Source organism: Telopea speciosissima, chromosome 6 (assembly GCF_018873765.1).
Source record: "Telopea speciosissima isolate NSW1024214 ecotype Mountain lineage chromosome 6, Tspe_v1, whole genome shotgun sequence".
Lineage (NCBI taxonomy): Eukaryota > Viridiplantae > Streptophyta > Magnoliopsida > Proteales > Proteaceae > Telopea > Telopea speciosissima.
In genome coordinates, this window is record NC_057921.1 from 56,091,308 (window position 1) to 56,337,215 (window position 245,908).

At 39.6% G+C, this 245,908-nt stretch overlaps 17 protein-coding genes, 2 long non-coding RNA genes and 1 other non-coding gene across 28 annotated transcripts; 8 read left to right on the forward strand and 12 right to left on the reverse strand.

The window, feature by feature from the left end:
* Positions 1 to 5,327: 5,327 nt before the first annotated feature.
* On the forward strand, positions 5,328 to 6,102 carry LOC122663944. The gene is made up of 3 exons (XR_006333249.1): positions 5,328 to 5,513; positions 5,665 to 5,774; positions 6,014 to 6,102. It is a non-coding gene; the product is annotated as an uncharacterized LOC122663944 (long non-coding RNA).
* A 1,273-nt stretch (positions 6,103 to 7,375) lies between these two features.
* Positions 7,376 to 8,107, reverse strand: LOC122665957 (F-box protein At3g07870-like). Its single transcript, XM_043862077.1, has one exon. It carries the CDS (start codon positions 8,105 to 8,107, stop codon positions 7,376 to 7,378), a length of 732 nt encoding a protein of 243 aa, XP_043718012.1.
* Positions 8,108 to 11,627: 3,520 nt separating this feature from the next.
* On the reverse strand, positions 11,628 to 12,626 carry LOC122665958 (F-box/kelch-repeat protein At3g06240-like). Its single transcript, XM_043862078.1, has one exon. It carries the CDS (start codon positions 12,624 to 12,626, stop codon positions 11,628 to 11,630), a length of 999 nt encoding a protein of 332 aa, XP_043718013.1.
* A 13,778-nt stretch (positions 12,627 to 26,404) lies between these two features.
* On the reverse strand, positions 26,405 to 30,949 carry LOC122663942 (monooxygenase 2-like). Of its 3 annotated transcripts, XM_043859617.1 has the most exons (7): positions 30,795 to 30,934; positions 30,631 to 30,746; positions 30,384 to 30,530; positions 29,310 to 29,375; positions 29,005 to 29,167; positions 28,282 to 28,510; positions 26,405 to 27,219 (listed from the first exon to the last, which is right to left on the reverse strand). In XM_043859617.1, exons 1-7 carry the CDS (start codon positions 30,891 to 30,893, stop codon positions 26,711 to 26,713), a joined length of 1,329 nt encoding a protein of 442 aa, XP_043715552.1. In that variant the 5' UTR covers positions 30,894 to 30,934; the 3' UTR covers positions 26,405 to 26,710. The 3 variants fall into 3 exon arrangements, with proteins under 3 accessions (XP_043715552.1, XP_043715551.1, XP_043715553.1); XM_043859616.1 differs by having other exon boundaries at positions 30,631 to 30,949; XM_043859618.1 differs by lacking the exons at positions 30,631 to 30,746; positions 30,795 to 30,934 and having other exon boundaries at positions 29,310 to 29,383; positions 30,384 to 30,522.
* On the forward strand, positions 30,108 to 35,560 carry LOC122663945. Its single transcript, XR_006333250.1, has 3 exons — positions 30,108 to 30,348; positions 31,648 to 31,655; positions 35,330 to 35,560. It is a non-coding gene; the product is annotated as an uncharacterized LOC122663945 (long non-coding RNA).
* Positions 35,561 to 35,778: 218 nt separating this feature from the next.
* LOC122665960 (monooxygenase 3-like) lies at positions 35,779 to 36,377 on the reverse strand. Its single transcript, XM_043862079.1, has 3 exons — positions 36,192 to 36,377; positions 36,028 to 36,143; positions 35,779 to 35,929 (listed from the first exon to the last, which is right to left on the reverse strand). The coding sequence occupies exons 1-3, from the start codon at positions 36,288 to 36,290 to the stop codon at positions 35,779 to 35,781; spliced, it is 366 nt and encodes a 121-aa protein (XP_043718014.1). The 5' UTR covers positions 36,291 to 36,377.
* Positions 36,378 to 47,571: 11,194 nt separating this feature from the next.
* LOC122663943 (omega-hydroxypalmitate O-feruloyl transferase-like) lies at positions 47,572 to 48,848 on the forward strand. Its single transcript, XM_043859619.1, has 3 exons — positions 47,572 to 48,045; positions 48,284 to 48,357; positions 48,472 to 48,848. Exons 1-3 carry the CDS (start codon positions 47,572 to 47,574, stop codon positions 48,737 to 48,739), a joined length of 816 nt encoding a protein of 271 aa, XP_043715554.1. The 3' UTR covers positions 48,740 to 48,848.
* Positions 48,849 to 49,822: 974 nt separating this feature from the next.
* Positions 49,823 to 52,679, reverse strand: LOC122664920 (probable transcription factor At5g61620). Of its 3 annotated transcripts, none has more exons than XM_043860957.1 (5): positions 52,164 to 52,679; positions 50,973 to 51,184; positions 50,741 to 50,803; positions 50,479 to 50,595; positions 49,823 to 50,232 (listed from the first exon to the last, which is right to left on the reverse strand). In XM_043860957.1, the coding sequence occupies exons 1-5, from the start codon at positions 52,420 to 52,422 to the stop codon at positions 49,906 to 49,908; spliced, it is 978 nt and encodes a 325-aa protein (XP_043716892.1). In that variant the 5' UTR covers positions 52,423 to 52,679; the 3' UTR covers positions 49,823 to 49,905. The 3 variants fall into 3 exon arrangements, with proteins under 3 accessions (XP_043716892.1, XP_043716890.1, XP_043716891.1); XM_043860955.1 differs by having other exon boundaries at positions 50,479 to 50,604; XM_043860956.1 differs by having other exon boundaries at positions 50,479 to 50,604; positions 50,976 to 51,184; positions 52,164 to 52,678.
* A 2,019-nt stretch (positions 52,680 to 54,698) lies between these two features.
* On the reverse strand, positions 54,699 to 61,704 carry LOC122663785 (phospholipase A1-Ibeta2, chloroplastic). Of its 2 annotated transcripts, XM_043859431.1 has the most exons (2): positions 60,805 to 61,704; positions 54,699 to 55,536 (listed from the first exon to the last, which is right to left on the reverse strand). In XM_043859431.1, exons 1-2 carry the CDS (start codon positions 61,636 to 61,638, stop codon positions 54,778 to 54,780), a joined length of 1,593 nt encoding a protein of 530 aa, XP_043715366.1. In that variant the 5' UTR covers positions 61,639 to 61,704; the 3' UTR covers positions 54,699 to 54,777. The 2 variants fall into 2 exon arrangements, with proteins under 2 accessions (XP_043715366.1, XP_043715365.1); XM_043859430.1 differs by lacking the exon at positions 60,805 to 61,704 and having other exon boundaries at positions 54,699 to 56,455.
* A 37,302-nt stretch (positions 61,705 to 99,006) lies between these two features.
* LOC122665961 (phospholipase A(1) DAD1, chloroplastic-like) lies at positions 99,007 to 100,237 on the reverse strand. Its single transcript, XM_043862081.1, has one exon. It carries the CDS (start codon positions 100,235 to 100,237, stop codon positions 99,026 to 99,028), a length of 1,212 nt encoding a protein of 403 aa, XP_043718016.1. The 3' UTR covers positions 99,007 to 99,025.
* Positions 100,238 to 103,862: 3,625 nt separating this feature from the next.
* Positions 103,863 to 103,935, reverse strand: TRNAA-UGC. Its single transcript has one exon. It is a non-coding gene; the product is annotated as a tRNA-Ala (tRNA).
* Positions 103,936 to 106,281: 2,346 nt separating this feature from the next.
* On the reverse strand, positions 106,282 to 120,945 carry LOC122665024 (NEDD8-conjugating enzyme Ubc12-like). The gene is made up of 6 exons (XM_043861075.1): positions 120,808 to 120,945; positions 120,512 to 120,619; positions 107,420 to 107,528; positions 107,030 to 107,108; positions 106,798 to 106,914; positions 106,282 to 106,720 (listed from the first exon to the last, which is right to left on the reverse strand). Exons 2-6 carry the CDS (start codon positions 120,612 to 120,614, stop codon positions 106,583 to 106,585), a joined length of 546 nt encoding a protein of 181 aa, XP_043717010.1. The 5' UTR covers positions 120,615 to 120,619; positions 120,808 to 120,945; the 3' UTR covers positions 106,282 to 106,582.
* Positions 120,946 to 125,989: 5,044 nt separating this feature from the next.
* On the forward strand, positions 125,990 to 126,685 carry LOC122665962 (zinc finger CCCH domain-containing protein 54). Its single transcript, XM_043862082.1, has one exon. The coding sequence runs from the start codon at positions 125,990 to 125,992 to the stop codon at positions 126,683 to 126,685; it is 696 nt and encodes a 231-aa protein (XP_043718017.1).
* Positions 126,686 to 127,450: 765 nt separating this feature from the next.
* On the reverse strand, positions 127,451 to 132,711 carry LOC122665963 (increased DNA methylation 1-like). Its single transcript, XM_043862083.1, has 10 exons — positions 132,190 to 132,711; positions 130,184 to 130,923; positions 129,965 to 130,070; positions 129,804 to 129,877; positions 128,770 to 129,005; positions 128,571 to 128,657; positions 128,335 to 128,434; positions 128,023 to 128,242; positions 127,672 to 127,920; positions 127,451 to 127,455 (listed from the first exon to the last, which is right to left on the reverse strand). Exons 2-10 carry the CDS (start codon positions 130,847 to 130,849, stop codon positions 127,451 to 127,453), a joined length of 1,743 nt encoding a protein of 580 aa, XP_043718018.1. The 5' UTR covers positions 130,850 to 130,923; positions 132,190 to 132,711.
* Positions 132,712 to 135,940: 3,229 nt separating this feature from the next.
* Positions 135,941 to 158,329, forward strand: LOC122665096 (probable enoyl-CoA hydratase 2, mitochondrial). 2 transcript variants are annotated; one of them, XM_043861158.1, is made up of 9 exons: positions 135,941 to 136,226; positions 140,197 to 140,290; positions 143,450 to 143,619; positions 144,512 to 144,586; positions 154,320 to 154,410; positions 154,533 to 154,584; positions 154,853 to 154,963; positions 155,026 to 155,096; positions 157,784 to 158,135. In XM_043861158.1, exons 1-8 carry the CDS (start codon positions 136,044 to 136,046, stop codon positions 155,069 to 155,071), a joined length of 822 nt encoding a protein of 273 aa, XP_043717093.1. In that variant the 5' UTR covers positions 135,941 to 136,043; the 3' UTR covers positions 155,072 to 155,096; positions 157,784 to 158,135. The 2 variants fall into 2 exon arrangements, with proteins under 2 accessions (XP_043717093.1, XP_043717094.1); XM_043861159.1 differs by lacking the exon at positions 140,197 to 140,290 and having other exon boundaries at positions 135,943 to 136,260; positions 154,853 to 154,965; positions 155,023 to 155,096; positions 157,784 to 158,047; positions 158,079 to 158,329.
* A 1,416-nt stretch (positions 158,330 to 159,745) lies between these two features.
* LOC122665193 (protein VASCULAR ASSOCIATED DEATH 1, chloroplastic-like) lies at positions 159,746 to 192,721 on the forward strand. 2 transcript variants are annotated; one of them, XM_043861279.1, is made up of 19 exons: positions 159,746 to 159,751; positions 160,465 to 160,686; positions 160,951 to 161,019; positions 163,399 to 163,449; positions 163,732 to 163,797; positions 165,194 to 165,289; positions 165,485 to 165,586; positions 171,083 to 171,177; positions 171,288 to 171,475; positions 174,185 to 174,225; positions 174,498 to 174,585; positions 174,768 to 174,854; positions 174,983 to 175,037; positions 176,273 to 176,339; positions 180,146 to 180,245; positions 181,629 to 181,690; positions 181,778 to 181,820; positions 181,931 to 182,211; positions 192,396 to 192,721. In XM_043861279.1, exons 2-19 carry the CDS (start codon positions 160,495 to 160,497, stop codon positions 192,633 to 192,635), a joined length of 1,923 nt encoding a protein of 640 aa, XP_043717214.1. In that variant the 5' UTR covers positions 159,746 to 159,751; positions 160,465 to 160,494; the 3' UTR covers positions 192,636 to 192,721. The 2 variants fall into 2 exon arrangements, with proteins under 2 accessions (XP_043717214.1, XP_043717212.1); XM_043861277.1 differs by lacking the exon at positions 159,746 to 159,751 and having other exon boundaries at positions 160,381 to 160,686.
* An 11,773-nt stretch (positions 192,722 to 204,494) lies between these two features.
* LOC122664827 (serine/threonine-protein kinase D6PKL2-like) lies at positions 204,495 to 218,166 on the forward strand. Of its 2 annotated transcripts, XM_043860828.1 has the most exons (4): positions 204,495 to 204,591; positions 205,351 to 206,913; positions 217,174 to 218,087; positions 218,137 to 218,166. In XM_043860828.1, the coding sequence occupies exons 2-3, from the start codon at positions 205,682 to 205,684 to the stop codon at positions 218,054 to 218,056; spliced, it is 2,115 nt and encodes a 704-aa protein (XP_043716763.1). In that variant the 5' UTR covers positions 204,495 to 204,591; positions 205,351 to 205,681; the 3' UTR covers positions 218,057 to 218,087; positions 218,137 to 218,166. The 2 variants fall into 2 exon arrangements, with proteins under 2 accessions (XP_043716763.1, XP_043716761.1); XM_043860826.1 differs by having other exon boundaries at positions 217,174 to 218,166.
* Positions 218,167 to 219,019: 853 nt separating this feature from the next.
* Positions 219,020 to 229,426, forward strand: LOC122663797 (ubiquitin carboxyl-terminal hydrolase 3-like). Its single transcript, XM_043859441.1, has 9 exons — positions 219,020 to 219,184; positions 219,465 to 219,596; positions 219,788 to 219,829; positions 220,634 to 220,739; positions 224,522 to 224,580; positions 224,707 to 224,781; positions 228,586 to 228,643; positions 228,819 to 228,895; positions 229,269 to 229,426. The coding sequence occupies exons 1-9, from the start codon at positions 219,110 to 219,112 to the stop codon at positions 229,365 to 229,367; spliced, it is 723 nt and encodes a 240-aa protein (XP_043715376.1). The 5' UTR covers positions 219,020 to 219,109; the 3' UTR covers positions 229,368 to 229,426.
* Positions 229,427 to 232,011: 2,585 nt separating this feature from the next.
* Positions 232,012 to 232,521, reverse strand: LOC122665213 (oleosin 1-like). Its single transcript, XM_043861303.1, has one exon. It carries the CDS (start codon positions 232,503 to 232,505, stop codon positions 232,020 to 232,022), a length of 486 nt encoding a protein of 161 aa, XP_043717238.1. The 5' UTR covers positions 232,506 to 232,521; the 3' UTR covers positions 232,012 to 232,019.
* A 5,218-nt stretch (positions 232,522 to 237,739) lies between these two features.
* LOC122664667 (nitrate regulatory gene2 protein-like) lies at positions 237,740 to 243,455 on the reverse strand. The gene is made up of 4 exons (XM_043860598.1): positions 242,150 to 243,455; positions 241,810 to 241,994; positions 241,041 to 241,264; positions 237,740 to 238,799 (listed from the first exon to the last, which is right to left on the reverse strand). The coding sequence occupies exons 1-4, from the start codon at positions 243,285 to 243,287 to the stop codon at positions 237,989 to 237,991; spliced, it is 2,358 nt and encodes a 785-aa protein (XP_043716533.1). The 5' UTR covers positions 243,288 to 243,455; the 3' UTR covers positions 237,740 to 237,988.
* Positions 243,456 to 245,908: the final 2,453 nt, after the last annotated feature.

Consider the following 245,908-nt stretch of genomic DNA (forward strand, 5'->3'; position numbering starts at 1 on the left):
CTCCACCTCCAGCACCACCTCCAACTCCTCCACCCTTACCAATTCCACCACCTGCTCAGCGACTCCAGCGCCATTTCCTTCGATGATGGTGACTCGCGACCACGAACCCTACTCCGATGACAGACTGCGACCTCGAATCCTTGCTGCGATGTTCTTAATTGTTTTCTTCTTCTTCTTTCGATTTTTTTTTTTGGTGACTTTTCTGTTACTCGACTCTGTTAATTGATTCCTTTTTTATTTTATTTTTTAAATATTCTTTTTCTTCTTTTTCCCCTTTCCTTACGAAACTTCTTTGAAGAAAGAAAGGAATCAGGTAACAGAATCGAATGAATAATTGAAGGAACTGGATCGTCTTCTTTTTCCCCTTCCCTGCGACTCTTCTCTGAAGTATTCTTTGTTCCTCTTTCGACTGTCAACTGTTTGTTGCAAAATTGATTGTGTTGGTTCCCCTTTCCCTGCTACTTCTCTGAAGACAAACATGATCTCTAGATTTTTCAGAAACAAAGTCATATGCCCTTTTAAAATTTCTGAAACCTTAAATTTTCTTGCTCTGTTGCATTTTTTCCCCTCCTTTTTCTTCTCATCTTCCCTCTTCTTTTATGTTGGTGGCAGTAGTGGTGCCTGCTAGTGGTATGGCCGGTTGTTGTAATTCTGCGGTATGTGATTTTGTTATTCTAATCAAATTGTGCAACTTAGGGTGGTGGTGGTGGGTATGTAAAAGAAAAAAATCGAAAGAGGAAGAAGAGTACGTAAAAGAAAAAAATCGAAAGAAGAAGAAGAAAAAAATTAAGAACATTGCAGCAAGGATTTGAGGTCGCAGTCTGTCACCGGGGACAGGTGGTGGAATTGGTAAGGTGGAGCTGGAGGTGGAGCTTCACAGTGGTGATGTTGTTTACGGTGGGTGGTGGTGGGTCAGTAAAAGAAGATAATGATTTGGGGAAGATGAGGGCATTTTGGTCTTTTTAAATTTTAGCAAATAGATCAGGGCAATTAGGTCTTTTCAAATTTTAAGAAAGATATAAGAAATGGTAGTTTGATAATTTTTTAGCATTTAATACTTGATGTGGACTAAAATGGCATTAGGGGGTAAAGCAGGGGACGTGGACTTATCAGAAGCTTATAGGGGTACGTGTATTTTACCCTTATGTTAATGAGTTTGAAACAATTTGGGCCGGTTTTAAGACCGGTATCAAACCATTTTGAGTCCAGTTTTAGACTTAAACTGTTTGCCTTATGGGCCTTATCGAATGGGCTGAGGTTCATTTAAAATTTTTTTTTTCAAATGGGCTGGGATTTATTTTTTAATCCAAATAAATGGGCTTAGCAAATAGGTTGGGCCCCTTTTTTAAGTTTTTTCCTTTTGAAATGTGTTGGGCTCCATTTTCTAATCCAAACAAGTTTGAAAGAGTGCAGTGACATGGGAGAGTGAAGTTTCTATCAGTTTGTACTGGGTCGGGTTTCTGTTCCGGGACAGCTCGGTTTTGGTTTGGGGTTGTCAATTTGGGCTTATCGGGGGACCGTTGGTGTATCCCGAACCGCACCTAAACCAAGGGGTTTTAAAATGCTGAATCGGAAACCTGACCCTATAAGGACTCGGCTCACTTCGGTTCAGGCCAGGGGGAAGGTTGTTGTTTGACTCCTGGACCTGATCTTTAATCCTACACCGGTGTTTGATGCGATGACGGGTTGGTTGGACTGGTTCGGTGCAGATTTTGACACCCGTATTTGGATGAATTATTTACTTTTGAAGATTTAAAGAATCCCAAACTTTGCTTTTTCCCATCCGAACTAATATTGGAATTACCGAAAAGGAATTTCATCTTTCACAATAGTAGTGGTGAAGGGGGATGTAAAATAGGAAAGAAACCCTCTCCAACACGCATCCAACAGCTGGAGGCACTCGGGGTGCAAGCCCGAATGCTCACAACCGTTGGATGTGCATTGAAAGGAATTGACACACTGGAGAGGAACCGGTTCCAGTAAAATATACACTCCATCCTTCATAACAATAGAAGTTTTCCTTCACATCATCTGGTGATGCCTCCTAACCCCATATAGGACGGAGTTGATAATTTCCTCCCTCCACCCTGTGCGTGATACCTTCCCAACACCATCCGCACCCATCGGGGTAAAGGGATTCTCCCTTGACCATGGGTGTGGAAAAACTCAGTCGTAAAACAATTGTCCTAAGTTGTTCTCACTCAAGCTGCAACGACTGTTTTTGTTGTCAACACCAACCCCCTCCCCCTTCTCTTTTTCTCTTCCTTACAGATGCAGTGCCGATCTATCTTTAAAAGACCATGATATCCACTCTAATGAGCCACCCTTGTGATTGGATTGCTACTGTAGATGCCTCATTTTATCAAATAGGGATTTGAGCAGAAACTTCTGATCGGGAAATTCAAAGGGGTGCCAAGAATGAAAATGAGCATAACAGTTTAACAGTTTAAATTAATACACAAAAAATTAATAAAGGGGCATATGGTTGAGTTGGATCATGAAATGTGACATGTGGCAAATCAAAAGGATGATCTATAAACTCAAAATAAATTTGCAAGGAAACAAAATATGATACAATTTTCCTCACCTCAAGATAGCCTCTTAAAAACACTTACAAGTACAACAATGTAGCCAATACTCTTGCTGTTGTCTTTTTTTTGCCTTTCTTTCTTTGATAGATAATCCTCGGGAGAGTTAAAACTCATAACCTCTTGATTGTGAAGTATTGGTCCTTGACAACTGAGCCACCATCCAAGCTCTCCCCAAAGGGATAGCTAGCCAATCTAAATCTCACCTCTCACCTCTCACCTAATAAAGGATGTGTAGCATAAAGCTTTGGCTGAATGCCTGTAGTAACTTTATATGTCTACAGGTACCAAGTGAACTCCCTTGAAAAATTGGGGATCTATATGAGAACTGCATCACCAACCTCGGGGATAAAAAAAAGGAGATCATGCCCAGACCCATCTGTGATAAAAAAAAACAAAAAAGCTGCTTTCTTCACGCACAGTAAGGCCCACTGGAGTGATTGATATGTAATACAAAATCAAGAAAGAGGACGACAGATGTAACCTTCATCTTCTGGCCGGAAAGCCTGCTTTTTCTGTTTCCCCTGGCAGGCATCACAAAGGAAGCTCCACCAAAAATTATCTCGGGGCTTGGTTCCTCTTCATCTTCCCTGGCTTCATCGGACCTCCACCTCAGCCCATTTTGTGTGTGTCCATGATCTCAACAGCTGAGTTTCTATTTCCAAGGCTGATGACACAATAAAAGCATCAGTCAGATAAATTCAACAAGCTACAAAGAATTTCTACTTCAGGAGTCAAAAACACACAAGCATACCCACCTCCAAGAGATATCCATTGGATCATCCGGGGAAATCATAGACCATTGTTTATCTGATGCAGCTGGTTTCCCTGACAAAATGAGGCCTGAATCACAGGAAGAATCTTTTAAGCAGCAGTCGCTGTTAGCTAGGTGGTGTCATCGGATCAGCTGTAACTCGACGAGGATACAAAGGGCGAGCATTTTCCACATGGTTAATGAACCCATTTCGTTCCATTCCAGGGGAAACTTCATCAAATTGGTCATCTTGAAGGTAATTACTCTGTACAACCTTCATTGAACCTTTGTTCAAATTTTTCGAAGTTGAACGACTTTGACTAGCCAGGTGAATTCCACAAGGTGGGGGATACCATTAAAATTGAACTTCTGCCTTGTACTAGTTTGAGGCCTTTGTTGTCCGGCATAATTGTGACTTGAATCCAAATTGTCTCTGTAGTGAGGAACTGATGGACCCTCAATAGCAGTAGGGAATCTCCCATTGAGAACAGATGGAGGACAATGGGAAGCAAGTTCAAAGGCGGAACTACTAAATGATCCACCAAGTTTAGCTGGAGTGCCATGAAGTTTCGTTGGGAGAAATGGTACGATCATTCCGAAGAATAAGGGAATCAGCAGTAGAGGGCAGGGCAAGCCAGTAGAACGGGGCTGTTGTACCTCCGGATGATCAGATGTTTCAAGTTCTTTAGAATCAGAAATACCAATATTTGGCCAGCTTCCAGCCTTCACTTGTTTCTGTTGCACTTCCGGCAGCAACTCAATGCATTTATCCTGGCCCCACCCCCACCCCCACCCCCACCCCCACCCCCAAAAAGAAGAGTCAGTTCAGAAGCCCATCTCATCCTCTTTTAATTCCTTTTTTAAGGCCACAAGAGGTCAACAACTCTTATTGGTCGATTTGAGCCTATTTGATGAATCAACTCAAAAAATCTCAGTTGCATTTCAACAGAACTGAGTGTTTATTCTACAAAAAATATGCAATTACAAAAACTTACATTATTCTTTCCCTTGTCGAGAACCTATTTCATCTGAGTACCAATTTCTCTTGAGAGGACTTCTCTTCTTTCTTAAAAAAAATCTAAAAAACTATTATTAAAAAGCACTGTAGTCAAAAGCTACTTACAACCAATCCTCCTCTCCAGTGGCGCATTGATCTTATCCTTGATATAGCAGCCTCGTCAATAGAAGTTTTTGAGATGAAGTCCAACTCTAAGCTCTCAAGTTTACGATCAACTTGATATGCCCCAATGTACCGAAATCGCTGTGAAAAACAAGTCAATGGGATAATCCCCTTTGTGAATAGTCCAACTAAAAGAGAAAGAAAAAGGACATCTTATTAGATAGAAAATTCCACTCAGTTTGTCACACTATCATACATCATATGGCATGATTAAAGGACATCAGTCCAGGGGGTTAACCAGGAGCAGGGCCATGATGCTGGTGTCACGAGTATGTCACCATACGTCTTTAAAAGAATTATGCACACAGATAATACAACCATCCATACTATCCGATATGCTTGGATACCCAGATAATAACAATAGGCCATGATGCTCTACTGATGTAGAACTGAAGACTTACCGGCATAGGAAGTCCAAAAAGAACCAGGCCTAATGTGGCCTAATTCTGGTTTGAACAGGCTTAATGTGGCCTGAGTCGACTTTGTTTTCTTTTAAGTTGTTTTATATTAGTTTTGATTAAATGCCTCCTCCAACTTGAGCAGTTCCCATGAAATAGTAATCTATCGTGAATCTCTCAACAGTCTTGAGTTTCAAGAGACTTAAGTTTGAAAAACCAGAGCTTGGCTGATGGATTGCTTGTGCAGCCAGACTTGTTCCCTTTGACATGCTATCTTTTGAAGAAAAAAAATTCTTCAACTGGTTATATGTATTTAACTGGTTTATTTGACATGCTATCTTTTGAAGGAAAATTTTTTCCAACGGGTTATATGTGTTTAACTGGTGTCTTTGACATGCTATCTTTTGTTTTTGAACTCTTCGGTTGCTGTATAGGTCTCAATTGAGTATGGATTATGTGAAGTATTAAGTAGGGAAGCTATAAGTCCTAATTTGGCTCCTAAAGACGGGAACTGGGGTTTCGATATCTCCAAACTTGAAGAGACGCTCCCGGCTGGGACAGTGGATCACTCTGCAGAACGTGTGTACCAAGAGGTAAATTTGAAAAGTCAATAACTCCTTAAAATTTTCGGCTTCATTTTCTTGTTTACAGCAGCCTAGTTGTGGAATTCATGTACATTGTCCATGCGATAGGTTAGTGTATATGTGTTTTACTGACATTCAGGTTGTTCATGAGGAATTATAGTTGCCCAAGTGGGAGGAGTCTTTGATGGACGCAAGGGCTCGGTGTCTAAACAGGTTATTCATGCACTGGCAGACAATATCCTCGTGAAAACTTGTTGCTTATCACACATGGTACAGCTCTGGACTTTCAAATTCTCTCTTTTTCATATGCATACAAGTGCTACAGCTATTCAAAAGAACAATTTACCCTTTTTTTTTTTTTTAAATTTTTTCCAGTTTGAAACCACTACAGGTTTGTTTGTTTATATATGTGAATGTTCATGTGCCAATATTGTATGTTTACTAATACTGAGCCAAAACCTTTGTAGTTGTGGTCATAATCATCTTAAGCTATTCATGTGAATATGCAGGGGAAGGAGTTGGCATTGCAGTATCTGCATTTATGAAGGACACAACTGTGTATGAAGTAGAATATTGTGGATATGCACACACAGGAAGACAAATATCCTTCCAATCTAACCAGACATTTACTGCCAGCACCTTTGAGGTATTTACAGAGACTAGTGAATCTGGTATCAGCTACTGCCCAAACAGTGCATTGGCCCTGGATGTATGATTCGACTCTTATCAAGTTGATGAGGTTTCCCCTGTGCACTTGGTTGCTGCCTTTAAGTCCTCCATAAAAAGGAGAATCCTAGATTCTTCTCTATAATAGGAGATCCATGCTTCTCATCAATCATCATTCATTTTTTCTGAAAACAATTTCAAGAGAAGTAGGTTTTTTGCACAGAATAGTTGAAAGGAGAACTGAGTGGGAGTCAATGAATGGATCTAATTCTATGCTTGTAATATATGAGTTGTTGATGCTTTCTTTGTTTTGTGAAATTTGACTCGGTGTATAACACTTATTTGCATTTCTTTCTCTATAGAAGACCATTGTTATCCAATTCTTATCACCTAGCCCTTGGTCTCACTCTATTGCAAATTCGCAAAAATGTCAGTATTCCTGGTGAGGGTAAGACACAAGCTATGTTTGAAGCATGGCTTGTTAGTTGTTACCTCTTAAAACAGAGCTAAAATTCTGTAAAAAACCTGTTCAGTATAGTTATTTCATTCATCAGAAAGACTTGAAATAAGAAAGACACAAAACAAAGATTAACTAATAGATATTAGTGAGGGAAACAAGGATTGGCATGAACAGAACTTTTTAAGAAAAAAACAAAATGAAACTCCATTCTTGGCATGAAAGATGATTAATTGGCATCATTGAGGGAAACAAGGGTCGGTGTGAACAGTAATAATGGTTCACGCATTGGCAATAACTTCGTTATCAAAAAAAATTTCCTCGCCAAATGTTTCTGTTTTGGATGGTACGAAGCAAAAATCACATAGCCTCCCTGTCTTTCAAAGTTGACTAGCAATGTGCCATCACCAAGCAACACATAAAACTTACCATATTCCACCGGATGAAAAGGGATATCATAGGAAGATTGTTCCAAAGAGAACCCGATAGCCGTGATGCCGACAAGTCGCCATATCTTTGATATCACCACATTGAACATATCAAAGAAGTTTTCACCAGCTCTAGCCAAAGAACCCTTGATGTTTATCAAGTGTAATGTATATAATCTTGTTTCAGAAAGAGGAGGGAGGAAGTTTATAATGTGAAACTTTTCAGTGCCAATATCAAATGCAAGAATGAATTCATTACCGTTCCCCACTGCATCCCTTTTGATTATCTAATATAGGAACCCATTCAAGAACAGCGCCGTCTATTCCTTATTGCCATACTGTCCTCCTTTGGTCACCGGAATATAGAAGTTTCTCCATGAACGTTCACCCAAAGTGATGATCTTACCCAACAACTGGCCTTGATCATCATACAAGAATCGGATCACTTTATATTTTCCGGTTGCATGATCAAAGCCAAAACCAATTCTAGGAACGGTCATAGGACCAAAGGTAAGGAAAAAATCTTCAAGTTTTGAATTAGGAGGCAAACACCAGCTCTCACCTGTAATAGGATTACAGATGATGATAGAACCAAATTTTCGGACGGAAGCCAAACAAACCAATCCATTGCAAGAGCCAACAAGGTCAAACCTATTCTTCTCCAAATAAATTTCTATAGCCCTACAAGTACCTTCTTCTTCAACCCCATCTATCAAAAACAAGGTCCTTTTCGTATCCCAGACTTGTGTGTTTGTTGTCTCTGATGCAAAGATGAGATGTGATGGTGGTACCTCCTGCATCAATTTCAATTTCAATTTCCTCCTCAGGTGCAGCAGGTCAATGAATCCAGGGTCTCGTGTCAAGTTGTTCCAGAGTTTACATACACTCCTTAATCGACTGAGAGTAACGGCAGAAAGTCTTGAAAAGATGTCGAAGATTATTTCGAGAGGCAAATCTGTCAGTTTATTACTTGTTCTTCCATTGCTACAATCACTCTCCTTCCTCGCTTTCTCCTTCTTCCTCTTCCTCTTCTGACTGAATTTAACAACCATCTTCGAATTCAAAAATTCACAAAGAAAGAATTTGGAATAAAGGAGAAACCAGATGGTTGGAATTGAGTTATTTACTGATGGATGGATGGATTCAAGAATGAAAGTATAATGGAGAATGAATGTTTAAAGAAAATAAAATTTCAGTAGAACCAAATCCTAATTGAAGAAAGACAATGATAGTTCTCTGCAAATGGAAAACCAAATCCTAAACTGAAGAAGAACTGAAACCTTAAATTCAAGGAGGGACCCTAACATTGGGTTGCCGAGTATTCAAAAAAATTGCAAGTAACAAATGGAGGAATCCAATCCAATATAGAGAATGGACATACATTAAAAATCCTTTTTTTTTTTTTTTTCATTTTCCCGGAGACTGCCGGAAGAATTTTTTGGTTGTGCGGATAGATGTCGGTTGTAACTTGTAAGTAGTTAAGCCTATGTTAACTACGCGGTTAAGCAGACGTGGAGTTGTGGTATTTATTGTAGTTATTTATTAGGGGTTACTATAGCAACTCCTTATTCCCCTATTCTACCAAAAAACAAAGTCCATATTCCCCTAATTTATCTCTTATTAGAGAGAGTAGTTTCCTTGAAATATTCATAGTCTCTTTTTCTTCTTTTTTCTCTTCTTATTATATCTCTGTTTTTTTAGATTGCCGCAGCGCAACCTACACCATATAGGCAGCCTGTATAAGGGCAGGGTGGTCATTACGCCCACCCCCATGGGCCTAGGAGTAGACTATGCCGCGGCACAGAGAACAACCTATGTAGGGGGCAGGGTGGTCATTACGCCCACCCTCATGTGCCTGGGCGTAGGCTACACTGCAGCACAGAGAACAATATGTGCAGGGGCAGGTTGGTCATTATGCCCACCCTCATATGCCTGGGTGTAGGCTACGCTGTGGCACAGAGAATAGCGCCCCATCTATTTTTTATGGGTGCATCTGTTTGTAATCAAGTAGGTTACAAACAGAAATTGTAATCAGACTTTTTTACCCTCCATAAGACAACGTGGCAATATGATAAAATAGTACTAAAACATACTTTCGCAAGGGAGAGAGAGAGAGAGAGAGAGAGAGCAGTCTGCAGATGGGATGCAGGGGGATCCAGATCCTCTACTGCCGAGCTGCCCGACAAGACTGTGCTGTCAAGACATGGTGAGACGTGCAGTGATCGCCTTATCCCTACTCGGGCAAGGTGTTCAGGCAAGGGTGAGGCAGTCATTGCATATCTCACCGTGTCTAGGCAGCATGATCTTGTTAGGCAACTAGGCAATAGAGGATCCAAATTGGACGCAAGAGTGGTGTAAGCGGTTGGGGTGGGGGAGTTGACTTCCTAAGGATCTCAACTAAAGGACAGAGGCAACGCTTTACCCAAAAAACAAAAAGAAAGACAGACGCAACGGAACGAAAGCAGGGCAAGGGTGGAGGATGGAATGGGAATGGGAGGCAACGCTTTACCCAAAAAACAAAAAGAAAGACAGACGCAACGGAAGAAGTGTCTACTATTTGAATGCCTGAATCTGATGCACTCATCATAGTGGAAAAGCTCAAAGAGATGATGGATAGTGTGAAGTTTCAGGCTCCAGGTGCCTCACATTGCCAGTAAGGATTTTGCATTGATGGGAGACTCGCATAGTTTTGGGAGAACATCCAGATTACAATCACCACACACAATCTGTTTCCAGCCTAAAACCCATGTTCATAGACTCGCATATGTAACCCAGCAGATTAAACAGCTCAAAGTGATCACAATTCATTAAGTCTTGGGACTTGGGTCCATCCCTGAATTTAAAAGTCCTAAAGTCCAAATCAAATCACCAAAATTAGTAATCTACAAAAAGGAAGAAAGGAAGAAAGGCTAGAAAACTTTTGAGTGTTTTTATAATCTTGAAGATTCTTAAGCCAAGAAATCCAAGTCCTAGGGAAATCTACTCCCACCCCTTTCACGATCCTATTTTCATTCGGAACCCGAATCCATGGAGAGCCGGAGCCGGCCAGGGAGAGGGAGAGCGAAGACTGAGAACAAGGGTTGAGGTAGAGGGAAAGGGAAAAGAAGAGGCAAATTACGACAAACTCTCTTATCACTAATAAAAAGTAATTAGTGTGGGATGGACAAATATGTCCGGTTGTAACCTAGTTGATTACAAACAGTTTTTCCCATTTTCTGCTTTAATCTATTTTTTTTTCACCTCTATTTTCTCTTTTTTTCTTGTTTGGTACCAAAAAACCCACATAGAGGAGATTAAAAAGCTTTTTCAACCTTGCAAATTTTTTGCTTTTTTTCTTTTTTTTTTTTTAAAGAAAAATCCCTTCTTGCTGTCGAAAACAATTTAGAAAGAGAAAACGATTCTTTTTAGTGTTTCCTCCTACAATTCTCTCTCTCCTACCATAAATTTCGTTACATTCAGCGCAACCGCATTAGGGGTGTCAAAAAATTCCAAACAAAACTCGGCCACAGCCTGACCTGAGCCTGAAAAGGGTGGGGCGGGGCTGGGCTGGGCCTATGTTTAATATAGGGTTAGGCTGGGTTTAGTGTTTTCTTGGAGACAGTTTCATAGAGAACGTGGAGCTAAGTTCCTTCTGCCAAGCGGGGAAGATCTCAACGAAAGCACCAAAATGATGGGTTGCTCTGGGATTACGATGATCCTTGGTTCGAGGCCAGGTTAGTCTTAGAAGAATTATAAAGAGGTGGGGAGTTTGGAATAGAATTTATTGCAAAGATATTCTTCGAAATACGTACTCTTGATTACATGCAATAAGACTTAAATACATCATTCCTCTATAACTGAAACAACCTAATTAAAATAAAGATGGAACAACTAAAATAACAACGGTAACTAAGATGTAACTGATGGAACCAAGATCCAAATCCTCTACTATCGAGCTGCCTGGTAGGTACTGTCCAGACACGATGAGACGCGCAATGATTGCCTTACTTCCACTCGGACAAGGTGCTCAGGCAAGAATAAGGCGTAGGCAGCATGGTGCTGTCGGGTAGCTCGACAGTAGAGGATCCAAATTGAAAAGGTCCATGCACTTCACTTCACACATAATCGATCATGCGGGTTGGTGGTCGTCGAAGCCTGGGTGATGGTTTCCGCAGTTGAGACGTGACCACAACCTTATCAGTAGCATCATAGTTGAGGGAAACAAGGGTCGGTGTGAGCGGTAATAATGGTGGACGTATTGCCAATTCCTTCAATATCAAAAAAATCTTCCTTTTCAAATCCTCCTTCTCTTTAGGATAATACGAATTAGCAAAACTTACATAGCTTCCACACATTCCAAATTTGAGTAGCAATGTGTCATCGCCGAGCAACGCAAAAAAGATATCACATTCCACATCATCAAACTCATTAAAAGCCATATTTTTTCTTTTTTTTGATAAAGAATGAAAAGAGATATTATGACCATAATAGGAATCAGATTGTTCCAGCTGCGTGCTGCCGCCGACGACAATTCGCCATATATTTGATATCACCACATCATGGAAGCTATAAATCTCCATGGCTATAGCCATTTTAAGAACCCTTGATGTTTATCAAGTGTAATCCATAATATGATCTTCTTGTTACTTCAGAAAGAAGAGGGGCTGGGAAGTTTATAATCTGGAATTTTTCACTGCCAACATCAAATGCAAGAATGAATTCCTTATTAATAGTAGTATCGTTGTTACTCCTCGATATTACGTCACCATCTACATGCTTTGTGATTATCCAATATAGGAACCCATTCAAAAACATCGGTAAGGTATTGAAATTCTGTCCGTAACGTCCTCCTTTGATCACCGGAATATCCAACAACTTTCTCCATGAACTTTTTTCACCCAAAGTGATGATCTGACTCAACAATTGGCCTTTATTGTCATACAAGAATCGGATCACTTTATATTTTCCGGTTGCATGATCAAAACCAAAACCCATTATAGGAACTCTCGCACTCCAAAAGAAATCAGAAAAATCTGATGGTTTTAATTTAGGCAAACACCAGCTCTCACCTGTAATAGGATTATAGATGATGATAGCACGAACTTGGCCCCGCTTTGGGGGCGCTGGCTCCAAACAAACCAATCCATTGCAAGAGCCAACGAGGCGAAACAACCAATTCTTCTGCGAATGCTCTATTCGAATTTCTCTGGCTTTACAATTCCCTTCTTCAACCCCATCTATCAAAATCAAGCTCCTCCTGCTCCTCATTTTCGTATCCCTTTTGATATCATCTATGTCTCTGCATGATCCAAGGATTAGATCATGAGATGGTAGTGGTATGTCGTCGTCGTGCATCAATTTCATCTTCTTCTTCAGGCGGAGGTCAATGAATCCAGGGTCTCGTGTCAAGTTGTTCCAGAACTTACATACACTCGTTAATCGAATTAGAGTAACGGCGGAAAGTCTTGAAAAGATGTCGAAGATGATTTCAACTGGCAAATCTTCCAGTACTTTATTACTTCTTCTTCTTCTTCTTCCATTGCTGCGGCTGCTACAATCACTACCCCCCTTTCTACTGAATTTAACAACCATTTTTAATTGATTTAAAAAATTTACCTGATCGGATGGATGGATGGATGGATTGATTGATTCAAGAATAAAAGTATATATAATGGGGGAATGAAAGAATTATGTTCAAAGGAATTAATTTCACTCACTAGAACAGAGAGATACAGAACTGAAACAAGATAATAATAAAAGATGGATAGAGAGCTTAACTAACTAACGTACCTGACCCACTAGGATTGGATTGGATTGGAGTAATAGAAGAAGGCATGTGAATCGTTGGAGATCGAACCAGGAACAAGAACACATATATATATAGAGAGAATAAATATTGTGGTTCGGTTACAATTGAAAAAGGAAGGAAAACACTACCTAATACCCCAAATCCTAATTGAAGAAGGACTCCCCAATATAAAATCCTAATAACTGAGGAAGAACACTGAAACCTTTTTAAAGCTTTCTTTACAACTCCAGGAGGGACTCTAACCTTGGATCAGGTATTGGTCTATTGCAAAACCAATATGATACCGTAACGCTACGGTTTCGACAAGGATCGGTCATATTTGACAAAATTGCCCCTGATTTGATTTCCTTTTTAAAGAGGATATTTAACTGTTTCACCCCTTGTCCTTACTACCATGTCACCGATACAATATCGGGTTTGGCTACAACCGAAACTGTTACATATTGTTCCGATACGAGCGATATGATACCACATACCTCAAACTATGGCGATACCGATACGTATCGTGGATGACAATGTGATAATACCTCAGACCATGATAAATAATTCTCAGCAATGCTTTCAAATTAAACAAACGATTTCTATGTAAAGTTTTAAAGCGGTTGAGCCCTTAGTTAGTAAGTTCGGGAACGGCAATTGAACGGGAACGGATACGTCACGGCGATTAAACGGATTAGACGGTAATAATACTTTTCAAAAATCCGGCTTCATAAAATGCATACGGTAATAATACGGTACGCGTTTAATACGGATATAATACGACATAGACGGCAATAATACTTTAAAAAACGGACATATATTCATTATATAACATGCATTCACCACCTAATAAACAAAATAATATCATGATTTTATTAACTAAAATAAACACAATAATATAATATGCTATATAACATCTCTAAGATTATCATTTAACATACCAAAATATCAATAATCTACAAGAAATGAATGTAGATTGTCGAAAATGACATGAGCAAGTTGAAAGACCGAGAAACAAGAGGAGAGTACAAGACTTAAGTGCCGCTTTGTTGAACGGAGATGGCGAGGATGATTGGAGATGGAGGGCGGCTACTTTTGCCTGCTACGGTTGGATGTTCAACGCAAATCGAAAGGGACGAAAGGGAAAGTGAAATCGTTTCCCTAAATTCTAATCTTTTGGATAATTTTTTTTATAAAAAAAGCGTATATCGTGTATTATTCGAGTATAATACGTGCTTGCTTAAAAACACTTTTTTTATAAAAATACGGGAAAATATGGGGACGGGAGTATTATACGTTTAAAAATACGGGAACGCATATAATACGCGTATGATACGCGACTTTACTAACTAAGGTTGAGCCATGATTACACAAGCATCAGGGTCAATGGGGAGCATGCCTCAGTATTTACCTAGGGGGTATAGGCGTCATATTTTGCGGTGCCCTCTGAGAAAGTGTAAACCACCATCAAGTAGAGATTTTTTGTTTTTATACATTCCTCAAAAAGAGGGAGAGATGGGACAAAGTAAAATAGGAAAAAATAAAATAAAAAATGGAAATGGAGTCGTGACTTGATATGAAACAAGACACAAGGAGAAAGTAAGTCGTTGGAGAGGATCCGGATTCGTTAGTAACTCCTTGTGTCCCTAATTTATCTCTTGAGGTAGTTTCCGTAAAGCATGCAGACTCTCTCTCTCTCTCTCTCTCTCTCTCTCTCTCTCTCAAGTCCGGCTGGTGCACCTAAAATGTACATTGGACCGTGCATGTGCACTAGGAAGTTTTAAACAAAAGCACTCTAAAAAATCCCTTGTTTTTGCTATCGAAGAAAATTTAGAAAGAGAAAATGATTCTTTGATCGTTACATTCAGCATATGAAATTATCATCTCACGTACCCCGTGAAATTAAAAATCGCATCCAAGTTGATACCTTTGCATGCGTTCTCATTGGCCCTATGCTGGTACAAAAGCTACACAATCAGACAACGATCTCGTGCCTTTATTAATAAGAAGGCATTATTATTAGGAAAAAAGAATGATGTCTGATCACAATTTATTGCTCTACCCTCTCGAAAAGAATTCAAATTAATCACATATCAAATTTCAGAGTCTAATTCAATAAAATACCCTATTTTGTATTGACAGACATCTCATATGTCCATGCAGATGTACCAGTACTCTAGATATTTTTGTGCAATCTCTCAACTATAAGTGGGACGAGATGGTTTAAAAATTAAAGACTCCAAGTGTATGAAAGGTCTCCAATATCACACCACCACCAACGGGTTGAGTCATGTCAATGCCACTCTTCTCTATTTATAGAAGTATCTTTTAGATAGACTCGTCACTCGTCAGAAACGCCTAAGGGTACACCTCCCCATAATAAATAGTAAACAAACACAACCTATTTTAAAGTCATATCTAGGGGTGTAAATGAATGGTCGAAATTCGTAGAGGTACATCTCTGGGTATGGCTATTTCTTTACACCTCTTTCTATACATGTATGTAGACATCTCTTTATAAGTAGATATATGTCTCTAGAGGATATTCACACATCTGCTCTCCTCCCTTGTGAGTGAATCTTTAGCCATGAACATCAATCAAACAAGACAGTAGAGGTTGTGGATCATTAATTCTACTCTATCTCCGGCATTCCACATTATTAGGCAACAGCGACCGTTACCGGAGAAGGCGAGACGGGTGAGGCAGAGATGCGTGGTTCCATGACAGCTGTCAATTCTACACATGGCATTTCTGCAATTGGTTCCTCTGTGATTGGATATCAGCCTAACCTCAACTGGGCTTATGGGAGGGGCAAGAGAACTTGAGCTTGACTATGCATGCATGCAATGAGGGCCAATTTGGGAGTTTGTATCAAGTTTTGCCAACTCAAATTAGATTTGGACTCTTGAATTCAAAATTTTCAGTTTTTTAATGCAGACTAAAACGTTAATGTGATTTGAACAGAATAGAAAATTTTTGGAGGATAGTTTCAGGGAGAGATAATGATGGGCATTGTGAATGGTGGAGGTGGGATTGATGTTGAACTAGGCTTCACTACTGAGAGAGGGGGTGAATCAGTAGTCCTTTAAAAATTCCTTTCTAACACTAGTAAATCCCACTGCCATCCACAATGAGTTGTCAAGAGCAGATTCAAATTACTTGTAAACACCACTGGCCGGGACATCCCATTGGCCAGCTACAGTTCATGTGTACCCCTGCCTTCCACCAAGATTGGTAAAGCTAGCCAACCGGGAGTAATCACCCACTCTGCAAGCACCACAACATTGCACAAAGTACAAAAACAAACTACAACATACAAATATACGTGGTTCGGTAATAATCCTACATCCACGGTGCAATACCCTTATTGGGTTTCGTATTTGCACATATACTCTCCAATACTGCAACAACAGATATGACTTCGATCCTTGATCGTACAAGAACGAATGACATCTACCCCAATAACTCACAACCCCTACTGTAAGTACCTAAGTTTGTCTAGGCTTTGTATCAAACATCTTATGAGCAACTACTCATAAGGGTATTACAATGCAATAAATTGCTTGAAAATAAAAAACCGATCCCAACATCAATCAACTAGGCATTCATAACATTAAACAACATACCCTAGGATCTAATAAATTAAATGTTAGATAGAAATCACCTAAGTGGGTTAGCCACTTGAAGTTCTCCACTCACAAACATCACCATAAGCTCCTCCAAGCTTTTTGAACCTCCAATGGTGTGATCGAACTCAAAATATGTTCAATCCAAGCCTCCAAGTGATGCAATTACCAAGGAACTATTGATTTTTTTATTCTGGGCCACTCTTTTTCTCAAACACACTATTCCAGCACATTCATCTTGTTCTCCTGAGAAAAACTCCACTTGAATCACCCAAATCCGAGTTGAAATGAAAAAATTATGCCCAGTTGAAGATTGAAGGGTAATTCTATAATTTCAGGACCATTTCGTGATGCGGGGAAGATCACTACTTAAAGTCGTGAAGCTGCTTCATGTCACGAATAGTCGGCTGCCACAGCAACCATTCGATCTCCAAGATCCTGGCTCCTTGTTTTACGTCCATTAGATCTGAATCCAGATAATTTTGGTTCAATCTGGGCCTTTCATTTGAAACAACCAAAATTTCTATATTTACAAAAAGGCCCTTCGATAATTTCTTGATATTTCAAACAGGTTCCTAAGCCAACTTCTAAAAATTATTCCTATGCCCCTCCAAAAATTGAAGTTTTCTTTTAAAGGTTTCCAACTATTAATAATTACAAAAATAAAGGTCTTAGCTTCTATAGGTGAAAACGTTAAAAAACGAAAAAAAAAAAATTAAGGCATGAAAGCCAAAGAGTTGCCGCAAGGGTTATGCACTCACGGCCATGGCTGGTATGCCTGCGTCGTCATGCCGCCCAGCGCGCACAACTGCCATGCCATGCGCCCCTATGTGGCCCTGTGCCGCCCATGCGCGTGTGCCATGGGGCCTTGTTGTTGCCCAGGTGCTACGTACCCATGCCAGGTGGCCTTGTGCCGCCCATGCACTAGCCGCGGTGGCCTTTGTTGCTGCCCAGGAATGTTGCCTTGCACCTCCTCTGCCTAGGTGGGCTTGCCACGGCTTCAAAAGGCCATGTGGCCTATCAATTTGGCACGTTGATGCTACATTAAAGCCATGGCATCCTTTGGTTGGCTCCACAACCTTACAAGTACAAGGAACTCATAATCAAGCCACTTTGCATGCCGAACTCATCCAACATATACCAAATGCATCAGTGCACACCCAAACACAGTCAAAATACCTCAGAATACGTGTTGTATGTGCCGTATCACTTCTAAACTTGCAGTCTGGCCGGATTTGCATCTAAACCGCGCAACCGTACGGAAATCAACATAGCTTTTCCATATAAACTTGTAGTATATATAGTGATTCTAGTTGCGTTGGAAAGACGACTCATCACGCTACAACTCTCCAGTTCATGAGTTTTTCAGATTCTATCAAGAGGATGTTCCAAATCGGCTCCAAAGTTACCTCTTTGTCGTGCTCCTATATAAGGTGCACTTTTGGAAACTGACATGAACTAAAAACCTGTTGCTTTCAGTATCTGTCAAACATCATCAAACACCATAAAACCTATTAAACACCTCTGAACACTGCCACCCATGCCTAGAAGTTTCAATAAACAATCCAACCTATGTCTGACCTGTTTCTACGAATCCACTTATGCCAAGTCAACCAGTACACTGCCACAGCCTCTAGAAACTTTGCCACAACACTATACATGTTTATACGGCCATTAAAAGCCAAACAAATTAAATCACTGCCATTCCATTGCTCACTATGCATGCCATCTGGGTGGGTTTCACTTCGACCCCACCCATTTTGGTTGCATGGGTCGTTATGCGGGTTCTGCTCCTATCTGAGAGTTACAAAATCCACATCTATTTCTGTTGTTAATATATGTGAACCTGAAAAATCCGCATCCTCTACTTCTGCCTGCAAAGACCGCTCAGGTAAGGCACTCAGACAGGGGTAAGGCGGTTTTTGCGGGCCCTATTGTGTGTAGGGCGCACATGGAAGTACGGGCAGGTGGAAGTAGAGGATTCGAACTCGAACGTGAAAGCAAAACAGATCAGATAGGGAGAGAGAGAGAGGGCAATAGTTAGGGATCTTTTTTTTTTTTTTTTTCAGTTATTAAAAGGTCATATTAGTATATGGGTTAGTCCATAATGTGATGGATCGGAAGACTAGGCAAGTGCATCTTTGTATTTTATATTTATATCCATTTAATTGAATTTTGGTAATTGTATTATTAAAGCGTTGAATTATATTTTGAACAACTGCCCTTGCTAGCTTCCATATTGGAGTGGGGTGTCAAAACCTAGTTTGAACCAATCAAATCGATCAAAAAAACCCAGACCGAATTGGACCAATCCTTATGGGATTGGTTTTGGACTGGGTTATCATAGAAACGGCTGAAATATCCGGATAAAAATGAACTGAATATATAATTAATCATTTTTAAATTATTTCAGTTGATGGACAACTTGGGGTAGGAATTCAACCTTAAATACAGACGCCGGCCCCTTTTTTCAAAAGTGCTATATATGCAACGTTTTAGACAGTCCTACACCCACAAAAGTGAACAAAATTTCAATCCAAAAACGTGTAAAACCAAGACGGAATAGTACCCATTAGGAACATTGCCCATCCAATAACAGGAAAGCTAAAGATTCCAGTTTTGTAAATGAATTTGAAGTTTCGAACAGTTAAAGTTGCCCAAATCTTTACAGTAAAATGATTTACATTCCTTGCATACCGATCAAATAAGATAACAAGAGGATGATCGATCAACAACAAACAAACATCAGATTTTATGGACTGAAGATGGGACTTGTTTGTTTATGGCCTATTTAATTAATTTTATGCTGTTCACCCATCAAAAAAAAAAAAAAAAAAAAAAAAAATTTGATGCTGTTCAGTACATATAGGTTTGTCATTCAAGGGGACAGAGCGGTTATTTCACCAACCCCCATATGTCTGCAGCCAACGCCCCAGAAATTTTAGCCTATTTATATGTATATGTTGCAACAAAGTGAGAGTGAAACAGTAAAAATGTAAAATAAAACCCCACCAGCAATTCCACTTGTTCTTTCCTAACTGCTATCACAAACGATAAGACGAATTCAGATTCTCTACTGCTGAGTTGTCCGGCAGGACCGTGCAGCTAGCCCAGACACAGTGAGGCATGCAGTGACCACCTTGCCCCTGCCCAAATGCCTTGCCCGAGTGGGGGTAAGGCGGTCATTACATGCCTCACTGTGTCTGAGCTACATAGTCCTACCAGGCAGCTCGGCAGTAGAAGATCACGATCCCGACAAGACAAAATACCTTTTTTGATAACTCACATTAAGTTCAATGTCCCACGTACACATCTTCAAACTGATTTTGGAAAGGTTATGGGAATTGATTTTGGTATCAATTGTTGTTATCAAAAAAAACATTTGGTACCAATTGTCAAATGGGGTGGGACAATTCTGGGTGTTGGTTTCCCCAACAAGTCCAGTATTAGAAATCGAACAAGGAATCAAAACAATTAGGACCTATTTAATATGTTTAAATTACTTATTATTGGAAATACATAATTATAACTTACATAATTGAGAGACATATGGGAGTGCTGGCGTAGGTCACACTCCTGGACAGAGAATTTTTTTCCTTATTACTATTATGGAAGAATGTTCTCTGTGCCGCAACGCAGGTTGCGTCTAGGCACATGACCCTGCTACTCAGGGGGGCAAGGTGATCATTGTGTCCACCCCATGTACCTGGGCGCAACCTGCACTGCGGCACAAAGAACAACACCCCTAATATTATATACTAGTGAGGATTGGACCATTAAGGATTAAGTTATTAAGATAATGAGATTCATTTAGGACTTCACCAAGCCGAATAATCAAGTGTTAGGACTTCACACTTTCATTTCATATCGTGTGGAGGTTCAACTTGAAGGTGCACTATCGATTCCATCCATGTGTTATTTGTTTTTTTGATAATATCGTTTGGAGGCTCAACTTGAAGATGTATTATCGATTACATTTATATTTGTTAATTGAAAATATCACAATTTTCAATACATAAAACTCTTTTGTGAATTGGAAAAGTTGATGATAGAGAAGTGCAAAAAATTACACCAAAAACCAAAAACAAAAAAGACGTTGCTAAAGATTTAGACGTACTTTTTGGTCATTTGGATTTAATAGTTCATAAGTATTTTGGTGATTTGGAATGTTAAGTTGTTAACATGTATATAGATGTATTTTTTTTTTTGAATAATTTGATTTTGTATTGGTGATTTTGAAGTGTGAAAACTTCGATTTCTTTGAGTATTGATATGATTAGGAATTATTCAATTATTTGTATACTTAGGAATTTGGATATATTTGAGATTTTGAATGTCGAGACTCTTGAGTACTCATAGACGTTATGGAACCGGACTGTTCTGAACTTAAATGGACTGGGTCTTGGTTTTGGGACTGTTTAATAGATTGGGACTAAAATGTGTAAGGAATTATCTCGATTACCCAGTTCCATCCCATTTGACACCTCTACAACCAAGCCAAAGCTGGCTAGATTTTTTAAAACCCTAGATCTCTTAACTCAACTCGCTGTACCCTATCCTAGCCCCGCCTGACCCTTGATTAATCTTGGTTGGGCTGGGCAGGGCTGGTTGGCCCAGATTGACCTTGAAAACCCATGTAATTATGTATATTGATATATTATATATTTATTTATATATACTTATAAATTTACCATATATATATTCGCGTGGCCCTTGAGCGGGGCCATGCTCCTTCCACAGAGAACTCTTCCCTATAGATATAGGTTCTTGTGCATGGCTTTTTTCATACATGAATAATGATACTTCAAGTAGGGGGGGTTAGGTCATTTCGAACCCTATTTAGGGTTCCCATCCGACATCCTATGTGTGACCAATGACCGTGCATGGTGCAATGCCGTGCACAAAAACTTTTTTCATATTTTTATATACTAGATTAGGCCCTGGTTCAAGGCAGCTTTGGGCTGGATTGGACTCGTTAGGCCAAACTTGCACCCCTACATGCCTACTAGAAACTATAAGACGGTCCATGGTACCATGGAGCAGTCTGCCCAGCAATTGATGGTTCGCGATTCAACCGGAGTCATGATCATGGTGGGTTGGGCTAAAACAGTCGATACCTCACAATGTTATGTGACGCGGTTTGTCCGGTTAAAAACGAATCATCACCGACACACGGTGAATCAATTATGAAGCATGAAGAGAAATTGATTTAAAAATGGCTCTCCGGTCATTTTTAAATCATATATTTTAGGGAAAATTACATATACCTCTCCTGTACTTTGCCCTAATTACACGTTCCTCCCCTTGATTTTCCCACCTTATATACGATTCCCCTGTAGTTTTTCAAAAATTACTAATTCCTCCCTTGCCGTTAGCATCCGTCATTAGGTGCGACGTGGCATAGTTAGATTTTTCATAATCCCTAAACTAACCTTGGGTCCTTGTCGATGACCCTTTTACCCTCCTTCTTCATCTTCCTCCTCCTTCTCTACATTGCGATGGTCAGCGGTCAAGTCCCGACGGCAACGCCGACTACCATACCACCAACTACTCCGGTCACGTCGGTTTCATCACCACCCGCTGTTGCAACCACGCCCGACCACGCCTAAAACCCCAGCCCCAGTAGCAACACCAAGAACGACACCACCGACGGTAGTTTTAGCTCTACCGGTGCAAGCTCCCAAGGCGGCTCCACCAACATCGACGGTTCCGCTTCAATTGGAGGGATTCATTGTTGAATGAAAAAAAGGGAACAACATAATTACAATTCGGTGATAGAAAACCACCCATTTTGCCAATTTGCAAAATTTCCAATTCCAAGTTCCAACCTCGCCCATGGATGAGTCAAGTTAGATTACAGTCTGCATCACAGTGTGATTATAATTGGCTGGGTTTTCTTTGAGAAGAACAAGAAACAACAAAAGCAACTCGAGAAACCCAAAAATGGATTTGAAGACGAATATGGTTTATTCGTTGCTACTACTGCTATAAGATATTGGGTTTTGTTTGATTAGAAAAACAAAAATCAGACTGGGTTTCAAGTAAATCTTGGGAAATCCAATTTTGAGCTTCACCCGAGAGCCCTAGAACTTTTAAGAGATTCAGGGGTCCAAAACAGAGGCAACGAATGCTTGGAGGCGTTTGTCTTGTGTGGAATCGTTTCATCTCAAGATTAAGAAGCTTCATCCCATTGGCATCTTCCAATGATGTAATGGAAGAGATAAAAGTTGCGAAACAACGAATTCAACAGATTTTTTATCACATATTCAAGTTAGAAAGAGGAATTTCGGAGATCAGTTTTCTCATAGAGTTTAATGGCAATAGAGTACCCATTTTTGTTCAAGAGCAAGGCATTGGAAGGGGAGAACAACAGATTTTTTTATCACATATTCAAGTTAGAAAGAGGAATTTCGGAGATCAGTTTTCTCATAGAGTTTAATGGCAATAGAGTACCCATTTTTGTTCAAGAGCAGGGCATTGGAAGGGGAGAACAACCCATCTCCCACTATATTCGAGGTTTTGCTCATTAGGAAACCAATCCAAACCCTAACCCTCCTCCCAATCCAGCTCTTGTGTCGGTGGTGAAGAAGAAGAGGAATCTTCCAGAACTCCGGGTGAGCTATAGCTAGCTATGCCCTTTTGCTTCTTTTTCTCTTTTTTGGGGGTGGAGATCGGAACCTCCAGCTTCTTCGGCGAGGCACAACCTGCCATGGAAGCTCAAGAAGGAGGAGCAAGGCGGTTCGGAAGAGCTAATAACAGAGCGAAACGATAGGAGCTATCCTCATTCTTTTTCTTTTTTCGGATGGGTTTTGGGGTTGGGGGTTTTGGTGTTTAGGGTTTTCTATGGTTTTCGATCTTCCACCTGCTTGGTATATACCAAGGTGAACAATCAATCTTCCACTCGATCTATTATCAAATCCAAGTTTGATTCTTCTATTTCACCCCTTAAGCTTTTTCTAATTGTAATTTACTAACATTTAATTGAAACATAATCTGCAAATAGAAGGGTCAACATTTAGTGTGTGAATTTAAAGTTTTAGGGAATAAGAGTCCGAGGAGGAGGAGGAGGAGGTGGCGGCAGTGGTGGCGTTGGAGGAGGCAGTGGCTGTAGTGATGGCGGTGGTGGTGGTTGCGGTGGAGGAGGAAAGAAATGGGTGTTTTAAGGTTGAAGATGATGAAAAGGGTATCATTGTAATTCTACTTGTGGTGTTTTAGAACAAGGGTAATATTGTCTTTTCAAACCATTAATTAATAGCACTCTAACACCGTCAGCCATAAGGGGTCAAAATGTAAAGTGGGAAAACCAAGGGGAGGAACGTGTAATTAGGGCAAAGTACAGGGGAGGTATATTGTTAACTTTACAACACCTACTGTTAAGGAATAATAAAATATTGATCTTACTTATTGATATTCTATTGGGAAAGAGATCGCTGTCTCGTCATGTAACGCCTGCCGGCGCCAATATGATGCCAATGAGATTATTAGTGTATGCAAGAACATCAACATAGATGTAATTTTTTATTTTATGAGGATAGTGTAGTACTTTCATGTGCTCTTGTATTTGAATGCATGAGTCACGCGATTAGATAGCGTTCATTCTCTCCCATATTTATTTGATAGGAAGGGGTTTTCTACCAGGGTGTGTGGTCCCCAATGCTGCCAATGGAAGTGCCCACATGCCAGGGGCATCACGAGGAGGGGTGGAATGGTCATTGCACTGCCCCATGTCACTTTGAAGCCCGGCGTGACTTTTCCAGTTTGGCACAAACACGTTTTTCTTCTTCGCGTATTGTTACTTTTCCTGATTCTTCTTTCTTCTTCTTCTTCGCTGGTAAGAAGAAAAGATGCACAGATCGTCGAGAACATCTCAAGCCTCTGGGGAATTCTTCACCCACTTAAATTCACCGACGCCAATATCGAAGGCCTCTCAGAGAGTGAGAACTTCAGAGATCAGTGAATTGCCAACCTATGATCCTTTCTCCGAGGCGGCGAAGAAGGAGAAGTCCCGTATTAGATTTGCAGAGAACGCCGTCCATGTTATACCTCTTGTGCTGGTTCTCTGTGCCGTAATTATCTGGTTATTCTCCAACCCAGGTATATTTGCTTCAAGATCTCAATGACCCCAATTGCTTAATCTTCTTTTTCTCTTCTGATCATTCTTTATAAACACTAATGGGGGAAGAAAGAACTTGATTTGAAGCGTATCTCTGTTTATTTCTATTGGGTTTCTGAATTTTTGAATTGCTCTGCCTAAAGTCCATGAGTCTCATCTTTGGGTACTTGGGAATTGGGATTGAATGGCTGCAAGCTTTTCCTTCGTTTGTTTCTTTTTTCTGCTGTCTGGAATATCAAAATTTGTCATGATTCAGCTAAGGAAGTCGTCACAGCAAGGTCCCTTTGAAACCGTTGGATTTGTAAAGAGGTGTGTTCATTATCATTTTTCATGGGAATAGGGTTCTAATATTTCATTATGTGTGCAGGGTTACAGATAGGGTGAAACAGGGCCGGGTTGAGCCATATTTTAAAAAATTGCTAAGGGGAGTCTCAAGTCTCAACCCAAGCCTAATCCTGTAAGGCTCAGCTCAGCTTAGCCCTGCCTTGATTGACCCTAATCAGATTGAGCTGAGTTGGGCTGGCCCTGCTCACATATCACTGTTCATGTGAGGGGCTGATATGTCATAAATGACCCTTCTCGTTTTGTCAGATTCTAAAAGGGGCTTCATTATCGGCTTGAAATTACACTTGGGCAATGTAGGGAACCCTCTCTTAATTAATATATATAGGTATATATAATTAAGATTAGGCTGGGCTGGGTTCAACCCAAGGCTTCAGCTTAGGCCCAGCCTAGTCCAGCCTCGAGCCTGAAAATCCAGGCCCACCCAGGCCACCTTGCAAGCTAAAAAACCCAACCTAGGCCCTGTCCAGTCTTAGGGCGGGCTCAGGTTCACAGGGCCAAACTTACACTCCTAGTTGATACCATATTAAGAGATGCAATGTGAGATTAGGGTTCTGAATATTTCATTATGTGCAGTGTTACATATACACAATCAAGTGCTCGAATTACTCCTATAACTAATATAACAAAGGAAGCAAGTACCTACCCCGTCATGCTCACATAACAGCCTTGCGGCGTTTGGAAATACCGCCTTGCCCCCATGTAAAGGTGGAAATTCCAAGCACGCACAACCAGGTGGCATTCTATTCCCCTATAACAAATTACTACAATTAAGGGTCAAGATTGTGCTAGAAATATTCCTATAACAAATTCCTGTAATATGATGAATCCCTTCTTACACTATATTTGATATGTATTTTTGTGTCGATCCAGGGCTTGCCCTGGTGGTTCGCTACTCCCTTGGGAGAATTGCGTCAGACACTTGATCGGTGGTTCAAGTCTCCTTAGTGACACCTAGTCCACATTTAATTGCTTTCCAATAAGTGGAGCCTTTGGGTACCATATTTGACCCTTGTGGGTCCCCTCATTGCTTCCTTGTGGGGTCTTGTTGAGGTTGATGGCCGGTGGGCCCTTGAATTGCACCAAAAAAAAAAAAAAAAGGAAATGTATTTTTGTTGTTTTGTTTTGTTTTCCAGTCTGAAGACTCTGAACAAGATCTATGAGAAATCTGGAGACAATAAAACAAGATGAAAAACATTAATTCTTTTTATATATATTTTTTAAGCTTCATGGCTGTTGCTTTGCTACACAGAAGTTTGAATTCGATTCTGGAGTTGACAATAGATGGTATAACATGGACACCGAAAGAGGTCAGACTAGCTTGCTGAACTACCTTAGACCTGGAAGACTTGGATGCACCAGCTCGACTGGCAGAACACAAAACTGGAAAGTTTTCAGGGAAGTGAATCTGAATGGTGACCTGTAACTGATGTTATTTGTTTTCTAATTTATCGATGCCACAATGATTGACTGCGATGATGTATTCCAACATTCCTTCCGAAAATTGTTCTATATCTGATTCAGTACAGGAGTAATTTTTTCCTGATGTATTCACATATACCACCACCTGATATGAATAGTTAGTTTTCCACCTTACATCTTGAGATATACTAGAAGAGTAGAGAAGTTCCTGTGCATTAGAAACTGCAAACATGTATGTACTTCTAACATGAAACAACTCACCATTTGCTGAGTCTGAAAGAAGAAATGAACTTTGGTTGAATGGCATTTGGGCTGTATATGACCTTTCGCTTAAATCTTCCCCAGAATCATGTTCAATTGACCGGAATCAAACTCTTTATGGTTCTAGTTCAAAGGCTCAAAGGTGAAATTTGTATGCTCCAACAATGGGCGCAACCTGACTAGCTTAGGCACAACAATGCTATTCCGGATATCACAAACTACAGGATTCTCCCACTGTAAAAGTGCTCCAACAAGGTTTGCACGTATTGTTAATGGAAAGATACGGGGCCATCTCTCTGTGGTGTATAATCTTAAAGCATCATCCACAGATGTATGTCCAGACTTCAGTGCACCTGCAAGTTTTCTTGATAGAACTATGGCATCCTCCAGTGCACAACAACCTCCTTGCCCAAGATTGGGGGTCATGGGATGCCATGCATCACCCACCAGCACAACTCCATCCGCTGACGCTGAAGGGCTTATAATTGGCCATAACCACCGGTCTGTAAGAGGTGTCCTACTCAAGGTGTCCTCGGCACTCATGTCAATGACATTTAACAGCTCTGAAGGCCAGCCTTTGATCATCTCTCGAGCTTCCTTCTTCAAACTAAAAGGGTCATCAATCCTTGGACCTGGTATACAATACATTTTAGTTTGTCAGACAAACAAATCCACAAAAAAGGTGTTCAGATAACTTCAGGTTCAAATGAGTATTTTATTTATTGAAGGACAAAAATGATGTCATAAGGTTTAGATCCCATTCATCATTAGGAATCGATGCATCAGTAACGTCTTGATGAAAAAACAAGAACAAGTTCATTTTAGGATATCGAAAATTTAATTTTCCTCCCCCTTCTTAACAGTAGGTGATGGGCTCAAGCAATTTGCAAAACCAAAATGAGACTAGTTAATTATACATTGTTTCCAAACATAGGATCACTATGGGTCAGGTTTGCTTGAGCATTACTGAATTCCAAATAAGCAGGCATACTTGTTACTAGTCGTAAGCTATGCATGTCTTTTCTCATCATTTTTCCTAGAGTGATTTTAGACCTACCCATGGCTCCTTTAGGCCCTTCAATTTGAATCAAATCACCACTCCATATGGAACATTCACAGATTTTCATTGTACATGTCCATGGCATCTCAACTGACTTTCCACGACTTATCATATATCTGAATTACTCTAAATTAGCTTTGATTTGTTCAGTTCCTACTTTTAACTTTTCTAATTTTACCTCTTCCATCTCAAAATCCTCATTTCAGCTACACTAAGTTGTTTATATGTTGTTTCTTCAGTGCCCAACATTTAGCTCCATACATCATTGCTGATAATATAACTGTCCTATAAAAATTTTCCTTTCTAAGTTTTAAAGGGATGCGTAAACACTCTAGATGCACCCTCCACTTCATCCATCCTATCCTATTACAATTTAGCCAAGTTCAGTTTTTGAAAAGGGGTCTTACATAAAAAACATAACCAGTTACGTAATTCGCTTGAGGGGGTATTCAACCATGTCTTTCACCAAGGAGAGGCTTCGTAGGTGGGAAAACCCTAGGGGATAGGAACCATCCGATCTACTGCATCCTTGTGGATGGAAGGAAAACAGCAATTAATTGCAGTAGTCAAATAGTCTTGCTGTTTTCATCATCGGACCAAATTGATAATTTCTAGATAAGATTAGTACGTAGACCTGGAGATGGGCTGTTGAAGCAGATGAACCAATAAACTTTCGTGGGTGAAACTGGAACGAATCCAGCACGCAAACCCCTTCCATAGACATAATTCACATTGGGTTCAAATGGCTGGCCATTGGGGTAGAATCCAAGCCCACGGTAGGCACAATGCCCAGCATAATGAGGCTCTGAGAATCCCATCCACTTTGCTATTGGTGACCGGATACCATCACAACCAATAACAACCTGTTAGAGGTTTAAATAATAATGATATCATCAAATATGTACTTTAACTACTAACTTGAGCAGAAAAAAAAAATAAAGCTATCAAAACGTTGTATGATATCAATCCTAAAATGGATAAGGAACGAGAGTTACACAGTTTGCACCAGATGATACAGTTTGCACCATGATCATCTGGTTACAGATGGTCAGCTACCCAACTGGTTGACTGCTAGGATATTTCCTAGTTCGGACTGATTTCAGTGAAGGCTTTCCCATTCCTTCTGTGTGGGTGCACTTATTTTCTATGCCATTGCTAACTCATTCTTATGGAGTAAACACCTCCCCGGGTGTAACTCGGATCTTTAAAGGGACATATAAACTAAGCCAGCTAGATTAATTGTTCTACTGATTATTTGTGAAAAACAAAAGAAAACCTAACTTGAAAAGGTCATCATAATAAGCTAGTGTGAGGTCATTAAGATTTTTACTGGCCACCATGAAGATGTGGAAGGTACCTTTGCAAGTAATTGGGTCCCATCAACAAGTTCCAACAGTGTTTCACCAGTTCCAGTTTTTTCAATCTTTGCTAGCTTAGAAGAAAAACAGATTGAATCTGACGGCAACCGATTGGCAAGAGTCTCCAGAAGTATCCTCCTTTCCACAGCACGGACTTCTTGGCTGTTGCATAAGTTGATTAATGTAGAAGACAGGAATAAGATGAGCCTCAGCTCACCAGAGAGAAAAACAGAGAAGGATATCTAAAGTTTCACTGAGTTCAAAACATGCATTACTAAAAATGGGAGATAGAAAGATTTTTTACCCTTCAGCTTCCTCCTTGAACTTGAAGGAACGCAGTTTCCTTCCATCTTCTGATTTTACCACCATCCTGCACAGCTGATACCATCAAGAAGTTGAGAAAAAGAAGGCTCAACAAACCAAATTACTCAATAACCTTCTGTGGCTAGTTTTGTAGGACACAATGAAACAGAAAAAGTTATTTTTTCTGACAATGATGAAAGATCAAAATGTTAATGATATCAATTGCCACCTTGAATATGTACATACATGCGTATTTTATGCCTGAGGGTGCCACCAGAAATTTTTTAAACTGGTGTCAACTAGGGGGGGGGGGGTGGTAAAGGTCTTACCCAGCAAAGGAAAAAATTTTCATATCATACCATCTTGGAAACCTATACTTTTGCTTGCCTGAGGTTGCAAGATCAGGGATTTTTCAATAAACTAACTCCATTTGAGTTTAGTACACCATTTGCATCACTTCATAGCAATATCATGTGCAACCTTGGTTTTAAGTGGTGTTATTTCTTTGTTCTTTTGATAAATATCTCTAGTAGTACTATATTATATGCTTGACATGCTTGATGGAATACATCAGCTGTTATGATCTTATCCAAAGCTCCATCCACCAGTACAATAGATACCATGAGTCTTCTTACTAGAATACAGTAAATTTACAGGAACGAGAGAGTTGCCCTTTATGACAACAACAGGAGTATAAATAACTTCGTAGGAGTTCAAAAACACAGAAGAGGGGGCTTCAGTATAGAGCTAACATGACTGGTAACCCCCAAAAATTGTGTGAAAAACCAACTCTACCACAGTCACGATTGCCTTTGCTAGCTCCATCAAACGCTGGTGAGTATTTTTCCTTAATTGGTACTGATAATTTTTCTCAAACTGGAGACAATGAATTGAATATTTTAGACTGATATATTCTCCAATTGTGAGCATTCAGACTTTGAGCTAATGAGGCTTGATATTTCCACCCTCAAAAAAGTATTTTAACTTTCACTAAATTGAAAACAATGACCTTCATCCTTGTAACGTATTAATCTAAATTGGTTCAGAGAATGTGATATTAAAATGGGAATTTTACCCTTGGATTTCAAGAAACTGGGTCCTGAGTTCATCGGCAACCCCAATTGCATCCAACACACTCCATCCGTTCTTGAAGAGAGTCAGTGAGGTTCCACTAGTTCGAAGCGACTCCGCTTGCTCGAGCACCAATGACCGGACTCCAAGCCTGATTACGCGGGCAATCACATAAGTTTCAAGAAAACAGAAATCCAAAAATATTAGGGTTCAGGGTTGTGCTATTGATCAAGGGTTTGGGGGGAACAGACCTGTGAAGGGACAATGCGGTTGCGAGACCTGCGATTCCAGCTCCGACGACGACAATGTCTTCCTTTTGGACATTCGGACGAACTTCAACAAGAGAAAAACATATGGGTCTCGTTCTTCTGGTCCAAGATTGAAGCAAACATCTTCTCTGCACAGATATTCTTCCAGCCCGGAAGTGAAGAGGTGGGAAAGAACAAGGAGAGACAGGGGAATGCAGAAGTAGAGCAGTTGAAATGGTAATCGCCATGGAAACATTCTGCTTCATCAGCTATGTGGTGATCGAATGGGATAAGAGAGAGTGGAAATGAACAGGTAGCCATGGAAACAAGTGGCGTAGATGGTGCTGTTTGCCTCAATGAGAATCACTAGTAATAATTTCCCGGGAAATAAAAGATTAAAGAGTGGTGGAGAGAGAAGCCGTTGGTCTTTACAACATCAGTGGTAAAGTGACATCCCCGGCGCAAGTTAGTGTAAGAACCGTCATCGAATTTTCCTTGGAAAATGATCAGCGCCACCCCTATCGGATTTGGCTCTTGTCCTGCAGTGGCGGGAGCTGGAGCGTCCAGTCCAGGTAAACGACAGCAAAAATAGGGGTGGGGTGGTCATTTCACAGGTGGGGCCTATATGTGAAATGACCACCCCACCCCCTTTTTTAGGTGGTTTCCATGGGCTGGACGCTCCAGCTCCCGCCACTGCAGGACAGGAGCCAAATCGCACCCCTATCCCGAAAACTAATCAAGGTTAGTTTTAACTATTAATTAGTGATATTAGCGGGTTAGATTTAAAAAAAAGAAAAATTATTTTGCCTTTTTCCTTAAAATAACTGAACCTAGTTTTCTTCTTCATCAGTCAAACTAAGAAGACTTCCCATCTTTGCAACTGGTCACTGCTGCCCATCTCTAGCCTTTGTACCCTTGAGATGAATCGCTTCAATAATCTGGCTCTGACTACCATTCTGAGCAAAATATCTAAAACCCTAACTCTGGAAACGAAGACAAAATACCCAATCAGGGTTTAAGCCTTCAAAGTTCATCAAAAAAATCTATCATAATAAACTCCCTTGGGTGATGTCAAAAATTGATTGAAACTTAAGAAGAATCGAGTCACCATTTGATTAAGCGAAATTTCAGCTCACTCTGAAATTACTAGATTGCTCCCAACCGAACCCTAATTCTCAAGTCCAGATTTAACATCCTAATTTAGCCTTGTATAGTTTTATTACTTATTTGGTTTGGGTGCTTCCAATAATCTGCAAAATAATTCCATTTAATGCTAACGCCCATTCCTTATTTCTGCCCTGTAGTGAAGTTACCGTTCAGCACTACTGGACGCACATGCAAGAAAGAGAATCAAGCCTTAACACCATTATGAATGGCAAGGATCTCTCTCCCGGCAGAAGGTAAATAATTCCTTGCAGTTGCTTGGCCGTCCTATAATTTACTGGATTGTTCTGGGTAGGAAACATTGGAAGCTGAAATAATCTTCCGCTTGACTATGTGCTCTTGTCTTTTATAAGTCTTTTATAACGATATTTTGTTAATCGGACTCCATAATCGATATAAGTCAAATTCATTTACTAATTGGATCGGATAACATCGAAATATTCGATAGACTCTCGAATTCGAATATGATATTAGTTTTTAAAGATCCATTGGATATCGGATCAGAGACAATTATGTTATTCGATAAACAGATTCATATTTAGATAGTAATAAATCCGAGTCAAATTTAATCTATTTAAATCCCTAATCCCAAGTGGAGAGGAGTTGGAGGGTTGAAAGCCCAAGTAGTTGGAGAGGATCCGAACCCATTCATTTGGAGGACCACTTAGACATTCATATATTCGTATCCAATGGTTATGATCACCATCGCATTGGGAGATTAGTTTACACAGTTTATGTCTAATCCAAACATTACACAAGGACAACACTCGTGGGAATGCACGATGTGGCAAAAGACCTCTATCGCTTTCCACTTCAAAAAAAAAAAAACAGTTATAATAGTTGGGTTACCAATAAAAGGAAAAACAGTTAATAGTGTATTTAATGTTCTATGACTCTTTATGTATATAAGAGCTCAAGGGCCAAAGGAGGACAAGACAAGTGGGTTCTTATCGCCCACAGTATTTGGGGGTTGCTGTACGCATCGTGCGGTGTAGCACCGCCCACGTGTGTATGATAGAGTTCATTGTGCACACATGGGTGGTGCTGCACCGTACGATGTGCACAGCACCGCCCCCAGTAACGATAATTTTCCCAAGAGAAGTTATGGATGGTGACTAGAATCCAACTTTGTTCGTGAGAAAGATCATAACGAGACGCATTCCTGACCTTATCACATCAACAACGATAATACTAGGAGAAGCGTGCAGCAATACAATGTCCATCCTCGCAATTGGTTGTGGCGCCCAGGTGCCTTTCAGTATCCTTTACCTACACATCCAACATTGGTTCTGCCGCTTCCCAGGTCCCTTTCTCATCATCTACTTATAAAGCTGCTCTTAGTATGTTTAGGAACGCCATGACTCTTGCTTCTTACTTTCTACCTTGATCACTTTCCATCTTAACTTGTGTGTGCATCTGTATCGGTTTGCTCTGAGACTAGACCAAAATTCGTAGAGAGTACAATGCTGGGAACCTTACTTAACCCCCTTGCCCCAAATCGTTTAGTCTCTTCAAAGCCTCTCAAGAATCCTTCATTCCGGTTGTATAATAGTGTCACAATGCTCACTCCAGTCACCATATGTTCGTGGTCAAGCTATCAAGGTACTTGACATACTACGAAAGCTTGAAGGGGCCACACCCACGCACAACAGGGGTCGGAATGACCGTCATGCTCCCATGTATGGCAAAAATTCCACCCCCTTTTGTGCCATCGCATACGTTCTCATTGGCTACGGTGCGCGGCATGGCCCTTGTGTTAACAGTACCCCTTTAATTTGTTTGTGTCATACGCATGCAAAGTAGACTGTGTGATCCTGTACAGCCGTGCGACCAACATGCGTCCTCACATAGGCAAGGGTGAAATGCCTGCCCCACCCACTGCCCGAGCACCTTGCCCAGGTGGGGTCCATGCCCTGGCTGTGTGAGGCCGTAATCAGGCCATATGGCTGCCCGGCAGCCCACCTGGGAAGGGTGCTCAGGCAGTGGGTGGGGTGGGCATTTCGCCCCTGCCTGTGTGAGGCTGCAAACCGGCTGCATGGCTGCCCGGCAGCAGAGGATTCAAATTGTGTAAAGTAACTAATAAAATTGATGCATAAAACAACACTAAATTAAGTTAGCTTACAATAAGGCTGTGTGCAGGTAGGAGGAGGACATACTCAATGGAAGCTTCACATGGCGGAACTGGAACTGGAACGGGAGAAGCAATTACAATAACAAAGTTTAAACCTGATGTTGTTCGTCCTACAATAAAGAAGACTTATGATGATGGGGGGCTCTATTATTTGTCTCTTGTAGATGAGTTATTGATGGGTCCTTTTGATATTTTATTTTGCTATGAGATGGATGGGACGAGAGGGACAGAGAATCTCTGTGAAACAAGCTTTGGCTAAGGTTCTGGTTCATTTCTATCCATTTGCAGGAAGTCTTGTACAAATCCCAGATGGAAGATTTATGGTGAAATGCACAGGAGAAGGTGGTGATTCATTTGTCGAAGCAGTTGCAAATTGTGAGATCCGTGAGTTGGGCGATTTTACAATCCCCAATCTCCCACTACATAGACAACTTGTTCATGCTTGCAATGAATCAAAGAACCCTTTTGATATACCACTGCTTTCGGTACAGGTAAGCTATACACTAATTATTCATTTTTCCTGTAGTTTTATTTGTTTGGGTTCCACGTGAAAGGCTTGTAGGTACTTGGACACCCTCTCCTTAATTGCTAGCTTTTAAGGATGAATTATACCCAAGTCCCTAGCAAGTTGAATCAGAGCCACTTGTGACAAGCCAGAACGTGGACACGATGTGCCTCTGAGGATGAAGTCGGAGCATTCTAAATTGTAGTTTTAATGTTGTTTAGGTGACAAGGTTCCAGTGTGGAAGCTTTGTTCTTGGATTAAGAATGAACCATTGCATGAGCGATGGAGCATCATTAATGGCATTTATGAAGTCATGGGCTGAAATTGCTAGAGGCTTACCCTTAAGTGTTCTTCCATTTTTAGATAGATCTATAACGAAGCTAGGACAAACCCTTAAAATTGAATACAAGCATGACAATATTCCTGGAATGAACGAAGATGGATCAAATTTTCCCTTGCTACGACAAGATGAACAATCTGTATTCAAATCCTTCGTTTTTGATCTCCAAAAAATGATACAACTGAAGAAGATAGCTATGGAGGATGGAACCATAAAGAGTGCCACAGATTTTGAATTGATCATGGCATTTACATGGCGTGCAAGAACCAAGGCCCTCAAAATGAACCCTTCTGAGCCATCAAAGCTTCTAATTGTTGTCGATGGACGGCATCGAATTCCATCATTTCCAGAAGGGTACTTCGGCAATGCCATTTTTTTGACAGGTTGTGGATGTAGTGCAGGAGAACTAATTGAAAAGCCACCGTTGTTTGCAGTTGATTTGATCAAAAGGGCACTTGAATTGGACTACATTCAATCGAGCAAGGACAACGTAGAAGCAATAAAAACAGATCTACTGATAGAGCATTTATAGGCAACAAATGGTCAGACTGTTTTCCCGGAGTGATATTGATTTTGGTTGGGGAGGTGCCGCGCAAATTGCACATGCATCTCCACAGAAGGAAGTAGCTATTGTCCATGCCCAGAGAAAGGATAGTAAGAACAAGATCCTAACACTGGGTCTGCTTCCTTCAGACATGAAAGCCTTAGAGGACTTTCTGCAATCAGAGATGGGAATACAAGCTTGTATCTAATCCACTTGTTATATCAACAATTATATATGGCTCTACTCATAGAAAGAGTAAAGCAAATAAAAGGATCTTCTAAATTTGTGACTAGAGATCCTAGGGTTTCTTTTGGTCATTGATGTAATAGGGCCACCAATGTTTGTTTGTTAGTAAAATAAAACCTGAATGCAAGCAACTTGATGCTGAAATGATGATCCATAATTAAGAACACCTGCTATTTCTGTTCCAAATAGTTGATATTGGATTTCTCTTTAAAGTGGAAATTTCACCCTTGAATATCAAGAAACTGGGTCCTGAGATCATCGGCAACCCCAATTGCATTCAACACACTCCATCCGTTCTTGAAGAGCGTTAGTGAGGTTCCACTGGTTTGAAGCGACACCGCTTGATCGAGCACCAATGACCGAACTCCAAGCCTGATTACGCGGGCAATCTCATAAGTTCCAAGAAAACCAAAATCCAAAAATATTAGGGTTCAGGATCGTGTTGTTGATTAAGAGTTTGGGGAACTGACTTGTGAAGGGACAATGCGGTTGCGAGACCTGCGATTTCAGCTCCGACGATGACAATGTCTTCCTTTCGGACATTCGGACGAGCTTCAACAAGAGAAAAATTAATGGGTCTCGTTCTTCTGGTCCAAGATTGAAGCAAACATCTTCTCTGCACAGGTATTCTTCTAACCTGGAAGTGAAGAGGTGGAGAAGAACAAGGAGAGCCAGGGGAATCCAGAAGCAGAGGAGTCGAAATGGTAATCGCCATGGAAAATCTCTGCTTCATCAGCTATGTGGTGATCGAATGGGAAAAGAGAGAGTGGAAATGAACAGGTAGCCATGGAAACAAGTGGCGTAGATAAATGCTGTTTGCCGCAATGAGATTCTTTTTATTTTGAGGGGTTTTTTTCACGTAACCCTGAGGTTTGACGTAATTCTGGAAAAGTTCTTGAGTTTTGAAAAATTCTGCGTGCCCCTGAGGTTCTTAATAGTTAACAAATATTCCCATTCCATTAGTTTAGATCTAATAGTGTTAAACTCAAGGGGTGAACGGACAAAATGCCCTCATCTTTCCTAAATCATTTTCCCCAATCTTGCACGAATCGTTATCACTCTATCAATTCCTCATCTCCATGAAATGACCACCTTACCCCGCCAAGGTGGGTAGTGGTCATTTCTGCTCCACATGGAGGAATAGAAAATAGAGGTGATAAAAATTAATCTTGCACCCCTTTCCCTTCCATTTAGGTGGGGTAATTAAAACCCTCAACCCATTTTCTCCATCTAAACCCCAAACCAAATCCATCTCTTTCTGCTCCTATGGGAGGGATTGGAGGGAATTGGAGCGGACAACGAATTGGAGGTGATAAAAATTTAATCTTGCACATGACTTCCCTTTCTCCTTCCATTTATGAAACCAAATCTAATTAAAACCCTCAACCCATTTTCTCCATCTAAACCCAAAACCAAATCCATCTTCTATTTTCGAAACATGATTCTTTCTCAAAACCCATCTCTCCCAAAACCGAGAGGGGAAGAAACTGGTTTTTGCTGTTAATGGTGAGAGGTTTGAGATATCTAAAGTCGACCCTTCCACTACTTTGCTTGAATTCTTACAGACTCAGACTCGTTACAAAGGAACTAAGCTTGGCTGTGGTGAAGGTAATCACTTCTTGCTCTTCTTCTTCTTCTTCCCCTTCACTTTTAGATCTTCCTACTTGGTCTGTCTGGTTAATGGTTATTTCCTGTTTTTCTAATCTATATATGCCTTTTTTATTATCCACAAGAACAACATTAAAAACCAAATTAAACACAAGAAGATATATCTGGTTCGACACAGCCATGGGGGAGATCGACCTTTATTTGGCTTTCACAAATAATAATTAAGAAGAGGGGAGGGGTAGGGATAAAAATCCTCTACAATTCTTTAATCTGACAATACCTAGCAATGCTACCTTTACTGCATGACACATGGCACAAACAGATCTAATGGCTGATAATCTTTTGCATCATTTAATGAAACTCTACCCGTTTTATTTGCCTGATCCGAGAAACCCGATTAAGATGAAAAGTTCCAAAATCAACGAAATGTCAACAGATTCAAGCTGCAGCTCCTCTAACTTACAAAATGGGAAAGAAATTAGGGATAGATGTACCTCTCATTCTGAAATCTCAAAAAGTCGCAACTCTAAAACCTAGATAAGTGCAAACGAAAACCCTAAAAAGCAAGAAATAAAGAAGAGGTAGAGAGATAGTGTAGACGAGAAAAGAGATTTAGACATTTAGTAGTGGGTACAGTTAAAGAGCAAAAAAGAGAAGCGATTGTTGAGTACAAAACCAGTAGAAGACATTACCAAATCCACGCCTAAACTGAACCCGCTCCTCCACAGTGTGTCGATCTTCATTCGGAGGGATTTCTCTTGCAAACAGAATTCCTTAATCCTTCACAGAACCATTTCTTCTCTTACCACCGCTCCCAGAATAGAGGCAGTAACCGAAATTTAGGTTCAAAAGTACTTGTAGTGGGTTGCGAGCGATTCATGGTCGTTTCATGGGAGAAGACAAGAAGGTCGTTGGATCGACAATGGAAGCAGTTTTTGGTACACTATCTCGCACGGAGCGAACACACAACAAAGTAAAACAGTTTCTTTCGAAAGAGAAACACTGTCGGTGGTGGTCCTTTTTATACCTGTCCCTAATTTAACACAAGCACCCAACGAAGAACTCTGCGATTTGAAAGTGTAACCTCTGCAGCTCTCTAATGGTGGGAAGAAGGGAAGAAGATGAACCAAGAGATGGAAGCGATTTGAAAGTGTTTCCTTATTGCTGCGTTTTTTTTTCCTAGCGTTTTTGGGTTTACGATCTACTCGGGTTGAGAGGATCTGGTTGCCAAAACGGGTAGGGTTTCATTAAATGGTTCAAAGGATTATCAGCCATTAGATTTGTTTGTGTCATATGTTGCACAATGAAGGAAGTATTGCCAGGTATTGCCAGATTAAAGAATTGGAGAGGATTTTTATCCGTGAGGGAGAGAGAGAGGAAAATTAAACAATTATTAAGAGAACTCACAACCTCTCTGGGATTCACCCAAATCAGAGACCTTGGAACTCTGTCGATACTTGTAACCCTTAAAACTTCAAACCCTAGTGAAACTATTTTTCTATTGCACCTCTTCTTCTAGAAGACAAGACGGAGAAGAAGGTAGGCCAAGGAGACGGTGGGAGACAACAGGGGAGAGAGTGAGAGATACAGCTTCTCTAAGGGCCGTGGGGGAGACACTGAATAGGGGACTCTTGTGCTTTACAAGCCATTAAACTAACCATTAATGGAAATCACTGTGAATTCTTTTTTTTTTTTTTTTTGGTAAAAAGCAAATTCATTGAGAAATCGAGTTGATACAAGCAGTGACATGTAAATTACAAACATTTATCAGCCACTGAGAGGTAACGGGCCAAGCAATAGGGGACTCATCCGAAAGGGCCGACCGGGCCAAGGAGTCTGCAACTGAATTAGACGACCTTGGAACTAACCTAAAAAAACAAGCAGCAAAGGAATCTTGAAGCTGAAGGATATTAAATCCCACCCCACTGATCTCCAAATCGAAACTTTTAGAGTTAATTTGGCAGATCAAATTTGAGCAATCCGACTCCACCACAATGGAAGAGAAACCACACTTCGCCGCTTGAAGAAACCCAGTTCTAACAGCAACAGCTTCAGCGAAAAGACTTGAGACACCATCAAAACCCGCAATAAAGGCATGAAGGGGAATCCCAAGATGATCCCTGATGATGATTCCTAAACCCCCTCTATTGGTCTTCTTCACCCAAGCTGCATCTCAATTTACCTTCACAAAAGGATCATCAGGAGGGGACCAGCCGCAAGGAGGGGGAGGAGAACGAACTGAAACTGCAGCAGGGACTGAATTAGACTTAAAACAAACCTCAGAGAATTCATTGAAAGCCTTTTCAGCCATAGAGATCACTTGCTGAGGAGACCAACATTGGTTGTTGAAGATCAGTTGGTTTCGAGCCTTCCAAATAAACCAGATCAGGAACGAAGCCATAGAAAACCTCTCTTGCGCCATTTTTTTATCCTTCACAAATAAATCATCCCAACAATGGAACCAATCACTCATTTTATCAGATTGAGTAAAGTTGGTTAACATGGATAAGGATGAACCAAACCAAACCGCCCTGGCGAAAGAACAAGTAAGAAGAGTGTGGCCCACGGATTCTTCCCTCTCTCCACATCTATAGCAAGCCAGATTGATGGGGATTCTTCTAACAAGGAAACCTTGACCCACTGCGATTCCATCAGCGCAACTTCTCCACAAAAATAGCTTTATTTTAGGCAAAGTCTTGGCATTCCAAATTCTTCTCCAGTAGATATCTGTCATAGATAAATAATTCTTATGAGAGGTTGAGGAAGAGGAGGAACGGTTAGAGCTTTTCAAATCCTTCCTATTTTTGAGCAAATGATACATTGATTTCACAGAAAATTTGCCGGATTTAGCTCCACCCCACACCAAAACGTCTTCATTTGGAAACAAGCTAAGGCTGATTTTAAGAATAGCCTTCTTATCAATAGGTAGAAAAAAAGCATCCAACAAATCAATCTTCCACGATCTTGATTGGGCATCAATCAAGTCCTCCACCTTCTCAATTGGACAATTGTCCAGTTTGAGAGAATAGATTCTGAAATTCTTAGCTGAAGGAATCCAGTTATCATTCCAAACAGAAATTTTATCTCCCTTCCCCACCAACCATAAAAGACCAATAGATAAGGCTTCCCTACCTTCCAGGATACTACGCCATCCCCACGAAGGCTGATGTCCCAATTTTGCTTTAAGGAAATCACAATTTGGAAAATAAGTATTCTTCATCATTCTTGCCCAAGGAGAATTCGGCTCTGAAAGCAACCGCCAAGCATTTTTAGCCAATAAAGCTTGATTGTGAAGAATTGGATCTCTGAAGCCCAGACCACCTGCTTGTTTTGATTTACACATTCTGTCCCAAGAAACCCAATGAATTTTATGTTTATCAGAATTATCATCCCAAAAAAAATCAGTAGAAGCCTTTTTAATATCCTCAAGAGAAGATTTAGGCAGTTTAAAAGAAGCACCTGCATAGTTGGTCATAGGGAGAGCTGCAGATTTAAGTAAGACCTCTTCGCCCGCTGCTGACAGGAGATTTTTCTTCCACCCTTGAAGTTTTGAAACAGTCCGGTCCTTAATGTCTTGAAACAGTAGATTTTTAGAGATACCAAAATCCGTGGGAAGTCCTAAGTATTTAGCCGGACCATCCCCATAAGGAATTTTAAGCACTCTAGAAAACCACCTTCTAAACTTGGAATGAGTGTTCTTGCTGAAAGTAATGTAGGATTTTTTTAAGTTTATCTCTTGACCCGAAGCTTGACAGTACAAGTCCAGACACCTCTTCAAAGCAGTAACTTCATTAATATGGGCTCTACCAAACAAGAGGCAGTCATCTGCGAAAAGGAGATGAGAGAAAGCGTTTCCTCTATTTCTGATTTTAATGCCATGAATGTCGCCTTTAGCTGCAGCCGCATTAAGGATAGAAGATAAAGCTTGAGCGCAAATGATGAACAACGCCGGAGAAAGAGGATCTCCCTGCCTAATTCCCCTGGAAGGCAAAATATCACCACTTTCCGATCCATTAATCAAGAGAGTATAAGAAACCAATCGAATGCAGGACATAACAAGCTTGACCCAAAAATCAGAGAAACCCGATTTGCTAAACATCTTTTCAATGAAGTTCCAATTAACTCTATCATATGCTTTACGCATATCCAGTTTGATAGCCAGAAATTGGGATAAACTTTTCTTTTTTCTTTTTTTAATAAAATGGAATAACTCGTGAGCAATGAGGACATTATCGGAAATGTACCTGCCTGGAACAAAGGCCGATTGGGAAGCATCAATAACCAAGTCCAAAACCGGCTTCAGACGAGTACCCAATAATTTTGTAATTATTTTCACTGCCACAAAGCATAAGCTGATTGGTCAAAATTTGTCAGCAGAGTCAGCATCCTTGGATTTAGGGATAAGACAGATGAGGGTGCGGTTATGCCAAGGTGAGAGAGAACCAGAATTAAAAAAATCAATAACAAACTGAAAAATATCCTCCTTAATATCCTCCCAGAATTTTTGAAAAAATTTGGGAGGAAACCCGTCGAAACCAGGAGACTTGAGCTGAGCAAGGGAGAACAGGGCCTTTTTAATCTCCTCCATATCTGGAAGCTTACACAACTGGGCGTTAATTTCGTCATTAACCAAAGGGTGGATGCCATTCAGCACTTCCTCAGTAGCCGCCTCATTCGTTGCCTCTTCCTTATAAATCTCCTTAAAGTACTCACAAAGGATATTATGGACTTCTTCTTCAGAATTTGACCACATTCCATCCGGGTATTTCAGCTTTAAAATTTTATTATTATGCCTCCTTTTAAGAGTAACAACATGAAAAACTTAGTATTCAAATCTCCCTCCTTTAACCAGTCAACTCTTGATTTTTGTTTCCAGAACAATTCTTCTTTAAACACACTACAAGAAAAGGCGTCTTTTGCAGCGTTTTTTAAGTGTCTCCGTAGCTTAAAAAAATGCCGCTATAGGATTCAGCGGCGTTTAGTACAAACGCCGCACATATGTCGTCAAATGTACCGCCAGAAATGTATCACGGCGTTTATGCCATATGCCCGTGTAAGTATACTTTCACCGGCGTTTGTTAACAAATGTTGCCATATATACTTTATAACGGCGTTTTCTGAGATGTCGTTATAGATTGGTAAGCTTTGGTATAATATGATTTATTGGCGGCATGTTTACATAAACGCCGATAAAATATCCTAGAGCGGCGTTTCTTAAATGCCGGTAAAAGGTACTTATAGCGGCATTTAGTAAGAAACGCCGCTACATATAGTATTTTAAAAAAAAAAATTTATTTACTTAATCCTTTAACCTATTATTTTTGTGGTGCAAATCTTTTAACCTGTTTAGTTATCTTATCCTTTAACCTATTGATGTGAAAAGACATAAGACTTCCACACAAAAAAAGAAGAGAACATTCATCCCTAAAAACAATGAAATAATGACAAGATCCAAAATAGTTTAAGTTTACCTGTACACCATTTGAAACTTAATTACATTTAATCTACTTTACCCTAAAGGACACTTACAACCTATGACTAATTATTAAAATTCAAAAACAAAATAAACAATATATATACTTTGCTTTATGTCTTCAATCAATGAACACCTTAGACAAGGAGTGCTTTAAATCACCAAGCAACTCCCGTAAACACATAAATTTTAGCAATAACTCATTGACATTAGTATTCAAATGGACGTTACCTGCAGCAATATAACCATGTACCAATCTTTATTAGTTTGATCATGTCAAAAAAGTGTCTGGTTTGAAATCAAACTCGCAATAGGCAGTACCTGTAGCAATGTAACCATGTACCAATTTTATCAGCTCATATCGGCATAAAGTATCATAGAGAACAAAGAAGAAGAATTTACAATGATTGATACACCATATCTATGTCACTGTATAGTTCAATCATATCTTCTGATAATATCCCCAAAAGAACAAACTAAAAAAGAACTACTGCAGACACACTTTTGCTAACTTTCAACTAAGAAGCATGACCAGATTTTCAGTACATCATCTATATCCAATTTCAACCAATGAATATGCCTAAACTACCATGAAAAAAATACTGCTAACAGCTATGTCTTTAAGGTTGAAAATAGAGTTCCAAAAATACCCAAGTTTGAAAGGAGAACAAAGGAAATCCTAAACCAAATGGAGTAGGTTCCCTACTTGAGTTAGAAAAAGATAATAAAGTCAAAGAACCCAAAAAACTACTACTCACTTGGCTGAAAATGCTCGTTGTTTTTCTATTCTTCTTCTCTGACCTTCCTCTCTCTCGTCTCATATAACTCTACAGCAATGTACATTGACCTAACAAGGGAAACATATAGACACATTTATTCGAAAGTGAAGAAAATAAATACAAAGCAACAATTAAAAAGAAATAATGTGAAGAAGGAAGTCGTGTTTTTTACAAAATTTGTTCCATGAAACAACTTCTTCACGACTGAACTGCCATGCAAAGTTCCACACCACACCACAACACCTATATCTGCTTGTTTCCGGAGTTTCTAGAACATTAAAAGAACAAAAAAAAAAAAGAGCATGTATGAATCAAACAAATTTCCATGTACCCTAGAGTTGCATTGGGGAGCCAATAGCAATGGGGAGTGCAGTATACAAAATGGGAATTAGAATGAAAGGAAGAGTAATTATTGAGAAAGAATCATGAACAACTCTATGCCATCAAGTGAAGTTTGCTACACGGAAAGCAACTCATTTAAAAACATCTAGACCAATTTACAAAAGAAGAAAAGACTATCCATTGCCTCATCAACATCTCCATTGTCATTATAAAAATAATAAATTAGTAGGCCAAGAGAAAAGTATGAAGTCAAATTCATATTACCGTAGATGTTGGAGCATAGGACATCATGTTTTCATCCCCAAGAAACTACATGGAGGTGTCCAATCATTACTCCACCACCTGAGCCATTTTAAGGACCTCACTGATCAATTCATAAAATGAGACTTTCTCATGGCGGATGAGGAAACAAATTGCACTCTTTCATCACACTCAAACCAAATATTAGAAAAACACCAAAGAGGGAGAGTCATGAACACACATTTTCACAAAAGCACGAATAGACAAAGTAAAACAATGTCTCTATCTATGAATATTTAAGATTGTGCACCCGAAAATTTTCCAAGTTTGAACCAAAAGGTTGGATTCTATATGTGTCTTTTGGTGTTTCTCTGTATATAATTGATTTAATACAGAATTGTTTCTCTGTAATCTATGTTTTAAAACCCAAGATGAATAGAAATCGCAAAGATACATACAAGTGATATTTAGTTCCAACTTCCAATCCCAATCTTGATCTTCTTAGGCCAAGAGGGGAGAATTAAGGGGCTGGGGGTGCTGGTGTCAAGCTGTAATGTTCATATATGACCTTAGGGTGATTTACTAAAAGGAAAGGGGTCATGGTCTTGACCTTATAATGAGAGACCGTTATTAATGGATCTTAATTAAAAAAAAATTCTTCTAATGTCATGTTTAGACCAATGGATTGTTGATGTGTGAGAAAACATATAAGAAGATCCAAAAAAAGGTAGGAATAAGTCACCCGGTACAACCCATAAAGTCAGAATCAAGACAAAACCTATTGGAGATCTTTCTTTAGTTGGTTTTAGAACATATAAGAATCTGTGAATGGTTGGGATTTGGGGAAAAAGTTCAAGAGTTGAAGGTAACAAGGAAAAGAGGGGAGATAAATCCATTAATATCAGAAACTTAGAGAGGTGAATGAATATATGGAGAAAAGCAACAAATTTAACGGCAAATCTGAGAAGTATCAAATATCAATCCCTTCCCCTGTTAAAATATTTTTTTTAGGTCAATGTCCATCTCTACAATGAGAGGGAGTTAGAGATTGAGAGTAACAAACAAGGGAAGAAGATGTATGGGGTGTGTTGAGATTAAAGAGTTGAGAAGCTTTCATCATTTACTCCATTGCTTTCAAAATAAGTGAGTCAAACAAAGGCTTCTATAAGGAAAGGAACTACTTTTGAATTTAAAGCAAACCCAGGAATCACCAGTCCCTAGTTCCCTTTCTTTCGTCATAAGGTCACCCGGGTTCATTTCTGGTATTTAGGTTTATGACAAATATTTTTTCTCTTAGACCAAAAAAAAAAAAATTTTCAAAACCACAGTAAAGAAGTTGACAGATTCTTCTTTGGATCAAATCAGTGAACTCAGAAGATCTCTCCAACTCCAACTCCAACTCCAAGTCCTCTTCAATCACCCATCCAAAGATTAATAGGACTTGAACACACACCCCAAGTGGGGATGTAAATGGATAGTTGAAAATCCGTGTGCAAATCCGGAGTTTCGGTTTCCAAAAAATATCCGAATCCATCTAAAAGATAATCAGATTCGGATTTGGATATTCCATTTTAAATCCAGATAATATTCGATTGTAAAATGCGATTAGTTTAATATTTTTGTAAAAACATATGATATATTACTCTTATTATAAACACTTTTATAAGGATATTTAAATAATCGGAATCGAAAATCCAAAATCGATATAAGTCAGATTCATTTACTAATCAGATCGGATAATATCTGATAGACTGTCGAATTCGAATATGCTAATGATTTTTAAAAATCCATCAGATATCAAATCGGATAAAATCGGATACAGATATGCCATTCGATAAACGAATTCTGATTCAAATAATAGTAAATCCGAACAGAATTTGATCGGTTTACATCCCATATCCCAATTCCCCAGTGGAGAGGAGCTGGATGCCCAAATAGTTGGAGAGGATCCGAACCCATTCATTTGGAGGACCACTTAGACATTCATATATTCGCGTCCAATGGTTTTGATCCTTGATCACCATTGTGGCAGATTAGTCTACAGTTTATGTCTAAACGACACTTTTTTCTTCTTTTTTTTTTTTGGTGCAATTCAACGGCCCATCGACCATCAACCTCAACAGGACCCCACAAGGAGGCAATGAGGGGAACGTAACTTTACTCACACTAACAGGATTCCTGCCTCCATCGCTTTCCACTGAAAAAACTTGGTAGAACAGTTGTAATAGTTATACGAAAAACAGGTAGTTTTACCAAAAAAATTAATAATGTATTTAATATTTTATGACTCTTTTATTATTATGGATGGTGACTGGAAATCTGGAATCCACCTTTGTTCGTGAGAGAGATCAAAACTCAATGTTTGTCAAAAAAATTAGCAAAAAAAAATCGTAACTTTAAACGAATAATATCATGAGACGTATTTCTTAATCTCATCGACAACGATAATAGAAGGAGAAACATACAATAATACAGTGTAAGAGTAATCCGGACTTTTTTTTTCGGCCCTACCCCTTAATTCCTCTATATGGGTGTAATTGTGCGATTCAAGACCGTACGATAATGGTTCTCGTATGAGAACCTGAGCCAGCATCACAATTGTATCGGTTGGCTCTACACCCAAAAAAAAAACATCCACATTGGTTATGCCGCCCAGGTGCCTTTCAATATCCTTTACCTACACATCCAACATTGGATCTGCCCCTTCCCAGGTCCCTTTCTCATCATCTACTTATAAAGTTGCTCTTGGTATGTTTAGGAACGCCAGACTTTGCTTCTTAATTTCTACCTTGATCACTTTCCATCTTTGTGTGTGCATCTGTATCGGTTTGCTCTGAGACTAGAGCAAAATTCTTAGAGAGTACAATGCTGGGAACCTTACTTAACACCCTTGCCCCAAATCTTTTAGTCTCTTCAAAGCCTCTCAAGAATCCTTCATTCCGGTTGAATAATGGTGTCACAATGCTCACTCCAGTCACCATATGTTCATGGTCGAGGTGCCAAGGTACTTGTCGTACTACGAAAGCTTGTAGGGGCCATGCCCACATACAACAGGGGTCAGAATAACCGTCATGCACCCATGTATAGCGAAAATTCCATCCCCTTTTATGCCACTGCATGCGCTCTCAGTGGCTTGGGTGCGCGGCATGGCCCTTGCGTTAACAACGCCCCTTTAATTTGTTTGTGTCATACGCATGCAAAGCAGATCGTGTGATCCTCCACTGCAGGGCAGCCGTGTGATTGACATATGTCCTCCTCACATAGGCAAGGGCGAAATGCCCGTGCCGCCCACTACCCGAGCACCTTGCCCGGGTGGGGTCCATGCCCTGGCTGTGTGAGGCCGCAATCAAGCCATATGGCTGCCCGGCAGCTCACCTGGGAAGGATGCTCGAGCAGTGGGCATGGTGGGCATATGGCCCCTGCCTGTGTGAGGCTGCAAGCCCGTCGCACGACTGCCCGGCAACAGAGGATCCAAATTGTGTAAAGTAACTAATAAAATTGATGTATAAAACAACACTAAATTAAGTTAGCTTACAATAAGGCTGTGTGCAGGTAGGAGGAGGACATACTCAATGGAAGCTTCACATGGCGGAACTGGAACTGGAACGGGAGAAGCAATTACAATAACAAAATTTAAACCTGATGTTGTTCGTCCCACAATGAAGAAGACTTATGATGATGGGGGGCTCTATTATTTGTCTCCTGTAGACGAGTTATTGATGGGTCCTGTTGATATTTTAATTTGCTATGAGATGGAGGATGGGACGAGAAGGACAGAGAATCTCTGTGAAACAATCAAACAAGCTTTGGCTAAGGTTCTGGTTCATTTCTATCCATTTGCAGGAAGTCTTGTACAAAGCCCAGATGGAAGATTTATGGTGAAATGCACAGGAGAAGGTGGTGTATCATTTGTTGAAGCAGTTGCAAATTGTGAGCTTCGTGAGTTGGGCGATTTTACAATCCCCAATCTCCCAATACACAGACAACTTGTTCATGCTTGCAATGAATCAAAGAACCCTTTTGATATACCACTGCTTTCAGTACAGGTAAACTATACACTAATTATTCATATTTCCTTCAGTTTTATTTGTTTGGGTTCCACGTGGAAGGCTTGTAGATATTTGGGCACCCTCTCCTTAATTGCTACTTTTTAAGGATGAATTCTACCCAAGTCCCTAACAAGTTGTATCAGAGCAAATTGTGACAAAGCCAGAGCGTGGACACCTGATGTGCCTCTGAGGATGAAGTCGGAGCATTCTAAATTGTAGTTTTAATGTCATTTAGGTGACAAGGTTCCAGTGTGGAGGCTTTGTTCTTGGATTAAGAATGAACCATTGCATGAGCGATGGAACATCATTAATGGTATTTATGAAGTAATGGGCTGAAATTGCTAGAGGCTTACCCTTAAGTGTTCTTCCATTTTTAGATAGATCTATAATGAAGCTAAGCCAACCCCTTAAAATTGAATACAAGCATGACAATATTTCTGGAATGAACGAAGATGGATCAAATTTTCCCTTTATACGTCGAGATGAACAATCTGTATTCAAATCCTTCACTTTTGATCTCCAAAAAATGATGCAACTGAAGAAGATAGCTATGGAGGATGGAACCATAAAGAGTGCCACAGATTTTGAATTGATCATGGCATTTACATGGCGTGCAAGAACCAAGGCCCTCAAAATGAACCTTTCTGAGCCATCGAAGGTTCTAATTGTTTCGATGGACGGCAGCGAATAGGTCCATTTCCAAAAGGGTACTTCGGCAATGCCATTTTGTTGACAGGTTGTGGATGTAGTGCAGGAGAACTAATTGAAAAGCCACTGTCGTTTGCAGTTGATTTGATCAAAAGGGCACTTGAATTGGACTACATTCAATCGGTTAACAACTACTTGGACTACATTCAATTGATCAAGGACAACATAGAAGCAATAAGAACAGATGTACTACTGGATAGAGCATTTATAGGCAACAAATGGTCCAGACTGTTTTGCAGGAGTGATATTGATTTTGGTTGGGGAGGTCCCACGCAAATTGCAAATGCATGTCCACAGAAGGAATTAGTTGTTGTCCATGCCCAGAGAAAGGATAGTAAGAACAAGATCCTAACACTGGGTCTGCTTCCTTCAGACATGAAAGCCTTTGAGGAGATTATGCAATCAGAGATGGGACTGCAAGCTTAGATCTAATCCAGTTGTTAGATCAACACTTATATATGGCTCTACTCAAAGAAAGAATAAAGCAAATAAAATGGTTCTTCTAAATTAGTGACTAGAGATCCTCGGGTTTCTTTTGGTCATTGATGTAATAGGGCCAATGTTTGTTAGTAAAATAAAACCTGAATGCAAGCAGCTTGATGCTGAAATGATGATCCATAATTAAGAACACCTGCAATTTCTGTTCCAAATAGTTGAAATTTGAAAGAGCCTAGCAAATCATTTGGTTAAGGCTAAGGGTGTTAATCAGTTTGGTTTCGATTCTTGTATATTGAATTTCTCTCTAAAAATTGGATTTGAAGGAACACCAGTACACTTTATTTTCGTCAAAGCAATGAGGTACATATAATTGTGAATGAGAATGTAAGCCAAATAGGGTCGAATTCCCCGCAGCCCATAATTTAATCAGATATTTGACAGTATACTCTTATGATAAAGACCATCTTTACTGCATAAGCAGTGCAAGATCCTGGTTCTGTTATTCTCCAGAGTACCCTATCTGGTCTTGTGGAGGAATAGAAATATAAAATATCTAAGATACAGGAACCCATAGAAGTAAAATAAAAGCATAGACATACTTAAGAGGAATAAAATCAATAGCTTTCATTTTCATTAGAGCTGAAAAAGAATTTCGTTATCCAACTTCTAATGGAAAAAAATGAGAGGACAAATCATCTACCCAAACAGAACTCAGATAACTCTAATAGCCCCACCGAAATTGGATGTCTGAGCTGACAACTTGTCTCGGTCAGGCGGTTGAGGTGGTGTAACACTTAAACCTAGATCAGTGTTCACAGTAGTTGAAGCCCCAGGATCGGTCTGAGATACACATTGTGGGAGTTGAGGTATGGGATTGATGGGCAATTGCGATGGAATGAGCGCACAAGCAGCAAGGCTGTTGTGGGCCTTAGGTCGGTATGTGTAGCCTTGGTTGGGATAATTCATCACTGGGATGTAGGATACAGTTGGAACGATTTTAACTGCTGGATAGTTCAGTCTCATGCCACCAAATCCCGCCTGTTTAAGAAATCAAAGATTAGTATAACCATAGGGAGAAAAAGGAAAAACAGAAGTTGTTGCATTCCTCAGACTCTTCTCAAGTCATAGAGGCTTGCCTAATAAGTTTTTGTCACTTTGGTTCATGAATAAAGGCATGCAAAACTCATTTTGATTTTAAATCTTTGGAATTCTTAGTCTTTGTTAAAGTTCAACAGGCAAAATGAAATTTCAGAGAAGGGAAGATGGTTAGCTGTTAACTTATACCGTATATGGGATCCTACTGAGATTGGGAGCACCAGAAGTTACAGATATGGGGCTGATCGGTGGAGATTCTAATCCTAGACCAGCAACTTGGGCTGTAATTTGTGCTGACACACCTGACTGAAGCATCAAACATAAGCAACATTACACTATGACAGTGCAAATAAAAATCAGTTTCAATTGACGATTCCACTTTATCAGAACTAATTAACATGACCATGAGAGTAAGTTTTCTCCCTTGATGAGTATATAATGAGAGAATTACCTTCTCTGAGGCTTCATTAGTACTTGTAAGGGGCAAAACTGGTGCAGTTTGGGAAGCTGGATCCTGTATATCCAATACTTCAAAATCATAATTTGAAAGTTCAAAACAGATATAAGGGTAGGTTTTTTTTTTTTCCAGGGTTTGGGGTGGGGTGGGGTGGGGGGAGGGAGGGTGGGAGATAGTTTCAGGACTAAAGCTACTGAAATTCATTAATGAAGGAATAAGGAATTACTACATTTTTAATGGCCACATCGAAAAGGCTTGATCGACGCTTCCTCTTATTAGATAAAGCCTGCCTGAGAAAATATTTCTGAGCATGGCTAGCAACTTGGGTCGGTGTTCTGGTGGTCACAAAGTTCTTTGAAATTCCTCTCCAGTCACCTTTCCCAAGTTTCTCTAATCCTGCTAGGAAAGTTCGGTGTTCTTCCTCTGTCCATGGCACCCCTGTGGAAAAGAAAGGAATTAGTGTTTGGTAAGAAAAGTAGAGAACACACAATCCCCATCAACATTTCAAACAAGAAGGAAGGAGATGAAAAGTACCCAAGTTTAGAGGGGAAAGGTTCTCAAGCTCTCAAAACAATTCAATTTCCTTTCAAAGGATCGTATCCTACTCCATACAAATACACACTTAAAATAATGACTACCCAAATTCCTCCACTATCTCTCCTGCCATTGATTGGGAAACAGAAACCAATCATAAGCAAGAACTTAAACCAAATGCTTCTGCATCATCATATAATTATTCATTTAAACCCAATATCTGGTGAAACTTAGTCAAAATATTTGATATTTTCTGATATTATTTGTCCATTATTGCAGGGAGCTAGGTACAAAAGGAGGAAGCTATTACTTCTGAATTCACATATCAATCTTTGCTTCTAGGTTCTAAATTGTCCAAGCTAAAATTTTTAGGTGCTTTGCTTCTCAATTTCATTTCTGTTTCACCACATCTGAGAAACACCAATTCTTTCCAAAACTTGAAGAACTAGGTACAGGAATGTTTCTTAATCAAACAATAACTGGTATTCAATCCTGACTCTTGAGAATTGAAATATAAACAGAAAATCTAGTTATGCATGTAACCATTTATTTATGTTTGATGAAGATTGATCGAAATGAGGTTGAATTGTCTGATGAAGATAGGAGTGGGTGGAATTCATTCTATCATATTTCCAAATATGTAGTCTACGTTAAAATCAAATTAATGCAAAGCTTGAAACTCTAATTCTCATATGAAAAATTCCAGGATGCCGATTGAAGAACACAACATGAAAACCTTTCCATGTTTAAATTCACTCAAGAAGTCATAAAAAAACAGAGGTTTTCTCCAAAACCCATGAGAACCACAATCAAAAGATAAGAAATATGAAGAACAAAATCAATAAACACTAGAGAGATTTTAAGGGATGAAACAAAGAAGTACCCCTTTTCCTTTCCTGTGTGGTGGCTCTTCTTGTTTGAACAGGTCCATCTGATAAATACCCAGGATCAGAAGACCCCTGATCAACTGGGCATGTCCTCAAATTCTCCATACTCAAGCTCTTCTTCATACTTTCTTCCTCTTTTTTCAAAATCCTTACACCAAAAAGCTTCATCCCAGCCTTCTCATTGCATGTCCTTGAGTTATGTCCATTGTTTCCACAGTGTGAACACTTCCTGCTTGATTCCTTGGCCATGCCCATCTCCCCCTCCCTCCCTCACCTCCTCCTTTGTGTCTCTGTTTCAACAGAGACAAATCGAGAATATAAGAATATACAGAACGAAGAAAGGGGGTTTCGTTTATCTTTATATATATATAGTATTCGGTTACCAGAACAGCCATATTTGGGTTACAAATCTCTTGAGTTTCCATTGTCGTTCGAAGATCTGAGAACCCGGCAATGTCGTAAAGCGGCAAAACTGCCATTACGCGGATTACCGAATTAAGCTGTTTTCCATCTTCAATCTCAGTTATGGCATTTCATGTTTGCTTCTTTAAACGAAATTTGCCCCTTCTATTTGTTCGAATATCCATTTTTTTTTTTGGTAATCTGTTCGAATATCTAGAAACCCCCGAACCCACCTAGAATATTGTTGTCCATTTCAGTTTTCTTCAAACATTTTTAGTTCTTGCTATCTCCGAAACTGATTTTACAGTTGGTTTATGGTATTCGATAAAATGAAAAATCCAAATATAATCATTTCTAAAAATTTACTATTTATATAAGAAGAAAGTTTTCCTTCACTCCGTGGGTGAAAGGTAAAGGTTCACCACTTCATCCTAAGATTTTTTTTTTCTTTTTTGATAAAACTTCATCTTAAGATTCACAAACCCCTACATGGTTTTAGTATAAATCTAAATATACCCTCCTGATATCCTCTACCACCCATATTTCCCATTCATTGTAAGAATCGCTATCCTCTCTTGTAATTGCACGATGCAGTACTGCATCATGCGGCGCAGTAGACAAGGCCATGTGGCACAACGGTCCCACATGATGCACATGGCTTCTGCAACCGCTGCACAATGCAGTACAACACCGTGCAATTACTGCATAGGATAAAAATTGTCATTGTAACGGGAGGAAAACTCGATCTTTTTTTTTAAATCATCTATTTCTTTTTATCCAAGTTCCTTAGCTTATTTTTAGGGTTTTCTTAAGTATCTATACTTTTTATCCACATCAAGAATTTGACAAACAAATGTTAATATAGTTATAAATTTTATAAATAAATAGACTATGACTTCGTAATAAATGTAGTTAAATGAATTCTGAGATCTCAGATTATGATGAACTGTTTTTTTACTATTATTTGAAGAAGGATGAGAGTATCCAGTTCTACACAAATCATAAAACTCTCCCTAGCTAGATTTGCACTCATTTCCTTGGATAGGGATCCTCTCCAATGAGCGCATCGTCCAATGAGCATCCGATGGTTGCGCTGGCTGGGCGTGCACCAAGATGTGTGCCAGCTAGCCCAGCCATTGGATGCCTCATTGGGTACTCATTGGGCGATCTCCTCGTTGAGATATAAAGGTTTTCAGCCTAAACTAAGCCAACCATGTGGCAAAATAATGTACAAAAAAGTTTTGCACTATAAAGATGGTGCACTGGTTTTAGGTATCAGTATCGGACAGATATGTATAGGTATCGGTCCATATTGGATGGTTTTGCCCTCATAGATATCGATATCGTATTTGACAATTTTATCCTATGTTGGTACCATGTCATAGATCTGGTAACAACCACTTATCCACCTGCATTGGTGCTGACCGATATTAATACGAATCAGCCTAGACAATCGATTCGATACTGATACCTAAAATCCTGAAGATGATGAATGATTTATATGGGAGGATACATGATTGAATCTAAAGTTGATATTTAATTCAACCCAAGCTTTATTGGACCAAAGTAATCCTTGTCCTGTTCTACCATCATTGATGGGAAAAATTGGGAAGTAAGGCAAGCGAATTATATAATCAAAAGATTAGTTTACTACGTAAATTTCGATTAAAGATGCCTCATTAGTTTATTATAAACTATAAAGTATATTACAACTAATTTAAAAAATAAAATCAAGGGTAAAAGATTCGTGGATAATGTATAGATTGTTTCGCACTCAAGACACAGATTTAGAGGGACCTGATTTTCCTACAGTCATGATGGGAGTTAGGGGATCAAACCCAACGAAAACAGGGGGTTTGGTCATTTCATGGAGGAACCCCTAGGTAATATATTGTTTGTTGTCCCTTAGACTATGTTTGGAAGCCAAACAAGATTAGACTATGTTTGGAAGCCAAGACAAGAAAATAAAAGATGAGAAAAAATTTGAATTTTTTTTCGTGCTTTAAAAAATGGCTGCTTCAAAAGTCAACCTAGAATACATTCTTTTGATTTATCTACATGTAATCTGGTAGAGCACAAAAGTATCACAAAATATGATTGGGTAAACTTTACATTTAGAACGTCAGCCAAGCTAACCCACAATTTGGTCCGACCCAGACAGACCCGGTCCAACCTTCTGTCTTAAATATTTGGTCAAACTGAGATGAATCACGATGGACTTGGCAAACAGCTTGGGATGACCAATACTTGATTGTCAAGATTCAATCTCAAGCCCTTGGCCTTGCTTATATACAATTTCTTTACATTTGACTTTTGTTCGTTGACCAACCTCGCTAAGCTTCTCTTTGCGTTTGCTCTGAACGGACAATTGGTCGCCAAGAACCCGTCTACCAAGTGCAGGTAAGCCTCCAGGTCATGACAACATGCCACATCAGCATCTGGCTTTAAATAAGGTGACATCTTGCTGTCCACACGTAGTTCTGTTCCCACGTGTGCGTACGCCCATGGCATGTTATCCAACACGTTCAAAACCCCTGCAGCCACTTTAGAATTGTTTCTTAGTTTCTGGTCTAGCTCTTCACTCACGAACATTCCCGGAACCCTCGTGATCAGATCTTGCGAGTTCACGATTCGTAACACTTTGACACCGTTATTGCTGACCCGGTCCGCAAAAGCCCGGTTCCCGACTCGAGGACCGCCGAAGGAGAAGACCGCGATCGGCGGCATTTCCGGCTCACAGGTACTCAGTTCATCGGCGACTAGCAGAGCTAGAGCTGCACCGAGGCTGTGACCCGTCACCGTGATGCTCGACGTCTCACCCTTGTATAGCTCCATTAACCTACGTACCTCTCCCACCACCGACTCGGAAAGACTCGGCATGTTTGAACCGGGGGTCTTGTACAAGCTCTGGAACCCGCACTCCACCTTGGCCGGTTGGTTCGGTCCAGAATTTTCCTCTCCAGGGACCTTTACAAGGACATCCCTCATGTTCTCGGCCCACTCTAGACAGGTGGCAGTCCCACGAAGAGCGATGACTATGTCTCTTCTTCCCATTCGTGATATCTCCCTCTGGTCATCGCAAACTGCGACATAGCCGGTCCAGCTTGACCGCTGCGTCATCCACCCGAGATCGGGGGCCAAGTCATCTACCCAAGAAGGTAGTCCTACTGATGACGTGGCGTAAAGGCCCTTGGTGACCTTGTAGGATCTATCAGGTAATGCCACCTGGCGAGGCAAGGGACCTTCTTCTTCCGACGTGGCAGGGTTGGAGTGGAAGGTGTGATACGCGGCCTGGATGAATTCCCCATATCTGACGACTTCTCGGCGGAGATTCTCATCCAACGGATCGATGAGTCCTGCCCAATCGTTGCAACCATGGTACTCTCGCCACCGACTGCCGAGATTATTCCTCGGGGAATATTCCACCCACGATTTCGAGAGGAGGCGCTGAAGGCGGTTCAGGTGTCGCGGTGACATCTCCTCCGCCGCCTTCATCTCCGGCCAAATTGTTGACAAATTCAAACCTTGGAAGAGATTTTTAGCCCTGTTATCCGGTGACGACCCGTTGCAGGAACCATTAAGAAGAGGTTTTGTGTCATGTTGTTGTAGCGGTGGTGGGGACTGCTTCTGGAGTAGCTTCTGGAGGTTGGAGAGGTGGGTCCGAGTCTTCTCGGTACTTAACGTTTGAGTCGAAGCAGAGGCCCTTGTGAGAGGGTTTAAACGAGACCCACAACGAGAGAAGCTTTTGGAGCGTGCTGCCTGAAAAGCGAGTCCGTTCTGGGTTGGAATCGCGGAGGAGATCATAGATTTTGTGTGATGTTTGTGTCTGAGAAAGAGAGATGGGCCTTCGACTTGGAGGCGTTGAGAGAGGAGGCGATCGAGAGACCTTTCCGATTAGATTGGAGATTTGGAGTGGAAGACCAGGTGAAGGTGGAAGAGCAAAAATCCAAAGTCCTTTATATAGATGGAATACTTGGAGATTACCCCTGCTTTTATAAGAAAATTGCAAGAATGCCTCCTAGACTTGGAGAAAAATAACATGTATAAAATATAGACTATAGAGAAAAGTATTGGTCCATCGGTTGACTATATAATATTGTTCGAAGCCTAGGGTCATTTTTGGTAGTCCAAAAACTATAATTAACGCACGCACGTTTCTGTCTGGTTGTGCATTTGGGCTGCGCCTAGACACATGGGGTGGGACATGGGTGGGATTTCGATCATTAGGGGGCGGGCCGGTATTTCTCCCACCACCATGTGTTTGGGTTCATCATGCGCTCCTAGTGCAGAGAACTTTATCTTTTAATTAATAAATTTATAGTAATTAAGAATTTCTTGGAGGTAGGTTGATTTATACAGGTCGGGTTGGCCCAAGCCTTTTAAAATCGCAGCCCAACCCTGAATCCCCTTAACTGAGCATAGGCCCGACCATGAGTCCGGCCGGGCTGATCCTTATATTGCTCATATATATATATAAGGATATTCATGTGTAGAAGTTTATTAAATAAGAAGTTTAATTTGTGACAATATAATCCTAAGTTTGGGTATCACTAGAAAGTAGAAACAGCATGTAGGTCACATTGCCTGAAATGGGTCAATTATGTGAGCGTACATAATTTAGATTTAACATAAATAAAACCCATTTAAGAGTAATGAAACCCTATATGTTTAGCAATTTAGCTTCATGTATGGATGAGCCCAAAAATAATGAAATATAATTAGAATGCTTTCATAGAGGATGTTATTCTTATTTTATTATTATTACTTCTCCTATTCCCCCTTTATTGTTTTTTAAATAAAAATTGGTTTTTATAATTCATATCCAGACCTACAATCCAATTCAAACATGCCATATTGAAACTCAGATGCTGGTAGTTGGAGGCTCGTATAATTGAGCCTAACCCCCAAGAGGTTTCGAGTTCGCGACCTCCTGTTCCTTATTTAGTTTAGGATCCCCAACCACCCTCATTAAAAAAAAATTTATATCCCACCAACATGAGAATCTTATAAGAATCCAAACATATTACTTATCATCATTCATCAGCAATATCAAAATTAAATTGACTACACATTTGATAATGATAAGGTACCCATTATACCTATTCGGGAAAAAAAAAGGTGATAATGTCTTCCTCTTTTGATAGACTCCACACCTCTCTATTGGAAAAGGCAAAGGTGCGCGTGATAATTATAATCTATTCTTTCCATGATAACCATAGGCCACACACCTTTATTGATAACAAAAAAAAAAAAAAAAGAGTTAAAAAAAGATGATAATTTATTGATTTAATTACTCTTTTCCATCCTTTTCGATTCAAAATCTGATTAATTTTATTAATAATAGGAGGGTGAAGATGGGATGTAGGACACGGACCCGCATAACACGTTGAGCGAGTGTGCAAACTTATTATAGTTTATAATTCACGTGTTCACGTGGGAAACGAGAAGCATTTGAGAATTGAGTCACCAAACAAAACAAAAAAAAAACCATCAGATCATACATATAATGGTGTGCTTTATTAACATGCAGACGCACTACTCTTTTGTGGAAGAAGACTAAGAGATAAAGAAAGATACAATAATAATGAAGAGAAAGAAAAAATAAACAAAAAGAGGATAAAGTACCGATGAAGGGAAAGAAAAATTTGCTACGCTAGAATGTCAAAGCCTCTCTCTTTCTCTCTCTCTTTCTCTCTCTCTGTGTGTGAAAGAGAATCAGATTTTTTAGAGTTGATATTGTGTGTGTGTGTGGTGGGATGGAATGGGATGGGATGGGATGGGATGGGATGGGGAGGTTGGGGTGGGAGGGAGGATTCTCTACCTCCTATCATGCGGAGAAATGATGTGAATATTGTAGATATTTCATTTTGTTATTTGGGATTCGTATATAGTTAACAGTGAACAAGTGTACTAAGACGATGGTGAAGATATAGTTTTATAGTTGGGAGGTCTCTTACGAATAGGGTAGTAAGCGGATTGGATTCGATTCGGATAGTGCTATATCCGTATCTGTTTTCGTTTAGCTTTCAAATGAATTCGGATATTGCTAAACGGATACAGATCGGATATTTATCCGTTTACATATAAATATAGCTTTTCGGATAGCTATAGCCTATTTGTATCTACATCCGTTTAGTTTTCAGACGGATTCGGATAATGCTAAACGGTTACGGACACGGATATGAAAACGGATTTTGACTATTCATTTATACTCCTACTTACGAATCTTGGATGGATATCAAGAATCATTCTTTAGAAAGGTTGACCAAATCTACGGTTAGTCAAACGATCCTCAAACTCATTAGAGTTTAGAATTATTCTGAAGAACCTATTTAAATTGACTAGTTTTGTAATTAAATGGTTTTTATCATTAAAATTCTTGTATTAAAATATAATTGAAAGTTATATAAAATGATTTAAAATTATCAAAATACCCTTAGTAGGTTGACGTACTGTATCTACGGTTGGTCAAACAATCCTCAAAGTGATCAAAGTTTTGTAATTAAATGGTTAATTTTTACCAATAAAATCAATGTACGTATTAAAATATGATTTAAAAATGATAAAATTATTTGGTTATTAATTTATAAAAATTTAACATCCAGTCTTTAGATACTATTTCCGTAATAATTTCCAATTCCTTTCCATTAGAAAATATTTAGGACTAGCTTATAAATGCTTTTTGAATCATCAAATGCCCCTTTCTCTTTCGTCAGATTCCAAAAAAGGTTCCTTTATTCATCCAAAAATGCACTCTGGCATTGTATGGTAATCCTCTCCCTTAAGGATTTGGATGCAAAAAAGTTGGTAACAAAACTAACAAGGTCATCTTTTATGTGTTCCCAATGTTTTTTTTTTTTTTTTTGGTAAGAGTGTTCCCGATGTTAGGTTTAGTTAAAACTGTACGTGTATCTTGTATTCATTTAGGAAGGGAATAGTACAATTGAATGGACCTATACAAGGTAGGTCTAAACAAGGAAATAAAAAAAATAAAAAAAAGGTAACAAATATTTATATAATATTACAACTAACACACTCGTGAAGATAGATTAGGGAAAATCAACTTGAGTTTGAACACCAACAAATGAAACCAGCCGATCGACCATGCATTTGGTAAATAATTCTACAAGATGATGCATGTACTGATGGAACAAAAAGAAGAGTGAAATTACCACGAAGCAAATGGTGATGACGAAAAAAGTAACTATCAAACATGTGTTTTTCATTCGTGAAACACACATCATTGTGAGCAATTTGAGCAACACTCTTGTGGTCACAATATATGATGTTGGAGAATGATGTCTTGAGATTCAAGAGGTGGGCTTGTAAAAAATCACAGTAATTTCAACTTTATTTCATTAGATTGTATAATAAAAGGGTTTTTTTTGTTCCCTTCCTAATTTTGTATTTGAAGAATGACTACATAAAAGGCCAACTCTGGAATTTATTTTGGATCAAACTTGAGATGAATCATGATGGACTTGGCAAACAACTTGGGATTCCAACTGCTTGCTTTTCAAGATTCAAACTCAAGTCCTTGGCTTTGCTTTTATACAATTTCTTTACATTTGAACCTTGTTCATTTACCAACCTCGCTAGGCTTCTCTTTGCGTTTGCTCTGAACGGACAGTTTGTCGCCAAGAATCCATCCACCAAGTGCAGGTAAGCTTCCAGGTCATGACAACATGCCACATCAGCATCCGGTTTTAGATATGGCGACATCTTGCTGTCCACACGTAACTCTGTCCCCACGTGCGAGTAGGCCCATGGCATGTTATCCAACACGTTCAATACCCCTGCTACCTTGGAGTTTTCCCTTAATTTCTGGTCTAGTTCTTCACTCACGAACATTCCCGGAACCCTCGTGATCAGATCTTGGGAGTTCACGATTCGTAACACCTTGACACCGTTATTGTTGACCCGGTCCGCAAAACCCCGGTTCCCAACTCGAGGACCACCGAAGGAGAAGACCGCGATCGGTGGCATTTCCGGCTCAATGGTACTCAGTTCATCGGCGACTAGCAGGGCTAGAGCTGCACCAAGGCTGTGACCAGTCACCGTGATGCTTAACGTCTCACCCTTGTATAGCTCCATTAACCTACGTACCTCTTCGATCACTGACTCGGCAAGACTCGGCATGTTTGAACCGGGGGTCTTGTACAAGCTCTGGAACCCGCACTCCACCTTGGCCGGCTGGCCCGGCTGGTTCGGTCCAGATTTTTCTCCTCCAGGGACCTTTACCAGGACGTCCCTCATGTTCTCGGCCCATTCTAGACACGTGGCAGTCCCACGAAGCGCGATCACTATGTCTCTCCTTCCCATCCGTGATATCTCCCTCTTGTCATCGCAAACCGCCACATAACCGATCCAGCTGGACCGCTGAGTCATCCATCCGAGATCGGGTGCCAAGTCATCTACCCAAGAAGGTAGTCCTATTGATGACGTGGTGTATAGGCCCTTGGTAACTCTGTAGGATTTATCAGACAATGCCACCTGGCGAGACAAAGGAGATTCTTCTACCGATGTAGCAGGGTTGGAGTGGAAGGTGTGATACGCAGCCTGGATGAATTCACCAAATCTAACGACTTCTCGCCGGAGATTCTCATCCAACGGATCGATGAGTCCGGCCCAATCGTTGCAACCATGGTACTCCCGCCACCGACTGGCAAGATTATTCCTCGGGGAATATTCCATCGACGATTTGGAAAGGAGACGCTGAAGGCGGTTCAGGTGTCGCGGTGACACCTCCTCCGCAGTCTTCATCTCCGGCCAAATAGTTGACAAATTCAAATCTTTAAATAGATTTTTAAACCTGTTTTCGCGCGTCGACCCATTGCTGGAATCAATTTGAAAAGGTTTCGTGTCGTGTTGTAGCGGTGGTGGGGCTTGCTTCTGGAGTAGCTTCTCGAGGTTGGAGAGGTGGTTACGAGTCGACTCGGTATTCAAAGTTTGAGTTGTAGCAGAGGCCCTTACAAGAGGGTTTAAACGAGACCCACAACGTGAGAAGCTTTTGGAACGTGATGCCTGAAAAGCTAATCCGTTCTGGGTTGGAATCGTTGAGGCGATCATAGATTTTGTGTCTTTGAGAGAGAGAGAGAGTCAATAAGAAGCGCAGAGGCCAGAGGGTGTTCGAGACTTGAAGGCCAAAGACCTTTCCGACAGAATGGATTGTATAAGGCGGTGAAGGTGGAAATTGAAACTGGGAAGATCGAATGTCCTATATTTATAGACGGAATGCTTGGTGATTAGGAAAATTATCTCCTATTTTTTAAAGAAAATTGCAAAGAAAGCTTCTTAGGCTTTAAAGAAAATAATATTTAAAAGGGCAATCGTCCTTGGAATTCTCAAAAAAGTTTAATAAATATATATTTTTTTTGAGGTCAACAGTGTAATAAACTAAACATAATAATACCGTTTGACCAAAAATTGTTTGGCATCCAAGCATAGTTATTCTTTGTGGTAAGGGGCATGAAATAATTCTACACAGATAACAAATCTGAATTATACAACGTTAGAAGTCCAGGAGTGGAATTTAGTCAAATTGTCTTACATGTTATTGACAGAACGATTCTATCTGGGAGATGGACAAAACCATAGAAAATTGATCTGATAATGGAAGTTAATTACTTAAATTAAATTTAGAGGTTCAAACTTCAACCATACGTAGAGGTTTAGTTAAATAAGTAACTTCGCAACAAGATAATCGTAAGTGGTCCCACTAGAAGAACCAATGTTTACATAATTGAGATTTCAAAATAATGAAACCAAATTTGTTAAGCAATTTAGATTAATGGTTTACCTCTAAATAATAAAATAATTTTAAAATACTTTCTAGGAAGATGGGATATTTGTTTTACCTAGTTTTCCTTTTTTTTTTTTTTTTTAATGCTAATTAAAAAAGGGTTTTATAAATTTCATGCCTCAACCTACAGTCCTATCATAACATATCATATGAGATCTTGGGTGACTCCATCAAATAGAGGAATAAATACAAAAAGTATTTCTAAAATTATTACCATAGTTAGCATTTAAATTCAATAAGAAAATATTATCTCAAAATTTTTTTTGTTACATAACCTATCTTATATAGTATACATTTTCATCGACCATCCAATAAGAATCCACCCATATTAACTTTCATCATCATTTCATTAGAAATAGATATTTCATGGATAAGATTGATATATTATAAAGTATAGGGCTGATGTTCTCTGTGCCGCAGCGCAGCCTGTGCTACATGGGTCTGTCATTCAAGGGGCAGGGTGATCATTTCACCCACCCCCATGTGTCTAGCCGCAACCTGTGCCTCCGGCAAAGAAAACATTCTCCCTAAAGTATATTATAAAAAAAAAAAAAAAGAAGATAGATTACAAAGTAAAATATAACTAGTAAATAATGAATGTGATTAGTTAGATAATGACAAGTTAACAACCACAACTATAATAAAAAGTTGATTTGCATAAAAATTATAAAATTTGACATTGTAATCTTTTAAATTACTAAAACATCACTCTTTTAAGTTAGATGCCGAGGAGTGGAATTTAGCCAAATTATCTTACATGTTATTGATAGAACGATTCTATCCAGGAGATGAAAAGAACCATAGAAAATTGATCTGATAATGGAAGTTGATTACCTAAATTAAAATTAGAGGTTCAAACTTCAACCATACGTCGAGGTTTAGTTAAATAAGTAACTTCGCAACAACATAATCGTAATTCGTAAGTGGTCCTACTAGAAAAACCAATGTTTACATAATTGAGATTTCAAAGTAATAAAACCAAATTTGTTAAGCAATTTAGATTAATGGCTTACCTCTAAATAATAAAATAATTTTAGAATGCTTTCTAGGAAGATGAGATATTTGTTTTTCCTAGTTTTCCTTTTTTTTTTAATGCTAATTAAAAAAGGGTTTTGTTAATTTCATGCCTCAACCTACAGTCCTATCATAACATATCATATGAGATCTTGGGTGATTCCATCAAATAGAGGAATAAATACAAAAAATATTTCTAAAATATTACCATAGTTAGCATTTAATTTCAATAAGAAAATATTATCTCAAATTTTTTATGTTACATAACCTATCTTATATAGTACACATTTTCATCGACCATCCAAAAAGAATCCAACCTTATTAACTTTCATCATCATTTCATTAGAAATAGATATTTCATGGATAAGATTGATATATTATAAAATATAGTGTTGATGTTCTTTGTGCCACAGCGCAGCCTGTGCCAAGACACATGGGTCTGTCATTCAGGGGGCAGGGTGGTCATTTCACCCACCTCCAAGTGACTAGGCACAATTTGCGCCCCCGGCATAGAAAACATTCTCCCTAAAGTATATTATCAAAAAAAAAAAAAAAAAAGATAAATTACAAAATAAAATATAAATAATAAATAATGAAAGTGATTAGTTAGATAATGATAAGTTAACAACCACAACTATAATAAAAAGTTGATTTGCATAAAAAACTATTATAAAATTTGACATTGTAATCTTTTAAATTACTAAAACATCACTCTCTCTTTTTTTTTGACCTTTTTGGCCCGAGGTCTAGGAATTAGGAAACATTTCTCCATTTTATATTGTAAGCCTCTAGCCTCTATCATTTTATTATTAGTAGTAGTGGGAGGGTGAGGGTGAGGGTGAGGGTGAGGGTGAGGGTGGGAATGGGACATGGATACGCGTAAACACGCTCTCATCCAAGTTAGCAAAATGATAACGTTGTAACTTGTAAACTTGTAATTCACATGTGAAACGAGAAACATTTGAAAATTTATAAGAGAGAAACAGTACTTTCTATCTTAAAAATAATAAAAACTTTTTAATGAGATCATTATTATATGCTACAGTGTGCTAGCTTTAAAGTTTAAAGTGCATACGCACTATACGCGGTCGGTGGTCCTACTCTGACTAGGGAACTAGAGTATCACTGCGAGGTTTGAGTTCTACAATTAAAAGAAGATAAATAAGAGATTTTTCAATATTTTTATGCTAAAGTTGAAAGAAAAAGAGGAAAACCTTTAAAGTGTATTTGCCCCCAATGGGCCAGTAGATCAAATCTCGAATCATCTTATACCCCAAAGGCATCCAGTAAAAAGACGGATGCACGTGCTAATGCGCAACGGATGAGCGTTCGGTAGGTCCAGCCAGTCGAGCCTTTGACTAAGCGCCGCCCTTCTGGAAATAGGGGCCCCGAGGGCCCCTTTTTTCAGTAGATGATATTTGGATGAAAGGTATTATCTCAACACTTCTTTTCTCTAGCTTGCTCTTCAAAATCGAATTTTGGCCTTGTTTTAGTCATCATCTCCTAATTTTTTTGTCTTTTTCAGACCCCAAGAATGGATTGGATCAAAACGATTTTCCTATTGAACCCCTTTGTGTCTGTATGAATCTCTGACCGCACATAGCTTTAATGTAAACCAGGGCCAAAAAAAAAGGCCCCTCCAACGCTACGGTTCTTCGTAAACTGGGACTACTTCTAGTTGGTACTACAACGCACAAGCTGTAAGAGAAATCTAAAGGTTTCCTTTATTGCGACGTACTCTATAGGCAACTCGTCCCCCTACACTTGACCTTTTCCTTGCTCTGGCACTGTAACTGGCACTAATTGACCAACTCATTCTCGATGAACAGTGGATAAAACAGCGGAGCGGATGAAGAGAAAAGAAAAGGATTATTCGCTCATAGTTTGAAATGGAATCATCCCCACCTTCCGAAGATTTCATAGTAGAGCCCGCCTGGTGATGGCCCGCGTACATCTCCCTTCTCCAGATATCCACCAATGACAAGGTAGCTAGGCCCTCCTTGTTCGACATAGAGAGCGCCCTGGATGTTGAACCACATTCAGAAGAGCGTGCCTGCTCACTCTTGTCGAAGCCTTCTTCTCCAAAGAGACTCACTTCTAGGGGAGTGGGGGCTCTCTAAACGCGAGCTTTTAAGGTCATTTTTCGCTCGTGTTTCATGCATGCCTGTATGAATTGCAGAAGTCATTGTTTCACGTTTCCAAATATTGCAATTCACAATGCCAAGTCGGTTAAGAAGAGAGAATCGTTGGTTCAATGGGCTCAAATATGGGCCTATTGCAAGGTGAAGGAGTGGAGCAAGCCTTCTCGTCGATTCGATTAAAAGTGTGTCTTTTACAGGTCTTATTTAACGTTTGAACTCTTTAGCCCTTGAACGATAATAGTAATTGGATTAAAGCAAAGACCGATCATGCCCTTTGCAATGCTTCGTGGATCTTATGAAGAGAATTCGCTGGTATCAAAACAAAGTCAAAAGCAGGTCTGATTCATGGCATTCTGAAAAGGCCTCATTGTGGGATGAAGAGGCGAGCTTCTATGTGGATAGGGCGTATCAACATCTTTTGCATCTTTTAAAGGATTCATAGTTGTGTTGGGTCCTGAGGGTCCGAAGGAGAAGATCAAAACCTAAATGTGCCAGGGGTTGATCGTTGAAGCCAGGGCAATAACGATGAAGGAATTTGAGTGCTGATGTAGCTAACAACCACCTTCATAGTCGATTGCTAAGTGGTATAGAGGGCGTCAGTGAACAACTTAAGTAAGTGACTGGTCTACACATGGGTTCGAATCCCAAACGAGATGTATATTAAATAGCGTATAGTAAGATGGGTTGAAGTTTTCGTCAGTAAAGTCCGATAGGAAGGACAAGCAGGTGGAGCCAGTGGTTAATCCGCGAGGGGAGCAATCCCTTCTGGAAATGGACGGAACTGCCTAGTGCCTTAGAAGGCTATAGTTTTTATAAGAAGTATCCTACAAGACTCAATAACGACTAAAAAGAAAAAGGTATACGAGCCAGTCAGGCTCCCTCCAGATAATTTTATTAAAGCTAAAGTCGATGGTTCCTGTCTTGGCTTTCCAGGTCACGCCGGCACGGGAGGTGTTACAGTCCTTCCTTCTAGAGGCATTCCCATTGAAACTACATGTCCCCGCTGTGGAGAGGAAGAAGAAACTCCATGCCATCTTCTCATTGAATGTCCTTTTGCAAGGTCAGTGTGAGAATTGTTTTCTACCTGTGCTACGGATGGTCTCGGCGATAAAAGTTTGGCAGATAAAAAGTAAGACCCAAGGACGGAGATCCCACCAAGAGGGCCGGAGATGGATTGGTTTAATACAAGTTTATATATTAGTTAAGGAAAGAGAATGTCAGTCTAAGCCCTATGATTCAGTATGTAGAAGATAGTGAGAAAGGACTCCCATACTTTTTCCTAATATGGGAAAAGGTGCCTACATGTCCTGTCCTTGCATGTGGATAAATGATATGACTATTTTAATTGTTGAATAGAGAGAGATTATGGTTTGGATATACCACATGTCAAATTTCAGAGTCTAATTCAATCAAAGACCCTCTCTCATTTATTGGCATTCATTCCATGTTTGTCTATACACACCTATGGTCATTCAACGCTTATTGTGCACTCTTCCATAACCCAAGATTTCAAAGCTATATTTTTTCCATGTGGCAAATTCCAATAGGGTTGAAACTTGACATATGTGTAGGAGACTTAGGACTCTCAACTTGTCCACAAAATTTGGACCCAATTGATTTATCACATCACAGTTGTTGGCTTTTAAAGTGAAAGTGTAGGAAAGGTTCCTACCACTGATGTGTAAGAATTGGGAATGGACATGATTTTTACATTATCACCTCTCAATATGGTAACTTTTAGTCAAATTTAATTGTATCAACATGGAGATATAAAATTGTGAAAATTGTTCAACCTTTGAAAATACAAAGACAAAAATCCTAACATTCTAGGTCATACATTAGAAATGAGATTTTAAACTTGGTAGATGGTTAACACAAAATAAAATATAGTGTTCATCTTATTTTTCTCTACTTGTGTGAAAGTTAAAAATCACATAAAAGGAAATTTTTGAGTAAAATCCTTTTTTTTTTATTTATTGATTTTACTTGAGGTTTTTCCTTCTAATTACCTATTGCACAAAGATTATTACCGGAGGAAAAACCCTCAGGTAGTACAACTTACAAGCTAGCCTTGGGCTAGGAATGAATTAGGGAAAAAACGAAGTTAACACTGCTAAGTCTCTTGATTTCTTTATTGATAAAAGAATGTATGAATGATTGATCTCCCTTACATGAGCACTAGGGCTCTTATTTATACAAGTTTGGGCCTAACCCCTTTCCTTTTTGGTAAGATGGTCCCCGCGTGCTCGGATTAGGAAACTATCATGAAGGACCAAGATTCTCTCATTAAATCTTGGGATCCTTCCATATGTGGCACGTGGGTTACGGTTAGCAGCGTGTTCCCACTTGGAAGTTTTACAACTGTCTTTGCTGACGTGTTCTGGTTGGTATAAACGTCTCGAGCGTGGCTCTTCGGATCTGAATTTAGGAACTGGTTTGCTTGTGGCCCAAGGGAGACCACGTGTAAGGCAGAGATTGGTCACATAAAAAGTAGTGTATCATTACCTAAAAGAGTTTTGGTAATGTTGGTAGTAAAATTATAAATGATTTTTTAGGGTTTGTACCAAGCTAGCTATAGTATTTGAACCCCCCAAAAAAAAGCAACTAGATGTGGTATCACTTAGTTTAAGTTTTAAACTGGTTTTGATCTTCTTGTTGATTGTAAGAATAGCCAGGGAATTAAATTAATCAAAGTTTTAAAACTCTGAATTCCATTCTAACTAAACTCCTATATTTTTTATTTTCTAACCATCAACTTATTTCTGCAACAATGGATTTTGGATGCACAGGTTCAGCATAGGAAGCAGAAGCCAGAGGAATCGAACAGGGAATCAAAAGTGCAATTTCATTGGGAAGAAGGAGAATAGAAATCTGGACAAACTTGATTAACTTAGTTCAGTGGATTTCAAATCAGACGGACCATCCTTGGCCTTGGCAACTGTTTACACTTTTATTTGATATCAAAACTGCCTTATTGAAGTTTGATGATGTATGTATTTTTAAGAAACCTAGGCATGATGTTTATATTGCTCACCAACTAGCTCAATCAGCTCGCATTCACTGCTACCAAGGTGATGTAAGTGATCACATTTCAGGTTTTCTTTAATAGAATTTTCTTTTTCCATCAAAAAAAAAAAAAAAAACTGCTATATTATTACTCAACCTCAAGTCATTTGAGGCAAACATCAAATCCAATGTCCAATTTGTCCTTTTCAAAGGGATATATATCTATTTGAATTGACCTTAATTGATTGTATCTTTCCTAATAGTAGTGAATTTCTATGTACATAAATAAATAAAACTCTGGTTGGATGCAGTGAATTTCTATTTTTTTTTTTAAAAACTAAATATACCAACTTTACTTGCACATGAAAGGATAATTAATAGAGATGTCAAATTCATTGGTTTCGTATGTGAAGGTTGTGGTCCATCATGCATGCATGAGACTATTCCTTTTGTTTTTTTAATTACCCCTTTTTTTCATGAGGCAATTAATTGTGGATATAATATAAGAATATATTTCATATGGGTTTCTCAAGAATTCTCTTTTCTTCTTGTCTCTCCCACTCTAAATTCCATTCCATCTTCAAAAATATTTATGAAAGTATACAAATATTTTTGGTCAATCATGAATTGTATCTAGACTTCCTATTGCGATTGGTGGCTGGACTTGACCTAGTTTTCGCAACAACAAACCATAGAATTACAAGTTGGTTCACTTTAACTATTTTTAATTAATTGCTCTTCCTAGTTATAGCATAAGATATCATATAATAATTGATAAATTATTCTCTTTGTAGAGCTAGCTGCCTAATTTCAATTTATTATTTTCATTAGTACATAATGTTGGCTGATGTGACCCAATTGCCACGTGCATTGCAATTGAGGTGGCATGTAAATGCAACGTTTCTTTGATGGAAGGAATGTAGGGATGGTTACAACATTCCATCAAGCATGACAACTAGAGAATGGATCATATGCACGTATATACATGTGAGGTAATCACTTGTCCTTTTTATTTTCATTAACACCCGTTCTCCCCTTATAAACGGCAAAAATTGGACAAGTGGTTTACCTCTTACATGTATGTGCAAGTGCATGTATGTGCAGAGGAACTAGCTAGAGTCAGACAACTAGGGGATCTAGTAAAGATAGAATACTCCTTTGTTTAAGTTTCATATGAGAAACTTTTATCTAGGAGTGGGGATGTTGTCCTTTGGATCCATAGCTCTTCAAATAACTTCTCTGCAACTTTTGTTTGGGACTTGGTCCGCTCCAAGGGTAGTTCAATTCTGTGGTGTGGAAACTGGAAAGTAGTGTGGTTAAAACATCATATTCCAAGGCACAGTTTTATCACCTCGGCGGGCCTTGACTTGTTCCCTCCCAATTAAATGGTTTCTTTTCCATAGAAATATTAGCATCCCAAACTGCTGCCTTTATTGGAATGCGTTGAAAAATACTGATCATCACTTATTATTTTGAGTGCCAATTTTCCTTGGGCATCTACAAAGGGATGTCCAGAAGTGCTTTCCCACGTACTCATTGTCCCTTGCCTTCCTTTGAATGTAAATGGAGATGGATAATTAAAGAATTTAAGGAGTGCAACTTGAGTTGCACAAGTGGAATTCTTCTTCTTGTATACCTTTAACCAGATTTTGAGTCTTATAGACTTCGAGATCAAAACCAGTGTCAACCAGCTTGATATGTCCTTGTTGAACTTCATGGCAGGCCTTCTGGGACCCTAGATAGATAGGTGAGTGGATTTAATTCTTCTGTTGTGTGCTTGTATATAACCCAAGCACAGCACAACTAAGCGAGTGAGACAGATTATTTGTTTCGTGTAAGCTAGCAAAGACGCAAAATGACAAATCTATTCTTGGTCTTGTTTTACCTCTCTCTATCTTTGTGTGTGTGTGTGAAACTAACTGATACATATGGAAAATATTCAGTAATGCCATGAGAACACGTATAGAAAGGTTGAACTAGGGCAAGGGCCCATAACCCAGTCGAACCCAAACCATTGTTGGCCAAACAACGGTTCAGGGATCAAACCATGGTTTCCTAGGGAGACCAAGATATTTATCTTTAGGGTTTTGCACGCCCTGGGTTATCCCATGGTGTCCCATGGGTGCCCCATTTTAATTTTAGGGTTTCCCATGGTCGCCCATGGGAACCCTGGTGCATCCCTATTAGGGTTTCTCCTTCCCTATTGCATTCCATAGAATTAATTATCACAATAGGGACGGAGAAACTCGTCTCTAGTCCATCACATGGCAAGAGAGATCCATCCCATACTCGAATGCGCAGCGAAAAATAATCGATTCGAGTTTTTTTTGCATCCCATAAATATTAATAATCAATGAACAGAAGGAATTAATAAAGAACTGCTAACCTGGTGAGCCTCAAGTGTTGCTCCTCCAATAGACAGTGGTTCTTCCTCCAATGAGCGCTCCAAGCAAGCAGTCTGAACCTCCAATGGTGCTACCAAGGTTCTACACGCCAATCCCGGATGCCCTCAAACTCTTCAACAGATCTAGGGTTTCACAAACCCTAACTCTCAAACACAGGTGAGAGAAGCAAGAAGAAGAAGAGAGATCACAAGAGGGAGAGAGAGAAACCAAAAACGCAGGAGAGAGAGTGTCTGCTCCAAAAACGTGGAGAGCTTCTTCTTCTGCGTTTTTGGGTCTCCTATTTATAATAATAGGGTTTAATTAAATCCTAGATAGATTTAATAGAGCCCTAGTGAGAGTCTGACTCTCTCTCTCTCAGTCTGGCAGTTCTGTTTAAACTTCGGTGCTACACGGTGAAGAAGCGAGAATCTAATAGGAAAGTATTAATTAGATTCTTTATTTAATTATTAATGGATAATTCAATTAGCACCAAATCCATTAATTAAATAAAGAGCCAATTAAATTAGCAAATTCCAAATAACTCCCTATATGATAACAATTTATCATATACAACCCCCCACTAATCAACACCATCATTATGGAATCTAGGACATGCACACATGTCTTGCCAAACCCCAATCCATAGTACATGTCCATATAAGAGCCGTCGTGCATCCGATCGGGTCCCGCAAAACTCGATAAAACACTTTATTTGAAATAACTATACATAATGTATCATTTTATGTAAAATAAATTTTGCAAAACCATTTCCAAAATGGTGCTGGATCCAGATTCTGATCCGACCATGCACAGACAGTCTCTATCTTGGTGTTCCCCAATCGGGCAGTGGTGACCGTGTTGGATAACTCCTTCACTCACAAAGTGTTCACGCATTCCCAAAACACCGGCTTTGACTCGCTTGAGTCTCAGTCATTGATGAACCAAAGAATGCGATCACACTTTGCAGTGACAGGGTTCCCTTAGGTACAGGGTGTTGGTGACACATGTCTATCCCTTCCTACATCTGACAATAATACATGAGGGAATCGACAAAGTAGATTCTTCGCCAATGCACACATCAAACATGTGAGCACTCGCATTCGTACCCTGACATCACATGTCTAGGCATACCCAATGCGACGACCATATGATAATGGTGCCCAGCCCAAACCCTAGTCGTGACTACCATTTTAAGTATAACTTACGGACACATAATGCTCAAAAAGTTTATATCGTATGTGACAATATTAAACTAAAATGTATAAATGTTCAATACAAAGGTGAACCGGGTTGAACCGTACCGAACAGGGTTTGATGGACACACACTTGTCCAACAACCACAACCTCATGTCTGAAGAGTATGCAAGTGATAAATTAGGATTGTAAAGATTAAAAGTAGAAGATAAAAGAGAGAGAGAGACCAGATTTAATGTGGTTCGATTAGAACAACCTACGTCCACAGTGAGAATGCTTTGTGTGTCTTATTCAATGAGATTACAGTCCTTATATATTAAGGATTCTTGATTAAGAGGTGGAGAGATTGAGGGAATAGATGGAGTGATTGAGGTAAGAATCCCTCTATGCATGGTAATGGGATATTGAGTGAAACACCTACTATAGTGGGTTTCCTTGATTGGATTCCTATCTTTTAGGTTGGCTAAGATAGCCATTAGAGCAAGGCTCTTCTTATCTTCCTGCTGGTGGTTGGTAGAGAGAACCATTGGAGAAAGATTCTCCCTTATACTCCCCATCAATCTCAAGGGGGCTGTAGTCACATTGAGGTTGGTGAGTAAGGTGTTGAACCGTTGAGTTGATAGAGGCTTTGTAAAAATATCTACCAACTGATCTTTAGTGGAGATGAACCGCACATCAAGAAGTCCTTTGGCCACCTTGTCTCTGACGAAATGAAAGTCGATTTCAACATGCTTGGTGCGCGCATGAAATACTGGATTGGCAGTAAGATAAGTTGCACCCACATTGTCACACCACAAGGTTGGAGCAAACGGGATGAATATGTGAAATTCTTTTAGCAGAGAATGGATCCATGTTAGTTCAGCCGTTGAATTTGCAATGGCTTGATATTCGGATTCCGTGCTGGATCTTGAAACTGTTGCTTGTTTGCGTGAGCTCCATGAAATTAAGTTTGTACCAATGAAAATGGCAAACCCTCCTGTTGATTTTCGATCATCGGGGCACCCAGCCCAATCAACATCAGAATAAGCAGATAAGGCTAAGTTGGATCGCTTGTAGAGCATTAGCCCATGAGCTGCAGTGCCTTTTAAATAGCGAAGTATTCGCTTGACGGCTGACCAATGATCTGTTGTTGGACTATGCATATATTGGCAAACTTTGTTGACAACATACTGAATATCCGGTCTTGTAAGTGTTGCATATTGTAGGGCACCCACGGTACTTCGATATAATGCGGGGTCTTCCATTGGTTGCCCTGAGAATTTGGTGAGCTTTGTTGAGGGGGACATTGGTGTTGAAATTGGCTTACAGTCCGCCATTTTTACTCTTGCTAATAGATCTAAGACATACAGTCATTGTGAAAGATGTAGGCCAGTAACCATTGCTTCAACACTTATACCAAGGAAGTAATGTAAAGGGCCCATATCTTTGATAGCAAAAGCATTGCTTATTTTTGTGAGAAAAGTTTGTAGAATAGCATCACTTGTACCGGTTAAGATGATGTCGTCCACATAAATTAGAATGTATATTGTTCCTTCAGTTTTGTGGTAAATGAATAAAGGCGTATCGGTCTTTGAACTCTCAAAGCCATTTTCAAGGAGGAAGGAACTGAGTCTATCAAACCAGGCCCTTGGAGCCTGTTTTATTGAGAGTCATCTGGTAGAGCCCGCCTTTAAGTGTGCCATGTAGAAGACACCTCCCCGTTGCTCGGTCCTTCACAAAACATGTGTCAGGATGAAATTCAAAAATAATATTATTATCACGTGTAAATTGTGAAACAGATAATAAATTACGAGTGATGTCAGGCACATGCAATATATTTTGAAGAATTAAAGGCATAGATGAAGTGGCAATAGATGATTTGCCAATGTGAGTTATGGGCAAACCTGTTCCATTTCCGATTTGAACATGATCTGAACCTGTGTAAGGCTGAGAGATATGCAAATTTTCCAAATCAGCGATTATATGATTTGTCGCTCCGAATCGGGATACCGAGTGTGTATCAACATTGGAGGAAGCTAGTGGGTATTCAGCCATATGAATGGATATAGGACCTGTAGCAGCAGCCTGATATGCGTGGTTAAAACGCTGCCTACAGTCCAAGGCCTTGTGTCCAATTCGGTTGCATATTTGACAATAGTCGGATGGTGGCTGTTGTTGTCCAGTAGTGGGATTATTATACCCTTGATGGGGTACTGTTGGTGAACGAAAATGGCCATACCTGCCAAGGGAGTGACGTCCTCTATTGCCTTGGCGGCCACGATTGTGGTAACCACCACGATAGGGTCTATCTCCACGAGAATTGGATGATTGAACAACCACATTTGCTACTGGTTGGGATAGTTCAAAAGCATGATCCTCTTTGAGACGAAGTTCTTGAGTCAACAACATACCTTGGAGTTCATTATATATGATACCTTGGAGTTCATTATATGTGACTATGCTGAGCCGCCGCGTGTTGAGATCAAGTAACGATGGTGGCATATTCAATTCAGAAACCACCGAGGACATATAAGCAGAGATCCTCATCAGAGATGGCATTTCCAACAGCTGCAAGTTGGTCTGCAATACTTTTGATCCACAGCAAGTAATCATGGATAGAAGAGTTGCCACGCTTGAGATTTTGTAATTGAAATCGAAGTTGCATAATGCAAGCAGTTGAAGCTGTGGAGTACAAGCGTTCAAGACTCGTCCAAACCTCTCTGGAGGTTGTGCAGCCTACAATCGAGCATGCATAGGTTTGGTTAGAAATGCAATGAGCCAACACATAAGGAGTTGGTCTTGGCGGATCCATTTCAGATATGCTGGATTTTGATTGGTTGTAGAAGAGCCTGCTTCGTTGAGTGTAGTGCTGGTGGATGGAAGAGTTTGTGGTGGACAAGGATTGCTTCCATCGACAATTCCATATAGTTCATAACTCTTTAGAAGAGGGACTAATTGGGATTTCCACAGTAAATAATTTGAATCAGAAAGTTTGATTGAAAGAAAGCTGTTGAGGGAGGGAAAGTTGTTACCGATGGTGGGAGAAGAAAGAAATCCAGATGCGGCCTGGTGCTCTGATGCCATGATAAATTAGGACTGTAAAGATTGAAAGTAGAAGAGAAAAGAGAGAGAGAGAGAGACCAGATTTAATGTGGTTCGGTTAGAACAACCTACATCCATAGTGAGAATGCTTTGTGTGTCTTATTCAATGAGATTACAGTCCTTATATATTAAGGATTCTTAATTAAGAGGTGGAGAGATTCAGGGAATAGATGGAATGATTGAGGTAAGAATCCCTCTATACATGGTAATGGGATATTGAGTGATCCACCTACTATATTGGGTTTCCTTGATTGGATTCCTATCTTTTAGGTTGGCTGAGATAGCCGTTAGAGCAAGGCTCTTCTTATCTTCCAGCTGGTGGTTGGTAGAGAGAACCGTTGGAGAAGGATTCTCCCTTATAGCAAGAAAGGAATAATCACTGACATCACTGACAAATTCAGTTGGCGGTTTCCGTTGGGATCTCCCGCCTAACTTGAAGAATATGCAACCCTGAGGAAGAGAGGACAATGTCACATATAAGAAGGCAAAAGAAGAGAGGAAGGTAAGAATCTATAGTTCATTCTTGGAAGTGGTTAAGGCCTAATTAAGGGCTCTGAAATGGAATTTCTCATCCCCGTTAATTGTTGTATTGCTCTGAGATCTGACTTAGACATCGAAGAATCCTCCCCCAGAACCCATTCTAGGACACTCACCCGCTCTATCCTTTAGTTCAATTGTGTGCAGGATCGAACCTGCAGACGGGAGAAGGAGGATATCTCAGCCGCATGCAACACTAACCGGCTGCTGCTCCAAAATTGCAAGACCTAGTCAGTGAAGCCTCTACGGTTCACACTTAGCATCTTCTTTAGAGAAAGAAATTATATGGGAAAAGGATGCAAACGCCCCTATTGGTTAGGGCATCTAAGTTTTTCCATTATAGCCCGCAGGCGAAGTTGACATACGAAGGCTGACCTTTCCGAAGTCAAGAATTAATTTATATGTAGAGGACTGTTGCCCAAATCGTCCATATAGAAGACTTAATTAAAAAACCATCCCAAAAACCCTAGCTACCTATAAACTCCATGCAGTAGTAGTACAAAACAAGTACATTCTGTGGCGTCACACAGGCTTGACGTGTATCAGACTTCTGATAGGCCGATGAGATAAGATCACAGTCGCTTCTCGATCGTGAGTTTTACATTGCTGATGCTCTTATCGATCTAATTTTTTATCAGGTATGATTCATGCAAAGATGAAAGCCCCGTCATGAATCATGAGGAACAAAGAAATCTGACCCAGTTTTAGATTTTTAGAGTTTTCAGTTGGACACAGAAAATTTTCAAACTTTCCAACTTTCTCTCCAAGTTTGGAAAAAAAAAAAAAAGATCAAGAAAAAAAGTATATTATTTCTCTTTGACAATTTGACAATTTCATGATTCTTTGGTCCTCCTCAATTTGTCAGCTTGAATTGAAAGCTAAACAAAGAAATCTTTGATCTTTATATTGATCAGTTCTTAATTTATTACTACTTGTAACATTAGCTTTCCTTTCCTTTGTCAACTTCTCTAAAGTCTAAATTAAACTTCCTTTCATACATCTTGTTCCAAAGACTAAAAACATGGAGCTTTTATATATTAACCCACCAGCTCAAATTCTTCCTAGCTAGTTTTCTTGAACGATTAATTGAAACTTGCAAGAAGAGGCCGGACATATCCATTTATCCTTAATGTTATTGGTGAAGCCTGATCTCACTCACTCCAGAAAGTGCTGTGGTGATTCTTTGGCAGGCCGTTTTGCCTTCAAAATGCGCCAGAATGGCCAAAAAGTGCAAGTCTAAACTAGACCGGGTCTCTAGGGACAGTTTTATACTTTTTGGGTTATGGTTTCCTTATATATTGTAGTTATCTCTTTGAAGTTAAATGGTACAGTTCATAGGCATAAAAATAATCCACTTTAGGTAGGTAGAGAAGATAATGAAACAACCCTCTAACGTTAATTAAAATATTGCCATATCAGTGATGGGGTACAATGTCTTTATATTCCATTGTTTGCATGAGGGGGTACATGTGTCGTTCGGAAGAGGCAATCGCTGAGGAAATTTTTTTTAGAGCTATATGTGTATTTCGGTAAATTACCTTTATAGAGTTTCGATATAAATTTGTAGCTATGACTCTTTCTTTATAATCAAACTGAGAGAGGTGTGATGACAAATGGTTGTAATTCTATTATCCATTGATAATGAAGTAGATCTCATCTCATCGTAAATGTAGGTAATCCTGTTGAACCACGTAAATCCTTGTATGCATTGTGCGTTGTTTGTGATTTCCATTCATTTTATGCATCATTTTAAATTCTTGGTTTTCTACACATCAGTACCAGAAATTTGAAGATTCAGCTAATGAAGAATTTTGGATTACCAGCCTGTCCTAGTGGGGACTATCAAGCTACTATATATATTGTTTTATATTTTTCTAGGTGGAATTATAGGATGTAAATGGAGATGGATAATTAATTTTTTCCTTCTGAATATTGTATGTATGGAACTTTCAATAATAGAGATGTCAAATTTATTGGCTTCATATGTTAAGGCCGGTTGATCCATCCATCATGCATAAGACTTAATTTTCCCTTTGTATTTTTAAGGGATAAAGAACAAACCAGTCATGCAGTGCGGTGTATGCCTACACCCAGACACAGTCACTCGCGAAATGACTGATGCATGCATCTTCAGAAAAGCGAAAAGGACCAAGGGTGCATAGAACATTTCGCATGCAGATGTGTCTGGGTACAGGTACACACCGCGTTGTGGATACAGTCTAGTCAAACGTTCTTGGTGTGATTGGTATTAAGAATAAATTTGATATGGGTTTCCCAATTCAAGAATTCTCTTCTTGTGTCTCCCACTCTGAATTTCATTCTATCTTCAAAAATCTTTATGAAAGGATACATTTGGGTCAATCGTGAACAGTGTATCTAGACTTCCTATCGAGATGGTGGCTGGACTTTGACCAAGTTTTCGCAACAACAAACCATAGAATTACAAGTTGGCTCACTTGAACTATTTTTAATTGCTTTTTCAATTCCTAGTTAGAGCATATCATATAATAACTAATTAATCATTCTCGTTTTGTAGAGCTAGCAGCTGCCTAATATCAATTTATTATTTTCATTAGAAAATGTATTAGCTAGTAGTATATAATAATGTTGGCTGATGTGGCCCAATTGCCACGTCAACAAAACCTTCCTTAGTACGTTGCAGTTGAGGTGGCATGTCCCGTTACCTTGATGGAAGGAGTGTAGTGTAGGGATGGTTATGACATTGAGTTTCAAAAGGGGTCTTGGCTTCGGATTAAGTGTGCGTCAGTGCGTGTAGTTCCATCAAGCACGACAACTGGGGCGGGGATCTCCTAAAGCTAGAATACTCCTCCTTTGTTTAAGTTTCATATGAGAAACTTTCCCTCTCATTGTCCCTTGCCTTCCTTTGAATGTAAATGGAGATGGATAATTAAAGAATTTAAGGGCAACTCGATTTGTGTAAAGGTTGTCAAGTTCGCTTTATGAGTTTCATTTTAGGATTTAAATCCTCTACGGCTTGGGGTTGAGTGTGTAAGGGTATTTATGTAATATCCCTTCATATGTTCTAATATAATCCTACTTGTATTAATACTCAGGTTGTGAGGGGCAATTTAGTAATTAACCCATCTGACCTAAACCCTAGTTTTTGTATAAATACTAGCTGGAGGCAGCAGTCTGGGTATTCCAAACTAGATACTCAGGGTGTAATGCTTTAAGCAATCTTGTGCTTAAATCCTAACCCTAACAATCTTAAAGCATTAGATTAATTTTCTAGTAGATCGGCTTCGGTGTTCGTTGGTTTTTGGAATCAACGTTCGGCTTCGGTGTTCGTCGGATTTTGGAATCAACGCTCGGCTTCTGGTTTTGTTGATCGATTCTGTGATCGGCTTCGGCTTTGATTCATAAGCTTTTCTTGCGATCGACTTTGTGAAGAGAGAACGTTCATCATAAGTTTTTGATTTGACTGAAAGGAAAAAGGAAGTTTTTTAAAGCTTTGATTTGATCCAAAGACAAGTTTGCAGAACACTGTTTCCAAAGCTCTTATTTAACTCCTTTTGATTTGATTAGTTTTGTTTTGGAAAAAAAAATACAAAAGCAAAAGGACGAAACAGAGTATTTTATTATTTTTTTTCCATTTTCCTTTTTTTTTTAAAGAATTGGTTCATTATTTGTTTATTATTTGATTTGAGAAAAAGACAAAATCAAAACTCTTATCAAATTTTGAAAGCTTCTGTACTTTAGTTTGATTTGACAGAAAGCTTTATTAAAAAAACAAAAAAAGTAAAAGAAGAACATCTGCACGGATTTTCTCCTTCTGGTTTCGGCTGTACATAACCAAATCGGATTGGCACCAGTGCCAACATCGTCACATTATCGCGATCCTTTTCTTCGCTGCTCAAATCCAGTGTTCTTCATCTCTGGTGTGATTGTTCCTTGGAGCTTTTATTTTTATTTGAATTTCTTCTTGGACATATAAACAAATCACATAATAATGGATAAACATGCTGTTCCAATTGAGATGATCAAATTGGAAAGCTTTAGTAGCTCTGAGTTCAGTTCTTGGAAAAGGAAGACTCAGTTTGGACTGAAGTACCTCAATATTTTCTACATTGTGGTAAATACATTTTCTGATTGCACGGACCTAACTGAAGCCCAATGGATTAGTGATGAGGACTTTTGCAAAGACTACCCATTGAACTGCCTGTCAGATAGACTGGCAGAGACCTATAGTAAATATGAGACAGCAAAAGAGATTTGGGAAAACCTTGAAGCCCAATTCAAAAAAGAGGAGGACGTATCAAAAACCCATTTGGTTGATAAGTTCATGGATTTCAAGTTTCCAGAAAAAAAGGAAATCACTACCCAAGTTACAGACCTTGAGAACTTGAGAACAAAACTTAACCAAGAAAATATCACTGTTGTTGATGCATTCTTAGTGGGCGTAATTATTTTTAAGTTACCCTCTACCTGACATTCCTTTAAAACTAAGATGCATAGAAAGAAAACACAAGTGGAGCTGGATAATCTCAAACGGTTCATTAGAATCGAAGATGAGAACAGAGCCAGGAATAACTTGGAGATGGTGAAACAACAACAGACATCTGCCAATTTTGTTTCACAACCCAAGAAATATCCTAGGCAGTCCAAGCCACCTAAGAAAGAACCCCTGGAGGCCAAAAAGACTAACTTTAAAAAGAAGGGCAAGTGCCGCAACTGTGGAAAGTGGGGCTACTATGCATCTGAGTGTAGAATTCCTAAGAAAGAGAACACTGACACACCACAGAAGGAAGTTCACATGTTGGTGGATAAGACTGAGCCTACTAACTTTGTTGCCATGGTTGGCAAAGGTAAAGGGTTGGTCAGTACATCTTCAGATTGGTGGTTAGATTCTGGGGCGACTTGTCATGTTTGTAATAACAAGGACCTACTAACTGATATTGTTCAAGTAGTAGAGACTGTCACTATTGCAAATGAAAACGTCGTGAAAGTGATACAACAAGAGACAGCAAACTTGGTTCTTTCATCAGGTAAAATACTTACTTTGAAAAATGTTAAAAAAAATTTTGATTTTGAAAAGAATTTAATTTTAATTGAAATTTTGCTTGATGCTGTCATGTCTATTACTTTTAGTAGTGGTAGAGTAACATTGTCTGTTAACTCTTTTTATTTTGGATGTGCTTATAATTTGAATGGTATGTTTAGGTTGAGTTTAGCTAATGAAACAATAAACCAGGTTAACCATAATTCACTTGATCCCAAAATACTACATTGTAGGTTAGGAGATGTGAACTATAGGAAAATGCTCAAACTAGCTAAAACTCATAATTTACCATTAAACACTTCGGTTAAATTTAACAGATGTGAAGTGTGTGCTCAAACCAAAATAACTAGAAAACCTTTCAGACCAGTTTCTAGGAGTACTCAACTTCTTGAACTTATACATTCTGACATTTGTGACTTTAAAAGCTACACAACTAGAGGAGGTCGAAGGTATTTGATAACATTTATAGACGATTTTTCTAGATATTGTCATTTATACCTATTAAAATCTAAAGATGAAGCATTTTAAAAATTACAATTTTCAAGAATAAGGTAGAAAATCAGATGAACTTGAAAATTAAAAGATTTAGAAATGATAAGGGAGGAGAATACAAATTGATAGAGTTCAAGAAATTATATGCATCTGCTGGCATAATCCTTGAAACTACTGCTCTTTACTCACCTCAATCAAATGGCATGGCTGAAAGAAAAAACAGGACGTTAATAGAGATGTTAAACTCCATGTTATTGACAGCTGGCATGCCCTCTTGCTATTGGGGAGAAGCAGTGTTGACTGCAAATCACATTCTAAATAGACTACCACATTCAAAACTGACTTCTACACCTTATGAACTATGGCATAACCATCCCTGTAGATATGACACTCTTAAAGTTTGGGGCTGTATAGCTTATGTTAGGATACAAGACCCTAGGAGACCTAAGGTGGGACCTAAAACAAACACTTGTGTGTATCTAGGTTGTGCAGAAGACAGTGCTGCAGACCGGTTTTTGGATCTATCAACCAATGTGGTGATAGAATCTAGGGATGCCATATTCTTTGAAGATAAATTCCTCAGAGATGAAGGCCTGACCTTGCCTGGTTTGACTGAAATGGTTACAGAATCACCTTTGGAATCTGAACCAATTGTTTCTAACACTACTCCCACAATGCTCCCTGAATTAGAACCTAGAAGAGTATCTACTAGAGATAGAGTACCCAAAGATTTTGGTGAGGATTTTGTGACCTACCATTTAGAGGCTGATCATCCACCTCTAAGGAAGTGATAAGATCTAGGGACTCACTGCTATGGAAAGAAGCCATTGATGAGGAAATGAGCTCTTTAATGCAGAATGAGACCAGGCACCTTGTTGATCTGCCTAGAGGGGCCAAGACAATAGGGTGTAAGTGGGTACTGAAGAAGAAACTTAATCCAGATATGTCTATAGCCAGGCATAAAGCACGGTTAGTAGCTAAGGGCTATAAACAGGTGAGAGGGATAGATTATTTTGACATCTACTCCCCGGTCTGCCATTTGGCAACGATAATGATTCTTCTTGCCATAGCATCTATTGAGCACTATGTTGTGCATCAAATGGATGTAAAAATGATTTTCCTTAATGGAGACCTAACAGAAGAAATCAACATGAACCAACCTGAAGGGTTTGTCATGGAAGGTTCTGAAAAAAGAGTTTGTAAATTAAACAAATCTCTCTATAGTCTTAAATAAGCACCTAAATTGTGGCATGAGAAGTTTGACAAGACAGTAAAGAGCCTTGGTTTTCAAACCAGCAACTCAGATAAGTGCCTTTATTTTTTGTCTGAGTCAAACAAGGTCACGATTATTTGTTTGTATGTAGACGACATGTTGATTCTAGGTTCTGATCTCTCTGTAGTGAGTGACATTAAGGAAACCTTATCTAAAGAATTTGACATGAAAGGTCTTGGTGTGGTAGACGCCATTCTTGGGATGAGAGTAAGCTTCAGTGAGCAAGGACCCTTAGTCAGACTCATTACATTGAGAAGCTACTTTCTAGTTAGAGATACAATGATTGTAAACCGATTGAGACACCCTATGACTATAACAAACGGTTGAAACCTAACACAGGTGACACCGTGAATCAGTTAGATTATTCTAAACTAATTGATAGTCTCATGTATGCAATGAGTTGCACTAGGCCAGACATAGCCTTTACGGTAAGCATGCTGAGTCGTTTCACTAGTAATCCTGAAAAAGAGCATTGGGATGTCCTATCGAGGCTGATGAGATACCTTAAGGGTACTCAAGGTTATGCTCTATGTTATACTGGACATCCTCCAACTTTGGAAGGATATTCTTATGCATCTTGGTGCTCAGATTTGGGAGACAGCAAATGCACCAGTGGTTATGTATTTACATTAGGAGAAGCAGCTGTAGCATGAAAATCCAAGAGACAGACTAGTATTGCTCTGTCATCTATGGAATCAGAACTTTATGCTCTAGCTTCTACGGGAGGTGAAGCAGAGTGGATAAAGGATCTGATCATGGATATTCCATTGAGGAGTTTTAAGTTAAACTCTATATCTATATTCTGTGATAATTAAGCAACAAAGACGATTGTGAATAACTCACTCTTTAATGGTAAGAGGAGACACATCAAGCTAAAACAGGCCATGCTGAATTATAGAACAGAACAAGGGATTATCCCTTTAATTGATGTGAGATCGGAGGATAATACGGCAGATGCCCTTACAAAGAGATTAAACAAAGATCGAACATTCAAAACTACGGGGGAGATGGGGTTAAAGACCATTTAGTCAGGTCTTAACCTAACCCAGTATTATTTTGAATTATTCGAATCTCATCTAGCCTTGGTAAGCATTCGGGACAGTTTACATGTTTCAAATAACTTAGTTAGGTTACTAAGTATGGGGGTTTGTGAAACCATTCCAAACTTGATGGTGTAGCAAATCTTCATGTAAAGTCTCCTTACTTTGTTATTCCACAAAGGAATATGGAAAATGTCTGATATGTTTCAATGATATTGTGCTAGTCTTTATGTCATTCCAAATTTGATGACATGTCTTTCATAGTATGGTGTACCATTCCAAATTTGATGATACAACATAAATCTATGACTGATATGACGAACACGATATTCCAAATGGAAATATGGTATGGTCCTTATGATAGAGACTATATAGGATTGAGTTCCTGTAAAGAAACTTGATGATGATGCTTATTATTTTTTGATTTACCTTCAGCCATATATGAAATGTACTAAGTTCTTATTGTTGAACTAGATACTATTATACAAATGATTGAATTCATATTATCTTATGAAATTCATATTTGACAAATTACAGAGAATGGTGAAGATGGAGGAACACGGTTGAATCTGGATCTCGATGAGGATGACTTACTTAATGAGTAAAGTCACATGGATTGCAAGGACTTTTCCTTTTGGTTTAGCCACTTGCATGTGGAACTTCGGATTTATTGTTGAGTTTAGTTTTTTATCTAAAACCCTAGTTTTATTTCTTGAAGTTTACTTATTTGATTTATTGGATTATTGATATTCAATTTATATTGATTCAATTACTGATTGAACAATGGATCCTATACATGTGTAATGGATATATGTAGAACATCGGAGGAGATTGTAAGGGTATTTATATAATATTCCTTCATATGTTCTAATATAATCCTACTTGTATTAATACTCAGGCTGTGAGGGGTAATCTAGTAATTAGCCCATCTGACCTAAACCCTAGTTTTCTTATAAATACTAGCTGGAGGCAGTAGTCTGGGTATTCCAAACTAGATACTCAGGGTGTAATGCTTTAAGCAATCTTGTGCTTAAACCCTAACCCTAACAGAGTGGCCATCATGTTGCACTCAACCCATAGGCCATCACGTGTAATTAATGCCGATCCATTAATGGTTACAACTTTTCAAAATTCAAAATTGCTGCTCAAAATTTAAAAATGTCAAGTTGCCATATATCAATCATTGGATCGACATTAATTCCACATGGTGGCCTGTAGGTTGCACATAATACAATGCCCGCTCAAATCCAGGCTGCAGAGGATCAAAACCTTCATTATATCACATGGTTGGAAAGGAATTTGCACAAGTGGATTTCTTCCTCTTGTATACATTTAATCAGATTTTTTGAGCTCTATTTACTTTGAGATCAAAACCAGTTGTCAACCACCTTCATATGTCCTTGTTGAACTTCATGGCAGGTGTTCTAGGACCCTAGCTAGGGAGGTGATTGGATTTAATTCTTTCTGTTGTACTTAGCTACTTTTCTGGTTGGTGGGTTGCATATAACACAATAACACAAGCACTCTCCCCGGACTTAACTCCTCTCAGGTTCCCTGCCCGGTCAGGTTCATAGGTTCCTCTCATAGGGGATCAAAAATGATGACCTCACCCCCTGCCCGAACACACTACCCGGTGGGGTGAGGTCGTCATTTTCGCCCTCCCTATGAGAGGAACCTACGAACCTGACCGGGCAGGGAACCTGAGAGGAGAAAATTTCCTCTGTGTGTGTGAAACTAACAATAGCGTAGAAGTGGTCTTTTGAGTATCACGGCTGCTTGTCACGGCCCGCCCAACAAAGGCCCACGGGCCTAACTTGCAAGCCCATGGACTTAGACATTGGGCTAAGGCCTAGTCCATGGCCTAGAACTCTCTACACTAGAAGAGAATCTAGATATGTTCTAGAACCTCTAGAAACAAAGATGGTCAAGGAAGTTTCTAGAGAAGCTTCTAGAAAAGCTTTGTAAATATCTAAGGAAGGAGGACAATTCTAGAGTTCTCCAAAGAGCTAGAATCCTCCACAAAGGAGGTGGGAAAATTCTAGTTCCTTAGGCTAGAAAGTTCTCCACCATTGGATGGAGAACACTTGCACAAATCCTAACCATACATTGTAAGTTGAGGTGCCTATAAATAGAGGTGGCCTCATTTGGCTAAGGCACAACCAATCAACCAACCAACCACCCAATCAGGCAAGCAAGCTATCAAGTCTTGTACTAAAAGCTTTCAAGTAATTCAAGTGCATTCTTTCAAAGTCTCTCTAGTGTTCTCTAAGTTCTCTTCCCAAGTCCCTTGCTAGAGTTGGTGAAAGACTCGACTTAGTGCTAGAGTGAGTGCTAAGTGCCGCGCGGTTGCTTAGTAAGGTCTAAGGCCGTGACAAGTGTGGTATCGAGCTTCGATTGCGAGGAAGATACTTGTGGATTCGACATCATGGGTAACGAATCGGAAGTGCTAGACATGATGGTGAGCGAGCAAGCCCGTGGGAGGGAGGCCATTCCCACCAAGGAGAGGCGAAGAGGCAAGGACAAGTCTCGTGGACGTTAGTGGAGCTATGGAGCCACGCCTAGCTCGGGTGGAGCTAGCAACGGCCGAGGTGAAGGAGCGCCTCGATGTTGTAGAGCAAAGTGGGGAGGAGCTCAAGGCCACATGATGGAGCTCAAGGAGGAGCTAGTGAGCCAAATGGGGAGCTCAAGGAGTCCCTACAAACCACTCTCAACACCATAGTGCACGCCCAACAGGAAGAGTTTGCCAGCTTCAAGGCTCAAGTATGGGAAGCATTGGCCAAGATGGATGCTTGCATCGATGAGGTACAAGCGGATTGGGCAATGTGTAGGAGGGCAGCGGCCGGGGGAGCCACTACCTCACGTGAGGTACCTAGGGTGGAGGTACCAAAGCCCAAGCCATTCGATGGGAAGAGAGATGCGCGGAAGTCGACAACTTTGTGTGGCACATGGAGAGGTACTTTGAGGCAATGGCACTCGAGGATGAACCTACTAAGGTACGAACGGCTACACTCTACCTCACCGACACAAAGAACTCTATGGTGGCGCAGAAGACATGCAGATATTGAAAAAGGTATGTGCACCATAGACACTGGGATGAGTTTAAGAAGGAGTTAAAGAAGCAATTTATCCCAACAATGCTACCTTCTTGGCAAGAAGGAACATCAAAAGGCTCAAGCATATCGGGTCTATTCGGGACTATGTCAAAGAGTTCACCACTCTTGCGCTCGATGTCCCTAGTATGACCGACGAGGAGTTATTGTTCAACTTCATGGATGGTCTCCAAAGCTGGGCTGCACAAGAGCGCAACGCCGTGGTGTAAGACCTTGCTTCGACCATAGCATGCGTAATCATTGATGGAGTTCCAAAGAGAAGACAGGCCAAGAAAGAGCAATGGGGAGAATGGTGGGGAGACCACGGTTCGATGCTCATCACCCCAAGGAAGGTAGCGGCAAACCCTCTTTAGGCAAGGAGGGTAAGCCTCGTCTTGACAAGAAGGATAAGTTCAAGCCCAAGGACAAGTGCTTCTTGTGTGATGGGCCACATTGGGCTAGGGACTGCCCAAAGAGGAAGGCCTTAAGTGCTCTACTCGAGGAGAAGAGTCAAGAAGAAGAGCCGATTCGTATGGGTTCCCTAATGCAGCTTGGTGCTATCAAGGCCAAGACGGAGGTCAAGGTCACTACTCCACGAAGGGGTTGATGTACGTGGAGGCGCAGATGAACGGAAGCCTACACGTGTCATGGTCGACACAGTGCTACCCACAACTTTGTCTCAACGGAGGAGGCAAAGAGGCTTGGACTAAAGGTCTCCAAGGAGGGAGGATGGCTTAAGGCGGTTAACTCCCAAGCTGCGTCCCATACAAGGCATAGCTCGAGGGGTCGAGATGCGGATGGGGACGTGGAGCGGCACCTTGGATCCGGTGGTGCCCATGGACGACTATCTAGTGGTGCTTGGCATGGATTTTCTTAGAAGGGTTAAGGCTATACCCATGCCATTCATCAACACGGTGTGCATTATGGAGGAAGGTGCTCCATGCATGGTCCCCACGGTGTCGGGGACTAAGGAGGGTGCCAAGCTCTTGACCGCGATTCGACTCGAGAAAGAGGAAAGAAGCTCCAAGACTCCACTCTCGACGTATCGGTTGGAGCTAAGGAAGGCGGCCTTGTAGATGCGAGCAAGGCCTACTAAGAAGACTCTTGATGGATGTAAGGATATCAGGCCATCGAGGATCCACAAACAATCACCACCTAAGGGGAAGGTGGATGTGGCCCGGTCTTGCAAAGATAAGACCAAGAAGAAGAGAAAGAGGAGGGCTAGCAAAAGAAGGCGACCGACAAGCTTCAAAGACGGGGAGTTAGTGCTCGACAAGTCCCTAAAGGAGGTGTCTAAGGAGAAGGCTCGCCAACACACTGGCCCATACGAGGAGAGACATGGAAGACTCAAGTTGTGGCACAATGGACGTTGTTACTTCACACGGAGGAGGCTATACGGTGTTCATGCGAGGCCATATACGAAGTTCTCCAAGAAGGTTGCGACGAGGGCGTCGCCAACCCCGGCGGGGAGAGTGCCACGGCCCGCCCAACAAAGGCCCACGGGCCTAACTTGCAAGCCCATGGACTTAGACATTGGGCTAAGGCCTAGTCCATGGCCTAGAACTCTCTACACTAGAAGAGAATCTAGATATGTTCTAGAACCTCTAGAAACAAAGATGGTCAAGGAAGTTTCTAGAGAAGCTTCTAGAAAAGCTTTGTAAATATCTAAGGAAGGAGGACAATTCTAGAGTTCTCCAAAGAGCTAGAATCCTCCACAAAGGAGGTGGGAAAATTCTAGTTCCTTAGGCTAGAAAGTTCTCCACCATTGGATGGAGAACACTTGTACAAATCCTAACCATACATTGTAAGTTGAGGTGCCTATAAATAGAGGTGGCCTCATTTGGCTAAGGCACAACCAATCAACCAACCAACCACCCAATCAGTGCAAGCAAGCTATCAAGTCTTACTAAAAGCTTTCAAGTAATTCAAGTGCATTCTTTCAAAGTCTCTCTAGTGTTCTCTAAGTTCTCTTCCCAAGTCCCTTGCTAGAGTTGGTGAAAGGTCGACTTAGTGCTAGAGTGAGTGCTTAAGTGCCGGCTGCGGTTGCTTAGTAAGGTCTAAGGCCGTGACATGTCTTGTCCAATTGCAAGACCGAGTCAGTTAGGCCTCCAAGGTTCACACTTTACCATCTTCTTTATAAGAGAAAAGGATGCAAACGGTCCTAGATATTGGTTGGGCATATATATATATATATGTAAAAAGAAGAATGTTCTATGTGTTGCAGCGCAGGCTGCATCCAGGCACATGGGCCTACCACTCAAGGGAGTAGGGTGATCATTGTGCCCACTCCCATGTGCCTGGACGGCAGCCTGCATTGCGGCACAGAGAACAGCACCCCATATGTAAATTTCATATTATACCCCCGCGGCATGCGAAGTTGACATAAGTAAGGTGAGAGTGACCTATCCAAAGTCAAGAATTATAATTTATATTTATGTAGAGGAGGACTGTTGCCCAAGTTGTTGTCGTCGTCGTCCATATAAATAAAAAGAAGACTTCAAAAACCGTACTATAGACAAGTACTTAATTATTACAACAGAAAACCACAAACATTCTATGACGTCACAGTGCTGTCGTAGTCACACGTACAGATGACGACACATTCAGAGACTTCAGATACGCCGGTGGGTAATCCCTGATCGAGAGAGGGAGGTAACATCACAATCGTCGTTAATTTCCGTGAAGACTTTTACATTTCCAAACCAAAGAAACCTACCATCGGTGCTTTACATTGCTGATCGATGATTTGCTGTCACCCATCTAATTCTTTATCAGTTTTGATTTATGCTAACATGAAAATCCCCTTCATGGGTCATGCTGAACAAAAGAAAAATCTGATCCAGTTGGACACACAAAATTTTCCAACTTTCCAACGTTCTCTCCAAGTTTGGAAAATAGGATCCAGACAAAAAAATAATAATAATATTATTTCTCCTTTGACAATTTCATGATTTCTTGGTCCTCCTCAATTTGTTAGCTTAGATTAAAAGCTTAACAAAGAAATCTTGTAACATTTGCTTTCCTTTCCTTTGTCAACTTTTCTAAACGTGAAGCTTTTATTAAAACCCAGTTCAAATTCTTCTTAGTTTTCTTGATTAATTGTAAGAAAGATGACATATCCATCCATCCATCCATCCTTAATTGGAAACTTGAACTCTTTCAAAGTATCAAGATGCCAGCTTTTTCTCATTGAATCTTCTTTCTTGAATGATAAGAATGTGGAATGATTCTATGAGTCAAAACAGTTGACCTTGAATTTCTTATAGCCTAAGATAGTGAATTGAAGAAGATTGCCCAAAAAAAGAAAAAAAAGACAGAATGATCCAGTCACATAAAAGTACTAGATTCTCTAAGTTGAACAAGAGATTGCTATTTGAGGTTGGTTTGAACTTGTATGGTACGTCCATATTAAAGCATAAAAAAAGATCCACTTCAGGTAGGTAGAGAAGATAACGAAACAACCCTGACAACGTTAATTAAAATATTGCCAGTTGCTAATTGTATTAGTAGAATGATTCCGGAGGGCCATGGGGTGGGGAGGGATTGGCTCACTTTGTGTGTTATTTTCCTTTCTAAGACTTCGATGAATTAGCGGGTCCATGCGGGGGTTTGGGAGAAGCAATCCTGAGGAAAATATTTTTAGAGCTATATATGCATTTCAGTAAATTACCTTTATAGGGTTTTGATATATATATTTGTAGCGAGGATTTTTTCTTTGTAATTAATTTGAAAGAGGTGTGCCGACAAACAATTGTAATTCTATTTTTCATTGATAGTGAAGCAGATCTCATCTCATCGTAGACGTAGGCAATCTTGTTGACCCACGTAAATCCTTGTGTGCATTGTGTGATCATTGTTAGCAATTTCCATACATTTTTTACATCGTTTTAGATTCTTGTTTTTTTCTATACATCAGTATTAGAAATTTAAAAAGTTCGGCTGGTGAAGAATTCCGAAGAGGACTGTTCAAACCCACCATTCTAGGGTTCACAAACCCCTCCTAGGATTTTGTATGTTCCAAAATACCAAAATACCCTTTCACTACTCATTCCCGCTATCTCCCTCATCTCGGTGAATGGGATCACCATGGGTGGAGGTAAACTTAGTCCTTACTTGAATTAATTTTGTCAATTCTTGGTCCGGCCAAAACCCCCAATCTGATCAAGCCCAACCTGATTAATTATTACCCGGGTTAGCTAGGGTATTTTGGTTTTCGGAAGTTATAGTCTGAGGTCAGAGTGATTTACTAAGGTGTTTAAAAACTAAGGATTAGGCATGGGATGAATCGATTCTGATTGGACTAAATCGGCTAGAATTGGCTCAAAATTGGTTGAAACCCTAGAGATTGGAATCGAAAAAAAGAAGCAAAGATTTTCATAAATCTAAATTTTTTTTTTTAATTTTTATTTAACAAATTTGTAGATCTTGCTACAAGATGTAAGTTTCTTTGATTTTCTATTGTGTTACTGATAAAAGAATGAAGGGTTTCATTGTTTTTCTATTGTGTTACTGAATAAAAGAAGGGGAAAAATGATCAAAAGATAATGATCCAAGAGTATTCATGCCCGATTCATAGAGGTAGCATGAATCAGCATTAATAGATATCGAAGTCACCCGATTCTGATCCGAATTCTGAAGCTATGGATTTACTACAATCCATATAAGTTGGGCGAACAGGTGGGCAAAAAAAAATTTGTGTGCAAATGAAGGAAATAGATTAATCTGTTAGAAATAACTCTACATTGTTTTCTACTATCAGAGAAAACTTACTATTTCTAGCCATACAAGCAGCCCTAGTTGCTAAAGATATCATGTACTGATCCTTACATAACAATAGAATATTTAATTTAACAATAACAACAAATAATTCCAAGAGAACATCAAACAATTCCCATGGCCACCCTTTCGATCTCCCCTGCATCAACCAATTCAAGCACAAAGATCCTCAGAATCGAACCATACTTCTACATGTTTGTTCCCTTCTTCACATCATGGAGCAAACCTTGCATAATGCTTTTGGCCTTTGGTGCCAACAAATTCCCTGAAACACCGCAACTTATGTTAAGAGCTAAATGTGCAACTTAACGAAACATAATGAAATTGTGATTGATGCAGCAAAATCGAGCCCCAACCACTCTTCGAGTGTTGGATCAACACAACCATCACAAATTATGATTGGATGGTCCCCAGTTGGTAAAAGTAAATAAGCATCAAGAGGCATAATTGGTATAATGAACAGTAGAGGATGCATAGGAGAACATAGTCATCAAGGAGAAGTTGGACGTCCATTTGAAAATAACAAAAATCACATGAGAGGGGGAAAAGGGTTGGTTTTGGAAAACAAGTTTATTTCTAAAACACAATAAAATACAACGTAACAGCTGAAATTGACAAAATATGAGACACATCAAGAGAGGTATAAGGCGCTGAGAAACATAAAGACTCAAACAAATTGACCAGCGAAGGAGCTTGGAGGCCCAACAAACCACAAATGTTTAGAAATAGAGCAAGAAAAAAAAATAAATACCACAAGGTCTCATTTTGAACATGACAAAGAATTTCAAAGATTCTGAAGAAAAAAATTTGACAAGACAGTCTAAGCCGGGACTGGTTTAGTCCGGCTGCGCCTAATGTGGATGTGTTTGGGTTGTAGGCTGGGAAATCTTAGCATGCTATTGGGCTGGGCTGGCAAAGCTAATGGGAGCTGGCAAAGCTAATGGGAGACAAACCAGCTGATCTTAAATTTCTTAACATTAGATAGTGAATGGAGATTGGAGAACCTGGGTTGCAGTTTGTCTTTGGATCTGAATGTATCAATTGTTTTTGTAACATTTCTATTATCTTAATATACACATTGCTGATCTTTAGCAAAAATGGAGATTGAAAAGACAGATTGATCAAGTCACTGAGACTAGTAGATTCGGTTAGTTGAACAAGAGAGACTACTAGAGATTTGAAGTTATATGCTGTTGGATCAATTAGATCTGCTACAGCCAGTCCAATGTGAATACTACAGTTGCCATATGGAGTAGAAAGACTTTAAGAAAAAAATGAGTACATGACCTCTGGAGTATATACCCAATTTCAACACTGCTCCCTGAACTGTAAAATTGGACGTCCGAGCTGATCCTCTGGAATGGGTGTTGCAGGATTAACACTTGCAAGTTCTGAGGTGGGGGGAAGGAAAAGGTATAGAAGGAGGCATAGATCAATAAGACCTGAAATGTAGAGTTGATTGAAACAAATGATGCTTTTTTCCTTCCTCTGAATGTAGTATGCAGGGCAATCCCTGAAATGTGCATTCCAGAGGATCCAGACTCAAAATTAACTAAGACAGACTTCTGAGTCATCAACTTAATATGTTTTATCTACTATGCACATGCAAGATACAACAATCTCCACAGCCTAATCATCCACTCCAAACCATCAGATAGTAGGAGTTCTGAGGAAACAATCAAGATTGTGAGAAAGCACAACCCGCCCGAGGTAGTTGTAACATCTTAATGCTGGCAATGAATAGGAAAAAAAGAAAAGGGAGTTGAATAACTAAGGTAACCAAGCTATCTCACTCAATACATCAAATTCTCTATAATAACCAATATTTTTATAATAGCAAAATCCATAACTATCTAACTACTAACCTCAATCCTGACAATTGGATTCAGCTAACTTAATCTAAGGCCTACATTCAAGATAATAGCCAAAGTAACCTCAAAATAAAATGCACAATTTCCTAATGCTTCCGCGTCACATCTGTCAGCATCTACCCAATAGCCTTAGAGATTTTGGACACTTGATCAAAGCCTGTATTGCATTTTAACAAAGACTGTCATTCTTGAGTAATGCCTCACAACATGACTTGAATAATTAGTACTAGTAGTTTTAAAACTTTATTTGACGAGGGTAGATGTGGGCGTCTCTATGTTGTGTTTGCGGGGTGAGCAATGTTTTGATTTTTCCTCTTTAATAAATTTGCAGGTGCATGTTGTGCCCTGCTTAGAATGAGGGTGGAAATTCAATACTGGTATTTCTCTTCCTTGATCTTATAACCCTCCTAAGATAACAAAGTTCAAAATCCAAACTACTTATCATCCTGATGATCTTTATCTTCTTATGCTTTCACTTTTGAGTATGGATGTAACTTTTAACATAGCTCATCTCTGTTGTGTTAAATATTTCCTCAAATCACCATTAGTCCCCTCATCAAAAAAGTGTTGCACAGTACCTCAAAGTTTGAAAATTACTTACAGGTAACCATGCCAGCATTGTTGAAATGCTGGGTCCAAGATTAGCATGGATTCAATAACCCATTATGATAACATTTTCAATACCATTTACTAAGCATTCGTTTGCATGTTGCAGAAGGATTGAATGAATGAATTGGGAGCTCATTTGTTTGATTAATTTTCTTGTGGATGGTCAGAAATGTCTTGGCCCGTGGCCTTGTATTAGGTTGTCCTACCAGGCTAGATACTGTAGTACACCGCTAAATGCTTTTCCAAAACGGTCAAGCATTAGACCTTTTCCTTTGCAGTTGAGTGACTTGAGTCCTGCTACAGAGATGCACAAGAAATGGCGAATGGAACTGTAGTTTTGTTTGTCACAGTACACTGATACTTATGGTACCATGGGCCCTTGAAATTCAAGGCTTCCAAGTTCCTAGATCCTTTCTAAGGCAGGGGAAAACATGTATATTTGTTGAAAAAAATCTTGGATTTAAAGTGAAAACCCCAATTGAGAACAGAGGATATTTAAAAATGAAATCTAGATAATTTAGCAAATGGTCTTTTGACAGAGAAATCCAGATAAGCACTAAAAGCTTGATTTAAACAAGGGATTATTAAGTTTGTTGCATCTTCAGATTCATCATAGTGTGGGAGCATCTTTCTTGTAATTTTACTAATATGTTCTTTCTCCTAAATTAATGTTTCAATTTAATAATTAAAAGATCTTCTATTTTTTAATTTTAAAAAAAAAAGTAAATTGATAAGCCCCAAAAATAATAAATCCGAAATTTATTAGTTAGTAGTGTTCTTTAGAATTCAGTTATAAACATTTTGGAAGTCTAATGAGGATCTAAAGGTTTCTAGACAAGACTTAAGTTTTCTCAATTCTATTTTAAGTTAGTCTCATCTTTTGTTCTAGAAGTTCATAGGTATATGCTGTAAGAGCCAATGCAAACAGAGGTTTTGGTTATGCGACGAAACTATATTGTTCTCTATGTGCATACTTTTAGATTGGATGCTGTCATACAGTGCTGGCTTGCTCTATATATTAGCTTAATTAGTAGTTTTGACAAAATCAGAACATTACCACATTCCAAAATATCTTAATTTGAAGAAGCAGCCCATTGGTTAACTTAATTTTCTTTCATGAATTTTTATTTATTAAGTGCAATTTTTTTTTCTTCCGAAAGGTGATTAAAAGCTGTTTTATTTTGTTCTTTCCACATCACTCCCTTCTTTACTATGTTTTAATGGTTTGGCAATATTTTTCTCCTTTGTTGAAGTGTTTTGGCAATGAAACCAAAGAAGTTTTGTGTTAACCTTCCAACCCCACTTCCCCCCTTTTCCCAACCAGTGAAATAGGGTCTTACAGTACTGGGTTATGGCCCTCTAAGAGACAATTCCTACAACATTTTAAGTCCATAATACATTGTACAAGCATTCCTCTCTCATGGGATTGAAAATTTCCAAGCAGCTAAGGGTAGTGTTAAGTCAATCAAGTCAGCAAAGTAGATCAGTTGAGCAATAACTTAATATTAACAATAACAAGGTCAAGCGTAGTATGAAATGCAGACTGTAAAATAAAGGCAAACCAATTAACAAAGAAAACTTACTTGTAGATATCAACAAGTACTAGGTGGATAAAGATTGAAGTTGTTCAAGATCCTCTCATAAGCCCCACTAATTATGAAGCAGGTTTCTTCCATCTGAGTTGTTTATATTATCTTGGGAGTCATTCAAGGATTGGCTGCAATTTTATTCATTAGAAACCCTTCTAGCATTTATCCTATCACAAAATAAGGAACTAATTTGAACATAATTGGATTCCATATTCTTTTAGTTCTGCTAACCATGGACCTTTCACATTAGGAATGAAAAGAGGTGGGGGGAGGGGGTATGTATCTACTAGAAACTTAGAAAGTTTCAAAAGATAAAGCAATGAATTAGGTCTAGATTGATAAGGAAGGATGGCTAGAATGAACTAAAGTTAGACGGAAGAAATAAGGTCAGAGAGGTCTGAGTTGAGTCACTAATAACTCTTTTTCAATACCTGAAAAGGAAGTTGAGCTCAGCTGAGAAGAAACTTATAACTCCACGCTTCCCTCCACCCAACCTGTGCTTATTCTGTTGGTGAAGTGGTGAGAAGATATCTTTCTTGATATGTAGACATCAATCCTTTTACTTCTTTTGGGAACCTCAACTTCTCTCTCAACTCAAAGTATAAAAAGAGAAAAACCCACCGATTTGATTGTTATCTTTTTGACTTTTTTAATCTTTTACAGACGGTACTTACCCCCATTGGTACCTTTAGAAAACCCTCGGGGCTCGTGAGCTAATCAGCCGTGTAGCTCTCCTGCCTCTTGGACCCCAACTCACCCGTTTATTCGCATGGAATTTCTTAGGGGTGTCAATTGGTCTAGGTCTAGGCAATCGGTCCGGTTTCTTAAATGGTTCCAGTCCTAGGTCAGGATTAGAACTGGACTAATAAGTTAATCGATTTCAAATTTGAGATTTAGACCATTATTGTGTAGGCTTTTCGATTCTTAAACGATTCTTAAAAAAAAAAAATCCCCTATCATATGTAATAAGACATTAATTTCAGTCACATGAGATATGCTACATGTTCTTCTCAAATCACAGAACTAGTCCATATTATCTCTTGTTTTGTATTAATTAATAAGGAGAATGAATCGTTGACTAGCCCAACCTTGAGTCGTATTAGCTCAACCCACGCCCAACCTAGCCCTAAGTCGGGCTGAGATATCTCAGCCCAGCCCAGCCCAACCCTGATTGACCCTGATCGGATCAGATTGGGCCGCTTGTCCCTTTAACCCTGATTTCTGTCAAGAGCTGGGTTGATCCTGATTTTTGCTAGGGCCTAGCCCTGACTTGCCTTCCTTTTTTTCCATTTACGTCGTCCTATGTATAAAAAAAAATCACAGACATGTGATTGGGTATTAGTTTGTTTTATACTAAAAAAAAAAATTTGTTGATAAACGTTTTATACTCAATTGACTATTAGACTTTTCTTTGGATTTAAAAACTTAACACAATCTTAAAATTATAAATATTTTTTTGTTCAATAGATAATTAGTCTTTTTTTAATAAACCAATAAATAATTAGATACTAAACAAAAATCGTAAAATATAAACAATAAATTAAAAAACATAACCTAACATAGGGCCGGACCGGACTGGGCTTACCTTAGAGCCTCAACCCTGACCCGGTCCTGAAATTTGAACCCTAAACCGCCCTCAGAGTGAAAATATCCGGCCTAGGCCCTAGTTGGGCTGATAGGACCAAACTTACACCCCTATCAGTCCTATAATAGTGTGATTTAAATGTTGTCAAGGGGATTGACCAAGTCTTTAAGCACTTTCCTGAGGGAGCAATGCCAAACCACTAGAGCATGACCTGGATTGGGTCCTTAGGTTAATGTTGACTGTACTAAAGCACAAAATAGATTTGAATGGTCAATATCAGGTCTGTCCTAGGGGTCAGAACTCATCATCCACTTGAAGTTCAAGTCATAATTCTAACTACATAGTTTCTTATTGACCCTTTTTCACTATTATCAAATCAGTATCTTTGATTTATTGAGTTGATATCCTCTTCTAGATTAGATTTCAATCATTTGCATGCTAAAAATGAGATATCTCTCACAATTCATGAAGACGTACATGTATCTATCATAGCACTGACATATTTTTCTTGTGGAATAAGACCAACCCCACTAGCTAACTTTTGGGGACTAGGGTTGTTGTAGCAGCCATTTGAATATAGTTTAACTCATAGAAGAATTTACAATTAGTAACAGGATTACTATTTATGATTGGATTTGATTAGCAAAATTAGATTAAGAAACTTCAAATCTCATCTGATTTTTGAAGTATAGATTAGGTTAATCTAGACAACCTTTAGGAACATTGAAATGAATTGAGTGACTTTACTACCCCTTTTTTTCACTATTTAGGATAGGATTAGTAAACTAGCATTAATTTGTAATAGAATCAAAGGGTTTGAGTGATTTCACACCTTCACTTTATGAATTCACTTCTTCTTCCTCTACAGGTCAGATTAGGTTCATTTAGACAATCCTTGGAAATATCAAAATGACAAATAAAATCCTTCATTGGCCCCCATTTGTTTGTATTAAGGATTTGGTATTACTAGAACTAGTAATGAAATCAAAGAGTTTGAATAGAGTCCACTCTCTTTCACTCTGTTTACTTCTTGTATTTTGTTCATTTAAACAACCGAAAGTTCAAAATGAATGCACTGGTCCAAGTCAGGTCTGTTTCAGTCTCATTCCCAACTGTGGGGATCTTGATTTGTCCTTTCTCCCTTCTTAGGTTTATACATTCTTTGAACCCTAAACAAAGAAAATTAAAAACAAAGCCGTCGGATGACGACAATCAATTGATCAAAATGACCAAAAACCCTCTACTAGATGCATTGATTGTTGTTCCCCGCATACAAAGACCATGCATGAAAACTTTCCTTTTAAAAATATCTATACAAGAAAACTGTGTATATATCACATAAATTAAAGTTAATTTGGTCCATCTATATATATGGATTTTTTTTTCAAGGGCAAGATGGTCTTTACAACTATGTTAACCCTTTCCTCTAGATCAAATCATGAATTTTATATACAACTTCCAGCCTCTTAAACAGATGATCCCTTTTAAGTCCTCAGCTCCTCAAATATACAGAAAAGACCCAAAGATGGTTCTCAAGGAGAACACCTACACAGGCCTGTAATCACCTTTCCCAGAAGGGGTCGGTGGTGGAGTGGCACTTGACGAAAATAAGAAGATGAGGCAAGGTCAGTCGTGTCATTTCATATTTAAAGGAGGCGCCTCATTACGTGACCTCTCTTTTTCTCGTCTACAGCCCATAATTTCAGGAGCTTCCACTCGTGACGCTCCTTCCTTCACCGGGGATTTGGCTCCTCCCCTGCGAGCCCAGGGAGTGTCCAATGAGACATCCACCGGTGACGAACTGCTGGACACATCGTGATGCGCATTGATTCCCACACAGACACACATTCCCGTACGCCAGGGCCGTTGGATGCCTCACTGATCCCTTCACCAGTCGTATAGAAGACTTATACGTAGTCAACGTCGTTGGATAACAATGCGCACCCTTGACCTTTACCCCACTACCTGTGTGAACGGTGGCTGTTGTGTTTTCCGAAACGGGCACTTTGAGCTGACGAAGCCATTCACCAAGTGGAGATACGTATCCAGCTCGTGACACGTAGCAACATTGGTGGTGGGTCCACGTAGATATGGTGAATCTCTGCTGCTGACTCTGAGCTCCGTTCCCACGTCAGCATAAACCCATTGTGTCTGGAGCCAACTTGGGAATCCTGCCACCTGGATGGCATCTCTGCTTGACACCTCATCGATGACAAAGCCTGGGACTTTTGTGACGGGGTCTTGCGAGTTTACTATACGTAGTATCTTGCTTCCAGATTTTTCCATGTGGCATCTGAAGCTACGATTACCAACACGTGGCGCTCCGAAAGAGATGACTGTCACCAACGGTGCATGACGGAAGGTGGTGGTTATATCATAAGCTGTGAGGGTCGCAAGCACAGCACCGAGGCTGTGTCCGGTGATGGTCACGCTGAGAGGCTCGTCACCGTAGGATTGGATCAGACGACCAATCTCTTCCCTCACCTGGTCCCGTAAGCTACGGTACTCTGCGGTTCCGGACACATAGAGGCTAAGGAATCCTCTCCCCACCATGGGCTTGGGCTCGGACTTGGGCTCAACACTACAGTCAAGGCCTAGTACATTGGTTGTGTCTGGGAGGTGTGTCAACGTGGACCGTAGATTCTCAAGCCACTCCAGACACGTGGTGGTACCTCTGTAGGCGACCACCACGTCACGACGGCCCAGCCGGGTAATCTGGTCTTCATCCTGGCAGACCGCCACATAGCCAATCCAGCTGGTCCGGTTTGACATCCATTTAGGAGCCTTATCAATCCAACGTGGCAGCCGAATTCCAGACGTAGCGTGGAGATTCTTGGTGAGCCGGTAACCGGTATCGGGAAGGCCACAGTGGTGGAAGAGAGAGTGTTTGGGGAAGCAACACGTGGCATAAGAAGGAGAAGAAGTGTCAAAGTCGAAGGATTTATAAGTGGCCTCGACGAACTTGCCGTAACGGATTATCTCACTACGTAGGTTATCGTCGAGTGGGTCAAGCAAGCCCTTCCAGTTTTGAACCCCTTGGTACTCCTTCCACCTCTTGCCAAGCCTGGCCGGTTTGGGCATTTGGGTGACTGGTCCTGCGACACTGCACCGCGCCGAGAACGACACGCTTTTGGGTGTTGGGACCGTGCTAATGGAGAGCTCCATTATAGAATATTTATAGTATTAACAAAAACAGTAATCCTACACTGTCCTCTTAGTGAGAGGAAGCAAGCAAACTCTTAAGTCTCACTCTCAGTCTCTCTCTCTCTCTCTCTCTCTCTTTCTATTAGTGTCATTTGCTATTTATAGAAGAGGACTAGAGAGGGGGGGGGGTTGGGGGAATGGACGGTGTAGTGTAGACTGTAGAGGGAGTTATGAATTACGATGATGGGGTAGGTACATAAACATATGATGATTGATGAAGACAGCAAGTGTTGTAAGTAAGTCTGTAACTGTGATCGAGTCGCTTCGATCAGAAAAAAAAGCCCTTCTTTTACAACTGGAAAAACGGCACTGGGCCCTTTATATAATGCTTCAAGTGAGCGCATCAGAAGGCCCACTAAGGAAGGAAATGGGCCTGTGAGTGGTGAAGAAGAAGAAGAAGTAGGGAGGACTCCATGGACGGACCAGGAGTGGAATGGAAGGAAGAGTTTGACTCAGCCCATCAGTCCAAAACAAGTGGAAGTAACTTTCCGACCGAGTAGGAAATACTGTGCCACGTACAGATAGATAAATGGCTTTAGTACGTACCGTCCAGGTAGGTTGATTACTTAAGTCTCCAAGAGTCTCGATCTTGATCATGATTGAATAGACCGTATAACGAATTATGACTGTTAAAACCATCTGTTTCAGACTCCAAAGTTATAATAGTACGTAGGAGTAGGATTACAAATACGTATATACCATATATGCATTTGCGTATTCTATGATTCTATCACAGACAGTATAAGTACTGTTTAAACATGAGAGAGAGAGAGAGAGAGAGAGTGCGACCGACGACGACAACGACGACGACGACACACGGGCGGTGGTGGCAGTGTTGTCGGAATTTGGGTCTTTAGGTTTTTGGGTTACCTGATGATGGCTACTCTGATTGATTGAGGAGATAATAATTCCATTAACCCAAAAATCAGGGATTCTTCCTTTAAATATAGTCTTACTTACTAATAATCCCTATTAACGTATCCATCCAGCTTATCAGCTTATCCACTTTCTTTCTTATCCTTCCTTATTCTCTCCTTTTATCTCTTCTCCCTTGATTTGATTCGTGTAACTCTGTAATTCTGTAAATCATATCTTTTATTCTTTCCTCTTATCCCTTCCCTATTATTATAGGAAGATATATTTTATCTTAGGAGATATTTTCTTCAATGATTTTTTGTAATCTTTGTATATATAAACCACACATTGGTTCTTAATTTGAATAATATAACCAAGTATTTTTCTTCAATCGTTTTTTAAAGTTTATTCTTTTATCAATCCCTTCCATCAACATGGATGGTTACTGATCAGTTTGACATTTTTCTAATTCACACTCCTTAATGCTGACGTAACACGTAGGCCATATCAACTTACATCTTCTTATTTAAACCCAAAAAAATGAAATATAACGAAAGGAGGAAGAAATTGTTTTTGCCACCTTGTTTGATGGATCCTCATGCAAGATTCATCTTGTCCATTTACATATTGTTTTGTACTCCAAACCAATTCAACTTTCATATAACCCATATGACCCAGAGACCAAGCATGCATGACCAAGCAAATTTTACCATTGAGGAAAGAACATTAATGTTGATTTACCTTCTGTTTGTTGTTTACTGATAGTTTGGTAGGAAAAATAATAATCATCCAATTTTTTTACTGATATCTACAGGTTTCAGTTCCAACATGATTAGTAAAATGGAAATGGTTTAAGGATGAAACCTAGAGAGAAGTAGGGGACAAAAGTCTTAACGAAGTCATAATGTCACTAGTCATTAATTTTCAATAGTTATATTTCAATGGCTCTTTTCTACTGTTAGTTACTTCCATCCATTTTATATATTTATATTGTCAAGCATAGAAAAAAAGTGATGAGACGAATAATTTGAATCCAATGTAACCTCTTGTGGTGAGTGAGTTCTAATGTGAGTTTGGGGTCTTCTTGTGATTTCGTGAATCCGCAAGCAACACTTGGGTTTAAGTGATCCTCTCTGAACCTTGTTATCTTGTATTCGGTTTCTTATTTTGATAATAGAATTCTTTTATATTTTCAAATTTAGGGGAGTTACATCAGATACCAACTACCAAAATTAATATTAGTCCATTATTATTCAACTTCATTAATCATCTCCATTATTTGAGAATAGGAACCGTGAAAGCATGTCCTTATAAAGGCTCCCACAATGATTCAGATAGACCTCTTTAACTCCAAATGTTTCTGAGCCAAGGAGCAAATCCAAGACCTAAAGAGACATGTCTCTATAGTAAACACAATAGGACAAAATGGGTACATGGAAAATGACACTTTTAGAAAGACTTTCTATAGATGCCATTTTCAATTAAGTTGCAATTAAGTTGGTGTTCCTTCAGTTATGATACAACAATTTCAATGGACCAGCTTCATTATGTTAACAACTGGAACTACAATGTCTACTTTTTAATTAATAAGAGAAGACAGTGTAGGTAGCTCCAACTTTGAAAATTGTCCATCTCTGTAATATGGAAACTTCTAGCTATACTGCCTCATGATTGGCCAGGCTAGCTGGGCCAGGGTTGGTAACATGAGGGTACATGCTTGAGCTCAACTTAGAAATTGAACCTGTCATCAATGTCTTAGGTGAAGCCCATTAATTGACTCTTAACAGAGGACCATTTTCGTAGGCCCAATAAGGGCCTAATCCAGCCCATAAGCTCACATGATTCACTCTAATGGATTACTAGCTCATTTATTCTTTCGTTTTCACATAAATGAATGATTGCTCTTAAAAGTGACATAATGCTAAATTACTTTAAAATTATTTTGTAAAGGAAAAAGTTTTCATACAAAGTCGTGTAAACCATGTATGAGAGTGAGGGTGGGAGTTTCAAGGCATTAATTAATCAGTGGGGATTTATGACTTTTCCAACTCTTTGTGAGAGACCCTCTCACATACACTGCTTACACAGCCGTGTATGAAAACTTTCCCCGTTTTCAAAGTTACCATTTCACAACCAAATTTTATAGGATTGGTGTACTAAAAGGGTAAAGAAGTAAAGTTACAATTTTATTTTCACCGACCTTGGTTATCATAAGAATTTCCTTATAAAGAGAAAAGTTCCAGGCATGGGACGCAGGCATGGTTTGTGATATTGGATTGGATCGGCCGATTTTGGCCGGATTGGATCGGTATCGGCCTAGATCGATCCGATCCAACCATACGAATAAGGGTAAAAATATTTTTAAAAAAAAATTAGTTTTTTAATAAGCAAACAGGGGCAAAAGTGTCATATTTGCCCGAGTTGGGGCGATCCCGATCTGATCCAACCGATATCGAGATCACGAACCATGGGCCTAACCCCAAGGGGTCAGGGCAAGACCAACTCCTCAAAGGAGGTCATGAGTCCAAACCACCTTGGGGCCTATCCGAATTTTTTTCATGTAGTGCTCTGGGTGGGTCCCACCCAACCCTTGTGAGAGGAACTAGGGAACCGCACCGATCAGGGAAGTAGACGATAACGACTCGGGGCTATCCCCATCAATGAATACCATTTTCATGTTTTTAGAAAATTATTGTTTGTTGAAAAAGGTTTTTAAAATAGATAATGCTTGTGGAGATGCAGGGGATCGAACCCTGTACCTCTCGCATGCAAAGCGAGCGCTCTACCATTTGAGCTACATCCCCATATGTTTTATTGTGTTATTCTTTTTAAATTATCTTCCTTTAATAAACAGACATTAAATGATGTGCTTTCATCAGGTGGTAACGGGAATTTGCACTATTCTATAGAATTTTTCCATGGTTTCAAGTTGCAGCATGGGATTGGAGCAGATCAGTTAACACATCCAAATATCTGATCATTTTCTCTCAAAACATTGAGATGCTCCATTTAATTTTTGACGGTAGGACTCTTAAGTAAGATTTTAACTGGAAATTTTTTAGTAACTGTGTATCCTTTTGTCTTAGAATTGTAGGCAACATAGGAAAAGAAAGTAAAAATAACAAACAATGACACGAACAAGAAAGAAAAAGAGCTCCACAATCTAAGGTGGGTCTCAACTGTCAAGGTTTTTTTTTTTTTTTTTTTTTTTTGGGGTAGGAACTGTGAGGTTACATTCATTAATTCAAAAGGGTAGGTGCCTTTATTTGCATCATTTTGATACACATATATACATTGATCATTTCATGAAACAAGGACATTCCTGATCCTTCTTAGACCCACTCTCTATGTGCTTTGTATGAAAGAGCAAAGGGGGAAGAGTCAGTGTAACCGTCTCCACTCTCCAATGCTCGTGCGCCGTCCAATTGGGTGTGGCTCTTCAACACTATTGACAACGAGAGCTAACCATCAGGTCTTGTGACAGTTGGTTAGAGTATGGAATTTTTTTATTTTTTTTTTGGGAGGGAGGTGTCAGGTGTGCGCTGTGTGGCCGTGTGGGGAGATCCGAATGGCTCTCCAACCCTACAGTTTTAGGTTGCATGGCACTTGCCCCTACACATTTGAAGGGCAAAATGAATGCCCCAATCCCCGTAAAATGAAAAACCTCACCCCTGTTAGATGCCCCTGTACATATTGTCATTGACCCTCGCACTGGTGTAGGGACCAAATAGCTTGAGAGAGATCCCCATCCCTTGTTTTTTTTATGTTTGCATCGTGTTTTTATTTTTTTGTACATTACTAATTACTAATAAGTAATAAGCACATTTAAACATGATTGAGAGAAAAAATTCAGTCATAGTGTAGGGTTGGAGTCCTCCATGATCATGAGTGCCAATAGTATCAATGATCAAGTTTCCACCACTATTTTGGTAAAACGTTGAAGTAGTTTAAACAATCATGTTCAGGTTGAATACAAAAAGTTCCCCTTTTTAGGTTTGAAAACTTCCTATAAAATATGTTACAGTTAAACAAAAATAACCCTAGTGATTATAAATGGGTTAGGTTTGGGGTTTTTTAGAATTGGGGTTCACCCTCTCCATCACATTTAACGATTGAACGGGTTCAGGTTGAGTCCGACTCCTCTACTTCCGCCTGCCCGGTACTTTCGTGCGCCCATACACATAAGGTGGATGGAAAGTACCGCCTTACCCCCCGCTCGGGCAAGGTACTCAGGCAGGGGTAAGGCGGTCCATTCCACCCACCTTGTATGTGGGGCGCACAGAAGTACTGCCCGAGACGGAAGTAGAGAAGTCTCATCCCGTTCAGGTTAGACCAATTTCTCTGACATACTACCTTATTCTTCCCAAAACCACCTGATTGCTAGCCTATCTTGCACAAGAGTCTGTCCCACATAACAATACAAAAACAGGATAGTGTACAGAGACCACGCTCCCTAACAGAGAACTCTTGCCCATTAAAGGGTTTGATCAAGTGTCTCGTCTATTCTGAAACTCACATAAGCCTCATCCCAACTAAATTAAACCAATCTTGTTTTCCTATTTAAATCGGAAAAAGTTGCACAACTCACTGGATAACATACCTCAGAACTACTATTTCCACTTCTTTTGCGGCTAATTCCAGGTCTGAGGTTCCACTCCTCCCTATTTTTTTTCCATTTTTTTCTCTCTCTTTCTGCTAAGAAGAGCTGTCCAGTGTTGAAGACTACAACACTGCAACTTTCCAGCTTAACTTCTATACATCTATCTTTTTGGTTACTCCACTAAGGGGAGGTCTCTCACCGCGGAAATCCTCACACTAAAGCATGCAAGAACTTGTTCTTACCCAAGTGGAACTGGGGAACATTTCCCATGAGAGAATTTTATCCATCCCACTGTGAATCACAAATGCCTCCCAAAGGAAAGGTGAGATCACTTCCAACTTCAGCCAAAGGATCTTCGGGTCATGAATGTACTCTGGCTCCCTGCATTGTTCAATCATCTTCAGTAAGGAAAAGACTAGTAATGCAAATGTTTCTGATCAATATTTGGCTAACCAATAACTGAGACTGGCCAAGTTTCGTGTTTGAGCCTATATAATAGCAGTATCAAAAAGGGGTGGGGGGGGTGGAATCAAACAAAAATGCACAAATAGAAAGACATTAAGCAAGTAGCTTCCAGGGCAAGTATAGTTCCCAAGTTCAACCACTGTTCCACATAAAAACAAGAAGAAGAAGAAAAAAATATCTTTCCAAGCCAATATCATAAACAAGTCATTAAAATACAGCAACATACAAGCACCTTCCCGCTGATTCATTCGGACTGATCTGAACTTCTTTTTCCTGAAGAAACCAAAAGAGCAACAGAAAAGACGCCCTTCCAACCAAATTTACAACCCTTAAGACCCTTGACCATGAAAATATTACCACATTGTCACTTGTTATACCAACAAAGGCTACATGCACCTAGGGAAGAAAGTTTGGCCCACATAGCCACCCGACATCGCCCTTCTAACATTGGATTCAAACATCTTCGGGTTATCCCTCAGAACTGCGGCTGCATCATAATTAAGGGGATCCTCATGATTGGGTTGCTGCATACAGAAAACACAATTATCAACATCTGAGGGTCATAAAATAAATCAGGAAGGATCTACCAAGAAAAAAGTACCGTGAAAAGATGATACAATCCATAAATGATAGTGTTGATATTGAGGACGGGTTTCCAATCCTCACGTAGAATGTTCAGGCAGACATTTCCTTCCAAGTCAATATTAGGATGGTAGACCTGAATGAGAGTTTGACAGAACATGGTTGATCACTATACCATAAGACTAACAGCAAGTGCTATGAAGAAGTGAAACAAGAAGGCCATTGTGAATAAACTAGAGGTGAATGCCTACCTTAGTCTTACACTTGACCTTCGGTGCCTCGTGAGGGTAAATTGGGGAGACTTGAAAAGTAAATAAAAATGTTCCACCGCTGCATAAGGAAAAAATGAGCAGGCTAAATTTTAATTTCCAACTTTAGCACAAAGAAGTTCGAAAGAAAATTAAACAGAAGCTAGATCACAGGCTGTCACATTCAAAGGTATGCAGTCATAGTTGTCACAACATCTAGGTGACCCAAGGCGTTGGAGGGGGGCTGGACACAAGGTGACACCGAAAAGGAAACCAAGGCCCCTAAGCGAACCAAGGCGACAATAGTTGTCAAGGCGCCAGGATGCCAAAGCATTGCCTAGGCGATGCCTTGACAACTATATATGGGATTTATCCCTGGCAAAAGAAACTTACAAATAATATCCTTCATCAGGTCGAATGGTGACCTCAAAGTTCATCAGGTCATCCTTGCCATTGGGAAATGATATGGTAGTTGTTTTGGGTAGGTTCAGCTCAGTGATATCTGCCAAATATATAAAACAAAATAAAATCAACTGATATTAGAAATTAGGAAGACAATAAATTTGACACCAAGGACCCGTGAATGAGGGTACTGTAAAAAGAACAAACAAAAGGGGAGGACTGGAATTCCACCACAGTAAAATTATACAGTCAACATCAAGCTCACATCTCCTTCCCTAGGTTATGAAAAAATAAACTATTAAAATTCATAGTTCTGCTTGATTAGTCCTGGTAAGGTACCAAAAGCAGAACTATAATTTAAAAAAAAAAAAGGTTCTTAAGCATCCAAAGATTTCAAAATAAGTGGATCATTGGATGGAAGACAACTTTAATGAACAGAAGGTGTAGACATAAGCCGATAGGAAACAGTGGTGGCCAAGAAATACCCCAAATATACCATATCATTGTCCTAGTTTGATTAACTCACGAGATTCAAAGAGGCACCAAATATAGGTACAACTTGGGCCTGAAAAACCTGAGTCTACCATAAATTTTCTAGGCTTGGGATGGGGTCTTTCTGCCCGCAGGCTCGGGCCCAAACAAGGTTTTAGGTCTCGGTTTCACCAGGCCATGAAACCGAGTTTTGCCAAGATCTTGCAGTTGGTGTATTTTTTCCTGTCTTGACTCGGTGGTGGGTTTCGGTGGCCATATGGCTAAGATAGGTCCTGAAACTTGAAATCCACCCTATTTTAGGCCTTCTAAACACAATGGAAACATTAGTTTTTACAAATTTAAAACCCAAAATGGTACTTTGACTTCGGACCCTAGGTTGGTAGTCTACGGCACACGTGAGCTCTACCCTAGGCTATTCCACACAATATTTATAACACATAATTAAAGTAAAGGTGTAAAACAACTTAATTAATCATTAGGAATTAAAAAAACATCAAACCATAAACGATTTAAGCATTAGGCATCATATCCATAATCATACATGGTGATGGTTTGACGGTTTGTTAATATTTTTTAGAAACTTGGAAAGAGACATAGATTAAACAAATACAAGTGTAAGTGTATAACAAGTCCTATCATTTGAGAGTAGCTAGTACTGAAACGGGTGTCGGGCTGAATCATCAAAACGACATGTTGTTGAATCAAGCTATGCTCTTATTGAGTCACAAACACTAGCCATGACATATTATGCTGTTCTTAAGATACAATGCAGCTCCCTCTCTTGATGTTGAAGCTTCAATCTTGAATCTCCAAGCTTTAATCTTCAGTTGGGGTGAGACTTGCCAAAGAAAAGCCACCAAAACCTTCACCTCCAAGTGTTTTTCCTTCACAACAGACTGAGAGAGGCGAGATTTCAAGTTAAGGTCGAAATCTCGATGAGAGGGTGCCTTTTTTATAGTTTGGTTTGGTCGAGATCGAGATAGACCACGAGATCTCGGCGAGATACCGAGATCTCAACCAAGAGCTTGCACAAATCCTGTATCGCCTACTGTCGCGTCTTGAGACTTCACAAGACCGAGATATTTTCAATATCTCGCCAAGATCTTGTACTATGGGCCCACAAATATAGGGCCGAGGTCGGGCCATGCCTGGCCGGGCATCAGGTTAAGGCTTTGAACTTCGCTTGGCCCACCTAAAGCCAGCCCACCCATCCGCCCAAAAAATAACCTGCATGTATGATACATAGGTTTGACGTATAAAATACGGGTACATACATATCACATCTGCCCTTGATTAAGTATATTTGTGATTGCGTGTTAGGACCGTATGCATATGATATCAGTCGTTTATTAAGTATATCGGTGCTTGCTATTGTGTGCTAGTGCTACATTGATACTATGGTTATGCTCTATCAATTCTCATTGTTTTTTTACTGTTTCTAGGTTATTTTGCGGAATTTTATATTGAAGTGAAGGCATTTTATTCTTTTTTTATATTGAAAATTGACTATTAGTTATGGACTAAATATAGTGTGATCTAGTGATCTCATAGGGAAAAAATATAACGTTCCGATGCTGAATCTTGGTAAAAGACAGGTTCAAATATGTGTTAGTGCTTGTAAGTAAGACAATGTAAAAGACTCAGACCCAGACAGCCCTGAGCTCAGGCTTTTGTTCCAGGTGCAGGCTGAGTTGAGCCTGACTTGGCTGGGCTCGGTCATGTATGTGAGAGCCCGAGGTCGAGCAGGGGACTTCACACCTTGGGCTGGGCCTGGTCCCAGCCCGGCCCAATTGCACCCCTTACACCAAAACACAATGAAGCACAATGTAAGGCAATCAAAAGACAAAACATAACAAATGTAGCCAAGATGAAGACATCAAGACGACTGAGTTGAAAACTAAGGGGAAAACCAGAAAAAAATATAGTGTGCTTGATCAGCATCCATTCATTGGGGAATCAAGATGATCAAGGTGAGGTGAATTCCAGAGAATTGGACATGGTAACTGAACCTTGGTCTTGGATTCTATCAATGGAGAAAAGCATCTTCATCTGAACAGCTAAATTTAACTGCAAATTGACGATAGACAGGTGTAGTCTGGCCTTCAGTTACTACAATCCAAGGGGATAACTTCGAGGGATCCAATCATTGTCACGGAGTCTACACGACCCTAGGCATTGGAGGATGGAAAAAAATCAACGCGACACCAACAAGGCACCTAGGTGACCAAGGCGCCCTTCCAGAAAAGGGCGCCTGGACGCCTTGACAACTATGAACCCAGCAACTGATGTTCAGTTAAGTATCAGTATTGGGAATCGCATCAAGGATTTAAGTATCGGTATTGGGAATTGTATTGGAGAGGTGATTTTAAGAGACATCGTATCGTATCAGAGAGACACACAAGACATGCTAAAGATACGTATAAAAATGGTCAACAAAGCATGGATGTGCTTATGATATATATAAAATATAGTTTTGAAGCATAAAACACCTAATTATGGCATATGTAAATATGTATCAGCTTGAAGTGAGGATTTGAGTCGCTTTTACCTAATCTAGTGATGCATAACCCGAAAAAAAAAAAAAGAGATCTGCAACTTTACCAATTTTTCGCTCAAATCTGTTTTGATCTGTTATTTCATTGTAAATCCCCAAGGTGAAATGGTGAACATTATGGTTTTTTTTTTTTTGTTACAGGATTTCCTCCAACTCATATCGAAGAGAAAAACAAGTTTCCAAGGCCTTCGATTGCTCTCAGTTTCATATCTCACTCACGGTTTCTATTTTGCAGGTTTAAAGGAGGCGTATCAAGTGTATGTTACCTATATCGGACCGTATCGGCCTCATATTGTTCTTGTATTTTTTTTAAAAAAAGTAGTATCATATCAGTAAGTATCATATCGATACTCACCGATAACGTTACCGATACGAAACGATACTTAAAATCCTATACACCCAAATCCGGGAACTAATAACCTACAAAGATCTAGAACAACAAGTAATGTAGTCCTAGGTAGGTAGGAGACCTACTAGGAGCCAGACAACAGGATCAATCGCAAAAGGGGTTGCTGGTTCGAATGGACAGCACTAGGATTTAGGTTAATACTAAGGTTTAGGATGGGAATTTGGGAATGGGTCTTATATGGCTTTAATATGCAGGTCTAGGGGGTTATTATGGGATAAAAATAATTGGATTTGGGAAGGTTTTAAAATTCTGCAATTCTCGACAGAATTGAGTTGCAGGTTTTGGGTTTAATGGAGTGGAGGAATGGAGGGGATATAGTGGGGATTATGGACTGGGTTTAAGGTCGAGTGTAGGGAGAGGTGTGGGGGATATAGGCTGGACGTATGGTTCGAAATTGATGGCCAGATCTGTAGTTATAAGGGAGTCCTAGTTGAAGTAGGAGTTGCAGGTTTAATGGAGATTAGGGTTTGATGGATGGAAAGGGAAGGTGGATTAGATCTAAGGGAAGGATAATGGCTGGGTAGAAGAAGGTTTTTAAACAACGTGCAGGTTCAAACTTACTGTAATGCAGAAACAATGGCAGCAGCTTGATATCTTGAAGGAACCTCCCGATCTTCACGATGCAAGGAGTCGCAGGAGTCCACCCACCCTATCCACCTTGAGATGCACAAGGATATACACTCACAAAGAGCAGCAGCAATGGCAGCAAGCATAAAGCTAATTTTTATTAATCAAATTCGTATTCAATGCTGGCCTCCCAAACTTATATAGAAGACTCAAAAATAGACTTAGACACTAAAAAGGAATGGCCTAACCCAATCCTTAACCTATTAGCTAACTTAAACTGACTAGGAAACTGAAATAGACTCAAAATAGAGTCCTAATCCAGCCCAACTAAACAACTAAAAGAAAAACTAATAAAATCACTTAAATTGAACCATTGGTTGAACCGGTACAATTTAAAACACCAAATAAAAAGCTTAGTATGGAAATAAAACTAAGTATGGGAGCTAATCCCGTATGCAACCTATTTACCCATATTTTAGGCCCATAAAAGTGGCCTATTACATTAGAAACCCATGGGATCAAAGGCCCAACATGTATGTAACCCAACCCTAGACTTATTCCTAATAAAAGAAGCCCAGTTTGGTGATAAATCTGCATCAACTCTCCCCAGCTTGAAAAAATTCGTCCTCGAATTTTGTAGCGATGAGGGGGAATCAACATGTGATCAGCAGCTTTGACCATCCCTAAACAGAATTCCGGTGAAGCAGGAACATTAGGAATATAGTCTTCAAGGCGTGGAGCTTTCTCTTCGAAGAACCATGGTGGCATAACAAACTCTATGTGCTCTACCTCTGAATCAACACCAACTGTGAATGCCCTATCCATAGAGTCTTCAGTGTTAGCAACCTTCTCATCTAATACTTGAGATACGAGCTCCACCTCTTCAAGAACAACATCTTAAATATAATTGATCTCCTGTGGAATATTCTCAACCACCTCTTCATCTTCTGTCGTTTCTTCTACTTTGACTTCTTCAAGGTAGACCTCTTCAGTAGAATCTTCCACATGTTGACTTTCCATCTTTGAAGCTCCATGCATTATCTCTTTCTTTTCATCACAATTCACTGTGATCACTTCAGCTTTGCCTTCAACTTGTACTCTCTCAATTTTCGTTGGCAATGTACAGTTGTATTCAGCCGCTGATTTAACACTGGTGATGTCAGATTTCCAACACTTTTCAACTTGCAAATGGAATCTCATTGATGAAGGCCTTTTGGTGGTGATGTTGTCGATGGGAATTTAAGTTACCTTGTTGTAGAGCTCTGAACGTCCGTGGGAAATATTTCTTACTCAAATCTTCTTTCATCTCTGCCTATGTAACAGGTTCTCTACCACGGTAGTCAGGATAATCCATCTGGGTTCTCCACCAATTATGTGCTGGTCCCACTAGCTTGGTATGTTCTAGTCTCATTTTCCTATGCTCAGGCAAATCATACCAATTAAAATAATCATCTAAAGCAGCTAACCAATCACAAAATACATGTGGATCTGGTCTGCCATCAAAGTCTCTCAACTCATATGCCTCTGGAGGTCTACGGCGTCTCCTGTAGTCTCTGTATCCTCTGTTCCTATCTCCACTATGATCTCTGTACCTTTCTCTGTCTTCTCTGTATTGATCTCTACTTGGGGCTCTTTGTACTACCGAATTGACTTGATATCTGTCCTTTTCTAGGAGAATGGTGTTGTCCCTATGAGGGGTAGTCCTCTTCTCTTCTAATCGTGTCACCTTTTCATTCAACTTCTGTAGCATCTCCATTATAGCAGCCATAGGATCAGGTGGAGGGGGGCGGAACTGAATTACCTTGTACATCCATGGCTCTAATACCACTTAATGTAGTCCTAGGTAGGTAGGAGCCAGACAACAGGATCAATCGCAAAAGGGGTTGCTGGTTCGAATGGACAACACTAGGATTTAGGTTAATTCTAGGGTTTAGGATGGGAATTTGGGAATGGGTCTTATATGGCTTTAATATGCAGGTCTAGGGGGTTATTATGGGATAAAAATAATTGGATTTGGAAAGGTTTTAAAATTCTGCAATTCTGGACAAAATTGAGTTGCAGGTTTTGGGTTTGATGGAGTGAAGGAATGGAGGGGATATAGTGGGGATTATGGACTGGGTTTAAGGTCGAGTGTAGGGAGAGGTGTGGGGGATATAGGCTGGAAGTATGGTTCAAAATTGATGGCCAGATCTGTAGTTATAAGGGAGACCTAGTTGAAGTAGGAGTTGCAGGTTTAATGGAGATTAGGGTTTGATGGATGGAAGGGGAAGGTGGATTAGATCTAAGGGAAGGATAATGGCTGGGTAGAAGAAGGTTTTTAAACAACGTGCAGGTTCAAACTTACTGTACTGCAGAAACAATGGCAGCAGCTTGATATCTTGAAGGAACCTCCCGATCTTTACGATGCAAGGAGTCGCAGGAGTCCACCCACCCTATCCACCTTGAGATCCACAAGGATATATACTCACAAAGAGCAGCAGCAATGGCAGCAAACATAAAGCTAATTTTTATTAATCAAATTCGTATTCAATGCTGGCCTCCCTTACAAACTTATATAGAAGACTCAAAAATAGACTTAGACACTAAAAAGGAATGGCCTAACCCAATCCTTAACCTATTAGCTAACTTAAGCTGACTAGGAAACTGAAATAGACTCAAAATAGAGTCCTAATCCAGCCCAACTAAACAACTAAAAGAAAAACTAATAAAATCACTTAAATTGAACCATTGGTTGAACCGGTTCAATTTAAAACACCAAACAAAACGCTTAGTATGGAAATAAAACTAAGTATGGGAGCTAATCCCGTATGCAACCTATTTACCCATATTTTAAGCCCATAAAAGTGGCCTATTACATTAGAAACCCATGGGATCAAAGGCCCAACATGTATGTAACCCAATCCTAGACTTATTCCTAATAAAAGAAACCCAGTTTAGTGATAAATCTGCATCAGCAGGTCTCTCAATAACCCTCCAATAAAGCAATATCAGAAACCCTGACAACGGGTTCCAATGGGGTCCTAGTTCTGATTGAATGGCGTAGATGAAGAGATGAATAGTCCAGCAAAGTTGGATGTTAATCCAACAGACAGATTTGGATATATCAATGGATTGCGGATATATTAAGGGATTACCAAAATAGTATGTTACTAAAACAGGATTTCAGACTTAGTAACCACAAGAAAACAGCAGCTACATCATAGAATAGCAAGTAAATATTAAAATAGAAACTAAGAATGGAATTAGTAAGGAAGACAAATTAGCAAAGTGAGTTTAGGAAATAGAAACTACCAGAAAATTGCCAAGCAAGTATGGGGCTACCGCAGGACATCAAAGAAGGCAGTGAACTGCCAACCATTAGGGAAACCGATGAGATGTCTTGGGGGACTACCACAGCATAAAAATCTGGTCCAAACTTAAGCAGAAAACTCAGTCAACCGCTACAGGACAGAATAATACTAGAGAGATTTAAATAGAAGAGTAAACAGTATGCGCATGGAAGGAGAAAGCAGAATCTGACCTTGGGAAAGTAAGAAGAAGATAGAAAAGAAAGGGAACTAGGCCTCCCACCTAGAACTCGACTAGCATCTCACTAGTTACTTGGTTTCCCACTAAGGTTGCCACTACATCTCACAGAAAATCAGAGCAAAGAGCTGTAGTTTTGTCAAAATCGATGGTAGTGTGTATCCTTATTCTTTATTTAAATTTCATGGAAATAAGCAAAATAGGAAACCCCTATATATGGTAGGGAGAGTCCCTTACAACTTGGTCTTTCTTCAAAATAGAAGCTATTCTAGAAGAACATTACAAAATAGAAACTAACTACTTAATCCCATACAGGACTTAAATCCCTAATATTTGGACTTATAGAATTTGACCCATTACAATAGTAAAACCAAAAATACTAAGCCTATGGCCCATAAAACCCATTAGACACTAAAAATTAAACATATTAGTCCATTCTTGGTCCACGTTAATGGTATGGTTTGCTGCTGGCCTTCTTGTTCTTTTGAACTGTGTTCAACCTAAGAAAACAGCAAGCAAAGAGAAGAAGAAGAAGAATGGGTGGGAGAGAGGAGAGAAAAGAAGCCTCGGCTAGAATTGAATGTCTAGCCGATACCCACAATCACTATATAAACTAATTGTAAAGTGCAACTGCAACAAAGGACATAACTTAAACTAATTAGTTACAATACTACCCATAACTCACTACACACTACCCAAGATACTCTTAGAATAGTAGTAACACTTCAATAACACTTAACACTCCCCCTCCAAGTATCAGCTTGACCTTTCATAAGCGGAGACAGAATAAAGCGTCCATAATAAAGATGCTTACTGTTTGCTCTTGATTCAACACACTTCCACTCTAGTGTACGAGTAGATACATCTTCATGGGTTTGGTGACTGAAAAACCCAGTTCTTGAATGAAAGATTTCAGCCACATTGGTTCTGTTGTAGTATCTGCCATAGCCCTATACTCAGCCTGGTGGAGGGTCGGTGGGGGAAGGGATTATCTGAGAAGAAATCAGATTTGCAGGGGAGAGAGGAACACACAAGAAGGGAGGGGGGAAAGAAGAAGATTGCACAATCACTTTGGCCACACAGGCACTCACAAACACTTCACTATTCCATTCTTCAAATCTATCTCCAACGATGGGGAATTACATCATATATAAAGAGAAATAAAAGACTCCTAAAAATAAGACTAACTCTCTAACTAGGAAACTAAGAACAATTAGGAAACCAAATGTCTTATGTAGCTAACTTCTAAACAGAATAAAATAAACTAAAAGACATTATTCCCCCAAATAACATAAATTCCTAAAATCCTACTAGATCCAAAAACTCAAACTAGACCCAATTCATCTTCATCTAGATACCCAAATGGGTTTGGGTCGGTCCAAGGTAGTGTATTTGCATCAAAGCTTCTACACTTGACCGAGCAACTGTAGTCTGCTTCTTACTCCTCCAAATAACAAGATTACCAGCAGCAAACGTACAATATCCAGCAATAGACCTTCGATCACTGTCGGCACCAACCCAATCAACATCAAAGTAACTGATGCATATAAATAACCTAAATGGGTTAATTTTATTAGAAATAAGCTTTGGGTTGGGTTATGTATGTGTTACGCCTTGGATCCCATGTGCTTTCATTGTAATGGGCCACTTTAATGGACTTATAATATGGGTAGAAGCTAGGCATACGGGATTAGTTAAGTGTCTATTTTTTTATTTTAATTCTTATTGTTAAGAGTTTTACTTGAGCTAGATTAGGATTATACAAGTCCAGCCTATTTTGATTCAGTTTCCTAGTCAGTTTATGTTAACTTATGAGTTAAGGATTGGGTTAGGCCTTCTTTTTTAGTGTTTGAGTCTGTTTATGAGTCTTCTATATAAGTTTGGAAGGGATCCAAATATCCAACATGGTACACGAATTTTGATTAATGAGAAGCTCTGTCTTTGCTGCCTATCGGGGTATGCTCTTCCTTGTGGAATCATGGTGTGATTGGTGTGAATCCAGTCAACACCTTGCTGTGGAAAGCCCGGGCGCCATTGTTCTTACTCTTGTATGCATTAAGGTACTGTTTTGTCCATCCAATCTCCGCAATTCTGTTCAGATCTCAATACAGCAATCCTACTCTCACTAGGATTGTTAATTTGAAGGTGTTCTGATGTGCAGATTTTAATTCTGATTTCATAAAACTTCTATCGATATTGCACTTTCAATTTCTGAATCTGTTAAGTAGGATTGATCATTGTGGCCTTACATGCTATGATCGACATAGGCTATTTACTATTCTGTTGGTTCTGAAATTTATAACCAACATTAATATTCTTCTGGCCTATAATAATCTGCAATTTGTTCTTTAGTTTGACTTGTAGTTTGATAGCTTTACCCCTATGCTAGTGTCACTATGAATCTCCCATATTTTCTGAACCAGACATTGGATCAATCTGATATTTTCTTTAAGTTTATACCCCTTAAAAGAAGAACTCGATCAGACTTTCAGCCTGATCTGACCAACTGATTTGTTATATGTGATTTCTCCTAAATCTAGTTATTTTTCTCTCTGTTTTCGATTCTGTTTTTAGTATTGGTTTAACCCTAAAATCAGTACTAAATTAGTAACCCACAATATCAGTACGATCATGACAGGGCCCTTCGCTATTGTTCTAGAGAAATGACCCAGTCTAGCCCATTCCTCGGAAGAAGTTTTTATGGGATCCCTATCCACCAAAACTTTTACTTAATGTTCCCATTGGCATGCATCCAGCAGGAATTGAACCTACAAATTTGCCAATTATGAGTTGGGCGCTTTAACCATTCAGCCATGGATGCTTAACAGGGATCATCGTCGTGAATAACCACATTCGTGGGGTGTTAGACATTTGTGTATTGATAAGACCATTCAACTAACCAATTTATATATCGGACTCCATTTGCCCCATGGTTGGGAACTAATGATTGGCTCTATCTCCAAAGATTTGGGATTTTCTCAATAAACAAGACCTTTCTTGGGAGCACCTTTGAGATATCTCAAAATGCGATAGGCAACTCCCAGTGAGCCTGCTTAGAATTCTCCATAAACTGACTAATGGCACCAACAACAAAGGAAATATTTGGATCATCTGTATCAGTAAGCATCTTCTGAGCAAGATTTTTTCCCCCTCATGCACATCTTCTCGTAATATAATTTTGACAATTTTATAACATAATTAACAAAAATACTTTTTTACTTCTTTTTTTTTTGGGGGGGGGGGTAAAGAATTATTTTCTGAGCTACAAGAATTATAAGTCTTTTATTTTTTTTTTGGGGGAGGGGGGTAGAATAGAATTATAAGTCAATTGATCACTTAGAACACCAACTTTCTATTTAAGAAGGCAGTTCTAAAAAATGACTGCTTTTGCTATACTTGGGCTACGTCAAAGGGTCGGTACTTATTTTTTGCTAGATCAGTGATAATCCAGGGGGAATGCTTACCACTCCTTGGCATTATTCCCCATACAGAGTGGACATAAGAAAGAGTTAATTTATTCCCTGAACTAAATATATCGACTTAAATCATTCCCTGAAATAAATATATCCTTTACATTATACCCAAGTAGGTTCTTGTCCATTGTGTCATTCATTGCCTACAGTGTACTTTCTTTCATGCACTAATCAAGTTTCATATCAATGCATAGAGGTGATAAAATAGTTAGGCAAAAGATTTTATGCACAGCAGTGTACGTACACAGTCGTGCCTTCAACAATTGGATGGGGGAGATCAGGGGATGTATTACACTTCTGCCCCCCACCCCATCCAACGGTTGAAAGGCATGACCATGTACATTCACAGCCATGCATAAAAACTGGGTCCAGATAGTTATTATATAAACATATCTGATGCAGATCGAAACATAGTTATAAAGGCGGGAAGGCGGCCATGGCGTTTTAGAGGGTAAAAAATCAAGGCGACACTGCCATGGCGACGCCTTGATAACTATGGATCGAAATATGAAGGAAAAAAAGACCAAAACACAGTTCACGTAAACAGTATCACAGCCCATATTTGCCTTGTGTAGGGATGCTTTTTAGAAGGTCTTGCGGGCCCATCAAGTGGAGAAAGATTCTATCCTAATGCTTCCATAGTTTAGTTTCTATTTTCAGTTTTAAAAAGTATATTTTATTTAAGTTTGTTACTATTTTTGTTTTTAGGAGGTTCTATTTTGATGTATGGCAGCTAGATTTATAGGAAGTTTCTATTTTGGTTGTAAGCTACTTGGTAGCAAACACTTTCTTTTTGGGCTCAACCCTTGAGTCTATATAATCTAATGCCCTTAGAGGCCTCCAACGGTTGAAGATTAAAGAAAATAGAGAGCTACGGCTTAAAGCTGTGAGAGGCAGTGGCTGTGGGATTCAACATCGGTGAGAGGCTTTGGGTGAGCGACCCCGGACTGAGAGAGTCCCCTATCCCCCTTCCATATCCCCTTGTTCTTCTTCCATAAACTTTTATGTTCTTCTTTCATATGTAAAAGAAAAGAGAAATTAACAAAATAAAATTTCAGTTATTCAATTTTGTTCTTCCTTATTTTATTGATCCTGCTGCAATTGATCTCCAATGCCCATTGGGTTTTCTCTGGTTCGAGGTCGAGCTTGCTTTAAAAACTGCCTGCATATAAATTTGATACAGTAAACTCAACTTAATTGATCCTTATCTTAATTAACTTGGGTTGAATACATGAAGCTGGATCTGCCATTCTACTCTATCTAATTGAAACTTGTGTTTCCACAACATGTTTCTATATTCTATTCAATTGACCAACAGGAAAACCTTGAGAAGTTCAAGAGTACAATAAACAAGGTAGATCCCCTCCCCCCATGGTTCAAAGTACCGGTATCAGTATAGGATTGGGCTGATCGGCTGATAGGAATCGGTATCGCCGGTACCCGATACTCATACAATACCAATTCCGTGGCAGTGATATCAGTACAGGGGAGGATAAATAAATTGTCCAAAAAATCAATGTATTGGTATTTTGAGGGGCAAAATGGTCCAATACGTGTACTGATACCGATACCTAAGACCTTGTCTCCTCTCTCTTTCTTTATTCTTTATATGGCCAAAGCATCAAGTACGATGACTCAATAAGTTTATCCGGAACAAAGGAGCCATCGGAAGTAAGGTGAGTTAGGGACGGAGCTCAAAATCAACAATGTAAACTTTGCTTCTTTTTTTTTTTTGATAAAAAGAAACTTTGCTAATTGAAATTTCATAACTCAAATTGTCTGATTATGCATTTAGAACAACACAAATCCCATTCCAACACTTGAAAAGAGATCTAAATTGTTGTCCTGAACCAATTTATAATCCTTTGAGCACAAGATCTTCTAGAACAACCTCCAGCAAACCCAAAGAGCCAAACAAAACCTCTCCTTTAACCGTATAAGCCAAAACTCAATCAAAACTGAAATTAAACATCCAATATTCTACTACAACCAAACAAACTTCCAATTACAAATTTTGAGACAGATGAAAAAATAATCCAATTATAAGAAGAAAAAAAAACCACCTTTATGCAGACGCAGTTCCCCCGCAGATTGCTTCTTTACGGGTGGCCTTCCGTTGGCATTCTCAGCACTCTGCTTTTCCTTCACTTTAAAAAGCTTAATCATTGTTCCTATGATCAAAAAATAAAAACCGAAGCTCATAGTCAGAATGCAAATAAAATAGGAAATAGAAACAAGAACAACTTACTACGGATTAGGGTTCAATCGAGTTGCATGCAGAGACGGAAAGAGGGGAACAGTAAGGCGGGTTTGATTCAAAGAGAAGAAGAAGAAGAAAGAAATAAAGAAAACCTACTACCTGATAAGAGAGGGTTTCGACCAATTTTTCAGACGGGAAGTTTCGCACTTCGCGCGAGTTGGATCTCTCTCTGTATCTATCTATCTATGCTTCTTTATTTTCGCCTGAAGAGCTCTGAATCGAAGGTGGATTCGCTCTCAATCGATTGCGTACGGTTCTCAAACTCTCTCTCTCACTCTATCTCCTCACACTTCTTTCGAGGGAGAGAAACAAATCAAGTGCATTACAAGGATATATACAACTTTATAAAAAGATTAGATTATCTTAAAAGACCGTCAGCATTGTAGTCCGTACCACTCAGTTGTAGTATTGTCGGAAGTTATTTGACACCCATATTCAATATTTACATAAAATACCATACAAATTTCAATCCAACGGTTGAAATGCTCGATAGCACCTGCCCTCGTTCTTTCCGAATTGCTGCTGCACATTACTCCTCTCTCTGTCACTCTCTCTGTCTGAGTCGAGCGAATCTGTGTAAGAGCGTCTCGGTGTTAGGGTGAATAATACCTTACCGTACCTGGTTCAGAATTATGGATTCACTAATAATCAGTCAGTCACGCACTCATGCGGTTTAGGGTTCAGATAAGGGTGTCAAACCCTAAATCCAACCGGTCAAACCGGCTCGACCTGACCTGATTAACCCAACCCTAATAGAATCGATCCCTTACTGGTCGGGTTCGGTTTATGGTTTAGGATCTCATTTGTTTCGGTTCGGGCTAAACCGATGGGCCACTGATTAGCCCAATTAATAGGCCCTAACTCGAACTGAATCGAACCAAAACCTGAGCCCGACCCCCGAACCCTAGGAAACCTGCCTAATCCCTACTGAAAACCAATCCATACCTAGTTGTCAAACTGAACCAATCTGAATCCAATCTGACAACACAAAAGAAATCAAACCTGAACTGAAACTCAGTCGAAATCAAAAAGTCCTTGACAATTCAGGCTCAGTTCTTCCCAAAAGTCACATTGAAACCGAAAAACAAATCGAACATGAACCCAAATCGAACGACCCGATTGACACCCTTAGGTTCAGAGAATCTAGACCGATCTGATAAGGGTGTCCATCGGTCCAGTATCAAGTACTTGGTTTGATTTGATTCATTTCGATTCCTTGGTATTGACCTCATTCCAATTTCCTCGAAGGCACCTTGGGAGTGTTCACACTATCCCTATAGATCTGACCATGTAGTGTGGAACAAGGAAACCTTGCCAAGGATGTGTTCACAGTTCACACTCAATTTGAGTTGTGAAAGTTGTTTTACACTTTTTTTTCCCACTGATGTTAGGGTGAAGTTGTTTGTAACTAACCTGGTTACAATATGACTTTTTTGCCCACCCCACTTTACTTAAGAGACTTTTAAGATAAGGGGTTTTATGTAATTTCTCCCTCCTCCATCTCCCCCTTCTCGTCTACTGCTCCCCCACTCCCTCCCTCTCCCTCGCCGGCTCTAACTCTTGCTTCGGCTCCAATTCTCTTTCTCTCTCTCTCTCTCTCTCTCTCTCTCTCTCTCTCTCACTCTCTCAAGATCTAGATCGTCTACAGCGCCCTACTTGTAGCGGCCTGAGCGGCGCACCAATAGGGTGCGCTGCAATAACCGTCTTACCCTCGCTCAGGCAAGGCGGTCATTGCAGGCGCAACGCGCCCTGTTTGTGTGCCGCTCAGACAGCTACGGGCAGGGCGCCATAGAAGATCTGAATTGCTACTCGAAGGCATCCATTCTGGCATAACTGCCCTTGAGGCGCATATTGCCCCACCCAGTCCTCCTCGAGAACCCTTCACCATTTTCGAACTCTTCCTCCCATCTTTGGAATTTTTATATTGCATCCCTAGGGTCGTCTACAACTATCTCAATGAATAATTTCAAGATCATGTGGTTTTGCTAGGAAGAATGGGATTTTCTTACGTAGGTAAAGAGATTAAGAGAAGGGGGGGGGGAAATTCTGAGATTCAAAACCTTGAAGATCATATTGCACTGCGAGGTCTGCATCCAAAAAACTCCACTGGCAGAAACAGTTTCTCAGGGACCGGCACTTGCATGTGCCTGTCCATGTGCCTGTTGCCTGGCAGTAGCCACGACACCTGCAACATTTTTGGGATTGGAGGGGTAAAAATGGAATTAAAATAAATTAAGGGTAATTTGGAATTTTAGATAGATTGGGCCTGTCCACGTCATCAATTAATGGCAGTTTTTAACGGTTAAGGTACGATTGATATAATCTTTATAAAGTAAGGGAGGGAATAATCATTTTTAAAAACTTGGGTACTTGATTGATATTAAGCAAACTTAGAGGGGAGGGGATGATATTTCCCCTTTTTTAAATTAATGACTCCATCCCAAGGTAGATACTCATGTTTCCTGGTTAGTACGAGTGATTATTTGGACATTCGTTGGTTGCTCTGTATTTTTCCTGTTCCTGTTAATCAATATGTGATTCTTATTTGGGATGGTCTTCAAGCTTTTGTGAGTAGGAAAAAAATCAGAAGGCGGTTTCACGCCTTATAAGAACCAGGAACTGTTCAGCTCCTTCCAACCCTACCACAATCCCCACCACTCATGTGGCCCCTATCTTGGCCATGGGTGAGCAGAAGCAACGGCGGATTGGACTGGCATGCAAAAACAGAGGCATTAAGACTTTTAGAGGACCACATGAACCAAGAGAATAAGAAGATTGCCAGTCGTTTGGGTTTTGTGATTTGCCACAACCGCCTCATACGCAGAGAACCCAGTTGATTGAAGTTTTCATTACTTGACGTTAATGGAGAGACGATGCACGATACAAATGCACACACTAACTTTCACTCGATCATTTTCCATATCAGGTTATTAGTATTCAGTAGGTTTAATAAAGGGTGATCCAATCATTTTAGAAAATTTTTAGACATGTTAACTGCGGAAGTGGTTAAAGGTTTCTTTGAAACTTCTAATCTGGAAGACTTGAGCAGAGAAGGCGATTCAGCATGTCATTGCTCTTCGTAAATGAGAATTCAGTTCTCATGCTTTTACCTTGGTTTTCCTGGTAAATGAAAATAGAACTAAAAATCCCCAAGGGGCAGCGAAGTTGGCAAGGGACTAACCCTAGATCCTGAGTTCGACTTCGCCTCCCCACTTGGGGCTACCCGTCTGAGAGGAAACTCCCTAGTGATGAGGCCCCAGTATCTCCCAATTCATGTATGTTACGAGGGCGTGCACGAGCCTTGGCTATTTCTGACTCAATGGTTTTGCAACTAGATTTGTTGGTAATAAAAGTGGAGATGCTCAAAAAGAGTCTCAAGCTATAAAATAAGGGTCTAACCCACTTCCTAGGGGCCTTGACTTTAGTTTTTTAGAGTGCTAGTGAGAGTTTTTTGAGATTTTCAATAGTGCTCTACTACTCTTGACGGTGTTCGTTTCTCACCTTAGAGTGGTCTTCTTTCTGAGTTGTGCACCACCTTCACCTTGGTTCTTGAATTGTCTAAAAGTTAATTAAAGTAACATAATACAATAACCCTTGATTTCATTAGGTACACATACTATTATCGACATGTGACCATAGGTAACCCGAAACAATGGTTGTATGCTTCCCTCCCAAGGGGTAGAATAGGTATTGTCCTTCCATGTTTAGTGAGTACATTAGGTTTATGTTATTGTTTATTAACCCTAGTTTATGTTACTATTATATTCATACTCAAAGCTCACGTGTTCGTGCATTACATTAGTTCTTGTTTAGGTTTAATTCATTTATTTCATGTAGGGTGTTCTTAAATTGTTAACTCATGTTTAATTATGTGTTTTATGTTGTTTCATTTGTTGTAATTTTTCATAATCTAATTCGAGTTATACGTAGAGTCATCATACTCAAATCTAGGTGGCGACTCAATTCTTAAAACATAAATATTAAAAATGACGACTATCTCCTCTCCCGTCTTGAAAAAGGTTACACCAAAATCGTCCAAAAACCCCCAATTCCAGCGACAATTCTCACACTTTTGCAAAGACAAATCCATCAAAATTGTTTATGTTCAACACTTGAAAAAAATTCGATGAATTTATTAAAATAAAATAATTCATAACATCCCATATGCAAAAACAAGGTGTATTAAACTATAGGAATAAGATTTTTATTGGAAACAATTTCAACAAGTACTCCATGCAGGGATTAAGATATGGGTAACAGTATTGGTATCGGTCTCTACTCAAATCTGATCTTCAGGAGTAATGGAGACTATAAATACTGTTCTCTACTCAAATCGATCAATTTTACTCTTACTTTTCATTAAAAATCAAGTTTTTTTAACTATTTAACCTTGATCCAATATCAATATCCAATCCAAGATCGACCAAGTATCAATATCAATATCAGCGTCGACCAATACCGATATAATCCAACTGATCTGATATCGATACCGATACCTCAATCCTTGACTCCATGAGAGAACACAAGTTCAGGAAGAGAGAATCCCTCCCCTTACTATGCCTAAATTTAGCAATCCAGAGTCAGAGTATCCTTGTTTATGGTGCGAGTCAGGTAAGCATAAAGCCTTGGATGATAAGATGAAATTTCCTTTCCACGTAAACAACACCATTGCACATCGGTCTCAACGCAAAACGCTTGCAGTTCTGTTTACTACAAAACAAATTATCTATAAGAGAAAAAGACAATAGATAAAACCAACTCTCTTTTCCTCTCGGCTTCAAACATAAATACTGAGAGCTAAGTTTTGCCACGCGTGGAAAAAGGGAAGCAAATCCTTTGTCTCTGCTATTTCTTTTTTCGCAAATTTCACGTTTACGGTAAATACCCTTTTGTAACCGAGTCTCGTCTCTCCACGGCAACTTCTTCAGTTACATCTTTAATCTATCTATTACTTTAAACGTTCTTCCTTACCGTTAGATGATTAGTCTCTGTTTGGTTACCCTTCTTCTTGCACCCAAAATGAGTAATGGAGACTATAAATACTGTTCTTCCATGGTTCCTTCTCTCTCTCTCTCTCTCTCTCTCTGTTTCACTAAATTCGTTTCAGCCATGGATTCTTTTGTTATTCGTCTTATATTTCTCTGTTCTTCCCTCAGTAATCTCATTACAATTCTCTGGTTGTAAACGAGACTTAATTTTTTTCAGAAATGTGAATATCTCCATTAATTTCTTGCCAATTTTGTTCAGTTTTTTTTCCTAATTTTCTCAAGTTAGAACAGAGATGTTGAAAGGAGTGAATCCAAGATTTCTGAATTTGTCCAACTCGGAATCAATTGAGAACGAGTCCGTGAATCACTCGGACGAGTTTCGAATGTATGTGTTCAAGATCAAGAAATGCCCAAAGACGAAAAGCCATGATTGGACTTCTTGCCCATTTGCACACCGTGGGGAGAAGGCACGGCGTCGTGATCCAACTAAATTCAATTACGCCGCCATTGCATGTCCCAAGTTTCGAACAGGGGAATGCTCGAAAGGCGAGTCATGTGAGTTCGCTCACGGGATTTTCGAGTTCTGGCTTCACCCAACTAAGTACCGTACACGTGCATGCAATGCCGGAGAGTATTGCCAGAGAAAGGTATGTTTCTTTGCACATACGCCGGAACAGCTTCGGCCGGTGAGGAAACAGAAGTGTTGTTATGTTTGTAAGGCACACATGGGTGAAAGAAAGGAGGAGATAAGTAGTGATTCTGTTGGTGGTGGGAGAACTGGGTTGAGTTCACCACCTGCAAATATGGTGACAAGAGATGGAATTTTGAAGGAAGAGTGGGAAATTTCAGAGAATTTGAGGAGATTCAGTATAGAAGATGAGGAGGAGGAGGAGGTGGAAGAGGAAGACGTTGCAGGGGATGGGAGTTTCGGTTATAGGGATGTACCGGATTTACCTGATATTGATTGGATTACAGAGTTGGTGAACTGAATGTGAGATGTGATAGAGAAGTATAGTTGGGAATTTATTTTCCATGAATAATAGCATTTATTTTTTGGAATGAAAGAAGATCTTTTATGAAATATAGTAATCCATGTATGAACTATGAAGGCGTTTCTCAGAGAACTTGTGTATTCCAAAGATTAAGAAATTCATGTATAAAGATTGTCTTGTTTGATCTTTTATCTGCAGATTAAGAAGAAAAGACTCTCTCTCTCTCTCGTTGTCAAAAAGAAAAAAAGGACATGTATGTACTTGGAGCGTGGCTCCTGCGCCCAGACTCAGGGCCTCGTTAAATGACCACCCTATCCCCATTAAAGTTGGAAATTCTGCCCTGCTGATGCTTCTACATGTGTTCCCATTGGCCCCTGCTCTAGCGTAAGGGCCACGCTCCTAGACAGAAAATTTTCCCCTTTTTTTTCATGTTTAAAATTTGATTAAATTGTAATTTTGGGAAAAGGTTCTCTAAGCTGCCAAGGGAGGATACACCATCATACTGTATCTCTCTCCTCCGCTCATGAAATGGCCTCAGTGCATTCCTACGAAACATTCCACATCTCATTCGGAGAACCATCTCCGTGTAATATTTTTAGGCAAATGGAAAATGGTAGAATCAACAACAACAACAACAACAAACTCAGCCTTATACCAACTTACTGGGGTCGACTACATGGATCCAAGCAAAACAAAATAGGGAAAACAGAATTCTAACTATATCTACTTTGTCCAAATTATTTAAGCTTCAGATAGTAACATCTAAACTAGAAGGAAACAAATATAAATTATACATGAATAAGTTTTTCTTAAAAAAAAAATCTATGATAAAACAGTTCAAAGCCACCTTTTGTTTTTTGGTAAATAGTTCATAGCCCTTCCCATCATTTAAAATAAGGGCAGGGACGTCATATCACGGTGCCCTGTGAGAGGGGTGTAGGGGGCGCCACCAAGCAGGGATCTTTTTCCCTTAAAATAAATACCATCAACAGGTTCAGAGGGACCGTCAACAAAATATCGTTTGAACAGTAGAGTACCATCTTCTTCCAGTGTAAGAAATATTCCAAGGGATGGTTTCTTCTTTCTGTCATTTTGCACAGGAAGAACTTCCTCGGGCTCATTTGGAGGTTCAAGATTCAGATCAAACAGCAAGGGCTTAGGGAGTTTATCTTCATTGTCTCTGAAACCATCCTCAAGATTAATGCATCTTGGTTCATTATTGTCATTCAAAACTGCAGGAGAAAAAAAATAAATCATATTGTTAAGTGAGGAAGAAGCAATGTCAGTGAAAATTGTTAGATATCCATAACTAGTACTTATTTTCACTAAAGTACCTTCACTGCCTTCTTTTGTTCCTTCACTATTTGAACTATCATCCACCAACAAGATCTTTTGCAGTAATGTTGCATCTCTGAATGTCATTAAATTCATGGATGACATTTCTCTTCTTTGTATCTCACTAATTTGCTTGAATTGAAAATATGTCATCCAATACTCAAGTCTTTCAGGAGCACTAGGTAAGACCAATTTCTTAACATTAAGGGACAGAAGAACCTGCAATTTGTATTGACATAAGAGCTTCCTAAAGGAAAGAAAGAAAGGAAGAAAAAAAAACAATAGAAACAGAGATGTTTTTTCCAACTTACAGATACAATTGCCTCTACCAATCGAGGACACATTCCTTCACGTCTATACTTCTCTCTGGTTCCAATAAATGGCATCTCTGCTAGCTTGGTCCCATGAATCCTAGAAGAAAAAAAAAAGCCATTACATCTGTGTACCCAATTGAAAATTTCATTTGCAGACCTATATACTATAGATTCCTTGTAACAAGAAAAATTTCCTTCCAACCAATTATGAGCTTTTAAGGAAGCATATATACCTGATGGATGCTGCAGCAGTTACTTCATCTTTTCTCTCCAAGGTGAAAGTGTAGAACCCTTGACAATTAAGACGGCTTAAGTTTGACCTGAAATGAGGACAGTTAATACAATTTACAAATTCAAACAGGGCAAGAGATCCTCAAGGTGGAAGAAATAAAAAATTCTATACAAGAGGAAACCCGTTCCCAAAATACTTACCCACAGTTGAAAACAACCATTTGGATCCTATCCAAGCCGGTCCTGCTGTCAATGATAGGCTGGAAGCATTCATCATAGACTGCATATGCCAAAGCAATCTTTGAGTTACAATCCATCGTCTTCGCCACTTCATGGGGAGATGCTCCTTTTGGATGCATACACTTGTTTAGAGTCCATGAGAATCCATCCTCTATTTGATGTGGAACACCGAGGAGCTTCTGCAATTGCAGGTACACCTGATAGATAATTAACACGATCAAGTTAGTTTGCTTGCAATCAGCCATTCACAAAAGAACTTCTGGTAATTCATAGTGAAAATTTATGAAAAGAGAGAACAAAATTCCTCTTGTTTATTATCATAAACAGAAGTACAAAGCAAGTGTGGCTTTCAGTTTATTGAATTTGGGGAATGTCCATTGAAGGTGAAAGAAAGGAACTCCAGCTTGGCTGTAACACTATTGTTGGGTGGTAGAAAAAAGAGAAGGACCTAGTCAAGGATTTAGTTCATGGTATCTGTACCGGTATCGGTCACCTATCAGACCGTATCAGTCCGAATCGACCACAAATTCAAAAAATAATCTCTCTTTTTTCTTTATCAATACCACCGATATGTATTGGAATCTATAAGAATTAGTCTGATAAAAAGGGCGTATCCAATGCACGCAGCTTCCACCACTACAGGGTCTGGGTAGGGTTATAATGTATGCAGCCTTACCCCCGCTTCATGGAGAGGTAGTTTCCCGACTCGAACCCGTGATCACTAAGTCGCAACAGATAAACCTTACCATTGCACCGAAGTCCGCCCTCTTAACCCATGCACCCAGTTTCTCTTAACCCATTGTTAAGAGAGACTCTCTTGATCCATAGGATTTGACCCTCTAATTGGACTAGAAAAGAATATTTAGGACCTTCAACAATAGGGTGCTAGAAAATTATAGGCATTCACTATTCTCAAGTCCAATCATAACGTCAAATCACCGTTCTTCGCCAAAGTAAAGAAAAATTAAATCCAAAAGGGAATTAATGAGCAGTACCTCGCTACAACTTTTCCCACAGAAGAAGACATTGTCAACAAATACAGCTGTTCCTCTAACACAGTGCGAATGACCTACAGTAGTTAGACAGAAGTAATAAGTTCTTACGATGCTAAGCACAAAATAATTATAAAAATGGTATAAAAATGAAGAACACTAACATAATTCTTCGCACTGAAAACATGTGAATGAGCTGAATTTATCACCAGACATCCCACAAATTGAGCAGCGACAGATTGGGCAGTGAAAAGCAGCTTGGGGAAGTGTCTGTGACAAGTTGGTAGATTAATATCAGGAACAATATTAAACATATGAAGATGAAGATCAAAAGTCTTATCTTTTCAAAATTAACTGTAGCAAGAGTTTGGATCTTGATCTACCTTTATACCAACACATTCTTCATGATACGTCAATGGACAAATATCGCAGCAGATTAGCTGCCCATCACCTCCACAGATATTGCAAATGTCATCATTCTTATCAACATCATCTTTTTGGATGTCTACATTTAGATATCCTCTGCATGCAGGAATATCTTGCTTGTTCCATGCTTCTATCTGGCAATCCAACAAGGATTTTCTAGTCCTACCAGTGTATGTATTCATGTAAGCTTGGTCCCTGCTACTTCCTGCATGGAACTCAAATTCTTTAACTGTAATGGTGTTATTGCAACAACTGCACAGAATTCCCTCCATAGAAACCTTCCCTCTGAGTGTAACCTCCCCATCCCTGTACTGTACTCTGGTACCTTCTTCGATTGTTCCAGATTTAATCAACCATGACAGGATAGTCCATTTGCCATTCCTGATAATGTTTGATTCTTCTCTTGGTGGGCTGTTTCTCCCATTTTCAATCTCTCCATCCATGGGAACTTGACCAATTCTATATCTCGTCCTCCTAGAGGATCTCCTCACACCAAGTAAGTTAGTAATACTAGAGGCAGAGGCAAATCTGTGGCTGGAGTTTCTCGGAACCACAAAAGTAGGGTCTTTTTCCAAACTGCTGCTTGAATTCTCAGAGTAATTCCGTCTTGCCCTGCGAGGCATCTCTATCTATGACCTGAATGACTGAAAAAATCTAGCAAGTTTACTGAGCTAGCCCTTCACTCAGTCACTGCAAACTATATTTGGACCACAAAGAACAGAGTTTAGAACAAAAAAGTCCTATAGAGCATCAAACTCAGACAAGATCTGAATAACCATTTTGATTTATAGCAGTATTTTGAGGTATATAATACAGATAATCTGCAACTCCACTCATTGATCTACCATAAAGAAGGACAGCTTGCAAACTATATCCAAGAAAGCAAGAAACTAAAGCGTAACAAATATCAAGAATCTACGAGCATATTGAATTATTGATGCTCCCTGCATAATGGTTATAACCGTTTAAATTTTTTTGGCATAAGCTGATAAGCAACCTGTTTGGTGTGCTCATCTGGGGGATCTCCCTATCCTCTATGCATGGGACACTCATGTACAAAGGAGTAAGAGCCATTTCTAGATAGTTCCTAGTAAGCGAGAGCCTATGCCAAAAATCAGCATGATAGGGTTACAGAACCATTGTTATCTAGCATGCAATCTTCCCAAACATAGTTCATCAAATCTTTGAAAAAAAATTATATCAGGTTAGTAAAGATCATCAGATCGTTGTACTTTCATATGCATAGTCTCTTGGTTGAGACTCTACAAGAAACCTGAAGCTTGAAGTAGAACCAAAGTTTTTAAAGATAAGACTGAAAAAACCATCTATGAGGTATGAATGGCCAGATTTGTTTTGCAGATGCTTGTTCTTCGCCATCTATGATAGCTACAAGCCTGCAAGAAAAGCTACAGGGGATGGCAACAGATGATCCTTATCATATGTGACCCTACAGTTTTTAAGTCCATGGTATCTTGCAAGCTTTGATAACTATATTGAATAACAATAAGCTGGTCAATGGATCATGCTGTACTCCATCTGTTTAGTGCTGGATCCAGTACTTGAATGTTAGAAACATAGAATCCATTGTTGTGAAACATCCGGGATATACATATTATGCTATCAGATCCAAACCGGCACTATGCTATTTGTACAGTTTCCTAGCAAGAACCATGCTTGAAACCTTGGGAAGCAGTGGGGATCGCAAGTAGCTTTGATTCCTTCATCTTTAATTAATAAATAATCAGTGAAAAAGAAAAAGAGATAAACTTGTTGCAGAAAACAAGAGCATAATTTATGAACAAGGTGGGTCAGATCTGGACATAGCTGTGTCAACTCAAGCCTGAAACAACTCTGACCTAGATCATGAGAAATTTTGCCATTGATCACAAGTTATGGGAATATGCATCTACATCCTTAAGCATGATTTTATAGCTTGAATGGGGAGCAAGGATGATAAGATTACCTGAATTGTTGGAGCCGGCGTTATGTAAAATCAATCTAGATGGTGCACATGATCGGCGACACAAGAACCATACTGGATGCTAAACATGGATCAAAACATTGAGACAGAGGAGGTCTAGTACTAGAAGCAATGAGAGGGATGCATTGGACAGATAGAGGAGGTCTAGAACTAGAAGAAACAAGAGGGATGGATTGGAAATAGAGAGAAAACTGATCTCCTTGGTGACTCTCTATTTCTCCCTATGGGCCTTGACACGGCAGAGGAGCGTCTCATTGAATATATAGAGGTAGATGATAAGAACTTGTTACCGTTGTGCTTTTACACGTGTAAAAACTTCCTTGAATTCCTCGTCTGGTATAAGAAAACCACAGGCGATGGAAACCAGATACAATTCACTGTCTTGCATTGTGCTTGAAAAGGAAAAGAGGGATAGAGATTTACCTCCAATATCGGTTGTCATTTATCGCAGCGTTACCTCGGACAGTAAGTTCACGACACGTGTAAGCGACGGTTTTCTGATATCAGTCTCTCATAGCTGGCATTTTACTAGTATGAATTGAATTCTGATTGTGTAATACAATAGTCATGAGCTATTGGCTTGTCTAGTTTTTATTTGTGGTACTATGAGCATTGTGTCTTACTATATTCGGGGGGAAAGACAATAGAGCAGTGGTATTTTCCAACGATTTTGTCAAGAACATTTACTAAATTTGCGCTGTATCCTCATGATTGCTCTATATTTTCATTCATTGTGAAGGATATTGGAATTCTAACATAAACATTTATAGATCCCTAAGTTTTGGAAAGACTGCAATACTTTACCAACATAACAGAGACAAGGTACAGAAAAAAAATGCCAGCTCTCATTGGTTAATTCTCCTTGAAGGTACCTCAATACCTTCCTACAGGAAGGCCAGAAAGCAAGCACATGATCACACATTAGTTGGAAAGGATTAGTCATCCTAGAGCTAATCCTATCCCCCAATCCCATTTATACTTATGAGTAAAATATATCAGACAGTGCTGTCTTTGTTGTACCATGACCCTAAAATTACGTACTCAAACTAGTACTAGTAATTCTAAGGGAGATTCTTAGGGTTATTTGGTCAAGATTAATTGGGGCAAGGAGTAGGATTTTTTGTGGGCTTGGGTCAGTACGAACATGAGTCTAGCTGATTGGATAGCTGAGAATCATTGATTGATTAAAATATTGAATGGTAATGGTGACCCAATCAGGCTTTTCAATTGTGAAGACTCTACATTTACATCCCAAGTCCCAGCTCTCTTGCAAGTCAGCAAGCAATGAAGGCAGCAAGTTTCTTTCATACTCCTCCCACCCCATGTTTGAAAAGTAGTTTGGCGCCAAAACCAGCCATGAATTTTCACAAATGAAAAACAAATATAACACTCCTCATCCCCAGAGAAAACAGAGATTTCTAATCTAAACCTTGCTCGCTGCAGTTTCTCTCTCAACATAGGATTTGAATCCTGTGGCGAGGATTGACTGCCCCATTCTGTAAGCTTCTGCTTTCTATTTTGCATCTCTGCAACAAAAATTTTCACATTGTTATTCCAAATTCTTCATGTTCTCTCCTTCTGATTCGTGCTAATCTTTCAATCTGTTGTAGTTTTGAGTTGGGTTCCATTTCCTTGGAAACAGCACTTTTTGTTTCTTTTTGGTTTGATCTCTCAGAGCCTCCTGATATAGGTAACTGGTTTTCTAGTTGTGTATGAAGGCGTTGGACAGTGTAGATGGTTTTAGTCATGGAGAGGGCTAAATCAAGGGGCTTTAGGCTTGAAGAGAATAACAGAATTAAAGAAAATGATTTGGGCCAATTCAAGACTTATAGTGTCAAGAAACGTTTCCCTTGTTGGTGGAAGGAACACCTTAAATTGGCTCGTTGGATGACAGAGAGTTTTTGTGGTTGGTGACGATAACCCAGAAAAATCAGACTTTAAATAAGGTACCTTATTTGCTCTTTCTCTGTATTCAATTAGGGTTTTATCCTCACTAGGAAGCGTTTAATTACTTCATTTTGACCTGGTTTCCAAATACTGCGTAATTAATTCTATTCCTAAAGCGTTTTTCTTAATTGATTTCCTTCATTGAAACTACAGAGCAACCATCTGGTGGACATTACTGAAATCCCGTTTAACGGAAAGGGTTCTTCAGATGAAAGCTTGGAATGAAAATCAAACAGAATCCCATAATTTAATTCCTACAGAAGATGACGAAGAATAAGACTAGAAAGGTGGATATGTTCTACCAGAGCTCGATGAAAGAAGACAAACTAGAAACCTAATTTCCAGCGACGCAGGTCGATCAAACATCACACGGAAGTGTTGCAGTTGTGAAAGAGGCTTTATCAGAAAGAACGAACTTTCATTGGGAACTTTGTAGCAGAGATTCCCGGGAATGGCGGTGTCCCAGGAAGGACCTCCATTGAAGCAGCTTCGACTTGGAAAACTGGATTCATCGTGTATAGATATATCATACATGATCAGGTGGAAGATTACTGAAGTCTAGAACTCAGTGAACTCAGTAACCTTGGACCTCCATTGTAGCAGAGATTGCTGGGAATGGCTGCTTTTGTTTTCTAGTACACAAATAAGAATCAAATTTGTCGGATCTGTTCATTCCCCTGGATATTTGACCCAGGATCCGAATTATTTATATCTCTTTTTGTAAGCTATTTATGCTTTAAGATTTTGTTTGTTTGGATAAAAATGAAAAAAAAAAAAACCAAGAGAGAGAAAAATGGAAAACAAATTTCTCGTTGTTGCGGTAGAATATAAAACAAAATAAATAAAAAGGAAAAACACGTTGCTTGGTTACGTGAAACCTATGTCTAGACACGAGAGCATCACACCTTTGTAAAATAAAAAATCCCATTCATTGCTGGAAAATTCATACCAAGTGAAATCATACTTTCATCTGTTGAATCTTGACATAGATGCTCTGTTGTGGTCTTTGCGATTATCAAAAATTTTGTACTAAGAGAAATAGGCATCAAAAGTTGGTAGTGAGGAGTTTATTCTATTTATCGGTGGCAACACTATTAGAAGGGGCAACCAAGGGACACTAGAGTCGTCCAGGGGTGGGGGGGTTGTTGTTCTTCGCTTTCTATATCTCTTTTGTTGGTGTCTCTCTCTATAACCATGGCTCTATTCGATTCGAGATCAAGCTCATCATGGTCCCTTGGTGCATCCACAACATTTCAACCAAGTATCATGCACTTGTTCCCGACTCTCCCCCTCTCTCTTTACATAAAGTTTCTGGCCATATTGCATTTTTTCTCACCCCCCGCACTATAAATTTTTTTCCCCATGCTACTTAAGAAAAAAAATTTCTGAAGTTATTTAAAACTGTTTTTTTGGGTGAACTGGTCATTTTAAATTTAAACATCGGAATCTTCTCCTAGTAAAAAACATTCCACATGCCAGCAAAATAGGGATTTTAAAAAAAAACCTTTCGCCTTTCTTTCTTTCTTTCTTTCTTTCTTTCTTTATTTTTCACCTGACAGACAAACACGTTTTTGGCATTTTATAATTTGTCCAGAAAACCAGAGGAGTACTAAATAATGGCAAAAAAGGGAAAATGAAAAAAAGAAAGAAACAAAGAAATAAGAATCGGAGAACCCAAAAATGGGTTGTGTTAATGGGTGCCCCCATTACCCGTTAGCCGGAGGATACACTAAACAATAAACACGATAATCGAATACCGTCAGAAAAACAAAGTTTTGTCGTATTACGATGGAAGGAAAAGGACCAGAGCATCCCGCTTCAAAATTGTCTCTAAACTGCTCAGACTCTTTGCTTCTATTGCTTTAGAGCACCAATCTCTGTATTTCCATATGGGTCCTTTACCGGCCATTGCACGATCGCTTGGCCATCACTGCGGCAGGATAAGGAAACCCTACTCTCACTTCTACGATTTGGATGGATTTACTACTGGGTTTATTTCGATTTCGGGGAATTCCTATCAGTGGCAGAAGCAGAGCTGCAGAAGTCTTATCCTGCAGACTGCTTCTGAATCTGTAAGGATGGAAAGACTCTCTGGTTCTGACTCTGGTAATATCCCGCTTGATTCTATTGCAGATTTGTCTATTTTGGAATCGGATAGTTGTGTAATCTTTGTTATTCGAATTTGTTTGTTTTTAAGTTTAGGATATTGATATGTGTTGCCATTATTATTTTGATAATTTTAGTCATATGTTTCGTTAGTCGGAATAGTGCTTTTGGTAGGTAGTTCAGTTAATTTTAGAAAACGAAGTCGAGGTAGATTTTGAGTGAATGAAAGTAAAGCCATATGTTAGGTTTTATACCTGGAGTTTGATTAATTGGAGCTCTTGTATAAGATAAATGTCATTTCTACTGGCATTTGCAGTGGTAGTTCGGTTACTACCGATTAAAAAAAAAATTTGCCTGCTTCAATTACATTTGAATTTTAAAGCATAGTAACCGGAAATGTTGATTCACATAGCATGTGTTCAAGTTTTGCAATTTGTAAATTGCAGTTCCACAAGACCCAGCTTGTACAAGATAGGCCTCTTACATTTTAGAATATTCTTACTAAATTATAATTTTTTTAATAACCGAACTCAACTTATCCAAGTTTATGCCAACTACTTGGGTTCCATTGCTTGCCACATTAGACCTAATTGAATAATTTTTATTATAGATGATAGTGGAATCCTAACTTGTTATCCTTTTCGAAGATTATTGGTACAAGTGAGAACGTTAACACTGGTTTGTTCCACTTCAGTGTACTACTGCATGCTGAATGTGGTCTTGGTTCATAAATAATTAATTTGCAATTTATTAGTTACAAGTTGGTTATTATGTTTTAAACTTTAACACTCCTGCTGTTGCTTTGTTAAAATTCTGTTAAAGTACTGTTGCCTTATGGTGATGGTGATCTGATACCTAATACTATGTGTTCTGTATGGGGTGTCCTTGTAGAGCAATTTGTAGCTTACTAGTTTTCAGCTGAAAGACATTAGTTAGGAGAGAAGCACTTTGCTTATCTATTCTCTTGAAATATTATCCATCTTTGAACTACCATGAAGGGGAGCGATTACTGTCTGTTAATCACCATTTCCTACGATAAATGGTTGCAAACCAATAGTGTTTTGAGAAACATCATTCATGTGCCTCCACTCATCTGATATGGGGACTCTTCTGTTTGTATAGTTTTTAGGTTTTGGCTTTCAGAAGCATAACCTTATATCTGTGAGAGGAGCCACTAGGCCCACTACAAATGATGAAGGGTATTCTCCCCCAAAAAAGTGATGAAGGTAGCATTTTGATGGGTAAGGACAGCTACCATGTGATTTTTTAGGACAGGGTCTGTTGTTGATTCACCTGATTAGAAATAAAATATTTGTAACTTTTATTTGACTTGGTCAAATTTACGTTTGCCTAAAAAGGTGAGGTTTCAAACTTTTAAAAGTCTCTTCTTCCCTTATGCATAGAATTTGAAGCAGAAACAACTTAGTGACATCTCATTTTAGTTCCAATTAGAGTATATCTTTTAAAAAAATTAATATTTCTTTCAAAACTAACTTTGTATAAATTATTGATTATCTCTCCAAATGAACTCTTATGGTTTACCATACCATAGGATTCCTTCTTGATGTATTAAAGTTTGTGGATCAAATTCCGGACTAATAAGTTATCAGAGAAATATTAATAAATATGTATTGATACATGCAAAAGTAGATGCTTGTCACATTTATTAATGTCGCAACTATTTTTCCTTTTTATGTATTTTATATCTTGTACTGCATCCTTACCATCTATTGATTCTTCCTAGTTACTAGTCTTTAAGCTACTGAAGATTAATTCCTATCATCTAATTTCTTTCATGTTGCTACCTTATAAATTGATGTTGCATCCAGTTGTTATTACCATATTTCAACAGAAGTTTGTGAGTCCAGTTCTCTTAAGCAGTTATACTCGATGAATAGTGGGCGATCTGATACAGTGATACCTAATACTATGTGTTCTGTTTGGGGGCTCCTCATAGAACAATTTGTAGGTTCAAACATTACAAGTTTTCAGCTGAAAGACATTAGTCAAGAGAGAAGCACTTTGCTTATTTTTTCTCTTAAAGTATTATCCATCGTTGAACTACCATGAAGTGGAGCGATTACTGTCTGTTTAGCATCATTTCCTACAGTAAATTATAAATTGTTGCAACCCAACAGTGTTTTGAGAAAGATCATTCATGTGCCACCACTCATCTGAGATGGGGACTCTTCTGTTTGTATAGTTTGTAGGTTTTGGCTTTTAGAAGCATTACCCTATATCTGTGAGAGCAGCCACTACAAATGATGAAGGGTATTGATGGGTAAGAACAGCTACCATGCGATTTTTTAGGACAGGGTCTGTTGTTGATTCACTTGATTGGAAATAAAAAATTTGTAACTTTTATTTGACTTGCTCAACTTTACGTTTGCCTAAAAATATGAGCATAGAATTTGAAGCAGAAAAAATTTAGTGGCATCTCATTTCAGTTCCAATTAGTATGTATTTTCAAAAAATTAATATTTGGCTTTCGAAACTTACTTCATATAAATTATTGATTATCTCTCCAAATGAACTCTTATGGTTCTACCATTCCGTAGGATTCCTTCTTGATGTATTAAAGTTTGTGAATCAAATTCCGGACTAATAAGTTATCAGAGAAATATTAATAAATATATATAAATACATGCAAAAGTACATTCTTGTCACATTTATTAATGTCGCAACTATTTTTGCTTTTTATGTATATTATATCTTGTACTGCATCCTTACCATCTATTGATTCTTGCTAGTTACTAGTCTTTAAGCTACTGAAGATTAATTCCTATCATCTAATTTCTTTCATGTTGCTACCTTATAAATTGATGTTGCATCCAGTTGTTTTTACCACATTTCAATAGAATAGCCTCGATACTTGCTTTTAAAGAGAAAATATCCTAAAATCGGGTTCAATTGGTCAAGGGCTTGTAGCGTAGTGTTCGCCCAATTTCATTGTTGATAAAGCGATGACTGATCACCTTTATCTAAAGTTTGTGAGTCCAGTTCTCTTAAGCAGTTCTACTCGTTGCATAGTGGGCGATCTGATACCTAATACTACGTGTTCTGTTTGGGGCCTCCTCATAGAACAATTTGTATGTTCAAAATCTACTAGTTTGCAGCTGAAATACATTAGTCAGTAGAGAAGCACCTTGCTTATTTATTCTCATAAAATATTATCCATTTTTGAACTACCATGAAGTGGTGCGATTACTGTCTGTTAAGTGCCGTTTCCTACAATGAATTATAAATGGTTGCAATCCAACAGTGTTTTAAGAAACATCATCCATGTGCCACCACTCGTCTGAGATGGGGACTCTTCTGTTTGTATAGTTTGTAGGTTTTGGCTTTTAGAAGCATTACCCTATATCTGTGAGAGCAGCCACTACAAATGATGAAGGGTATTGATGGGTAAGAACAGCTACCATGCGATTTTGTAGGACAGGGTCTGTTGTTGATTCACTTGATTGGAAATAAAAAATTTGTAACTTTTATTTGACTTGCTCAACTTTACGTTTGCCTAAAAATATGAGCATAGAATTTGAAGCAGAAACAACTTAGCGGCATCTCATTTCAGTTCCAATTAGTATGTCTTTTCAAAACTAACTTCATATAAATTATAGATACTCTCTCCGGATGAACTCTTATGGTTTACCGTACCGTAGGATTCCTCCTTGATGGATTAAAGTTTGTGGATCAGAATCCGGACTAATAAGTTATCAGAGAAATATTAATAAATATATATAGATACATACAGAAGTACATGCTTGTCAAATTTATTAATGTCGCAACTATTTTTTCCTTTTTATGTATTTTATATCTTGTGCTGCATCCATACCATCTATTGATTCTTGCTAGTTACTACTCTTTAAGCTACTGAAGATTAATTCCTATTGTCTAATTTCTTCATGTTGCTACCTTATAAATTGATGTTGCATCCAGTTGTTATACCATGTTTCAACAGAAGTTTGTGAGTCCAGTTCTCTTAAGCAGTTGTACTCGTTACATAGTGGGAGTTCAGTTACCACCTATCAGGGTAAAATATTCAAACTCAGTCTCAACTAAGCCTTGTCCGAACTAAATGTGACCTATCAAAACAAAAATTGTCACTGTAAATGAAATTTTCAGTTTAAACTTGATGAAATTAAATGACACTTTCACATTTAAACTATCATTACCTGGTTTGTTGCTTCACTTGGTATGTGTTCAGGTTTTAGTTTTACCATTCACAAATGGCAGTTTCACTAAGAACCCCATTCATGTGTGATTGGCCTATTACCTTTTACATTTTAGAAGGTTGTGGTCAAATTAAAACTTTAATTGCTGAACTCAAAACTCAACTAACCCTTACTCTACTTGGGGTCTGCAGCTTGCTACATTAGACTTAGCCGTAGTTATTAATGGTATCAGTTGAATTCTACTCTAATGCCCTAGTTAATAATGGTATCAGCTGAGTTTTACTCTAAGAGTTCTGGCTGGATTACTCTTTTCAAAGGCTATTTGTACAACCATTAAAGTGACACCATTAAAATTGTTTTATTTCCCATCTTTATTGTACTGGTTGATTTGTAAATAACTAATTTGCAATTTTTAGGTATGAGTCTAATAAGTATTTTCTATAATTCAATACTCTCACTGTGGCTTTGTTAATTTTGTTAAAGTAATATTATTAGATCCAATATTTTCTGTTTTTGTTGAGGCTTTCTCTTAGAAAAATTTTAATATCTAGCTTCAAAGCTATTATTTAACTGAAAGACACTTGTCAATAGAGATGCACTTTGCTTATTTAAAATCTTCAAATATTATCCAATTTTGAACTACCATCTTGTCGGATGATTGCTCTTTATTATACACGCTTTCCAACAATAAATGATGATTTGCAGAACCAATATTGTTTTGAGAATTATGATTCATTGAATATTTGTTTGTATTAGTATGTATTTTTTTGACTTCTAGAAGGCTATCCTACCCAGCTGTGGGTGCATCAACCATTAATGATGAAGACTTTATTTTGATGGGAAATAGCATCTACAGTGTGAATTATTAGGAAAGAACACTGTCACACATCATTGTTCTGTTTCTTCAGAAAGAATCCCAACATTTTTAATTTTTATTTGATTTGCTTGAATTCTCCATTTTGTGGAAAATGTGAGGTTCCAAATTTCTAAACATGCCTATCTGCACCTATGTTTAAAATTTGAAGCACAAACAACTTAATTGGCATTTGTTTTCAGTTCCAATTAGATTTGAATTGTCAAAACACAGTTTCTGGAAATATTTTCTCTTTCCAAATGATCCGAACTATTAGTTTCACTGTATTACAGGATTCCTCCTCAATGTGTTATTGGAATCCTGACTTTAATAAGTTATCATGAATCAACAACAACAACTTAGCCTTATCCTAACTAAATGGGGTCGGCAACACGGATCCTAGTGAAGACAAGATAAAAAGATAAAGGAGAAGAAAAGGACCGCAATAACAACAACTACAACAGTCTTATACACTGTAACCGGGGTCAGCAACGCGGATCCGTTCCCTCCAAACAGCTCTATTCGACGTCATACTTGGAGCAAGACCTAAATTATGCACGTCTTTACTCACCACTTCTCCTAGGGTTATTTTAAGTCTGGCCCTAGCTCTTTTAGAACCTTCAATTAGAATCGGGTCACTCTTTTGAATTGGAGCATCCAAAGTACTCCGTTGAACATGGCCATGCCACCTCAACTGACTTTCGCGTAGCTTATCTTGAATCGGGGCTATTCCCAGGCCAGCTCTAATTATGTCATTCCTTATTTTAACCTTCCTGGTTTTGCCACTCATCTATCTCAACATCCTCATCTCCGCTACACTTAGCTTATCTATATGACACTTCTTGACAGCCCAACACTCCGCACCATACATCATAGCCGATCTTATGACTGTCCTTTAAAATTTTCCTTTACGCTTTGAAGGGATCCTTCAATCACATAACACTCTGGATGCACCTCTCCGTTTCATCCAACCTATTCTAATCCTCTGAGAGACACCTGAAATGGTCACTTTGAGGGATCTCTATCTCATCAACTTTTACCCCTCATTATCCATCCCGAAGTTGCTAAAGTTACAAACCATATACTCCGTCTTTGTTCTACTTATCTTAAAACCTTTAGATTCCAAGGTTGATCATCATAGCTCTAGTTTGGTATTAATTCCAGCCTTTGGCTTATTTATCAAAACAATGTCATCAGCAAAAAGCATGCACCAAGGAACCTCACCTTAGATGCCTCTGGTTAACTCATCCATGATAAGCGCAAACTAATAAGGGCTCGAGGCTGATCCTTGGTGTAACCCTACTGTAACTGGGAATTCACTACCTTGACCCCTTACAGTTCTAAGTTTCTAACACTAGTCACCACACCATCATACATATCTTTAAATTATGTGACTAATATAAGTAAATACACATATACAAATGTAAGTACATGCTTATGTTATGTGTGAATGTATGAAGATATTATTTGTGCCTTTGTATGTAGATCACATATTGCACTACATCCTTACAATATATCATTCTTGCAAGTTATCTCTTTGAACCGTTAAAAATCTTTCATATCATAATATCTTTCATCGGTTCATTCTGCTACTCTATAATTGTGTTGCACCCAGTTGTCATTACCATCTTGTTAACCAAAATTTTTACAACAAACGACAACAACAACAACAAGAACTCAGCCTTATCCCAACTAAATGGGGTTGGCTACATGGATCCTTACACTCCAAATAGCTCTATTTGAGGTCATACTTGATACAAGGCCTAAGCTATGCTTTCCTCACCACTTCTCCCAGAGTCATTATTGGTCTGCCCCTGGCTCTTTTGACTCCAGTCTGAATCGAATCACTCATCCGTACTGGAGCATCTAAAGGCCTCCGTTGAACATGGCCATGCCACCTCAAACAGCTTTCTTGTAGCTTATCATGTATCAGAGCTACTCCCAAATCATCTCTAACTTGATCATTCCTCACTTTATCTTTCCTAGTTTTGCCACACATCCATTTCAACTTTCTCATCTCAGCTACACCGAGTTAATCTATATGATGCTTCTTAACTGCCCAACATTCCACACCGTACATCATATCCGGAAATTTTGTGCGATTAAAATCCTGTTCTCCTTAGCACTGAGCAGTTTCTAATAGAAACTCGGTTTTGTCTTGCAGGAATTATTGAGGTGAACTTGGATAGGCCTGGAGCCAAAAATGCCATTGGCAAGGATATGCTAAAAGGATTACAGCTCATTCTTGAAGCCATAAATAAAGACCCTTCTGCTAATGTTGCAATGATCTGCAGTTCAGTTCCAAAAGTGTTTTGTGCAGGTGCTGACTTGAAGGTAAAGTACTATTGTCTGAAATTCATTTTCTCTGTCAAAACTAATGGATTTGGTGGTTAATTTGTTTTTTATTTGAACTATGTTTTGGTGATTGAAATGTTTAGGAATAGATTCCAGAACTGAAATTAACCATTGTGATGGAGAAATTAAATACTGTAAACAGAACTGAGCCATTAGGTATTGATGAGTTGCTATTTAGTAAGCAATGAGTTGAAGTGGATGATCTATGTAGCATGGTGGTTATCTTAGTTTCTCAAACATAAGTGGTATTTGAGGATGGGGATGGTTGGGTGTGCCACCAGGCTCCAGCTTTCGGTAATCTAGTGGCATACACCAATCGCAGGACTAGACACAAGAGGGCAAGGGGGTCTTTTCCAAGGGGGAGGAGAGAGGATGACACATGTTGGGCTCCCTGGTGGCATGCCTATCCTTTTCCCATTTGATAATTAGGTGAAGGAAGTGGCATTCCTGTATTAGTTTGTTAAATTATCACTGATAGCTGATGCCATTTACTACGGTTCATGATTTCTTGGTCCTAGAACCAACAGATTCCTCTTCCATGGAGTTTTTTTTTCCAGAGAATGAAATATCTTGCACCAAATACCTCCTGTCCAAGAAGTGTACACCAGTCAGATCTCCTTTGGAGAGACCCACATAATACAAAAGTGACAATGAAAAAATCTTAGCACCAGAAACTGACTAAACTCTTGATGAAGCACATTGGACATGATAGGTCAGTGTGTAATTTGAACCATATTTGCATTGTAAATGTGGACATGTTTATTATTATTATTATTATTTTGTATTTCTTGTCTTTTTCTTAACCCTGTCTTCAAGTGTCATGTACAATACCAGTTACATTTTCTTAAACATTTTTATGTGAAATTGGCAGGAGCGCAAGACGATGAATCCATCTGAGGTCCAGCTCTTTGTCAACTCTTTGCGATCAACGTTCTCATCCCTAGAGGTTATCTCTACATGGACTTTAATTTCTATGGGCTTTTTTCTTTGTTTTTTTTTTAAATATTTTTGTGGGATGGGAGTGGCAAATAAAAGTAAGCATGAATCATTTATTGGCATTTTTTTTTCTCATGTCTTGTCTTCCTGGTTGGAAAACCTGGATTCGGATTAACTTGCTTGACATCAATTCGGTGACTTGGTGAGTCACCTTGCAAGTCAGGACGTGTCAGGGATACCAATCAAACTTTTCGTATATGTTTCTGTTGTATGATTCTGGGAAGTGCTAGCACTACAACCATTCCACAACATACTGATCAAATCTGTCTTTGCTGTGGGACCCACAACATTCATAAACATATGTATCCTTTACAAAAATGGAATAACTTTTCGGGGGTGAGGGGAAGGGGAAGGATCAGCAAAAATAAAATTATTTTATCCATAGTTGTCAAGGCGGCAAGGCAACCCAAGGCGGTAGAGGGGTGCCTAAGCGCTTAGGCGACCAAGGTGCCCAAGTGTTATTTTTTATTTCCCCTCTTTTCTAACATTATTTGGTATGCTACAATATGTACCTTATATCATCAGAAATCAACATTAAGTCACATCAAGTCATCAAAAATCAACATTAAGCCACATCAAGTCATCAAAGCAAACCTTGGGGTGGGTTCCCCTTATATCTTATTTTTTCTGTGCACCTCCCTTCTCCAACTTCTGATCCCACTGGCCTTAATGGGCCAGCCACTTTGCTCGGCCCACAAAATTCGTCTTCTATCACTTTTGGCCCTACAACCCTCTCCTCTGACCCATCTCACTTGGCCCGTCCTTCTTTTGTCTCTTCCCCTACACCCCATCTCTCTCCCTCTGCCCCTCTTCAGCCCCCTATTGTCCCTCGCCCCCCCTTCTTTCGTGTTTACCGCCTGCACGACACAAGTTCCCCTCCTTATCCTAAGAAACGGCCTTATAGAGACTATGCCTTGCCTTGCATCGAGAAGATTTTGCCTCTAAGTATGGATATTAGAGGTCATGCCCTCTTTCGTGGAATTTCAGATCCCACTTTCGGGTAGTGCGCTTTCGTCGTTTTCGGGGATTTTTTCCTTTTTGTGGTCAGGTTTTCCCCCTTCTAGTGGGTTGTGGTAGGTTGGGGGTTCTCCCCTTCCTTTTTGCAGGCCTTCGCCTTTCCCTCTGTATTGGCAAGGCCTTGTAATTGGTTTGTGCTTGTTTGTTCTCCCCCCCCCCCCCCTTTTTTTCTTTCCTTTGGTAATGAATTTTTTATTCATCCAAAAAAAAATCATAAAAAATCAACAGAGATATAGAAGACAACAGAACTGAAGAAGCAAGCAATTGGAAGTTTCATACAATCAAAACATACATTTGGTTTTACTGTTCTTGGAATTGGTCATTGTCCTGGTATACCTAGTCTCACATTTGGTTTATACTGTTCTTATCTATAAGTAATTAAATTACTCTCGATTTAGAGAAATGATTTTGTTCTCTAAAAAGTTTGACTGGTCAAATGATTTTATTTTTACATGAGACTTTTGTATTAGGTAGAGCACAAAACCAGCTTTCCTAAAATTCTAAGATTGCTTAAATTTGATTTATATTGAAGGAGTTATGTCCTAATCAAACCTTATTTGGGGTATGCAAATGTTGTCAAAATCGCTCCAAATGAAAATATTTTGTAGATAAAAAAGGCTGTACCCAATGCATGAGGCTCCCGCCATTGCGGGGTTTGGGGAGGGTCATAATGTATGTAGCCTTACCCCTACTTTCGCAAGTAACCACTTGTTTTTTTTTTTTTTGGTGAATAAAAAGTTATATTACCAAAGCCTAAGGGGGGCGAAAAGGAGAAGAGGACCGAAAAAGGGGGGAATGTACAAAAAGGGGAACACGGGGGGGGGGGGGGGGGGGAGAGTAGATCCCAGGCCCAACTAAGTGGGGGAGAGGGATCTTAAAAGAGCACTATCTAAAGATTCTAAACCCCAAGACACAACAATATGCCTGTTCCTTGGGGAGTCCAAAACAGCCTTGGTAGGAAGAAAAGTAAGCCTAGTGGAGACATCCCAAAAGATGGCTTTCCAAATCAAGTCAAAAGAGCGAGATTTGGAGGTCCATCTCCTAAGGTTCCTCTCCATCCAAATGTGGTAAAGAGAAGCGCAAAACACAAGCTTGCCAATAGTGTCACAGATCGAGCATCCAGGGTAAGTCATGACCAGCCAAAGCCACTCTCGAGCGAAAGGGAGATGTCTCCTACTGCGAGGCCAGATAAACGAAAGGGCTTTTTTCCAAATGGTAGAGTTAAAGGGGCAAGCAAAAAAAAGGTGGTTAATGTCTTCTGAACCATTCCAACAGAAGATACAAGATGTGGGGACGTGGATTCTGCCGTGGGAGAGGAAGGCTTGGGTAGGGAGGCAAAGGTTAAGGGTTCTCCAAGCAAGGAAGCTATGTCGAGGGATGTGGCCTTTGAACCAGACTAACTTATGCCATAGGACAGTAGGGGCTTGGGATCTGACTAGATTCCAGGCGGATCTAAAGCTGAAAAGGCCATTAATGGAGGGGAGCCAAATAACCTTGTCCGCGTGAGCATGGGGGGAGGGAGGGAGGGAGGGTGGGGAGGAAATTCCAGATCAAGGAGAGGGCGAGGGGGGTAGGGGAGGGGGGGGACTAGGAACCCTGAAAAATGATGGAGGAGAGGGGAGCAGACTTTGGAATGCCGGAGGAATAAATTGTTCTGGCTCCAAAGAAGTTGTAGAGGACACCAAAAGGATGCCAGGGGTCAAGCCAGAGGGAGGTGGAGGATCCATCCAAGATGGAAGAGGAAATGGCTCTAAGGGCCGGGGCGGAGAAGAAGGATCTTGCGCCAGATCAGAAGAATCCGTAGGGACGGATACACCCAAATGGAGTCATTCCCGAGGAAGTGGAGTAGACCCAATGGACCCAAATGGAGTCATGCTTAGAGGAGATTTTCCAAATAAGCTTCAAAATACCCGCGGTATTGGAATCACGAATACGGCGGATGCCCAGACCTCCTTCGGATTTTGGGAGGCAGATGGATTTCTAGCTGAGAGGGTAGAGGAATCTGTGGGATTCTTTTCCTTTCCAGAGGAAAGCACAGAAAAGGGCTTCCATAGCTTTGATGGTGGCTTTGGGAAGGGCAAAGATGCCGCACCAATAGATATAAGAAGATCAAGCATCGATTTAATGCATTCAAGCCTACCCACATAGGATAGAGCCTACCCTTCCAAAGTCAAGACGCCATAATACTTGTCAAGCACATGAGCGCAATGATGACAGAGAGCCTAGCAGGGCGAGGGAAGACCTGTGTATTTCACCGGAAGAGAGCCAAGAGAAAAACCAGTGAGACGGAGGAGGTAGTCTCGGTCAAGGGTCGAGACACCAGAGAGGAAGAGTTTGGATTTAAGGAGATTAATGCAGAGGCCAGAGAGACTCTCGAAGAGGTTAAGGGAAGCCATGATCTCAGAGATGGAAGAGGGGGAAGCTTTGGAGAAGATCATAAGATCGTCAGCAAAGGCCAAATGGGTGAGGTTCAGCTGCTTGCATTTGGGAATTGGGGAGATGAGGTGGAGATCGGTTTTGGCTTGGATGCTCCTGGAAAGGACTTTCAGGGCCAGAGAGAATAGAAAAGGAGAGAGAGGACATCCCTGACGAATACCAACTTTAGATTTGAAAAACCCCGCTGGGGAGCCATTCACAATAACCGAGAAAGAGGGCATGGATAAGCAAGCATGGACCCAGCGAATGAAAGCAGGGGGAAAACCCATCTGGGAGAGCACATCACCGATGAAGTCCCATCTGAGGGAATCAAAAGCTTTGTGAAGGTCAATCTTCATAAGGGCAGTAGGAGTGGGATTTTTTGTCAAATCCACGCACAATTTCTGAGCAAAGGATAATATTATCCGCAATGCTTCTTCCCTCTATAAAGGCAGATTGGTTGGGGCTGACCAAGGCAGGGATGACAAGCTTGATCCTATTAGCTAGGATTTTGGCAATGAACTTGTAGAGAAGATTACAAAGAGAAATAGGTCTGAAGTCGGAAAGAGAGGAGGCTCCATCATGCTTAGGGATGAGGCAGAGGAAGGTTTGGTTGATCTGGGAAAGCTGGCTGGGGTTGAAGAAGAAGCTGCGAATGGCTCTGATGAGATCGTCCTTGAGATGGTCCCAACAGCTAAGAAAGAATCCCATGCTGAAGCCGTCAGGACCGGGGGCCTTATTGGATTTGTGGGAGAAGATAGCCTTAGTAATCTCATCATCGGAAGGGGATGGCAAGAAGAGAGTTAGCCAAGGAGGAAGGGACAAATTTGTTAATGAGATCAGGGGGGAGGGGGGAGGGGGGAGGAAGGGGGGAGGAGGGGGTTGAAGAGAGAGGAGAAAAAGGAAGCGGCCTCGGTTTTGATGTCAAGGACAGAAGAAAGAGGGGATCCATCACGGGAGGTGAGCAGGGTGATGGAGTTGTAGCTTTGCCTGGCTTTCAACGAGCGGTGGAAGAAAGCCGAGTTGGAATCACCAAGCTCAAGCCATTTGGAACGGGATTTTTGGCGGAGAAAGCTTTCTTCCAGGGAGGAAAGGGAAAAGAGCTCATCCGAAAGCTTTCTCTCCTCCTCTGCCAGCAGAGGGCAAAGCGGATCCGCTTGCAGACGAGATTGCACAGAGGCAAGGTCAGAGCGACAAGAAGAGACCCGGGAGGGGCAGTGGACGGGGGAGTTCCAAGCTTTGAGGATGGTAGGGAGATAGAGCTGATGGGAAGTCCACATATCGAAGAATTTGAAGGGTTTGGGGCCAAAGGAGGAATACTGCTGGATGAGAAAATGACAAGGACTATGGTCGGAGAGACCTTGAAGCAGGCAATTGGCATGGGAGTGAGGGAATAAGGTGAGCCAGGCATCATTGGAGAGGAAGCGATCTAACTTGCAAGCAATTCTATCGATGCCTCCTCGACGATTGTGCCAGGTAAGGGGGGAGCCCAACCAACGGAGATCATCGATACCAATGTCCTCAATGCAGTCATTAAATGGCTTGATATTGTGGAACTCAATTGGGCGACCACCAATTTTCTCAGATTGGAATCTGACGGTGTTGAAGTCACCTCCCACTCCCCAAGGGAGGGGACCGATCCCAGCTTTAATGAGAGCCAGGTCATCCCAGAGAGAAACGCGGTCAACAGCCCTATTGAAGGCATAGACAAAAGTGATATAGAAGGAGATGGGGGAATTAGGGAGGGAGAGGAGACGGTGGAGGAGCTGGGGGGGAGGAGTGAGAGACGGAGATGTGAATTTTGGAGGGGTCCCACAGGATCCAAATCCTTCCATTAGGAGAATGGTTGTAATTGGAGATGAAGGACCAAGAGGGGGCAATAGAAGCGGCAATGCGAGGGGCATTCTCTTGCAAGACACGAGTTTCCAAGAGGGCGCAGAAGGAGGAGTGAGAAGATTTAATGAGGGCTCTAATGTCATGGTGTTTGGCCAGGGAATTGAGGCCCCTGACATTCCAAAAGAAACCGGTAGACATGGGAAACTAGAGGGGGAAGGGCATCGACGACCTAGGGGGGACACTCCTATACCTCCTACGGAAGTAAGCTAGGGTGGGGCGATGGCGGGCAATAACAGATGCAGCCAGGGAACCATCGGAGTCAAACAATGAAGCCAAGGGGGAGGGGGGGGAGGGAGGGATGACCAAATCTAAAGAGGGGGGGGATGGTACACAGCGGACAAGGAAAGGGGGAGAGGGGGGTTAGAGCAAAGGGGGGTGGAAGAGGGGGGGTTCAAGGGATGAAAAACAGTTAAGGCAAGGCTGTCGGGGTGATGGGCAGGGACAGATGTGGGGGAGTTGGTGAGCAAGGGAGAGGAGGGCCTGGAAGTGGGACGGGTGGTTGGGGTGGGTTGGGTAGAGAGAATGGGAGAGGAGGGCCTGTCTATGGGCTGGGCGGAGGTGGCAGGTAAGAGGGCCGTGGATTGGGTGGGCCAGGAGCTGGGTCGAGTTGAGTGGAGAATGGTTCTGGAATGGAGGGTGGAGGTGGAAGGGTCATGGTTAGTGGTAAAGTTGTGGTTGAAGTGAGCTGGAGGGGGTAGAATTGGAAGATTGTAATTAAAGAAAGATGGTATCCGGTTAAGAGCAGATGGTTTGGATGGGTTCTGGGCCGGGTTAAGGTGATGGTTTAAAGGGAGCAAGGGTGAAGAGGGAAACAGGTTGGATGTGGGCCCAGGGGGGTTAGGTAGAAGGGGGGGCAGGTCAGATCTGGAAAAGGAGGTCAAAGGGGTAGCAGGGGAAAAGGTGTTAAAAGGATCCGTTATACTACCTTGCAAAGGAGCATCACACCCATCGAGAGAAGAACTCCTAAGGGTCAGATTTCTGGACTGACCAGCGACAGTGGAAGGCAGCGAGTGCAGAGCTCTAAACTTTGACACATCCAGGATATCAAAACAAATGAATTTTTAAGTACCTTTTTTTTTTAATTTTTAGCAATATTTTACCATATTTAGATTTATGGAATTTTTAGATTTGAAAAAAATTTCAGCTTTAGAAAGTTTAAAATTTCACCTACCGCCGAAAATCCAGTTTTGTTCTTGAACTGGAGGTTGACTTTTTATCCTTTTGGAATTTGATTTTTAACTATTTTTATTGGATTCAAAATAGGGGGTATTTGCTTATTTATGAGTAATATCTTATGTAAGTGAAATAACAAATATAAAAACATTTACTTAAGTGATATTTGGCATAAATAAGGGCCAAACCTGGTTCAATACCCACTATGGTGTTCAATACCACTAAGGCGATAGTCGGCTAGACCCCAAAAAATCCGCCTGGACGCCTAAGTGATGCCTTGTCAACTATGATATTATCTGCTTGTGAAAAGCAATACAACACCAAGCTATGTACAAAACAAATGGCCAAAAGGTCTAAATGTTTGCACGCTCCCTACACAATCGAGCCCCGATTCTCTTTAAAGTTCATCCTACTTTGTGACAATAAAAAAACCTGAATCAGTACTTGGACATTAGAAAGAGATAAGAGAAGAGACGAGAGAACTTGAGGAGAAGAAGAGAGAAGATAAGAGAACACAGCACAGCGCACGGTTTGAGTTGTGAGCAGAAACCACAAACTGTGGGATGGGGGGATCGATTTATATTAGTTATAAAGGCAAATTACAAGATTGGATCCACAACTAGGACCGATATTTAAGTGAAGAATAAAATAACAAAATAACAAACCTAGACATTACATGAATACCCAAAACACCCTTAAGGATCCGATACACTCTTAACCATATATCGACTCTAATACTAATATATCTTAACATACTTAATCCTTAAAATTCCTTACTATGGTTGATCAATGCATCAAATTATTGTACATAGGAAAAAAGAATAAAATAAAGAAAAAGTTTTGCATCTAGATCCAGCCATTGCACATATCTATTAACAGATTTCATAAGACTGTATGCAAGATAGTAACTGCAGCACTAAAGTTAAAAATAGAAAATAAAAACATCAGAATTAGAGGGTGTTATGGCTGAGAAATTAGTTGTTGAGATATGTAACCCCACATGGCATTAATGTCTAAATCCTGTGGTAGTGAGTTTGTTATCTGTTGACCAAGATAGGGGGAGTGTCCCTATTGTGGTATAAGATAGGTAGTAGAGTTAGCATATGTCTAAGTTAAGTTGTTAGTTGAGTTTTTTTATATTTTCTTTATTGTAATTAGTTGTACATTCTTAGTTGGATTCCTACTAAGGATCTGATTTATGTTATTATAAGTATCGGCCATTGACCATGATAGGAGATTACTGAATCCTATTGCGGTCTATTGGATTCTCTTCCTCCCTCATCTGACATTAATGGTTATAGGATTCTTTGCTGCTACATTAGTGATAATGATGGTGGAAATGGGAGTTAGACTGTACATCTACTAATAATTGGAAGGATATGATTTTGTTTAATACATTGCTTGAATTAGTGAGCAAGTAAACCTCTGGAATGCTCTTCGAAGATTATGTGAATGATGGAAAGTTAGCTACTATGAGGCATACATATGCTATTTACACTTTCACAGAAGAAGAGGGAAATAAGTCACCAGAGCCAGTGGTGTTGTTTCTTTTCTGCTTATTACTGCTACAATAGCCAGAAAAAGTGTTCTATTCTAATGATTGTAGGGAAGTATCAGTGGTAAGACAATGTGGGAGAGGTCTGACAATAACCCAAGTGATGTAGATCGAAGCATGAAGAAGACCGAAAGAGAAAAGAAAAGAAGGGGGGGGGGGGGGGAGTTACTGTTCATGTGAACAGTATACTATGTGACACTGTTCACGCCATACTGTTCACGTGAACAGTGATTTGGGGGCTGATATGGACTGCTGGCTTAGAGGAGTTGATTTTTTGTGTTAATTTTATTATTAGACACTTATTTAGTTTCCTATTTGAGTTGTAATCCTAATTGGGAATCCTAGTTCTGTTAGGAATCCTAGTTAGAGCCTAGTTTCTATTTTATAGGTTTTATTCATAGTTGTCAAGGTGGCAAGGCGGCCATGGTGTTTAGAGGGTCCAAATTCAAGACGGCAAAGCGTCCAAGGAGCCTGGACGCCTTGGCGACGCCTTGATTACTATGGTTTTATTAATTAGTATTAATTAGTTTCTTACTTAGATTAGGATTGGGTTGTTTTACTATAAATACATGTATGCGGCTGAGCAGAAAAGAGATAGAGATTGAAGAGAAGAGAGCTATTGATGAAGCTGTGAGATGTGGCAATGGTGAGATACTGTGTGTGAGAAGCCCTGGGTGAAAGGATGATCGGCTGAGATAGCTGATCGAACCACCCACCCACCCCTTCTATATCCCTTTCTTCTTCTTTTTCTTATCCTTTTATGTTCTCTTTCATATGTAAACAGAATATAACAATAAAAGAGGTTTAGTTATTTAATTTTTGTTCTTTTATTGTATTGATCCTGCTGCAATCAATCTCCCGCTGGTTTCCCTGGTTCGAGGTCGAGCTTGCATTTCCAAGTGAGTGAGCTCAGGAGAGTAGTCCTGAAAAGTGATGATCTTAGGCCTTAAATTTAGGGTTTTGATTAATTGGGGAGTTACTGAAATGCCTTTTGCCCCTCTGATACTATGATGACTAGAGAAAGTTTGGCAGTCTCTGAGTTAATTTCCCAAGTTTAGTTGGCTGAGTTGAGGCAATTTTTATTATACCCCAATCATCCTGCTTCATTCCTCACAAGAAAGGCCTTAAGTATCAAATTTATACCAAGCCAGGCCAAGTTTTCCAATTATGCAGCTCCTTTCTGACACCAGACATCATCTGCCAATGCCATTTTTTTAAATAATTTCAGACATTTTGGTGATAAAAGAAAGATTGACCCTACTTTGCAAGGTCTTTAAAGAGACTACAGAGTAACTGTCTGGATACTGCCAAAGAAAAAACCTCCAGTCTTGGTTGAAGAATTTAAAGATTGGTGTCAAGGATGGATCATTCTGGACAGGTACTGTCTTGGAGTGTTCTGGATCGTTCATATGGTTTGAGATTGATATTGGTAAGGATTGGTCAATCCAACTATGGTCTCGTCTGATGCTAGTGTCATTTTTTATTCCCTTAAAGTATGCTCTCTCTCTCTCTCTCTCTCTCACACACACACACACACACACTATTAATGGCTTCAACTCTTTGTTTCTTTCACCCTTCATTTTGTTCCATGTTTCTTTATCTCTTTTGACTAATCTCCTGTGTTCAGGCACTTCATGTTCCTACAATTGCTGTAATTGAAGGAGCAGCACTGGGTGGAGGACTGGAAATGGCACTCTCATGTGATCTACGAATATGTGGTATCCCTTGATTGAACAGTATTTCCTCTAAACTATATTTGATTTATATTTATTAAGAAAAAAAATTCTGTTGGATTTGTATCTGTTAGTGTTGGCTGCTAGCTAATTTTTGAAGTTGATAGGAGAAGAGGCAGTATTTTCCATGCCAGAGACTGGACTTGCTATAATTCCTGGGTATGTATTCAATCTTCACACAAAGTTTGGAAAAGTATGTTGGTCTCCTGAGGAAACGTTTGAACATTAAAGAGTAATAACCCAATTGAGTCTTCTCATCACGTTGGCAGATCCCTAAATGCAGTTGAATGTAGTATTTTGTCATGATCTAATGCCCTGCCAATTGATTGTGATTCGTAGGCTATATTCTTTTAATTTTTGATAGTATTCTGTTGGAAGCACTCATGCCGAAGTCATTGTCCTCTCATGTATATCTGGTTATCTGCAGTGCTGGTGGGACTCAACGCCTTCCTAGACTAGTTGGAAGATCAGTTGCAAAGGAACTCATATTCACTGGTCGAAAAATTAATGGCAGAGATGCAATTTCAATGGGTATGATTAGTGCCATGAGTTTAAAACTATGCTATTTAATCATTGGCTATATTATGAACAATGAAGGTGCAATCCTGCTGGTTCCTGCTGGCGGGGCTTATCAGAGGGCTCTTGAAATTGCTCGAGATATAAATCAGAAGGTAATCTTTAGGTGTGCAAGTTTGACCCAGTGAGCTCAAGCCTGCACTAAAATGTCAGGGCCTGGGTTGGACCAGGGTTGGGATTGCTAGGCCCGGGGTCGAGCTGGGTTGGGGCCTGAGCTGAGGCCTTGGGTTGAGCCCAGTCTGGCCATGCCCTATACATATATATGATATATAAATATTTGTATTATTCATATATATTATACAAGACAAGGGACATGAATTAAGTATTATAATTTACATTTAATATGCATCACTGAATTTGCTAGATTAAACATAAATTTTAGGGGAAAACATTAAAAAATAACATACAAATGACGAAAATAGGGTCAAGCCTGACCCACACCGAGCCCAGCAGGGCCGTGCCTGGGCTGAACCCTGGAGACCCTAGGCTGGACCTAGGTTTTCAAAAACCCAGCACAGCCCTGCTCGGTTGCACCCCTAGTAATCTCTCTGGCTCCGTCTGATTGCAAGTAAAAGAAGGGATGGGAAGTGAAATCAAATCAAATCTTAAAAAGAATTTTGTAATCATTTTCTTACATGACTATGTCACTAACTCCCAATCATTCCAAACTAATTATTAAATTTCACTTTGCTTTGCAATCAAATCCCAATCATTCAAAATTTTGTTATTAAACTTCACTCTACTTTGCAATCAAATCCCAAATCATTCAAAATTTTGTTATTAAACTTCACTCTACTTTGCAATCAAATCCCAAATCATTCATGTTTGAAAGTAAAATAAAAATTACATCTGAAAAGTATAATTACTAAATATAGTAAGAAATTTAAAAGTTACACAATCATAAAGTAAATAAAAAGTACATCTGAGAAGTATAATTACTAAATATAGTAAGAACTTTAAAAGTTACACAATCATATCAGGAAATAATTACAATTTTTTTTAAAGGTTTGATTGGATATCTCTTCCCATCCCTCTAAAAGATGCTGACCCGGGGAAGATCTGGCATGAAATGCCCTCTGAGCATTGTCTGCTATTAGACCAATAGGGAAGTTGTGTTGGTCCGCATATTCCATGAGAAGTGCTCTTTATCTTTTGATTATCAATGTATGCTTTGAGGGCAATACATATTCATTAGTATTAGTTATATTTTTAACACCATCAAGCACTCAAGGTTCGAGAACTCGTCTGTGGCATCTCGCGGGAAACCGAGTCGAGCCGAGATCTCGCCGAGATCTCGCGAGTTGGTGCAATTTTTTTGACTCGACCCAACTCTGGGTTGTACACATATTTTGGTCCAAACTTGGTATCCACATTTGGCCATTTAAACACAATGGCATGCCCGATTGCAAAAAACAAGTCCAAATATGAGTTTCACTTGACCATAGGTTGTAGGCGAGAGTCGTACTAAAAGTCTAAAACAACATAATCTATATATAATTTAGTAAAACATAGCAAATTAGCAATCAAAACATTCTAATTAGCACACATCAATCAAAACATTCAAATAAAATGTACATTACATCAATGTTCACTTAATTTGTTACATAAAATGAGATTGAATAATTTATTAACTAAAAAAATCCGACTCCATGAAGTGATAGATCGGGCAAAGATGTTCAACATATATTAAAACCACATGAATCTAACAAGGATTACAAAATTTTTTTGGAAAAAATAGATTTGGGGAAGAAATAGAAAACACCTTTGAAATCTTGCAAATAGGTGATGATGCTCCAAATTGGCACTTGAATCTTCACTTTGGCACTTCAATCTAACTCCAAACAAGTGCATTCCATCCAACAATCGAAAGAAAGAAGAAGAAATTTGAAGGAGAGGTTTTTTCCCCTTGGTTTAGAGCCTAAGAACTTGCTCCCGCTCTCTCTTATGTTGGAAATGGTTTTTGGGTGAAAATTGGGCTAAATACAACTAACTAGCATCTTTGGGCCCAACCGAGATCTCACGAGATCTCGCCGAGATCTCTCGAGATATTGGTTTTTTGTACTAAAAACCATGATTTTCACCTTCGAGATATCACCGAGATCTCGCGAGATCTCGGTCGAGAAATTGTAGTTTTTTGTACCGACTAGAACTCGACTCGGTTTTGCCCAAACCGAGAAACTCGCGAGATCTCGGCGAGATCTCGCGAGTTCTCGAACCTTGCAAGCACCGTGGTTTTTGGCTTGAGACCTAATCATAGATTTGGCCTAACAAGTGAATGGTCCAGAGTGTGTGGTCTCAGGACCTTGAATGCAGTTCATTCTCCCAGTCTGTTCATCTGTGGGCATGATATGTCACTTGATTTGAAGTGAATGCTTTGAAGTCTCACTCGATTTTGTACATAGCCAGTCTATTCATCTCTAGACATGATGCCTCTCAATTAGGCAGGAGAATTCATCCAAAATTTCAAACAATATGTTCAATGAGTCAGTGGTCGATTTTAAGGCCAAACAGAGTTGTTTAACTCGTGCATTGCTGCCTAAATGCATCAAATATTTAATATTAATCTTGTAAGAGCAGAATCAGTGTACACTGATCCTATGAGATGGGTGGGTTCCCAATGATTAAAGAACCCTTCCATTTTTCACTTTATACTGAGCTACCTTAATTCAGGATTTAGTTTGCAACCTTGCACTCAAAGTTAGCATATGACCTGTTTGCATGTGAGCCATCAGTTGTTTTCATGTGAACACTAACAATTGGTTCAACATATCATCTTTCACAGGGTCCATTGGCAATTAGGATGGCAAAACGTGCTATTGATGGGGGAATCGACATAGAGGTGCCTTCAGCTTTGGAATTGGAAGAGGAGTGTTATGAGAAGCTTTTGAACACACAAGATCGCTTGGAAGGCTTGGCAGCATTTGCTGAGAAGCGGAAGCCAAGATACAAAGGTGAATAGAAAAGGGTTCCTGCATCCAGCTTCTTGTATCAATTATGGCTCATGAAGCTTTTTAGAGTTGGTCTACCTGCTCACTTCTTGGGGAGGGGAAATTGAAAATCAAAGTTATGTTGAGGAGGCATTGATATGTTAAACTATATTAAGGAAAATAAATTAAGGAGATGCTGTGAAACCCTTTATCACTTGGGCGTATGTATGATCTCCAATGCTGGGTGGTGTTATCCTGGCTGGCTACAATGGCATACTGCATTTGGTTGGATTTGATGATGGGGAGTGTGGGTAGCATCTCTGTCCATGGATGAATGTAGTCCATATATGGGTTCTATTTTCCCTCATCTGCTTTATTGTTAATGACAGGTCCCTTTTCATCAAATTACTGTTCAGGTTTCTGAATTGAACAGTTTTATAACTTGTGAATGGTTTTGCACTTCATGAAGAAATAAGAGGTTGGGAAGGGAAAAGAGGGAAGTATACAGGGTAAGGTGGCCGACAAATTGTCATGAGCAAAGTATATTAGGGATTTGAATGGTCTTTCACAGATCTGTCTTACTAGAAATTCATTTACAAGCAACACCACTTGGATGACTTTTTTGTATTTGTAATTCTTTCTCTATGATATTTTCCCCTAAAACTTTATTTTCCCTCTTGATAGCCGGAAAAATTACCTGATTTTACAAAAAATAGCACAAATTATCAAACTACAAAAAGTGTGAACAAAATTATGCAAAACAAAGATAACGATTACCAAACTACACAAAACAATGGCAACTATACTTGTTTGATGTTTTGACTTAGACAGTGTTTGGTATGCATTCGAGGTCGATTTCGTATTCTCGGAAGATAAAAAATAATTGTTTTTATGGTCTGAGAATGCGAAATTGACCTAGAATGCATATCAAACACAACCTTAATTTTTAGATGATTTTACCCTTTGGTATATTATAGACGGATATCCTGGTCCTAAGAACTCCAACTCCATTAGTTAACAGCTGCTCTTGGGGGTACTAATAGCTATAAACAAACTACCTAAAACAATAGACATAATTCTGAAGAATGAGAGGCATAATCCGCTTTGAGTAGAGATAAAGAAATTTTTTGCCAAGATCAAAGTTCTCAATTTGAGGGGTGGGGAGGGAGGGTTCAAGATCTTGTGTCTTCTTGATGCATTCTTCATCGGCATGCTTACTTGCATGCTTATTGAACATAACAAAGTGGATCCTCCATTACAAGAGATACAGGTTGCAGAAAGTATAATTTGGTTGAATCGAAGGGGGTTTTTATATTTGATCTTGTTCTAACAAATGGTGATGTGGTTGAATCATCAAATGCATATATGCCCATCATACTAGCAAAGGGAAAAAGAATGCTAACAGGTTGTGTGGTTCTTGTACCAAAACACAGGATCACATGAAATTACCACTCAGCCTCCAGTAAACTAAAAAAATTTCATTTACTTAAATGCTCCTGCACGTGCTCTTATTGGCCTCCACATTGGTGCAGGAGCTACACAACCAATTAATGTTCTCTTGCCCTTTAATAAGAGTACATAGACAGCTTGACAAAGTTATCTTAAAAAATACAACAATAAACTCAGTTTTATCCTAACTTAATGGGTTGGCTACATAGATCCAAATACACAAAGTAAGAAAAACTGTGATCTAACCAAAAAAGGGTAAGAAAAATTGAGAAAAGAGAGATGGAGAAAGAGCAGAGAAACGACAAATGAAAAGAAAAAATAAAATAAAAATGAAAGATGAAACATAACAAGGGGAAAGAAGCACTACCCAACACGTCAAAAGAATCTTAGCTAAACGAGATCTGCTATATGAATCATTGCCCTCCAATAAGCTCTAACAGAGATCATACGTGGTATAAGACCTAGACTATGCATGTCCTTCCTTACCACTTTTCATATGGTAATTTTAGGTCTACTCTTAGTTCTTTTAACTCTTTCAATCGGGAATTATATCACTTCTTACTAGAGTATCTCTAAGCCTTCGTTGAACATGACCATACCACAAACGACTTTTTTAGAGCTTGTCATTGATTGAGGCAACTCCCAAGTCCACTCTAATCCATATATTCTGTAATAAAAATAAATAAATCAATTAAAAAGAAAATTTTTTAAAGGTGGTACAAGTTGTCCACCTCATGTAATAACTTCCCAATAAGAATCCCAAACCCAAACGCACCTTTTCCCTCTCTATTTACAGCATACGACACGTGTGGCAAAGCCATGCATTGTAACGGGTGGACTAGGACTGGGAAGGTGAAAGGTCGCATTCAAAGTCATAATTAGGAAACCTTAAGAAAGCCTGCATCAGACAAAGTAAATGAATCGTCCGTTACCCTTGCCGCGGTCTTAAACTAGTTTCCAGAACTTCAGAGAGAGAGAGAGAGTAATCAAAATCGTAGAAGTTAGAGCTTAGGTGTTAGAAACGACTACTACTCTCTTCGACTTCACGCCACGCCACTCTACGCTACGTCTGTCTGAGGATCAAAAGTCCTTCCTTCCCCTCTTCAACTTCACTGCCATGGCCGTCGCTTCTGCTAACCAGGAGAAGATCGAACTTCCTCAGTCCATGGAGTCTATGCCTTCTCCCTTGAATTCGAAAGCGTGTTCCGAATCTGGCTCTGATATCAGTATTTCGGGAAACGGTGATCAAATTGATCGTAACGAGCAATCTGATTCTTCTGTAAGCAACCGGAAAGATGTCGATAATCAGGTGCGTTTGATTCTTCTCAGTTATGATCTTTTTCCAATTTTTTCTGTTTCAGGGTTTAATGTTTTGTTAATTGTAATAAAAGGCGCGGGCTTTCTCTCCTTTTTTCTGAAAAAAAATCCGTTTCTCCCCAATTTGGGCAACGGAGGATATTTTCATGAATTTTGTTTTTTTGGAGATACTTTGCGGCTTATGAGTGTGGAATGGTTAAACAAATAAGGCCTTTCGTTGGATTTTAGTCTTGAACACTGTGTATTTTTTGTTCAGTACATTACGATCCAAGCGGCAGTGAAAAGTGAAGAGTACCGGCAACTGTTTCATCTTCCACCTGAAGAAGTAAGTGTCATGAGGCTTTGAGCTTTCGGGAATGATTGGTCATCTCTTTAACTCATAATTATAACAGTTGCTTCCGATTGATTCTCATTTTTAAGTATTGTAGAATACCTTAAGTAAACTTTATCTTGTTATTTTGGAATTGTTGAGCAAAACTCACGCTCCTATTAATGAATTGAAGTCTTGGCATGTACAGCAATCCTTTGATGTGTTTGTCGGCTTCTTGCTTGGGAATGTTGAATTGCTAAATGAACTATGAATTGGATGTTTGTCATAATTCTTATTTGGGCTACACTTCCTTCTTGTGTTCTTTGAAGCATTTGAGGTCTCAGATTGAGAGAGCAGATAACACGTATGACTTCATCATATGAAAGGAAAAGCTCTTGCTTGTTCATCTTGAGTTTTAAGGCTTGAGGATGTGTTTTGATGCTTCAATTGTTTTTATGCTACGGTCCATTGCATTTTATCATATTATTTGTGAACCTAAAAAACATTGCAATGTATTGTGTATCACACTACCTTTAATCATTAGATAAGGTTTAATTATTTTATTTTATAGGGTTTTTTTTTTTCTTGGGGGGGGGGGGGGACCATGTTAAGTGTAATAACTATCCAGGAAAATTGGAGGGAAAGAGGATTCACAATGGGTAAATATTAGTAGCTGAGCTTTGGGTAATTTGATATGAATGGCATAAGACATAAACATCACTTGATTGAGAGATACAAGATTAATTACACAAGAACTGAATTTAAATTTTATAACATATAACAATTTGAGCCAGTGAGGGCAGACCTCGGTGCAATGGTAAGGTTGCTCCACTGCAAGTGGTCGTGGGTTCTAGTCACGAAACAGCCTCTCCGATTTGCAGGGGTAAGGCTGTGTACTTAATTCTTCTTTGACTAGATATCGTCAAGGAAATTCTATTGGTGACCAGGAACTGAATCTCAATTATGAAAGGATGGAGTGATTCCAGAGCATGCATAGCTTAGGCCTTGTATCAAGTATGACCTTGAATAGAGTTGATTGGAGGGCAAGGATCCATGTAGCTGACCCCATTTAGTTGGGATAAGGCTGAGTTTTTGTTGTTGGAGATTTCAGACCGTAATTTGGGTCCAGGTTTTAGTTCATCTCTACAAAAATATTCAATAAGTGCTGAATCCTTAACATCATTTCCAATAGTTTGAACTAGTTGAACAAACACATAAAAAGCTTCTTAAAACAGCCTCTTCTGCGAAGCAGGGAGTAAGGTTGAGTACATTTGCCCCTCCCAGACCCTGCAGTAGCGGGAGCTTTGTGCACTGGGATGCTCTTTCTATAATCCAGTTAGTGTTCAACATCCTCAGATTACACAGGCTAATGAAGTTTGTTTGGAGTCATCATTCATGACATGTATGAAGCCCATTCTTTGAAAGAGATGGCAAATACATTTTTTTTATCACATACAGGTGGCGATGGTTCTATTGTGTCAATTTCAGTTTGTGTCAAGACCCAAGTATAACACAAGAAATGACTCAACCTGAGCATGACAAAAAATTTAAACATGTAAAATGATTCAACCCAAACATAACATGAAAAAGTATCTATTGATCCGAATACAACATGACACAACAGTTTTAAGAAAGGATCATGCTCGGGTTGACATGAAATGACATTTAATATGTTCTATAAAATGATAAAACAAGGTGAAAAAATCTTAATAAGATGGTTACACGGGTTTTACTGGGTTGGCAGTTTCAACACGAGATCAATACTTATTTATTTGATCCTTGTCAATTTAGTGCGACCTGACTTTATCCTGAACCCAAACTCGGATCTAAGGTTTGCATTTGTGTTGGATATTACCTCCCCTAGGCTCATGTACTTTCTGTTGATATTAGTTTGTTATTTATTATTTTGAATATCATAATATTATATTTCAAGGAGGGCTACATAAAGTTGAAATTAAAAAAAAATTAACCTCTTGACATTTTCCCTTAGGCTCCATCTGGTTGCAAGGGAAATAAAGGGAAGAGAAATGAAATGAAATCAAAACCATAATGGAAACTTTTGTAAGCATCCTAACATGATTGTGTAACTAACTCCAAAATATTCCAACTTCGGTTATTAAATATTACTAAAATTTTCAACCAAATTCCTTGGTTTTAAGAAGGAAGATAAATATTTCATTTGAAAAGTATGATTACCGTATTTAGTAAGAGTTTAATGTAGTTACAGAACCATGATTACAAAAGTTTTCTTTTTCCTAAAACTGCCCACTTTCCTTCTCAGTACCAGCAACCAGATGGAGCCTCCTTAGGAGGGAAGGGGTTTTCAGTTTGATGTATCTTCTTGGTGATATGCTGGTAACTGAATAATACTCCTTTACCTTTTCTTGTGTATAGGTCCTTGTTCAAGACTTCAACTGTGCTTTGCAAGACAATTTCCTTCTTCAGGTGAACCTTGATCTATTTAATGGTTACATTTGCTTGTTTGCAATTCAATTCCTTTTTGATGGTTTGATTTAATATTTTTTTATTGTTGCATCCTTTCTATTCTTAATGTCAATATTTCATAGATACTTTTCATAGGTATATAGTTTTCTTAGGTGATATACTGATATCTTTTTGAGTTGAAGACAAGAATGGGGTATTATGCGCTAGGGTTGTGAATTATTAGTATGATTACTTTAGGTGAAGCTTATTTTTTCTTTCCTAAGTTTTCAACTTGGATTGCAGGGACATATGTACTTATTTGTTCACCACATTTGCTTTTATTCCAACATATTTGGATTTGAGACGAAGGTACATTGGTTAATTTATTATCCTTATTTTATTTTTGAAATCCAACATTGAATTTGATTCTCCTTTCGTCAATACATAGTTATTTTCTGCAGTTATGCAAATTTACTTTTCAGTTTTGCCTTTATCATTTATATCATCATTGTGACATCTGTGATGAATGAGTTAGTTTAAAGGAACTTCACAACCTTTATTATTATTATTTTTTAGTTGACTGCAGAACCTTTATTTTATTTAAGTTGACTTCAGATAGAGATTTGCACTAGAGAATTGAGATTCTGAGAATACGATTGAGATAATTTTCCCCCACTTTTTTCAATGTCTTAGAATGATGGATGAACCACATTCAAAAAATATTAGAAGGTAGGGCAAAACATATGACAAATAAGATTTTGGGGTTATGTTAATGATAGTCTAATTCGAGGAACACTCTTTAGCAAGTAAATCAATGGTGGAGAACTGAACCAGACAATTTATATCAAGGTAATTTGGCTATAAACACAGTGAAATATATAAGAATTGAACCAAATTCAAGGCATAATAAATTGCTGCGATTCCTTTTTTATAATAATTAAATAACAGATATGAAGGGGCACCTTAGTTTGATACGAGAAGAACATATATGAAAATGTTCAAGTTGCAATTTCTTCAGCGTTTATGAATTCTTCCTCTCTTTATAATTTCTTCTCCTTTCTATACATATGAAAATATAATTCTAAAATTCTAAGAGATAATGGTTGCGGCAGCATAACATTTCTTTTTGCTTTAATTTCTTTTTATAAGACAGTTTATGTAATTGTTCTATTATTTCAATGCACCACTTAGTTTATTCACGTCAATGTTGTTGCTTAAAACACCCGACTCTTGAGTTGATTAGAGAACCCAAATATCAAGTTAGCAGAAAATATTGAAAGAGGGAACACACATTAAGGTCTTTCTGCTCTGTTTTGAATTGTAAGAAGAGTGATATAGGGTAGATTTTAAATAAACCCTAATCCTGGTGAGATGGGTCCAATAATATCCGACAACTACCCAATACCAGGAAAGCTCACAAATTGCAAGGTGACAGATATTCCACAATTTACCAACTTATGGTCAAATGTGGCAGAGGATTTGATAACTTCAGAGGGTGGGCCTTGGTGCAAGGGGAAGGTTGCTCACGGGTTCGAGTCTGGAAACAGCCTCTCTGTGAAAGCAGGGGTAAGGCTGCGTACATTATGACCCTCCCCAGACCCCGTAGTAGCGGGAGCCTCATGCGCTGGGCACACCCTTTTTTTTTTAACTTCAGATGAAACAGTTTCATATGTATGAATTCAAAATTTGTCTTAGTGTTTCTCTGTTTTAGTTAACAATATTTAAATCTTGAAGGTTATTTGGTAAAAATTGATTCAAAGTGCAGAAAATCATCCCTATCAATGAGGTCACTTGTGTACGCAAAGCAAAGACTGCAGCAATCTTCCCTAATGCGATAGAAATTGTGGCTGGGGGAAAAAAGGTAAGCTGCAACTGTGATACTTTGTTTCCTGTCTGCACCATATTTTGTTTTGGTAGTGATATAAAGCAACTCATCATGATTGTCACCTGTATTCATTTTCTTGTTTCTTGGTTGAAGTGGATACCTTTTGTTTTTCGAACTAACAGCATTAACTATAATGTGCTGATTCAAATTTTTTCTTTTTTAATTTGGCAGCACTTCTTTGCTTCTTTTCTGTCCCGTGATGAAGCTTATAAACTCATTCTTGATGGATGGACACAACATGGCATTGGTGGTAAAGTTGCCTTAGATCATCTGGTATTTATCTATTTTCTCTATTTTCTCATATATTGCTTGAATTGCATTTTAATAGGTCACACAGAAACTATTAATCAAACTCAAGGATGATAGTCATTTTCCTGGGGGTTGGGATGGGGTGGTGGGAGGGCATAAAAACCTATCCTAAGCAGTTTCTCTTTAATAGTCTAATTGTGTATTCTTTCTTTTTGTTTGACAATAATTGTTTATACTGGTGATGTTGATGTAAGTTATCAAACTTAAAAATTGTCGCATTGTTCACCCTGTCTTGATGGTATGGTTACTGTAAAGTTTTCGACAGTTGTAAGTATGGATTAGAAGAAGAAGGGTGGTTCATGAGTCCCTGACTCTTAATCTGTTATTCGAACAAGCTTCACCATCTCCTCTGACAATCACAAGTATGACACGATGAGTAACATACATAATAGTTACATCTATTTCTTAGGTTGATAAAAATTTGTAAGTCCTTGGATTGGGAGCGCCAATGTTTGTTGGAGAATCCTAACCAAAGGAGTTTCACTCACATCATTAGCCATAGATCCAAACTGTACTTTCAGCATTGGACATTGCAACCATAGATTACTTTTCACTCCTCCAAGCTACAAGATTCCTTTCCAACAAAGGTTTGGTAACCTTATGTCAATACAACCACAACAGCTCCAACTCATTCTTATCCCAACTAAATGGGGTTGGCTACATGGATCTTAGCAAAAGATAAAATATTAAGAATAAAAGTAAAAAGAAAAGAGCACAACGACATTGTCAACAACTCAGCGAAATCCCCACCTAAATGGGGTTGGCTACTCGAATTCTTTCCCTCCAATCAGCTCTATTCAAGGTCATACTTGAGGCAAGACCTCAACTATGCATGTCTTTCCTCACTACTTCTCCTAGGGTCATTTTAGGCCTGCCCCTAGCTCTTTTAGATCCTTCAATCTGGATCAAATCACTCCTCCGAACTAGTGCATCCCATGACCTCCGTTAGACATGGCCATGCCACCTCAAACGACTTTCACGGAGCTTATCCTGTATAGGGGCAACTTTCAAATCAGCTCTAATAATGTCTTTCTTAAGGCTTTTTTAACTTCAGACACCGTAACCTTCTGTATATAACTATGACGAATGGTGTCTTGATGAGTAATGCAGTCTTTAGGGCCACTATTACTTGAGATGTCTCCATTTAGTAGGCTGTAGAAATACTCTTCCCATCTCTTCATAATATCGTCTTCCCTTACTAGCAGTCTACCATCATCACTTTTAATACATCTAACATGGTCGAAGTCTCTACTCTTCCTTTCCCTCATTTTAGCTATCTTATAGATAGCTTTTTCTCCTTCCTTTATCTTATAAATAAGTTTCGGGTTGGATTGTATATGTGTTGGGCCTTTAGTCCAATGGGTTTTCTTTTTAATAGGTCACTTTAATAGGCCTAATGCCCCACATGTCTGCTAATTATTTGAGAATTAATCTTTGTTCTGAAATAGACCATGGAAAGGTGTAATTATTCTGCTGTTTTGTATGCCCAAATTAATGGAGAATTGTTGCAGATAAAACACAGTATTGGGCTTATTTTTGTGGAAATAAGCCTCGGGTTGGGTTGTTGTGTTGGGCCTTTAGTCCAATGGGTTTTCTTTTTAACGGGTCCTTTTAATATGACTAAATTATGGGTAGGAGGTAGGAATACGGGATTTACTTTATTAGGTTAGTTTAAGTTGTTTTATTTCCTGCCACTGCTTTACGACATGGAGAGTTTTTTCAGATTGTCTTCCAACGCAGTTCTTGCTTCGGCACCGGCATGTTGCGGTCTCCCCAAGCTGTGTTCTTTGTAGGAATGCGGTCGAGGACTCAAACCATCTTTTCTTTGCTTGTCCTTTGTCATCCTCTATATGGAAAGGCATCCTCGCAAAATGCTGGCCAAGAAACCGTAGGATTCTTCCTTTTGACAGAGAATGGGTTTGGGTTGATATGACTTTTGGTGGCCATTCCCTTTGTGACACGGTCGAAAAACTGGCTTTTTGTGCTGTCATCAATCATATTTGGCTGGAACGCAATAACAGAAAATGGACAACCAAATCCCGCCCTCATCAGCAGATTTGGGGTTCCATTTTCTTTGAGATTAAAGCTAAACTTAGCTCGTCTCCGCCCTCCACTTGTATTGATACCCCAAGGAACAGGCTCATTGTTGTTTCCTGGGGGCTTACATCTATCTCTCTTCGGGCTTCTGACTCCTCTGTCCGAGTCTTTGCCTATTATGTATTTTCTTTTTTTTTTCTCCTCCTCTCCCTCCTAATTTGAGGGCTGCTGTATTTCTCTTTCTTTTTGGTAATGAATTTTTTATTCACCCAAAAAAAAAAGTTGTTTTATTTCAGTCTAATACCCTTACCTAGTGTAGAGCATTTGTTTTCACTCACACTCGACCACTATCACAATCACTGCTGCCAAGAGCTGATGATCACAATGCTGCCAATAGCTGATACACACACTTTGCACCTCTCAATCGAGCACACACAATCAATCACTGTTGGAGACCAACACCGCTGGTATACATACACACCCCGGCCTAACTATCAAAGGCTCTACCAATTGTGTACACCCATCCTGTAGAAAAACACTTCTAACAAAAGCAAGCAATCATCCACAACACAGAGAAATACATGCTTCGACAGTTTGCCTACGTGCACGGAGTAATGGTCACTCAGACCTTAGCATCTACTCAATACTAATTTTCTTAGCATGAAACTAAGAGACCGCACCCACGTCAGAAGATGTTTAAGTCACACCCATGACTCAGGACATCTGACCTGCTCTAGTCACTAAATATAGAGACCTTAATGGTTCCCATCACCCACTGGTAACCTACACTGTGTCCAAATGCAACTGGACAACTCAACATAAATAATTGGGCTTATAACAATGCCCTACAATCAAACCACATCTAGCATAGGTCTCAACATGCATCCCTACTACTAGCGTATACAATGGATACAGAAATGCAAAATACAAGTCAAGAGATAGAAATTCTCACAACCATGCAATGTCTCTGATTTTAGGTATCCGTAGATGGAGTGTCTCTAATTTTAGGTATCTGTAGATGGAGTCAACTCTGGTGGCTCATTGGAATCTTCAACTTCTCCCAATTTGATGGAGAACTAGAATCTTCAAGTGTGCACTGGTACAACCCAAATCTACAATGTTTGAAACCCCTGGTAGTGGGTATATGATATAGACACACTCTCTCTTCCTTTCTCTCCTTTTCTTTTCTTTTCCTTTTCCTTTTCCTTTCCTTTTCGTTTTCCTTCCTTCTTCCCTTTTACTCCACTTTTATGCAATCGGCCATCAATGCATTTCCTCCATTTTTCTTCTCTTCTTCTTCTTCCTTCCGTCTTCTTCCCTTCTCTTTTTCCTTCCCTTTACCCTTTCCTTTCTTCTTTCTTTCTTTTTGCACTAGACCCCCACCGAATTTGAAGTAGAGCTTCAACTCCCTTGCTGAAACAAGTTAAGAACCTTCAATGGAGCCCATGGTATGCAAACAATGGAATATGGAATGGATTCAAGTGCATAAAACAAAGGAGGAAGGGATCTCTGTGATTTCCGCTCCACTCAGGCTGCAACGACTGTGTTCTTCATTCCACTGGATAGAGCTCGGAGAGATGAGAAAAACGCAACTTGGAACACCTCATTTGGCCACCGGATTAGGGAGATATCGTGATTTTAAGTTGAGCCATTCACAGGGTTCAAAATGGAATCTCGGATGATGGTGTACACGCGTGCGAGCATATACGGAATCATAAGGACTACGGGGTGCACAAGATTTAGACCAATTAGAACAGTCCAATAAGCATAAGATGGCATGGCACTTTAATCGCCGTCAGATCGGTGTCAGTCTTGACTTCTGACCGAGTCTGCCAACTTAGTCAACAAACCATAGTAAGGCTTCATATGGCATCTCAATGACGTACATGGAACACATGCGTTACATCGGAGTGGAGTCGTGACAGGCGGTTCGTCATGAGGGCAGAGATGTCAGGACATGTATCGTCCTCCAATTGGCTAGTTCATACGGCCTCATCTTGGCGTTATATTTTGTCAGTGAGGGCGGGAAAGCTTCTCAGCCATCGGATTGTCCTCCATTCCATCTTGAATTGGTAGGGCTCATGAGATCCTCCGAAAGAGAATCATTTCTGAGTGCTTCTCTACACAGGCTGCATCAAATCAAGGACCACGAGAGTCTACAGTGTAGGATTAACCTTGACCATTCATTCAAATTTTAAAACTCCACTTGAATATTGTCTTATAGATCGGAATCTTTTCTTCAATCTGGTGTGCTGCCAAATAGAGAACCTCCATATACGCTGCCAATCAATAGTGCCGCAACAGAATCTTTGGCACCATGTATCACGCGCCTATGCGCCCTTCTCTCACTGCCGACAGTTTGGTATCTTCCGACGTAGATCAATCTCAGCTGCTCGAATTTTGATCCCATATATGACTTCTGTACCATTCCTTTGGTACATCCGACCAACCAGAATGCCCAGAACAGAATCTAGGCCATATCTTCTTCGTCCAATCTAATTTTTGGATGCGGTTTACGGCGTAGCGCTCGTGACGAGACGAACTATCACTCCACATATCCAAAATCAATCAAATCTTCCAGAATTCTCCCCAGAATTACAAAACCTCTCCCATTTAGTTTCTTTTCGGCGCGAGCATACGGAAACTGCAATATCTGCTCCCTCCGACATCAAAACGACATGAAACCAAATGCACCAGAACACTGACTCGAAGAACTACATTTCTTCAGTTCTTACCTCCTTCCAGAAATTCCATCTGGACTTCCGAAAATGCCCTCGAGCAGGTTGCCTTCACGGATACCTATAAAATCACAATTCCCAAGGCATAAGATCTTCACCCAATGCTGCCGAAGGCTGTCAGACTCTGTATAAACCTGCAATGGAGTGTCCCATGCTTCCACATAGGCCTGGATGCTCCAGCATCACTGCCAACATGTCACATCACTGTCAAATGACCAAAATGCCCCTGTGAGCTGTGTCAACACTCCATAGACCTCTGTGACTGACATAATCACCAAAACACTCCTGTATGCTGACTGTCACCTGTCTAGGCCATCGGTACTCTATAAAATTACAGAAATGCCCCTGTGATATTGTCTATGCCTGACAATGACAGAAATGCCCCTGAATGACTCCCAAACACTATGGGACCTCTGTATACACTGCCAAAAGCCTGCAATATGTTGACAACAATGACAACCAACACACAGTTACTCCCATCCGCACTGTATGTTCAACAGAAGCTTCTCAAATTAAATTTGCTTGTCATCATTCATTTATAGGAATCAGCTGCATTCCTCCTTAAAACATTATTGTGCCTGAAGTGTCAAAATCTTCGTCCAGCATTTCATTTGTCTGGCTGTATTTCGCTTCATTACATGCTTCTCTGTTATTGGTAGTTTTTAATAAATCTTTCTTACATCAGGATTCAAAATCTGAGTCTGGCAGTCAAGACAATACGCTTGTTATAGTTGAAAAAGGTTTCAAACAACCAGTTAGCGACCTCCAATCCTTGGAAAGGTATATAATACTCAACAATGATCTTCTAAGAAGCACAAATGATAACATTTTATGAATCTGATTATTTTCTATGGATTTTAGTTAGTTTTTACTGCATGTGATTGAATCAGGAATAAGAGTGCTCATATTTCGGAAGATTATATGCTTCTATCCAATGAAGAAGGTGATCTTAGTTCATCAATGAGGTTTTCAGAAGCAGAGGAGAATGGAGAAGAAGCCGAACCAGTTGTAAATACTGAGTGTTTGTCTTCTAGAGAACCTTTGAAATTGAAGCTTGAGGATGCTGATGCCCCTAAGAGTTAGTTGACTCCTTATTTTATTCTTGAATCATGTCTCTTGTCGTTAGGCATCAAAATTGGATACTTAATTAGTTGATAAAAAGAGGATGAATGATCCCTGTCTCTCTATTCTCTCTCTCCTGTTCAATCAAAACAAATAAATGCAGTTCTAACTCTTAATTCTTTAGGGTTGAATAAAGTTGATTGATCTTTTGTTATAATTTCTATGCCTAGTGTGTGGTTAATTCTTTTTTTTTTTTTTTTTGGGGGAGGGGCGGAGGTAGGGTATATCATAAATGAAGTAGCTTACATTTATTCTTTTCCTTGCTCTTGTTTTCTTTCTATCAACAGTAGCTTTGTTGTTTAATCTTTCAACTTTATTCCCCTATCCTGTTATGGTGACTGTCTTATCTACTCTGTGTGTGTGTGTTTACGTGGCATTGTGTCCCAAAAGCCTGTGCACTTTCTTGCTGATTGTCAATCTTAAGCCATCATTTTTTTTTTTTGGGGGGGGGGGGGGGGGGGGGAATTAGGCCGCGTGTTTCTGATTGCATTCATCTCCTATGAGTTCAAACTAATGAAAATTGTTTGACCTTGACCATTGTTCACCACTCTAATCATAAAACTGTTTTTATTTCTATTTACATAATCATAGAACTGCAGTTGCTCTTTCGCTATTGATATGTTATCATTAAAACCTGATCCATTTTCTGCTGGCCACCAAAAGGAAGTAATTAAATTGGTTTTCAAGGATCAGAATAAAGGGATGATGGCTTTTAATAATAATAGTCTCCATTATTCTGAGATATTTTGTATTTTTTTTTAAATGGACAAAGTATTGTGTCTGCATGTTTATTTGTTTTATGCCATGACATTTATAACAGCTTCTATGACGGAGACTTAACATAATTAATTAACTATACTTCAATGCTATAAGGTTTAGAAAAAAGGGTTGATGGACTTAATAAGAAAATAAAAGCTATTGCTTAAAGGCATGTTGCATGGATTGGTCTAGGTAGACCAACCATCTATGTTACACATGTATTAGGTTCCAGTACCCCATGGGTTTGGTGTTTCACTTCTTGAATTTATTTTCTTCTTTTCCCCTTCACCCCTCTTTTTTTTCTTCCTGCTCTCTCTCTCTCTCCTCCCCCCCCCCCCCCGCGCTAGAATCCACCAGATATCCCATTGTTTAACTGTCAACAATTATAGTTCCCTGTTCCCCCTTTTTTCCCCGTCCCTGTTCTCTCTCGCTCTCTTCTTCTCCCTCCTCCTCTCTATGTAGTTTATGATAGAGTACACAAGATATCCCAGCAATTATGTAGTTTCAGCGCAGTGTGCCAACTCTTCAAATTCTACATTCTGCACTCGCATTCCTGCAATCTAGCTCATGTGCATCCACAAGTCAACATTCTACTTCCCTTTCTTGAAAAATAAAAAAAATTACGATCTTCTACGCTGCTGCAATGCTATTTAAAACTGTTGAAAGATGGCCCTTGTTAGAATTGAGCTCTCCCTGAAGCTTCAACCCTTGCTCTCTTCCCTATCTGCATTGTCTGTCATCAACTGCTTCCTGCCCTTCTATTTGGATGAATAACAACAACAACAACAACAAAAATAAGGGAATGAAGAGACGAACAAGAGTGATGGGAATGAGAAGTGAAAAATGAAAAATGAAAAATGACAAATGAACGGTGGAAAATAAAAGAGAAGTGAAAGATAAAAGTGACAGATTAAAGTAAGAGGACAGAGGCACAGCCCAGCAAATCAGGAGAATCTCAGCTAAACAGGGTCTGATACATAGATCCTTGCCCTCCAATAGGCTCTATCCGAGGTCATACATGGTACAAGACCAAGACTGCATGTCCTTCCTCACAACTTCTCCTATGGTCATTTTAGGCCTGCCACTCGCTCTTTTAGCTCCTTCAATCGGAATCATATCACTCCTTACTGGGGGCGTCACTAGGCCTCCGTTGAACATGACCATACCACCTCAAACGACTCTCTCGGAGCTTGTCATTGATCGGAGCAACTCCTAAGTCTGCTTTGATACGATCATTCCTTACTTTATCCCTCCTTGTTTTTCTCCTTATCCATCTTAACATTCTCATCTCTGTTATTTGTATGAATAACAGGAAAGCTTATAACTTCAAATACAAGGAACTAATCAGGAATGAAGAGGGGGGTGTAACTACAATGATTAGCTACAAATGTATTTGATCCATAGCAAATCTAAAGTGTGGTTTCTGTATTCCTGGTTCAACTGATAGGTCAAATGCACTTTCTAAATCTAGTGTAATTGATTGCTCAACTGGAAGGTGTTTTGGTTCCAGGATAATGTTCTATAATTCCCTCTTTTGTGGCAGGACATATTATAATATATCAATTACATGACCTTGTGTTCTTCACTCTAACTTGAATATATAGACAAGGTTTCGTATTACCTTGTCAAGGAACTGTTTACCATGAATATGTGACAAATAATTGTGTTTATGTATGCATATGTATGAATTTCTGTATGTTGTACGTATATCTTAGTATGTTCACTTGAAAAGATTATTTAGGCACTTGTACATTATTGGAGTGTAGTGTACTATTTTAATCCACATTATTGGAGTTTAGTGTACTACCTTAATCCAAGTCTTTTGTCTATATTTATAACTTCAATTTCAACTTCCATCTCTAATGCATGCTTTCATCTTGTAAATTGTCTTTTTGTCTTTGTGCAGTACCTGAAACTTACACAATGGTTGCTGAATCAAAATTTCCAGTAATGTTACCTTCTTTTTATTTTTTATTTTTTATGATAGGTAGTCCCCAAGGAGAGTTGAACTTTTAACCTCTTAGTTGTGAGGCATTGTCCTTGCCAACTGAGCTACCCCCTTGGGATTACCTTCTTTGTTGTGTAGTATTTTGTAGATTTGGGCTTACTCTATTGCATAGTTCCACTAGGTTAATAGTATTTACTGATCCGTCTTATTTAACATTAACTTCCCCCAAAAGAGGTTGAATTTCTTTACATTTTCAATGTATGGCCAACAGGTTCAGGTAGAGGATTTCTTCAATCTTTTCTTTTCAGATGATGCTGTTGAGTTTACTGAGTTGTTTCATAAAAATTGTGGAGACAAAGGTAGGTCATCGTAATGCCATGAACCTCATATTATACCAATTGGGATTTTGTTAAATAAGTTTCTATTCATTGTGACCGACTGTCCGTTGTCTTGATGGCCAAACTGTTGTATTTGCCATAACTATAATTCCTTACTTCTATAGATTTGTTTACCAATGCTTGTAATATCCTTTCTTTTTCAGCTTTTAGGTGCACTTCATGGTCTGAGCATGAACAATTCGGACATGCTCGTGATATGTCATTTCAACATCCGATCAAATTGTATTTTGGTATGGGAGTGAACCTATGTTATTCCATAACAATCTGCAATTTTAGTGAGATAGTTTACTTTATCTAGTTTCCACCTTGGTTTGAGTTGCACCAATCACTGGTTTAATTTTTCTACGTTGGATTTAAGGTGCAAGGTATGGTAACTGCCAGCAGCTCCAGAAATTTCGCATCTACAAGGACAGGTTTGTAACATTTCTCTCTCTTTGCTTCCCTTTAAAGATGACAAACATTTTCTTTCATTTTATAGAACATCTTGCATTTTTTTTATGCTAATGTTTATGAAAAGGAGGGCATCTTATATGATCTCACATTAGAGTTAACGGCTTGTACTTCTTTCAGTTTGCTGAATTACTTGTCTCGCAAAGGCCGTCTTGCCTATGCATTGACTACTAAGGCATTACGGAAAAAAAACTAAGGCAGCTTTGATTATATTTGATGAAATTTTCATTTTGAACCTGGAATTATTTTGGGCTTTGAACTGGGTTGTTTGCTATAGTTTTTAATAACTGAATATGCTCTAAGAAAGAGGAGGGGAGTTCTAATGTGAGATTCTAAGACTTGCCGCCAGTAGTCAACCCTGGGCTGGTCTCGTACTCATTATAGTGGTGATGAGGTTGAGCCAGGGATAATGCACCACAAAGGAAAGAGAAGCAGACCTGGAAGGTGGGGAGGAGAGGGTAAAGCAGCTGCCTTGGAGGGTGCTGGCATCTGATGCTGGCTGTAAATGCAGGGCGCTTGCTGCAACAGAGATGAGATGATGTTGCCATCGGAATTGTGGCCCAGTTCCGTTGTCAATTTGTAAATACTAGGAGCGTAGGTGGCCAGCATGCAGATGTGGCACCCTTGACTGTTGACCTTGGTCTGCTTCTCTTTGGCTGATGACTTAGTGGTGGTGGTTAAAGTTTTTAGCTGCTGCTTGTTCTTTGAAGGATTAATGTGGGAGTTGGATTTGTTAGATTGCTGTGCATTGGGTTCAGCAGAGATAGACAGGGAATGACTATCTGGGCTGGCATAGTGTATTCAGGTGCAGGAAAATTTTTCTTTCAGAGAAGAAAAGAAATTTATTAAACTTCAAGATTCTTTTTCTAAAAGAAAAGTGGAGACGAAATTGTGTTATGTTTTTTTAAAAGAAGAGAAGAGGGTATACCAAACAATGCAACCAAATGGTTAGAAGCATGTACATCTGTAAACCAAATGTAATATTTTCTATCAGACTTCATCAGATGTTCCTTTGGTTTTTAGTTGTACTTTTTTTTTTGGTTTTTAGTTGTACTTTATTATCTTCATTTCTGCATGAATTAATTGTATGCTCTTTTATTCTATTGGAAGTTGTGTAATTGATTAACAGTGTGGCCCTTGCTTTTTCTGTAAAATTTCAGTGTTAACCTTTTGACATTTTTCCTTTCATTTATGCCAGTCATTTGGTTATTGAAACTTCGCAAGAAATCAATGATGTACCTTATGGGGATTGTTTCCATGTTGAGGTATCATATCTTTAGCCCAAATGATACAGTAATGCTACATCATAAAATATATTACCTGTCACTACAAACCTTTTTTCAAGTATTTTAATAATTTTGTGGTTGGATATTGATTTGTGAAGTACTACTGCACACCCTTCCCCTTCAATTTTATTCAAATAGCTATGATAGAATAGAGGGTGGGCATCGGTGCAACGCTAAGGTAGCTCCATTGCGACATAGTGGTCGCGGGTTTGAGTCAGGAAATAGCTTCTCCGCTAAGCGGGGGTTAAGGCTGCATACATTATGACCATCACCAGAGCCCGCAGTGTCAGGCATAGTCCGAAATCTCGCGAGATCTCGCCGAGATTCTCGGTTTTCCAATTTCCCGAGTCGAGATGGCCTACGAAACTTAAAATGTCAATATCTCTCTGAGATCTCGGAGACATAGGAAAATGCCCATCTAGGTCCTTTATATGATTGTCAGATCTCTAGATCTTGCTGGAAATTCATGGTATACAGACACCTATCTATGCCAAGAACCAAGACAGAGAAGACAGACACTTATTTATGCCTAATATCATTTAAGTAAATGCTTTTGTATTTGTAAGCATTTACTTAAGATATTATTCATAAATAAGCAAATACCTCCCCCCATTTGAATCCAATAAAAATAGTTAAAAAATCAAATTCCAAAAGGAAAAAAAGTCAACCCCCCAGTTCAAGAACAAAAGTTGGATTTTCGGCTATAGGTGTAATTTTCAACTTTCTAATGTTGGGGTTTGTCTTAAATCTAAAAATTCCATAAATCTTATTATGGTAAAAATTGCTAAAAACCAAAAGTGCGGTAAAATATTCATTTGTTTTGATGTCCAAAATTTTTTTTTCATTCAGAGCAATTTTGACAACATTCGCGCACACCGAATTAAGTTGGACCGGTACATAACTCTTTCAATTTAAATCAGATTTTAGCAATCTTGGACTTGTTGGAAAGCTATGTTTTGAAAGCTTTCCAACAAGTCCAAGATTGCTTAAATCTGATTTATATTGAAAGAATTATGTACCGGTCAAACTTAATTTGGTGTGCGCGAATGCTGTCAAAATCGCTCTGAATGAAAAAATATTTTTGGACATCAAAACAAATGAATATTTTACCGCACTTTTGGTTTTTAGCAATGTTTTACCATAATAAGATTTATGGAATTTTTAGATTTGAGAAATACCCCAGCATTAGAAAGTTGAAAATTGCACCTATCGCCAAAAATCCAGTTTTTGTTCTTGAACTGGGGGGTTGACTTTTTTTCCCTTTGGAATTTGATTTTTTAGCTATTTTTATTGGATTCAAATAGGGGGGTATTTGCTTATTTATGAATACTTAAATGATATTAGGCATAAATAAGACTGTTTGTCCTGTGTCTGTCCTGATTTCTAGAATAAGTAAGTGTCTGTCTTGCTTTCTCACTAACTGAAACTCCTATTTAGACTTTGTTTTTGCAAATTCTAATAATGCCATTGTGTTTAAATGGCCTAAAATAGGTTGTATACCGATTTTCAGACCCAAAAGAGGTCTAAAACCCACCGAGATAGGCTTCCGAGTCGGGAAAAAAAAAAATGCACAAACTCGCCGAGATCTCGGCCCAACTCGGTTTTTTGCTGGGTCGAGATGGCTCCAAGACCCGAGTTTTCGAACCTTGGTGTCAGGAGCCTCGTGCACTGAGTATGCCCCTTTTGTTAAGCTATGATAGAATACATAATTGGTTTTTTTTAATATAATTAACAAACTTTACTAATAAGAAATTGAGATGGGAGTACAAATCCCATTACAGGCAGGGCAAAGCATCCCAAAACATTACAAAGTAGAAAAAGATTACATATCTGACTATAAGATCAGAGTTTTCTTCCATGGAAAGACAACAACAACAACAACATAGCCTTATCCAAACTGGGGTAGGCCACATGGATCCTTGCTCTCCAATCAGGTCTATTTGAAGTCATACATGATACGAGGCCTATGCATATAATCTTCCAAGGGATGGGAGAGCCCAAATGACAACTGGGCTTATTAAGTCCTTGCCTGGCCGACAAGTCCTATATATCATTTTCTGTCCTTGACTTCAAGTGGAACGAGCAGTTCAACTGTGAAGGTGAAGAAGCAAAGTGCTTTATGTGTTCCGCCAAGGTGTCCAGGCTCGTTAGTCGCCTTGTCGGGCGCCTTGGTCCGCCTTGTTGGTGTCGCCTTGATTTTGGCCCTATCCAACGCTTTGGTCGCCTTGCCGCCTTGATAACTATGGTTTAATACTCTAATTACATGTGCAAATTTCCAAGGGTAATCCTTACTAGCATAGTTCAAAAACTCGTTTCGTCTCGGTCGAAATCTTGAATATTTCGAGTATTTCGGTTGAGTCGAAACGAAACGCAAGTTCGAATTGAAAAAATGCAAAATTTCGGTCATTTCGGCATTTTCACCCACAAATGGCCAAGCAAAACTCATAGAAAAAAATACCATATTTCAACGTAATTTCAGTATCTCAGAAATTTCGGTCAGACTGAATCACCGAAACGAAACGATATTTTAAACCTTGCTTACTAGTAGACACCCAAGCTATGATAGTCGTCGAGTCTCCTTCCACTATGATCGTAGTGAGGAGACTGCTTACGTACTCCATCCTAAAATGGAGAAATAGAAATTCATCTCTGACTGAGTTCCTGACTCCAATTTGTCCTGAATATGCCCTCAAAACATCTCCTATGCTTGCTCTAGTACAGCCCCTGGCAACGCCTGAAGGTCACTTACCAAAAGAAGAGCTGTCAAAGTTCAATTTCACCATTCTGACCGGGGGCTGATCAAGCATCAACTCTTTGATTCCTCGGGATGTTGAAACTGATCACTTTATCCCAATTGGTGAACAAAAACATGGATGGAATGTCTATAAACAGTGGATCAGCCAGAGCCCAATGTGCCACTCTCACCCTGTAATCTTCTATGACCTCGACCTCCAATAGAATAGTTATCCCAAAACAAGCAAGCATTTCTCTCCTCCCATAAGGACCACAGCATGGCTAGTAGTGATGCTTTCCATATGAGAGGAGGTGCTACTTTGCTTTTGCTTTTCTAGACAAATACTGTAAATGCAATATGTTCATGGGCCTTTTCTGAGCCTTAATAAATCATTTATGCAAAGTGTTTAATCGAGAAAGACGTAACTATCATTTGTGGATTGCTCATATCTTTCTTTTGGGTGGATGCTTAAATGTTAAAAATACATTCAGCAATCAGCATGGAAATATTATCGAAATAGGCCAGTGGCCCGATATAGAAGAGGGACATGTAATTCGATGGTCAGAAGCATGTACCTTTGGGGGGTCGGGGAGAGTAAAAAAATTTCTCCATTGTTCTGAGAGCTGGGAGTAGCCTTGTTCTAGGCTTCTAGCAGCATTTGGTTTTGTTCTTGGCTGATCTAATAACCAGTGCATTTGTGCATGTGATTCTTTGTTATTCTTCAATGGTTGTGTGCAATCTTCTTTCTGTAGTATCCTGCCATGGGTTTTGGAGATCAGATCCCAGCCTTTGTAAGGATTGAACATCAAATGCATTATCATGGAGTTCTCTTCTAGGCCTTCCTTTAACTGAGATATTTTTTCCCCATCTCCATGTGCGCTGCTAGGGTATTAGTGGCTTTTAATTAGAATGCTTGAAAGATCGTGCATAGTCGTCCTATTCCTAATCGTCATCTTATGGGTCTGTACAATTCTGTGATGTTTGTGAAAATCAACTTTCATTAGAAGATTTTCTGTTTTTTGACAAATTATTGGTATTCTACTAATCTCAGGGGCTTTGGGATGTGGAGAAAGATGGTGATAAAGGAAATACTTCTTGCATTTTGCATGTATATATTCGTGTACAATTTTCTAAGAAAACAATGTGGAAAGGTATGGCTGGTTTTCATTTTGTCCTCTTACTTTTCAAGGTGTCTTAGTTAATATTTAATATTCATGAACCAATGAACCCTGTTACATAACATCATTTGGTATGAGGGCAACATTATTTAAGTGCTTCAGCAGAACTAAGAATACTTATCCAGATGAATATCTCGTCTTAAGCCATGCTCTTCGTCACCATTACGCAATCTAACTGAATGATCTCTACTTCACAGATTTACCATTCAAGTTCCTTTACGGGTATATGATTCACCAAAATTTTACCTATGTTGACATCGTGGTAGGAAAGCAATCATTGATTGATATGTTATCAACAACAATAAGATAATAGAAATTATAATAACTTTTAATAATATTATGATGATGTTATAAAATAGGGCAGGGGATCTCCAACGCTGTTGGTGTGGGATGGAACCTCCCACGCCAAGCTAGTGGGAGCACAGGAGGGGGCGCCGCACGGATTGTATACAAGGAGGCCCACATGCCCGGGAGGAGAGAGTGTGGGAGAGGGTCATACACACTGGCAGTGTGTACAGCCTTTTCCCTATAATATGACTTTGAAAATCTCTTAGCTTATACAGAAAGGATCATTACCCGGTGCTGGTGGGAGGGGTGAGTTTGGAGCCGGTCCTAACCCTTGGCATTTTTGCACATAGTGGCCACCCTCAATACTCGAAGCTGGGCATTTGCCTTGGCAGCCCAAACCTTTTGCCATTGCTCTAAGCAATGGCCCCTAGAAAAGGGTCAAGAAACCACCTCAAACACAAGTGGAAGCCTTTCCACCTATGTCACCTATTTTTTGCCACATGGCAGTGATTCTTTGGTCATATTGACCATTGAATAGGTGGTGGGTTCCCTGGATAGACCACATGTCCAATTTGGTGGCTATGTCAATAAGACACTTTCATGTATTGGTTGTTTTCCCTTACTTTTTCAGCAATCCTAGTAGTCAAGCAAAGTTGATTGTTTCTAGCAATTTTAAATGCTTTATTCTGACACATGGTAATGCCAGATTAGACTAAAAATCAACACATGGTTGGCTGATGATGTGGACATCTTGTCTACAAAATTTTGAGTGCCAATGAAACCCCGTAGAGGTGCATCTTGCTCCTTAGTTTTTCTTTTCTAGGTAAAATAAGGCAAAGTTTACTGGGCTACTCTTATGTTGGCAAGCAAGCAGGAGATTGGGGTGTTTTTTAGTCCTTTTGGCAGTTGGCTCGCAAGATAAGTTTTATGTTTTCTCACAGATTCAAAGTTTGTGTTTGAATCCTTGATGGTATGATTTGCAATATGTCTTTAAACTCTAATACAATATATGTTGCTCGTGAAACTTGGATATGATACTTACTGCGAAGTGGGCAAACATTGTTGCAGGGAAAATAGAGCAGTCTACTATTGCAGAGTGCCGAGAAGCTTACACAATTTGGATAAAAACTGTATCCTCTTTCCCCTAATGTGATGCATCTGACTTTGTTTGGGATATTAAGTTTATACATTAAGTTCTTCTATTGAATCTGTTCCAGGCACATGAAAGGGTAAAGCAGAAAAACGTTGCAAAATTAGAAGGTAAGAAAAATGCATTGTGCTAAAATAAGTTATGGTACTGATCATTTTTTTTGGTGCAAGTTAATAATTGCCTTCTCATATTCTGTCTACTCTTTATTTTCTTTATGCAGAGTCCTGTCATGATGCTAACGCAACTCAAAATGATGCCCAATTGGAAACACATGCAAAAACTGATGCACCTTCAGAAGGATTACATGATGTGAGCAAACTTACTGAAGAGTCTAATTCTAAAGATGGTGATACACAATTTCAAGGTCTGCTGCAAGGAAGCTCAAATGGCACAACATTATTTGGAGAGTCATTGGCAACATTATGTTCATATTTGAAAAGTCAAAGCCACTTTCCTCTAGTCTTATTCGCTACGTCTGTTTTGATACTTCTTTTGATGCAGGTAAGTGCTTCCTGAAGTGAGAAATACATTCTTTTCTTTCTACAAATAAAATACATAGGTAGTAGTGTGATATTTATGATTTTGCTTGCATATATATGTTGGATATATTAGGAATTGAGGATGAGGATCATAGTCTGTTGACGAAGGATGGGAGACTATGAGTTACTTTCAGAAAGTATTTACATGGAAAACTTTTAGAGTGACAGTTTGGTAGAACTTCATATGTAGCAATGAGATTGGAGATTGCAAGGGGGATAGTTTTATAATAAGAGGGAGGAAATCAAGTGGATGAAGGTAATGACTGGCTTAGTACTGGATGGTACTTAAGTTGGGTAACAGCAAAACATGGAATAGGATAGATTATCATTGTTAACTAAGCACTTTTACGGGATTGTTAGCAATAAGAAAATGCCAAATGGAAACACTGTGCTGAAGCACAAGGAAGTACTTCTACTTGCACCAGTTACTTTGGAAATGAGTAATTGCACAAATTATAATACATAAAACTAAAGTACTCTAGAAGGATGATTAGAGGCAAGCAGTTTTGAGGAAAGTAGTAAAACAGGAGAAGAAATGGAGCATTTGAGATTCATGTCCAAGAATGCCTAGAAAACCTCTTAGGGTCGTATATTACAAGTTTTTTTTTTTGGGATGAATAAAAATTGAATTACGAAGAAAAAAGGAGGAATATACAGGCCCAAGGGCAAACAAACTAGAGCCTAGAACCAACTATAGGCAGCAAAATGGAGTGAGGAAGGCCCCAGGATACAATAATGAGCCTGTTCCTTGGGGTATCCTTTACAGCAGCGAGAGGAAGTGAGCTAATTTTAGATGAAACATCAAAGGATATGGCATTCCAAATCTTGTCAAGAGAGCGAGAGTTGGAAGTCCATCTTCTAAGGTTGCGTTCCATCCAAATGTGGGAGATGGCAGCACAAAAGGCTAGCTTGCCAACTGAATCGCAAATCGAATTCCTTCCAAATGTCATATCAATCCAAACCCACTCCCGGTGAAGGAGGAGGGGACTTCTTCTATCTGGCCAGCAAGATCGAAGGACTCGAGCCCAAATGGAAGTAGCAAAAGGGAAGAGAAAAACAAGTGATCTGTGTCTTCTTGCCCATTCCAGCAGAGGCAGCAGCGGAGGGAGACCTCAATGAGGCGGTGGATGAGGAAGGCCTGAGTTGGTAGGCAGTTGGAGAGAGCACGCCAAGAGGTGAGATTGTGGCGAGGAATATGCTCTTTGAACCAGACAACTTTGTGCCAAGGACAGTGGGTCCCTCTGTGCCTAACCATATCCCAAGCGGAGTGAGGGATGAATCTGCCGGAGGGGGAAGGGAGCTAAAGAATAGTGTCACCTCTGCCTCGATGACCAGGAGGGATGGAGGGAGGGAGCTCCAAACATTCACAAGGGGAGGGGGAAAAATGGGGGGGGGGGACCAGGAGCCTCTGCTGATGATGGAAGCTGCCAAGGAGGATTTGCCCAGCCCAGAGGAGTAAATATAACGGGAGCTCACAATTGAAGAGAAAACACTGGAGGGGTACTATTTGTCCAACCAAAGAGGTAGAAAGGCCATCATCAATCCCGCAAGAGATGGCATTAATGGATGTGTCTCACTTGCAAAATTCTGCGCCAAACCCAGGAGGAATCAGCCGCGGGGTAATTATCCAGATGGTGTCCCTACGAGGAGGCCAGACATAAACCCAAGAAGACCAAATACTGCCTTTGTTGGTGAGGAGTTTCCAAATAATCTTAGAGAATAAGCAATATTGACATCTTTAATCCTTCTTAGACCAAGGCCCCCTTCAGATTTAGGGAGGCATCGGGAAGACCAACTCTTGGGGTGAAGAAATCTGGATGAATCCACTCCTTTCCCAAGGAAGGCTCACATGATAGACTCTGCTGCCTTAATGGTGTGGGGAGGCCAAAAACACCACTCCGGTATATGTAACAAGATTGAAGAACTGATCTGATGAGCTCAAGCCGGCCTGCATAGGAGAGAAGCCAAGCTTTCCAGAGTTGCAACCTATTGCGAAGGAGATCTAAAATGGGAGAGCAATGGTGAGCTGTAAGCCTAGCGGGGATAAGGGAAAGGCCAAGGTATCAGACATGAAAGGTGACAATGGAGAAACCGGTAAGGGAGGAGAGGAGGGCTTTGGTGGTGTCAAGGACTCCAGCAAAGAAGATGCGAGACTTGAGGAGGTTAATGTGGAGGCCAGAGAGGTTTTGAAAAAGGAGAAGGGAGGACATGATGGACTCGATGGAGAGAGAGTCAGCCTTAGAGAAGATCATGAGGTCATCAGCAAAAGCAAGGTGGGTCAGGTTGGTGGGCTTACATTTGGGGATGGGAGAAATGAGGTGAAGGTTAGTTTTGGATTGAAGGCTACAGGAGAGCACCTCAAGGGATAAGCAAAAGAGGAAGGGGGAGAGAGGGCAACCTTGGTGGATGCCAACAGAAGAAGATAAATAACCAGCCGGGCTGCCATTCACAAGAACCGAGAAGCGGGGAGAAGAGATACAGGAATGAATCCAATTGACAAAGATGGGGGGGGAAAGACATTTTGAGAAGGACATGGGATATGAAGTCCCAACAGATGGAGTCGAAGGCTTTGTGGATGTCAATTTTCATGAGGGTAGAGGGAGAGTGGGATTTGCGATCAAAGCCTCGGACAATGTTCTGACAAAGGATGATGTTGTCTGAAATGCTACGACTAGGGATGAAGGCTGGTTGGTTTGCACTAACCAGGGAATCAATGACAAGTTGGAGACGGTTAGCTAGGATTTTTGCAATGAATTTGTACAGGAGATTACAAAGGGAGATGAGCCTGAAGTCGGCCATTGGAGGAGGCCCCCGATTTCTTGGGGATGAGATAGAGGAAGGTGTGGTTAATGGAATGGACCTGCTTAGGGTTGAAGAAGAAGTTTCTGATGGCATGAATGAGGTCAACACTGATGATGTCCCAACAGGAGGGGAAGAATCCTTGGAATATGTAATCCAGAATACCGTGGGGGTATTCTAGTCTTTTTGGGGTAGTTTTATTCTTCTTATGTTATTAAGTGTAAGTGGGCTATGTGGGTTTTAGCCCACATCGCTTAGTTTAGTCTCTTTGTAATTTCCCCTCTATTATAAATAAAAGGGCTTACCTATCAATGAATACAACATTCTAAGTTATTATTTTCTCTCATTCTCTCTTTCTAACCCACGATTCTGCCAACATGGTATCAGAGCTGGTCTGATCTAAGTTAGAAAAAAAGGAAGAAAACCCTAATCCATCTCTTCAATCGACTTCTCCCTTCTTCACCCTTTCTCGGCTTCTCCTTCTCCTGTTTTTTTTCTTCTCAACCTTGTAAAGGGGCAACACTAATGAGGTAAATACAGCATACCAATGATTTAGTTGCTGCCCCCCTCCCTTTCTACCTTTTTTTATTAAAAAATTCTATCTACTTTTTTATAGTAAAATACTGCTGGAATCATCTTTGCGATTTGGGGTTTTGCAGAATTTTTTGGAGATCGACTTCCTATTACTATTGAAGGCTGACCTTCCACCATTGGAGCTCCCTATGCACCCTTCTCCGGCCCCTTTCTACCCTATTCCATTATCCTCATTCCCTATTTCCTTTTTCTCCAAGCTTTAATTAATTCCAGCCACCATACCCTAATCGATCTCAACTTGTCAGGGTTTTTCAAAACCCTGACTCCAATCGATTTTGGTGTTTTCTTTTTCAGATGCAACTGATCTTTTGGGGGTGATTCCCTATTACTACAACCCCTACTCGACCTAAGTTTGGACCCTTTCTGATGGCTGGATTTTGCTTCCTTGACCTGCTAATTTGGTTACCTGCCAAAAACCCTAACTTTCAGGTTTCCACTTCAAGGACCAATCAACCTCAATATTGCACCTATCCAAGTTTTTTGAAGACCCCTACCCCAATTGATCTCTTCTTTTCAGGGTTTTCCAAAACCCTGATAAAAATCGATTTGGGCTAGGGATGTTTGCTGCTGTTCGAGTGCTTTGGAGGTGGTTCTAACATTAAAAGAGAACTCTCCTTCATCAGTTCAAGGCTTGAAGAAGGTCCTTTATGCTGGTGTAGTGTTGTAATGCTGCCTTGCTCTACTTCTGCGATTTTTAGCCTTGGTCAGCATCTATTACATGTCTACATCAGCAATTACAACCCCCTTTCCCTAAATCGATCTCAATTTCAGGGTTTTCTAAAACCCTGACAACAATCGATTTTAGGGTTAGGGTTTTCCTATTAAGCTCATATTTTGAGAGTCTTATACATATCAGAGGAGTATTCAACCCATATTTTAGCACCATTCATCAGTTATTTTTGGAAAAATTTCAGGTTCATTCTTATGGCTCGAATTTTCTAATTATCGACCTATTTTCCTTGTTCTTATGTGGTTGGCTGCTTCTACTACCTATTGGATCTACTGAGTGAGTGAGTGATTATCTTATATTTGCTGGTTCTATTGAGCTTTACTACCTACCTTACTGGTTCTATTGATTGGCTTTTGTAAGCATGACTGGTTGACATGTAACTGCTGCCTTTATATGGACTACTGCTGCCCTATTATTGAGACTGAGTATCCTACTATTGGAGATCAAATTCCTTTCATTATTGAAGATTCGAATCTAATACCCTGGAGATCAGCTTATTTGGGATTACAACAGTGTGTTCCAAGGTTATTGGTTGTAACTACGAACCAATTCAGTTATGTGAAGCTTTTTTGGTTCATATTCGGCTTACTTTGAGAGCTTGATCCTAGCCTTATTCACTAATTCAGATCTGATCCAAGTTTTTTGTTGAAGCTTCTTACATCCATTGCTGTCCAGATATCTTTGTCAATTCTATTTAGCATGTGGGAGTTTATAGTTTGGAATTTTGCACACTGGTTCTTCTTTGTGTGAAGATCGATCAAGTTTTTGAAGAATGGTGCCTTCTCCTTCTAGAAATCAGACCTGTTTTTTTATAATTCAGATCTGATCATTGGAGATTGGTGTTTTGGAATTAGTTTGATCGATTGAAAAAGGTTGAAGATTACTGTGTTGCATTGTTTTTGTCCATGGTTCAGTATCCCATTGCTCTTTTCACGTCACCACCTCCCAAAACATACCTTTGGCATATACCCATAACCCCTTTGGAAGTTATTGGTATTCTCTAATTTGTCATTTCTTCCTTTTCCATTACCCTTAGCACCTCTTGGAAAATTCTGGAATATTATGTTTTTGCCCTATCTCTTACATCATCTCTGTTATGTCCACATGTACTACACGTGAGGGGGGGGATTATGTACAGTACACCTGCAGACATTGTAGAAGCAGAACTTGCAGTAACACTTGGTGCAAAACATAGAAGATCAGAGTTTTCACCATTGCCAATGGGTATCTACTTTGTTATTGGGTTGAGTTTGCCTTAAGGGGGAGATTGAAGTATTAAAGTGTTGAAGATGTTTGGTTATTGCCTGCCTATATGAGGTTCTACAGTTGGGTTGATTTTTTCCGCTACTTGCTGCCCTAGTTGCTTATCTTCAAGATTATTAGTCAGAGATTCATCACTGGATAGTCGTTAAAGATTGGTGAAAGTTTGCTGCTCAAGTCTGCCCAGGTTTTGAAGACCTATTTTTTTCAAGTTCTTGAAAGTTTATTTAGGAGTTGCATTCATCTGTCAAGCTGGATTCTGCTACAACTTCGTTTTTTCCCTTTTTTTGTTCAAGTTGGGCATCAGTACCTTGTATGCGCCAACTTGAGGGGGAGTGTTAGCATTATTAGGAGTTATTTTTTCTTTAGTTCAAGTTGGGCCTTCTTTCTTTGCTTATTTGTATAATCCAGCTTGAGGGGGAGTATTGGAATATGTAATCCAGAATACCGTGGGGGTATTCTGGTCTTTTTGGGGTAGTTTTATTCTTCTTATGTTATTAAGTGTAAGTGGGCTATGTGGGTTTTAGTCCCACATTGCCTAGTTTAGCCTCTTTGTAATTTCCCCTCTATTATAAATAGAGGGGCTTACCTATCAATGAATACAACATTCTAAGTTATTATTTTCTCTCATTCTCTCTTCCTAACCCATTATTCTGCCAACAGAATCCCATGTTGAACCCATTAGGGTCCGGAGCTTTGTTAGATTTGTGGGACCGGACAGAAGAGAGGATTTAGAATCAGAGGGGATGGAGTGAAGGGAGCTAAGGAGGTGGTCGGGAATGAATTTGTTAATGAGGTCATCCGGAATGGGGGAATAGGAGGGAGTGGGGGGGGCAAAAGATGCGAGTGAAATAAGACACTGCTTCGGATTTGATGGCATCCACAGATGAGAGAACAAAACCATCGGAGGAGGTGAGGTAGAGGATGGATTTGGAGTTGGAACGGGCTTTGAGAGAACGGTGAAAGAAGGTGGTGTTAGAGTCGCCAAGATCAAGCCATTTAATACGGGATTTTTGCTTGAGGAAGCTCTCTTCTTGGGAGAGCAGGGTGGAGAGCTCTGAGGCAGCTAACTTTTCATCATCTGCAAGAGAGGGGTTGAAAGGATCTGATTGAAGACGGGATTGGATGGAGGAGAGGTTGTTACGGCAGGTGGCGACACGAGAGGAGCTGTTGCCAAAGGAAGAGAGGTTATAGGATTTGAGGGTAGTTTTGACATTTTTAAGCTTGTTTGAGAAGGCAAGGAGGGGGGAGGAGAAGGATTGGACTGGAATGTCCCAAGCAGCTTTGACAACGGGAAGAAATTCCTGGCAGGAGGACCACATATTGAAGTACTTAAAAGGCTTGGGACTGAAGGATAAGTAAGGGAGGACAAAAAGGGAGATGGAACAGTGGTCAGATAAGCTAGGGAGGTTAAAGAAGGCATGGGAGGAAGGAAGGGAGGAAAGCTAGGGTTCGTTGACAAGGACTTTGTCAAGTTTACAAGTGACTGTGTTGAGGCCGGAACATCTATTGTGCCAGGAAAGATCGACACCCAACCATCTGAGGTCGTTAAGCCCAGAGTCCTCAAGACAGGAGTTGAAAGCTTCGAACAGCTTGTTGGTCTAGAGGGGACCCACCTATTTTTTCATGGTTGTAACCGACAACATTAAAATCACCTCCCATGCCCCAAGGAGAGGAGCCAACAGAAAAGGAACGGGCGCGAATATCTTCTCAAAGGGGGAGCCGATCGAGATGGCGATTTAAGGCGTAGACCATTCTGAAGAAAAAAGGGTGGTTGTCAAGATGGTCAGAAATGTTGAGGTGAATGAATTGAGAGGAACAAGAGGAAACCGAAATATGAAACTTTGAGGGGTCCCAAAGGATCCAAATGCGACCATTTCGGGAATGGGAATAGTTGGAGAGAAAGGACCAGGAAGGAGCAATGGAGGAGATGATGCGGGATGAGTTGACTCAAGAACCTTGGTCTCAAAGAGGCAGCAAAGGGGGGACTTGGAAGTCTTAAGCCGGGAACGAATATCAGATTGTTTGGCCGGGGCATTAAGGTCACGGACATTCCATATGGTCCAAGGGAACATGAGGAGGGAGAAGGGGGGCAACCAAACCATGGAGGAGGTCAAGCGAGAGGCAGGAGGAGTGCTCCTGGGACGGATATGATATTCTTTTAGAGGGGGGAAGCAGACCAGGGGAGAGGATGAGAGGAGATGGTCAGAAGATGAGAGAGGAGAAACCGTGGTGATAATGGGATGAAGAGATACCGGGACTGGTTCAGGGGTTTGAAAGAGAATCCGGGACTGTTCAGGTTGAGAAAGGGTGGGGTTTAGCTGGGTCAAAGCTAAAGGGTTTAAAGAGGTGGGTGGTTGGGTTGGGTTTAAAGAGTTGGTGGGAGGAGGGGGTTGGGTCGGGTCAAGGTTAAGGAAAGAAGGGGTAAAGTCGTGAGAGAGAGGAGGAGCATGGTGGGGATTCATAGGGTCAGGGGTAGAAGGGGAATAAGGGTTTACGATGGGTTGGGGTTTAGATAAAATCACAGATTGCGACTTCAGAGGCGCATGAGCGTTGGAAATGCGGCGGCAAAGGGGACTGGCAGAGAGGGGGGGTGAGGTCAGGGGTGTGAGAATGAAAGGCGAGGGAAGCAGAGCTGTTCAGAAGACGACCAAGAGGCGGCAACCTGGAGATTTGCAGATCGTCTGAAGAAGCTGGCTGGACAGGTTGAGTCACCCTAGGCTCAGGATCAGCGTCAGGATCGATGCCTTGGAGCACTGCAAATCTGTTGTGACCAGGGGATGAAGCTCTACAGACCGGAGGGTCAGAGGATACCTCGCCAGAGAGCAGCGGATCAGTGGACTGCTTGATGGAGGTTTGGAGACTTCACCTAGAGCGGTGGTTCCTGTGTTTTCTCTGACCACGAGAGGTTTCAATGTGGTTTGACACCTCCGGCAGCTCTTTGACAATGGCAGCACCAAATGCATCTTTAGCAGCACCATCTACATCCACTGAAGCACGAGAGACACCATTGCCTGAACCAGCACCGCTAGCAACACCAGCAACATTGACAGTCGGGTCCATCTTCTCTGAACAGCCAGGAGGCTTGTCTGTGGCAGGTAGGCAAAGCTTTGAAGAATGACCGAAAATCTTGCACGAGGAACAATAGGGAGGTAGCCATTCGCAGAGTACCCTCTGTGTGAAGGAATGCCCATCTTCTTCCAGAATGGTGACGAAGTTAGGCGGGGGAGACTCTGTAGTAATTTCAACACAAATCCTGCCAAAGGAGAGACAGTCCATGCGCTTGGTGCGATCGTCGAAGTAGAGGGGTTTCCCAATAATTGAACCCACAATGCTAAGGCCAGAGGGACACAGTAGTGGAGCGGAAGACCAGGAAGAGTAACCCAAACGGGAATACTTTGAAGGTCGATTTTGCAAAGAGAAGAGTGATGGTCCCATTGGCGCAAGTAGATGGATTTCTTACCAATCTGCCAGGGGCCACCCTCTAGGGCGTGGAGTTTATCGGCTTCATCAAAGAAATGAAAGACAAAGATCCCATTTGACAGAAGGTAGGTGTAAACAGCTCCAGCAGCTTTCCATTGTTTCTGGAGAGAGGACAACCACATGAAAGGGAGGACGGTTGCCAAGGAAGTGGCCAACCTGGCAGCAATGCCATTTAGAAATTTCTTCGTTGACGAAGCCCTTGGGGCAGAAGCTTACCTTGGAGTCGTCGATAATAGAGAGAGGGACGAAGTGAAGAGGATGTCTATCAAGGGGAGGGCAGGGGAAGGTTGAAGAGGGATTTCCACGGTTTTGAACCAGGGGAGGTGGGGGTGGGTTGCAGTGAGCCTGGGTTGGGAGAAGAGGGAGGAGATGGAGCAGGGCTACCGAACTGGAGGTGAAGGATGCCAGTGGCAAGGCCGCTGGAGGAGCAGGGGGCATTGGAGTTAAGGGCTACCGGAAGTCATGGGAAGCAAAAAGGTAGTTCAGGAGAGGATCCTTGACCAGCCCGAGTAGACCAAGGCCTCTCACCTGTGGCCTAGGCTACTGCATCTCACGAATATTACAAGTTAGTACCCTAGAAGGATGATTAGAGCCAAAGAGTTTTGAGAAAAGTGGTAAAACAGGAGAATAAGTGGAGTATTTGATATTCATGGCCGAGAGTATCCAGAAGAGCTCTTGGTTGTATTAGCTCAAAGAGCCCTATTCCGATCCTGTATATCTCCTAGATAAATACATCATTATAAGCAGGACTGTAATGGTCGAAGCTCACCCAGATCTCATCATTTTATTCCATTGGTTATTCTAACTTCCAGATATGAAATTGAACAGTTTTAACTTTAGAGGGAGTTATATCATGTATGTTGGGCCGTGAATAATGATGTGAAATGGGGTATTATCAGTTCTTTAGATCATTATTCTCGTCTTTGTTTCTATTTATCTATTAAATCCATTGCTGGTTCTATTAGCAACATACTGTACAATGTCATTGTGGTCTTGTAATAACCCACTTTCACCCATTAGATGGGTTCCAACCTTGCTGCATGTGCGATACAAAATAATGCTGCTTGAACATAAAAGAGCTTCTTCCACACCTATGATGTTCCTCTATAATTTATCTTGCCCTTTTTTTTTAGGCTTGTATTCATTATAGTCTAGAGCTTGCTTCAAAAATTGTAGTGCGTCAACTTTTGCAAATAAAGTCATCATCAATCTAGTCCTTTCTACTTATGGTTCTATTTGGCTCATTATTAACTTAAATTTTCTTTCCTTTTTTATTACAGCTGAGCATAGTTGTACTACTAACTAGAGCCCCACAAGTCCATGTCATCTCTCAAGTGGACTATATGAATGGCGTCACTAGTGGCATAGAAAATAAAGCAGCAGATGTAGCATGGTTGGAAAAGCGGGTTCACCACTTAAAGGATGAGATGCTCATGGTCGAGGCTCGACTAGAGAGGATGCGCCATGAACATGAACTGTTAAAAGCACAGCTACTGGCCCTTGAGCCTCAGACAAGATAAACATAGCACCCACCCCAATCCTAACGTATGTATGATTGTATATCTTTGAATCTTTTGCTTATAAATCCATGATCAAATTCTTCTTACTGTATGGCATAGCATTTCCTGTTATTCGAAAGAAAAATAATCAGTTCTGATTGATTACTACCTAGAGAAGAGAGGGGGAGGGGAGGGAGGAGAACGGAAATGAGGGGGATACACATCATGAAAAGAGCAAATGGCTCTCACTAATAAGCTATTTTCATAATAATACTCTTAAGGCTCCTTTATAATCAATAGTTTATGAACATTTAATCACATACATCTACTAATTTCGAGGTCCTTGATTTGTGCATGTTCCGTGTATCTCATTTCAAATTATATTCTATGGGTAATCTTCAGTACCACTATGGGGAGTGAGGTGGATCGTTTCACACTTGACTTTTTTTTAATTTATGTTCAATATTTTTAGGGTAGATGTACGTATTTCAGACTTGTACCAAATCCTTACAAGGGCTCCCCTCTCTCTGTCTCTCTCCCTTGCCACCATTACAGAATGGCTCTCACCCACTCCCCTGATTTCTCCCCCACTCAGGTAAATGAGAGAACATTTTTTGCTATGCGTCTCTAAAGTAGTCTCATGAATCCAAATGAGTTAACTGTCAGTTAGGATTTGGAGCAGCCTTATAAGGTACACTGTACCCCCTCAGCTGTGACTGTCGGCTTCCTCTCTCCCCTTCCCCCCCCCCCCCCAGCCCAATCCATTCTCTGCATCTCCCTCCCCTTCCCCTCATGATCTGGCTCAGCTTTGGCAATCCCAGAAAACTTGTATGTAAGAATTTAATTTTGAATTTTATCAATCAATGGGAGCTCTGCCATGCAGAAAGATTGGTGATCTCCAAGTCTTCACCGATCATTGCTTCCACTTCTCATCCCATCCATGGGTTAGCTGTTGGAAGCCAAGTCTCCGAGTTCAGAATTGGAAATGGTCTTTTGCTCAATTTATCATTGCCGAAGAGGACTTGTAAACAGAATATATGTCAACTTCTGTCATGTATTCAGATGGGACAATGTTGAAAAGCAATTCCATTTGCGGCTTCTTTTCTCTTTGATTTGGGTTCAGAAAAAAGATGGTTCTGAATTCTGATATGTTGGTAGATTAGTGGACTTATAGGTATTGGTTGAGCAATGAGAACGGATTCTTAAAACTCTCAATTTCTTCAGTTGACCAACTCAAAACCTTCTATGAGTATCCCACGAGTCAGTTGTCAAACTGGAATAGGATCTTGCTATGTTGTAGGGCTTGTCCTTGGATCTGCATTGCCGGGTATAGATGGCTCTGTTCAGCACATCACATTGGTTTCAATCTTTTAGCCATTCAGAAGATGGGAGGAGGGACTGAACAATTGCTAGACAGGCGAAGCTATCCCCAACCGGACTGCTGAGAGTAACAGCCCAAGAGAGAGAGAGAGAGAGTTCTCCCTACAAGATTCTATCTTAGGTGAATTTACAAAATGTACCTCTCCACTTCAATTCATCAATACAATTTAAGAGGGTAGTTAACAAATATAGTGAACTGAACTACTTCACTGTTCATAGTGACGCATACCATATTTTGTACATGTATATGTGCTATATGCAGCAACTGTTCACCATCCTGTGTGGGTGGATTCCTCCCCTTCCCCCCCCCCTTAAAAAAAAAAAAAAAGGCATGGTCCTCAAAGAAAGTAACATATACCTTGTGAGAAGAGGGATCATAATGTTTTTATTAAAATAATATTGGCACTTCTTTCCAGTAATTCTGTAGCTTTTTTATTTTATTTTAAAATACCATATTATGAGATTGTAAGCGAACATTTATCATTAATTATTGAGTAATAAAAACACTCATACCCTTATGGTGTATTAAGGTAGAAAAACAAAATGCTTTCAGAAGAAAATACGTAAATATAATGGATTCCATGTAATAGTTTATAGGGGCGCTGTTCTTTGTGCCGTAGCGCAGGCTGCGCCCAGGCACATGGGGGTGGGCGCAATGATCACCCTGCCCCTCTGCACAGGCTGTTCATGTGCTTGGGCGCAATCTGTGCTGCAGTACAGAAAACATTCTCCCTAGTTTATAATAGGTTTGTCATTTACGATGAATACCTTGATTATACCCATCTTTAGACACGATTAAAAGTAAATATAAAATACTTTTTAACATATTGATATTAACTGTAATAGAAAAGGTTCATTGTTGCTCTCTTCTCAACTCAAGGAACCCTAGATCATTTTTTCATGCACAATGCTACCTTCTTCACAAGCTTGTTCTTGATCGGATTTTGTCCAACTCTGGCTCGAGGATGCAAGTCTTGACGGAGAGGGCGACACCAAATCCTTTAGGCTCGTACACAATCAAGACAAACACCATGTCAAGACAGAACTTTTAGAGAATGGAGGATTGAACTTTGAAGGCGGTTAGAAAATTTGATTCAATCTTTATCGGGAGTGAAAACTCAGTAGTGGAAGGAGAAGATAACGGAAATATCATGGGATGTGAATCTTGCAATTTTAGAGAGTAGCAAGGAACTTCATTGATACTATAATCCTGTTAGGTTGTTTATGGCTTTATTTTTATCAAGGATTGCTATTCCTATTTAATCAGAAGAATTAGAGCTTTCGTATATTCTTCCTCGGAATATTAGGAAAGACTATGGGGCTACAAGACATGTAGCAGGGGAGCATTGCGTGGGTTGAGAGGGGAGACGCCACCAAGAGTGCTTAACGTAATGTATAACCAGGACCTTTCAATACGGCTGGCCAATTGGGGCAGAATTGAGGATTTATGTTAGAATTAGGGTTAGGTTTACGGTAATGGGGTTGGATTTTATTTGGTAAAGCTAAGCAGGTTTTTAGAAGATTAGGGTTTTGGGAAATAGGAAAATAGGTGAAACTAGGGTTTTGGATAGGAATTTGGGAACAGTCTTTGGATCGAATTTTCTAGGTGTCAGGGAGAATATTCAGCCAATGGTAAACTAGAGGCTAGAGATGGATCTGTAAATTATTGGGTTTTGGGATTAATGGGGGTTTAGTTTAGAGGATTAGAAGAAGACGGATGAATGTTGTAACAGTAAACTAAGTATAAGAAATAACTAAGGCTGAAATAAAGTAAGTATGGAAATAAACTAAGGCTCCAAATACTAGACCCTAATTTTAGGACTTCTTTTTCTTGCGGATGCTTGGATCTACATCATAACACCACCAAGATTGCATCATTCCTAGACTACAGGGGTGCAACAATTGACGTTGATTTGTAGGTTATTGATGCAGCGGAGCAACAACAAATGGTTGAGAATTTTTCTGCCCCATCCAATGATAAATATTCCATCCTTCATTCCCAAACTGATAATGTTGGGATGCTCATTCCAAACTATAATTTGCAAAACTCATGTTACAAAATCAATAATTTGTAGTTTTGCATTGGTTCTCTCCAATGTCCCAATATTTGTGCTTCATAGTGTCAACATCCATCTATAAAATTCCATGATATATAAATGGTAAGACCATGGTATTTATAGGAAAATTTCATACTAATGAAGTGACTGTGGATTAGGTTGATGAATGACTATTCTATGTTGAAAAATAAATGGCTGGCCAATTGCACTCTCATGTATAGTGAATGTCTAGAAAGGTCCAATGAAAATAATGTTGTTTAAGAATGAGAGATATACACGGCAGTCAAATCCGATTGGCCAAAATTTTGAATTGATTCTATTTGGGGCTATGCTGGATCACAAGGTCATGTATTAATATTGGGTCTATATGACTGGGTTTTGGGCTATTGGGCCAAACTAACTCTCTCAAATTCCTATCTTCCCCTAGGGAGGGAGAATGGTTCCTGTTCGGGGCTTGGTTGAAGTTGTGTGGACTGTCTTTAGCCCCCTCCTGCCGGCTGCCCATCTAGTAGTGCCAGCCTTCGTTAGGTCCATGTGACCTCCGAATTTTTATCCTCTCCTGTTACAGCACGGTGTAGTAACACATCGTGCGGCAGCTGCAAAGGTCATGTGCACCATGTGGGGCCCGCTGTGCCACATGGCCTCTGCAGCGCCGCACGATGCGTTACAGCACCGTGCTGTAACAGGAGAGGATAACAATTCTGTGACCTCCACCATGTGTTCGACACTTTTCCTCACTCATATAACGCACTAGAAAACAAAAACAAAAATCATACCCCCTCGCCTGCAGCTACCTCACTATTTAACCCCAGTACCCCGACCCTCTTACCAACCCCCTGCCATTGTAGCTCACCCACCCCCACACGAATTGAGCTCCTCTTCAAGGACCCCAGCGCCCAGAGGGTGCCCAAGGGACATCCAGCCGTTGGGCTGTGTAGCACACATCCCGATGGTTGACTAGGTGCACCTGGATGTGTGCGGCACAGCCCAATCCTTGGATGCTCCCGAGCACTCCCCGGGCATTGGGCTCCTTGGAGAGGAACCAGATTAACCCCCCCCTCACACACACACACCATCACAGCTCATCCTCTCCTGTCTTTCCCTGGTTGCTTGACCCAAGCACCCAAACAAAGGAGCGTGCAAAATTATCACCTCAACCCCCATGAAATCAAAATTCTCATCCATGTTGATGTCCTTGTGCACGTTCTCATTGGTTTTGCGCTGATATAGAGGTCAAGCAACCAGAAAGCGATCTCTTGGACCCCACCCCACCACCCAACCACATGGAGCCAAGAGTGTATGCGTATATTATTTCCATTAATTATATCCAACGAAGAAGACCAACAAGCAGGGATGTAAACGGATCGGATTCAGCTCAGATAGTGCTATATCCGTATCCACATCCGATTAGTTTTCGGACGGATTCGGATAGTGTTAAACGGATACGGACACGGATACAAATTGAATATTTTATCCGTTTACATGTAAATATAGCTTTTCAGATAGCTATAGCCTATCCATATCCGTATTCGCATCTATATCCATTTAGCTTTCAAACGGATTCAAATAGTACTAAATAGATAAGGACACGGATACGGAAACGAATTTCGACTACTCATTTACATCCCTACCAACAAGGTTAACACACATTCTATCAAACAAAAAAACAAGGGTAACACACAAATAAGAGATTTTTAGAATATCTTGACATTCTCTCCCTCTTCCTATCTTTCAACATGGACTTGCATTCTACCTTTCCTTTTTGCTATTCCCTAGGGAGCATCAAAAGGAAAAGGAAAACTTTATTCTGCTTTTCCAATTTCTTGAGTCGACAGATTTGTAATGAAATGGAAACAGCCCCCATAGTGGACCAAAATAAAGTTAGTGTTGAATCATTGAAGTCAGGAGATGGGTATCTTTGAAATGTCTCTTTTTATAATTCCAACATTCACACAAAAGCTTAGGTTGGCTCCTAATTTCAAAAAAGCTTTGTAACAGGAGAGATCCACCAGAAATTACTTGGGAAATTAAAAAGAATAATCACAAAAGTTGGGATGACTAGAGAGATTGAATAGATTAATTACTCTAGTCAAAAAGAGCATGATTTCAAAACTCGGAATCGAACCGGGTGAATGGATCAACTCGAATTGGAATTGGATCAGCTGAACCCATTTCCCGCAGCCTTCTTTTGGTTCGTTTATGACTGCTCTTCAGAATTTAGATTTCTTTTTTCTTTTTGTAGTTAGTAAATTAATAGAAAGTCAAATAAACTAACCACTATTAGTAAGATTTACAACTATTTTGAATAAAAAATCCCAAAAAATCATAGATTTAGGGAAATAATTGCTTCTTCTTTCCAATTCCAAATAAATTCAGATTGTAATCGATAGAGATAATCCTGTGTCCGATTTCGGGTTTTTAAACCTTGCTATTAAATTAATCAAATGTTTATATTGACACTTGACACTCAGTATGAGAAAGAATCAATGATGGGTTGTCATTTTCTTGTGTTCGGATTTAGAGTGAGCCGGTGAGGGCTAAGGTAAGGGTGAGACGGAAAATTATCTCCTGTCCGATCTAGTTCCCTAGTGCCTGTAATAAGAGGGGGGTGGATCCCATCCGGGTAGAGTGTTCAAATAGGGGTGGAATGATCATTATGCCCTCCCTTTTAGGGGCACTGGACTTAGTAAGGAATTACAAGGAATAATAATCCAGGATGAGATAAGGAAAGTTCCCTCTCATCCGATGAACTTTTTGATAAAAAAAAAAACAAAGGGAAGGTAGAAAATTCCCTTTTAAATGGATCAAACCAATAAAAAGTTGATTATAAAAGCTGTTTCAAATCAATCAAAATCAAAATGGTGGCCTGCCAACTTATTCTCAATCCTTATATTGTAGTGGTAGGTCCCAATCCTTGTATTGTAGTGGTAGATTTGGGACCTGGCATGAAGTTAATCTCAATCTTCAGGTAATAAAACTGGTTTCACTGATGGCATGATGTTGTTCACTTTGATAGGTGAGTCTCATGGTTTCAAAATGTGCCATGTCAAATAAGGGAGGTCAACATAGTATATATACACATTTTATGACACATCTCAAAGCGATGTAGGATTTTTCATAATTCTACATACCCTCTCTTCAAATTGTTCAACGATTGAGATTTAATTTGGCAAAATCAATGGCTAAATTCAATCAACGTGCTATGAAGTTGTTCTCACGCACGCATCACAACATTTAGGCAATAATATATCCGCATTTTGTTTAGAAAAAAAACGGTGTATAATTTATATCAACCCAAATTCTTGGTGAGATCTCATTTGATATATCTATCATCCATAAAAAGGATTTCAATAACAGATAAGATATTTAATTAGTTTATATCAATCCTTGATTTTATTTTATTTTTGGTTTAGAGGAAATTTTATTTCAAAAAACGGCAAGAAGAGCACAAGGTATCCTAATTACAAAGATCAAGGAGCCAAGGAATGGAATTTGGCCAAACTACCTTACTTGTCAAAGATAGGGCCTTCCCGGTTAGAGAATCTACGACTAAGTTCGCATCCCTAGAATGACCAGTTTCAGCTATCTCAATTTTAATGTGAATCCCAAATTGCATTGGATGACATGGTATCTCTTATTTTATTTAATGAACTTTTATTCTATGAGACCCTATCAATTATTATTATTACTATTTTTTTGGAAAGAGAATGCTACCTAGGTGCATGCATAGCATTGTCCTTGTGCCCATGCACATGTGCGCACAAAATGACTATCGTGCCCCCCACGAAAAGGCAAAATTTCTTGGGGAGCACGGCGGTCATTCTATGCACCTCCTGTGTCTGGGCACAGGGCCAGCACACTGCATGCACCCAAGTAACATTTTTTCTCCCTTTTCTTTTTAAGGGTAAAAAGGTCAATTGGAGGTTGCTCTACTTGACACACACTATGCTGCCAAAGACAATTCTAAAAAAGAAAAATGAAAATGTGCATGCAGATTGGTTTCTAACCCCCCATTCAATTATATACATAGAAGTTGATTTGACACTCATTTAATAAAGAGCTAGTCTAGTATAAGTGCAAGGAGAATTCTTTTATAAGGGAAAATATTCTCTGGGTGAGGCCACGCCCAAACATAGAAGGGGACGAAATGATCGCCTTGCCCCCGGAGATGCTAGCGTGCACACTCTCATTGACTGTCTTGTGCACATGGCGTCTGTGCTCCCCCACAAAGAATTCTCCTCCTTTTAATTGAAGGAAAAAATGTTGTCCGACTCTGTGGCACCCCCGCCCATACACTGGAGCGTGAAATGACCGCCCATCCCCTATGGAATGAAAAATCCCACCCCAATTGGATGCCCCGTGTGTGCTCTTATTGGCCCTTGCATTGGTGCAAGCTCCATGCAACCTGGCAGCAATCCCCCTCCCTTCTTTTAATTAACTTTTCAAGGAAAAAAATCGTTGCCATTTCAGGAGAAAAAAAAAAATACCATGCTATATAGTGTACACTAACGCCTCTCTGTGTCTCTCTTATTTTCTCTTATGAAATAATACATTTGCCTCTTATTATGGAGGAGAGAGATAGATACAGGAAGACATTAACATATGCTACACAGTCGGACATGGAAATTAGTCCCTAACTTTTTCTTAATTTTTTGTCTTTCAAAGTAAAAGCAACTCCTAGGGGGTGTCAAACGGTCAGTTCGGCCTGGTTTTCGGTCAAGCTGAATCGGTTTCAATCTCGAAACAAGTGAGACCAAAACCAAACTATTAAGAAAGTTCGATTTTGGTCCAATGTGGTTTTGATTTATTTCAGTTTTTCAATACCGGGTTAGTACCGGTGTAGATCAGTTTGTTTTTTGGGTTTGAACCACAATGAAACCATATATTCATAACTTGTAGTGATGAAAAATTCAATAAAAACACTTTAATTTACCTTCCCCAAGTAAAAAACTATGAATAAGAAAATTGATTTGATGTGTTCATGTTGTAATCAGAACAAGAGGAATAAATTGTAAGATGAAGATAATTATTATTGAAATCAATGGATAAATAAGTTTGTAATGAAATCATTGTTACAAATCATATCATTATATTTTTACCATTAATTGCAAGGGGAACATAAGTAATATTGAAATCACAAAATGAATCCAACTAATACAGTGACCAACGAGATCAATAGAAACACATTTATAAATCAATTTCCATATTTTTAATCTCATGTTCGTTGATTTGTAACAATTCCCCTAAGAATCAGAAATTTCTCACTAATATTGAAATCAATGGATAATTTACCTATTCATAACCTTATACTCAATGATTTTTTTCTCGGTTTCATTTGGTTTGGATATCAGTTGGTTCGATTCAGTCCGGTTTTCAACCGGTCCCATCATACCCCAGTCTAATAATCAATCCGATAAAGATTAATTGGGTTCAACCCGGGTTTTTTCGGTAAGTTTTGATTGGTCTTATTGGTTCGGACTAGGTTTTGACATCCTTAGGAATTTCAAACTATCTCAACTGAAAAAACAAATAAAATAGGACTCTCATGGCCACGTGCTATAGGGTCATTGGCTCAAGCCATGCCACAAACAAAAACAAATGACTTGGTTCATTCTGGTACCCTTCCTCCATAAACGCTTAATTTTTAATGAAGAAATAATGTGGTTGAGGTTAATTCCGGTATTTGCAGAAGCCAAAAGGAGATGATGCTTTATTAAAGCTTTGGAAATTTTAAAAGAAGAAGACCAGGCTGAGGAATTCGGGCTTGTTCGGGACTTTGGTGACGGATCATATTGGTGCCGAATCGTTATCCTCTGCTGTCCACTGCCCGGACAGCAGAGTGTTGTCCCCTCACATGGGCGTGAAATGATGATTTAACCATCCTGTCTAAATACATTGCCTGAAGAGTGGCTAAATCATCATTTTGCACCCATGTGAGGGGACAACACTCTGCTGTCCGGGCAGTGGACAGTTGAGGGTAAAAATTATGTGCCCGCTTGATAACTTTACTATTGTTTCTGTTCTGGTTATGTGCTGAGAAACAGTAGAACAATTTTTTTCTTTTCTGCACTGAGAAACCGTTTTTGACCCGCTTGGCAAACCTGTACTAGAAAACGTTTTTCTTTCTTCACTTTTTCCTCTTATTCTTTTCTTGGTTATGGGTCTTGTCTGCAATTGCAACCTGCTTTTAAATATTTTTTCAATGGATCGTACTTTCTATGTGTGTTTGCTTGGTGAGTTGCTAACTTGGCCGACTTGTATTTCTTCCCTTCTCCTCTTGGTACGATTCCCTTCCTCCTTTCAATTTTTTCCTTACCCATGCATCCCTGTTTTATTCTGTTCAGTCCCAACTTGATCTGGTTCCACAAGAGAGAGAGATCTTTCTCAATTATTCATCTTTCCATCCCAAACTCTTGGGTTTGAATCGATTCTCTTGTGTGACCCTAGCCTTTGTTTCTTACACCCTAAATCCAACCCTGCTGTCATATATCAAACTGAAATCAAATCTGATCTCTATTCTACCACCAGGTATGATTTCAGTGGCTTGGCTTTATTTCTAGCTTGATCTTTTGGGTGAATAAGTACTCTGTACTTAAGAGGGTAGTCCAATCGGATACCTATCCTAAAATTTCCTTTCGATTGGGCTTTCAGTGAGGGAGGTCTTCTCGTTTCTAGTAATGGCGAAAGCATATTGAACCGGTGATTTTGTTGAAGTTTGTAGCAATGATGAAGGTTTCTTGGGTTCCTATTTCGCCACGAAGGTTCTCAAGTGAGAAACCCTAATAACCACGGCGTTTAGTTCACTCCAATAGATGAACACAAAAATCGTGGTTCTTAGGGTTTCTGTGAACCAAATTGCGCACAGAGAGCGAGCGACAGAAAGAGAGAGAGCGAAAGAGATAGAGTGAGAGAAAGATAGGGACAGAGTACGAGGTCGATCTTACCTCCAAGATGAGTTGCAGGTTGTACAAGGTTTCAATGGCTAGAGGCGTGAGAGGTGAGAGAGAGGTTAGAGACGTTGAGAGGTGAGAGAGAGGTTAGAGGCGTGAGCAGTTTATCGGACACAACTTTTAATTTTCAGCACAAAACGACAGAACATATCCAACATGTCAAAAGTCTTCAGGGAGCATAAATTTTCATTTATGTTTCCAAAAACACTCACAAAAAATACTTCGTTATCAAGCGATTTTTTGGTGTTTTTCCGTTCCAAGCTATTTCTCGTAAGGTTATCAAGCGGGCTCCATATTGGTGCCGTGTTTTTTTATTTGTATTTGGGAAAGATGTAGTGTGTTTCAAAATCCAGGTGTCAGACTTAGGATCCATCATGGCCTATATCGATTGGATATCGATCCGAATTGGTCACAAAATGATCAAAATCCAAGTTCTTTTGGATTGGTAAAAAATAATAATAAAATATTAAAAATCCGTATAAATTCATAAAAATTTTCAAAAAATAAAAAAATCCCCAAAAAAGGTAAATATTAGGGTTGTAAATGGATAACCGAAAATCCGAATTCGATCCGCATCCGTATTCGATTAGAGATATTCGGAAAAAAAATCCAAATACTTCGATAAAAATCCGAATCCGAATACTTAATTATAAAAAATTAAGTAAATAACAATCTTGAGGGTTTTTTAAGATTCAACAGGTTCTAGAATATGAGGAGAAGATAATCATGATCTAAAACTATGGATTGAGAGTGAATTGTATCCATTAGGCGGAGGAAGGTTCGGGTTACACAAGGCAAAGGTGTAAACGGATGGTCGAAAATCCGAATTCGATCCGCATCCGAATCCGTATTCAACTAGGAAATATTAGAATCCAATTACATCTGATCCGTATCCGAGCCAAATTTGATCCGCTTACAGGCCTAGTAAATATCGGATCAAATTGATCGATCCAACCGAATTGACCGATCTAGAGAATGATCTAAGAATACCTTGAGTTTACCAAAAAAAAAAAATCCAAGAATACCTTGATGGCTCCGTCTAATCTCAGGATCGGTCATGGCCGATACCAATCCTATCCGAGACTACGCAGTACGAAACATGTTGGTGACTGATCATATTGGGGCCGTATTTATTTATTTATTTTTTATTTATATTTGGGAAAAGATGTGTAGCGTAAAGAGGGCACACAAGTGGGGACCTTCTACACAACCATGGCCCATGGTGGGACCCACTAAAGCTGTGGATGGGTGGAGTGGGCCCCACAATAGCCGCGAAAACATCCGCTTTTCCCATCTGCTCGGCGGCAATACACATGACTCTCTCTTATATATAGTCTTATAGAGCTTAAAAAATAAATAAAAGTAAAGCCAAAAGCGATAGCTCCACCTCCCCCTGCCGAAGCTCACTCTCACAAAGCGATAGCTCCACCTCACACTTACTTTCTCGCACACTGAAAAGAAGAGAGTGAAGACTGAGGACATCTCCAGCGCTTTTGAACCCTATTTCGAGCTCTGGAACCCTAATTTTACATCGTCATTCATCAGTGAAGAGAGAGCAGAGCTGTGTGTTTGTCCACTACTCAATGACTGGTGCGTGTTTCAATCTGTCTACTTCTTTTGCTGCTGTCTCTCTCTTGCTTATTATGTTCTTGAGTATGGATTCTGAGGTTTCTATATTTTGTAGTTTCTGTTTAATTCTTATTCCCCCCCCCCCTTTTAAAGTTTTGGCGTGGTTTTGAAGGATCCAGCTGCGAAATGTACTCTTCATGGGGACTGTTTACATTGGAATGATACAGCATTTTGCTTTTCTGTGCTTGCGGGTTTTTGTTCCTGTTTTTTATTTTCGGTGTCTGTAACTCTCCTTTTTTTTTTTTTTTTTAAATAATTTCCCGTCACTTTTATTTTTTTGTTATTCAGTTTCAATTCTTTACTTGGTTGTGAGTTAACGTAAGGTTGAGGAGTTATTGGTTTTTTTTATTCTTTGATCTACTAATATTTAGCTAAGGGAAATTTTGAATTAGAGTTTGCTTTCAGTGGTTTTGGAGTTGTGCTTCAAAGGTCAGTACTCAGTAGTGGATGCGATTTTCTACTTTTTATATCTCATTATCTCTTATCCGATATGATATAACTCTCCAAGGCTCCTAGCTCATCGCTGTATTCATAAGGCACTCTTGGTGTCTTGCATTTCGAACCTATGCGGTATCACGGGTGTTTAGGCCAAGACTTTGTCTTCCCTGTTTGATCTCAACTTGTTTATCAATTGGATCTTTGTTATGCTATTTTCCACTTTAGTAGTCATTTACATGGAAACCAGAGTCAATTAATTTATTTGCTCTCTGCTCTTTGTAGGTTTCACTATCTGAAAGGAAGTTGATTTACTTGCATAGCTGCGTACACGCTAGTGAGTAATTCATTGTCTTGGAGATTATAAAACGATTGAGGACTTAAGGGTTTCTCTGTTGTGTTGCTTGAGAAAAGAAGGCTAGACCGCAAGGAGCTAGAGATATTTATACACTACTAAGTACTTCACTGTTTTGGAAAAAACCTATGCTGAGGGTTCTAGAAAGGGAAAACAAGAGGATTTTGTGGATTATTCATCAAAAAAGAATTGTTTGCCATTTGTAGCACTAGTTTAGTGCTTTAGTGAGAAGACCCATGTAATGATATACAATCATCTGAAATGGAGAGGATTCCTGAATCAAAGAAACTTCCAGGGAAATTGCCTGTGGTGGTTCAGCTGTCAAATGTATGTGCAAATGTGTTACGAGAGGAAGAGGGTCCATCCAGTGCCCGGGGATCTCAAAGCTCAGACTCACCTGCTCTAGTTAAAGCATGGAAAGGGAAAAGCTCTTACCAAGAACCAGAGGAGATTACACCTGATGTTGTGTCCTTTAAGGGCAGTGGGGATTCCTGTGAAGAAAGTGATCCTAGTTCATTTGCTGGGGCTAGTCATCCCCCTGAACCAATCGACACAGATCTGATGAGGACTGTCTATGTACCAATTGGTCAAAACAAATCCGAGACTAGATGCTTGGGGAAAAGCTTGTCCATGAAGGGTCCTTTTATAGAGGATCTTTCCCTCCGGGTTCCTGGTATGAAATCAAGCACAGCTATTCTTTCACCGGCAGAAAGCCTGGTTGAAGGACCTAATGATTTGGGTACATCATCTTCTCCATTTTCTGTCCCTCGTGCATCACATGCTACAGATAACACACTTCTACCTCCGGGTTCAGAGGAGAAGGAATGTGTTTGGGATGCTTCTTTGCCTCCCAGTGGCAATGTAAGTCCTCATAGTAGCATTGACAGTATTGGTGTTGTCACTGCCATGAGCATTGTCAACAGCTGTACTAGTACATGCAGGAGTGATGGCATGCTTAGTGTGGAAAGGAACTGTGAGAGTGCTAAAGGGAGTGTTAGAGGAGACTCTCTTGGAAGTGCAAAAACTAGTGGTAGCCGTGCAAGTGATAGCAGTGGCCTTAGTGATGATAGTAATTGGAGCAATATTACTGGAAGTGCTAATAAGCCTCACAAAGGAAATGATCCTAGGTGGAAGGCCATTCTTGCTGTAAGAGCCCGGGATGGAATCTTGGGTATGAATCACTTTAGGCTGCTCAAACCACTTGGAGGTGGTGACATTGGAAGTGTTTACCTCTCCGAATTGAGTGGGACCAGGTGTTACTTTGCTATGAAAGTGATGGACAAGGCATCACTAGCGAGCAGGAAGAAACTGACAAGGGCTCAGACAGAAAGAGAGATACTGCAGCTGCTGGACCATCCATTCCTGCCAACTTTGTATACACATTTTGAGACAGACAGGTTCTCATGTTTGGTAATGGAGTATTGTCCTGGAGGTGATTTGCATACTTTGAGGCAACGGCAGCCGGGAAAACACTTCTCTGAGTATGCTGCACGGTATGTTCTATAATGAAGTTTTTCATGTGTTTAATGTTTTGTTCTTCAAACCCTTCCCTCTGATAATATATTAATATTATATGTATATTTTATTTGTTGATGTTAATATCATGTTTTCCTCATTTTGGTTAGTATATAAGAAACCCAATCATTTTTGTTAAGGAAAATGATTACCCCTCCTGTGGGTGATTCACCTGATCAATTTCATGATCTACAAAAGTGTCTCGGGGTATTTGTATTTACAATAATAACTCTGGTTATCGTTTTCTACCATGTTGAGTTGATTGGGTGAGTTAGCTAGCTTAGGCGCAGTGATCTAATCACTGTATTTTGTAAACTCACATTTAAAACAAAAATAAATGTTCTATGACTGGATATGTTTCCCTTATTCTTTTACATTATAATTTGGCTACGATTTTTTGGAGACTGAATTATTTTCCCTTCTTTTTTTTTTGTTCGTTAGATTCATAAAAGTTTAAAGATTACCTTGTAAATACTTGTCTACCTCGAGTTTTATGTGTGTACTAAATACTTGAATTAACTATCTTTTTATTTTTATTTTTTTTATAGATATTGCATTAACTACCATTAGCAATGCAAAGGTAGTTTTTTTTTCTTAATCTTTATTTCTAACTATTTGCATATTAATACTGCACTATTCTATGTGAGTTGAGGCATATCGGTTTTATGTTCTCCAGATGTTGTTAACAACACCGTGCTATCAGTGAATGACACTGGGATAGGCTTTTATTGGATACTTATTTGTTCTTTTAGAGTTAGAAATTTCAGGTTAGTGCTGTTGTTGCTTGTTAGCATCATTCCTCCCTACTGGTTTTTTCTGTAGCCTACATCCAGTCCAAGTACCATGTGGCTACTTTACCATTTGCATGTGATGATGTGTTGGGATTTTCACTTTTGTAGCCTCTATGACATATCATGTTGTAGGGACTTATTCCCTTTTTTTTTATTTTTTATGTTAATGGTTTGGCGTTTGAACCTACTCTGTATCATTTGATGTGCTTTGACAAGATTCTCTAATCCAAAAGTGAATAGCTAGATCGAGCGGACCTAATGCCCTTAAGGATTATCTGCTGCGGCCTTGCCTAACTCTATTGGAGCACTCATGTAATTGATTCTTATTTTGTTTGTTTAGTGATTTTCTTTTTATGTTTAAGGGCCTCCCTGTCCTGATTCATAGATCTTTTAATGCTTTTGATCTTTGAGAAAGGATTTATAGTAGCCTGTATACCTATAGTCAGAAAACCAAAAGCCACCCTTTTAGTAACTTGGGAAGGGTGTTGCCTACTATTAGCCAAGTAAGAGAGGAAAGAACAGATCTTTCTTACCGGCTGGCTAACGAACGCGAAGCGCTAGCGCTATAGGGTCGGTTTTTTTTTTTTGTTGTTGAAATTTTCATCACAGTTATTCACTTCTAAGTCGTGCTCTGTAGATAAGATGTCGTCTTCTGCATGGTATTAGACTCTGATGACATTAAAGGAAGTTATGACATTTCTCAGCATCCCTGAATGGGTTAAGTGTTGTGATTAGGTAGAGAAACTAGGGAATCCGAATAGAGGCTTGTAAAACCAAGTCACTCAATGGAGGAGAGTGAGGGTGTTCAATCTGTTATTTTAACTCTGATGCATCGGGGGGATGTCATCCAAGGAAGGTTATTAATGCCAGGAAGTTTTAAGTTTTTAACTGAATGTTTGCCATCCTCATGATGTGGTTTTACTGAGTGGCGAGTTCTTTTACACGAGTAGATCATCAGAGTCATTCAGGACAATGAAGGAGTTCCATATGTTCCCTCTTCTCCCATTTGATTATCAGGAGCAAAGATGGATGTAACTATGTATTATTATTAATTTGTGCAAGTCTTAATAGATAAGGAGCAAGAGATTTTCCCAGCAACTGAAACAGGGAGAGACAGAGAGTTCAAATATCTGTACAATATGCATAATTCCCATGAAACGTTCAACCTATACTGGATATATATAGCCTATTAGCATCTCAAGTTCTTTACATCAAGCAGTTCAGTCTTCATTATGCCATCACAACACCTTTTTTTTGGGTGGGGGGGGGGGGTGGGGGTTGGGGAGACCTGTACTGCTGAAAGCATCACCACCAGAAGAAAAAAAATTTGCTACTTGGCAGTGAGTGAAATTGTCTTCAAACTAACATATGATGCACCTATTACATAGGCTCATGCTACCCTACTTAAGATGATTCATATTGAAGACCTTGTATTACAGTTTTTTTTTTTTTGGATAGAAGAGTAGGAATATTATTAAGGAAAATGAAAACTGGAAACAAGGGTTACAATGAGGACACTGCACATATTGGTTGAGATAGCCCCCAATCCTCCAACCAGTGGCAGATACATTGGCAATATTATGGACCAGGCTCACAACCTGAAAGGGAAAAGAAGGGCCAAACAAATGGCCTCCTACGGTAAACGTAGTGAAAGGAAATTCCCTTAAAATCTTCTACTGTAGATCACAACATATATAAAAGATACTGTATAAAGTTCTCATATTTCCATGAGCTCCAGTTATGGTGAACAGGCCCTTGCAATGGATTAGGGGAGTTGTTCCATCCATCCCTTCAATGGGCGAATTAACTTTCTTGGTATAATATAGGAAACAAAATGGAAAGGATAATTACTATACGTCTTGTTTGAACGAGCAATGTTAGAAATTCACAATGACATCCAATCTGTTACCCTCTCCACAAGGCTTGATTTAAAGACTTGATCGAGAATCAAGGTTCGAGAACTCGGGTCTCGGTGGCATCTCGCCAGGCCGAAAGAGTCGAGCCGAGATCTCGGCGAGTTGGTGCAATTTTTTTTTTGGACTCGGACCCCCAACTCGGTGGGTTGTACACATATTTTGGGTCCTGAAACTTGGTATCCAGCCTATTTCGTGCCATTTAAACACAATGGCATGCCCAGATTTGCTAAAAACAAGTCCAAATATGAGTTTCACTTTGGACCATAGGTTGGTAGGCTGACGAGTCGTACTAAAAGTCTAAAACAACATAATCTATATATAATTTAGTAAAACATAGCAAATTAGCAATCAAAACATTCTAATTAGCACACATCAATCAAAACATTCAAATAAAATGTACATTACATCAATGTTCACTTAATTTGTTACATAAAATGAGATTGAATAATTTATTAATCGAAAAAAATCCGACTCCATGAAGTGATAGATCGGGCAAAGATGTTCAACATATATTAAAACCACATGAATCTAACAAGGATTACAAAATTTTTTTTGGAAAAAATAGATTTGGGGAAGAAATAGAAAACACCTTTGAAATCTTGCAAATAGGTGATGATGCTCCAAATTGGCACTTGAATCTTCACTTTGGCACTTCAATCTAACTCCAAACAAAGTGCATTCCATCCAACAATCGAAAGAAAGAAGAAGAAATTTGAAGGAGAGGTTTTTTCCCCTTGGTTTAGAGCCAAGAACTTCGCTCCTGCTCTCTCTTATGTTGGAAATGGTTTTTGGGTGAAAATTGGGCTAAATACAACTAACTAGCATCTTTGGGCCCAACCGAGATCTCGCCGAGATCTCTCGCGAGATATTGGTTTTTTTGTACTAAAAAACCATGATTTTCACCTTCGAGATATCACCGAGATCTCGGCGAGATCTCGGCGAGAAATTGTAGTTTTTTGTACCGACTAGGAACTCGACTCGGTTTTGCCCAAACCGAGAAACTCGGCGAGATCTCGCGAGATCTCGCGAGTTCTCGAACCTCTGAGAATGGAGCTGCTTAAGCTGGCCTTTCTATATTTAGTTATGTTCACCAGATCAATTGGGCTTATGGTGGCTGCATCAAGGCAATTGAGTAGCTGGAGCCATTCATACCAACCAAAATCCCTCCTGTTGAAGGACATTCCCTATTTCTCTCTGGAGGTTCTTGTTGAAGAAGATTCCCTATTTCTCTCTGGGTTACTTTTCTAGTTGTATTTCTAACTTTGACTATGAGGGAGACACTACTACGATGCAGAACGAGATGACTATTTGTACTAAGAAGGTTGCTAAAGATGTCCTAGGTGACTCGAAAGGAAAATGTCATTCTTTTAGAGAGACTCGGTGGTGGGATGATGAGGTTCAAACAACCATTAAGACTAAGAAAGCTAGTTTTAAGACATGGAAAAGGACCAAGGATATAGAGGATCTAAAGAGGTATAAATTTGCCAGAAATAAAACTAAGAAGATTGTGGGAAAAGCAAGGGCGAAGAAATATGAAGAGGGTTATTAAAACCCACCTAAGACAAGAAACTACTATTATGGAGAACCGTTTTGGTTTTATGTCAGGAAGATCCACAACAGAGGCTATTTACTTAGGAGACTCATGGAAACATTTAGAGATTGCAAGAAGAGGTTCACTATATGGTCTTTATTGAGTCATTGACTTAGAAAAAGCTTATGATAGAGTCCCCTAGAGAGTTGATCTGGCAAGTACTAGAGAAGAGAAGTGTTTCAAGTTGTTGAGAGAATAACTAGTTGATTAATGCTTAAGTGATTAATCCTATCACTTAGCCCTTTATTTATAGTAATAGAATCAAAGAGTACAACTCCTAATCAAAGTAGGAGTGCTAATAAAAGAAATAGAAACAACTAGGAATGCACACTCCTAGTCAAACTAGGAGTGCTCCCCTTGTCTATTCTAATAGAGATCGACAAGGGGAAAAATACAGAAATAAAAGGCAAATTATAGAATAATAAAAACAGAAAATAAAGAGGGAGAAAGTGGGAGATAAAGTGGGAAAAAGGACCAGAATACCCCTACGGTATTCTGGCCCATATATTCTAACACAAGTAAATATGTAGACATAATTAAAGATATGTAGGATGGTGAGGTGACTAGTATAAGAACTGTGGAGATCAAGGTAGTGAATTCTCAATTACAATTGGGTTACATCAAGAATCATCTTTAATCCCTTATTTGTTTGCGCTTATCATGGATGATGTAACCAGAGATCTACTCAACATGTTCTAGAGAGACTCTTATCTTGATGAACCAATTTGGCTTTATGCAAGGTAGATCCATGACAAAAGCTATCTACTTATTGAGGAGGCTTATGGATAGATATAGAGATAGCAAGAAGGATCTCCATATGGTCTTTATTGACCTGGAAAAAGCCTATGACCGAGTCCCTAGAGATCTAATCCAACATGTTCTAGTGAAGAGAGGGGTGTCAAGTAAATATGTGGATTTCATTAAAGATATGTATGAGGGCGTGGTGACTGGTGACTAGTGTGAGATCTGTGGGAGGTCAGGGTGAGGAGTTCCCAATTACGATTGGGTTACATCAGGGTTCAACCGTAAGTCCTTACCTATTTGCGCTTATCATGGATGATCTAACCAAGAGCATTCAAGATAAGGTCTCCTGGTGTATGCTCTTTGTTGATGATATTGTTTTGGTAGATGAGACAAAAGAAGGGATTAGAGCTTTGGAGGTCAACCTTGGAAATGAGAGGCCTTACGATTAGTAGAACAAAGACGGAGTATATGATGTGTAATTTTAGTCACACTATGATGGATACTGATATGGTGTGAATTGAGGGAAGAGAGTTACCACAAAGTGACTATTTTAGATATCTGGGGTCAATCATAAATAAAGAAGGTGATATAGAGGATGATGTTTCATAGAGAATTAAAGAAGGATGGATGAAGTGGAGAGGTGCGTCCGGAGTGCTGTGTGACTGACATATTCCTTTAAAGCTTAAAGGAAAATTCTATAGGACTGTTGTACGACCGGCCATGATTTGTAGGGCAGAATGTTGGGCAGTTAAGAAGTGACATATTGATAAGCTTTGTGTAGCAAAGATGAGGATGTTAAATGGATGTGTGGAAAAATAAGGAAGGATAAAGTACGGAATGAACGTATAAGAGTGGACTTTGGAGTAGCCGCGAACAATGACAAGCTCCGAGAGAGTCGTTTAATATGATGTGATCATATTCAACGGAGGCCTAGGGACTCCATGGTAAGGAGGAGTGATATGATTCCGATTGAAGAGCTCAAAGAGCTAGGGGCAGGCCTAAAATGACCATAGGAGAAGTAGTGAGGAAGGACATGCATAGTCTAGGTCTTGTACCAAGTATGACCTCGGATAGAGCCTATTGGAGGGCAAGGATCTATGTAGCAGACCCCATTTAGCTGAGATTCTCCTAATGTGCTAGGGTGAGCCTCTTTCCTCATACTATCTTTCATCTTTCATTTTTCGGTTTATTTCCCAACTTTCAATGATCTTTTTTCATTTTTCATTTTTCATCTTTCATCTCTCCGTTTTGGTTAGGAATCTGTTTTCCCTACTTTGTTTGTTTGGATCCATGTAGCCGACCCCATTAAGTTGGGATAAGGCTGAGTTTGTTGTTGTTGTATGGATGATTTAACCAGAGGTATATACTAGAAAGAGGTTCAGTCAACTTCTTAGAGTATGGTTCATCCGACCTGATCTGGGAATGTATCTCATATCGATGACTAAAAAGAAGACTGAATCAATCACCACATCGACCGGTGTAGCAAACCGTTGATACCACGTTTTTGGATTCTACCGACCCCAGGCCCCTTCTGGGGAATAGACAGAAGGAAAGGCTAGGCGTAGGTGCAATGGAAGGTAGTGAGTAGAGCATAAGGAAATGCCAGTCTCGCAGTTTCAGGCGTGTGATTACGATCATTTTTAAGCTCGTCAGTCAGAGATTGTATGATACACAGTCTGTTACTTGTAAACAGGCTCATTTATTTTAATTTAATTAACATTTATTTACATTCTCCCTCCCTTTTCCGTCCTTCTGCTCTTTACGGGCCCCCTATTACTGCACCATCCCTATTAGGATTTGTTCCCGAGACCTAATAGTAAGAATTCGCCCAATGATTCACTGAACGCTTTTATCAATCAGTGCATACTTTGTCGGAGAAGATTCCCGAACAAATGGATATTGGGAAAGGAATGAAACCCAACCTTTTCCCGTGGGCTTATAGTCTCTTATACATGTAGATACAACCCGAACCAAAGTGATTTGAGCACTACTATTATTTGAAGCAGGTTGTTTCTTTCTAATGGGCATGTATCAAAATGAGGTTCCTTGGTGTATGCTTTTTGTTGATGATATGGTTATGGTGGATGACACAAAACGGGGATTAATGCCAAGTTGGAGTTATGGAGATCAACCTTAGAATCAAAAGGTTTTAAGATAAGTAGAATAGAGAGGGAATGTATGGTGTGTAACTAGGACAGATAATAAAGTGGTGAAAATTGATGATATGGAGATTCGATTATTTTAGGCATCTGTGCTCAATGATAAATAAAAAAGGTGATATATAGGATGATATTTCACAGAGAATTAAAACAGGATGGATGAAGTGGAGAGCTGCGCCAGGAGTGTTGTGTGATTGACATATTTCTTTAGAACTAAAAGAAAAATTTTATAGGACAGTCATACGATCGACTATGATGTATGGTCCGGAATGTTGGGCAGTTAAGAAGCATCATGTAGATAAACTCAATATAGCGGAGATGAGGATGTTAAGATGGATGTGTGGCAAAACTAGGAAGGATAAAGTAAGAATGATCATATTATAGCTGATTTGTGAGTAGCTCCGATACATGATAAGCTATGAGAAAGTCATTTGAGGTAGCATGGCCATGTTCAATGGGGGCCTTTAGATGCTCGAGTACGGAGGAGTAATTTGATTCAGATTGAAGGGGCAAAAAGAGCTAGGGGCAGACCTAAGATGACCCTAGGAGAAGTGGTGAGGAAAGACATGCATAGCTTAGGCCTTGTATCGAGCATGACCTCAAATAGAGCTGATTGGAGGGCAAAGATCCATGTAGCCGACCCCATTTAGTCGGGATAAGGCTGAGTTGTAGTTGTAGTTGTATTTTTATCTTCAACTATCTTATGTCTACGGGTTTTCTTTCTCCTGGTAAAATTTAATTTAGTTAAAAGATCTTGTTTCAAATGCTTGTTTTCTGTGTTTGTGGGACACAAATATTGTTCCTCACCTCTTGATTCATTCTCCTTTTTCCCATGTGGCATGGTTTGATTTCTTATACTCTCATATCTGATGTGTCATGGCTAAAGAAGGGCAAGAGATTATGTGGTGCTGGAAAAATTTGGAAATCAGTGGAACAGGCAGGAAATTGCCCATAGCTCTTGTGTGGAGATTGTGGTTGGAGTGAAGATGTGGATAGTTCAATGGTTAAGTGGAGCCAGTGCACAGGGTTATGAAGGCAATTGCTATTGTGGTTTTTTAGCTTCTATGGTAAAGAGCTTATATGCTACAGGATCTAGATGCATGTGATAAACTGGAGGAATTCTTTTGTTTAAAGCTTGTTTGGGGTATCTGCTTGCATCACTCTCTTTTGGACCCTTATATGTGACAGTATGGCTGTTGGTTTGTTTCCTTTCTTCTCTGTGAAGTTTTTTCTCATGCATATGAGATGTTATATACAAGGTTGAAGAAGTTTGGGCTTACATCTGAGGGGAGGTCAAGAATACTTGATGAGAATGGTGGACATAATAAACTGCAAAGAAGTGAAAGATCTTGATCTGGAAAAATATCAGGGAAATGGACTATTGAGAGTGAGTTTTATAAGATTCTTTGAAGGGAAGAAATGATTTGGCATCATAACTTACGAGTTGAGAGTAAGGCAATTGCAATAGTAGAGTCTCCCATTGGATTGTCAATAGCAATTCATCTCTACTATATTTATCTTTACATGACAATAAAACCTACTGTCTAGAATGTTTGTCATTACATTGTTGATTGATCTGAATCAGGTGATTCAATTAGTGGTTCCATTAAAAATTCTTAACCACCTGAATTTGGGTCACGACAGCTTGGCATATAGAATATCATCTTGGAGGAGTAGTTACGATCTAATTGGCATTGGGGCTATTACTCTAGTTTTCTTAAAATATGGAAACCTAATATTCTTAATGACTAAGAAACTGAACATAGAAACTACTATTTAATCCCTTATAGGACTTAAATCCTTAATATTTGGGCTTATAGTATTGGCCCATTACAAAAGTCCATTCTTGATCCAGTTTCATGGCCTGGTTGGTGCTGCCCTTCTTGTTCTCTTGAACTACATCAATATGATATGCTCTAAATGATTTAAATAGAAAAACAAATTGTCCTGCTTGCAAAATTAATATTTGTAATGTAAAGTAGCTAATGGTATATCTTAAAATATTTAAAAAATATAAACACTTCAGTCGCTGAATCCTACATTTTGAGATTTACCAAGCTGACACCTGCTCCTGCATCTTGGTTAAATAGGTGCCTTGTAATCTTTCTTCATATTCTCGAGCATTACCTCCCCACCCCCCCTTTTTCCCCGCTTTCCTTTTTTTGGGACCAAATCTAAGAAAGCTACTATAAACACCAGTAGTAAGAGAGTACCCTTTTGGGATTGGTGTGTTGTGTGATTACACTTTCATCAAAAAACAAAAAAAGAGTACCCCATAGTTCTAACTCAGGACTTTTGATTCCACTCTCTGAGTCACCGGGCAGGGTACCTAGCACCTCTGTGTCTCTCTCTCCTCCTCACATGGATTGACCTTGCTGCTGCCCTCCTATGTACGATACCATTTTGTTGCACCTCATCCTCATTGGTGCACTCCCCTTTGCCGCTTGCTCAGAGGACCCTCTTTTTGTTTTTTTGGTGGTGAGAATTTTAACTTGACCTTTCTCTATCACCTCAATTTTGCAACTGTTTCCAATTTATTAATGGATGCTGGAAAATAATTTCTGCTGCTGTTCTATCTGAAGGCTAGGGAAGCAGTGTTGCTGTACTCTTCACATTAATCAGTTTTAACACTTTAATTCCTGGATGCTGTAAATAGACAGTTTGTGTTAGTAACTGATATGGTTTATCAACCAACACTAATTTTGCTTTTATCTTCATTTATCATTTCAATACATATTTTTGGAGAAATATTCTCTGTGGGGGAGTGTACCCCCTGCACCCAACACATGGGGGTTGGGGGCGAAATGACCGCTCCATCCCCCATGAAGGCGGTAATGATCACCCTGTTGATGCCACTCTACCCCCACAGAAAATTCTGGCCCTATATTTTTTTAATGAATATGGGATCGAGTTTGAAGGGAAGTAATTTTTTTGTCTGAAGCTTAAGAACTTGTACATCTGCCTCTAGTTCTTTGTCACTTCTTATTCACTAATTCCCAAACCTTGCAAATATAATTTATTTGCCTTCATTATGCAGGTTTTATGCAGCAGAAGTACTTCTGGCGGTTGAGTATCTCCACATGTTGGGAGTCGTTTACAGGGACTTGAAACCAGAAAATGTTCTCGTCCGTGATGATGGCCACATAATGCTATCAGACTTTGACCTCTCCCTAAGATGTGCAGTCTCACCTACTCTGATAAAGACCTCGTCATTTGACTCAGATCCCTCAAAACGGGCAGCTGGTGGTGCGTTTTGTGTCCAGCCGGCCTGCATTGAGCCGCCTTCTGTGTGCATCCAACCAGCATGTTTTATCCCACGGATATCTCATCAGAAGAGCAAAAATAAAACTCGAAAGCCCCGCACAGAGCATGTACAGCCAGCTAGCTCCCTGCTAGAGCTTGTAGCTGAGCCGACAGCAGCCCGGTCCATGTCCTTTGTTGGAACTCATGAATATCTAGCCCCAGAAATAATCAAGGGAGAAGGCCATGGCAGCGCTGTGGACTGGTGGACTTTTGGTATCTTCTTGCATGAGCTCCTGTATGGAAAGACTCCATTCAAGGGTTCAGGAAACCGTGCGACATTGATCAATGTGGTTGGACAACAGCTGAGATTTCCAGACTCGCCCGCAACCAGTTACTCTAGCAGGGATCTGATCCGGGGCCTGTTGGTGAAGGAACCCCAGCACCGCCTTGGAGTGAAGAGGGGAGCAACTGAGATCAAGCAGCACCCATTCTTTGAAGGTGTGAACTGGGCACTAATACGGTGCAGCACACCACCTGAGGTGCCAAGGCCAGTGGAGGCTGAGCTGCCTGGGAAGTTTGGGGTAGTTGATACTATTGGGGTGGGGAGCAATAGTAAGAGGATGGCAGGAGCAGACATAAAGTCCGGGGGTAAATTTCTGGACTTCGAGTTTTTCTAATATTTGAATCACCATGATTCTGTATCTGATGTATTGGCATGCCTAGTTAAATTATAAAGAACTTGCCTGCATTGCTGTCTTACTTAAAGGATTAGCATCTGAGAGTTATTGGGATCCAAAATCTCCCATCCCTTGCTGTTTCTGATGGAACAGTGTTCTTGTTCCGGGAAGGTTTCTCAACAGAAAATTTGGCTTACAAGTTACAAGTAGTACTATAACTGGAGCTGTTACAGCTATTGAAGGAATTGAAACAGTGAATAGTTTTGGGTAATGTGATGTACTACTCCATCATCCGCTTCAATCTCAATGCTTTTGGTTACCAACGAAGAAACTAATCAAATTCTTGCTAAGTAGACCAATTTATTCTTGGAAAATTAGTTGATGCGCCAAAATGTTGTATCAGAAATGAGTTGGATGCTCTCAAAAGCAAAAATCGGTGAAGAGCGTCGGCATATAATTCAACAAAATTTTCATGTTTTTTGAAGTCAAAGCAGAATAATTTTTTATTTATTATTTTTTTTAATTTTTAAAATCCAAAGTATAGAAATAGAAAATAAAATATGTCTCTTTTAAGTCGTAAATCGGCCAACAATGTTAAACATATAAACAATTGAAGGCTAACCAATATATATTGATTTTATTAAAAAACAAAATTTCAAATATTACTAAGCCACATCACGATTTAACAGATGGATGGTAATGGCATGGGTGTAATGGTAATTTATTGTAAACTGTAGCCTGTAGGAGGTAGCAGATACGGGTGTAATTGAGGAAAGTTGAGGGGAGGGATGTAATTTACACTAATCAGAAAAATGAAACTCCAGTCCAGTTAGGGATGAGGGGACCGGTCCGGATCGGTATAGTCCGGGCCATTGCTAGCCCGCCCTTCTGGTTACCGCCTCACCGGCAATGGAGAGAAAGGGATATGCTCGCTCTTCCACAGCATTTCTCCAGCCCACGGCTTTTGGCGGTTGCCTTTTTCTTTTCCACTTCGCGTCATTTTCACTGCTGGAACTTCCCGCTTCGTGTTCTCTTCCTTCTTAGAAGAGAATCATGGCTGCTCCAAACGAAATTCCTTCCACTAAGAAATGGCTGCCTCTCGAAGCTAACCCTGATATCATGAACCAGGTCTCTCTCTCTCTCTCTCTCTGTGTTGTGTGTGTGCGCGTTCTGAAACTGTTGGGATACATTGAGGTTCCCTACTTTATTCCCAGTGCATTTCAACTTCTCATATTAGACTTCGAAGTTTCTTTGATTTCTTTACATGATCGAAATTTGTGAGTCTGTCCTGAGAATCATGACATATTTGTCGAAATGTATAGGTTTGTTAACAACGTTGCCATCGAGGTAAAAATGAAACTATAATCGAAATTCAGGAATTTAATTAAATATTTTTTATGCTATGCAGTTTCTAAGGGGCCTAGGTCTGCCAGTGGATGAAGCAGAGTTCTATGACGTGTATGGTTTGGATGATGAACTCTTGGAAATGGTTCCCAAGCCTGTGCTTGCTGTGCTTTTTCTTTATCCCCTTACTGCTGAGGTACGAGAATCTGATCTTCTCAGTCAAATTTGTACCCCGGGGGGTTGGGGTGGAGTGTTCGGTTGTAGTCAGTTTTCAGTTCTTTTGGAATAAAAAATCTTGATTGGCTATTCCTTTCACTAAGCGTCACCAAATTAATCTCACTAAAAAAATCTAGATTGATGAACTGAATGAGATGCCATTTGTTTCAGACTGAAGCAGAGAGATTGTCAGAGAAAGAGAGTTTGAAGAAGGTACATACAGAATTATGTTTCTTCATTTCAAATGTAGTTTGTAGAAGTTGTTCCCAATCCCCACCCCTTTCCCTGAATACACTTTTCATTATTGTTCTGTTTTCTGTTTAAATATTTCATAAGTATTACATAATTGGTAAGTTTCACCCTTTGCTTTGTTGTTATTTCTATTTCATAGCGTTCGTCTTCACTCATTTGTTGTTTTTTGGGAGATTAATTTTAATATGTTAATTTTGTCATAATGGGAGATAAATGAAAATGTTTTTCAAAGGAATGCATAAAGAAGGGGTGGGGAGTGAGGCAAAGAAAGAGGTTTTTTTGAAGGTAAACAAAAAAGATGCACTATGGGAGCTATTAATAATTCTACCTATTCACAGATCAGCAAAATGTAGAAATTTGACGTATGCTCCATTTATCTTTTTCAAAGCATTGTTTCCATTTTGAGAAATAAAAAGAGCTACCTAATTTATATTGACTTTTTTGGAGGGGCACTTTTGCAGATGAGCAAAGTTATTCTCCTTAAAATAAAATCCTAAAGAGTGAGTTTTGCTACTTTGCAACACTTCTTTAGGCTTAAAATTAGATTTGTGAATATATGCTGTTATTGAGTGCTTATTCTCACATCATGTCCTTTAGGTGTGAAAATTTTAATGTACACTTCTCATATTTGTATCCTTACTCCTTAGGCTTCATGCTGGACAGCAAGTTAATGTTCATACTTCTTTTGTTCATTGAGCATTTTTATTTTCTCATTATTGGCATTTATATAAAAAAAAATTGTGTTATATGGTCCTTTGGGTGTAGGAACCAAGTGAAAAAGTTTATTACATGAAACAAACCGTGGGTAATGCTTGTGGAACTATTGGACTTCTTCATGCAATAGGAAATGTCTCTTCAGAGATTAGGCCTTGTAAGTTTTCTTTTGATTTTCTTTTTACAGATGAGTAGGACCATGCATATACTGTTCTTTTATATATTTAATTTTTTTTGGCTCTGTAACCATACATATACTTACATTTAAGCTGGTAGTGCTGTTTATTTGTGTCTAGTGTGAGGCACTAAATGTAGGTGGTCTTGGCAAAAGCTATGGTACAATCTCCTGCACTTTAGAGTACTGATTGTGATATTTTCCCAATTAATGGTTACATGGTTGTCAAAATGACAAAGTGACCAAGGCGTTGGGGGGCCTTCCTAAGCGCTTAGGCAATGAGGCGGCGCCTAAGCAACCAAGGCATTCTATTTTTCTATTTTTTATGTATCCGTCACAGTATACCATAAAGTAGATGATGGACTTTCTTGTAGGCCCAGTTCAACCATCACACAGGATAGTCACCCCATAGCTCTCCCACATTTCCCTCATTTCAGTAATATACTCCTCAAGCTAAGGTTGCTTGTTGCCTTTCTTCCTGTAGACACCAGGATACTGGTGTAGTGTGGGGTCAACTCGTGGTGATGCTACTAGAGGTGGTGGAAGCAGAGCTGCCCTCGTACTACATGATATCCTGAAAGGATTACGCAACCCAGGCTGCCTACCACCTGCTCTAGAGGTACTAGCTCCTCAACTACCACTACCACATGCTCTAGACAGACCAGCTCCTCTACTGCCACCTGCTCTCTTGTGCCTGCCGAAATCCCTAGCCTCTTCCTCAGGGATACATCATCAGGCACATAGGTATGGTCATCACTGTTATAACTATCATCATATCCTCCCATTGTACTCCAATTTCATCCTTGCCTTCTCCTTCTGAGCCTTCCTCTTCGTCCCTCCCCTCATGTGATCACTTATGGTCCTAGGTACCTCAACAGGGATCATATGGCATGAGACCATATCAAGAGAATTCCTAGCCAGAAGTTCTTCGAGTCTAGTGGCCCGCCATCCCAAAAACTTTTTGTAACAGTAATTACACTGTTTTTCTTTTATCTCCATCATTTGCCACTCCGTGCAACCATGCAATGTCACCCCTGGGGCTCCTGGCTGGCCTTTGCTCCCCTGCCTCTGACGTCTATCATGGTCTGCCATAATCTGACTTGTTTATTATTGCATGAATAAAACAAATTATTAATAACTGAAGACATCAATTAAGAGTTTGAGACCATTAAAACAAGTATATAGCTATTTAGTATTTTTTTCCTTAACCCTTATGTTTTTCTCATATTTAAAAACTTTTAAATAATGCACTTCAAACATGTAGAAATTACTTTCATATTTTTTCATTAATTTTCAAACCAACACCTATTTTTCCCTTTTTTTGAATTTTTAAATATTTTTCTTAATTTCAGAAGTTATTAATGTTTGGCAGAAATTATTTCCCACACCGTAAGGCCGTAGATCAACCAATGATGTCTAACATATATTTAATTGATCCTCATCCAGTTTACATAACCCCTAATTTTTACATTTTTGTTGTAGGAAAATCAAAATTTTGAAGCAAAAAAATAAAAAAATAATATATATACAGAAAAAAAAAATTCGACACCATGAGGTTGTAGACCAGCTGCCGGTTTCTGACATGTAATAAATTCATCGCTAACCAACATGTATTGATCATATGTTTTGCAAAAAAACATTTTTGGAGAAATGGGTTTTACCTGAAACAGTGGAGCAAGCTTCAATGATGTTTTGCCAAGTCATTCCGGCATTGATGCGGCAAAAAATCGAAAAAGAAAGGTTAGAAAGCACAAAACGGCACAAACAGTTGAAATGGGAGTCAACAGAGAACTCTTGGTCGAAATTTCGACCGAGACTCACGAGTTTTTGCCTTTTTATACCCATGGTTTGTAACATCTGACCAAAATTTTGGCGAGATGCTACAATCATTCAAAATTTTGGCATCTCGCCGAAATTTTGACCAAGATGTTGCACTTTTTCATTTCGACTTACCAAGTGGTTACGGGTTCAAGTCTGGAAACAGCCTCTTTGCAAAAAAACAAGGGTAAGGCTGCGTACATTGTGACCCTCCCCAGACCCCGCAATAGCGGGAGCCTTGTGCACTGGGTATGACCTTTTTTTTAAAATCTCGTCTAGTCCTGACCGATTTTTGAAATCTCGCCTAGACTTCGGTGAAATTTAGTACTATGGTTCCCTTTCTATATGTTGGCCTACGTAGTAGATAAGGATCTATCGACTTACCAAGAGGCTGTAACCAGGGTTTAAAGTATTAGAATCGAGAATCATATCGGGTGGGCAATTTTAAGAGACACATCGTATCGGATCGGATCAGAGATACTAATGCGGTACAGAATAGGAGAGGGGAAATCTGAGAAGAAATCAGAGGGGGGGGGAGAAGAAGAAGGGGGGAGGGAGGTGTGCACACGCACAAACTCACGTTTCTTTTAATTCATTGTTGCAATCATTAATTCCAAATCTCTCCTGTATTACATGCTTATAAAGAAGAAAACTTCCTTACATGAAAATAGAAACCCAACAAAAAATGAAAAACTAAATATCCTAGGAAATATATCAAATCTAAATTACCCAAAAGAGATAATACGTGATCCACCCAATCTCCTAAAATAAGATAAAATAAAATAAAAGATATTGTCTTGCTAAATAAAATAAAATCCTAAAATACTACTAAATCTAAAAGACCCAAATCTGGTCCGGTTCATCTTGGTCTGGGTTCACAAACAGGTTCAGGTCAATCCATCGAAATTGTCTTGCATCAATTTTAGATAGCTGATCCCTCTCAATTGACATTACTTTTTCTTGTTTTTTCATTAAGATTACACCTTAAAAAAGGAAAATTGTAACCTTGATTTTTTGTACAAAACTGACTCTAAGTTGCTCATTTTTCTTTTAGGAGAGTTTTCCTCCACCCATAGAGGACTGTTCACCCACCATCCTAGGGTTTTAGTATCTTCCCAAAACACCCTCCTGATTCCCCCCCCCCCTCCCGGGCCTTCTCCCGTCCCGTGGTGACTGGTGAATGGTCCCATTCACTGTGGATGGAGGAAAACTCGGTCCTTTCTTTTATGTTTAGAGGAGCTTCAAAACTTAACTCAATCACTGAGCCCTACCCTAATTACTTGGGTTCAGCTACATAAATTGTTGTACTTTGTTGGACTCCATTCAAGGTTTCAATGTGAGGTGATTTCAGCCTCTCCATTGTCCGAACATTTCCTATTTGCATTTTATCATCCCTTCCTACAACAACACCCACCCAGCTTTATCCCAATTAAATGGGGTCGGCTACATGGATCCTTGCGTAGACAAAATATTAATAATAAAAGTAAAGAAAATGAACACAATCATCCCTTCCTAGTGCATTCATTTATTTGTTGCACATCCATCTCAATGGACATTCCATCATCTTATTTCAGATTGGGACACTATTTTTTTTAAGCCTCAATTTTTTTCAATAATTAGGATTATTTTTTTGTAATAGTGCTCTGCTGTTTGTTATCCATGCTTCAGTTCCTATAGGTTCTTTATCCTATTTTTTGGGTTTGCTATGAAATCTTGCTCTTTGGTATGCCATGCCATAGTTGAAGTATAGAAAGGTCAATATCTGTGTGTTGCATGATATTGTAGTTGAGATTTATGAAAAAGATTGCAATCTTTTAGAAATATATAGGAGGGAAGGTTTAAAATTCAAGGTCTAGCTGTATATTTCACTATACTATCAAGAACATTCAAACATTGATTCTCAGAACACCTGTGGCGTTCTGTTTTCTCATACAAGTTATTCCCAGGCGAGGATTCGTACCTTGATAGATTCTTTAAATCAACTGCTCACATGGATCCAATGGAGGTACAGTTCTGATTGAAAATGTTTTCAATTTCCTCATCTGGTGGTTGATAGATTCTTTAAAGAATATTCTTCGTTTTCTTTCCTTCTAATACCTGTATATATTTCATGTATTCTTGTGGCTTGCAGCGTGCTTTATTTCTTGAGAAAGACACGGAAATGGAGGATGCACATTTAGTAGCAGCTAGTGCTGGTGATACTGAGGCAAGTATTGTTCCAAGGGATAAGTAGATACATCCTAAAGTAATCTCATCTATTCACGAGGATGTTGTTGGGAGATTATAAGCAAACTATTGGATGTTTGCATGTCAATATGTTGGCTAACAACCACATGTTTGCATGTAGATGGACCTAAACAAAGTCCTAAACTGAATACTAGCAGAAGGCATCTTTTGCAGCTTTTGCTGTAAATTTGACCCATCCTGAAGAAATGGAAACCACTGTTTTGGAAGCCCTAACAAGCTGACTATGGCCAGATATTTATATGGCTTGACCATTCTCGTCTTTTGACGTAATTGCTGTTTGGATAATGGAGATGTAATATTTAGATGTAAAACTAGGTTGTCCTTTTTCTCCTTAAACAACTAGGTGTTAGTAATGGGCATTAAACCGCTGCTATTTGGAGAATTAGGAAATCAATTCTTGCCACTCTTCCTTCAATAGACATTAATCTCAAAGGTGTATGGAATAACACCAGCATTTTGCCAGAGATGGAGAGGAGTTGATGGTCCTTTTTTTAATATATATATATATATATACAATCATTGGATCAATGGCATTTATGGTTTATTCCCTTCTTTGTAATGCCTGTGTTTTTACTAATTTTTTTGTTGTTTCCTCTTTAGGCTCCTTATAAATCTGAATAGCCTAGGCTTGTGTGCAGCCAGCCAACCCTAATTGTAGATTAGAAATCAACTGATTGATTGGCTGAAACACAAGCCCAGGATTACACTATTTTCATGAGAAACCAGAGGTTGGGAAGCTTGCTTGTTTGTATGTTCCAGCAGCCTGTGATGGAAAAAGAAGGGGAATATTAACTTACAAGGGAGAAAAAGGATACAAAGAAAGGAAGATAAAACTAGATTGATAGGGAGAGGTATAGGGCTCGATCTATCTAAAGAGGGGTTGTGAACGGTAACCTGAAGGAAGGGAAGAGAGAGAAGAGGGGATACCAGAGTACTCAAAATTGGGTTTCACCTAACCAAAAATACCCACCAAGAAGTTTGGATTACTGATAGCCAAACGAAAGATGTGTATTGCACAAATGCCCAAAACAGTGGTCAGGGTATGTATAAGGTTCATGGGCCTAACTTTTTATATGGGAAGTCATTGCTCTAAGGGATTTTCTTTTTTATACCCTCCCTCAACAAAGTTCCGTGGTGTATGCTCTTTGCTGATGATATCATTTTGGTGGATGAGACAAAAGAAGGGATTAACTCTAAGTTAGAGCTTTGGAGGTCAACCTTGGAAACAAGAGGATTTAAGATTAGTAGAACGAAGACAGAGTATATGCTGTGTAATTTTAGTCACACCTTGATGGATTCTGATATGGTGCGAATTGAGGAAAGAGAGATAGCGTAAAGTGATTATTTTAGATATCTGGGATTAATCATAAATAAAGAAGGTGACATAGAGGATCATGTTTCACAGAGAATTAAAGTGGGTTGGATGAAGTGGAGAGGTGTGTCTAGATTGTTGGGTAGTTAAGAAGTGTCATATTGATAAGCTTCGTGTAGCAGAGATGAGGATGTTACGTTGGATGTATGGAAAAACAAGGAAGGATAAAGTACGGAATGAACAAATAAGAGCGGACTTGGGAGTTGGCCCGATCAATGACAAGCTCCGAGAGAATCGTTTAAGGTGGTATGGTCATATTCAACGGAGACCTAGGGACACCTCAGTAAGGAGTGATATGATTCCGATTGAAAGAGATAAAACAGCTAGGGGCAGACCTAAAATGACCATAGGAGAAGTGGTACGGAAGGACATGCATAGTCTAGGTCTGGTTCCAAGTATGACCTCGGACAGAGCCTATTGGAGGGCAAGGATCCATGTTGCGTACCCCATTTAGCTGAGATTATCCTGACGTGTTGGGTTGTGCCTTTTTCCTCTTACTATCTTTCATCTTTCTATTTTTTTTCTCCATCTTCCATTTGTCTTTTCTCATCTCTTTCCCCATCTTTCTTCTCCCATCTTTTCTTCACCCCCTTTTTTTTTTTTTTTTTTTTTTCAGTATATATCTGTTTTCTCTATTTTGTTTTGTTTGGATCCATGTAGCCGACCCCATTAGGTTGGGATAAGGCTGAGTTTGTTGTTGTTGAAGGAAGCAGCCATCATTTCAACGAGAGCAAAGCTGAGTGATCACGAGTGTCCCATACTTCAATCTACTAACTTCTTACCCCCACCGTTTGGTCTGGTCCAGTTTCTAGTAGAAAGAGGTCGAAGAAACCCTGCTGTTTGGTCTAGTTCAGTTTCTAGTCCAAACCTGATCTGCAGTCAAGAGTTAGCTCCTCTAGAAACCAGAAATCGTGGGTCAGTTTGGGAATCTTATTTCCTTTATTTTATTAATGTCAAGTTTTTTAGACAGACTGATACATCCTTTAAATTCCAGATCTGTTTTGGAGTCAGTTTTTTTGTAGGCCAAATGTTCTCTGTGCTGGGGGCACAGGCTGCTCCCAGACACATGGGGGTGGGCGAAATGACCCCCCCCCGCTGAATGGTACAAATAGTCAGCCCATGTGTCTGGGCGCAGCCTGTGCTTCTGCACACAGAATATCAACCCTTTTTTGTATTATATTTCAGTTTTCTGTTCAGTTTAGGAAACCTCCCATGCAGCCTGTGATTGGGAAGTTCCAGTCCGTGCAGCCTGTGATTGGTAAGTTCCAGTCCATCTTTGTTTCTATTTTTATTTCCTATTATGGATAGGATTTGCTTCAGCCTTCGGCCTTTCCTTTTTAGTGTCCGGTTTAGTTCAAACTCTCTTTATATAAGTTTGTAAGGGCTACAGCCCGGCACACGAACTTGATGAATAGAAATTGGCTTTTGCCTTTTGGTTCTGTGAGATTCAGAGCATATTCTGGCTCTACTGTGAAATACAATAAAAACCAGGTGAGATTCCAGGATTAGGATTTGGTAGGAGGATTCCAGCTCTGAGGATCAGGTGGGACACCTTTTCTGAAACTGATTGAATCTTCTGATTTCGAGTTCTGTTTTAGTTGCTTCAATGTCTATTTTCTGTTCTTCCACTTCTAGTTCATGTAGCAACCATACTTTCTATTTCTGGTAGTGTCTAAATCTGGCTACTATTTTGGTAGTTTCTAATTTAGTAGTTTGTATTTTGGTGATTATTACTCTTGAAAGTTACTAATTCTATTTTGGTTTCACTTTTCTAATTCAATAATTTTGAATCCGATTGTTGGATTTCGTTCAAACTTTACTGGGTTGTTCCCCCTATCCAATAGAGCAACAGGCCAGTCTAATCCCTATCTGAACTGTTCTTGCCAAGTTATTGATTTTCTTTGTTGGTTGATTCATGGTCCCTATTCCGGTGATTCTGGATTTACATGAGGTTTTTTTTTTTTCTGTTAAAAAACAAAAGGAAGAGGCCCTTGAACCCCATACATACCTTGGTCACTGTTTTGGGCATTTGCGCAATAGACATCTTTCTTTTGGCTATTTCAGTAATCCAAACTTCTTGGTGGATATTTTGGTTTGGCGAAACCCAATTTTGGGTAATCTGGCAGTTTCCCCCAGAAAAATAGGGGAAGCAGGAATCAATTCTTGCCATTCAACCTTTGTAAGAGTCAATTATTTTTGTCATTCAGCAAGAACATTTCCAAAGATTATAGAATATAACCAGCATTTTATTTAAAGATGGAGAGGAGTTGATAGTCTATTTCTTTTCCCCCTTTCAATCAGTAGCCCACTAGCATTTAATCTGTGGTTGATGGTGTATTTCTTCATTTAGCTTAGATATTTAAGGTCTTATTATACTATTTTGCTGTGCAGGCTCCTGATATCAATACAAGTGTGGACACTCATTTCATTTGCTTATCATGTGTGGATGGTATGTCATATCACTTGTCTTGTTATTTTTGTTGACGAGTTGTGAATTTTATGTGTTACAAAATATAAAGTCTATTTTGTAGCATGTGCATGCCTACTCCATTCTAAAAAAAAAAAAAAAAAAAGGAAAATGTTATAGCATGTCCCCAGTGTTTATCGAAATCCCTTACTTGTAGGAGAACTTTATGAGCTTGATGGAAGAAAGTCGCAACCAATATCACATGGTCCTTCTTCACCCAGCAGCTTGTTGCAGGTAATCCCTATCTTCGTACATATTTCTTACTGGTATCATCAGAATCTTATAAAGTTACTCAAACCATGCTACAATATTGTTGGCTAACAACCATATGTTTGCTTTTGCTTCAACTGCAACTTTACATGGCAGTTGGCTTAAAAATGAGAACCAAAATCATCAGAATGAAATTAATGTGAATACAGAGCCTTATTAATCCATCTAACTGGTCATCCCTCCCTCCCTCCCTCATTACTGTCAAATTGATCAGGTCTCAGCACTTAAGTTATAATATCATGGTTGCTTTCATGTAACTATTGACACTCTTTTCCAACCTTTTCAATCTCCTGGCATCTGAAATTTATGTCATCTAAATGATTCTATTTTATGGCAGGATGCGGCAAAAGTCATAAAAGGAATGATCCAAAAGAACCCCAATTCAATAAATTTCAATGTTATTGCACTCTCGAGGAAGAGTGCTGGAGCATTGTAAAGCTTTGTTTCCTTGCATCTACACCTCAATATGTTTCTTCTAGCCTTTTATTTTTTTACTGCCTAATTAGTCCGCTTCTAGACTCATAGGTAATGAGCGCTTTTCTCTTCCAATGAATTGTTGATGTGAAAAAGTTTGGGTATGCTTCCGCTGCCTTCACTGAATAAAAAATCACAAATATTTTACACTGCCATGTTTGCACTTCTTAGTGTGTAGACAAGGTTTTAAGAATCTTTGGAACTGGTATGATCGGGCGATCTAGTTTGGAATTGACCATCCCAATTCAGAATAAAGTGTAACTGGAATCACCTACAAAAGCGTATTGATCTCGGCTTTTGACATTTTCTTGTAATAACTTAAAAGTAACCCAAAAATATGTGAAATTTACCTTTTGGAACTAAACTTGAATAAAAAAACTCAAAAAATGAAAGATAAGAGGAAAACAACCTCTCTCCCTCCTGATTTCATTGTTTATGTTTCTAGATTATGCAGGATTCATAATTGGGTCAGAATTAACATAGGCTGATTCAATTGCTGATCGATGATTGATCTTCCAGGGGTATAGATTTTCGTCTTCGGGTTTTCTGTTTACTGCTATCGTTTAGTTTTAAGCCCAAAACAGAGTCTCGGGAATTCCACGTCGAATGGAGTTGGTTGTTTTGTTTGTTTTTTTTTTTTTTTGGGGGGGGGTTGTGGTGGTGGTGGTGGTGTTTTGTTTTGTTGTGTGATGTTTATTGGCGGAATGGGAAACCTGTCACTTTGTGTATAAATATATATATAGGGAAACAATTCTATCCGGGAGTGTGGTCTATGCCAGCACTCCCATGTGTTTATCGCTTTCCTCAAAATAAGATGACAGAGATGTCTTTTCATATAGTGAAGAGAGATATAGATTCATGTGAGTGTTGGTCACACTCCCGGAGAACTTTCTCCCATATATTTATGGGGGTGTTGTTCTTTGTGCCGTAACACAGGCTGCTCCTAGGCACATGGGGGTGGATATAATAACCACCTTGCCCCTTTACAGGTTGCCATGTGCTTGAACACAGGCTGCCCTGCAACATAGAAAACATTCTCCCTATATATATATATATTTGCAAATACACTGATTTTGGTTGATGCCGCATAAAAAAGGTTGGTTTTAAAATCTGACCCCCTTGCCAGAAGATAAAAACAAAAAAAGTCTTACTGAACATTGTAATCACTAATCAGGATTTCATGCCTAGCCAGACCAGATATGGTCCGTCTAAATGTTTTTCTATTGCTCTAATTTTTTTTCCCAAAATTCCACGTGCCCCACTGAGATCCTTGATAATACCCCGTGCGTTGTTAAGAACTTGGGTCTCATCCTTAAAAGCTAGCCGATAAAAAGATGGTCTCTAAATACCTATTAATCCACTCACATTCTCTTTCATATCTGATGTGAGACTACTCTTTTTGTCTTATACGTGAATATCCCAATAATCTCTCTCCATGCGGATGATAAACACGTAGAACCTAAGATCTCGATCTCTCCCTCAGGTGGGAGTTGACGTGGAGCCTGAGATCAAATTCTGAGAACTTTTGGCCAAATGAGAATTTTCACATCCCGGCTTTGATACTACTTGTTAGAAACTTGAATCTCATTCTCAAAAGTTAGCCGTTTAGGAAAGGATCCCCAAATACCTATTAACCCACTCACATCCTTTTTCATATTCGATATGTGATTATTTTTTTTGCCTTATGCGTGAATATGTCAACAATTGTGAAGAACGAACGACTGTAACCCTATTCCTCATTGATAGTGAAACAGATCATCCCATCGTGGACGTAGACAACCTTGTCGAACCACATAAATCTTTGTACGCATTGTAAATCTTTGTACGCATTGTATGATTGTATTTATGATTTTCATTCTTCTCTACTATCATGTAAAAAGTAGACCTCCGATTTATTTTACTGCCGTTAATATCGATCTTTGAAGATCATAATGTACAATTATACCATCGCTAGGCTAGGGCATAACTAGCACAATGTGCGCAGGAGAAGATCTCTGAATTCACATATCTTTAACCCACCCTTGGTCCTTTTTGAGCATCAATGTGGAAAATTGACAATTCTTCCCAAGCTAAATTTTTTTCGGTGGGTGTTATACGAGCTCACAATGCCATGAATCAATTCATGTTCATGGGGAAGTTGGGGCCAAGCCCTATTAGTTCCTCACTTAATTTTGATTCTGGTGTTGTGTTGCATGTTCTAGTGAGGCACACTTTCTAGAGACTTGGTACCCTCAAATTACTTTTGCCTCGGGTTTGATAGGTTCAAACCACCCGAGTTAAGATTTGACTTGAGATTGGAGGAAGAATAATGAAGAAGAAGAAGAACTGAACTGAAGGCCTCAACAACAAAAATAGAGAAATAAATAAAATAGAAGAAAATTCTACAAAGGGAATACCAAGAACATCCATAAAAGCAAAACAAACAGATTAAAAAGCTTAAGCAGCAAACACATTAGTTGCAGACCCCCCACTTGATCTCTCCCCATTTCTGTTCCCACCCAAAATAAAACCTACCTACACAACAAACAGTTCATCATCACCATCATGTGGAAGAGAGAGAGAGAGAGAGATGAATGAAGGGGTTTTGGGTTTTGGATGGCCATGGGCAGAGAGCTTAAGAAGCTTGAACACCACTCCTGAAGTGCTGCTGTTGCTGCCCGAACTGCTGCTCAGCCCGATCCCTCATGTCCCTAGCCTTGCCTGACAGCTTATAGCTTGCCTGGTCCAACTGTTCCGCACCAAGTGGATGCTTCCCTGTCACATACCTGTATATCCATGACAACACCGTCACCGCAGCCGCCCCTAACGCACCCGAAGTCAAGAACCCGGCCATCAGCAACCCCACCGTTATCACCGCCGGCACAAGTACTGGGCTGAATATCACCAGCACTGGCGTCGCCACCGTCAGTCCTATCACAGTTGCCGCCAGTGTTAGACCCGATAACACCAAAAATGATCCTCCCGCGGTGACAGCAGTCGCTGCCTTCACCACCTGACGACAACGCGGTTGCTCTTGCTGGCCGTACTGTGGGCCAAACTGTGCACGTAGGTCAGCCATCGGACCTTCTTGTTGCTGGCGTTGGTCGCGTTGCTCCGCCATCACAGTACTGAATCACGTACAAGCTGTGTTATGCAACACTACAAACTACAAAAGAGTGAAAGCCTTTGAAGAGATCTTCTGAGATGGTTCGTTCGGGCGTGGTTGAGGGGAAGTTGGTGTTGTTGTGTTATATAAAAAGAGGCAGAGGGTGACAGCGTTAACACGTTGAGTGGCACGTGTGGGGATTGGTGGTGAGGTGTTCAGGGGCTTTTCATGCAAAGTTGCATTTGCATGAAACCGAGTGTGTCACTTCTTTGACACGTGTGATGTGGAGGACAGAAGGTTGGGTTGTGGAGGAACTGAGGTCTGTATCAAACTAATCGGCGGCGACACTTGCCAGGAAAAAAAAAAAGAGCGACACGGTTACGTACTACTACTACTACTATCGCCACCAGTATTCTCTTGCTCCGTTGTCATCTAAAGTCTCTGAACCAACTCTGAGCTCGGAAGGGTTTGACTCGTCCCGAGTTAGCTCAACTAGTTTGTTATGCGTCAAAGGAAAAAGACTGGGCACGCCACCAGGTGCCCAACATATATCATTGTCTCATTCTTCTTCTTTTGCAAAAGACTCCCTTATCTTCTTATGTCTAGTCCTCTAATTGGTCTATGTTGTTAATTTATCAAAAGCTAGTAGTATATTCAATCATCCGTCCATGAGCATGGTCTCTTCACTGATGTCGGGGCCAATGGGAGTGTGAGCAGAAGCATCAATATGGGTGGAATTTATACTATTCATAGGGGCAGGATGATCATTTCGCTGATTATGTTGGGAGTAGATCCGGGCATGCTCCTTTAGCTTTTAGATTAGATATTTACATTATAGGAAAAGGTTGGGCACATCGTTGGTGTAACGGTGTCAATCTCTCTATTCTCATTTGAAATTACCCCCTTGCCCCTCCTATATATATAATATCCAATCCCACACCCCCAATGGTGTCGTCCACTAGTTGATCGTACATGAGCGGGGTGTGTATCCCTCTCCCTTAACGTAAAAACTAGATCTATTGGATTTGTTGGAAAGACTGGCAGCTATACGAGGCTATGGAAAACTTCAAGAATAATTGATGTGAGACTATTCTCCCAACATCTGATACATAGATCCCATATCACATCTCTTCGTCACCTTACCCAATTTAAAGGTTAGAACTAACTAGTCCGAACAAGACTATAAAGCTAGAGTGAAAACAAAACCCATGACCTTGTGGGAGCCTGCAGTGTACTAAAAGACATCAACCAACTAACCAATTAAGCAGTACGTTGTCTTCTATACGAAGTTTAGTTATACTAGATTTGTAACCAACCAATTAACTGGGCTGGGTCAGTCTCAGGCAACAATCAGGTACCCAAATTAATTCTTAGGAAGCAGTTTTCTGTCAAGGATTGTGGACTACGCCATCCAGTACTCCCATGTGTATCTCTCTCCTCCTCAAAATCAAAGGTGTCTTTTCATATGGGGAAAAGAGAGAAGAGAGACAGACTAATGGGAGTGTGGCCTACGCCACCACTCCCGGACAGAGTTCTTTTTTGCATAATTCTTTATTTTTTTATTTTTAAAATTATATACAAATTGTGATGCATGCTCTACAAGATTTGGATCCTCTGCAGCCGCCTACCCGTGCGGCCGGCGTGCATTTGTTTGAAAGTTCCTAATTGCAATCTCTTTTCAAGCAAGCAAGCTTGTATTCATGGATTTCAAGATATTAAGTGGTCTTACTACGATTCATGGAAATTTCATTTCCCCTTCCTCATAAGTACTTCTTGTTATTCTCATCCAGTATTGCTGACTATATGTAGCTATATTTAGTTCTATCTGTTTGGCTTCAAGCTTTCTTGTTTGTCTTGTTTACTATCACTGTTTGAAGCTTATACAAATTGAGAACCAATTCCAAAATTCCTTAGGCATCTGTTATAATAAATTTTTAGTTTGGTGGTCATGTACACTCTTCTTAATAATTCTTCCCCATAAGGTGCTAGTGGATTAGTTTCAGATTTCAAACTTGGGCTAGTGATTCCTCATCACAGTGCATGTCTTCCCCTTTCAGGTGAAATCCAAGCTCAAAGTATGAATAACTATTTTGAGTTATCCGATGGGAAGCTCTCTATTAAAGGAGTTTAATTCATTGCTCTCTGAAGTTGTTCGCATTTGATCAGACCGAGGAAGATATTTATGTGAATCCATAGATGACCTCTCAACTTGCAAGAGCAGGAACCCCATTAATTCCCTAAAAATAGATTTAAAGTTTCATAAATTACGAGACTGCCATTTCACTCTTATGGCACTTTTAACACATTTCCTGTTACTTTGGACAAGCTTTAGGCATTCTTTGTGGTGGACTGAAACTTGATGGATGAGATGGTTGTGGAGCCCTCTATCGCATCGACTCACCCATGCAAATATGGTAAGTTGTGATAGTTCACAAAGTGATCTTTACATTATTTAATTTTTCTATCCATTTAAGTAGGCTCAATCTGAAAGAATTATTTGTTTCTAAGAGTTCCTTGGGCTCCATTTGTTTCGGCGTAAGATTTTACCTGGCAAATTTACTTGAAAAATTCTACTTTGAAAAATAAATCAAAAAATTCGATCCACCTAACTTCAATGGATGGTTTCAGTGGTTTCAACAATAAGAGGGAAAATTTGCCTGAAGATCCAAAGTATTGGGGATTACTACAACGAATCTGCATCAACATTTTATTGGATTTGAGTAAAATTTGGACAAGATTCAAAATTGAGTGAAATAAACAACAATTCAAATTTAGAATTTAGCTCGTCTTCAGGGAGCCCAGCATGCCCAGGGTGCTGCCAGCCGTTGGACTGTGTCGCACACATCCCTAGGCGTGCGCTGAAATGTGTGCGGCACAGCTAAGCCGTTGGACACCCCCTAGCAGCACCCTGGGTGCTGGGATCCCTGGACATGATCCTGATCCTCAAATTTAAGGACTTGAGTGAATCAATGGTCAAGGTTTAGGCGTGTGGCAAACTGGCAATGGGGTCACTATGGAATGTGGAACCCCACCCAACCCCACCCCACCCCACCCCACCCCACCCCTTGATCATTGTTTGGATAAAATAACATCTTTAGTTGGGCTGGCCGATAATAAATGGGTTGGGCTCAGTCACCACTCTTTATCTTATCTTAACAAATCAGATGTGGGCTTGGGCTGGGCATATAGCGAACCTGCCACCCCTAGTTGGGGCCCAAATCCAATTTCTATTTCCAATTTGGCAATTTCCAGAAACCAGAGAGAAATAGAATGTTTCACAAGGATCCCTAGAAGCTAAATCCTTTTCTGAGTTATTATTTCCTTCTCATTATCTTTCTTCTTTTTGCCCAAGAAATGAGAATTTTTCATCTAATATCATAAACAAATCACTAAAAGTAAAGCATTTATGAGGGAATGATCTCCAACAGTCCAACCAAACAATATCTGTCTCTACATCTTTCATGATGAAGGAGAATCTTTCTCTCATAATGCCATTCCAAAATTTTCCTATATGGACTGATGGAGCCCTTGACTAGTGGACACATGCCCCCACCAAATTCCAAAGTGCCCCAACTTTCACTTTATGCCTTACTTTTAGGTTATGCAACAAACAATAAAGACTAAAGAGGTCACTACTGTTTCTGACTTTAGAACCTAAATTCTTCTTAGCTACATTCTTCATATATATATCATTGCAATTGGGAATAAGTTACCTTAATATAGCTACCCACCAATATTTCTAGAGTACATCTTACAAGTTAGACACTAGGAAAAAGAAACCAAATTACTTCTTGGAAAATTATTTGGTATTTGAGATTATTTTATATTGAGGAATTCTTACTAAAGCATCCAGTCTTCAACTTTTGCAACAAGAAGAAGAAAATGAGAGAAACATTTATGTTGTTAAAGGCAGCTGTTAGGTTTCCAAATGAAGGCTCTAAGGTATATCAAACTACTTCAATTACATTCAACTAGAAAATCTTTCATGATCTCTAATTAGGAGATATGGATTGGACTCCCCACCTTTACTATCCCTTAAGTCATTGCTTGGATATAAGACATAAGTTTCTATCCATTTCATTGAAATTGAGAATACTAGGGATGTGTTTGGTATGCATTCTAGGTCGATGAAACACAACCTTAATTTTAAAAAGTTCGATTATTCCAAACACTTTCAAAGTATAGTTGTATAGTTCATTCTCTTTAATCACAATTTAGAACGAGTTAAGATCTTAGGGGGTGGGGTGCCCGGTACCCACAAAATGTTGAGGTTGAGAAGATTGAGATTACAAATATACATTAATAAATAGTGGGTCTAGATGTTTAAGATCATGAATAGAAACTAAGGCTGTGTTTGGTATGATTTCTTAGAATACATTATCAACTAGAATGCATTCCCAAAAAGCATACCATACGCAGCCTAAAATGTTCATTGGATCCAGCAAAACTAATAGACAAAGAAAGCATTATCAGATTCTAGGAGAAATCAAGAAACCAAAATATATGTTTATCAAAAGGATTAAGAAAAAAGGTAATACCATAAGTTAATTAATTGTCCTCTGGACCATTTGAAAATATGTCATCTAGTTCCTTCTGGGTATGGACCACTACCTTAAGCAAGAATCATACCACACACACCATGCATGTAAATTGGTATCAACTTGCCACCAAGGCTGTTCAGCTCACATAATGAGTGACATAGAAACTGCTGTAAAACTCTCATATATTTAGTCAAGTGTCTGAGGGCATCAATATTCTAAACAACCCTATCACAGCAAATGGAAACTCCACCAAGCTACCAACTATGGGTGCAATGGGTAGGTTCAACAACTGTCTCGGGCCGGTTCTTAAGCATATCAGTTTGAATCTTAGTGACCAAATGAATCCTTCTGAAATCGGCTGTAATTGAGATTGGTCTCGACCAATTCGCATACCCATAGATACACTCTGGAGCCGCTCTTGACTTCAGAGTAGTTAAAATTTTGAGGCTCTCATGCTTCTGCTCACATCCACTCTCTCCATGTTTTGGGAACTTGTCTGAACCATTAGAACCCAGCTGCAATTTTGATTAACCGCCACCAGCAAGCTAGCAGCAAGGTCAATTGGGAACCCCAGCTTGACCAAGCTTTTTTCTACTGTTCTGTGTTTGGTTCAGATAAGTTTAGGTTAGGTCTAAAACAAATAATACCATGTAATTAAGGTCTAATACAAAATCTGTTTGAAGAAGGAAGGGGTGGAAGAAAGAAAACAAAGAAAAACAGGGGCAGCATTATATTTTTATTCAAGTGATAAAGAAGCCAATCTCTCTTACAACAATCTTGAACAATTCCCTGTACAGATACATCCCCTCCGACTTCCACAGAAGAAGCTAAAATGACAAAATTCCATATATCTACACAGAAAAAGGAGAAAAAGAAACACTGGTTCTTCCTATATTTTAGAAAAAAAATCCCAGCCTTGATGATCCTAATTTACTTCCTCAAAAAAAATCAATTTACTCATTTAATAGCATAGGAACGGGTGCATACCCCCTCAAGAGCCTCTGTGAACAAGGCCGAGAACCCAGTCATTGCCTGAAACACCCCAGGCAAACCTGTTTGTAAGTTATTCAGTGTCATTGCCCTTGTTACCTCAATTGCCTTGGCATACCTTGACATCTCATCCTCCACCTGCCTCTGGCTAACTGCAAGTTCAGACTTCTTCTCAGCAAGAGGGTCTCGTGCATCAAAAACCAGTCCACCACCATCAGGGCCACTATCAGGAGGGCCTATACCAACCATTGAATATGACTGGTAGTATTTCTTCTCAATGTTGCGGAGTGCCGAAGCCTTCTTCTCAAGCTCCTTGGAGGCAGTTTCCGTCCGCTTCTTGATCTTGAGCTCTTCAGACTGCTTCACAGAGATGACGTGGACAACATTAACAAAGCTCTTGATGGCCTCAGAAGCTACAGTGTCAGGAACTCGATCAATGGACAGCTTCCACTCGTCACAGAAGGCAAAGAGGTCAGAGGAGGTTTGGACAGAAAGGGCAGGTTCTTTGCTACCAGTGATTCTGTCATTGCCAATGTGGAGGAGAGTAAGCTTGAGCCAACCATGGAGGGACCTGATAAAGTCCCTCTGGTATTTTATTAAGCGGCAGAAGCTGGAGTGCCAATCAGAAACAGCAGCCTCAAGGAAGCGGGTTGCCTGCCGGTGCAGTTCAGATGTTGACTCCCCCCTGGCAGATCGATTCACAAGGCCCTGTACTTGTTGCACAATGTGATTCTGAACCTCATGGAACTGATTCATTGATCTCCACATGATCATGAACCTGTATTAAACATATTTAAACATAAATAACTCAGATGCAAAGTAGAACTTGGTAAGAGTTACTTGAATTACCATGACTAAGAAGTATTTTATGTTCAAAAAGCATGGCCAATATTTCAAATGTTTAAACAACAAAAACATGAAGGCCAATTGCCAACCCAGTGAACTGGAAAGATGATCAACCCTCCAGCCCATGCCCAAAACCTAGGGGCAAGGATATGCATCCCTGGCATTGGGGAGTTGCCCCAGAAAAAAATAAATCTTTGGCAACAGTAGCCCTGATTAAACTGCCAGATCCATAGTAGTGGTGATATTACCAAGAACCGGCACCAGTTGCACCCATACAATGCTTCCTCTAGTGTGTCCTCACTGGAAAGGTGGCAATGTGGGTCTCACCATTCAAGGTTTCCAAGTGGAGAAGCTGGTTCCAGTCAGGAATTGCCGACAAGACCTAGTCAACAGCCACGTGCATAAGGAGGTTTCTCTACCATGGACCCCTGCCTAACGTCCCAATGTTTTGTCCTACTTAATTCATTTTTTAGACCCTGAATACAGATCACTCGGTAAAATTGGTCATACCGATGAAGCACATTCCAGTTATATGGCAGATTTAATAAATGTCATGGACCACATCCTTTGAAGGGTGGTCAACTCAGCATCCTCAATGGGGCAACCCACTCCTCTTCTCAGCTATAGCCTTCATTGCCTCTCAGCAACTTTGGCACTGCTTACTAACAAGCCCAGTTCTCTGGGATTCATTTTTCTAATCAGATAAGGATAAGATTTAACTTTCTAATAAGATAAGAATAAGATTTACTTAAATTCAGACAGATCAGGTCCATCATCCTTTAGATTTGAGAATCTACCAATATATAAACCCATAAACTTTCCAAGCACGACACTCCGATCAGATCATGTGTATGGAGAAAATATATGAACATGGTTTCATCCACTGCAAACGCACTCCATTCTTAAACATGGCCTACCAACTCACAGAATGTATGTCTGCAATCATGGTCATTGATGAAGCAGGGCACAAAAATAGACCAAAACTAGACTGATTATTTACCCTGCATAGAAACAATATTCATGAGCATCAATTCAACTCCCCCCCCCCCCCTCTCCCCTCTCAAATTCACAAAGTTGAGATCCTCCAAATATGTTTTGTTCTTCTTGCGTGCTCCACCAAAGATTGGTCACCAATATCACAGTATGGGCTGATGATTTGGTTAGGTCAATCAACATGTTTGAAGGCATAGGCTTTAGTACATTATGCATGCTCACTAATCAAAGTAGGCTAGTTAAATCAGCCAGCTGTGTCTGCACCCTAATGACCTAAGATGTTTGCTAACACGTAAGTTGAGTTAAATAATTCCACAGGTGTCGAAACAATTGAATCCCAGGGCCTCTTCAATGGGGTAGTTTGTTAGTTACCTTTGTAAGTTGAAGAGTACTGGAGTTCACTATGATTAATTTAATAGAAAAATATATTGTTCACCCTAAAATACCATATCCAATGTACCCTCTGTCCAACTGTCAATTTTTGTACAAATTACAGAAGTTTCAAAAAGTCAATGATGAAATGGTTATTAGTTATTCTAATTTATTAGTGTAGTTCAGTCCTATCTCCTGCTTTCCAAGAAGTGGTGCTGGAGTTCGCTATGATTAATTTAATAGAAAAATGTATTGTTCACCCTAAAATACCATATCCAATGTACCCTCTGTCCAACTGTCAATTTTTTTACAAATTACAGAAGTTTCAAAAGTCAATGATGAAATGGTTATTAGTTATTCTAATCTATTAGTGTAGTTCAGTCCTATCTCCTGCTTTCCAAGAAGTGGTCAATCAATGAGACACTACAAAAAAATGTCTCTTTTGCACCACAAGGAATCAAACAATTGGTACAGTGCTACCATTACCACCATAATCACTTATCACTGGCAAAAGCTGCAGAAGCACTAAACCTGGTTTAGTGCTGGAACTTTCAACAATCTAACCACCTGATTTATCGTTAATATTGACACTTGCAACCGACCCAAAGCAGGTCATTAGTCAGTGAAGATCAGCAAATCAATGCAATGTCACATTAAGTCCTTCCGAATTGAGGGTCCGGATTGATAAGTATATGCTTAATTGTGACAAACTGCGGGATGCCAGAAGGGCCAGAACCATTTGCCACAATAATATGAACTTCATAGTTTTTCTCAGATAAGAACATAAGCAAAGTGAATTGAATCATACCCACGACAAAGCTCAACCAGCTGCGGGGAAAGTTCACTGTCTCTGAGCTGAATGATGGCAGAGGAGGTGGTAGAGACTGCTTCTGAAGTGACCATAATTAGGTTCTGAAGCCTCCTTATCGATGCTTTGGTCTTGTCTAACTTCACTTCCTCCTCCCCTCTGTACTCCTGACTCTGTAGTGATGCCAACTTCTTTTCATGCTCGATCTTCACTCCCTCTCTAGCCTACAAACACACTCCCAAGACACCACATCAGCATAATTATTCAAACTTTCCTAGAAAGCCTCAAAAAAACTTCTCTTCAACAAATGATAGATCTTTAAAAAATCTACAGCTTTTACTTAAAAGCAAGTTTTCAATGATACTTCAAAATCAGTTAAAATTCAGTATAAATCCTATTTCAAGCAAAGACCAATGACCCATTACAGCAATTCCATTTTTAACTGTCAACCAAGAGCTTTTCCTGTCATTTTGGCTAAGAAGAAATTGAGAAGTTTAACAGATACAGAACCAAACTTTTAAATTACAGCTACATATCACAAGAAATTAACATTCTTTTATCACACGAGATGTAAGCGAATACACAGACGCTCAAGCTGGCTAAAAGGTTGACAGCTTATGAGAGCTGGACGCATCAAATGACCAAGTTACCCCCAACAATTATTATGAGTTGCAAAGCAATCAAAGGGTATTTCCGTCATTTGACAAACATTGCTGTAGACTTGCGCGAATATTAAAAAAACCACTAAAGAATGAGAAAAATAAAGCACCTTCACTTCCTCGTAGAGCTTCTTCTCCCAGGCGAGAAGGCGTTCCAAGGTCGAGCAAAGACTCTTCAGACCGCCCGGTTCATTGAGCGAACCAGCGTCAAGCCGGTACTTAACCGCTAACGGCGGCTTCGAAGTCCAAGTCGAACTCAGGTTACTCAAAACGCTATTCGAATGATAAACAGTCTCTGCAAAAATTTCCCAAAAAAGTGATGGGAAAGAGCACAAAAGAACAAATTTTTCAAAGAAATATTCTGAAATTGAACCCTAAAAGCTACGTAAAATTCAAATTTCAGGTCACTAGTTCATTTGCTTTGCTTGATGCACTCTAAATTTAACTTACTCTTCAACTGTTTGAAACTTCGATCGAGCTGAGCTCGCCCGGTCTCGAGTAGTTCAGACACTGAATCACCAGCAGCAGCAGCTTTATCGAAGTAGTCTTTGATGGCCGCCACGATCTCTGCCAGATCTCGATGTCTAACAACCATTTTCATGTCTGAGATCTCTCCACCGCCACCAGCATTCCAACCAACCGAGGATCCAGCGTCATCAGATATCTCTGATTTCCCCATTGGTGTATAATTCGGCTTCGCCGTGGTCTTAGTGTGAACTGAAGATCCAAAATTCGATCTAGAACCAATCTCTGATCTCTCGTCTCGGTCTAACTCGTCCTCTTCGTTGTCCGATTTGGAATCGGAGCTCGTGGTACTGTAATGGTCGCCCCATTCGCTACAATGAACTTCTTCTCTCTCGGTTCCTTCATCCTTTTCCTCTTCGTCGACGAGGTTGTGGTGATGGTCTTCTTCGTCTTTTGGTCGGCGGTAGAAATCAGAACCGAGAGGTGAGGGGTGGTGGTGATGGACTTCTTCGTCTTTTGGTCGGCGGTAGAAGTCAGAACCGAGAGGTGAAGGGGGGTGGTGATCGTCTTCTTCGTCCTTTGGGCGGCGGTAGAAGTCAGAACCGGGAGGTGAGGGAGGGTAGAAGTTCTCCCAGTTCCAAACGGATGAAGTCTGAGAAGGAGTGCTAGAGTATGTGGATTGGGTCGGGAAATTGAAGGGGTAACCATATTTCGCGGCAGATTGTTGGCGGGGAGTGGATGAGGGGCTTGATTCAGAGAGGATATGTGGAAGCTTTGAGCTAGCGATAGTGGGAGATGGAGAGAAGGCAGGAGGAGGCGGAGGACGTGGCGGAGATGGGGTCAGTGGTCGTCGTGGTGGTGGTGGTTGTGGTTGTGTTGAACGGAAAGAGACTGAGGAAGGATTTCGGAGGAAAACAGCTGGGGTTTGGCCGGAAACAGCGAGGCGTTCCCCGGCGGCAAAGTCGGAAAGAGCGGAGCCAGTGAGACGTAGGGAGCGGAGGTAGTCGGAATGAGCTGCGGCAAGGTGGTGGCGAGCGTAAACCGCTTCCTTCATTAGACGACGCCGCTCCTTGCAACGTCTCACTGTGTCTTCATTATCGAGCTTGGAGGCCGTGCAGCCCATGGAGGTGGCCCGTAGCACTTTCGGTGGCGCGTTTTTTGCTCCACTCGCGCGCCCGATGGTCAGTGCGGTTCTGTTTCTTTAAAGAGAGAGAGCCAAACTGTCAAAGCGAGACCAAAAATAGCTTATACACACTCTCTCTCTCTCTCTCAAACATGTCCCATCCAGTATTATTTCCAGTTTTCCACCAGAAATAGTTAACCTTGCAGCTCTTAACAGTTAACAGTCTAGGCTCATTGCTGCCTCTGTTTTAATGAAAGTTCAGTTCAACAAAATTTAAACAAAAGAGGAAAAAATTTTATTTAAACAAGTTTCAAACCCATATATGAACAAGTAGAATATAAAATAGAAATAAGTAATTTCTTTTTTGAGGACTTCAGATTAAATTACTAAATCCCATCAGGTTACTTTGTGTATTTTTTTTTATTCTGCGGATTTCATGGATATGACCCTCAGGCCCATGACACATGGCAAATACCCAACTTACTCCCTTGGCCATTGGGAACTGCAAGTGTTTCCGCAAATACGTAGGCTGTTCGTGTAGATTAGACAATTCATGTATTTAATAAGAAAGCCCTTGAAATCTTGTTCTTCGTGGCTAAGCCAAAGGTTCATGAACAGTGCTTTTTTTTAAAAAAAAATTTGAGGGGTTGGAAATGAACCAAACAGAACATATTCCCATATTTATAAATCAACTTTCCCATTCCGGGAAAGTTGTGTATTTAGCTTTTGGGAAAGAATAAAGAAAGAGAAATAGGAATTCTGGGGAAGGAAAGCTTTTTTGTATCAGGATGGTCTTTTGATAGTGATAGTTTCTCTTTCTCCTTATCCTTCCCTTTCTTAATTTCCCATTGAAACTTTTGTTTCCTTCACGAAAGAAAGCAAATGCGAATCTGCCATTTGAAAATTGAAACTTCAAGAACTGTATTTGTTGCCCAGAACCGGTCAAAAGAGTTCCTTGTATCCTTTTCCGAAGAGTGCTATAAAGCTTTAAATCCATGGATTTAGATCGACTACATTGAATTATGGATCGGTTTCCTTCATAATTTAGCTCAGGAATCCAAGGGTTTCATTCCCTGTGTCTGTCGGACTTTATTCTAACCATACATTGTATTGACTTTTTGACTTCCTTCTTAATCCTTGAAATTTGATTCAACTGATGACCCACCAAACCAAACGTCCAAATGTTGTGATATACAGAAAATTATACATACACAGGTTGACGTACAACTAAAAGACCTTCAGACATTATACGATCATGTAGGTCCTTGTCATCAATACATCTACGACATCATGCCTTCCTATCTCTTCCAACACGGTTCAGGAAGACTGACCTAGCTCTGACGGCTGTTATAGCTCACCATGCATTCAGTCGGATCGTAGGACGAATCGACCCGAACTATATAAGGAACAATGCCTGACAAAGGTAGGTAGAAAAAACATTTATTACTCTAATTGCATTCCCTCCATCTTGATAGTTGCTCAGATCTAACTTAACCATCAGAGTTACCACGAGTTAACCTCAGGATCCTCCGACCATTCTCAATCTTTCCTACAAGACATCCAACTCAACTCGGTCAGAATCGAGCAGCAACAAGTTGATTTGTGATAAACTGAAAATTTTGTGCTTTAGGCTATCATATTCATATACCCATGGTTCAACCATTCAAGTCAATGGCTAGTTCAAACCCAACATAGCTTATCACGTGAGAGGGCGTGAGAAAGAATTCCCACTCCAACATTGTGAAGATCTTTTTTTTCCAAAATTTATATGGGCAAGAGATCATTGCCTGGTCATGTACAAGCATGAGGCCAATGACACCACTTGCAAGGGCATCAATATGAATGAAATTTTTTATTTTACAGAGGTATGGTAATTTTGCACTCTTATATTTGGACATAGACTCCATAAAATCAGACAACATTTTTTCCTCAATTATAGGAGAGGGTTTCTCACAATGCCGTTGTAAGAAAGAATCTACACACTATACCAATGAGGATCTAAAGAATGATTATCATCCATATGGGATCTACATGGGCTAACATGATTAGCATAGGATAGAGAGTGACAGATGATCTCACTATTTATTAACTAAGGATTGTATTGACATTTCTACCCAAAAAAAAAGGGGATTGTATTGAAATCTATACAACAAAGGGCAGGGCGTGCTTCCTTTTCCCTTTTAAGAAGCTTCTCTGAGCAAGCAGCACAAACAAGGACACCAATAAAGACAGCGTGTTTTGTAGGATACTGAGATCATTTCATATGAAGAAGGGAGGCATAGAAGCGTTAGTGTACCCTATCCCAGCATCTCACATAACCTTTTCCCATGATATAATATCTCTTGTGCCCACTAAACCAAAACAAAAAAAGGTAGAGGAAAGGCTGTTGAAAGCCAATGGAAAATGTGAAAGGTTTCTCCGCCTTTCTCTCTCCGAGTGCACAATTGCACATGCGTAAATGCGTTTACGCTTTAGGATTCCCATCTCGCCGTTAAAATTTAGACAGAAAGCCTAACGGAAAAGTCCACTTTTTCGTTCGGTCTCACTTTCAAATCTCACCCGCACGCCGTCTCCATCGACATTGAAGATATCAAAGGTCCACCACTCCTGTTACCTCCTTT

Bases quoted from the DNA above. Each gene is read 5' to 3' on its own strand.
- LOC122665960 (XM_043862079.1), bottom strand. From the start codon at position 36,290: ATGAAGCAGAGATTTTCCATGGCGATTACCATTTCGACTCCTCTGCTT. The intron at 36,144-36,191 runs AGAAGAATACCT...TCTTGGACCAGA, and splicing joins CACCTCTTCACTTCCAGGTT to AGAACGAGACCCATTAATTT. The intron at 35,930-36,027 runs GTCAGTTCCCCA...CCGCGTAATCAG, and splicing joins ACCGCATTGTCCCTTCACAA to GCTTGGAGTTCGGTCATTGG.
- LOC122665024 (XM_043861075.1), bottom strand. From the start codon at position 120,614: ATGATTAAGCTTTTTAAAGTGAAGGAAAAGCAGAGTGCTGAGAATGCC. The intron at 106,915-107,029 runs GTAGGCATTCAC...ACTCTCATTCAG, and splicing joins AGGTCAAGTGTAAGACTAAG to GTCTACCATCCTAATATTGA. The intron at 106,721-106,797 runs GTACTTTTTTCT...TTCTGTATGCAG, and splicing joins GATTGTATCATCTTTTCACG to CAACCCAATCATGAGGATCC.
- LOC122663797 (XM_043859441.1), top strand. From the start codon at position 219,110: ATGGCTGCTCCAAACGAAATTCCTTCCACTAAGAAATGGCTGCCTCTC. The intron at 219,830-220,633 runs GTACATACAGAA...CTTTGGGTGTAG, and splicing joins AGAAAGAGAGTTTGAAGAAG to GAACCAAGTGAAAAAGTTTA. The intron at 224,782-228,585 runs GCAAGTATTGTT...TTTGCTGTGCAG, and splicing joins CTAGTGCTGGTGATACTGAG to GCTCCTGATATCAATACAAG.
- LOC122665213 (XM_043861303.1), bottom strand. From the start codon at position 232,505: ATGGCGGAGCAACGCGACCAACGCCAGCAACAAGAAGGTCCGATGGCT.
- LOC122664920 (XM_043860955.1), bottom strand. From the start codon at position 52,422: ATGGGCATGGCCAAGGAATCAAGCAGGAAGTGTTCACACTGTGGAAAC. The intron at 51,185-52,163 runs GTACTTCTTTGT...TCTTTTCCACAG, and splicing joins CACACAGGAAAGGAAAAGGG to GGGTGCCATGGACAGAGGAA. The intron at 50,804-50,972 runs GTAATTCCTTAT...TTGGATATACAG, and splicing joins ATGTGGCCATTAAAAATGTA to GATCCAGCTTCCCAAACTGC.
- LOC122665958 (XM_043862078.1), bottom strand. From the start codon at position 12,626: ATGGTTGTTAAATTCAGTAGAAAGGGGGGTAGTGATTGTAGCAGCCGC.
- LOC122665957 (XM_043862077.1), bottom strand. From the start codon at position 8,107: ATGGTTGTTAAATTCAGTCAGAAGAGGAAGAGGAAGAAGGAGAAAGCG.
- LOC122665096 (XM_043861159.1), top strand. From the start codon at position 136,044: ATGGGTCCTTTACCGGCCATTGCACGATCGCTTGGCCATCACTGCGGC. The intron at 143,620-144,511 runs GTAAAGTACTAT...TGAAATTGGCAG, and splicing joins GTGCAGGTGCTGACTTGAAG to GAGCGCAAGACGATGAATCC. The intron at 144,587-154,319 runs GTTATCTCTACA...TCCTGTGTTCAG, and splicing joins CAACGTTCTCATCCCTAGAG to GCACTTCATGTTCCTACAAT.
- LOC122664827 (XM_043860826.1), top strand. From the start codon at position 205,682: ATGGAGAGGATTCCTGAATCAAAGAAACTTCCAGGGAAATTGCCTGTG. The intron at 206,914-217,173 runs GTATGTTCTATA...TTCATTATGCAG, and splicing joins TTCTCTGAGTATGCTGCACG to GTTTTATGCAGCAGAAGTAC.
- LOC122664667 (XM_043860598.1), bottom strand. From the start codon at position 243,287: ATGGGCTGCACGGCCTCCAAGCTCGATAATGAAGACACAGTGAGACGT. The intron at 241,995-242,149 runs GTAAGTTAAATT...AAATTTTTGCAG, and splicing joins AAGTTTCAAACAGTTGAAGA to AGACTGTTTATCATTCGAAT. The intron at 238,800-241,040 runs GTATGATTCAAT...TGTTTAATACAG, and splicing joins CTGGTTGAGCTTTGTCGTGG to GTTCATGATCATGTGGAGAT.
- LOC122665963 (XM_043862083.1), bottom strand. From the start codon at position 130,849: ATGCCTCGCAGGGCAAGACGGAATTACTCTGAGAATTCAAGCAGCAGT. The intron at 129,878-129,964 runs GTTAGTGTTCTT...TAACTACTGTAG, and splicing joins TTTTCAGTGCGAAGAATTAT to GTCATTCGCACTGTGTTAGA. The intron at 129,006-129,803 runs GTACTGCTCATT...ATTATCTATCAG, and splicing joins GTGGGAAAAGTTGTAGCGAG to GTGTACCTGCAATTGCAGAA.
- LOC122665193 (XM_043861279.1), top strand. From the start codon at position 160,495: ATGGCCGTCGCTTCTGCTAACCAGGAGAAGATCGAACTTCCTCAGTCC. The intron at 175,038-176,272 runs GTTTGTAACATT...CATTTATGCCAG, and splicing joins TTTCGCATCTACAAGGACAG to TCATTTGGTTATTGAAACTT. The intron at 182,212-192,395 runs GTAAGTGCTTCC...TTTTTATTACAG, and splicing joins TGATACTTCTTTTGATGCAG to CTGAGCATAGTTGTACTACT.
- LOC122663943 (XM_043859619.1), top strand. From the start codon at position 47,572: ATGGAAGCTTCACATGGCGGAACTGGAACTGGAACGGGAGAAGCAATT. The intron at 48,046-48,283 runs GTAAACTATACA...AATGTCATTTAG, and splicing joins TACCACTGCTTTCAGTACAG to GTGACAAGGTTCCAGTGTGG. The intron at 48,358-48,471 runs AATGGTATTTAT...AATTGAATACAA, and splicing joins ATGAGCGATGGAACATCATT to GCATGACAATATTTCTGGAA.
- LOC122663785 (XM_043859430.1), bottom strand. From the start codon at position 56,373: ATGATCTCCTCCGCGATTCCAACCCAGAACGGACTCGCTTTTCAGGCA.
- LOC122663942 (XM_043859616.1), bottom strand. From the start codon at position 30,893: ATGAAGCAGAATGTTTCCATGGCGATTACCATTTCAACTGCTCTACTT. The intron at 29,376-30,383 runs GTAAAATTCCCA...TCAGCTGTGCAG, and splicing joins CAGTTTCTTGAAATCCAAGG to GATGGTGGTAAAATCAGAAG. The intron at 29,168-29,309 runs GTAAAAAATCTT...CTTATGCAACAG, and splicing joins TTCAAGGAGGAAGCTGAAGG to CCAAGAAGTCCGTGCTGTGG.
- LOC122665961 (XM_043862081.1), bottom strand. From the start codon at position 100,237: ATGGAGCTCTCCATTAGCACGGTCCCAACACCCAAAAGCGTGTCGTTC.
- LOC122665962 (XM_043862082.1), top strand. From the start codon at position 125,990: ATGTTGAAAGGAGTGAATCCAAGATTTCTGAATTTGTCCAACTCGGAA.